Source organism: Amaranthus tricolor, chromosome 1, assembly GCF_026212465.1.
Source record: "Amaranthus tricolor cultivar Red isolate AtriRed21 chromosome 1, ASM2621246v1, whole genome shotgun sequence".
Lineage (NCBI taxonomy): Eukaryota > Viridiplantae > Streptophyta > Magnoliopsida > Caryophyllales > Amaranthaceae > Amaranthus > Amaranthus tricolor.
This window is the reverse complement of record NC_080047.1, coordinates 6,411,075-6,686,077: the sequence shown is the minus strand read 5'-3', so window position 1 is coordinate 6,686,077 and position 275,003 is coordinate 6,411,075. Positions and strand designations below refer to the sequence as shown.

Sequence of the window (275,003 nt, the reverse complement as noted above, 5' to 3'; positions counted from 1 at the left end):
TTTAGTTCACGTCTTTTGTTTTCCCTTTGCCACACTTACGAGTTCTCTTCTTCTTTCCTCCTTTAAAATTACATTCAATCCTTCAACTAAACTCATCAAATTCCAAGTTTGTACCACTAATTAGTTCTGTCATCTTCCTACATTGCCCTAAGGTACTTTTTTTTTGTGTGTTTTATCCATTTTCAAAAAATTAGGGTTTACAAACTTTTAACCAACTTTCACATAAATGTAGGTTCATAAACTTCCAATTTACTACTTCTTGTTGATCTACAGCTTATTGAGATACGTTTTTATTATAAAATTTTTTATTTGTTGTTGATTTGAAAATGTATGTCATACATAGTGATCTTCATAATGAGGTTGTTTGTTCATGAATTTGTTGTTGATTTTAAAATGTATGTCATCTATAGTGGTAATATATTTATGAACGTGATGATGATGTTGATTTTGTATGTATTGTTGTAGAAATGGATTACATGCCGTGGTTTCTCTCCATGTCGCTCGTTGGAAGCATAAGCTAGAGCTGCTGGCCCAAGGTGCGCCGATCGACGCTGCAGGCGCACCTACTACGGCGGATTACATGCCGTGGTTCCTCTCCATCACTCGTCGATGGATGACACCACCAGGTATCATGGCGACAGCCCAGTACGCTCCCGCAGCACCGACGATGACGCACGTTGTAAGTATTCTTCAACATTGATTATTATCCATACAACTTACACGTTATACATTTCATTAATACTTAAGTCTTACTGCAGGCACAAGGCATTGCATCAGTCATCAGCTCCTCCCAAGAGGAGCCCGTACGGGAGATTGCCCAAGGCATACTCCTAGGCACGCAGTTTCAACACTTCATTCCGGAAGTGACTGCGCCCCACACCACTACGTACGAGTACGAGTCGTCTCCTCATCACTCCGACGTTCATCTTGAGGAGGTTGACTTAACGTGCCCGGACTACAGTGCCGGGTCCTCACAGGGTGCCACATCATCACATTATCAATCACCTCCCCTACCCGAGCGTCATGCGACGACCTCTTACTATCGTAGGAGGCGTCTTAAACCGTCACAGTTAGACAGGGTACAGGAGGATGATTAGCATTAGAATACTGTTTGTATGTATTGAACATTTGTACATACTCAATATTTGTAACATTTGGTCTTTTGTGTATAAATTGTAATATATATGTAGATGTATATATTTATATCGTATTATCACATGTTTATTATGAATGAAATGATGTTAGGTACTCAGAGTTTTCGGCGATGAATCATTCCGCCAAGAATGCAGTATGAATTTAATAAAAAAAAACAGACAATCATATTCAAATAGGAAAAATGCTCTCGAAAATTCTACACAATTTCATTCATGTTCAACGAATACATATCAAATTACATAGTTCATTCGTTAACTTAAACCACCGATGCTAACTAAGATTGCCTCTTAAACGTTCTAATAATCTTTTCAGTCTCTTCTTTCCTATGTGCCATATCATCTATTTGTCTCTTGAGATTACAATCCTCATCTTTAAGCTCTTGTTTTTCTTTTTCAAGCCGTATTATTAGGTGTCTCTGCCATTTGGTACCCTCCGGATCAATCCATCTAAAGTATGTGCATCCTAATCCTTCAACCAAGTAGAAAGGACAAGCAACAAAATCACGCCCAGGATTGAAGTCGCTCCAATCTGTATTAATCTCAACTTCATAACCACAATCATAAAGCTCTTCAATACAATGCTCCTTTGACATCTACATAATACATATAATATAGTAACGTAAGTGAACTTTCAAAAGAAGTATTAACATTTATAAATTGAGAGTAAAACTAACATAATACCTTATGTTACCTTTAAAAATTGATTGAAAAAAAGAAGAATGATGTAGAATTGATATAATGAAGTATGGGAAATGATGGAGCTATTTATAAAGCATCATTGCAATGGCTATTTTCAAGTTTCTAACGGCTATTTTTCTTATTAACAACGGCTATTTTAGTTCATAAAAAAAAAATTAAGGGCAGTAACAGGGACTTTGGCCTTTTAATTTTTTTTTTTCCTCTTTCGCTGTTAGTAACAGCGATTTTACCCGAGGTTAGGTTTGGATGTACGGAAGCTTATTTTGGGAAATAATTTTTCACGAAGCTTATTTTAGGAATTAAGTTGTTAAATAATCTTATTTTTTTCAAATAGGAAAGTACACAATCCAACTCTTTTTCTTAGGAAAAAATATATACTTTTTTTTTTCAAAATACTTAGGTTTGACATACTTTATGATGTTTGATTTTTCACAAATTCTTGTGGGGGACGGTCTTTTTGAGAGACTATTTTTAATTGGGCTGACCCAATATATATTTTTTAAAATATTGTAAGTAGGCATTAAAAATAATATAAGTAGACATTTGAAATATTAAAAGTAGGCATTAAGGATACGATAAGTAAGCATTAAGGATAATGTAAGTAGGCAATAATGATACGATAAGTAAGCATTAAGGATAATGTAAGTAGGCATTAATCTTTAATGGGATGGGCTTGAGATACGTCTCTCAAAGAAACGATCTCTCGAGAGACTAGTTGTTGATTTTTTTATGTAATTCAATGCGCTAATTTAATTCTTAATATTTTTAATTATAATTAATATAAAAAGTTAAAATATTAATATTTTTAATCGTTGAATCGAGACGAATTAAACAAAATCCTACTAAAAACTAATCACAAATTAAAAATGATGAATGAATAATATAAAATATTTCTAATGTTGCAAGTAATTCAGAATGTAGAAAGTACATGCTTTAAGTGAGATAAAATTTATTTTGTAAGATCTAAGTGAGATGCTTATGGCCTGATTTTCTATATGGCACTTAAATAAAACAGAAAAGAAAAATTATTATAAATAATATAATTTTTTAAAACTTTTTTCTAATAATAATACAGACTACTCCTATTAATTAACTATAAACAATATATTAACTTATGAGGTTGTTAGCCAAGAATATAATACAAAGTTAGCTTTAATCTCTTCAAGAGGTCATTTGGGCAATTTTTTAATAAAAAAAAAAAACAATACTCTATGACAAAATAAAACTCATTGTTACCGTGTTATCTAGCCCCACCCCCACCCTCAACTCAAACACCAAACCTCCAAGAGCCCCATCAATTGCCCACCACTAACCACCGCCAAGCCACCCAACACTTCTCACCTCACAATCGCACTTCAAACCTCCACCACACACATCAGACCCCCAACAACTACACAGTTGCACACCAATCCCTAAAGCAAACACCATCGAATATGGGTTTTTAGCTCGAAGTGGATGAGCATTTTTCTGGGTGTGAGTCGACGTGGGTTTGCAGATGGATGGGGATGGGGATGGGGATGGGGGATATCATTGGTAATGGTAGTGGTAAGTGGTGAAGGGTCTTCGAAAGAGTGGGAAAGGGTGGGGTTTCTCAGTTGAGTTGATAGGTGCGGAAAGGGTGATGCCGACGAAAGAATGGGGAAAGAGTCACTAATTAAAATTGATCAATAAGTACTGAGCATAGTTAATTGTTGCTTGCAAAGGCTACAAATACACAACTTACAATTGTTACAAAAAACAAACTAAATAATTACTGAATAAAATATAAAATAAATACATAAATTAAATATGAAAATAAAATATTATATATGCAAATAAAACATTATAAATGAATGCTTTTAAAACAAAATCTAAACATGATACTCATACAAAGAATTAGACTAAGCACAATTAATTTTGGTAAATTTACAAGCTAGGGTAACAAGTATAATTGAAAAATAGCATAATAAACAGTTCATGTACTTATGAGTTATGATCAAATTCTTCTTGAGGGGAGTATAATACAATGTATTTCTGTCCATTGAACAATTTGTGAAGCAAAACTTTTTAACACCTCCTTTGTAAATTATGATCTTTGTGGATCTTAAATTAAAATAGCACCTGCATCCAAAAGCAAACAAGATGAATATTTCTATTTTGCACTTTAATTCCACGAAGTTAATAGGGTTTTTGGTAAATAAATTTTGTGTTTGACGTGATGGTTGACTTTTGTCTTTTAGCTTAATGAACAGTCAAAGAAAAAGTTTAACGTAAATAAGTTTTTTAAGCCAAAATGAAATGCTTCTTTGGTTGCTTTTTTTTTTTATGGTCTTTTGGTTTGTTGATTCACATTTTTTTAAATAAACAGTCAATATCTAATATCTAACTTTCTAAACATCTTTATAAACAATTGATTTATCCAACTAGTTTAAACGCCACTAAAAACAACCAAGATTTCAATTGATCAAACAAGTTCATTCAAAAAATCAACATCCAATAACTATGAATGAATAATTATCCTATGTTAACACGGATTATACAGGTTATAAGTCACCCCTCAACAACTAAAAATAACAATAACAATAATATTTGTGTCCCAAAGCAAAAAGCTCATATTCTCATAATTAATATTAGTTAGATTATTTAACTTTGGCATGGGACGCACAATACAAAAAGATGTCTATATATTGTGTAGTTGTGTTAAATAATTTGTATTGATTGGACTACATAGCTTATGTATGGGGCACAATAAGACCGTTTTAAATAGAATCTATTAATAATATTAAGAGTACAAGTATTATTTGAACATTCTAGGTAATTATCCAAACCTTAAGCCCCTGTCGATTCCTTAAGCTCTCTGGGATACTCTTAAACTTGTTATTCTGAAGATATCTGCCACCAAAATTAATTGTAATTAGTAAATAATAATACAATGTTAATTGAATTAAATAAGATATTAAATTTAAAGAGATTGAATTAAGTAGATGAAATAAAAAATAGTGAGATTTATTTTCAAATATTAAAATTGATGCAATGCAGAGAAACTTAATTAAGGCTTTAAATTAAAAGTTAAAATAAGAGTTCGATACATCTCACGGATACGTGGAAGATTAGCAAGTGATTCAGGGATTGTTCCTTCAAATTGATTGTTCTCCAAATGCCTGATCATCGAAAACTATATGTTTATATATACATTAATGAAAATATATTAAATTATTAGAATGATATTTGTTTATTTGATTAAAAAAAAAGCTTACAAAGTCTCTAGCATTTTCATGGAGCTTAGATCTGGTAATGAACCTGAAAGCTTGTTGTTTCCAAGCCAACTAGACATTATTTTAGATAAATCAAAGTCAAGGTAGATTAAAAAATCATGTATTGTCTGTTTAAAACATAGATTAATGATGATTTTCATAAAATCATTTAAGGTTAAAAAAACAAATGAAGGCTATTTTTTTAAAAAAAATAAGTTAAGAGTCTTAGCGATGTGATTATAAAAGTAAGTCGTAGAATATAAATGATTCGTTTTCACGACTTATTTTTATGCTAAATGATTACATTTTCATATAAATCTTAACTACTCTCATATGAGTTTCTATTATTATTACGAGACTATCTCTATTTTATAAGATGTGAGAAGTTAATCCAAGGAGATGAAAAGAGTATGTCGAATTAGAACTAAGTAATAATTTATAGTATAAGGTGATCTTACTATGAGATGTACTTTATACATGAGCTAAATAGCCGAACTAATATATACTTTTCGTTTCTTTTTGTTTGTCCACTTTAAGATTTTTCACTTTATGAGAGAGAAATTTAAATTTGATTTTTGAAGTATATATTCAAGACATAATGTATTCATGTGGAATTTTGTCAGATTCGTCTTGATGCAAAGAATTTTAATATATAATTTTTATAATTTTTTATTATGCGTACTATAAAATATCGAGGCTCAAAATTTACTTTAAAATACGTGAAAAGTATATTGAACACATAAAACAGAACTAAGGAAGTATATTATTAGAATATGAATTTTCTATTTCAAGATGATCTTATTAAAAGACAATCTTTAATAAGAGTTGCCAAGAAATTTAAGGTATATTTTTTTGTGTCCCTTACTTACATATGGCTTATGGCACTTAGATTTCCTATAGTTGTTGATAATGATCCGGTGAGTCCCAAACCTGTCAAATTCCTATAACAACCAACCAAAGAAAAAAACAATTCTATTTAATTCTTCACATAAGTAATATGTCACCTTTCTCTATATATTTTTTTTCATTAGAAAAATGAAAACTCTAATTTAAAAAATATTACATAGCAGAAAATTGAGTCCTATTTTAACTGAATTAAATACCATTTCATTCAGATAATTTTATGAGTTTGATTTTAAACTAACCCCTTAAGAACAGAGGAAGTATATAAAAAAGACAAAGTTAAAATATAACTTCAGCCTACAAATTTGAATTTCTCATTATTGAAATTTGTCTAATAAAAACTCTAATTTAAAAAATATTACATAATAGAAAATTGAGTCTTATTTTAACTGAATTAAATACTATTTCATTCAGATAATATTATGAGTTTGATTTTAAACTAATCCCTTAAAAAGCGTAAAAGTATATATGAACAAAAAGACAATGTTAAAATATAACTTTGGCCTACAAATTTGAAGTTCTCATCATTGGAATTTGTAAGATGTGGCATACAAATCAAAACTTATGCAAAGAATTTATTACAAGTTAGAACTCCCGATTCCATAAATCAAAATTAGATAAAAGATAACTATATTATAAAATGTAAAATAGTTTGCTATTATGTGTTTTTTTTTTTTAATAAAGTAGTGATGGAGTAAAAAGTCTATGATTCTATTTATTTTAATATTTTTTTGAAAATTTAAATCCTAAAAATAAGTAGTTAGACTAAAGCAAAATAATATAAACTAATCTCAACTAATATTTGAGGCTCTTAAATTTAGAGGCTTTGTACAATTAAACACTTTACACATGCTCAGAATCACCTTATTTTAAAGTTATATATGAGTATGTCTTTATACAAAATAAAAAAAATTAATCTAATTTATCTGAAAAATAGAGTAATAATTTTAAAAACTGACAATTACAAGGTGAAAATCAATTTTTATGATTTACTAGTTTTACTTTAACTTTGAAAAATGAAAACTGAAAAAAAAAATAAATAAATAAACAACATGTATATTTTGAATAAGATTAATACTTACAAAGAAGAAACACGGACTAATAAATCAACTGGTTGGGAACATGTGACTCCAGTCCATGAATTTTGTGGAGGTAAACAAGGATCTCCATTCCAATCTGCAGGTGGGTTGTTCAAACTTCTGTCTAAATCCTCCATAGCCGCCACTGCCAAATGCTTTTAACTTTTAATTTAGTTTCATAGTTTAATCGTGAATTCGTGATTAATTGTGAATTAATGATTAATCGTTGTTGAACGTAATCTTCTAAACGCTTGATTGTATTTTTTTAATTATCGACAATCACTTGTATTTTTTTAATTATCGACAATCACTTGTATTTTTTTAATTATCGACAATCACTTGTATTTTTTTAATTATCGACAATCACTTGTATTTTTCTGGTTCTGTCCCTGGCATATCATTTGCATTGTACTTAACTCCACCCCTCATATTATTCTATACCCTTTGACTAAGTAATTTGTTGAACAAAACATCAAATAAACTCATGTTAAAAGTGTAAACTGATAGTTGAAGCTCATTGACATTTATATACTTTATCACACTTCTTCACATGGGAAACCTTTAGAAACTAACTTAACAAAAAACTTAAGTGATAGTTAAGGCTCTAGAATATGTTATATACTTTAACACGTCCCCTCACATAAGAGCCTTTTAGGCTATAAAGGGCTCTCTTGCGAATGCAGCACAACCCTTCTCAAACTTGGCGCCAAATATTTCATTTGAAAAAAATTATCAAAATGAACATGCTTTGATACCATGTCAAGAAACCAATTTAACAAAAAATTTAAACTGATAGTTGAGACTCCAAAATATATTAGATACTTTACAATGGGTTGATGAGATTTGAACCCGTAACACATGTTACTTTGACTGTTGTTACCATATTAAGAAATCAACTACTTAAAACCCAAAATATGTTATGTTATGTTCTCTAACAATAACTCATATCAAACTCCTATCCAAACACAATTTAAGAGACGGATATACACAATTTTAAGTGTTTATGATCATCCATCCTTTATTAATATAACTTGAAAACAATAACATTAATAATATTACTCTCTTCGTTTCTTAACGAAGTTTTCATGAGGAATATTCCTGAGAATTAAGAAAAATAAAATCTTTCAAATAGTAGAAATATTATTTTATTGAATAATAAATTTAATAGAGGAAAAGTGGAGACCATAAACATTAAAAAATTATTAAAATGAAGTTAGTGGAAAAAATATGGAGACCACAACTAATAAAAAATATTTTTATAAAGTTAGTAGAGGATATGTGGGGAAACATGTGGGGATTATAAGAAATATAAAAATGTTAAAATGAAGTTAGTGGAGGATATGTGGGGACTATATGCATTATTAAAATAAGAATGAGTAAGGTTATTTTTGTTCAAAATTTGTAATATAAATGAAAAAATTCCTTATGAAGTATGAGGGGACTAAATGAAAAGTGAAAACCTCTTTAAGGAATGAAGGGAGTAAATCACAAGAAAAGATGCACTAACCATCCCTAGAATTAGTCCTCCCAGCAATAGGAAGTATGAGATAAATCTCAGCAGCATTAATAATAGGGCCAACAGGAATCCCATTATCAGGAACAAGTGTGATCTGAGTTTGACCAGAAAGTGGCCATTTTGTAGCATAAACATTGACACCAGCAGTAGTGACATTTAGCTTTGGATAAAATGTGTCACCATTTATTGACACATTGAATACTCTCCAACTGTAAGGACTTGGAGTTCTATTATCCTGAAAGTAAAGAGAAATATGGTAGTAATTTCCTGGTAGTGTCGTTGGTGGCCATTGGATTCGGAGAGTTTTCCCTCTGCTTGTTGTAATTGCTGAATTTAATGCCTTCTTTGGTGGCATGTTCCAGAAATCTGAAGGTGTTATGTTTGATTGACATTTTACTGTTGGATTTGAATCTTTGAATTGTTGCCACATTCTATGAAATGTATCATCTGGATAACTAATCTCTAAATAATTAGTTCTAAACATTATAAATTTTAAGGAAATTATCAATGGTACTCCTACATTTTTGCACTTTATCAATGGTACTCGTAGGTTTTTTCGATTATCAATGACACCCTCGTGTTATTGAGCGTTTTACGACCGTTACCTTTTCTAATTTTTTCCGTCCAAAATCATTAACTTATTTTCTTTTTCTTTTATTTTTCAATTTAAAATAGTAAAAAAAAAAAGAAAAAGAAAAAAAGTTAATGATTTTAAACGGAAAAAATTATAAAAGATTACGGTTGTAAGACGTTCAATGATATGAGTGTACCATTGATAATTTCCCTAATTTTTAAACTACTTTTATAGTATTGGTAAAAATGATCAATATGCATTGTCTTTGGGAATTTAATTGACATAATATGATATTAAAAACTAACATGACATATCTAGAAACAAATTCAACTTAAAGCTTAAACTTAATAGCTAAGACCTTAAATATATTATATACTTTAATATGTCCCTCACATGAGAGTCATTCGGGCTAGAAGTGTGGATGCAACATAAACTCTCTTTATACTTGGCACTTAGGCTAGAAGTGTGGGTGCAAAATAGACTCTCTTCATACTTGGCACTTAATATTCCTCTTTAAATGAGGAGTGGATGAGATTTTAAATTATGACCTCTTATCACACTGGCTGTAATACCATATTAAGGAACCAACTAAATAAAAAACTTAAGCTTAATGGTTGAGGACCCAGAATATGTTATATACTATAACACACCTCCTCACACGAGAGCCCTTTGGGCTATAAGTGTAGATGCAACATAGACTATCCTCATACTTAGCGCTGAACATTACACTTTAAATGAGGGTTGGTTCTCAAATATGTGACCTCATATCACGTTGACTCTGATACCATATCAAAGAATAAACTCAACCAAAAGCTTAAGTTTAATGAATGAGGCCAAGAATATCTTATACAGTATAACAAAATCTCATCTATCAATTTACAATATTAGTTCAAATAACTCTCGTGTAAAGAGGGTTGATAGAGTATATACCAATTTTAGAACTAAAAGTCGGAAAAAAATTAGTACTTATGCAAATTCTTAAATGACATGTAGTTTGAATAATAAAATTAGCAGCTCGTTTTATATGAGACCGTCTCACCATGAGACGGATCCATATAATTAGCCCAAAACTCTAATCGATACATTAAATTGTAAATGATCACTTTTAACACATATATGGGCAAGCCCAATAAAAATAGTTTTACCATAAAACCGTCTCATTTAAGAATTTGTGTAAAACTAGTGATGATTTACCTGATAAAACTAGCTTCCTTTCTATGCTTATCATCCTTTAGATTACCAAAAGTATGACGAGCAACCGTACTTAATGCATACTTTTGTAAATCAACAGACTTATATAAAGAATGATCAAGGAACATAACTTCAATAGCAGATATAAAAGGACTAGAATCACCAGAAGTGTGCTGATTACGAGCCAAACAAACAGAAATAACTGTACTTTGAGCCATAACTATAATCTCATAATAAGAAGCAAGACCATTAACATAATCCTCAGTTGTATTAACACTACCCCAAGTTGTTCCATCAATAATTTGATCGAATTCTGGTGCTTTATTTCGCCCATCAAAATTGCCATAATAATATGTTGTTCTTACCAAGTATTTGGACCCTTTTGTAGCTTGAAATGTGTAACAGCTTTTGCGACTTGCCTTATCGGGAAAGTACCTTAGTTTTGATAAAATTGGAAATATTTGATTTGTCTTGTTTTTAACACTTCCTATGTTTCCGATAGAGATGAAACTTTGATCTGGTATGTACTTTAAACCATTTATGTTTATGCTTTCTGTTGACCCACAACTAACTAGAAATCCTGCAACATGTTTTAAATCAAAATTATAAATATATAGTTTGATTCTTACGCAAATTGGTGTATGTGACGGTCTTTTTGTAAGATTTACTAATATATATGTCAAGAAATCAACTCAACTAAAAGTTTAAGATGATAGTTGAGGCCCAATATATCTTATGTCCTCCAACACGCTCCCTCATACGAGAGCCTTTTGGGGTAAAAGTGTAATTGTGTAAATGCAACACAAGTCATCCATTGAAATGAGGAGCTGATAAAATTTGAACCTGTGATTTTCCGTTACGTTGGCTTTGATTCCATGTCAAGAAAACAGTTTAACCAAAATCCAGTGCCGTTTCTAATAATTTTTAGGCCCTAAGCAAAAAATAGAAAAAAGGGCCCTACAAGTAAGTTTGAGTTCGTTTTCTACGTAGTTCAGTGATCATGCGCTTAATTAAGAAATTCAATGTTATAAGTTCGATCCATGTTTGAAACTATCTATGTAAATACAATTTTTAATAATAAGGATGAACTCAATTTGAGCCCCTTCTTGAGCTGGGCCTTAAGCGGCTGCACCTCAAAACTATCCTCAGGAACGACTTGTCAAAATCTTAAGTTGATGGTTGAGACCCTACGATATCTTATATACTCTAACTCTATATATTAACTAAACAGCACAACTAATACAAATTATAAGAACATGACTATCTTATTTAGATACACGGTCTCTAAAAAGAGTTGCTGTAATTTATGACTTATACCCAAGTCTGCTTAAAGAAAACGAATAAGTAGTAGGTTTGTAGGAAGCAACTTAGTGAATCTTATTACATTTTCAAATCAATTCCAATCTTTTGGACTAAGGCTTTGAAATCATTGTATTATTGTCGTTTATGTTTTTGATGATGATACAATTCGCTTCATCTTTAAGAAAGAGAGTGATCGGTAGTTTGTGATAATCAATCCAATATAACTCAATAAAATTTCTCATATAATTATTAGTCGTCATTTGTCTTTCTATTTTTTAAGATTAAAACTTTGACATTTTGTTGTAGTCTATATGGTAAATAATAAACAATAGTACCTTATACCGCACTATTTGTTTTAATCAAGGAACAATATCTCAAGAAAATTATAAAATTCATAGTAAATTTTTTATAAAAATTTAATTGCTTTATCAAAATCATAGATCTAAATTTATAGTAAATTTTAAACAAACAATATAATGATGCAAAAAATAACATAATTAGGGAAAAATTTACCTCTTGGAGCTGGAACATCTTGTGCATGGATTAATGACAATGGTACACAACATAATATCCATATGATGAAGATAGATATTGACATTGTTATTGTCCTGCATTAGAATAAGAAGAGAGGAATAGAGAGGAAAATAGGCCTAAAACAAGGGAGTATATGATGGAATTATAATGGTGACCCATCAAATGTCTTTCTTTTTGTTGGTCAAAGGATGAACACGTACGAAAATCTCATGGATAATATTATTAAATTAAGAAAAAAAATAGTTTTATTTCACAATTATAAATCGCTAAAATAAATTTGATGAGATTTTTTTATTTTATGATTACGAGGTAGACTAAGGAGAAAGAGAAATTAGATGAGAAATCAAACTCAAGATTTTAAATGACAGACACAATGATGAGAGAGTTTTTTAATTGGTCTTTTAATTGTTTACATTAATTTTAAATAACAAAATTATTTGCTAAAAATTTTTGGAACATGCAAGATAAAAGAGCAAAGGCAAAGCTTAAAAGATACAATTTACAAAACAAAATGAATGTATATATTCTACTGTATTGGTTTAAATTGATGTTAGCAAAAGAAAAAGGGAAATTATTAATGGTATCCCTGTGTTATTGCACTTAATCTTTGATACCCCTGTGTTTTTTCGAATTCCAATGGTATCCCCAGCATATCTTGCTAATTACAAACGTGACCCTTTTAATTTTTTTCCATTATGTTGCCGTTAATTTTTTAATTTGACCTAACCATAGTTAGTTTCTTATTGCTTAGATACCCAGGTGCATCCATTTCAAACACAGGTTTCTTCTTCTTTCCTTTTCTATGTAAGATTACAACCATTGAAATGATTTCTATGTAAGCTTAGCTATTATGTATTTTGCAATGTAAACTTCTTGACTTGAAGCTATGAAATGTTATCTATTTCAAATTGTGCTTTATACTTTATCATTCATTCTAAAACACAAGTTCATTATAAAATAATTTGGATCCATATGCATACCAAGCTACTGTTCATTACAAAAGAGGATTAAGATCCAAATTCATACAAAATGCTCCTAGAGCTTAGTAATTACAATCACAAAAGATGTTCATAACAGTCATTTATTCAAAAGTTAGTAATAACAATCACATAATAGCATTAATCTTCACTTTGCCTTGCCATTTTCCTTCTTTGATAGCCTTCTGCTTTGGGACTGACTTTCCCTTGCTCTTGGAGGTTGATGCTTCATCAGTCTTTCTTGCTACCCTCTATTTTTTTGTAGCTCCTCCCTTGCAAGTGGCCTTGTTGTGACCAAAATCTCCACACTTTCCACATTTTACTGTCTTGCTCCTCTTTTCCTTCCTCTCTTCATCATCACTTCTCTTTCTGTTCCTACAAGGCCTACCAACACCTCTTTTAATCACAGAAGGTAGTATAGTAGGGTGCTTAGTAGCTGGCCACTTATATTGGTCAGGGATTGGTTTCATGCTTTGACAATGGGCCAACTTATATTTCTGCACTGCATACCATTCATGAACAAAAGACTGTGGATCAAGACCTTCATGAAAAATCGCTCTCATTCCATGCCTATATGTTATGCCAGTGAGTTGCCACTTAATGCAAATGCATTTGTGTTGGTTCAAACTCACTAAAAGTGTTGATTTACCTTCCATCACCTCATACTCCCCTGGACTAGACATGAAAGCTCTACAAGACCTACTGTCATTGCACAACACTTGAACTCTTTTCACAATGTTTGGACATAACCTCTCCCAATTTTCACACTTCTGCCTCCTTGCAGCTAACCTAACCATTGTGAATCTTCTAATTCCGTCTAACAAAGTTAACACTGGCTTGCACCTGTCAGTTCCCAGAGTTGCATTAAAGCTTTCCACAAAATTTTTCTTGTTGATGTCACATTTCAGTTCAGCATCGAACTTTGTTTTTTCCATTTCTCCTATAGCACTAAGTTAGCAAGCCATTTTCTAGCCTCAGGGTTGTTTTTGTCGATCTCATTCATGGCCTTTGATAAAGTGAAGGTTGAGAAAGCCCCACATGCTAGCTAAAACAGTTGTTATAACTTAGGTTCAGGAAAAGGCTTCTTCTAGTTGGCATTAAGGTGTTTGTAACAGTACCTTCTTTGCACCTTAGGCCACAAATCATTGAGAACCTTGTCAATTCCCCGCATTTGGAAACAACATATTAAGATTAGGTTTAGAATATCATGTATAATCAATGTAATGCTAATTAACAAGTATACATACCTTCTGCCTGTCAGATATAATGCACTAATTGTCTCCCCTTTTACTTGGTTCAAGCACATGTTTAAGATGCCAAATGAAGAACTTCCAAATCTTTTCATCTTCACATGAAACAATGGCCCATGCCACTGGAAACATCTCATTGTTGCCATCAAGGGCAAATGCAGATAACAAAACCCTACCATAACTACCCTTTAAATGAGCCCCAATCCTATACAACTTAGCCAAATAATTATCAAAGTTATCACATTGATCATCCCAAACTGGTCTTTCTGATGCATCAAAGTGATTTGTAATTGCATCAACATCATCCACCCTAATGCCATCCTCTACCTCAGACTCTTCCTCACTAGCAACCAAAGAAACACTCTCACTATCACTACTATGGACTGACATGGTTGGACAGTAAGATTCATCATCACTCTCATTGAGCAAGGATCCTGTTTCAGATGCAGCACCATCCTCCATTTCCTTATTCTGTTGCACCAGTCTTAGAAACTTTCTTGTAATTGGCTTCTTAATTCCCTTTCTTTTCAAAGTGGTCTTTGGTATTTTTTTTGGTCAGATTAGACTTTCTCTTAACAATTTTCTTTGGTGTTGTCTTCTCCACATTACCTTCACCATTAGCTTCACTTTGGATAGGCTCATTAGCTTCATCATTACCTTCATCAGCTTGGTTTATCTCATTCAAAAACTCTGCATTTTTAATGATCACATTATTGATGTTACCAAATGGTGGGGCTCCATTTCAGTCTCAACATGTTCGCTCTGCTTTAATGTTTCTCTAAGCCTCCTAGCATTATCTAAAAGGGCATTAGGTTTTGTGTCCCCTACATGAATGCAAATACTGTCTTTACCCTTATGCCTACTGAACATCTCCAACAATGCTTTATCATCACCTAGTTGAACATGTCTCTTTTTGTATACATAACTAAAATTGGGATGTTCAGGCATCAAATGTTCCTCCCTCTCAGCTGTATCCCAATAATCAATGATCATGTCAAGCAAATTAACTAGGTCTACATCATCAATAAAAACTTCAGTCTCTTTATCCTTGTACAGAAATTTGAACATCACACTATCATCCATTTAGAATCTATTAACAAAAAAAAAAAGTACAACATCAATCATCCATTACACAACACAATCAAATTTCAAAAAAGCCCTAATTTTTAGGGTTTAGGACTTAAATAACGCTCAGAACACTTTAAAAACATATAATTCAAGAACAAAACCCTAATGATCGCAATATTTAGGGCGAAAAATCAGAACAATTGCACCATTAATCACGACATTTAGGAAAAGAACCCAAACAACTTGCATGTACAGACAAAAAGGAAAAAAGATTAGGGAACTTACCAAAGGGAAGTAAAGCAGCAATGAGGAAGAAAACACTTTGTAGGAGTTTCAGCAATGGCGTACTCAACCCAGGAAGATAAAGATGAAGACAGAGTAAGCAAGTATGTGTGAGGAAGGAAAAGTAAGAGCCAAAGCAAATAAATAAGAAACTAACCATGGTTGGTGTTTAAAAGATTTAACGGCAACATAACGGAAAAAACTTAAAAAGTGTCACGTTTGTAATCAGTAAGATATGCCGGGGGTATCATTGAAATTCGAAAAAACACAGGGATACCAAAGATAAAGTGCAATAACACAGGGGTACCATTGATAATTTCCCAAAAGAAAAATCATGTAAAAACAAATGACCAATAAGATTTAAGAGATTGGTACAAGTGAAGGAGCTTTGAGATGGCTACTTTAATTTGTTTAACATTTTTTAATAGGTGGGCTATTTTTTTTAATCAATGTATTCAATTTTTTTTGTTTTACATTTTTTGATTTGTTTTACGAAATTAATTCCTTGTTTTACAAAGTTAATTTTTTAATAGGTGGCCATTTTAATATTTTATGTAATTTTATGCTTCTTTTACAAATTTACAATTTAAAAATTAGCTTTACCAAATCAATTCCTTACTTTACAAAAATATTCCATCCCACCTTTTTTATTTTTCTGTTTGGAAGATGAGAAGAAATTAAAAAGGATACTAAAGTATTAAAAGATTTCAATATTTCGTAATTTTTGAATTAAGAATAAATAATGAACAAGTTCTTTAAAAATTATAAATTGCAATTATTAAAGTGGAAAAAAAATGAAAATTGTCTTTTGTTGTTTAGTGAGAGTGTGAGAGGAAGGAAGATACAATTATGATACCTTTTTAAACAATTGTAAATATGTGAATCATCATCATCGTCATCATACTACTTAGTGCATCCCGCTCATAGAAACTATGGACAGGGACTGGGGAGGGAAGGACCGCGGCAACTCCTACCCATAAAGGAGAGCGCGACTAAAGGAGTCCCCCGGCTCGAGAAAGATAAGGAGACGTAGCTACACGAGAAAAATAAAATAAATGCATATAAATAAAATAAATAAATAGAACCAACTACAAAAGAAAACAAAACTAGTAATAAAAGAAACGAGAGAAGCAAGATGGCAAGAACACCAAAAGGTAATCTAAGAGGACATCAGTAGTCTAAAACATGGATATGGCGCCTCCAACTACACCCATCCCTAGTCAAGCCCTCAGAGAGGTTTAACTCATGTAATTCAACTTTTATTTGCTCATCCCAAGTTCTCATGGGTCTTCCCCGACTCCTCTTACCCTCTACTATAATGCTTTCTACACTCCTCACAGGGGCGGCGAAAGTCTTTCTCTGCACATGTCCAAACCACCTCAATCTATTTTTGCGCATTTTTTCAGAAATAGGCGCTACCCCTAGTTTTTCCCTAAACTATTGGTTCCTAAATCGATCCATCACTATGTGCCCACACATCCACCTCAACATACGCATTTCTGTAACTTCCATCTTATGTTCAAAAATCTTCTTTATAGGCCAACATTCGGTGCCATATAACAGAACAGGTCTAATTGCTGCCCGGTAGAATTTTCCTTTTAACTTGCTTGGGAATTTTTTATCACATAGCACCGTGGTGGCTACTCGCCACTTGAGCCAACCCGCTTGTATATGATGATTTACATCTCCGTCAATCTCCCCATCCCTTTGAATGATCGATCCCAAATACTTGTATTTGGTCGTACTTTTAACAACTGCTTCATCAATGGACACCTCTGGTTCACCTACCGGTGCTGTCCCACTAAACTCACAACGCAAATACTCAGTCTTCGTATGACTAATGCGCAACCCTTTACCTTCTAAAGCTTCCCTCCACTCATCCAATTTATTACTAACCTCCTCTCTAGTTTTTGCTACCAGCACTATGTCGTCAGCGAATAGCATGCACCACGGTACTGTCTCCCAAATAGATTTAGAAATCTCTTCCATAATGACAGTAAAAACGAAAGGGCTTAGAGCCGATCCTTGATGTAGTCCAACTTTAATCGGAAAAGGGTCTGTCATCCTCACCGGTGTTTGAATGTTAGTCGAAACTCTGTCATACATATCCCGTATAGCCTCAATGTACAACAAAAAAATATCTCTAGCCTTGAGGCTATCCTAGATGACACGTCGTGGTATGCTATCATACGCTTTCTCCAAGTCAATGAACACCATATGCAGATCTTTCTTTCGCTCCCTATATCTCTCCTTCAGTCTCCTCAAAACATGAATTGCCCCATTGGTTGACCTTCCTGGCATAAAACCGAGTTGGTTCTCTCTAATCCCCGTTTCCTGTCTAATTCTCCTCTCTATCCCTCTTTCCTACAATTTCATTGTGTGGCTTTAAGGTTTGATACCTCTATAGTTCACGCATACTTGCGCATCGCTTTTGTTTTTAAACAGAGGTATTAGTGTGTTATTCTTCCATTCTTCTGGCATCTTATGTGTCATCAAAATAATATTAAAGAGGTTAGTCAGCCAACGAATGCCCTCTTCTCCTAAACCCCTCCACACCTCAATCAGGATGTTATCTGGCTCGACTGCCTTTGTTCTCCCCATCTTTTTGAGAGCTTCTTATACTTATTCTGTGATAATATCAAACTGACCTTTATTGTAAATTATGTAATAAAACTAACCACAATACTAATGATTGTCGGTATAAATGTAAGAGGTGTAAAAAACACACTCACCTCGATAAAGATTGTTGGTATCGACAAAAAGAAAAAGTAAACTATTCCGAAAACAATAATTCCGGACTGGATTGAATGCACAAGAAAAAGTAAATGACATGGTATATTGATAGTGGTTGTTCAAATCACATTACTGGCAATAAAAATTATTTTGTCACTCTTAACGAAAATGTTAAAACACACATCACACTTGACGACGGTAAAAAAAATATCGCCGGAAAAGGAACAATCGTCGTTAAAACAAAAAATGGCTCATCAAAATTAATTCATGAAGTTTTCTATATTCCCAAACTTGCACAAAATTTATAAAGTATAGGCCAATTAATTAAAAAAGAATATATGGTTAAATTTGAGGATAACAAATGCCAAATTTATAATAAAAATAAGGGTCAGATAATAACAACTGTTGAAATGACTCCCAATAAAATATTCCCATTAAAAATGTCATTTGATGAAAACTTGGTTTTAAGCTCAATAAATGATGAATCCACCTTATGGCATTTGAGATTCAGGCATCTAAATTTTAACAGTCTAAAACTATTAAAACAAAAAGAAATGGTAATTGGACTACCATCAATAAAAAATGAAAGAAAAATTTGCGAAGACTGTATATATGGAAAGATGCACAAATTGCCATTTTCTACCGCATCTTTGAGGGCCAAGGCTCCTCTAGAGCTTGTTCATGCAGATATCTGGAGTCCTACCAAGAATCCGACTCTTAGCGGAAAAAGATATTTTCTTTTGTTCGTAGATGACTACTCCCGCATGATGTGGGTATATTTCCTGAACAAAAAATCGGAAGCTTTTTCCCACTTCATGCAATTCAAAGCCTTCACAGAAAATCAAAGTGTGCATTCTCTTAAGATTCTTAGAACAGATCGTGGCGGAGAATTTACGAGCAACGAATTCAACAACTTCTATAAGAAGCATGGAATTAAAAGAGAACTTACATTAAGGCGTACACCTCAACAAAATGGTGTCGCAGAAAGAAAAAACCGCACTATAGCAGAGATGACCCGCAGCATGATGCAGGGTAAACATCTACCCAAAAGATACTGGGCCGAAGCTGTTCACACGGCAGTATATATCCTCAATAGATCTCCCACAAAAGCAGTTAAGGATTTAACACTATATGAAGCTTGGCACAAGAGAAAGCCAAGAGTATAGCACCTCAAAGTGTTTGGATGCGTAGCTTATGCCCACATCCACGAAGCAGAATCGGGAAAAGGTCGATAAGTAGGGAGAAAAATGCATATTCATTGGATACAGTCACGAAACAAAAGGATATCGCCTTTACAAGCCTGAATATAAAGAATTAATCATTTCTAGAGACGTAATTTTCGAAAAAGCAGCCGAATGAATGTGGAAAGAAAAAGAAATTGAAGCTCGCGAAGGAGATACTCTCCCAAGAGATCCAAGTGAAGAAGACAGAGCAGACCAACCAACAAACCCATCATCTCCGAGTCCAAGTACACCTGAAAGTACAAGATCATCCTCAAGCTCAAGAAGCCAAACATCACGTTCAACTCCTCAACATCAAGAAGCCCGAAGATCAACACGCGATCGGCAACTGCAATCATGGCTACAAGATTAACATTGTGACCAAGCAATGATGGCTCTTTTCTCAAGTGAGCCACAAACATTTCTAGAAGCAGCACAAGAAAAAACATGGATTGAGGCTATGAACGAAGAAATTAAAATGATCGAGAAGAATCACAAATGGGAACTTGTAGACAAACCACGAGACAAGGAAGTCATCGGACTGAAGTGGGTCTACAAGGTGAAACATAACGATGATGGCTCCATCAACCAGTACAAAGCAAGGCTCGTAGCAAAGGGATATGCGCAACAACCAGGAATCGACTTCAACAAAACATATGCATCAGTTTTCCGCATGGAGACAATCAGAACAGTCTTGGCATTAGCATCACAACATCACCTACCAGTCTTTCAGCTCGATGTCAAATCAACATTTCTAAAGAGAGAACTCGAAGAAGAAGTGTACGTCGAGCAATCGCTGGGATCGTCCTCAAAGGCCAAGAAGACAAAGTATACCGCCTTCAAAAAGCTCTGTAAGAACTCAAACAAGCACCCCGAGCATGGAACAACAACATCGACAATTATCTTCTCCAGAATGGTTTCATCAAAAGTTCGAGTGAACCTTCACTATACATCAAGACACAAGCACACATCCAACGACGATCGAAGAATTTAAAAAGGCTATGATGAAGGAGTACGAGATAAGAGACCTTGGTACAGTGAAATACTTCCTTGGCATACAAATCAATCAAAGCCCAGGAAGAATATTTCTATTCACAAGAGAAATATGCAGAAGACCTTCTCAAGAAATTCCACATGGGTGAATGTAAACCACTGGCTACACCAATGGCAATCAATGACAAGTTATCAAAGTACGATGGCAAACCAAAAGTCGACGAAGCAATGTATCGAAGCTTGGTCGGCTCTCTTATTTATCTCACACATACAAGACCAGATATAGTCAACGCTGTCAGCATCGTATTCAGGTTCATGAGTGAACCAAGCAAGGATCATTTAACAGCAGCAAAGAGGATTCTCAGATAAGGGAACGAAAAGCTATGGGATCATGTACGAAACTGAAAAAGAAAAAGATTTCAAACTCACAGGATACACCGATAGCGACTGGGCTAGAAGCGTGGATGATAGAAAAAGTACAAGCGGGTAAGTTTTTTAGTTTGGAAACAAAGTGGTCTCGTGGTCATCAAAAAAACAGGCAAGAGTAGCTTTATCATCGGCAGAAGCAAAGTACATTGCAGCAACAAGTGCAGCATGTGAAGCAGTCTGGCTCAGAAGGATATTAATCGATCTACAACATAAGCAAGAGACACCAACTACAATGTTTTACGACAACATGTCAACAATAGCAATGACGAAGAATCTAGTGTTTCATAGCAGATCAAAACACATCGAGATAGGACATTACTACATTCGTGAGTTAGTAGACAAGAAAGAGATCAAATTACAATTCTGCAAGATAGGGGAGCAACTCGCAGACATTTTCACAAAACCCATATCAACTGATAGATTTATCGAGTTCAGAAGACAACTCAGAGTTCAAGAATTTTCAGCTTAGGGAGAGTGTTAAAATAATCTAGAAAAATCTAGGATTTTAATAAAAATATCTAAACTAAAGAATTAAAAAATAAAAATATCTAAGATAATATAATAGAACATCCTAGAAAAAGTAATTAAAAAATAAAAATATCTTAGATTTTTTAGAAAACTTGTAACCAAACTCATCACTATAAATACTCATTGATGTAATCAATTTTTGGCAATGAATAACAATATCCATTCTACATATTCACTCATATTCCTCTCCAAATAAATCAATTCACTATTTTACCATTTAAATTTTCCTACACTGATCAAGGCTAGAGGAAATATGGATTAATGTGATTATGAAATTAATTTTAGAAAGGTGTGAATTTATAATTGAACATGTTTTTAATAATCATAAATTAAAAATCTCTATTATATAGTCAACAAAATAAGAGTGTGAGATTAGAGGTAATTTAATTTTTAGATAAAGTTGAGTTTTAATACATGTTAATTCAGTTAGTAAGACAAGAGTTTAAAAATTAAGTTAATAGGGTCTTAATATGATAGTTAATCAATAAAAAAGAGTGCATACAATTAGGGATGTCAAACAGATTGGGTTGGGTCATTTTTAGGTTCAGGTCATATGTAAATGGGTCAATAGACCCTTAACCTGAACCTGACCTGTTTAATTAAATGGGTCAAAAAATGAAACCCCGACCTGATCTGTAGCAGGTCGAATCAACCTGCTAAATACCCATTTAACCTGCTTTTTTTTTGTTTAATTTTATTCTGTTTTTTCAGGTCGTTGAACCCATATATTTCAGGTCATTTGACTCATGTACATGCGTCAAAGTTCAACTATCATTAGAAAAAAAAAATCATTAAAGACGGAAGTAAGACAAACACAAAAAATCGAACACAAAAAAGTCGAAAAAAATCGAACACAAAAAAAAAAATCAAAAAAATCGAACTACAAAAATAAAAGAATGAGAAAAAGAAATAATTCTTACCTTGGCTTTTTGTATCGAGGACTTGAGGTAGCGATAAATTCAGGAGGAAGATGGTAGTAAGAAGTTAAAAACTAAGAAGTAAGAAGAGAAAGAAGGCAGAGCCGCAGGCGCAGAGAGATGAAGAAGAACTGAAGAAGTAAGAAGTTAGGGTTTTTTAATTTGGAACTTGGGCCTATTTTGCTTTTTTTATATTTTTAAAATATTATTTTGTATGTGGCGGCCTATATAAGTATTTAGCTTTTTTAATATTTTTTTATGTCAAAGTTATATGAAGTTTTAAGTAAAATATTAATGGGTTAATATCAGATAATATGGGTCGACCTGACCTGACTAACTCATTTAATAAATGGTTTAACACAGGTTTTTTTCGGGTTTAAATATTCAACCTGAACCTCACCCATTTAATAAACAGATCAGGTCAGGTTGACCCATTTAATTAATTGGGTCAAAAATCTAAACCCGAACCCGGTAATTTCGGGTTGGTTTCAAATTAGGTTAACAGGTTGAGTCAGCTTTTGCCAAACCTATACAATATATCATACGTATGCGTTCAGTTAAAATTAAAAGGGAAATTCGACGTGGTGGCTCTGAGTTTTTTTCTTTTTTGCAAATGTTTTTTAAAATTCACTTGGTGACTTTGACCTTTCAACTTTTTCATGTGGTAGGTAAAACGTTAAGTTTTTGATTAAATTTTTATTTTGATTTAATTTTGAAATATGTGGTCAATTAGGGTGATCAAGATGTTTGTTTTTTGAAAAAAATGTCAATATGTTGGGTAAAAATAGCAATAAGTTAACAAAAAAACTTCTCTTTCGTCTACAACGTGGAAAAATTTGATGGTTAAGGTCACCACGTAAATTAAAAAAAGTTTGTGTATCACGTGAAAAAGCCAAAAATTTAAAATTATCGCATGGAATTTTCCAAATAAAAATTTGGTACTTAATATGATAGATTAAGTATCAACCTTTTTAATTTAATTTAGGGAAATTCCATATGGTAGCATCGAACCTTCATGAAACACAAGTGGTAGCACTTTTGTAAGACTTTTTCACATGATTGCATGCAGTTTATGCCTTATCTAACTGTCAAATAATTTTCCGTTAAATTTTTGTCAATTTCCGTTTAATTTACCATTTTGACGTTTCTACCCTTATATTAAGTGTTGATTGTTGTCTTTATAGTTTGTCGTAAACCATTTGTTATACACTTAAATGTTTAATTCACCATTTTGACGTTTAATTCACCGTATAATTCATCAATGCTCTCTAATGTTGTAACAATTTTGTTTTCATTGAATATTATTACCATTTTTTAGAAAAAGTGCCTTAAGCACTATTACATAAGCCATAATGTTACTTATTGCACTTAACTAGGATTATAAAGTTCAAAAGGTGCATTTCAAGCACTAATACATATGTACTTAACAAGGGTAAATTATAAAGACAACAATTTGAATGAAAACAAAAACGTTACAACATTTGAGAGTTTTGATGAATTTAACGGTGAATTAAACGTCAAAATGGTTAATTATACATTTGAGAGCATACAAATGGTTTAGCACAAATTATAAAGACAACAACCAACACTCGATAAGGATATAAACATCAAAATGGTTATTTAAACGGAAATTGACAAGAAGTTAGCGGAAAATGGTACGGCAGTTAGATAAGGCAAACCGGATGCTACCATGTGGAAAAATCTTACAAAAATACTACCACTGGCGTTTCATGAAAGTTTAATGCTACTATATGGAATTTCCTTTTAATTTAAAATGATGATACATCATCATCTTATATTTAGCGTACTCGGCTACCTTTCCTCCTCAGATCCTGATTGTAGTTTTCTATAAGCGGAAAACACCTGAGATGATGATGAAGGATCACCATTTTAAAGCAAATTGAAAAGGTTGATCAGATATTTGATTGAAAAAATTAGGAGCATTAATACTCCAGCTACTGGAATTTAATTAAGGGAGTGGTCAGAGAATCCGGGGCCTATATATTGTAGTAATAGTGCTCATATCGTGTGCATTACGCCATGCAAGCAAAGCTACTACTCCTATAAAATACTCAGAAGCTCAAACTCTGCTTATTCTGTGTATTAAACTATCATTTCTTGTACTTCCATTATTTACGATATTCCTACGTCATATATTACAATATCGGCTTGGATCAAGCGACAAGTGGCTAAAGTGATATTTTTTGAAAAATACGAGAAATATGAGATAAAATACAAACTAAATTAAATGCATAAATAAAAATAAAAAGTGTACATATATAAGTTATATTCAAAAATATAAAATAAAAAAGAGTGAGACAGAGTACTAGAATTATGATATCCCCTACAAAGCACAATTTATTTCTTGTATTACTACAATTTAATTAAAACAATAATGTTAGATGCTAAATGATGGGAATAGTAATGGAAATTTAGTGTAATTTTGGTATTAATATTTTTTGACAAGTTTAATAGTCGTTGTTATATTCTTTCAACAATTTTATTTTCTTCATAAAATTCATGTCAATCTATTACCATTTGAACATGTGGTATAAATGGTAATGAAAATTGTACAGAAAAAAAACCTTTTTATCATTAAACTTTTATTACCATGAGAATGACATAATAAATACATATAATAAAAATTTATACAACAAATTATTTATATTCTCATCATTTAATACCGATTACGAAATGAATCGTCAGAAATAAACTTCAGTAGTGGTAAAAGTATTTCTTTGTGTTTTTGTTTTTATTATTGATTGAAGTAATGTGTTGTAACTTGGAAGGAAAAGTATAATCAATAATCTTAGTGTATATAAAGTATTTCAAACTCTCTAAACTTTTAATGTCTCTTGAGTTCTATGATGTCAAAAACAACATGAGGTCATAAATTCGAATCACATCTATCTCTGATCGCATCCATCTCTTATTATTTATGCCATTGAAAATTTCTCTTATCAAAATAATTTCTTCACATATACTTCTTCCATTTTGAAATACAAGCTATATTTTGATTATAAGCATTATTTATCGTTCAAGCTTATTTTATATATTTCGGCTAATATATAAGTAAAATTATAGTCAAGCGAGATCTTGTTGGAATCATTTAATAGCATATTTTCATAATATTAACTTTTATAATTTTTAGATTTGTATAATTCATATATAAATGAATAAATAATACTCTATATTAAATTGCGTAAAAAGTCAAATGTAGCAAGTATAATGAAACAGAGGTCGTATCAATTAATTTTTATTTTAAATTAATTAATTACTTGTGCACAAGACCAAAATGAGACAAGAAAGACTAGTACTGCGAATAGATTTGTTTGTTCTTTTCCAAAATGGACTGACATATTCTGAATGTTATGACTATTGCATGACTTTACATCCTCTGCTATTCCACACTTCCTCCAGATCCATCAATATCACCATATTAATTTTGACGAGAAATTAAAACAAATTTCTTCATCCTCTAGCCTACCATTACTCTCAATTTCCCATTAAAATCGTAAAAAGTATTTATTTTATTTTTTAAGAAAGTTTTCACAAAATATTTACAAAAATTAAAAAAAATAAAATCTTTTAAATTGTGAATACTCCTTCTATTCCTTAAAAAAGTTCTCATTTTCTATTTTAAAATGTTGCAATTGTTATATTTACATAAAAAATATTTCTTTTTATATCATAAATTATAAACAAAAATATATTTTTGTTCATCATTATTTCAATATTTTAATAATGCTTAAGGTCTTCATATATCTTTCACAAACTTATTTTAACATTTAAATATTTTTTAAGGTTCCGATATGTTTTCCATTAACTTTTTAAAATATTTTTTATTAGTTATGATTCTCATATTTTTTTTACACTAACTTACTTTTAATATTTTTTTTATGTGTATGACTTTTATTTTTCCTCCATTAAATTTATTATCCAATAAAATAATATATCCTTTATTAAAAAGATTCTATTTTTTTAATTCTCGTGAACATTATTTGTGAGTACTTCATTAGGAAATAGAGGTAGTATATTATTTTATTAAATAATACATTTGATGAAGGAAAAGTGAGGATGATAAACCTTAAAAAATATTAAAAGAAAGTTAGTGGAAAAAATACGGGGACCACAACTACTAAAAAATGTTTTTACAAAATTAGTGGAAAAATGTGAGACCATAAGAAATATAAAAACTGTTAAAATGAAGTTAATGAAAATTATGTGAAAACCATAAGTATTATAAAAATATTAAAATGAGGACAATGTTATTTTTGTCTAAAATTTGTGAATACTTCCTCCCTTTTAATTTACTTGCAATATTAGAAATATTTTACTATTCACTTATCATTCTTGATGTGTAATTAATTCTTAATCTATAAGTTAAAATATAATCAAGTAGATTTGTGTTTTATTTGTCTCAATGCAAAGATATTTGATACCAAATTTTTATAAATTTTCATTATACATAATTAAAAATATATTAAAGATTAAATTAGTAAATTAGATTGCGTGAATAAGTTGGTCCTGCAAGTATCTTAGAACACAAAAAGTAAATACAAAGATTATTTAAGGGAAACTACAAATGGATTATCCAAAATGAAAAATAAAATTTTTTTTAAAGAACAAAGGGAATAATATTTTCTGTTAAAAGCTCTCACGTGTATTTACATAATGTGGCAATCTTAATAAGATAAAAAAAATAACATTAGGAGTATTACTATTCTCTCGGTCCCACCAAATTTATCCTTTAATATTTTCTTAGTAAATTAATACTTTTATTTAATGAAAAGAGTAAAAAATATGTAGATAAATAAAATTTAAATTAAATATATAAATAAAAATTTTAAAAATTACAAACTAAAAAAAAGTCGAACGCATTTCCGGAAAGGGAGTACTAAACGTTTTTAATATTAATAAATATTAATATTATTGTGCTTTATTACCAATAATTAACTAATGATTTTCATTTGCTTCATGATTGCATCGGTTATTAATTTATTTAATAGAGACATCAATTAGGAGAGAGCGTGTATATTCAACATTTCAACCTTCTAATGTCTACTCTACTTCTATGTTAACTTTATTTTGATAGATTTTTGTATTTTTATGTTACACACATCTCATTATTTTTTTTTCAAAATAAAGATAAAAAAAATACCCCTTGCTTTTACTCAAACTGATATATTTGTGCTGTGCCAACGCATAAATTTAATTTATTGTTATATTATAATAATTAGGATAAATAGACAAAAATTTAATTTAATTGAATATTATAATTAGGCCATTTGCATAATTTTTCTTACTAATATAAGTAAAATATCTCAAAGTAAAGAAATCATCTCTTTATTTTACCTACAAACGTAAGGGACATTGTGTTTGTTTGACTTGCTAAAATTATAAAGTATTTTTGTGGACTTGTAAGCAAGAATGATAAGTTAGCTATTGTGTTCTTAGTAAAATACAAAGATATCGACAATTAATTTTTTGTTTATTAAAAAAAATTTGACCAACAAGCTAAAAGTAAAAGATTAATACTAAAATTATTTATTAAACACGTCCTTCTTCTTTTGATTTTATAATATTCAATTTCAACATTTTTCACCTACTTGCTTTGTTTACACCAACTTATTTTATATCTAATGAAATTTTTAGAAACATTTTTTATATCTTTAATGAACCCCAACCACAAATAAGGTAAAAATTAAGAAAAACAAGTAAAGTGATAAAAATATATTTATGAGAAAATGTAAATAAGATGAAATCATAATTTAAATGTGAATTAAAAATTTAAAAAGAGTATAAGTTAGAACCAAATGAACAAACTTTATTCATAAAACTTAAAGAGAAAAATAAAGTTAATTCCCAGTTTTGTCCCTCTCAAGTTAATATTAAAAGTTAGGTTTGTTCCGTTTATTTTTTTGGCTTTAAGTAAAAGATAAAAAACAGTCTCTAAAAACTTAAGGCGTAAAGAAAAATATATTACACATTATATTTTTTGTTGTTGATATTTAAACTATTTTAATTAATAGAAAAAAACACTAAGAACTCATATTATTTAGCAAAAAATATAAGTTATATCTAATTTTTAATTAAATTAATATTATTTATATACATAAAAATAAGTTTATGGGGCCGTAAAAAATTGGAGGCCCTGGAAGATTAAAAAAATAATTTCGCAACGTTAGAGGGTAATTCATTTATAAATTGACACTATAAATACTCCTTAGCCTTAAACTTCTCCATATTTCTCCATAAATTAATGAGTGATGTAAAGGTATTAGTTCTCTCTCTTTCTCTTTTGCTTAATCTTCTCCATATTTCTCAATAAACTCACCATGAATGATCCTACCTTAGATTACATTTCTCCCTTCTTTCTCAAACAAAAAACGTTTAATTCACTCGAAACGTTTCCTAATCTTCCTTTCTTGATTTACAATGACCCTCCTTTCTCTACTTTTTCTCAATATGATCATATGACATATTCATCATCTTCACGAAAGATTTCTTCCTCATTTCCCACTACACTTGAAAGAAACGTGGAGGAATCAGAAACTTCATCATCCCCAATTCTTGAAGGAATTGCTGCTGTAGTTGGCCAACATGTTCTCTTTGGTAACACTACACCATGCAAACACGAAAATAAACCCCACGTTTCGAAACACGATACAATTAACTCGAAACGTATCGAAATGTCAAGTGAGGTTATTATAGATCATACCCAACATCCAAACCCAAATGCTAAGAGAAAACGTTTCTCAAAAAGAAACGTGAAAGATAGCGTTTCAGGAGTAATAGTAGTAGAGAAGAAATATAGAGGAGTGAGAAAGAGGCCATGGGGGAGGTGGTCGGCGGAGATCAGAGACCGTATTGGAAGGTGCCGACATTGGCTCGGCACCTTCGACACACCTGAAGAGGCCGCGCGTGCGTACGATGCGGCAGCGCGGCGGCTCAGGGGTTCCAAGGCAAAGACAAATTTTCATATACCATCAGTGGTCCCCACCATGATGACGTCACCAACATCGTCATGTTCGTCAACCTCGTACGAGTTTAATAAAAACAAAGCTAGTTATAAAAAGAAATGTGAAGTGGTAACTTCTATGTCTCAGCTTGTTACTAATAATAATGGGGTTAATACAATCCATGGAGTTTGATTTGAAGTTTTAAATCGATGCATGCCCTTTTTGGTTTATCTAATTAGGGTTTAGATTTTAGGTTATAATTATATAATATTATTATATAATTAGTAATTATGATTTTGGGATTTTGCATATAAATTAATCACTTTGACTTATGATTTTAACTATAAACATTGTTAAACTAATTAAAATTATAATTTAGGGATCGGATTTGGTATGATCAGCAATATATATGAAAAATTATTTTCTGTTTTTAGAACTGTGAAATTGCATTGCCAATTTGCGATTAATTTCGAGTTGGTTATAGTACTACCATATATATTTCCTTCATTTTACTTTACTTATTACATTTGAATTTTTACATTTAAATTTTTATGCAATTTATTGTGTTATTTTAATTATTTATATAATGAACTATATATACCCATTTAAAAATATAAAAATATAAAAATTTAATATTATAAAATATGTGATTAGACGATTTAAACAAAAGATCTATTTTCTTGGACATTAGTCGTAATCTATTATGCAGCGAGTATCTGGTAGTTAAGATCTTAGTTATTCTATTTTGCATGAAGATTATATACTAGACCTGTGAGTACTAAACTACTATATAATTGTTTTATAGATTTAATTAATTAATTACAATTATAAAATTTTTTTAGCGGCCCTTTAACACTCAATTCTAATTTTAGAGTGAAAATGTATGTAATTGTGGAATAGGACAAAAGAAAATGAGAAAGATTATCATAAAACAAAAAATATGTACGTGTTGAGAAATAGTTGTTGGTCATTTTTTGTTGTATTGCAATTGTTATTTGTTTTTTTTAGTTTTAAGCTGGCTAGATATTTCCACCTGGTTAGAAAAATATTTGGTTAAAGTATAAAGTACAAAAAAAGCCAATTGCTTCTCCCTCCATTTTTTTTGTTATTGTTTAATTTTTGCATAATTATTTTTAAGTAAATTTCAAGTCTAATATTTTTAAATAAGTATCATAAAAAATTTAAAAAATACAATATAAAAAAGTATATATTAAGATAAATCTAATGAGATTTTATATAAATCTATTTTATCTTCTATATATATTTTAAAAATTTTAATTAAATTTCTCCCTTAAAGTAAAATATTTTAAACAAAAGGAACGGAAACAGAGAGTAATTTAATAAAATAATTTTCTTACCAACAAACAAGTTAAAAGTCAAAAAGCCAAAAAATTAACAATTTACAAATCACTTCCTACGTAGATGTGATAAACTATAAAATCAAAAAATGTTGCAATTTTTAAAAAGGGAGTACTAATTAAAATTCTAATATCCGTTTACAGTTTTTAATTACATTTTGACTAAAAGCATTCATACTTATTAATGTTAATTTAAGCGAGAGTACAACTTCTTGTATTTCAACGATTGAAAACGAACATAGCTAATTGACAACTTGTTAATCAATAATCGTGATTTGTAAATTATCACAAAAAATTAAAATAAAATAATAAAATAAACAAAATAAAAAATGATAAATTAAAAAAACAAAACTATCATCCTATCAAATCCTATTACAAAAGGATGATTTATCAATCTCATAAATAACTATTATTTACTAAGAAATATTCGTGGAAATTGAACAAGAATGGGAACATAAAATTTCTTTTTTTATTTGGGAATTGGAAGTAATGATTGTAATCTTTTATAAAAGAACTTTCTCCATTATAAAATACTCATCCTTGATTGCGACATACTTGATAAGAAAATATCATTATTAATAGTAAGTATAATGAAACTGAGTTAATACTAAAAAATGAAAATGATAAGTAGAAGTAATTTTTTGTAGAGGTGATCTTGCTGAAAGATTATTGCCTGATTTATTATAATTTATAATTACATAAATCAAACATTTTTACTACTAATTCAGTAGTACTATTGCAATAATTGCTTATAACTAATCTACTTATTTGATTTTTGAAACATTAACATATTTAGAACGAAAATAATAAAGATCTTGTCTCAAATGGAAAAGAATAGTAATATAATATCTCCATCCTAATATTTCTTTATTTTATTTATTTTTATATGTTTTTTAAGCATAAGAAGTATATAAACTTCTTTAATTTGATATAGAAAAATCAAAAGAAAAAAGGCATAAATATGGATAGACTTGTGGCATATAAAAATAAAAATAATATAAACAATGCACAAAATATTGTACATTAAATTAAAATTACAAAAGAAAATTCCCTTATACCAAGCAATAGACCCCATAGGCCATAGTTGCCAATAAATCCCTTGATTTATGCCAAAATATCTCCCACGATATACTTTTTACATAGTGAATTTATTCAAAGTACTAATTTTAAAGTCAAGAAACAAGAATGCATTCGTTTCCGGCTTCAATTCGAAGATCAGACATTCATAATAGACTAAAAAATAAAAAAAATTTTAATTAACGCTTAATAAATAATATAATATATATTTTTGATTTTTTATTGTTGATATTTAAATTACTTAATATTAAATAATATTAATAACTTATAATTACTTAGCAAAAAATGTAAATTATATTTAAATTTAATTCATATTAATATCATTCATATACATGAAAATAAATTTTTTGGGTCATAAAAAATATAGGGTCTTAGACGGTAGACCGCTTTGCCCTTGTTAATTGATGGTTATTATGCTTGTTATTCTTATTGACACATGAAGATCAATTAAACACGACTCAGGGAGTAATATTTTAGATGTTTAGTTTATAAAAATGCTTACCTCGGTTTCTATAATCAGCACTTTTTTCATTTTGAGTTGTCCTATTTAATTTGCACTTATTTGGCAATGATCGATACAAATCAAGAATTTGGTGTGGATAACTCATAAAAGGAAAAGAAAAATAATTCACTTACAAATCAAATGAAGGTTCATTACTAAAACCAATTGATTATGATAGATGATACTTATTAAAACCCAAATGATGTTTATTACTCTTTTCAATTCAGCACTAATATTCCAAGTGGGACTAACTTGGTGAATCACATGTGAATGTCGTTACATTCAGCTCAATTTAAGGGTTACCATTAAAAATATTTAGGAATGATTAATAATAAATGGGGCTTAAATACCATAATAAAAATTAAAATTTGACTTTGGACAATCCAAACAAGTAAGAGAAAATGTGACTCGCTTAACAATGAAGATTTACTACAAAAATCAATTGACATTAGGAATTTTTCTCAAATTCATAGAGTAATATATATACTCTTTTTTCTTCAATGTAGAAAATTCACATATGAATATAATTTTATTTTTTTTCTTTATATCTCAGCCACACATCTATTCTCAATCCTAACTACTTATTCTTACAATTAGATTATACATTCACTTATAATTGATTTAATTCTCTAAATACTATCCCTTTTCACCAAGAAAAATATACAAGTAAAAAGAAAAGTGTGCTTAATTCAAAGCAAAATAAGGATTATTGGTAAGACTTGTAGTACTACTTTTTTTTCTTTTCCTTTTTTATTCCTTCTATTAAAGATTATTAATAGCATTTTTTATAATTTTTAATTAAAAGCAATTAGAGATATTAAAGTTTAAAATGTTGTGTTGACAATTATGAAAAATTAAATCAAACTAATGGAATAAATAGAAGGTAGTAATATTTTTATCTATTTTTCTTCGTTGTTCCCTCATTAGAATTAATGGAGTACTCTAATTCATAAAAAATATACTTTTTTCGTTTCAGATTACTTGTAACATTGAAAAATGACACTATTTATTTATCATTCTTAATTTGTGAATAATATAATAATTTAAAACATAGTCAAGTGAAATCTTGTTTAATTCGTCTTATTGCAAAGATGATTATTATCTATTTTTATAATTTTTTATTATATACTTCTATGATAGAAATATTAAATATTAAATTAGTTTATTAGACTGCCTTAAAAGATAGGCATAGAAAACCTGGACGAGTTGTTCCCTAGGGGCTACAGTGGAGCTGAGAGGGTAGTGGGTCTATCCGTGTAAGGTACACAGTTGAAGATACCTTTTGAATGAAGTCAGTACTCTACAATGGATGATGTTATTTTTCGTCATCTCTTTTCATTTTATCAGCACCCCCTATAAAATTACATTTTTGCCCCTATATTTAAAAAAATTACAAAATTGCCACTATACTTAAAAATTAATTAATAAATGTAAATCACGCTTAATAACACTAATAAGAATTTAATGCGTAAGATTTGTCTATATATATGGAATTCTGAAATGCGTATGAAATACGAATTCAAACACGGTACTATCTCTCTAAAAACTGGTATTATCTCTCTAAAAAGTGTTAAAGAAGTGGTAACCCGTAATTGGTTAAATATGGCTAACGAAAGCGACTATGAGTCGGATGCGGTACGTAAAGTTGTCGTTGGAAAATTAAAAAAAAAAAAAAAGGCGCACAAATCTGGGCGCCTGAACCATGGTTCAGGCGCACAAATCTGTGCGCCTGTGAATTTTTTTTTTTTCCGTATTAATTTTTTTTAAATTATTATTATTATTATTATTGTTAGTACTATTTTTTATTTTCCGTATTAATTTTTTTTATTTTCCGTATAAATTTTTATTGTAGATAAATTTAAATTTTTAAGATTTTTTTATTTACGTAATGTTTTTAATTTGTTGTTGTTGTTGTTGTCATTATTATTATTATTATTATTGTAGTCATTAATGTATTTAATTTATATTATTTATATTTCAAATTTGCAGGAGTTTGAAAACTTTGGAGACAACGTAGACTACTCCGGTAGCTTTGTTACGGATAGGGAATTTATCTCCTTAGATGAGTTACATAGTTAGGCCGATGCGATAGCAATAACAATCGGTTTTCAATTTACACGTGCTTCTTATAAAAAGAAAGAAGGACGTTCTAGAGTTAGTGTCTATTTAAGATGTCACCGCTATGGTAATATTAGGGGTGATGTACATAATCTATTGCCCGACCTGGTTCTAAAAGTAGAAGTTGCGGGTGTAAATTTATGATTGTAGGAAGTAGTCGTAAACCACCAGAAAGACCTTGGACGGTAAGGGTGTGTCCTGGTGAAAAAAGAAAACATAACCACCCGTTCTTGGTGTACAGAGATGGTCATGTAAGGGCAAATATGATTAATGTAGACATTCGGGAGCACATACGACAGCTTAGTGCAACCGGAATGCAACCGGCCTTTATTATGAATTCTATTAGAGATAATTTTCCTGGTTTTTATGCTAGTATAAATCAGATATATAATATTAGACAATCAATAAGGAGAGAAGAGATGGAGGGTAGGACTCCCCTTCAACACTGTCTTCATATGGCCACAGAACTTAATTATGTGGTCTGGACAGACTTGGATAACGAAGGGCAATTGAACAGACTATTAATTGCAAATCCTACCTCTATCCAAATGATACGTACGTGGCCGTATGTTGTGCTGATAGATACAATGTACAAAACGAACAAACAAAAGTGGCCACTATGTGAAGTGATCGGAATGACGCCAACCAATCACAATTTCTTGGTTGCGTTTTATTTGATGCGAGATGAGGCGGCTGTGTCGTATTCGTGGGTGCTGCAGGGATTGAGAGATATTTTCGGCACTGCTCAGACTCCTAGCGTCATTGTAACCGATCGAGATGAAGGTTTATCTGCAGCTATTCGTGACGTCTTCCCAGGTAAAAAGGCTTTGCTGATTCATTATTGTGGTTATATCTAATGATAATGTCTTAATTACGTTCAATGTTTTGTTTAATGTAGATGTGCGGCATTTGTTATGCATCTGGTATATTGGCAACAACGTTGAGAACATGGTGGACAAGTTGTGCGGCGGCAAGAAAAATCAACAAGGGCAGGTATTCAGGAAAAGTAGATGGAAACCCTTGGTTGAAAGTTCTACGATCGAGGAATATGAAGATAAATGGCAAGTGATCGTCAGTACGTGGTCGCTTAGGAACAAAAAGGTCGTTCGGTATTTGACTGGAACATGGATTCCACTGAGAGAGAAATTTGTCCGTGCGTGGACGAATGATTGTTTACACTTGGGTAACCGGACTACCAGCAGAGTTGAAAGCCAACACTCGTTTTTTAAGTATTACCTTGGTAGCGGTAATAGCTCATTCGATACCCTTTTTAAAAGGGCGCACGCACAGATTACAAATCAGCAAGCTACAATCCGACAAGCGCTACAGGATTCCATGTCTTCTGTACAAAGATCGATGCGACAGCATTACTTTAGACCTCTATATCGCCACGTATCTCTCTAAGCCTTGGAGCAGCTCCAGCTTGAGTATAACCGCATGTTAGAACTCGGTGATTTTGTGTTTAACAAATGTGGTTGTGTACTTCAACAAACCTATGGATTGCCGTGTGCATGTTATTTATATATGTCCATCGGATCACATGGTGCTTTGTATTTGGATGACATTCATGAATTCTAGAGTACTTTGAGGTACACCGAGGTAGGAGACGAAACCGATGAAGGAGTACGATACCCGAACGCCAATGATAACCGGGGTCCAGCCGCCCAGATCTGGGTGCCTCGTTTTGAAATTTTTTTTTTCTTTTGCAACTAATTAAATTAAAAATAACTTACCTCGATTAATAATTTGGGGATTGTACTTAATTTTTGCTCCGAGATTTAGCTTTAGTGAGTTGTATTTAGTTGTAGTGAGAATAATTTTAGGTGGAGTGTGGTATATATAGGAATTTCACCCTTAATGGCAATGTTGTTAATTTTTTATAAAGTAAGGGTAAAATGGTAATTTACTCAGGGGGGTGGCGATAAAATGAAAAGGGTGGCGGAATATAAGGATTAGGCTCTACAATCTGCATAAGCATACTGAGATGATACAGAAATTGTGATGGATTTTTGATTGGATGTGGACTTTCCAAGCCTAGCTACGTACTTGTACATTATTACGCAATCTCTGCTTTTCTACTTAATTTGAGTGTTTCATAAATGAATTTTAGTATTAATTATTTAATTTTAAATGCGTTTATTCTATTTAAAAGCAAACATTGTTTTTGTTGATTTTAAACTAATTAAATACGCTAATTGTTTAAGGTGATTGTCGGTGAAATTACGATATTCCACTACAATTATAATTTTTCGGGACATTGAATTTAGTAGTATTAAAAAAATGTCACTGATTTATATTTTTAGTGTCAAGTTTCACTATAAAATGATTTAATATAATTTTATTTGGCCTTTAGTGGCATATGTAATTGTTACTATAGTCTATAGTGACATTAATGAGAAATGTCACTAAATCATATATCGCAAAAAGCTTTAGTATGATTTTTTTTATTATATAGCTAAACGGTCTAATAAATGTTACAAAATTCGCAATATATACTATTAGAAATTTAAAGTCATGACATTTAAAATAAATGTCGCTAAATATATCTCACTAAAAGTAAATTATGTTGTAGTGTTCATTATTATCTGTTTATTAAAATATAAAATGAGTCAACAAAAATAAACTAATCAAACTAGATTTTTTATTTTGACTTTCGCCTTTTCACCCCAGAATGTTTACTCTTTTCCCATTCTCATTATGCTTCTTCCATGTTTGTTACAATACTTATTTTTTGTCATTCTAATTTGTTACTCCTCTATTTTGATGGATATGCCACAATAGCCAATTTTTTTTTCTCGAACAATTCTCTTGATGACGGTCTTATGTGTGAGACCTCATGTTATATCGGATAAAAGGAAATTGAGAGAAAGGAAGGAGAGAGATTTGAAGGAATAAAAAATTTCTTGATTGGATAACAATATAAGAGGGGAGGGATTTGGAGGGGAGGGCTTTGGAGTGATTGGATGAATGATTTTTGTTAAGTATCAATCTTTTTAAAGTTGAAAAATATTTTGAGGGAAATTCTCATCTCTTTTCCTTTCGCTTCCCTTCTAAACAAACAAGATTACTTTTCTTTCATTTCTCTTTCCTTCCTCTTCCTCCCTTCCCTTCCATTTTCTTTTCTTTCTTTTCTCTAAAAAGTTGTTATCCAATCATAATGTAAAGTAATAAGTAACATGAAAATCGAGTCTTAATTCAGTTGGAATAAGTATTACTTTTTTCAGATAAGGTTTTAGTTTTGATTCTCACTTAGCCTTTTTCTTACCCTAGTCTCATCAAGTTTTGTATGAGACTGTCTTACCATGAGGTGAACCCATATAATTAACATGTATCTTTCATTGATTACTTTAAGATTGTATGTGATCACTTTAAATTTATTAGTAATCAGTCTAAGTAATCAGTCTATGACTATAAAAAGTTATCACTTTAGAATTGTAGATGATCACTTAAAGTTATAAGTGATCATTTTAAAACAATTTGAATTAATCCAATAGAAGTAGATTGTCTCATTTGAGAATGTGTAATTACTAATTACCATTTACATTTCGCCGTTGAAATTGATGAAAATTTGAAACAAATAATCAAAAAAATATTTTACAAAAATTCACACAATAGCCAACTTTGAAAAATAATTCTCAAGATAAGCAGTTTTTTTTCCAAAAGTTGTGATTTGGGGCTGTTCGCTGTAAGTAACAACGAACAGATGCACGCTAAAAACAGCAAATCCCCTTTTCTTCCTCATTTTTGACCCTGTTTGACCAGGTTTTAGCTTTGTTCGCTGTTAGTAATAGCGATTAGATCCCTTGTCTTTTTTTAAACCCTCTGCATGTAAGTGCGAACAAGTCAAACTTCAAATGTGGGAAAAAATTGCTTATCTTGAAAATTAGTTTCAAAAGTTTGCTATAATGTGAATTTTTTATATTTTTTTGTTTATTTGTTTCAAATTTTCGAAATTGATTTCATATCTCAAAATCAATGTACATCACTTTACTTAATCCAAGCCCGAAGCTTGGAATCCACATTTAAGGCCCACTGGACTCCACTAGGCCCTTCTCAAAGTTTATAGGGCCTAATGAATGAATAAACTCAACAATAAAAATTTGTAAAAAATAAGACGTTTTAATGAATTTATTAAAAAAATAAGCTTCGTTCAAATTTTATTCCCAAAATAAGCGTCCTTGGCTCCAAAGATAGGCTTGGTTTATTCTCGCTCTTACTAACAGCGAATTAAAAGAAATGGTCAAAATTTTGGTCAATGAATATATCGTTGTTACTAACAGCGACCTAATGTTTGACTGATCAACAAGGTCAAGTCACTGTTAGTAACAACGACTTCATGCGTGTTAAATTTTCCAGTTCTCCTTTTTCCTCATTTCAGTTTACTTTCTCATTCAACCTACGAGATCTCCCTCTTCTTTTCACCATTAAAATCAACTTCAATCCTTCAATTAATCTCATCAAATTTCAAGTTTCTACTACTAATTAGTTCTGTCATCTTCCTACGTTCACTTAAGGTACTATTTTTTTTGTGTTTTTTTCCTTTTACCAAAAATTAGGGTTCACAAAATGTTCATGAACTTTCACATGAATGCAGGTTCTTAAACTTGCAATTTACTACTTCTTGTTGATCTACAGCTTATTAAGGTACGTTTTTATTATAAATTTTTTAGTTCTTGTTGATTTTAAAATGTGTGTCATTTACACTTAAACTCTATGATATGTCAAATGTACTTGTTATTTGCCATGATCTTCATATTGAGGCTGTTTGTTCATGAATTTGATGTAGAAAATGTTTGAGTTTAATGTAGAGAATGTTTGAATGCAAATCCTAAATTTGAGGTTAATTTAGAGAATGTTTGTATGCAAAACCTAAATTTAATAAATGTTGTTATGTAGTATATATTTATGAACTTGATGGTGATGTTGATTTTGTACGTATTGTTGTAGAAATGGCCTTATTTCGTGTGACTGTTGTATGTTTTTGGAATGGTTCAATTCGATCAAGTAGTAGCAATGTTAAGTATATTGGGGGAAGACGTAAACTGTTTGCATGCAACTCAAACATGGATTTCAATGAATTTAAACATCTTATATGCTCTAAGATTGGCATTGACACTACAAGAAGTACTGTTAATGTAAGTTTTAAGTACAATATGAGTGGAGAATTGTTAGCTCTTCCGGTTGAGGATGAGGAGGCTATAGATGCAATGTGGGAGTATTCAAAGTCTACCTCTATTCCTTCTTTAGAGTTATATGTAGAAGAGGTACCTCTAGGAAATCAAGATGTCAATGTTGTAGAAACAAATGCATTTCTGAATGTTACTTCTTCTGCTCCTTCTCATACGCCCTTCCATACCCAAGAAACCCAAAATCCCTTTATGCCATCTTCTTCTTCTCCTTCTAATGAACCCAATCAACTTCAAATTCAAGTCTCAAATGATAATACTTTTAACTTAGAAGATACAAATGAGCCTTGGGGTGATGTTAATAGTGAGAGTAATGAATTCGTTGAAGCTCTTTCTGAGGACGATGTGGGTGTTGACGAGGAGGCTCTAGCTAATGACATGAGCTTAGGCAACATTCCAACAATCATTGCTCCTACACCTTATAAAACAAAAGGTCCCTAGGTGTTTCCTTGGTGGCACTTCAATGCATTATTTTCTTTAGTTAGAGTTCATCTAAATTAGAAATGTTCTTTAAGATTTCAGTTGTTTAAGGCGGGCTAGACTCGATTCATCCAGTTTGAAAAATAGATAAGATTATATGATATTTATATAAAAATTAATATTCAGATGCGGGTATTACCCACCCACTACGATAAATGGGCGGATAACAACACAAAATAACACATGTGTGTAAACCCACCCGCCTATTAGATGATATAATACTCCAAGAGTCTAGAATCTAAATTCATAATCAGATTACTTTGAAAGTTCATAATATAGATATTAAGGTTTTACTTTTAACTTTAAAACAACAAAAGTAAAGTCTAAAAGACACTAGATATTAATTAGTAGTCATATTTCACATTTTACGCAATGCGTTGTATTAATTTTATTCATATTAAGAGTTAAATTTAGACTTTGTATTGTGATTATATTTTTTGTGTGAAATGTGTGTTTGGATTTTTAAAATTGTATTTTTTATTTTTATATTTGTAATGCCCATTTACCAGCGGGTCCCACCCGCTAAGAGAAAGAGCGGGGTGGGTAGCGGCAAAAAATTAGGTTCGCAATGGCAAATGAAGCTTTGAAATTTTGAGCATGCAGACAAATTTTTAAATGCATTATTCATTCGCTACCCACTTAAATCTGCCCATGAGCACCTTTATTTTAGATCATCAAGTTACAAATTTAAATAAATATCTGATCGTCTAATTTAATTAATTCATTTTCCATGACTAAAAGTAATTTAAAATTTTATAATGTCCACTAAATTCTACTATTATATCTAATGTCAAAATAAGCGTCCAACTTAAAATTATTCAAAATCTATGTTATCCTTTATAAGTTTGGGGAAATAGTTTTTAAGTGATTGTTTAACAAATGTTACAGAAGATTGATTAGTCTATATATGGATTTAGTGTACAACTTTACATTTAAGGAATGAGATAGAGTGTAATTAAATAAAGTTGGAGAATAAAAAGTATAAACTTGTGAAGGAAAATTAAGAGAATATTTGAAATAAGCAAATGTTTTTAATTAAAAAAATTAAAAATTATGCTTGGTAGAAAATTAATTTTCAAAAAAGTATTTCCAATCCAAAGTTGAGGTAAGAATTATGTTTGCAGTTACTAACAGCGGACATAAGAGCAAATTATCAAAATAGTAACTTTTTTGCTTGCGGTTGATAATAGCAAATATTTTTCTTTTTGTTAAAAAAGTGTATCTAAAAAAAATAAAAAAAAAATTATTTTCCAAGGGAGAATGTAATTTTTTTTTTTTTTTGTTTTTTTACTTTTGACTTGTGCTTCTCCTTTGCTCCAAAAACTATTAATACAACTTATAAGCAACAATATTTACAAACTCTTGTTCACCAATTTCTATATTTACGAATCACTGCTCTCTGAAATCACCTTCCCCAAGTATGACAAGCTTTTCGACTCAATTGTACTACTTATTTCCCCTCTTCTTCCGGTTCTTAGATTTGGTGATTCCAGTGGCAGAGGATTCACTCCCTACCTTTAAATCATTGCCATCATTCACATTATCAGAAATGGATAGTTGCTCCACCGCTTGCCCTGCTTCAAGGTGTAACATCAATTCTTTGAGCTGCAAATTTTTAAAGATTGACCAAAAACTCACATCAATCAACCAAAAGTAACAACCCCAAAATTAAGAACTATTCTCATAGAAGCATCCAAAGAGACTTGATTAACACATTCACAAACCTGTACTTCTAGATCTCGTATTTTATCATCCCTTAGTCTCAAAGCTTTCTCCTCCCTGCGGCAATGGAGAATCGTAATAAGCTCATGAGTCCACGACGCATCATAAAAGCTGTAACCGTTAGTGATTATCCTTCAACTTATTTCAGAAATAACTCATCTTCATAAGCAAGGAGCATCGAAAATAAGACACATACATAACATAGTTTCAAATTAATCACTTGTAGGAGGTAGTACAACTATACAAAGCAATCTTAGGAGATTGAGTGGATATATCAAGAGGAATAGAGGTGGCTGAGAAGAACCTCAATAAGCAACAGGTTAAAAGGCGGCAGTGGGATAAAGCAACAAAGGAAATTGAATCATATTAGCAGGCTGCGGAATGGAGCATCAAAATGACATTGAGCATTGATAAATGGCACAACAACCCACCATCAATTGGTAGGTATTCTTTACTGATCAAGTCACATAACTGTGTCTCAAACATAAGCACAAACAAGGTATATATATTAAAGTTTAAACAAGTACAAGAAAATCAACAAGGCTTAACAGTTCACATTTGATGCAAATCAGTTTGTGTTAGTGGTCAATGCAGGTCATATGGTTGAAAAAGTCCGGAGACATAACCGGAAGCTAAATACAAAGAAAACCATATCGTCAAGGCTTCCACAATTACTGAACATGACAACAGATATATTGGCTAATGGCAATACCTTCTCTCAGCCTCCTGTATCTTCGCCTTCCAAATTTCTTGGTTTTTGGAAAGATTTTCATTGATCTACAGCCAATCATATAAATGGAACCAAGTTAATATTGGAGTGATGATTTTAAACTGAATCCCCAAGGAGACATGCTTAAGCCAGCTCAGACACATACATCATTTAGAAATTTCTTTTCTTGGATGCTTCTATCCAATTTTGCTTGCATTTTCTGTAATTTCAAACTCACAGCCTTGTCCACAGCTTTGGCTACTTCTCTTTTAGTTTCTTCTTTGACCTCGTGCAGCAAAGATTCAAAATACTGCAAATTAATCACAAGTAAAATAATTTCATTTAGACAAAAAATCGTAGGTTGTATATAACAACAATGTCAAAGTCTTAATCCAACAACATAGGTGGCTGTGTATGAAAATCACAAAAGTACATGATTTTAATCTGTAAACCCTTACCAGTTTTTGATTCTCAAGCTGTGTGGAGAGAAGTTCGTTATATTCATTCACAATCTAGCAAAGACAACCCAATTGCAAACAAAATCAACATCTTCAACGACCAATAAACATCGAGCAGAACCAAAGCAAAGCTCTCAAGCTAAAAATTCAGAGAAAAAGGTGAGAAAGAAAAACATACAGCTTCAACTTTACTACTTAAGATAGCCTCACTAATACCAGTATCATGTGAGCATGGAACATTTAGCTCAACCAGCTTCCCATCAGTTTTTGACTGTATTAAACGGTGGACATAATTGTCACCTACATAATCCCAGACACGACGGGTTTCCAAGTCCAGAGAATAGCAGTGCTGTGTTTCTTTCCAATGTATAAAAGCATGCTCCTCTTTATACCTGGAACAAAAGTTTCTAGTCAGAGAATTCAAACAATTTGAACATCAACCCTATTTTACTGGTACAATAAAACCTGCCTTGGGTCTCCAATGATGGAGTTACTCCATGGGCAATTCAAAATTTGAATCAATAAGTACAGTGCAGGACACACTTGAAAATTTATGGCTGAATCAAAATGACATCTATCCTTTTTTCCAAAAAAAACTGCGAGATTTCTACCTTCCACAACCTACAAAACCGCATATAACACAAATCCACAGATTCTCTGAGGTTTGACAAATGAAACATGTTGACTTCTCAGACTGCTGCTGGCAATATCGACAAACCTATACAACAACCACATCAGAAGTCAATGATTAAAACATGACTGGCTTTGATCTTATGATGAGAAGATAGATACACCATGGAATTAGCAAAGGTAAAAAGTTATAACATAACAAATATACCACAGAATTAACCAGATTAGGAATGTTAGTACTAATCTTGGGGTCAACAGGAGTTGAAGTAAAACTGAACAGTAGCATCAGAATGAACAGAAACTAAATGTTTCGATGAAAGAGCACAATATTCATCATAAGTTCTATGAATGTTTTGACAAACCGCGATAGAAGCTTTCAGAGTATAAGAGCATAAGCAATGTCAAAATATAACATTTACCCCAGTGCCTTTAAGTGTCTCCCACCTAGGCTCCTAACTAGGAGGGGGGTTGGAAAATTAGACGTACGCAACCTTACCCTTGTAGAAACAAAGAAATTGTTTTTAATTTACCCTTGATAGCATGACATCATCAACTTCACATAAATGAAAAGTGCACGTGATTTAGAAGGAATAGAAATAGTGGAAGAAATTGCTTTTATGGAAACAGAAATAGTCAAACATACAGGAAGCAAGGATGCTTTAAATTAAGATATATGAGAAAGCTGAGCATAAATATCAATTTTCACTTATTAAAGAATATACAACCGAAATGCAGCACTACACAAACATCAAAGAAAAAAGACAGCAACTTATTAATGAACATCTCTTGAAACACTAACCGGACAAGATGAATCTGTCCACTTTGAGATGCAGGAACAGTGGAAGGAATGATTGCAGATGGTTGTTAGAATTCCACTGGTTTCTTGATCCAATCTCTCTGTCATATAAAACGCATTCAGAAATTCCGAGAAAGCCAATGCAAAGTAAGTAAAAAGTAATGGAGATTTCCTTTTAATTTGTCACTCCCTCCAATTCGATTAAATTGTCCCATTTCATTTAGCACACATGCCAATACACATTCAAACTTTAATATTTCTAATTTAACATAATTAAAATTATAAAAAAGTTACAAAATAATCTTTGCATTGAGACCGCATCAAACATAATCCCACTTGACTAAGTTTGAATTTATAAATTAAGAATAAAATACAAATTAAGAGTGATTGATGAATAGTGCAAAAAACACATGGGACAAGTAAATTGAATTAGAGTTAGAGGGAGTATTAATTATAATAAATGTGAAAAATATGTGTCAACACCAATATATGCATGAGTATGTTATTGGTGTGAGCAGAATAGGTTAAAAAGATACTAGTGATTAAAATAGAAACCAAACAACAAAGGTTCAAGTGTCAAGTACTCCCTATTATCTACAATTCGGACATTAAATACTCATTGAAATTCACCAAAACCAATTTGAATAGTCATTTATTAAACGATCATCCACAGTTATGTTGGTGAAAGAGATGAAAACTTGATCCCCAAAATATGGATCAGTGTTTAATGAATAGAGAGAGAAGCTGAGCATCTTTGTAACTACATGAGAAAACAGAAAAACCCAACCACCCATGTACAACACTAGAAATAGGTACCCTTCAAGGCTTGAACACTGCTTCATTACCATAATCTTCAGCTAAAATTAACTCTATAAGAGAAAATGCACCACAATTTCCCATCTCAAGAGAAGCAAGTTAAACCTCGTCGCCCTTTTAGATTTGACCAAAACAGAAAAATGGCTCCATGTTTGTAGGCCCAAGTCACATCTCAAAATTAAGTTAGCGCTGATCTGATACACTATTAAGAGTTCTGAAAGCAAATCCAGAAGTTAAAAACCATTACTCAGGGTGATGTCACCAAACCAAAAATGAAGAGTTCACGTAACTCAGCTAAGAAGTCCTGAATCCTTTTGGTAGGGTAGGAAAAGGTGCACAAAGTAGACTCTGTATAAGCCTCCCTCAAGGAGAGAGACGGCTACTTCTTAACTATTGAAAAAGGAGTCCATAAATCCAAGAACATACACTTAGTATGGTTTTTCCTTAGATATCACTCTCTTTAGCACACATTAAGAATGAAAATTGCCTTCAATAGGTAGGCAAGTAGACAGGAAATGGTTCAGTGGAGCTATACAACATGGAAATGGGACAGCTTTTTCAAACATGAACCTGGGTAGGTGGTTCTTCAGTTTCTTCTACTCAAAAACTATTGTCTCCCTCTTTTTTCGTACCTTCAGGCTTTATAGCATTAGTTTCTGTTAAGATTCCCCTTATAGAAAGCATGAGGACGAGAAGAAATCATGAGAATGTCATCTTCACTTGCCAGCTTAATTTCCAAGTCCCCCCCTTTAGAAGTGTTGTTATCACTTGAGGGGTAATAATACCTTTCCAACATTTCACAAACAGCTCTCGCCTTAGTCCTTACACCATAAATACTTTACATTTCCTACAGAACAAACCTTATATGCCCCATCTATTGCCTAAACAAACAAAAACTAACACTACAGAAGAATTAAGCCGCACATGTCTCTCCCTAGATGGTTGTGCAAAGGGATTTGGAAACAATTCAGCCCTAAAATTGATGAGAAGATTGATGAGAATCTGATTTGGAACTATTGGCAACTTTGCACTGCGCCACTGCCCCATCACTGCAAAGACTGATCAAAGTTTTTGGGTCATTCAAAAGACCCTTGCTTTGCTTCAGCAACCATCCTAAAAATACTTCAGACCAGTGTTTTAGGGACAAAACAAAGCCAGGCTACACTGGGAACTGCAGTTTCAGAAGCGTCAGGAAAAGCCCTCTTTTAAAAGCAGTCTAAAAAACCCACATTAGTCTTTCCCACTGGAGTCTTCATTAGCATACCAAAGATTGAGTCACTACATGATTGAAGGTTTTGCTGATGATAAATACTTAGTTTACAGTGAATACGAGATAGTTTTCATGTACAACTATTAATACTCACCCCTACCCCACCTCCCTTGAACATAAAGGTTGCTTTCCATCCAGAAATGACAGAAGAGCTTCAATATGAAGTATAACAATACCGTAAATCCATTATTCCTCAACATGTTATGGTAGCACCCAAATAAGCAGATCAAATCAAATACTAGCAGAGAACCAACCATCAACACACAGAATATATTTCTTATTTATTGATATCCTATTGCAATGTTATGGGATGATATGCGACTTCGGCCTTCACAACAAATATTTCAAAAGTTTGCAGCAAGAGAAATGAGTAAAAAGCTGGATCTCGATTACAGAAGCAAAATGCAGATGGGTACAGAAGGTAAGCTTCACTTATTCAACACCTAGTTTAGTTTAGATTTTGGATATACTTCTACAATATGATTAACTGCACTCAAATTACAGAAGTTATAAACATTAAAGATATTTTAAATATAATAAAATACCTAAACATACTGGGCATGTTGGCTGTTCCGTTGAATTCACAAAAGAAGCTTGTCTATGTTCAATAGAACCCGTGTATTGCACATCAATGATAAAAAGCACATGACAAGCCTCTGGCTAGATAAACATTGAGTCAGGAAGTATCTCACTAAGAAGATAAAAAGATGCAATAATGTGTTCGAAGAAGAGAAGAACCTCTAGGGAAGAAAAAACTTTCCCATTGAAATGATTGAAGAATTCATCCGTTGAGTCTTGATTGTCAAATCTAATAAGAACAATATACCTATCCCCCATTTCATCATTCCTACACAATCAGTCAGATCACATTCAAAAATTAAACGTAAATGACATTAGTAAAGCACACAAGAAGCCACCAAAAATAACATCTAACCTGACAATTCTCATTTCAAGCATATGTTGAATAAAAGAACCAGAAAACCGGCAAAAGTCTGCATATGTCATGTGATTTGGAACCCCCAGAACACATACAAGGGGTTTTCTCCCAACCTAAGCATCAGCAACTACAGGTTAGGGACAACTCACATTTAAGATAATTACAAGGGGTTTTAATTTCAAAATGAATAATCAACTTCTAAAATCCAAGTCGGGGGAAATCTATAAGAACTTGCCTCTCATATTCAAGATTAAAAACGAAACTCGTTAATAACAACTAAAATCTTATGCACAGAAAAGCCACACAGTATATTATTTTCTGTGATTTATAATGATACAGCCATTCTTGTATAAACCCATAACAACATCAATGAGGTGCTCCTCCAATCAGTGATACGCTCCTTCAACCTTCCAAGCACTTAGTTAATCTTCTAATATCATACAAAACTCACTTCCTAATTGAAAACATCACTAACAAAATAAACAGTATGATAGTCCCCGGACCCCGATAAAAATTGAATTTGCGTATATTTGTCCTGTTCTATGGAAAAATAAATTTCCAGCGTCAATCCAACGCTCTTAGCATCGAACCTTTTTTTCAACGAATTTAACCACAACACATCATAAATCTCAGATTAGGTCAAACAATATCATTAAGGTAACCGAATTTCAACTCCGTAAAACTGTACATTTAGCAATAATTTATCATCAATACTGCGAAATTTCAGAGCAGAAAGAAGAATCAATACCGGGAGTTTCTTAACAGAAGAAGAAGAATCGACGTCGTTGGAAAAGAAATGCATGACACCACGGGTTTCTTCGATTCTAGGGTTTCCAGAGGAGAATGCTAATGTTTGAGTAGAGAGAAGCGAAGAAGCGTCGTCGGAAACCATAGCCGGTGGTGAGTCGGAGATCGGTAGTATGCTCGGACTTGCTGCGGTTGTTAGTTCAGACATTTTTTTCTTCGCTTGATTGGAGCGAGAAAAGATGGATGAAGATGAATATTTATAAGGTGCTATATGGATGCTGGTGTTTGGCGGTGAACCAATTGACAGCTGGCAAATGACAAAAACACCCTCCATGCTTGAAGTGAAGTTTATGACAAAGTTGAAAAAAATAAAATAGATGGGTAGATGATAATTAAATAAAAAGCGTTGGATTATTGTAAGAAATAAAATTATAGTAAATTTATAAATGAATTAAAATGAAAAATATAATAAAATTTATGAGACTATTAAAGTATTGACTTTTCAATTTGACTTTTAATCGACAATATGAAACTCATAATAAAAGCTTAAAAATGGATCAAAGTTTTTTTAGAGAGAGGTGAATAATATATAAGAAACATGAGAAATTAGTTGTTGTATAGGCTGTAAAAATAAAAGTTCTATAACAAAGATGTGAGGAAAACTTGACATTATTGCAAATGATTTCCAAATGGATCAATATATTAGTTATGATTGTATTGAGTTTTAATTTAAGGAGTGATGCTAATTGCTAAGTAGGATGAAGTTTTAGATTCAAGTCAATATTAAGAATTTATGATGAGTTACTATTGTATGGATTAGAGTTAAATTTTATCATAAGATATGAGAGTTGAATTAATTATAAGTTGAATTAAATGAGATTTTGATTCATTTAAGTTAAACGGTAACAGTTATTTACTATATAATAGTCATTTTAAGTTAGACGATAACGATTACTTTCTACGTAGTAGTCTTATTATCTTATATGTGTTAATAACAGGTTAGGTGCATTTTGTATTGACTATCCACATTTTTTGTGCTAATATCAAGTGTTTGATGTTCTTGGTTTATCAAATGAAAACCTTTAAAAGAGTGATAAAAGACTTACTATTGAATGGAATGTTAGTATAATAAATACAATATTAAATGAAAAGAGTAACTGAACCGTGTAGATGATATTAAAAGAACATAACAAGATTTATTTTTAAATCATAAATTATTGTGAGAGACGATATTTTCGAGAAATAAATTCGATACAGGAGCTAAATAGCCCAATTAATAATAAATTAAAGAGAAAATAAAATTATAAACTTTATTTGAAGTTGTCTGTTTAAAAGATGGTCTCAAGAGTTGCTGTTTTTAAATACACCGATGATAATAGAAATAAGATGCAATGTAGCGATGGTTAACCGTACCGGACCAAACAAGTAAATTGCATACGATTTATTCAATCGAGTAGAAGCGATAGTCGGTGAATGAAATCCTCAACAGTCCACTACATAAAAAAAGGCCTTGGATTGTTTATTCGACTACAGACAACAGACTTGTAGAGTAATCTTACAACAATTTCACCATCAAATCTTCAATACAATTTTCAATCTGCAAAGGTAAATATTTTAATCAGTTAAAATTTCATTCTCTCATTGAATTTGATTGCAATGTTTTCCCACATCTCCAAAAATTAAAAGATATGATCTTTTCGATGCTTATGGAACAATTATTTGATTAATATATGCATTGTTTTGTGGGTTATGTTGATTGTTTATTCATGAATTCAATTTGCTGAATGAGAAAGGGAATTGGTTCCAAAAAAATACTATACCTTTGCTTTTCGTTCATTTGATAGTTTTCTGATTCAACTTCAATTAGAAAGTTTATATGGGCACTTTGAGAGATTAGTTTTTAACTTGTAAATATAATCCAATTGATTTTGATTGTGATCCTTTGCTTTTTTGAGTTGGGAGTTGGGCACTTAACTTTCTATGTGAACTATAATTTGAGGGTTATGAGCATGTATGGTTTTTAAGGACTTGAATTTGTATTGATAAGAAAGCTATTCTTGTTCTAGAATGGTTTTGCAGAAATTGCAATATTATTGGGGTTTTGATTGTGAGGAAGACTAGGTTAATAGTTGATATTGATTAGCAAAGTGATAACAAACACATGAGTGGCGCCTCTCATTATTCGGGTGTCTTGTTATCAAGTTGTAGATCAATTTGTGTTGTTATATTGATTTGGAAAATTTGTAAATTATACTTTAACTATTGTTCATTGACTCAAAATACCCCTAACTATTTAATGTAGGAAAATTTAGATGGTAAAATAGTGAATGGATTTATTTGGAGAGAAAGATGAGTGAATATGTAGAATGGATATTGTTCTTCATTGCACACAAAATTGATTACATCAATGGGTATTTATAGTGCAAGTTTACTAAAATATCTTAGATATTTTTAATTTTTAATTTTTAATTACTTTTTTAGGATCTTCCATTATATTATCTTAGATATTTTTATTTTTTAATTCTTTAGTTTAGATATTTTTATATTTAATTAAAATCCTAGATTTTTCTAGATTATTTTAACACTCCCCCTAATCTGAAAAATCTTGAACTCTAAGTCGTCTTCTGAAATCGATAAATCTATCAGTTGATATGGCTTTTGTGAAAATGTCTGCGAGCTGCTCCCCCGTCTTGCAGAATTGTAGTTCGATCTCTTTCTTATCTACTAACTCACGAATGTAGTGATGTCGTATCCCGATGTGCTTTGATCTGCTATGAAACACTGGATTCTTCGTCATTGCTATTGTTGACATGTTGTCGCAGAACATTGTAGTTGGTGTCTCTTGCTTATGTTGTAGATCGATTAATATCCTTCTCAGCCAGACTGCTTCACATGCTGCACTTGTTGCTGCAATGTACTCTGCTTCTGCTGATGATAAAGCTACTGTCGCCTGTTTTTTTGATGACCATGAGACCACCTTGTTTCCAAGCTGAAATACGTACCCGCTTGTACTTTTTCTATCATCCACGCTTCCAGCCTAGTCGTTATCGGTGTATCCTGTGAGCTTGAAATCTTTTTCAGTTTCGTACATGATCCCATAGCTTTTTGTTCCCTTAATGTATCTGAGAATCCTTTTTGCTGCTGTTAGATGATCCTTGCTCGGTTCACTCATGAACCTGGATACGATGCTGACAGCGTTGACTATATCTGGTCTTGTATGTGTGAGATGGATAAGAGAGCCGACCAAGCTTCGATACATTGCTCCGTCGAGTTTTGGTTTGCCATCGTACTTTGATAACTTCTCATTGATTGCCATTGGTGTAGCCAGCGGTTTACATTCACCCATGTTGAATTTCTTGAGAAGATCTTCTGCATATTTCTCTTGTGATAGAAATATTCTTCCTGGGCTTTGTTTGATTTGTATGCCAAGGAAGTATTTCATTGTACCAAGGTCTGTCATCTCGTACTCCTTCATCATAGCCTTTTTAAATTCTTCGATCATCGTTGGGTGTGTGCCTGTATAGATTAGATCGTCCACGTACAAGCATAAAATGAGAAAGTTGTTACCTTGTGTCTTGATGTATAGTGAAGGTTCACTCGGACTCTTGATGAAACCATGCTGGAGAAGATAATTGTCGATGTTGCTGTTCCACGCTCTGGGTGCTTGTTTGAGTCCGTACAGAGCTTTTCGAAGGCGATATACTTTGTCTTCTTGGCCTTTGATGACGTATCCCTGCGGTTGCTCGACGTACACTTCTTCTTCGAGTTCTCCATTTAGAAATGCTGATTTGACATCGAGTTGAAAGACTGGTAGCTGATGCTGTGCTGCTAATGCCAGGACTGTTCTGATTGTCTCCATGCGGACAACTGGTGCATATGTTTCGTTGAAGTCGATTCCTGGTTGTTGCGCATATCCCTTTGCTACGAGCCTTGCTTTGTACTTGTTGATGGAGCCATCATCATTATGTTTCACCTTGTAGACCCACTTGAGTCCGATGACTTCCTTGTCTTGTGGTTTGTCTACAAGTTTCCATGTGTGATTCTTCTCAATCATTTTGATTTCTTCGTTCATAGCCTCAATCCATGTTTCTTCTTGTGCTGCTTCTTGAAATGTTTGTGGCTCACTAGAGAAGAGAGCCATCATTGCTTGGTCACAATGGTAATCTTGTAACCATGATGGCGGATGCCGATCTCGTGTTGATCTTCGGGCTTCTTGATGTTGAGGAGTTGAACGTGATGTTTGGCTTCTTGAGCTTGGGAATGATCTTGTACTTTCAGGTGTACTTGGACTCGGAGATGATGGGTTTGTTGGTTGGTCTGCTCCGTCTTCTTCACTTGGATCTCTTAGGAGAGTATCTCCTTCGCGAGCTTCAGTTTCTTTTTCTTTCCACGTCCATTCGGCTGCTTCGTCGAAAATTACGTCTCTAGAGATGATTAATTGTTTAGATTCAGGCTTGTAAAGGCGATATCCTTTTGTTTCGTGACTGTATCCAATGAATATGCATTTTTCTCCCTTCTCATCGAGCTTTTCCGATTCTCCTTCGGGATGTGGGCATAAGCTACGCATCCGAACACTTTGAGGTGTTCTACTCTTGGCTTTCTCTTGTGCCAGGCTTCATATGGCGTTAAATCCCTAACTGCTTTTGTGGGAGATCTATTGAGGATATATACTGCCGTGTGAACAGCTTCGGCCCAGTATCCTTTGGGTAGATGTTTACCCTGCATCATGCTACGGGCCATCTCTGCTATAGTGCGGTTTTTCCTTTCCGCGACACCATTTTGTTGAGGTGTACGCCTTGCTGTAAGTTCTCTTTTAATCCCATGCTTCTTACAGAAGTTGTTGAATTCGTTGCTTGTAAATTCTCCGCCACGATCCGTTCTAAGAATCTTAAGAGAATGCCCACTTTGATTTTCTGTGAGGGTTTTGAATTGCATGAAGTGGGAAAAAGCTTTTGATTTTTTCTCCAAGAAATATACCCACATCATGCGGGAGTAGTCATCTACGAACAAAAGAAAATATCTTTTTTCACCAAGAGACAGATTCTTGGTAGGACCCCAGATATCTGCATGGACAAGCTCTAGAGGAGCCTTGGCCCTCCAAGCTGCGGTAGGAAATGACAATCTGTGCATCTTGCCATATATACAGCCTTCACAAATTTTTCTTTCATTTTTTATTGATGGTAGTCCAATTACCATTTCTTTTTGTTTTAATAGTTTTAGACTGTTAAAATTTAGATGCCCGAATCTCAAATGCCATAAGGTGGATTCATCATTTATTGAGCTTAAAGCCAATTTTTCTTCAAATGACAATTTTAATGGGAATATTTTGTTAGGAGCCATTTCAACCGTTGTTATTATCTGACCCTTATTTTTATCATAGATTTGACATTTGTTATTGTCAAATTTAACCATATATCCTTTTTTAATTAATTGGCCTACACTTAATAAATTTTGTGCAAGTCCGGGAACATAAAAAACTTCATGAATTAATTTTGATGAGCCATTTTTTGTTTTAACGGCGATTGTTCCTTTTCCGGCGACATCTTCTTTTTTACCGTCGCCAAGTGTGATGTGTGTTTTAACATTTTCGTCAAGAGTGACAAAATAATTTTTATTGCCAGTCATATGGTTAGAACAACCACTATCAATATACCATATGTCACTTACTTTTTTTGTGCATTTAATCCAGTATAAAATATTTGCTCTCCGGAATTATTATTTTCGGAATAGTTTGCTTCTTTTTGTCGATACCAACAATCTTTTTCGAGGTGAGAGTGTTTTTTACACCTCTTACATTTGTACCGACAATCATTAGTATTGTGGTTAGTTTTCTTACATAATTTACAATAAAAGTCAGTTTGATTATTTAATCGACTCCTTTGATTTTTAAAATTTCCTCTCCCCTTGCTACAATTAGTTGATGTTTGTCCTTTTTCATAATTTTTACAATGACTATTTTTATTTTCACCATTAGAAAATTTTAATTTAGCTTGAAATGCTTGTTCTAGTGGTTCTTCGTTAAATCTTTTTAATCTATCTTCATGTGCAAGTAGTGATCCTATTAATTCGGGCATACTTAATTGAGATAAATTTTTCTTGTTAACTTCTTCTATTGTTGTGGCAATAATGTTATATTTTTGTGAAAGACTCCTTAATATTTTTCGAATCACATTTTCATCTTCTATTTTACCACCATTTGATCTTATTTGATAAACTATATTAGTGACTCGGTCAAAAAATGAATGTATTGTTTCATTTTCTGCCATTAATAGATTATCAAATTCTCTCCATAGTGATTGGAGTTTAAAAAGAATTACCTCTTCGGAACCTCTGTATTTTGTCTCCAGGATCCTCCAAGCCTCCGTAGCTGTTTTTGCAGGCATGATCGTTGTAAGTATTGCCTCGTCGACTCCACGATATAATAGGGATAGGGCATAGTTATCCCTTATCCTATTTTGTTTATATTGTTTTATTTTTGTTTCATCCCAAGATGACTCTTTAGTGTCATCTTTGGGTGGTTGCTCGTAACTTTCTTGTACTAATTCCCATAAATCTTGGGAGATAAATATTGACCTCATTTGCATAGCCCATTGTTCATGTTTTTCTCCCTTAAATGTGGGAACCCAATTAACTTGGGGGTAATTAGTGGTTGAGGTCATTTTTATTTTGTGGTTAGAGGTTTATTTTATTGTGGAGTATGTTGGTTAATGTGTTTAGGTTGTTTGGAGGTCTTGGTTTTAATTAGCTCTGATACCAAATGTAGGAAAATTTAGATGGTAAAATAGTGAATGGATTTATTTGGAGAGGAAGATGAGTGAATATGTAGAATGGATATTGTTCTTCATTGCACACAAAATTGATTACATCAATGGGTATTTATAGTGCAAGTTTACTAAAATATCTTAGATATTTTTAATTTTTAATTTTTAATTACTTTTCTAGGATCTTCCATTATATTATCTTAGATATTTTTATTTTTTAATTCTTTAGTTTAGATATTTTTATATTTAATTAAAATCCTATTTTAACATAACTATTTAACTCTGTAAATACTGAAGTATTGGAATACTTAATCTTAAACACAATGTAAATAGTTTGGGGTATACAAGGTTAAGTATCTCAATACTTAAAGGTACACAGGGTTGAATAATAATTGAGGATATTTTGCTTCAATAAGCAATAGTCGAGAGTATTGTTTACAAATTTTCCACTGGATTTTGGAACTTTTTTCTTCTCAATTATATGAATAGATATACTATCGTGGACAAGGTTTTATATGTTGATTTACTTGCTAATATGTGAGGTGAATTGACGTTGTTTGTTGTTACTATTTTGCTCTTGCTATATGGATTTAGCTATGGAGATAAATCCACAAGATGTCAAAGCATTTTTGAGTGAGCGTCCAATTGGTAGGGACGATGCATTTGGTAAAACCTTCCTTGGTCATATCCCAGCGAACAATTCTTATGGGCTAGCGGAGATGGATGTGGCTATCAGAGTGTCTCATCCTAGACAAGGAGATTTGAAAGAGAATCTTCAAATGCAGTATAAAGTATGTTTATTCTCATGAGCTGTTATAGGCATCTCTTTGGTTGTAATTCTTCATTTGATTTGTTGCATTTGCATTAGTCAATTAAAAATGTTCATCTCCATAAAAGGCTTGTTGTAGCTAGTTATTAGTCGGAAGCACAAGCATGCTATGTCAGTTTTGACGTAGCTCCGAAATTATTTTTTCTAGGGAAATTATAAATTGTACCCCTAAGTTTTTGCACTTTATCAATGGTATCCCTTAGTTTTTTCGATTATCAATGGTACCCTCGTGTTATTGAGCGTCTTACAACCGTAACCTTTTCTAATATTTTCGGTCCAAAATCGTCCAAAACTGTTAACTTTTTTCTTTTTCTTTGATTTTCAATTTAAGAAAAATAAAAAATTAATGCTTTTGGACGATTTTAGACGGAGAAAATTAGAAAAAGTTACGGTTTTAAGACGCTCAATAACATGAGGGTACCATTGAGAATCGAAAAGCTTGGAGATACCATTGATAAAGTGCAAGAACTTAGGGGTACCATTGATAATGAGACTTGCTGGATCGTATGCTCAAAACTAAGATATTTAAAGCTAAAATGATGAAGATGCTTATAAGTTATATCGATGGAAGGATGTCAACAGAAATTAAAGATAAGCATCAAGCATTCGAGAGGCTTGATTCTTTCCCAAAAATAGCCAACTGTAGGAGACAGAACACGATTAAACGATGTGATTTCTTCCTTCGCTACAACAGTATATTTGATTCTTGTTTATTTGATGTATAATGAAAAGTGAGATTGGTTTTTTCGACTCTAGTATGTTATACAATAGAGACAAATCATGAACTGCTGAGGAGGAAGGGGGAAGAGGACGCGGTCATATCCCAATTATTGTTGCTGCCAATTTTGTTTAAATCTGATTGTTAATTCCAATCTTTCTCTTTGTTTTCACTTCTCAGTTCATATTTGTTACTTTGTGCTCTATGCCTACTACCCAAGGATGCAGCAAAACGAACTTTTCTAAATGAGGTTACTCGGAGCTTTTTAGTTTGCTAGTTTTGTTCTACTCTTAAAGCCTTTAGATTTTGTTAGAGATAAGATTAGAAAGGTGCTGGTCCCATCTCATGCTTGATATTACTTTCGCTCTACCCTAATAACCTTATGAGATATTGGACTCTGATATTGGCCGTTGGAGATGAGGATACCATCAATCCTTTCGACCGTGCCTCGGAATTAAGTCTCTCTGCTTGGTCCATTAGAAATAAAACTTGATGTATAGGTAATTTCACCATGCTACTTTACTACACTTTGTGCTATGAATACATTTAAGATGGTATTAAATGCAAATGAAGGAATTTTCTTACATGTATTATCAGTGTGTAAAAATAACTTGTTTGGCGTACCAGAGCGCTGAAACTCAGAGCACAACAGGCACAATGCCTTTTTAGATCCGGGAGAGATGATTTCAACGAGACACACCTAGGAGGCAGCGAGAAAAGTATCACATAAGGCGCAAGCAAAAAGCACTAGTCGTAACTGTTGCTTTATGTTTCTCACATCTGTTGCCTTTTTTTTTACTCAAAGGATCCTAATTTTAAGTATAGTACGACACTTAATGAGGCGCTCACCTCAAGCTTACTCTTTGTACCTTGTCTCTTACCTTATTACCTCAGTTCTCCTTGCGTGCATTTCAATATTGCTTAAATATAAGTTTAAATTATTAACAAGACACTGTCTTGAATGAGTCTACTACTTGGTGGCCATTCATGACGGAAATTTTGACTTGGCGCTTAAACTTGGTGACCATCTTACACGGAATGAAACACTTTCTTTGATTCTCAACCACACATGCCAACCTTTTGGTTCCCAGCTTTTTGTATTGAGCTTATATGTTGTCCCTCTGATTTTTAATTTGGTGGCCTGAATTTCTGATCGGCTTTTATGGTTTGTTGACTAGTAGTATTATTCCATATTTTCAATGTCGTAATTTTTTTGATTTTTGATGCATCGGCATAGGGGATTGTAAAATGATACCCTTCTCCTGCGATTGAATACATTATACATGTACTGAAAGAAGGGAGCTCTAACACAAGTTGTATTCAACCGTGTATTATGTTGGCATTTGTTTTCTTCTGTTGCTGATCTTCTTGTATTGATGCTTATGTTCATATATTGGTTTTGTGAACTGCAGAACGAGTTGCAGTTGTGCTCTCTTCGGCAACGAAATATTATTAGTTTTATAGGATTTTCTGAGACATCAGAGAATTTTTACCTTGTATATGAAATGGTGCAAGCCAGGCCATTAGCAGAACATATCGAAGGTCAGTAGCTGGTTTGCATTTTCTGAATTTTGCGTTTTAGGCTAGTTTGACGGCTGAGTAATGTATTTTGTGATTAAATTTTAGCAAGTTAATTAATTACATAGTTCCGCGTGCTCCTTTACACTGTGTTTGAATAGTAAATTAGGAGAAAAAAGAATGGAAGGGAAGGGAAAAAGAAGGAAAATGCGTGTTTTCCCTCCATATCTTTCCATTTAAGGAGAGATTGTATTCTTAACAAAATTTGTCCATGTTTTCCCTTTAAATCTTTTCTTTCCCTTTTTGTTATCCAAATAAGGGATCCTCCATCCTTCCAAAACCCTCCCTTCCTTTCCCTCCATTTCTCTCTATTCAAAAACAGTGTTAAGGTCGAGTTACTTAATCTTTGCTTACTTATTTCGATGATTCAAATCGTACACTTATTTTATAAGATACGTACTTATAACTAGTGTATTTAGATCAGTAAAATATTGGCTTAATTAATTTTCGGGTCAAGCAGGCTTGACATGGGAGCAAGCATTGAAGGTCCTGAAAGGAATTGCATCGGGGTTAGCTTTTCTTCATAGTCATCCGGAAGGACCATTTGTGCATTCCAACATCTGCATTGGAAACATTCTTGTTACAAAGGTATTATCTTTTTTGGAAAATCAACTAATGCAATGTGCATTTTACTTTTACAACCGTCACATACCAATTTCTTACATATTATGCTGTTAACTGCTAATTTTCAGGATTTCATGCCTAAACTTGTCGATTTTAGGTACTGTGTTGTAGAAGGGAAGCAAACCAGCTATGATAATCCCAGATACTATCCTTCAAAAAAAGAAGGTACATTTACTTAGGATAACTGCAGAAATGAAACGGAGGGGTGTCGCCTGTCAGAGTTGGCCACGGCTAGAGGTGTTGAATGGGGCGGGTCGACCCAATGAGTCAAGGTTCGGGTCACATATCAACGAGTTATTAGTGGATTGGGTCAATTAGGGGCCTTTGTATGAAGGTCCGGGCTGGGTAATTATAGGACATCTCTAGCCACGGCTTACCCTTAATTTTTGAATTTTCCTTTTATGATATGAGCTACTCTTGTAAGATATATCTCTTGTTGAGACGACTTTAAACAAGAAACTCATATTCTCATTATATGCCTTAGATGGGCTATTTAGCTCATGTATAAAGCGCGTCTTTCAGTAAGACTGTCTCATATAACAATTTGTGTTATGATAATAGCTATAAGAAACTTTTGTGAATTTTTAGCTTCATGACTCATTTGTTTATTATATTGATTAACAGGCGTTGCTAATGTGAAGGAAGACATATTTGCATTCGGACTTGTTGCTCTACAGCTGATTACAAAGGATAGCAGGACAGTTTACGCGGTAGAAGAAGGTCACGATATTTCTCTTCACCATATTCTTGATTTATATGTCCCATTGTTCAAAGAAAAAGGTAATCTCCTGCATACATCATATGGACAGAAAAAAGAATCAAGAAAGATAACCGAAATGATATTTAATTGTTTGAAGAAGGATTCCGAGCTTGATTTAAAAACATTCCACAGAGATTTAGTTTTATTAAGCTTAGCTAAACAATGTTAGTCGTCTTGAGCCATTATAGATGAAGTATTATACGACACAGTAAACGTGTGCACATTGATTTAGCGGGATCATAGCTTTTTCTGTTAAATGATTCTTGTTTATAATACTTAAAATAATTACATTCATGTGTATTGCGCGGTTGCCAAAAAAAATCGATTATAGCAAATTATAAACATTGGGAGTGTTTGGCAAAGCTTTTTAAGGTACAATAGATGGTATGAGTGAGTGGCCAAACCATCTAACGTTAGTGATTGGTAAATTAGCTGGTTGTAACAATTTGTTATTATGAATAAGCTAATTTACAACAAGCTGATCCCACTAGCGTGGTTAAAATTAGTTGGGCATATCAACCACTTCAATCAGTTATCAGTTATCAACTGTTTGTCATTTATGATTTATCCCTATTGTGAAAAATGAAAAAGCTAGTGCGTATAATACTTTAATTATCTATTCTTAAGAGAAAGTTCATAAATAGAAAATAAAATTTTTATTATTATTTATAAAATGTAAATATATTTATACACATTATTAATAAGTCTAGCAATATTGATGGTACAAAAGCATTACACAATGCATTTGTTGGCATGAAAAGGCCTAGATGATTTAGTAAGATTTGATGAAAGGTAAGTCTTCCAAACATTCAAGGTAGTATTAAGATCAGCAATTTTTCTGTGTAACCCAACACAACAATTAGCATGCATGGTACAAACCTTGTCCAAATCTTTGCTTGGTTGACAAAACCCACCAAAATAAGCTGTATCTAAAAACCTTATTTTTACTCCAAACTGATGGAATGCTGGATCATATTTTAGTCTGTTGAATGCATCTTGTTCATGCATACTTGAATATTTTGGTCTCGAGGATGCCCAGAATTCGTAGAATTTGATTGTTCGATTGTTCGACCTTACGAAAAGAAATCCATTATTGGGATGGTTGTTTATATCATATTCTCTTCCATTGAAGTGATCACAGGATGTTTGAAAGTCTGATTCTGGAGTAAAATGTGGAAATGGATCTCTAAACCATACAACATCATTGTCCTGCAAAATCAGAATTATTCACATTTTAAGCAAGATCTTTTACATCTCATTACCCCAATCCCCAATGTTAATGGGCTCTTGTCAAAGTGGGTTTGTAGGGTCGAATATATGCAGTTTTATCTTTGTTAGTGATAACAAATAGATTGTTTATGATTAACTATAATATCTAACATCATCTTTGTAGGAAAGTTGAATATTAGTAGAATATTTTATTTTATATTTTATATTATTCTGATTTAGTTTTCTTAATCTTAATATTCCGTAATATTTAGATTCCTTATTAGATGGTTAAATGATGTATAAATAGAGGTGTTCCTCTCATTGAATAATTAATACAAATCTAGTATTCGCCAGACTAAACCCAAATCAAATTCCGCATTATGATTTTCTTCAATTAGGAAAATATTTTATTTTCCTACAATCTTCACATAAGATGAGTCATTTTAATTATCCCATTGACATTGTCATTTATAATAATCAAATTATCCATTAACTATGCTATTTACGTTTTTAGCACTTACTATGTCCTTTTATAGCCCGCTTCATTTCAATAGTAGATTCCGTTTTCGGCCTGACCCATGTTCTACTCGGCCTCAGGAAAACCTTCTAAAAAGGATCGGATAAGGGCTCAAAATGAGGGTCCAACCCGTAGAACACCCCTACCCCCACCTAAATAAAGGACGTATAAACCACCAAGGCTTGGTTCAAGGACGTCGGATATATGCAATCTTACCGGATAGACTATCCAATCAATAAGGTAAAATTTTTGTTGATATTTCATAAATTTTTTAGGCTCTCACTTTCAGGGTACAATAAGGTTAGATAACACCTTACCCATTCTCAAAACCAACCTTTAAATACACGACTTACGAGAAAGTATTAGAATTGCGTACCGTGATAACAAAGTTATATCCCAAGGTCAAAATGGTTTGAAGAAAAGTAAGTCTGCTCCACACAATATCCAAATAACTGGGTGTCATGAAGGTAGCTTGATGAGCCAATGCAGATGATGGTTCATAAGATTTGAGAAGATAGCAATGGAATACTAATGTCTGGCACCGAGCATAGGCGGCGTCGTCGACGGCAATAGCCAACAAATGATTAAGAAGGTAAGCTGTATTGTTTCCTATTCTGAAACTCTCTAGGAAGATTTCAAATATGGAGTTTGGTGCTGCCCAAGCTGAGTTTATGTATGTTAATATCACTGTTTTTTCCTTGGATGAAGCTGCCTCTAGAAGCTTCCGAAGCTCATAATGCTTATCATAGATCACCTTCATTATTGTGAAGTGAAAAGTTGTCAGAATTGAGATTCTATATTGAGTTAGTTGTAGGATCGAATCTAAGAGCGTATGATTCTAAAATAAACTTGAATATTTTTAGTATCTTCTTATAATCATTATTTCAAAGCTTACATTAATTTTAAGTTTCTTTGATTTCATTTTTAGAATACAATAAAAAATTTTCTATAAATTAAAAATTTCATATTGAAAATAATTTTATTTTTTAAAAGTTTTAATTGTGGAATATTTGACATATGCGCGTATAAGGATGAAAATTAGTGAAGGATGATACATGTGAAAATCATACTATATTATAAAGATAAAGCAATAATTTTACATGACAATTCTTAACAATTTGTTTATGTGGATTAAATTTATTGGTGATTAAATATCTTATGTGTCATCCTTTAATTAGTATCTTATTTTATTATAATTAAAATTATAGTTAATGCAATATTTAAATATCATACTATATATAGATTTGGCATATAAAGGAATAAGAAAATATTGTAATTAATTATGATTTATATCTAGTGCAACAATAGTAAATATTATATCATACACTTAATAATTTTGTTGTATGATGACAGAGGATTTATTTTAAAAATTGCAATATCCTAGTAGGAATTTATAATGTTATCAAAATATATTATAGAAGTTTATAATGTTATATGGTAATAATAGTCATGAAATATTATATTGATTCAAATATTGAGACCAAATATGTTGAATTGGGTCGTAGAATTATAAAATCGTGTTATGATCATCTCTCAAAGTTTTACTCCAATTTGAAGAGTAAGATTCTACCATTCGCCAGCCTCACAATCCTACCTATTATTCAGATCGTTCGTCTAATTTTAGATTGCAAAATTATAGAACAATAGAATAGAATTACGATTTCAATAACAATGGGTAAAGATATAATTACCTTGGCTAATTATAATTATGGCAATCTTTGATAATTCTATTGGATACATGAAAACAAGAAAAGAAATGAAACAAGTAATTCCAACCACAGTAAGAATGAAAAAAGACACATACTAAATATGAGAAACTTAATTGATAATTTTTAGTTTTATAAATAACTAAATTAAATGGTAAAATAAACATAACAATTTCTGATAATTATGTGTTGACGTATTAGTTAAATATTTTTACTTTCATTTTTATAAAAAGGGTTCATTTTCATCATCTAAATATATATTAATTCTTCGCCTTCCTTTTCTTATTGTCACTTTAAAACAACCACATTTACGTTTCACATATGTATTCCTTCCTTGTTTCATCGTAATATCTTTTAAAATAATCAAATAAATGAGAAAAATGTAGCAAATCAATTGCATAATTAAGTGCTTGATTTTTATTCATTTGTAATAATCAATTCATATCAAAAAAAAATTTCATTTACCACATAATATTGAGCTTAATAGGAGTAGTAAATAATTTACGTTACATTTTTCCTGGTAGGTATTACTAGAGTATCTTAAAAATAATAGTAAATTAAAATAATTATTTACCCTTTAATGGATGAAATAATATATGAAGTAAAATTAACGTGTACTTTTTAATAAAAAAAAAATTGTGTTTCAACTCTTAACCCTTAAAATTATGGTACAAACTTCATAGAAATTTTAATCAATACTATTTTGAGAAAAATTGAAATAGGTAAACTAATTTATAAAAAAAAAATGTAAAATAAGACGAAAATCAATTTATTTTCAAAAATAAACGTCTAATTTTTAAACCTGAGGTTTGGTTCTGTTCGCAGTTACTAACTGCGATTAGGTGCTTAATTTTTTAAAAAGGCAAAGAAGTTGTTCACAGTTAGTAACTGCGAACCCCATCAAGCATAATGGGCTTGTTAGTGACTGCGAACAAGGTCAAAAAAGTCAACAACCCTGTTTCCAGTTACTAACTGCGAACAGCTTCTTTGTTTTTTTAAAATATTAAGCACCTGTTTGCAACTAACTGCGAACAGAACTAAACCTCGGGTTTGGAAATTAGACGCTTATTTTTTGAAATAAGTTGATTTTTGTCTTATTTCGTGCTTTTTTTTTTATTTTATAAATTAACTTATCTATTTCATTTTTTACTATTTTAACTGATGATTTAATTACAATTTTTTTACGTTAAGGTCTTTATATAAGTTTTACATATATGGGAAGAATCTCTTACAAGTATAAGGAAGGGGAAATCGATCTTTCTTATAAATAGTGAAAATTAAACTCTAATTATAAGGGTGAAATTAAAAGAAAAAACTTTCAACGACCATTAAACTAACTCATGATTTCATGTGAGTTTTATATCAAATGCTTTATAATTATTATTGAATTTATAATCATAAAATCTTAGAGCTACTTTCGGTAAGTGGCGCACTTCAAGATGAGACCATTTCATATGAAAATTTGTGAAATTTTTTCATATTTCGATTATAATTACATAAAAAAAAGTTAATATATAGAATAATCAAAACAAAAGAATGGTTTTTTAAATCTATGCACCAGATGTATAGGTTTAGTTTACAAAATAGGTAAATTGGTTGAAAATGAATGTATAAACCCCATTTCAATAAATTTACCTATTATATAATCAACACATGTGCATCAGATGCAAAGGTTAGAAATACCGATAAAAAAAAAAAAGAATACAAATAAGAGGAACATACCGTTTCATCATCATTGGATAGCATAAATGGTGTCATAGAGCAATTAAATCTTGAATTAGCCATATTTGTTAGACCACAAAATGAAGATAAACTCAACCTAAGTACAATTTCTCCAATGTTGTATGATGCAATGAGATAGTAAACAATGAGAAATAAAATTGAATATGTGGAGAGTAACATCAATCCCTTTGCTATCTTCAAATAATTTGATGTATTTTTATTTGAATTCTTCATTGTAAATTATAATTTTGATTGGACTTAATTACAACTTAAGTACAACACAGATGAAACAAACATAGAAAGAGCAAAATCAATTATTTCACTTTTATATAGATTTTTTTGATTATTTTCCTTTGTAGTTTTAATAACCCTACATTTTTTTTTGATTAGGAAAAGTATCAAGAAGATAATTTTTGAATATATATATATATATATATATATATATATATATATATATATATATATATATATATATATATCATTTTCCGTATTTATATTGGTAAGTTTCGTTAGGTAGGCTATTTGACTCCATTAAAGATTTTGATCTAGGTCCGCGTCTGAATTAATCTTATTTTATTTAATTTTGCATAACCAATTTTTTAAAACTTGTGTGCCTTAGTTGTATACTATTTTTCTTTTTTTGAGTTAAATTGATTGTTATAATTATCATTTTTTTTGGTCTATAAAGAGTCCCAAAAGAAAAAATAAGCATCTGATTCTAAAACTTAAGTGTAATCTACAATTGAACTATACATCCTTAGTTCTCATAGACATTATCTAGATAAAATAGAAAATAAGATAATTTCATTCAGTAAAATTCACTTAAAATTATAGGACGTATAAGGTGGTCAAAATGAGGAATTTGCATTTTAATATGATTTGCAAGCAAATCAACAATTTCATAATTGTTTCAAGAAAAATGATTTTTCTTAATAGTAAACTATATTAAAAATTAAAATTTATAATTTCTTCGTTTGCATATGAAATATTCATGAATATTAAGAAAAGTAAAATCTTTTAGATGAGAGTAATAATAAGATAGATATTGAATATATAAATGGAGAATATGTGAACACTATAAGTATTTAAAAATTAAAGTAAGACATGAGTATTATAAAAATATTAAAATAAAATTAATGAAAAAAACATGCGGACCATAAGCATTAAAATTATATTATCATAGTTAGAAAAATCAAGACTAATTATGTCGAACAAATGCAATATAAATATAAAGATTCTTTGTAAAAATATTTATCAAAATTGTCCAAAATAAAAAATAAAAACATCAAAAGGAACGAATGTGCCCCTCCGTGGCTCCGCCCCCAGAAAAATGAACTTTTCCTCGTTGAAAAATCTCATATTAATTGTTAAAATCTATTCTCTTTATAAAAAGTTTCACAAATTTTTTGGACGGAAGAATAGTAATTATTTTTAGAATACTTCATATATATCGGACAATTAACAAAGAATTTCATTACAAATTTATAATTATATAATTAGTATTTTAAAACGGAGGGAGTATTAATTATTAGAATTTATATCGGACATTACATGGGTTTTACATATGGCAATATTTTGGAACACCCCATTCAAAAGATTGTGGCATGGAAGTATTTGGACGATAGAAATACATCTTCCATTTTTCAAGTGTAATATTTAGATCCGCTAATTTTCTTTCTAACCCTACACAACAATTAGCATGTATTGTACAAACTTTATCAAAATCTCTACTTAGTGAGCAAAATCCACCAAAATAATCCGTGCTTAAGAACCTAAATTTTACTCCAAGTTGTGTTACGTACGTATCGCCTTTAATTCGATTAAAAACATCTTGTTCATGTAAATTAGGATATGTTTGCCTTGATGATACCCAATATTTGTAAAAGTTGATCGTGCGATTGTTAGACCTTACGAAAAGAAATCCATTGTTGGGAGCGTTTCCTATGTCATATTCCATGCCATTGAATGAATCACATGCTGTCTGGAAGTCTGAATCATGGTTAAAATGTCGAAATGGATTTCGAAACCACATAATATCTGTATCCTGTTAAAAAATCATTAACAATATTTGTATGACTAATCTTAAATAATTTTATATACAGTATTGGTCCACTATGATCATAAATATTAAAACATACGGGAAAATTTTATGTGGTAACTCTGAACATTCGGCTTTTCCACGTGGTAGACAGACAATTTTTTTAAATCTACGTGGTGGTATTGACCTTCTAACTTTTATAGACAAAAGAGAATTTTTTTAACTTTACGCTATTTTTACCCAACGTAATGACATTTTTTTCAAAAAACAAATATGGTGAACACCTTAGTTGACTACGTATTTGGATATTCAGTTAAAATAAATACTTAATTTAACCAAAAACGTAATATTCTTTCTACCACATGGAAAAGTTGAAAATTTAAGGTCACCACATGAATTTGAAAAACATTTGTGAAAAAGCCAAAAACTCAGGATTACCACGTGAAATTTCGCAAAAATAAATTTTGTAATATTTGTATACAAAATTTGAGATCATTAGTGGTTAAATAAAAAGTCAAAAAATAAATGGCTTAGATTTTATATTAAAAAGAATGAACGATTAAGGTTAAATATTGTGATGGTTGACTTTAAAAGTCAACCACTTTAAAATTACTTATTATTATTATCACTTCAAAAGTAATGGTTGATCTATTAACTAATTTAAAGTTAGAGATTTTTTTATGGAGAAAATTAAAAAAGAGTTCTAAATTTTATATTTAATATAAAAATGGATGTCAAAACATCAGAAAAATAATGGAGGCGAAAGTAACAGACGGGATCCTAATTCAATTAAAACATGTTGACTTAATATACATCTTTTCCATTGGCCCATAACAAACTTTAGTAAAAAAAACCCTAAGGTTCGGTTTGTCTAGACTATTACCCAAGTTATTTAATTTGATTAAAAATTTATCAATATTAAATTGTATAATATATAACACATAATTTAAAATTGACAGTCAAGTCACTTGCAGAGATAAATGTTGAAGTTGACACACATTATAGACTTATACTAGTATTTTGAATTCGTTTTGTTTAAATTAAATTAAAAAAAAAAAAAGAATATTATTACCGTGAAAATAAAGTTGTAACCCAAGCTCAAAATGGTTTGCAAGAAGGCAAGTCTTTCCCACATCATATCCAAGTAGATAGGGGTCATAAACCTAGCTTCATTAGCCATTATGGATGATTGATTTGTCTTAAGAAAATAGCAATGAAAAACCAATTTTTGGCATTGAACATAAGCTTTTTCATCAATTGCTATAACCAATAAATGATTAAGAAGCCAAGATGTATGATTTCCGATTCTAAAACTCTCTATGAACAGATCAAACATGGAGTTTGGTGCTGCCCATGCCTCATTCAATGTTGTCAATATCACTGTTTTCTCTTCTATTGAAGCTGCGTCTAGAACCTTCCTTAGCTCTTGGAACGAGTCCTTCATTACCTTCATGTACACATGTTTTTAAATCAAAAGTTATTTTTGTTGCCAATGTTAAAAAATAAAAGTTAGTGTTGACCGAAAAGAATCATTGGGGAAAAAAAAATTATTTGTATATTTGATTTAATTAATTTTTATCGAAAATTGTCCAGAATAATTTCATCTATTGTTCATCTGCTGTGAATAATTTCTACTATTAATTATTTTTAATAATCCAACCTTTGTATATTATTTGCTGATAACACCCCTTTTCACATTTTAACCAGCAACTGTAGGTACTTAAAATGTAAAAAGGTACTGTCAACAAATAATATACAAAGATTGGATTATTTAGAAATAATCAATAGTAAGTATTATTCAAACTAAAATAAAAATTACCAAAGATACAAATAATAGTTATTTGTATCATTGGTTTGAAACAAAAGATACAAATAATGAATTACCAAAAAATAAAAATTCGTGTTGGCTAAAAAGACTTAAATCTATTATTTCATGTAATATTAAAGCTTTCCTTATCATTGAATCAATTACAAATTTTTTTCTCACTTAAGTAATAAATAGGAGTATTATTGTGTGTATTAGCTAGGTTAGCATCTATATTACTACTAAAAAAAACTTTGGCGACAAACAAAAATGACGACATAATATTATTTGCCATATTTTTCGTTAAATGCTGCTTGTCATAACAATCATTTATCGTCATTTCTTTTTAAATTTGTAGTGTATATATGCATGATAAAAAAAATTGAAAGCAACAAATATTTGGTTTATAGTTTGAAGGAAAAGGGAATAGAGGATACGTACCTCTCTTGATGAATTGGCATGGAAAGAAGAAAAATGACGCCCAAAATTAGGTAAAATTTGGCCAAAATTGTCATATGAAGCATTGTAAAAGACTAGAATTGCAGCTGCTGTAGCTAAAAACATCACCAAAGCCTTAAGGATGGCTGCAGAATCCATTACGTCCATTCGGGTCTAGCTCGCTCGCTCGCTCTTGCCTCTTATTAGGTGTACCTTTCACAATATATATATATATATATATATATATATATATAATGCACTCTTGTTTGACTTGTAACTAATTTATTATACCATGTGTAAACAAATCAACTCAGCCAAAAGATTAAACTAATAGTTGATGTCCTAAGAAATATGTACGTAATAACGTAATTATATCTCTAACACATTCTCATACCTTGTGCGAAATATTCCATGTTAAATGAGGAGTGTGTGAGATTCAAATTCGTTGGCTCTTGTCACGTTGACTTCTAATACCATGTCAAAGAAACTAACTCAATTAGAAGCTTAAACTAATGATTGTCGACCTCAAGATATGTCACAAGACCAGCTATTAGGGGGAGCAGTATGAGCTATCGCTCAGGGCCCCGATTTATAGAGTGCCTCATATTTTTGCTATATAGTTAAAATTAAAATTAGGGTTTTTTGTTTATTGTGTAGCAAAATTAAATGGATAGGAGAGTATTAAAATTTAATGTATTCACATTCAATCTATTTTTTAAAAGATAATTATATAAATTGGTTAATAAATTTGTATTATCAGCTTGTATTGAATGATTAGGATATACTAGTATAAATTATTATAGGTGAGCAATATAATCTCTCTTGATAATTTTTAATTTACTGCTTTTATTATTAGTTCAATTAAGATAAGTGATAATATATAGTGGTTTAAACTTTAAACTTAAAAGGAATGACTATTTAAATTGATAATTAATAATTGTTGGTTCCATGTTAATATAAATTTTAGCAATATTTTAATATATTGACAAAAAATAATTATACTAATTAAAATATTAATAAACCAATTTACAAATACCAAAATATAATAGAACGTTATTTTAGATTTAGGGACCCATAATTTATATATCATGTGCTTTTAACACCATCATATATTCATATTAGTAGATTTGCTTAATCAACTAGTTGAATTATTAGCGCTAGCTTAAAAATGGCTGGCATTGGTTTAGCATTAATGCTTTCACTAGGGTACTTATTGTGTTTAGCAAATGATTTTTTAGTTGGATTTTATTTTTTATTTTTTAGTTGTTTGTCCAACAGTCAAAATTAATGTCTATAAAATGACTTAAAAGTCGATATAAGTAACTTTTTATTGGCATTTTGACTTTTTAATCTATTTTTTATCTAAGGAAACAATCAACAATCACAATTGATTTTTGACAAAAATTTAGAGCTAGAATGCATGATATAATATAATTGGCTTAAACAATAGATTTAATAGCTAACATTAAAACCAATGCTACAATTGATAAAATAAGCCAAGTAAAACAACAAATAACCAACAACCATCAATTCAGTCTAAACACATGGGCTAAAATAGAAAAAAAAACTAAAGAAACGAAAAAATAGTTTGAAAAGTATAAGTTTTTAAGAAAATCATCACAAAAAAATAGTGATGAAAAGTACACCTTAGGTCTTTTTCAAATTATGGAGTTACTATAATTATTTAGACATTTACTACTACTAATAAAAATATATACTAGAAGAAGAAAAAATGTAGTTATATTCAAAAATAATGATTTTAAGAAGCAAGTTTTTTTTATTTTATTTACAAAATTGATTGTAAAAGGGTCAATGAAAATCAAACTTATATCTCATATGGTGAATATAATACTTGCCGCTATTGAGAATTGACATGAATCTCAAGAGGCAAGTTAACATGTATTTTGAAAGTTTTTAATATATTAGTTTTTTCATACAACAATAACAATAATTATAATAATAACAATTATTATTATTATTATTATTATTATTATTATTATTATTATTATTGAGTTTTATACATAAAGTGCTCTAAAGAGGTTGAATTTGAAAATATATTAATACAAAAATTGGGTAATGGTTTTAGATATAAAGTTAAATGAAAATTTTGATTTTTTATGGGACATACATGATAAGTAAGTTCCGTCACACGAATACAAATTAAAATCATATTTTTTTAGTTTTTTATATGATTTTTCTAATTTATGTCACTCGGGATATTATAAAACAACATTTAACTTATTTAATTTAAGATAATTATCTTAATAATTTCTTTTAGATAGTGATTTCTAATTATAAATACTAATTAGAATATTTTAGTATGGAGATGCTTATTCATTTATTTGTGAATCGTGTTTATTGTATTCATTAATTACTCATTAATAGCTACTACCTAGAGAAGGCTATTTTTATACTCCTTACTTTAATATTGTATGCTTATACGCATCAGCTTCTAATTTAATTTCATGTAATTAATGACACAAACTTCAACTTGTTTTTTAGGAATAAATAAATATAAAAACTCCTTGGATTTGATAATTTGGGATGTGTTTTAATACATTCCTTAAAGTCAAAATATTGTAACATTCTGCAAATCATATGAATACGATCGTTAAGAAAAGGTTCATATATGATAGCTGATAGTTGGTAGATAGTAATTGATTAAAATGATTAATTTTATTTATTGGTTTAACTTATTAATTTTAAATACACTGATAGAAACAAAATTTTCAAAAATAAACTTGTATCAATGAGTTGTTTTAACTAAATAATTAACCAATCACTAACATTAGCAGTCTGTTTGGTAGGTGGTAATAAATAATGGTAATAGGAATGAAAACTAGTTAATTTGCTTGAAAAATCCTTTAGCTACCTTGATGGTCATGCTTGTCCAACTTCAATCATCTCATTTTCTTCATAAATTTCATTTCAATGCATTACAATTAAGGGAGGTGGTATTAGGTGGAAATGAAAATTTGTAAACAAAAAAACTTTTTTATGATCAAAGTTTCATCATCATGGAAATGACATGAAATTTTGATGAAATTTTACACAATAAATTATTTCCATCACCACTATTTAGTACCACTATAAATTTTACATTTACGTGGTTTAACCATCCAATCATCTATTTATGTTAAAATAAACTAAAATAACTCCCAATAACTTTTTTTACCAAATAACCCCAACATGTCCTCAAGAAAATTATGCACCATCAAAGTTGGAAATTAGAATCACCTTAAATATTTGTGGAGTTCTGTTTAGAGTCATAAACATGCATCTTATAAAGGTATTATAAAACATTCACTATTCCGTTTTTAATAATTAGTTTAAATTTTAATGAAAAATAAGTGAAATTAATTTAGTGATTAATTAAAATATATAAACAATAATAATAAAAATTTTTATTAACAAGAACAATGTTTTTGTTCTTGATATGAAACAACAATAATGTTGCATGATATAAATATATATTAAATTTATATTCCTTAAATTAAAATGAAAACCTTTGAGCAACTAAGAAACTTACTAATGATTAAGCTGCTCATAATAATGCCACCTCTCTAGTAACAGGTTATCCATCCTTCATGTTATTTATAGAACTAATGCAAGATAAAGAATTTAAATTAAAATTTGATCCAAAAATGATAATACTAGCTATTATATTTAATTTGAAAAAAAAGAACAAAATCATGTACAATTTACAAAATGTTATCATAAAATAATTAACAAAAAATTCCAAACAATGACTTCTTATAGTTACATGTTTTTTTTTTTAATTATAAAGTAGGCTGATTGAAGAGAGTATGTAAAGATTGAACCCAGAACTTACTAAAAAAAAGCGATATTTAATCCAAAACCAGTAAAATAAGTTATATATCACATATGACATAACTTTGGTGCCCTCCATTTAGTTGGCTGTGGTGTTGTATGATTTGAAGAAGAAAAGTAAGTTTTCCAATCTTGAAGTATAATTTTAAGGTCTCCTATTTTGTTGTCTAATCCAACACAACAATTAGCATGCATGGTGCAAACCTTATTGAAATCTTTACTTCTTTCACAAAACCCACCAAAATAATTGGTGTCCATAAACCTTAATTTGACTCCAAGTTTCCTTACAAAATCACTTCCTTTAATTCTATTGAACACATCTTGTTCATGTAATGTAGGATATGTGTGTCTAGATGATACCCAAAATTTGTAGAATTTGATGGTGCGATTGTTAGACCTTACGAAAAGAAATCCATTGTTGGGGGCATTTGATATGTCCAATTCCCTACCATTGAAATGATCACATGAGGTTTGAAAGTCCGCATCATGTCTAAAATTTGGAAATGGATTTCGAAACCACATAACATCAGTGTCCTACAAAGTATAAAAATTTTCACTATTATAATTCAAAATAATTACATAAATAAGCATCGAAAATAAGCATACAATACTTCTTTCATTCTGAAACACTTGCTACATTATGGTTATTGACTCTATTCATCGTTCAAGCTTATTTTATACCTTGTAGCTAATGTGTAAGAAAGAATATAGTCAAGTGAGATCTTATTTAAATCGTCTAATCGTATATTTTTATAATATTAATTTTTTATAATTTTTAAATATGTATAGTTCAATATATAAATGATCAAACTAACCCATGAATTGTGTAAAAGTCAAACATAACATATGCAACAAGGAAGAGAGACGTTACTTCCTCTATTTTAAAATACTCACTACATAACAAATTTTGACACTATTATTCGTTCACACTTATTTTACATATTGCGGCTAATGTATAAGAAAGATATAGTTAAGTGTGATATTGTTTGAATCCTCTAATTGAATACTTTCATTATATTAACTTTTTATAATTTTTTTATGTGTATAGTTCAATATATAAATGATCAAAATAACACATCAAATTATGTAAAAAGTCAAATATAGCAAGTATAATGCAACATAGGATGTATATTAATTATATTGATTGACAACACGTAATATTGTGATAATGAATTGTCTTGATTTGCTTACGTCATTTTGAATAATATAAGAAATTTATAAAGGCTATTTAATTTTTAAGAAAAAATTTTTCATAAAATCATGTGACGTCGTCTTAAAAAAGTAGGTATCAAATAAGCATAATCAAGAATTTATTGCCTTGATATTACGAAGTAAATTGCTTTTTACCAATTAACAAGGTTAATTAGCTATGGTCAATATATCTATAAATTTGAATTTTTTTTTATTTATTAATTTATTTAGTTGAATATTGACTAATAAAAAATAATGAAAAAGTTGAATTTTCTCTCAATAGAAATAAGTATTTATTTTTTTCAGGTAAGGTAATATATTCAATTTTACCTTACCCTTTCATCCATCGAGCTATCCTATAATAAAAAATAATAAAATAGATAAAAAAAAAAAAAACACCGACCAAGTTAAAGTTAGCTAAAAGCAAAAATTTACTTTTTTAATATTTATAAGTAGAATTTTCAAACCTCTATACATCATGAGCTAGAATAATTAATATTGAAAATTCATCTTTTGAATTCTGATATTATTGGCCAATTCGTATTCATCGATGATTCCTCATTGTCGTGCGTGTCGGCTAGTCGCCATCTCTCTTTCACTAAAGAAGTGATCTATAAATAGAGGATTATTTCTGGTCCAAGCTAATTAACGCTGCTAATTACCATCATTTTATTTTTCTAATTAAGCGATTTTTTTATGTATAGGATTTGATGAGAGAAGGGGCTGGATGAGAATCGATCATAGGTAATAGGACGTTTTATTTTAGTTTTATCACTCGTGTTGAAACCCTAAAATTGTGAAAAAAAATATAAAATATACAGCTGAATATAGTATAATTGTTTTTATCAACTAATTTGAACAGAACATACTACTAAGAGCAGTTGAGCAGTTTGTTAAAAGATAAGCTTATCATAGCAATAAATTGTAAACTAATAACCAAACATTATGAATAAATTAGATGGTTTAAGCATCCAACTATTGCCAAAATAAGGTAAATTTATTAAGAATAATTTGCGTATTATAACCTGGAAGTTAGGACTTTTGCAAATTACCATTTTAAATATTTATTTTTTGTGAATTAAAATCATCAAAGTACCAGAGTCTACAGGGTATAGGCTAAATCACAGAGTTCCGACCACTTAACCTAAAATTTCGACCATCAAGATTGTCCAAATTATATGATTTGACCTGAAATGCTGTAAACTTTGATACTTAGGTGGCTATAGTTTGCAAAAAAAGACATTTTTTTTTACTAGGACCGTCTCACCATAAGAAAACTTTTTTTTTCTTCTTAATATGAACTGACCCAATTAATTATCAAAAAAAAAAAACAGGCTGATTGTATGGGTTCGTCTTAAGGTGACACAGTCTCATAATAGAGAATATAATTTCATATCATTTTAATCTCAACATATCAATCAAGATAACTCGATTGGTATGATGATTATCTTGGGAATATAATTATTTTATCTTGTAACTATTTATAGATAATATTACATGTAACCTTTATTTTTAGTATTTATATTTCTATGTAATGTTTTAGATATTTCTTTTTTAGCATAAATACAATGAATGTTATGATGATTAATATTAAGAATCATTTTAACCTATTCTAAACTCTCATAAACTCTCTACATCTCATACAAGACTTGCCGAAAAATAAATATTAAGGTTCTAATTCATAAAAGTGTTAAAATTCAAGATTGTAAATTATTTATTTCTTGATAAGCAGTTATTTTGCCAAAGATCCGAGAAAGTAAAAGAAAGAATAATACCGTAAAAACAAAGTTGTATCCCAAGCTTAAAATAGTTTGCAAGAAGGCAAGTCTTTCCCACATCATTTCCATATAAATAGGGCTCATAAACCTTGCTTCATCAGCCATTTTTGATGATTTCTTAGTCTTGAAAAAATAACAATGCCTCACTAACTTCTGGCATCTAATATACGCCTTCTGATCAACAGCCACAACCATTAAATGATTAACAAGTTCAGCCGTATTATTTCCATTTCTCATACTCTCTAAAAACAGATCAAATACTGAGTTTGGTTCTGCCCATGCATCGTTCAATGTTGTTATTATTACTGTTTTTTCCTTCGTTGCAGCTGCTTCTAGAACCTTCTTTAGCTCATTATTATTTTCTTTGACCTATCAATTATAATCCATTATTATTATATATTATTGGAGTATTATGTTAGATGAATATAAGCATACCATGTTTGGACATGTGTACCACATAAGGCTTCGAAAATAAAGAGACTCAAACTTATTAAAAACAGCTGGTATCTTGAGAGACCGTATCTCAGAGAGACATGTCTCAGGCTCATCTTATTAAAGCTTATTAAATAAAAAAATAAGCATACCAGCTAACACAATTAGAGATGGTCTTCAAGGAGACTGTCTCTCACAAAAATTTGGTATTGATAAAATAATAGTATATTTTAAGCTCCGAGTATATATTAAGATAGAGCATGATGTTTATTGTTTTGATATAAAATATTATGTGGCCTTAAATAAAAAAGTATTTATATATATATATATATATATATAACATTGCCATCATGTTAAGTGGATTACATCATCACATACCCTACAATTCTAACATATAGATGTGGTTAAGTAGATGAGCCAAACCAAAATATCCATGTCCAATGAGAACTATTCCTAAAGCATATTTCCCGGCAACTTCCTAAATACTCCACATTCTCCAAAAACTACATCTGAAAGAAGAAACAACAAACATGACATACATGCTAAATCATTTTTCTCCTCTTCTCTATAATTTTGTGGAAAAATAAAGAAAATAATACTTAGAGAGTCTATACAAGTACTGAATTTTCATCATATTAATTATGTAAAGATTTAAAATAACAAACTTTTATATTTGAAAATTTAAAACTAATTACTTGTTTGACTCTTTATTTTAAATAGTTATTAAAATGTTTTTATATATTACTGCAAATTCAAAAAGATAATATTGCTGGGAATTCAAAAAGATAAATTATCAAAATAAAAAAATGATTCCAAAGAAAGGAGATTCCTTACATAGAAGAGGGCGGAAGACAAAAGTATGTAGGTTGCAACTTGTGAGAATTAAAACGTTCTATCACTTGAAATAGAAATTAAATACTATTAAACACCATCTAGCTAGGTTAATCAATAATTCTCTTACACAAAAATATACTTTTTTTGTTTTCATTTGTTTCTTCTATTAATTTTTGTTTGCGAATTCCAATGCAAACTGAAAATAATAATTTATATTGTAAGATTTTAAAAATTCTAAAAGTTTGATATTTAAAAAGTATATATTGAGACAAATCTATCAAAAACTCACATGAATATTATGTTTATTCATATATATATATATATATGTATAGTTCAATTAGAAATCATAGTCAAAGTTTGACAAAAAATTCGTAAATTTTATTTAAGAAAAACATATGAAATCAAATGAAGTAGGTAACATGGAAAATTACCTGTTTATGTTTGAGACCCAAGCCAAAGTTGGTGCATGAAGAATAGTAGAAGACGATGATAACAACTCCAAGCGTTAATATTAACACCATAATATCTCGAGTCCTTGCAAAATCAAACTTATTCATGGCTGACAATGATGATGAATAATCTTGTTTCGTCGAATCCTCCATAATTGGGCTCTTCTCATCATCTGTAGCTCTTCCTTCCTCTATTCTAATATCTCCTTTCATTGTTTAGAGAAAGAAAACCCAGTATTTTTCTTCAGAGGATAGAGATCAAATGCTTGCTTGATAAATTATATAACTATAGCAAATATAATTACCGATTATGACCTTAAAATAATTTATTTATATGAATTATAACAGGTTGATTAAATATAATGTACTGCAAATTCCCATGTAAAAAAAAAAAGCTATAAAGCCCAAGGAAGATTCAATTTAAAAAATAAAAATATACTGTGTGTAATATGAGGGCGTATGAATAAGTCAAGTCTTTTAATGCATGCCGTGTTGGACCAATTGCTATGCATAGTCCTACTTTTTAAAATAACACGTTTGGTCTAATTTCAAGATAAATAGTTATTTCGCATATTCAGAGATATTAGTTATTTCACATATTCTTTTGATTCAGAAGATCTTATTTTTATATATGGATTGAATACTCTAATTAATATAATTATTATTATTTGATTTTTTTAAAGATCATTTTAATCAGAGACGGTTTCTCACAAGACTAGCTCTTATTATAATTTTGGTCATATCGGATAGGGCTGGGCAAATCTGAATATCCAATCCGATATATTATGCAATTTGGATAGGGTATTTGATATCCAATTATGTTTGGATATCGATTATCCGAAAAAAATCAAATCAATTGAAGGCTGCTACATTAATTTATTTTTTTTTACGGGATAAACTGAAGGAAGGAAGGTAGCAAGATTCAAACTAAAGTTTCTGATATTGGTACAAGCTAAAACTGAAATAAGATTTTATTTCTCTATAAATTATTATTTTTTATTTGTAGTAACAATTATCTTTTATAAATAAAGGGTGAAGGGGATGAAAGTTGATTCTTTTTATATGTGATGAGAATTAAGAATTCGCAACGGCAAAAGGGAGAGCAATCAGTCATATGAAGATTAAACACTTAAACTATGAAATTAAGGTGGTGATTGAGTTACTAATTTGTGATTATGTCCTCTTTGATAAAGGGATTATTTTGTCCTATTCAAAAGCTAAACTGAATTTCGCAATTCATGCATATAAAATTAAGAAAAAGTATGTGATATATAGAATCTCTAGTAGAGAAGAGAAAATTAATTATTTATATAAGTAAGTGAAAATTGAATTTCTATAATTCTCTCTAGCAGCCATTGTTGCATGTCTTGTATTCTTTATGATATAGGAATAATTACAACCAACAATACATGTGAATATTCTAAGAGGGGTAAGAAAAATTAGTGTTGATCATATGCCTTTTTTGGCTAACCTACAATAATTTTGGCTTCAAGTAACTACTCTTAGGTGGTTTACATTAAAAAAAAAAAAAAAAAAAAAAAAAAAAAAACTCCTAGTTGGTACCATAGGGTATGAACTATGAATTATTCATATCAAAACTATTATTATTGTACCATATCATTATATCCTATAAATTCTGCATACAAAAAGGGTCTGAAAATAGCAAATTTAGAACCATACAATGTACGTATATTTTCTAAAAAGAGGACATGAGGAATATGGTCAAAGAAATTCCATATGAAAACTATTAAATTCAATATATTTATATAAGAATAATATTATATATATATATATATATATATATATATATATATATATATATATATTTATTGCAACTTAATAAGATCAATGTGTATTATAAGTTTGATAAAGTATAAATAATAAAGTCGATGTTGAGTGTACATCAAGCCTCATATAAGAAAATAAGAAAATTTTGACAAGTATGTTAGTGATTTATCTCTAAAGTACTGTGAGACTTTTTGGAAGGTGCCCTAAATAAATCCGTGTTGGCTCGATCTAAGGCGGGTAATATTATATTAATGTGGATCATTTTATAGCTATTGAGCCCAACAATTAGCATCAGAGCCCAAAGTTCGGCTGTGTGAATACATATACGATGGAGTAACATTGTGAGTAGCATGTTGAATTGCTAGAACAGATATGTGCGCGAGTTCTTGTGTGAACAAGCAACAACAGATCTGATAATTTGTGGTGAAGCGGCAATACAAAGAGACAAATTATATCGATGGAGGAGAGGGTACGTACATAAGTGATGTGATCCTCTGTCAGAGGCGGATTGTTAAGTGTATATATCTCGATCAATCTCACATTGAAAAAATAAAAAAGTGTTTACAAGTATATAAGTGATCTAACTCTCAATTCGTATGAGATCTTTTAGGAACGAGTCCAAAATTAAATTCGTGCGGGCTTGATGCTGAGGCAGACTATATGATTAATTCTAATATAGATCCTTCAACACTTGTACATAAATTCAAAATAAAAAGCATGTGGAGGAATTTTATATAATCATGGAGGATTTTGTATTTTTTCTGTATCTTCTAGTAATTAATATTTCTAATTACTTTTTTAAAAATCTGGCCCCATTTAATACAATATTAATGTTCAATTATAGTTGAGCCAAAGAAGTCAATGGATACGTAGCTTAAAAACTCCAACGGTGCGTTTGGTTAGTGGTATTAAATGGTGATAATGAGAATGAATTATAGTGTAAAATTTTATCAAAAGTTCTATGTCATTCCCATGGTAATGAAACTTTAATCACAAAAACATTTTTTTGTTTACAAATTTTCATTACCACCTAATACTACATCTCCCAATGGTAATGCATTGGAATGAATTTTATGAAGAAAATGAGATGATTGAAATTGGACAAGCATGACCATCAAGGTAGCCAAAAGATATTTCAACCAAAAATACATTTATTTTTCATTCCCATTACTATTGTTTATTAGCACCTACTAAATTCTAGCATCTAGTAATGGTAAGTGCAAGTGGTATAAGAATGGGGATGGAGATATTCATTGCCTTCTATGTTAACAACTATTAGTATTTGTCAGTCTTTTTCTCTCCATGGTATGATTCCACAACTTGCAAGACTAAAGACTTAAAAGCACAACCACAAGTTGTAACCAATGATACATACTCCACAAATAGAAGAGCTTCTTTGACTATTATGCCCAACGTTGTTATTTTGGATTTCAAATTGGGTGTTGGTACATCCGATATTTAAATAGATATGGGTTACTTTTTTCGTTTTATCAAGTTTGTAATATTTTACTTGTTTTGTAAAAGTTTATAGAAGATAAAATATAGTAAACCTAATGTGTTAGAAGTTAAATTAATATTAAAAGATAACATTTTTTAAAAAACTAATCAACAAATATCATGTGGTTGAATATTTATAACCCGCTATGTTTTTAACTTATTGATCGTGAATAGGGCATGTTTGGTCTAGCTTTTAGAAAAAATTTTTGGTTTATAAAATAATTTCGCAGAAACCGTATATAGAGAAACACGTTTTAAAAGCAAATTTTTTATCTTATATTTTTTAAATGAGTTTGAAAAACAAAATCAAATTTAAGTATTTTGCCTTTTCCTTTGTACTTTAACAAATTTTTATGTTTTGAATATTACCAGTATAAAAACAATTTCGTTTAGAAGTGTAATTGCAAAAATAAGAAGTCTATTATTGTTAGTAGAGGGAAAGTAAATGGGGCGTTATTTTTTTACAATTTCTCTTGACATGAGACTCTTACACTCTTTACAAATGATAATGAAAATTACATCAACTATTAAAATATTTAACATCAAAATGAAATGAAACAATTCATAAACAAGAAGAACAACACAAAATTTATCTCATAATCCAACGAATCAATTAAAAGCAAAAAACATAAGTATAAATTACAAAACTTAATTATACATACAAAAAATATATCTTAAAACTAAAACTAATTTGGGCTCTAAACGGTCTCACCACCGAAATGTGCATAGAACGAACATGATTGCTAGCAATAGTAAATACCCAATAAGGATGATCGATATAATGGTAATAGATAGTAGTCTCTCAATATGGAGTCCCTTTTGAATTTGACAAACTTTATTGCATTTTCTTTTTTAGTTATAGTCCAACATTCTATATTTTAATCTTTATTACACTCATTATCTTATTTATCCAATCATCAAGTCGTTTTATAATATCTTATTCTCCAACTAATATAATTATAATCATCATCCAACTTCAAAAGAACTGATAAAATATATGCTTATTGACTTCTTCCTTTGTCCCTCTTATATTGCATTTGTTTCAATCTAGATAAAATTTAATGGAGATGGAAAAATAAGATAAAAAATACGATAATAAGAATGAGTGATTAAAATGGAGAAAGAAAAAAATTTTAAATGAAAATTAAAATTTTAAAAAAAGTGAGATCATTAATAAAAAAAAAAAAAAGAAAAAGAGCAAAATCAGTTAAAAAATAAAATGAAAATAGCTCGTCATGTATGAGACCGTTCAATCTTAAGACGAACCCGTATAATTAACTTATTTCTGTAATTAATCACTTTAAAATTGTAAATAATCACTTTATTAGACTAAATGAGTATGGGTCAACCCAATATAGGTATTCTCAACATGAGACTGTTTCATTTAAGAATTTGTGAAATGAAAATTAGTGTAAATTGAATGAAAATATTAAAGGTGTTTATTAGATTCATATTGTAACACCCGAATTTCCTCCCTTCCTTCACGATTCTGGTTTCGTAGAAGGGGTTGGAAATTAGGGGTTGAATTTCCAACCCCTTCAACGAAACCAGAATCGTGAAGGAAGGGAGGAAATTCGGGTGTTACACATATGTTTCGAGTCGATTTAAAATTGGATCTTGTGTACATATTAATTTTTACATAATTTTAAATTAAATTTTGAAGTGGGTTCAAGTCAGGTTCAATTACAATGTTAGGTTTCGGGTCTGTTTTGAACATCTCTAGAAAATACAATGGAATTTCAAAAAGAAATGTTGAATAAAATAAACTTTTTTTAAAAAATATTCTCAAAATAAGTTTGGAAAATTTTAATTCCCAAAATAAACATATTCGTGTCCGAGTTTAAGCTCAGGTTTGTTCGCTGTGAAAAAAGTCAAAAAGATTTATTTTCTGTTAGTAACAACGAACAAAGGGAGACAATATCCCTTCAAACATGTTTTTTTGTCCCTTCAAATATTATGAGATTGTCTCCCTTTTGATCGTTGTTAACTTGTTAGTAACAGAGAACAAATCTTTTTAACTTTTTTGACCAGTTTCTTTTTTGCTATTAGTATTAGCGAACAAATACCTAATTTCAACTTTGACATAAAAACGAGAATTAAAATTTCTCAAAATTTAATTTAATTTCGATTTTTCATTACAAAAACGCACACCGACTTGCTGGGCCTTATTTGGACTTGGGTTATTATTAAATCGCCCGTACCATCACATGGACTCAGCATACAACATTTTGAGAAAAATTGAAAAAAATAAGATCATTTAACAACTTTATTCCAAAAATAAACTTCTTGAAAACTTTATTCCCAAAATAAGTGTCCGTACATCCAAACCTAGGTTTGGTGTAAAAACGCTGTTACTAAAAGCGAAAATAAAAAACAAAAATTAGAAAAGACTAAAGTCGCTGTTAGTAACAGCGACTTAAGGAGAGTCAACTCCTTAAGTCGTTGTTACTAACAGCGACTTAATACGCATTATATTTTCCAATTTCCTTCTTCCTCATTTCAGTTCACTACTTCATTACATTTTCGAAACTTACGAGATCTCCCTCTTCTTTCCACCATTAAAATCAACTTCAATCCTTCAACTAATCTCATCAAATCAAGTTTGTACCAATAATTAATTCTGTCATCTTCCTACATTGACTTAACGTACTTTTTTTGTGTTATTTTTCTATTTTCGAAAGATTAGGGTTTACAAACTTTTAGTCAACTTTCACATAAATGTAGGTTCATAAACTTGCAATTTACTACTTCTTGTTGATCTACAGCTTATTAGGTACGTTTTTATTATAAATTTTTTTATTTGTTGTTGATTCTAAAATGTATGTCATATATAGTGGTCATTTACACTTAAACTCTATGAATATGTCGAATGTAGTTGTTATTTACCTTGATCTTCATAATGAGGTTGTTTGTTCATGAATTTGTTGTTGATTTTAAAATGTATGTGATCTATAGTGGTCATATATTTATGAACCTGATGGTGATGTTGATTTTGTATGTATTGTTGTAGAAATGGCTTCATTTCGTGTGACTGTTGTATGCTTTTCGAATGGTTCAATTCGATCAAGTAGTAACAATGTTAAGTATGTTGGGGGAAGACGTAAACTGTTTGCATGCAACTCAAACATGGATTTGAATGAATTTAAACATTTTATATGCTCTAAGATTGGCATTGACACTACAAGAAGTACTGTTAATGTAAGTTTCAAGTACAATATGAGTGGAGATTTGTTAGCTTTTTTAGTTGAGGATGAGGAGGCTATAGATGCAATGTGGGAGTATTCAAGGTCTACCCCTACTCCTTCTTTAGAGTTATATGTAGAAGAGGTACCCCTAGGGAATCAAGATATCGATGTTGTGGAAACAAATGCATTCCTGAATGTAACTTCTTCTGCTCCTTCTCATACGCCCTTCCCTACCCAAGAAACCCAAAATTCCTTTATGCCATCTTCCTCTTATCCTTCTAATGAACCCAATCAACTTCAATTTCAAGTCACAAATGATGATACTTTTAACTTAGAAGATACAAATGAGCCTTGGGGTGATGTTAATAGTGAGAGTAATGAATTCGTAGAAGCTCCTTCTGAGGACGATGTGGGTGTTGACGAGGAGGCTCTAGCTAATGACATGAGCTTAGGCAACATTCCAACAATCATTAATCCTACACCTTATGCACTAGTTCCCCCTTTAGATGAACATGTTGAGGACAACTCTTAGAGGTCTTGGGATTGTGATACAACCTACACCAGTGAAGGAGAGTTTCAAAAGGGTATGATGTTTGATAACAAGGATGCCTTGTTGGATGCTGTTAGATTGTATCATATTTATAGAAACGTTGAGTACCGAACTGAGACTTCAAATCAAACCGTGCTCACATTGAAGTGTAAGAAGGGGTGTGCTTGGAGGCTTAGGGCTAGGAAGAGCTTCTATTCACCATCATGGGAGATTGTTACATATGAAGGGAAGCATGGGGGTTGTGTATTAAGTACTAAAAATGTGTCAGCTGGACGCATTCATTTGACATCTTCCGTGATTAACAATCTTATTAGAAATTGTGTTGCTGAAAACCCATCAATTAAGGTCTCCGTGGTGCGACAAATGGTGAAAGACCAATTTGGTGTCGAAGTGACCTATAAGCGGGCATGGTGTGCTAAACAGTAAGCCCTTCTCTCCATCTATGGTACATGGGAAGATTCTTATCCTCTTCTTCCACGCTTCTTGAAGGCATTGCAAGTTTCTAACCCCGGGACTGTAGTTGAGTGGTTCTTTAAGGAAGATAATGATGTTGGTGTGTACGTCCGTCCTAGTATTAGAACTTTCCAACGTGTGTTATGGGCTTTCCAACCTAGTATTGAGGGATTCAAGTATTCCAAACCCCTTATTGCCATTGACGGAACACATTTGTATGGTAAATATCGCCATACGTTGTTAACTGCGGTTGCTCAAGATGGGAACAAGGGAATCTTTCCGCTTGCCTTTGGTTTGGTTGAGAAAGAATGCATAGCCGCCTGGTCTTAGTTTATGGCGTGTGTTCGTAAGCATGTGATGCATAGTTCAAATTTATGTGTTATTTCCGATAGACATGCGGGCATTCTAGCAACATGGAGGAGGCGGAATGACAACCTCCGAATGCCCATCATAGGTTTTGCTTGCGACATTTGTTAAGTAACTTCAACCGTCAAATGGGTAATGTGAAGTTAAAGAAGATGTATGGAAGGACTGCAGAGCAAAGACAACCACATAAGGTCATCGAGGGATTGAAGGCCATTGGTGTTGCTAATCGAGAAGCTCTTTTTTGGATTGATCAAGTTGGTGATATGTGTAAATGGTCAATATGTGTAAATGGTCAATATGTCATGATGGAGGATATAGGTATGGTGAAACTAATACCAACTTAGCCGAAGTATTCAATAACGTGATGAAGGGTGTACGTTTCTTGCCTATAACTACTCTTGTGGAGTTCACCTCCTATCGTGTTAACGATTATTTTGTTAAAAGACGTGAGAATGCAAATGCATGGCTAATTGGGGGAAATAAGTATACTTCACACGCCACAAGAATTATCACCCGTAACACTGAGAAGGCAAACTACCATGAGATTGTCGCATTTGACTACAGACAAGGCCATTTTCAAGTTAAGACTGGACGTGGTAATAGAGGATCCGCCAAGGGTGGTAAAATACAAAGTGTGGGTATGAGAGAGATGAAATGCACTTGTAACAAACCCTCCATATATCACTTACCTTGTTCTCATGTTCTCGCCATGTGTATTAAACGACACTTATCGTATGAGCATTTTGTGGACTCCTGCTACACGACCCAGAGCTATGTCAACACATATGAATCCATATTCTTGCCACTAATTGATAAGAGGTCATGGCCTCAATACACCGGTGTTGAGGTGATACACGATCCAGATCACATTCGTGGACTAGGAAGACCTAAGTCCATCAGGATCACGAACGAAATGGACGAAGGATCGCGAAGACGCAACGCTTGTCGACGGTGTGGTAGTGACGGTCACAACACTAGAACTTGCACGTCAAGGTAAACAGTATCTGTATTTGAGTATATAAACATAAAGATTATGAAACAAATAAATAACATAAGAAAACAATTTGAGTATTTCTTAAGTATTTTTACAATAAATAACGCTTAGTCATTGTTGAATTGCAGTATAGATGGATCCAGCAGCTCCAGGTCCTGGCGACCCTAGTGTGCTTACGATGCAATGAAGTAGAGATGGAATTATTTATAGAACATAATTACAACGGTTATTTTCAAGTTCGTAACGAATATTTTTCAAATTAACAACGGCTAGTTTAATTCGTACAAAAAAGTAAAAAAAAAAAATTAGAAAAGGTTTAAGTCGCTGTTAGTAACAGCGACTTCAGCCTTTTCTAATTTTTTTTTTCGGTTTTCGCTGTTAGTAACAGCGTTTTTACACCAAGTCTAGGTTTGGACGGACGTTTATTTTGAGAATAAAGTTTTCAAGAAGCTTATTTTTGAAATAAAATTGTTAAATAATCTTATTTTTTTCAAATTTTCACATTTTGAGAACGTTATGACTAGTCGGTAGCCAGTAGCCACGGCAGACAAACAGACACAAAAATCACACTGAGTCCTGAGTCCTGACCGAAGAACACACCTTACGCGCGCAAAGTAAGCAATTTTTCTGCTTGTAAACTTCTTGCATTTCATCACTTCACTTGAATTTTACTCAACAAAATTTGATTTTTTTCTGGGTTTATTTCTATAAATTGTAACTGGGTTTTTGTTATTTCGAAGGGTTTGATGAAAATCCGGAGTTGAATTGCACATGTACAGATTAACAATGAAAGCAATTGCGGGTTCACTTTCACTGTCTTTTCCAAGATGGCGACCGCTTGTTCTTCTTCTTCCTTCTTCATTCTGCAATTACTCCTTTTTCCGTTCTTATTCATTTACCTTGTACTCTCTCTTCCTTTTCTCGTGTTTTCTTGTGTAATTTGTTTATTTCAAACTGGGTGTTTTATTTTGTACTAATGAGGAAAAGGGTAATTGTTTAAATGGGTTTTGTATTTCTCATGTTTAGGGGGTGATTCTTGAGACTTTATCACATTTCAAAGGCTGACATGTATGTATATGTGTGTTGTATTGCCATTTTTAGAGAATTTATATTTGCTTTGGTAACAGAATTTTGCATAGTGCCCATGCCATTGTTAAAAGTGTTTAGGATTTACCATTGGTATTTAAGTTAAATGGTCTCTTTATGCTACAAAGATGCCTGAAATGTGGTATTCATGTTGGGTTTTTGATATCTTTCTGTTGTTGATTGAGTTATTATATCTTTTTTCACATGCTTTTATTCAACCTGGGATCTATAGAAACTTTGGTCTTATGGAGGTTGAAGAAGGGTGGAATAGTGTGTTTGTATAACATTGTAGGAGGGGAGGGATGTTTGATGTGTTTTCCTTCCAAATCTCTCTACAAGATGTAAAGGAGTTTTCTCCTCCAATACCCTTCGCTCTATTCCCCTCCCTTTTCGTTCCCTTTTACTCCATCCAAACATAGCAGGAATTTTTTAAGACTTAAGGGTAGTGGATTAGCATTGTTCTGAATCGTAACAAATTGGGTGGGAAAAAATCGAGTCTTGTACGTCTTTATTTTATTTTTTTGATTAATTGTATGTCTTTATTTGACTCTTTGATAAGATGTATATTTATTATTTTGCTTTTCTTGACATAGAGCATTTGATGTTATCAATGGTTTGCTACAGAAAAGGGCAGGGTAATCAAATATGTTGTTTCAAAGAAAGAGAAACTCTGAAGAGAACAACAAAGAAAAGTAAAAATGCTAAAGAATGGAGAAATGTTTTGGACGACAAAGACATTCCCCACATTTTATGGTGGAAAGAGGTTGTTAGCTTGTTCATTGACAATTACTCATTGCACATATAGACATCTATGTTTGCTTCAATGTACACATTAATTCATCTCAATATAACATCTCTTTTGCACATGCTGTACACAACTAACATCAATATTCATTTGGTTTCTGATGATGTAGAAATTACAATCATGCAAAAAATTTTCAACAATTCAACTTATTAGGAGACTTGTCTACTCCAATTTGCTTGGGTTGGATGTTAACTTGAAAAATGGAAGGTACTCTTATTTAATGGTTGGTTTTAGCTATCTTCATTTTATTCTGTAGTTTTTCTCTGGTCTTTGAAATTAATTGTGAGTTGCTTTGCTGGACATTGACTTATTATTCGGATAGCTCATAAGAGTAGGGGATATAAAAAAATTCCTCTTGGTTTGCTTTTTTAATAACTTTATTCTTGTAAAAATTACAGTAATTGGGTATAAATGATATGTTTTGTCCATAATTCTTTATTATTTTGCATGGTCTATTATTGCTTTGTAGTGTAAAAGAAGGAAATCTCAACTATGAAGTGCTGCAGTTTAAGTCAAGGTTCCCACGTGAAGTTTTGCTATGCAGAGTATGGTTTTTTCTTGGCTCTCCCACCTTGATGCTGATATGGTTCCCTGCTGTTGTTATGCTTTCTCCAAATGCTCTTGCAGTGTGATTTATTTAATCGCCTCTTCCCTCTCTCTTGCTTCACAGGTTGGGGACTTCTATGAGGCCATTGGTATAGATGCTTGTATTCTTGTAGAATATGCTGGCTTAAATCCATTTGGTGGCTTGCGCTCTGATAGTGTTCCAAGGGCTGGCTGCCCTGTGGTGGTAATTAAATGATTGTTTCTCATCCTTCTAATTTTCCATCTTAGGTTATTTGTGTTGACTGCTTGTAAATGTGTTGAGTTTGTTAGGCCACAAGAAAATAGTGTCTATTAATGTCATCATCCCAGACTTGTCCTTATTTTGTATATTGTTTGGCTTTTTTGTTGATTTGAATGCTTGGATTTTTTTTTTCTTCTTCTTATAGGGGCTAGCTAAATGAGACCAGTTTCAATGGAGCTAAAGACTAATTTTTTTTTTTGTTTTGAGTGGTAGTAAACTATAGCAAAATGGTTTGTATAAACATATGTACTTATTTATGTGAAGTTGCATATGATATATGCAATCAAGGGCCAATCGAAAAAAACTTATTTGTTATTACAAGGCTAGATTTGTGTACGTAGAACCTTCCTAATCCGTGCCTAAATGAGAGCTACTTAGTAGCATTGGGGTTATGAAATGTTATTAACAAAGCTAATTGGTAGAGTTTTTGGAGCTCCATGTTTAGTTTCTTATTCTTCGTATTTAATGAAATCAATCAATTGTTTTGTTAACATTTCTGTCAAGATTCAAGGATGCCTATCCCTTTTCTTTTCTCTTATAATATACTAAGAGAAGATGAATTTTGAAATTTTATTCATGGATTAACTTTGTGGAATAGGTAGAGGGTCAGAGTTTTTATGGGGGCTGAATTATTTGATGTATCAACTGTACAATCTTATCATTCTAAAAGATTGTTCTGATAACTCTTAGGCATATTTTTCATGCTCTTGGCCTCCTCAAATTTGTCAAGTGTTTGTTTGACACTTCAACTGCTCTATAGGATTAATTAATTTATTAGTTAATCTGGATAAAAATGTTAGATAATTGTTGTTCGTATCACCAATTCGATAATTTTACTACCACGTTTGGAGGCTGGAATTTTTTAATTTACTGAAATACTGTACACTTTGAGTGCTTCATATTTCTGCTGCTGCTGTTTGAATTTTTTTGCCAATGTGATATATTTACCTGGATTTTTAAAATATGTGATAGAATTCATTTCTCATGATTAAATTGATCTCTTTTGTTTTTATTGTTCCAAATTTCCTTTTGAGTTACTGTTGGAACTTCCTATCGTTATGCAGAATTTGCAACAAACATTGGATGACCTGACGCGTAATGGCTATTCTGTTGTGAGTATTCTGAAGGCTTGTACTGTTTAATTCTGTAGTTTTCTCAGTAGCAGTACATCTGCACTTAGTGTTACATTCAATCCTAATAAGTATAAAGATGAGTACAAAAATTGTTCGTAGGAGTTGATAACCTGAGTACCTGACTGGCTAAGATGAACTACATGCTAGTCATTTTCGTTTTATTTTGAGCCTTCTATACACGGTTTATTCAATTCGTTATTTGTCTTTCTGCTTCTGTGCTTGGGCTCCAAAAAACTGTACTCCTAATCTTCAGTTATCTGACAGTGTACTATTCTCTTTTGAACCCTTGAAACAACCTCAAACTTTGTTTCGATAATCTTCAGTCTGATTCTGATATTCTCAAACTGTTTGCTTATTCTTCAATTGTGAGTTGAGGAGCACCTACTGCGATACTTCACCTGAAAGGCGTATAATATTCCGAAGCTGTAGTTTAAAGGAATTTGCATCCTTTTCCCATGAGGTGTTTTTTTAGATTCCTTTTGGTCTTGATATATTAGCTAGATCATTTCCCTTTGCAGTGTATAGTTGAAGAAGTGCAGGGTCCAACTCAAGCTCGTTCTCGGAAAGGTCGTTTTATATCTGGGTAATATGCTACTTTTGAGTCACTTTTCTTTGATGATGAATGATGTCTGATCTGTTAAAAAATAATTCATCAACTGACTACTGTTGGTTGATTGCTGAAAATCTTCAACAATGTTGGTAGTACACAGAGGGAATAGAAAGGATCAAAGGAAGTGTTAGTAAAAAAGAAACTTCTCATTTTTTGCAAAAAGTATATGGGATTTAATTGAGAAAGACTACTATGAAATATTTACTTTCCCGTCTTCCCAAATTTGGAGGAATTTGGGAGGAAAGAAAATTTTAAAGAATATTGCCTCCCTTCATATCCTTAATGTGCGACTCTTTTGATTATGACGTTAAGCCAAATTACTATCGTTTTGTCTTTTCCTTTCTTTCTATTTCATCGTTTCCATTTTGATCCTTTACTAAGAAATACTTAACAAGCTGTAAGGAATTTTCGATGTTTTAGTAAAATGACTTAGGAAAGCAAGTTAAGGTAGTTCTCCGGCTGTTTTACTGATTAAGTAAGATAAAGCAGTAGACCGAACTCTTATAGAATCATATGAAACTTATGGAGAGGTTTGAGTGTTCATCTCAATCTAGTCTTTGGCTACCCTTGCAACACATGACTATGACTGATAAGGCATCATGGATTAAGTTGTCCAATGCCTGAACAGAAGCTGGAAAATATCTGACAGAATCATGAATTTTTGACTTTTTGTGGCTGGATGATGGAAAATATAAAAAAGACGTTCATGTTTCACTTGTTTATTACTTCTGATAACAAGATCATTTTATCCCCCCTTTTCTGGGTGGGATGCCATTGCTTTTGTGCTCTTTTATATTTTGCAGCCAATATTTCGAGTTTGAATTTTTTTGGGTGGGTTCTATACTTTATGCCCTAAATTCTTCCAACATCATATAGAAAATCTCACAAAATCCTGATATCATGTCAGTTGACTACTCTTTCTTTTTGGAGGTTGTGACTAGTGAGGTTTAGTTCTAGAAGTTCTATTATTTGATTATTTCAAATAAAGTACATACATAAAATGGTAACTTTTACTAATGGAAAATCTCACAGAATCTTGATATCTTGGAAGTTGCTAATTGACTTCTGCCCAACAAAATAAATTGTTCTTTCAGAGGTGCTTGAATCTATTGGTCATCGTATACAAAAATGCATTTGAGTCCATTTGTATGTGTCTTCAGCTTGGGTCTGTTTGTTGACTACTCTACAATGCTCCAATGTCACTTAATTTGTTTTTAATGTTTAGGCATGCACATCCTGGGAGCCCATATGTATATGGACATGTTGGGGTTGATCGTGACCTTGACTTTCCTGAACCAATGCCTGTTGTTGGTAAGAGAAAAATAAATTCTTGCTCCTCTTAAATTTGTTCTTTGGTAGTTAGTACAGAGATTGGAGACCTTGTAAAACCTTGAAATATCCCTCCTGGATCAGAGTGGAACCTTGATTGTCAATAGTACTGTGATTATTTCTCCTTTTTTATCATCCCCTCTTTTCTTACTAATCAAACCATTTGACACGGCTTTGTTTGTAGGGGTGTCTCGTTCTGCTAAAGGCTATTCTTTACTCTCAATCTTGGAGACTCTGAAGACATTCTCTGTTGAGGAGGGTTTGACTGAAGAAGCCTTAGTAACGAAGCTTCGCACATGCCGTTGTCATTATTTGTTTCTCCACAAATCATTAAAACACAATTCTTCAGGTGTGCATCTTTGCATTCAAGTCAAGTTTTTATATGTAGAGATTTAATGTTGTGCTGGTGTTGCTCCACGCTTTGCTACCTTTTGGTTTTTGGATTCAAGCTGTTTAGAATGTATGTCACAGAAGCAATGAACAAATGCTTATTCTTTTTTTATCTGTGAACTACGACCTTAAAATTTGTCCTTATAGTATTACCTGAAATGGAATTTGGCTTATTAAGATGCTAATTTCTCCACGATGGATTAACTGTTATTAAAATGCACTGTACTTTAACCTCATTAGACTGGGACGGATTGACTGTATCAATGCAGTCCTTGACCTCTCCATCATAATTTAACATCTAAATGTAGTATATTATTTGCAACAATTATAACAATGTCAATTACAATATAAAATTGATCAAAACAATGAAAATTAGACTGGTTTGATATATATCCTCTTAATTATCACCTTGATCAACAAAGAAATCCAGGGATCAATTATTGAATTTGGAAAACTCCATGTTGCATTTAAGGTAACTGGTTGTTTTTCTATATCAAATGCTGAGTAAGTTGAACTTTGCTAAGAGATGCGATAAATACTTCATTTTACTTATGTCATAAAGCAAATGATCAATAGAGGACTTTGAATGTGTTTGGTAGAAAAAACTCTCAAAATAGAACATCCCCATAAGCTATATGGACATAGTCAATACTTCTCTTTCTCTTCTCTTTTTGTTTCTCCATTATTGTATGATATTACAATAGCTTAGTGGCTAAATCAGGCTTCCATCTTAGGTAGTAAACTAGTAATATGGGAATAATTGTTAAGTAAGAGTTTTTGTTTGCAAAACAAGTTTAAAGGCATCATTTACAGATCACAAACTATAAAACTTAGGAGTTGACAAAAAGTCCTGCTTTAACCTGCATTAATGACTTGCGAGATTATACTGAATGGTAAATTTGACTTAATTTTATCTAGGTATAGCTTTAGTCAATTCTCAAGTGGTTGGATGTTAATGGGGACGAGTATTGCACTTGTCATATCATTACAATGCTCTCTCTTATGAAGATGCTTTGCAGGAACTTGTCGCTGGGGGGAATTTGGTGAGGGAGGTTTACTATGGGCAGAATGCACTTCCCGACACTTTGAATGGTTTGACGGTGACCCTGTTGAAGAGCTTTTGCTCAAGGTTCATAGCTTGAAGAAGCTAATAATATATTATTTTATTTTCTATTTATTTTTTCTGTAGTTAGTTAGTTGGTTATATATGTTTTCTTTGTCATTATATCTTATAATCATACTTTCAGGTTAAGGAACTCTATGGTCTTGACGATGTAGTTGAATTTAGGAATATAGCCGTTCATTCAGAATGTAGGCCACGTCCTTTACATCTTGGAACTGCCACACAGATTGGTTAGTATGGTTCATTGGTTTGCACTTTGCAGTTATATTTAATTTTTAAGATGCATATTTTGTTCTATAGTATTCATCTTTCTTGATGTTTTCAGGTGCTATACCTACAGAGGGAATACCTTGTTTGATCAATGTATTGCTTCCATCAAATTGCACTGGTTTGCCCCAATCGTAAGTAAACTTTTTTCTTTTCATCGCAAAAATATTGTTCTACTCAATATTTTCTGGCATGGAATTTTGGTTCCTCATCTTGACATCATATGAAAGTAGATTATTATGAGAATGGATATGAAATCAGAGATGATAAATGTCAAACAGCTAAGGGGAAATGGACTTTTAATGCTTTAGAGAGTTCATTATTGTTAAGTAAGATGTACTCTCATTATTGATTATGTGAATATTTGGATTCTTCTTTTTGATTTGTGTCCCTTGTCAGGGATCTCTCTCTCTCTCTCTTTCTCTTATCCGACCCCATATTGTTGGGATTAAGGCTTTAGGATTGTTGTTGTTGTCTCTCTTGCTCTGAAGCACATTCACCTTGAGTCACAACTCACTTGGTGGCACCAATATTAACATGTTTTGTAATGCTATTACAATCCAAATCATGTCATATATTAAGTATTCTTTGCAAGCATATGTCATATAGTGTCTATTAACTCAACATTTTATTTGCTCTAATATTGTAAGAACTCCATAATTAGGTCCAATTTTAAAAATATAGAAAAAAATGTGATATTACATGGTTGATGAGGTCAAATTTTTTTGCTTTTTTTTTTGTTGTAAGGAATTTAAAACTTCAAAAACTTATGCAACCTTTTTTGGAATTTTTATAGCAATGTACCAATAGGGTGAGTTAGACAATATTTTTGGAATAATATATTTAAGTTATCATTACAAGTTTATTTTATGCTCTATGGTCTTCCAATCCACTTATCTTCCAAGGAATAATACCTTTATTGGGGTCTCAACATTCAAGTGGCCCTTTAGCATAATTGAAATCTTTTATTTCAGGTATATCAGAGATCTTCTGCTCAATCCTCCATCTTATGCTGTAGCAGCTACAATTCAAGGTGAGTGCAGTAACTTTATTCCCGTTGCTTTGTTTGCCTGGCTGAGAAGTCTATAAAATGTTGAATTGTCTGAGCTACTTGTGAATGTTTTTGCCTCATCAGATATGGGTTTACATTGATTGTAGTTTTCTCGGATAATATTGGTAATTCCAAATCATATAAGTCAAAGTGAAATTAGGAGGGAGAATTATGAAATGTTAATTAGTTCGTGTGTTAATCTGATATGCGAAATGAAAGAAAAAGTATGTATTCAGCTCAAAACTGCCTCATTATATTTGCTGCTTACTGCTGTCTATTCCTTCGTTGGATTCTTTTTTTGTTTGTTGAAGATAGTATAACTCGTTAAGGTGGTAATCATTATGTTGCTAAGACATTTTGATATCTTGATTTCATTACTCACAAGTGACGACTTATTTATCCAGCAGTAAGGACTTCTGTTTTTTTAAAAAAACCCCTGAAGATGACTATTATCCCTTTATAGTGTTCTTGTTTATGTGGCCAGAGATCCAGAATAAGCTTTGAGAGATTTTCTGCAAACGGGGATAGGTGTGGACTGTCGAGTAAAGAGATATCACTGCAGGATGCTTTCCTAGCTGGTGTCCAAGAACCTTTTTTTGCTAATGACCTGCTAATTTCTTTTGGTGACCTAACTGTCCTTGACATATGGTGACTGGAATAGATTTGGTCTTCAAAGATTAAATGTAATGCTTTGGTGGAATGTGTCCCTTTAGACAAATCTTTGGAAAATGTTTTCATGTCTCCTATTTCATACTTTTGGTCACATTGATAATAGAAGCAATGAGAAAAAGCAGTTAGTGAGGGAAGTGATGAGAGAGAAAGAAAAAGAAAAGTAGGGCAATGTTTGCTGCTCTGCATAACAGTTGAGGGAGTAGTATTTATTACTTCTTTTGGCTAATGCTAAGCACCTGAAATTCTAAATGTATCACATATAAGATTAAGGCTTTCATAATTATTTGAATGTTAAGAACCTTAGGTTGCAAGACGTGGGGGTTGGTAGCTGTATGCTCATTGTGTTGCCTAATTCTGCTAATCCCCTTGCGAATCGAGAGGTATGAATTAAGGCCAGTTTTGGTTTTCTTTTTGCTCATTTTGTGCGGATTGTGAACTCCAAAAGAAATTACATAGTGAATTGGGTAACACCATCAGGTCATACTTTGATTCCAAATTTCTAGATGTATCGGTTTATTTTCCCCTTGGAATAAAAATACTGAAATTAACCTTGCTATAAAATGCAATTGCATGTTATGATAGAGTACCTGTGGGTGCGTACAAGTTCATTCATCTATTAAAAAATACACTGCCTTGACTCTTGAGTACCTGTATGTCCCCTATAGAGTCTCATCTTGTATCGCTTCCCCACACCTCGTGATTTTGATGTCAGAACTTACCAATTTAAAATCAATCAGCGACTATGTTATTGGTTATTTGGGGTGATGAAAAAAATAAATCGGGCTTAATGTGAAGCCCTGAAATGGAATAGAGGATCCCTTTTCTTGTATGAAGATGTGGCATTGGATGTAGGCAAACATGTTATCAAGGTTCAACCAAAAACTACGTCTTTGTTATGACATGAGTAAGGTTGTGTACATTAGATCTCTCAAATCCCTCAATAGCATTGGTGCAATGGAATCTTGTGTTGTACTTGTTACTTTTCTTATGCTTTTAAAATTTATTTGCAGAGATATGCAAACACATGAGCCGCTTGACATGCTCAATTCCGGATTTCACATGTGTATCGTCTGCAAAGGTCATACTTCAATTACCTTATAATAGGTTTGATCCAGGTTACACATTATCACTGGGGTTCTTGTCTGGTGAATTGTCGTTCTCAGTGTTTATGATGTCTGTCTGTACTTTGTTTTTATTTGCAAGTAGAGTTCATTAAGAGTTTCTACTATTGTGAAACTGAAACATTTTGTTTCGTTCATACCCATTGATATGGTTTTAGGTTTTTTGGATGTTTAAGATCAATAAAGTCTGAAGCATATGAATGCTGGATATATATTCTAATTTTTTTATAAAAAAAACTTTCAAAATTTTAGTCAATACATTTCTGACTAAAATATAAAACGGTGAAATTGAAGTTGCATTATAATTCTTTCAGAAGTCAATATTAAAAAAATTCGTGATCTCACATTCTTTATCCCTCTTCCATTGATTTGTGCCTCAAGGGAACCATGAGAAGCACTGGAAACATATAACTCTTTCAGAAGTCAATATTATTTCGCATGTCAATATTATTCTACATGCAATTTATTATTTCGAAGTATGATGAACATATAAGACCCAACAGCTTCTGTCTGCATTATGCATGTGATCAGGGATGACATGCAGAAATTAGCTGAGCCTGGACCTAGTAATTATGTGCATCCTTGCTGCACTTGAATTTTTCACTGCTTATTCTGTAAGAGGAGCTTGCTCAAATTGACAGTTTGAGGATCTTGTTTTTTCTCCTGTGCTCAATTATTTGATGCCAATGGAAGTAGTGTTGTGCATTTGATGGTCCATGAGGATCTTGTTATTTTATGTATATTATTGTCCATCTCTCTATCGCTGCTTTAGGCATCTCATCACTTTGTTTCACCCATCTGAAAGTTGTGCAGGCATGTTTCTTCCATCTAGTCCTTTGAAAAAGAAGTACTGGATATTTGACTCTAAATTTTTATGCAGCTTGTCAAGCTACTAGAGCTTAGGGAGGCCAATCATATTGAGTTCCGCCGAATAAAGAATGTTGCTGAAGAAATATTGCAGATGCATGATAATCCTGAGCTATGCAAGATCCTTAAGCTGTTGATGGATCCTACTTCTGTAGCAACTGGATTGAATCTTGAACTTGACACACTTGTGAGTGCAAAACATTTATGTTCTTTAGAAGTGACTCGTGTTACATTTATTGATTCTTTTTATGTTTTTACATCAATAGGAGCTGACATAAGAGCACTAATCTATCCTATTGAGTTTGATTCACATCCCCTTTCTTAATGTTAGCTTTTTGAGGGATGTAGGGAAAACTAAATAGGACAAAGGGAGTATGATTCAATGAATTGAAATATTAATAATCCTGATTTGTAGCATATTATGCTGAATTTTGATAGTTGTCTTATTCACTCGTATAAATGTAGTACTGAACTAGATCGTGTGACATGCCATAGTCAGTTGCAATATTGATGTACTCCCTCCGTTCCTTAATGATGTTTTCTTTTGCCATAATGGGTTGTTCTATACTTCTATGTGTTGTTCCCCTAAAGAATTTTCTATTTATATCACAAATTTAGGACACAATTAACCTTGTTTATCCTAATTTTAGTATTTTATTATTGTTTATGGTCTCTAGTCCCCACATATCTTCCACTAACTTCATTTAACATTTTTATATTGTGTATGTCTTCACATGTTTTCTTCTAACTTTATTTAAATAATTTTTTTTGATATTTGTGGTTCTCATATTTTTTCGACTAATTTTATTTTAATATTTTTTAATGCTTATGACCCATACTTTTTCTCCATTAACTTTATCATTCAATAAAATAATATATCCACCATTTTAAAGATTTGATATTTTTTTAATTCCTGTGATGGAAACATCAATAGGAAATGGAGAAAGTATAATTTAAAGCAAATGACCATTTTCTATTTTTTTATGGGAGTTCTTTTTCAAATGGGGTTTCTTCTGTTTTTCCTTCATTTTTTTGCTGATGCTCTAGTTGAACAGAACTAGGTGAATTGCTATTGTGTACTACTTCTGCCATGCTAACTAATAGCTTACTAACTAGTGTAGTGTTTATGTCACTGAGTCTTTTTGTTTGACAGTTGTTTTGTTTTCGTTTAGGTAAACGATTGTGAGTGGTTGTCATATAGAATTGGTGATCTTCTTTCATTAGATGATGAAACTGAGCAACAAATAAGTTCTTTCCCTCATATTCCTAGCGATTTTTTCGAAGATATTGAATCTTTTTGGAAAGGGCGTGTGAGAAGAAAGCATATGGAAGATTTGTATGAAAAAGTTGTGAAGGCAGCCAAGGCCCTTCATATGGCGGTAGGTGTGCATATATTTTCTTATTCTGATTGCAGTCTTCCATATCTATTTTTGTGTTTCTATTTTTTCATCTGTTGGATACTTGGATCTGGATTCCTACGACGAAGCCTAAACTCTTTCCAATTATTGATAACAAATTGATGACCATCCTGAAAAATGATGCTGAAATTGCATACCATACTGGTAGCAAAGCTTGTATTTATGATTTGAATTCTATCTTTTGGCTGTTGTTCCATCGAAAAATCTCTTATGTTTCTCATGTCCACAACACGTGGGGCTTATCCGTCGCCAAAAGAATTTTTTTCTGTGTCTTAAGTTCTTAATAAGATGTTTTTTGTTGCAGAAATTCACATTTTCCTTGTTTTTGGATGTATTTTGTGTCAGCCTTCATTATTTTCTGTGATTGTTATTTGTACATTGTATATGCTTGTGGCATCATATGCACAATCTGGTAATGTTTCCCTATTACACGTGTAACTAGTTTTGCTGAATTTGCCATGAATGATGACCATTTGGATATTTTGGATATTTTAGGTTTCTGAGGATTTCCTCCCGATCATTTCAAGGATCAGAGCATCTATAGCACCACTTGGGGGTCCAAAGGGTGAAATTCTTTATGCTCGAGAACATGAAGCTGTTTGGTTTAAAGGAAAACGGTTTGCACCATCAGTATGGGCTGGGACTCCAGGGGAAAAAGAAATTAAAGAGCTGAAACCGGCATTGGATTCAAAAGGAAAGAAAGTCAGTGAAGAATGGTTTACCACAGCAAAAGTTGAAAATGCATTGATGAGGTTGTTTTTAATTTTGTTACTAAAAAAATAGAAATTTGATTTGTTTGAAGTCGACAAATCCTAAACTATTCTGCCATTTGCGTCAGGTACCATGAAGCTAATGAAAAAGCTAGGGGCAAAGTTCTTGAACTGCTGAGGGATTTGTCTGCCGAATTACAATCTAAAATAAACGTTCTTGTGTTTGCCTCCATGATGCTTGTTATTGCAAAGGCGCTGTTTTCTCATGTGAGGTTAGTAATGCTATCTGACACATTCTAGACTTTTCTCATGCTAGTGCAATCTCTTCATAATATATAGTAATAGTTGACTCCTGAAGCTTTGTGGTTATCATGCTTTGTGCGCTTTTAGAACTCGTTAGAGACTGCAAGTCAGGGGCTTAGGGCGTCTGGAAAAAGAGAATATACATAGGAACCAAGTATTCTTTTTCTTATCTCTTTGATTTTACTATAGTCCATTATAATCTAAAACCAAAGAATTATAAATCTTTGGCCCTATTGAAATAAGGGGCGCTTACTACCAAGGGTTAATCAGGAACAACTTCTTTATTATCACTAACAAGTGTATAACAAGAGTAAGGTTATGTACATCCGACACCCCAAATCACACCAAGGTGGGAGCTTAATGGCATTTTGGCAATGAAATAATTTATAATTGATATATCTCTTTAATTAGAACCAGCCTTATTCTGTGTCTTCATTGTTTAGAACTGTGGTATGACTTATGAGTAACATTTTGAACCGCAATTTCATATCAAACTGGGACATCTTTTTTTAACTTCCTATAGTTGGGAAAATCTTTATTTGTACTTGCAGTGAAGGGAGGAGGAGGAAATGGGTCTTCCCCACTCTAGTGGAACTCAGTAGGACTCAGGTACTGTTCCTTATGCATGTCTATATTTTTGCATTTGATATTTTGATGAGGTTCCGCTTTAAAGATCTTGTTACAACGTATATGAGCCTACTGCTATGTACCAGATTATTGATTTGTTTAAACCTTATCCTTCTTGCCACACGACCTGACGAAATGATCTATATTGAAATATCTGCTTGTAAAACTGGACATTTGATGTATCTTTATTTGTATACAGAATGGAATGCTAGACGGTGAACCCATAAGCATGGAGATAACTGGTCTATCCCCGTATTGGTTTGATATAGCTAAAGGTAGCGCAGTGTGCAACTCAGTCAGCATGCAATCGCTTTTTCTTCTAACAGGACCAAATGGAGGTGGTAAATCAAGTTTGCTGAGATCCGTCTGTGCTGCTGCTTTGCTCGGAACGTGTGGTTTTATGGTTCCTGCCGAATCTGCTTCAATCCCCCATTTTGATGCTATAATTCTTCACATGAAATCCTATGATAGCCCTGTTGATGGGAAGAGTTCTTTTCAGGTACGTTTTCAGGGATATTTAGTTCAGATATTCGAATGCTATCTACTTCTTGATTAATATGCTTTTTTGCATGAATCATTCAGATAGAAATGTCAGAGATTCGTTCATTATTATCTGCAATGACTTCAAGAAGTCTTGTTCTCATTGATGAAATCTGCCGAGGAACAGAAACTGAGAAGGGAACTTGTATTGCTGGCAGTATTGTAGAAACTCTGGATGCAATTGGCTGTTTGGGTATAGTATCTACTCACTTGCACGGAATCTTTGATTTGCCGCTTAGAAGAACTAAAACAGTAAATAAAGCAATGAGCGCAGAATTTGTTGATGGTCAAACCGTACCAACTTGGAAATTGGTCGATGGAATTTGTAAAGAGAGCCTTGCATTTGAAACTGCTCAACGAGAAGGCGTACCAGAATCTCTAATTGAACGAGCCCAACAGTTGTATTCTTCCGTATACGCAAATAAGCTGCAGTTGAAAGAGATGAGACATCATTTTTGTGATTCTAATTCAGATGTAAATTTAACTACAGAAGCTCACAGTGGCTTAAGTACCGTCTTTTATAATAAAAGCTTTAGTACCCAAATCGATACGTTCAGGAAGGACGTTCTTGCTGCTGTTACCACCATATGCCAGAAGAAGCTGAATGATCTCTGTAAAGTGGAAAATGCTCCTCAATTCTCGGAGATCAATTGCATATTCATCGCTGCTAGAGAACAGCCACCTCCATCAACTATAGGTGCTTCAAGTGTTTATGTTATGCTACGCCCTGACAACAAATTATATGTTGGAGAGGTAAATTTATGCCTTAAATTTCACTCTTTGTGTTTTTTTATTTGTTGGAAATCTAGTCCTCGCCATTTATCGAATTACTTCACAAAATTCTGTGAATCCTTGATTTATCGTGGTGAAGTTTAGTAGTTTGACGGCCTTTTTATCAGCTTCTGAAGTATATTTCTTTTTTTTATATCTCTAGCATTAGGTGTCATAAATAATAGGAAAAATTACCTAGAATAATCCAACCATAAATAATCCCTACTTTAAAGAGTATTTTCCTAGAGTAAGCCCAATGACCGGATGACTTGCTATCGCAAGTTTTATTTTTTTAAAAAAAAGTTAAATTAAAAAATGATAGAAAAATGTTCGAAAAAAATTTATGTTTTTTTTATTATTTAAATTTTTTATGTAAATATTTAAAATTTTTCTCTAATTTTAAATTAATTTTCAGTTTACTTTTTTGGTAAATTACCTACTATAGCAGGCTATCGGGTTACCCAAATTTACTCTTGGCAAATTACCCCTTAAAGTTGGGATTATTCATGGTTGATCAATAGGTGAGATTATTATGAGAAAATCATGAAAAGGTTGGATTATTCAAAGTAATTTTTCCTAAATAATAATCATCCCATCCTCTAATAATTAATGATTGTTACATCGTAATCGATGTAACATGCTTCGTTGATCTCCTTACAAATCACAACTCGTAAAGGGCAAATTATGGTCGGTTTTGGGCCATTTGTGCGTAATTCAAAAAGCGAATTAGCTGACGAATTATGTTGCATTGATTATAACTCTAAAGACCATTTATATTACACGATAATTCAAAAGACCCTTTATATTACATGATTATATAGAAAACCTTGGTTCAATTTTATCCTTCACAAGATCACAACCTAATTTATTAGAGGCGAGCAAAATCAGCTCTACCAAAAAAACCGGCAAAAACAAGCCTGTAGGAAAACAAGCGGAAAGCCTGAAGCCCAACCTCATTCATACGCCCAGTCCAAACGGGCTTGGAAATCCCAGTTGACCTGCAGTTCAGGCGTGCGCGCTGGGCAAGACTGAGCCTGCAGGTTGATAAACTCTATCTAGACAAAGTTTAGAACCTCTCTTTTTAGGCATTTTAAATAGTCTGTTCAGAATATCAGAATATGAAATTAAGCAGATTTTAATGTTGCAAATTTCACGGTCCTGCAGACTGATGATCTCCAAGGAAGAGTCCAAGCACATCGATCAATGGAGGGTATGAAGACTGCCGCATTCATTTCCTTTGTAGTCCACGGGAAGAGTATAGCTTGCCAGCTTGAGACGCTTCTCATTAATCAGCTTCCTAAACGAGGATTCCGGCTCGCTAATATTGCTGATGGTAATCACCGAAATTTTGGTACATCTGATTTCATCTTAGAACCAGTAACCGTTTGTAAATGATTCTGTAACTTCCGCTTCTGGATTTCGTACGAAGGAATCATCATCCACATAGTTCTAGGGATTAAGGTAATGTATCTCGGTCGTTCGTTGAATTAGGTACTCTAGATTGTAATTGTGTGGTAGGAAATGGGAAATGTAAATTTGTGATGATAATTCATAACTGACTTGTGGTTGCAACAATTTTGTTTTAAGTTGCTCCACCAGCAGTTTCTTGAAATCTCCAGGTGAAGTCTTTGATTAATATTAATTATTATCGTGAGACTTTAATTATCAACTTAAGCCGTGTTAAAGTTAAAGTGCATTCTTTAAATGTGGTTGCTTTCTCGTATAAGGGTGTGCGTTAGCGCTGAAAAGGCCGATAAAATTCTTCTCAACTTGTGAAACAATTACCAAAAGTAAAAAAATTGCAAAGCAAACAATACAATCCAAAATAATAATAATGTACAAACATTTTCGGAACAAGAAATTAACTTAATTAAACAAAGGTTCAACAATTATTAAAATTAGTTTGTTCAAACATTTTCATAATTTATATGAAATTATGAAAGCAAACGAAAAATGTTCAAGTCTCCTTTGGCAATGGTAGAATGTCACCAACGTTTTCATCATCCGCGGATGGCAAGGCCGCAAATTCATCCAGATCATTCTGCATAACACGAATTGTAATGAGATTGATAGAGTTATCATGTTATATATAATATCGGGGTTTAACTCTCGGATTTAAATTTTTATTTAAAGTAGTTTGTTGACATAAATTCATCAATTACTGGGTCAACGCGTAAATCTTTGTGCATTGACAATTGCTACTCCATCTGTCATAATATGATTTGCATCTCTTGATTTCAAAAGGATATAAATATTAATTTGTAGTTGGTAGATCATGTGGGGTAAGAAATGCGTGGATAAGATTGAAAAATTAAATGAATTTGTGGGGTAAAATTAAAAGAAAGATGTGGAACAATTACCAAAAGTGAAAAAAGTGCAAAGTAAACAATACAATCCAAAATAATAATAATGTACAAATCATTTCGATAAAAGAAATTAAGAGCAAGTTAAATGAGACAGGGAGAATATAGTAAATAGTAAATGATAAAAAAATGAAAAATACTTGTGAAACTTTTACTGGTTGACGTTTCTTGGAGTTTTCATCAACAGCATTAGATGATGCCCCACCTTGAAGGTCATATGCAGATCCAGTAGCAGAATTAAATTCCAACAGTGCCTGTAAAATAGTATGAATTATAGTAATAGAAATATAAATACTTGTCTTCTAATTCAAAATGATTGGTCATTATTCAACGATTTTACTAAAAATTCGCGTAAAATTACCTGCTCAAGCTCATTATCAAGGAAGGATTGAAGAGTGTTTTCTCCTTGATTTTCAAAATTAATAGAAGGGACATTCATGTCGTTGTGCATAAGATTTGGTTGATGAACAACAGTCAAGAGATTCGGGACAACATAGTCATTCATATTGTTAGGCACCATCACTTGTTGATTATAATCATCAACTAAAATGTCATTAACACCTTTAACCGGTTGATCAACTTCTTGCTCCTCAAAATCATTATGCATTGTATTCATAAGAGGAACACCATCATCATATTGTTGTTGCTCGTTCATAGCACGAACGCCATCATCATATTGTCGTTGCTCGTTTATGACACGAACACCATCATCATATTGTCTTTGCTCGAAAACATTTGGCATGTTGCCGATGTTTGGCTGTTGTTGAAAGTTCGGCATGTTGTCAACACAAGGGAGTTGCCCAACGTAGTTTCCGATGTTGCTTGCATAAGGTGGTTGTTGCTCCACAAAGTTGGGAACATTGTAACGTTGTTGCCCTGAAAAGTTCTTCATAACTTGGGGTTGTACACCAAAGTTGTTCACGGGTTGCTCCACAAAGTTGGGAACATTGTTACTCAAGTTGTTCATATTTTCCACAAAGTTGGGAACAGAGTTTCTCATATTAGCCATATTAGGTGCAAATTGAGGTTGGACACCAAAGTTATTGTTTATAGGATTAACCATATTAGGATTTTGTTGTCCAAAACAGTTGTCCATGTTGCCAACAAAATTAGCTTGTTGATTAAAATTTGAGGATATGTTGACAAAAGATTGTGGTTGCCTAAAAGTACCATCAAATTTTGAACTATTCTTGTTAAATCTACCCATGGTATTTCCAAATAAATCGCGATTAGGCCCATAAAATCCTCTACCTTGTTGAGCAACTTGAACTTGTGTGCTCGAATTGTTGCTCGCCATCAACGAATTTTGAGCAACACTAGGGTAAGTCACTCGAAGTTGCTCATTTCTTCGACCACCTATTATTGAAGGTTGCGCAAATTTCGCGAAATCATTTTGAAACCTGGTCATCCTTGGCTGCGTATGACCTCTAGATGATGTTGATGCACCTGATGGAAAATCTTAACAAAATTAATTAGAATTGATTATTTACTGATTTATATAATATCTTTTATTTAAATATTATATGTTTAATTAGTATTAAAGAACTACCTTAACCAAAAATTTAAGTTGATGATTGAAGTTTTAAACTATCTTACATACTTCATTATTTCCCCTCAAACGAGAGTCCTTTGGACTAAAAGTGTATTGGATTCAGCACATGCCCTTCTTACACATACTGTATTTAAAGATGTTTCTTTTATCAGAGTCTTCAATTTTCTTCTGTTACTCACTTGATTTCGTGATTCAATGCTTGTTATTGCAACCATTTAATTCTGCCTAATTTCTTCATATAATGGCTATTTGGTTTGAATATATTTTTTAGTTATTAAAATTCATAATTTATTACCATTGATTTCATTATTAAATTTTTGATTTGTTCTCATTTAGGGAAGGTAATAGAATCCGAAAAGATAAAAAAAAGAACCAATGATGATTACTTTAGAGACTTAAGGGGTGTTAGGTATGGGAACATAACATGTAATGGAAAGGAAAATGATAAAGAGGAGTAAGGGTAAGAGTATGGGTTGTAGTTATATCTTATTTGGTATGAAAATATAAGGAAATACTTACTTGATTTTAGAAAGGAAATTTGTTACATAACATAAATGAGTAGTTCAATATAAGGGTATCCATTACCCTCAAAAAAGGGATTGGATTAACCTAATATCATACTAAACAAAAAATGTGAAGTAATGGTAATTAAATCCCTTACTTGGTATCAAAAAGTTCATACCAAACAACTTTTAATTGATTTATATATACGTAACGGAAAACACTCGACAAATTATTGTTTTTCTTTAATGCTCTGTTGTTCTTTCACCCATTATTTTTCTCACTCTTCTCTCCTCTCACCACCACTATCTCGTGTATTTCTTCTCTTAAGTATCATTTAGTTTTCTTCATTTCTCTCTCCAAATTATCTATGCTCTCAACCAAAAATCTCTGCTAGAGCTTGAATTACTCACTTATATTGCTTTATATCTATTTAGAGTTTCAGTCTTACAATTTTTGGTTTTGAATTACACAATTTTTTAGTTTATGGTTAGTTATGGTGGTAGATTTGTGGTTGTTGCGGTGGTTATGAAAAGGGCAAGATGTATGGCTTCACAGGGTGTTGTTTTCTAGTGGAGGAAGAACAGATGATTATTAGTAGGAGTGATAAAAAATTTCACATCACCTTTGTTGATGATTATTCATAGTTCTCCTTAGTGTATCTTCTTGAAACTAAGGATGAAACCGAAAATGCATTTTTGAAGGATTAAGACATAAATTGAAAATCAATCAGACTTAAAGATTAAAAGACGGAGATAGAATCAGGGTGGTGAATATGGGACTAATATGAACCAAATTGGGGATGGTTCAATTATGATTCACACAAGGAGCAAGAATGAGGAGCAAAGCAATGAGGCATATTCCATCAATGAGACAGAATCAACAACAGAAAAGGAAGAACAGAAGCTCAAAGCAACAGCAAAACAAAGTCAGACAGAAACTTGCAAACAGCAGACCTTGCACGTCCTTTCCAGAGCAAGCATGGACACCTTGGGAAGCATAGAAGGTACTAATGGAATCTCTACACATGGAACTTCCTACCATGGTCCAAGAGACCTTCTTTCAAACATTCGAAGACTCCAAGAAGCAGAGCTGAAGGTCACCCACTCAACAGCAACTACACATCAGGGTTGGGCTGAAATTGATGACCAGCAGACCTTGAGGACTTGTGCAAGAACGAGCCTAGACTCCTTGGAGGATTCTAAGGATAGAAATGAAATCTTTACACTTGGATCTATCTACCATGATTCAAGGATACTATTACCAGCTATTGGAAGAACCCAAGAAGAGTGGACGAAGGTAGCTCAGTCAGCAGCTGTTTCATAACAAAATAGAACTAATCTTACGACCAGCTGACCTTGTGCGTCTTGTCCTGAACGTACCTCCTGACCTATGGGGCCTTATTGACCATTATCAACCTTTGGAAGAGCACAAGAAAGTGAGTGGAAGGTCACCCAGTCAGCAGCCTTCTGTCAGGATTATACTTAGCTTGTTTTTATGTTTTTAATGAAGCACATGTTGTGCACGTGCTCCCTTATGACCGTTATTGTTAGTTAGACGTGTCATTAGCCTTCTCATTGTATTTTCCTCGTTCCATATGCCTATATATAGATGGCCTTAGCCTTGTAAACACACAAGTTTTGATGAATAAAAATCAGAAAATTCACTAAGTGTGTTTTCCTTTGCAATTGCCTAGCAATTGGGTTATTAAGGGCCAGTTTGCCCTTCATTGGTGTACGTGTTCTTGAGTCTTTTTCAAGAACCTACATCACCCCATCCATAGAAACTGATAATTCCTTTGGAGTGCAAAGGGAGAAGCGTAGAATTGAGTGAATAGGAAGCCTGGTAGTCCAGTTCTCAACATTCATTTTTAAGTGCCAGTTCTTGGAATATCCCTCATTTCGTATCAAATCCAATTTCATGCGTTGACCATGTGTAATTGGATCAATATTGAGCCAAATCAACAAGGCAATAAAGGAAACTATGAGGACTTAAGGGAACCAGCAAGCAACAACAACAATGGGAACAACATCAACAAGAACAACAGAAACCACATTGATGTTTCTGTTGAAGTTCATAAGGATTTTAAACATTCTGAACTTGGTTCTGTACTAAGGACATCATCACTGAATATTGATGATCATAATTCAAACCAAGACAACCCAAGGGAAGATAAATTAATTATGGAAGGACAAACACAAAGGAGCATACAAGAAGAGTCAACAACAAGAACAGAACAAGCAAGATCAGACCTGCAGCACAGTCTGATCCTACCTTCTGACCAGGCTACTTTGACGGACCAGCCCAGGTGTGACCAGAGTTCATGGGAGGACATGGAGGGTAGAATTGAAATCTCCTTACATGGGCCTTGTTGTCATGGCCCAAGAACCCTCCTTAAAATCACCGGAAGTGCATGGAAATCGAGGCGAAGGTCAAGTAGTCAACAGCAACATACTGACAGTAGGCTACTTGATGTTCTGATTCTGTTATGTTCTTTAATGAACACGTGTAACTCACATGGGTAAAAACGACCGTTAGAGTTAGCTACTTACGTGTATTTTCATGCCTTTGTTCATGTAGACTAGTCCTATAAATATATTCAATGTATGAGACTCACGTTTTGATCAATAAAATTTCAGAAATCACTAAGTGTTTTTCTTTGCAATTGCCTAGCAATTGGGTTACCTTGGGCCAGTTTTGCCCATCTTTGGTGTACGTGTTCTTGAGTTTCTTCAAGAACCTACATCACCCCATCCATAGAAACTGATAATCCTTTTGGAGTGCAAAGAGAGAAGCGTAGAATTGAGTAAATAGGAAGCCTGGTAGTTCAGTTCTCAACATTCAATCCTAAGTGCCGGTTCTTGGAATATCCTTTGTTTTGTGTATCAAATCCAATTCGTGCATAATTGCTTCAATATACCACGCATAATTGGATCAATTAATACCTTGGCAAAATATTGTGAACAAGTTGGATTATCCATGAGGTGAAAACTGATGTTGGAAAAATTATATACATATGATTTGGATCATGTGAAAACTACTTAAAGTGGTGAAAACTAAAAATAAGTGTACATAACAGCTTAAATGTTGTACATATTTTGGTGGAAATTTTGTAAATAATTAGACATTTGCTAAAAGGTATACATACATGCTTAAATGATGTACATATTCAGATGACAGATTTGTAAATACTATTTTTCCTTTACAAAAATATGTACACCTTATAAGATAGTATGTACGCATTTTGTCACAATATGTGTGACCCAGTCTGGTTTTCAGTTTTCACCACTTTAATAGTTTTCACCTTTTACCTAATTCTGCCCCTATATATATATATATATATATATATGTGTGTGTGTTGTTTGTTCCTTCCGTAAACACAAAAACATTCTCATCTTCCCCTCATATTCTCATCTTTCTATTCAACCTGGTCATAGTGGAACGTGATTCAATTCATTCTTGGATAAATGCAGATTTGAGAGTGAATAGTGTGTTCACCTTGAACAAAGGGAATAAGTATTTTGCACAAAAGACACTCTACCAAATATCTTTGTTAAGGTACAAACCTCACATCTTAAACACTAAATTCCAAACTTTTCTTTATACAAACTTTCTGTGTTTTCCTCATATTTTATCTTGTTTAATCTTTCATTTTGATTGCATATATATTACAATAACACGGTTATGAATATCAATTAGGAAATGTGTTTACGTTATCAATAAAATAATTAAAGAGTTAAGAATCTTTATTATAAATAAATGTCATGGAATGTATGTAAATCTTTGAATCATACAAGGGTAGATTGTTACAATTACCTCTAAGTTTTGGAGAAGCAACATGATTGGTGTTGTTCTTAGTTGTCTCAGCCATTAGGCTCTTAGCATGAGCATAGTTTATCAAGTAGCTATGTTGAGCTAGATTTGGGAATCGGCTCATTGTGAAGTTTGATCTAAATGGATTATGAGTCCAATTTTGTGGTATAGCATCTTCTTTCTTGGCTTTTGCTTCACAAATTCTCCTCAAGTAATCTTTGTACTTCTGCAATATTTGCCACTATGTTAGAATAAAATTTTAGTCATAATTATAGTCATAGTTAACAACCCAATATTCCGCATAAGGCAGAATTCAAAGTAAAGAATAGTAGACATATCATATTTGTGCCCCTTTAAAGAGAGGACAAAGAAAAATATGCCCACTTAGAATAAAATTCATCATTAAGGTTATTTGTGCCTTAAACATTGTTGTGAGACTAAACAAATTACCTGCAAATGGCTAGCTACTTGTGATCGAGTTATTCCTGGCTCATTCATGAATTGCATAATCTTTTTTGGGACAGCCCCTATTTTAAAAGTAAAGTGCAAAAAAAAAAAACACATCAATGAAAGGAAATCATTCACTATCTTCACAATGTCAAATTTCACTACATCCAAAACTTTATAATTCTTTTCGTTATATTTATTCGTAATTCTTATTTATAATAACCTCTTTGCTATGAGATTGCCAATTGTGTATATTCACTTTACTAACCCTACCTACACATGTAAAAGTTACGGGTAATTCTATAGTGGTTGGCCAGCCACCTTAATATTTTATTCAAACTGGTCATTCTTTCTGATATGAAATCTAAACCATTCATTTTTTATGCTATCTAAAAAAATACAAATACAATATTAAAAATAAAAAATAAGTTGTTCGACACAAATTACAAAATATTTTAAAATAACCACCAATAATCTCAAATTTGGTATAAAGATTTTATAAATTTTACTTTTTTAAATTTATTAAAATTATAAGATTTGATATAAAACTACCCAAAAGAAAACCAAATCATCAACTTTTAAGAACTTAAAATTCCTACAGGAACTTTAGTGCAAACAAACGATATCCAGGGATATTTGGCAATTGAATGTTGACCGTTGGTTGTTGGATTTTCAGTTTGCCTATTTGATTAGTTGAAAATATTGACTGTTTTTGTTAGCTTTTAAGTTAGATGAAAACGGTAGTTATTTATGGAGATGTTTGAAAAATTTAAGTATTAATTGTTGGTTGTTGACTGTTTATTAGAGAAAAAGTGGATCAAGTCAAAAGTTAACAAAAAGCTAACTAGAATAGCTTTTTATGTTGGCTGAAAAGCTAACATTTCAACTTACTTAAAAGTCATTTACTAAATATTTTTTTGCTATTTGACCAGCCAACAAGCCAAAATCTAAAAGCAAAAAGTCAAAAGTCAACCAAAAAGTTAATATAAAAGCCAACATCCAAATATCCCATGAAAGTCGGGTAGTGAAGCAAACTCATTAACTAAAACAAGAGAGTTAAAGTACTTACTATTGAAACTAAGAAGTCTAATAGAGTCCAAGAATTTTCTATGCAATTTTGGTGTCCAAACCAGCCTTTTTTTAGGTGGTCGAGTAGCATTTTGACCACCTACTTTGTTTGTCACCTTTTTTCTCCGATTGTTGCGGTCAATTGGTTCAGTCATGCGCATTGAAAGTATAAATTGCCAAAGGTTTTGAAGGTCAAGTATTGGTGGTGGCTTAGCAATTATGAATGCTTCATTGTCCAATCCAAGTATTTTTTGGACTCTCTCCTTGTTGTCAATAGCCATCACTGCAATAACAAAAAAAAAGTGTCAAATAATGATTCATGTCAACATGTCTAAAATTGTATCAAATGTGTAACTACCTAAGCTTATGGTTTGCTCATCTATTATGTTAAAATAGTTATACTTACTCTAAACTGAAATACTCACATTCGATTGTGATATATTGTGTGGAAAAATACGTAGCAAGTATAATAGAACGAAGAGTTTTTTGGTTTTTTTAAGAGGAATATGAGAATTTGTTTTTTTTTTTTTTTGTAATAGTTTGATATTCAATGAAGAAAACAACTAAATTGTGTAGATGATACAGAACAATGTTAAGAAATAATGAAAGTGCTAGAGTCCATTCCAAATAAAAAAATAAAGTAAAACAAGTGGTATGCTCCAAAAATAAAAATGGGGCAAATTGAGAAAGACTAAGGGAGTTTGTGAATATATAGGACGAGATTTGACTAGTAGAAATAAGTGTGGGTGGCAAAATGCAGAGTGGCCACTGGATATTACGTGATCGAGATGCGCCCCTTAAGTTAAAAGGCATGTTCTATTGAACGACCCTTGGACAAATGCTATTATATAAGATAGGATTTAGGAATTGCAAATATGAGGAAAAATGAAAGAAAAGTATTCAAATGGTTTGAGCATGTGCAAATACAAGATATTAGAGAACTCATTAGAAAGATAGAAAGTTTGATCTTGAGGGACTTAAAAAGAAAATGAGCACAACAAAGTTTACTTGGAGAGCAAGAGTTGAAAATGATATGAAAGACCTAGACCACAAATTAAGATCGTAGAAAATCAAAATAAATGGGAAACAAGAATCTTTATGGATGACCATTAAAATTGATATATTTTTTATGTGGTTAACTCTGATCTTTTGAAATTAAGGTTATGTCATTGTTGTTTATAAAATTCCCATCAAACAGCTAAATTACCATAAACTTTCAAATTAAATCAAAATGATTTAAAAAAATTGGCAGAATATAATAATGAAAAGTAGAAGTGTTAACTATATCTAATTGTTAACTTCATTCATAGTGATTAATAAATTATTTAAAAACATGTGCCATGTAATTATTTAATTATTTCTCAGTCACTAATATCTTTTCATTTCTCAAACCACTTTAAAAGTTGATATTTAGAATTTTTTAACTCTTTTATTATATTGTTTGATTTCCCTAAATTATGTAATCTTGATGACTCAAAAGTTAACTTATGGCTTGTTTAAAAGTTCTTGCTATCAAACATTGGGAATGATTTATGTTAGTTTAATTGATTTTTTTAAGGTTATTAGTGATGCGTGCGTAACTCAATAAATTTATTTTCTTCAAGAATACTATAAACAAAAATATTAAACGAAAATACAATTGAACACGTACTAAAATCAATATTTCATTTATTTAGGAAGTTATTACACGGAATTTCAAAAGCAAGTAATGAAAATAGTAATATTCAACAAACACACAACAATATTATACTAAAACTTATAAGAGAATTAAGTTTTATCTCAGTTAGAGAGTAGTTTCTAAAAAACTCTCTCATTTCCTTAGTCTAAATCGTAATTTATGAAAAATATACTTACAAACAAGGGGGATTTTGAGGTCTTCTTCAACGTATCTCTTAAACTCAATGATATTGATTGACATGGCCAAATAAGCATCTATTAGAACAAGTTCAAATACTCCTTCATGCATGCGAAGCATTGTAATTGCTTCATCTTCGTTTTTTGCAACAATAACTGTATTATTCAAACAAAATTAAGTTATAAACAAGTATATTTATTAACAATTTGATAAATTAATGTATTTTCAAAAAATAATTAGCTTTATTTTGTTAAAAAAACATGCTAGTTAATTAATTATTATGATTAAGAAAATATTTAGTAAATTTGGTGACAAGAGAAATTTGTTGTGTGTTGGAGGAAACCCTTTTCAAATGAAAAAATCTTTGAAGTACATGATATGATGTTGCACATCGGGGAATTAATTAGGTCCAACTCGGGTTATTTAATAATAAATATTGTTAATATTAAATTGTGTTATTTATAATAAAAAAAATTATAGTTGAGCAGATTCATCCCGTCTGTCCACCTAATACTAATATCTGCATTTATCACTAATTATATACTTAATAATACAAATAATTCAAAAGGATCACTATGAAACTTTTAAATACTATTCCGAAATGAGAAAATTGGTAATGAATGAAAAATAATTTTTATTAGCAACTAGATATGAAAATTGATTATGCAATTTGGAAAAGCTAGATTACTTTTGAAAACTGAAAAATATTGAAAGAAAATGGGTATTTTTTTTATTGAATAAATATTTTCAATTAATTGGATATAATTTAAATATTTTATTAAGTAAATCGAATTAAATAGATTAGAAAAATTACATATAACTGAATTTAGCTATTGATTCAATTAATATATGAATGTAAATTGGTTATGTAAATTGAGAAACAATCAAGTATTTGATTTAAAAAATCTTATTTATTTATAAGAAATATATTACATAGCTTATATATATCATGATTTATTTTCTTATTTTAATATTTACTTATTAATTGCTGATTTTGACAAAAATGTCATGTGACATTATGTTTCACCATTAGTATATAGAAGTATTCTAGATATAGTACCCATGCGATTATGCACGACTTTGTACATATTTTCTAGCATATTCGTATAAAATAGGGAGAAAATTAAAATTAATTATCCATTATATTAATAGTCACTTTCATTCTACAAAGTTCTATACATTGTATTATATTTTTTGTTTAATAGTTGATTGTGAAGATTTAAATCATGTCGATTGCTTCATATAGAATGAAAAATTTTTAGTTACATATTAAATATATATGATCATATTTTATATTTTTACTTTAAATAAAGGACAAGTTATTACCTATACAATAAAAAATTGTGATTTTTTAATAAAAATGATCTTAATAAATTTTGCAAACAAAAATAAATATCACATTATATTAAATCAAATATTTCAACAATTAATAACACACTTATATAAAAATATTATTATATCAAAAAATATTTTATAAAAAGTTAACAATGAGACAAACATTTCCCACAAAAAATATAGCCAAGGAGATTTATAAGTACTACAACTGTGGAATGTGATCAGCAATTCCAAGTTATTATTATTCTATGGATATATAGATATTTATATATAATACAATTTTAGTATTTGTAAGTTTATTTTCAATGGAAATATCAATTTAACTAGGACAAAAATATCTCTCAGGCCCAACCCATTAAAGCTTAACGCCTAGTTACCGTATCCTTAGTGTCTACTTACGTCATTTTTAATGCCTACTTACCATATCCTTAACGCCTACTTACAATATCCTTAATGCCTACTTACAATATCCTTAAATGCATATTTACAGTATCCTTGATGCCTACTTACATCATCCTCAGTGCCTACTTACATCCTCCTTAATGCCTACTTATCGTATCTTCAATGCCTACTTACAATATCCTTAATGCCTACTTATAGTATCCTTAAATGCCTACTTACATCATCCTTAAATGCCTACTTATCGCATCCTTAATGCCAACTAGGGATGGGCATGTGTCTTAGACCCTAACGGTTTAGACCCAACGCGACCCTAATTTAAGGGTTTGGATCCACCTATTTTTGGACCCTACGGATCTGGGTCCGGGTCCACACATTTGAGATCCAAATCCGACCCATGGACCCATTTAAATATTTTTTAAAAAATTATATATTGTATATCATGTGAATTTAATTATTTGATTTGGAATTTGTTATATTTCGGAAAATTACGTAATTTAGAACTTTATCGATTCATGTAATATGAAATGTGGTCGCTATATTTATACTTTAAAAAATAATAGACTTGATAAATACTTTGTTCTAAGAACTTGAATGTTGGAAAGCTTCATATATTTAATCCCTCCATTAGTATAAAGTATTAGAAGATTCTTGTCAGTTGAAAATGTTTAAATAATTTTATATGAATGGGCGAAAATTAATTAAATATTTTTAAAAAATTTCATGAAAAAAAAATGTATTTTAGACCCAGATCCAGACCCTAGACCCGTCAGACCCTACGGGTCTGGGTTCTGGTCCAAATTTTCCAAACCCTATATGGATCTGGGTCTAGTCCGGGTCCAATAAAAAATTAGGGTCTAGCTAGACCCGAATCAGATTCGACCCATGCACATCTCTAATGATAACTTACAATTCGAGTTATTCATGGGCGGGCTACCCACCAGGCTCAAAAAACGAGTGGGTTTGGACATTATTTTTCAAAGAAAAAATTAAAATTTGGACGGTTAATACCCATGCATATACCCGCCCGTCCGCTTAGTATAATATACCCCTCCGAGTAAGCATGCAGTACTTACTCTACATTTCCCTTTTCAAAAAAAAAAAGTTGCAAATTACAGCCTTAAAGTTTAACACTTTTGCAAATTACAGCCTCAATGTTTATTTTTTGCGAATTACAGCCATCAAAGTATCAAAGTTTACAGGTTTAGGCCAAAAACATAGAACTCCGACCACTTAACCTAAAATTCCGACCGCCAAAATGATCGGAATTTTTTGTTTTGACTTAAACTTGTAAATTTTGATAATGTGGTGGCTGTAATTCGTAAAAAATAAAAATTAAAGTTGTAATTCACAAAAGTGCTAATTTTTAAAATTGTAATTCGGAAAAATTATTCCAAATATATATATATATATACATATATATATATATATATATATATATATATATATATATATATATATAAAATTTGTGTCAAGTTTTTGAATTTGATTATATAAGAGGATTTTATGATACATTGTTATTTATAAATTAGTATGAAAAATATAAGAGATATTATTAGGTTCATTCTTGAGAGTTGAGTTATGTTCAAATTATCATCTTAATTTGTGTTTCAAAAAGTTCACTATATTTTTCTCTCTTATGAGAAGACATGTAATAATTGTTATTAACATTTATGCAATTATGCTTGAAATCAAAGATAATTCCTAAAGTCTCTCTTCCCTTTAAAATCAATCAATTGAACAAGCTGTAATAATTGTTTTTAAGTGTGGAGGGGTAGCAAGGGAAAGGGTAGGATGGGGCGTTGGAGGTGGGTAGTAGAGAAGGGAGCTAGGGAACTAGTATTTTAAAATAATTTTTTTCCGACTTATTTATTAATTTTTATTTTTATTTTTTCTAAAGTTTTGTTAATAATAAAAATAAAGATCTAACACGTGGCTTTTCCTTTTTTTTTAAATGAAGCAACATATTTTATATGTTAAAGGTCATTTAGACCTTTAGAAGAAATTAAGAAAATGTCGTGTAATAGATGAACTTTTGTAAGATAAATAAAAGATTGAACCTTTAAAAGATGAATGCTTAAAGGTCGGACCTATAGAAATAAATTTTCCTTAAAAAAATCAGGTTTTTATAATAATTTTTTTGCTAGCTAAAAAGAACAATAATATTTATGGTTACAATAATAATAATAATAATAATAATAATAATAATAATAATTACCTAGAATAATCCAACATTTTCATGATTTTTCTACAATAATCTCACCTATTGATTAAATATGAATAATCCCAACTTTAGGGTGTATTTGTCTAGAGTAAACTTGAGTAACCCGATGCTATAGAGCCTATAGTAGGTAATTCGCCAAAAAAGTAAAATGAAAATTAATTTAAAATTATACTCTCTCCCTTCCTTTTTGTTTGTCCATTTTACCTTTTGTACGTTTTTCAAAGCAAATTTTAGTCTCGATATCTGATATCTCTTAGTACGCATAATAAAAAATTATACAAGTTATATATTAAAATTCATTGCATCATGACGAATCTAACAAGATCCCACATTAATGTATTTTGTCTTGAATATATACTTCGAAATTAAATTTAAAATTCTCACTCCTAAACAGGAAAAACTTAAAGTGGAGAAACAAAAAAAACGGAGTGAGTAATATTAATATTAGTAGTAGTAGTAGTAGTAATAATAATAATAATAATAATAATAATAATAATAATAATAATAATAATAATAAAAAAGAACAATTACAAGGGTGTTGTGCATCTCCTCCCACCTCCAAATTTATGTCATTAGAAAAGAGGATATTGGGAAATAAAAATGGGACATATGATAAGCTATAGAAATAAAAAGATCAAACTAATTGAACTGAATTGTATAAAAAGTATAAACCCTACAAACAACCCCACTTTAATCAAAAAAGGGAGAAACTCTATTCCTAATGGATCTATTTTAATTGTATACGGGCCGGGTTAAAGATTTTTATAAACTACATTGTATTAATTTATAACTAATTTATTAAAAATATTTGTGGAAAAAAAACAAGGATAGCACCTTCGTTACATCTAGTGGTTAGAGTCAATGTATAGACCAAAGGCCAACTAAGAAATTGTTGGCATATCTCATATTTCTAAAATGTGCAAAAGTGAAAACAATAAAAATCAATTTAAAAAAAAAACTTACATACCTAAATAAATTAGTACCAAATCAAAAACACTTAATAATGATGTCAAATACATTTTTATTACAAGGTAGGTTGATGGTTGGGTAGAATTAAAAAGAGGGCAACAAAAATATAACATAGGACGTTACCAGGAGAAACAAACCAATACATGCTCTAATCGAAAATAAAATTCGATTCTCTGTACTTTAGATACTAAAAAATTAAAATTAAATGAAAAAAAATCTCCAAAACAAAACATTATAAGTAATTTTAAAATTTTAATTTAAGATTTTTTTTAAAGAAAAAATACTCGATTTGGAGGGCTCTCTTTAATTGTGACCTCCTTGTGATGCGGGTATTAGTCTACCTTATTTTCCCCCTTCCTGAAATTTTACCTTTGATAGAACTCATTGAAATGATGATAATTTTTTTTACAAAAAAGTAATCACACATAACACATATCACATAAGTGAAAAATATTTGAGAAACCATATCACTCATGAATCATGATACAAAACATATCACAATTTTTTTAAACACATCAATTTGTACTAAAATATTTTCACATAATAAGCAAAATCCTCATGACTAATAAACAATTGAAAATTAGCATGGATGATAAGTTTACAAACATAAAAAAAATTGCACAAATGAAAGCAAGATTTATCAATTTACCTTTGTGGTGAAACATCTCAAAAAAATCAGTAGTAAGAGGAAAACATAAAGATTCATCTTCCACAACCAAAATTCGAATTTTGATAACATTTCCCATTGGTGATTCTAAAGACATCATGTTTGTACTTGAGATTTTTTTCGTTGTGTTTGAAGTTTTAATTAATAGATTAAGGGCTAAATAATTTTTTTCTAAAGACACATTGAGTTGAAGAAGAAAAGGGATATATATATATATATATATATATATATATATATATATATATATATATATATATATATATATATATATATATATATATATATATATATATATATATATATATATATATATATATATATATATATATATATATATATATATATATATATATATATATATATATATATATATATATATATATATATATATATATATATATATATATATATATATATATGTGTGTGTTGAAAATAAGAAGGATAAGAAGCATTCTACACTCTTGATTTCAATAAGATAAAAAAAATCTAAGGTCACGATTGAACCAAAAACACATAATTGAAAAAGTCACCAAGTTACACAAAAAAGATACTATAGCATAAATTAAAAGAATGTTCTTAATTTATAATATAGTATCTTTTTTGTGTATATAGTGACTAAAGAAAAACCTTTTTTATCCTTCTTATTCTTCTTATTTTAAAATCCTTCTTATTTGATCCTACATAGTGAAATGTATCATAAAATCCTCTTATATAATCAAATTCAAAAACTTGACACAAATTATATATATATATATATATATATATATATATATATATATATATATATATATATATATATATATATATATATATATATATATATATATATATATATATATATATTTTGGAATAATTTCCGAATTACAATTTTAAAATTTAGCCCTTTTGTGAATTACAACTTCAATTTTTATTTTTTACGAATTACAACCACCACATTATCAAAATTTACAAGTTCAAATCAAAACAAAAAATTTCGATCATTTCGGCGGTCGAAATTTTAGGTTAAGTGGCCGGAGTTCTATGTTTTTGGCCTAAACATGTAAACTTTGATACTTTGATGGCTGTAATTCACAAAAAATAAACATTGAGGTTGTAATTTGCAAAAGTGTTAAACTTTAAGACTGTAATTTGCAACTATTTTTTTTTTGAAAAGGAAAATCTAGAATAAGTACTGCACGCTTACTCGGAGGGGTATATTATACTAAGCGGACGGGTGGGTATATGCACGGGTATTCTTTGGTATCGCTACCCGCCCGTTTTTCTTGGCGGGCGAGTATTAACCGTCCAAATTTTATTTTATTTTTTTTTTTGAAAAATAATGTCCAAGCCCACTCGTTTTTTGAGCCTGGAGGGTAGCCCGCCCATGAACAACTCGAATTGTAAATTATATATATAAAAACTCATACAATACACAAAATTTGTTAATTTTGGAATACATAAATTTTATGATAAATACAATTTCTTAAAATTGTTATTAGATTATAATATTTCTCATGAAATATAATAATTAATATAAATTTTTACAACAAATAATAATTGCATGATTAAATAAAATAATTATTGAAAATGTATATACATTCAGCCAAAATTTAGTTATTTTTATAAAACAAACATTTTTATTAGATGTTATGTGCAGAAATTTGCATGCATTGCTATATTAGATTGTTTATATTTTTTAAAAATAATTTTTTAAAATAAAATAGTTTATATTCTACAACCAAATTATTGCTTGTAAAATAGTTGTTATCACTTTTATGTAAAGTTTCCAAATAGATTTTAAGTAGTTATACAAATATGATATAATAAATCTTTTTGAAAACTTACATTTAATACTTAAAATTATAACTAATGTATTTTTTAATATCACGCAATTATATTTTAACTTGTAAAAATACTTCATTTGGTAGAACTATATAAAGTTGACATTTGAAATTTTTCAGTTCTTTTATTATATTTTATTATTCGATAGTGTGTGTATTTGGAAATTAAACGAACAAACATTTAAAACCAGACACGGTTGGTTTGGTAATCGGTACTAAATGATGAGAATGATAATGAAAATTGATTGTAATTTTGGTAGGAATATCTCTTGACAAATTTAATGGTCATGCGTGATATTAAAATGAAAGTTTTCCTCTAGCTCCCCTTGTTTCTCATAATCATTTACAGATAGGGTTTAAAATCCAAAAAACTCATTGTCTCACCATATCCACGACCCACACCTCGTCCGCGTCCTTTGCCACTGCTGCATACCACCCCCTTCGATCTATCAGTCACGACTTCGCATGCTCTCCTCTCTCAATCGCAACGGTAAATTGTGTGTATGTATTGATGTTGGGTGTTGTTCCAAAAGACAAACAAAATGGGTGTGATATGACTAGAGGTCTTCAATTGACCGGATAAGGATCGAGCCGGATAAAGGCCCTTTAAAATTAATATGGGCTTTAAATGGGCCGAGCTTTTAAGGGCTAGCCCGGCCCATTTTTACTACTAAAAATAATTTTAATCCCCATTTATTAATTTATAACAATTAGATTATCATTTATAATAAAAAAAATTGAAAAAATATTAACAATTTCATTGACATTGTCATTTATAATATTTAAATTATACATTAATTATGCTATTTACAAAGACCCGTTTTCGGCCCAGCCCATTGCGGCCTAATCAAATTTACTAGCCAAGGAATTTTAGTTTGTTTGAGATTGATTAAAAAACTATCAACTAGAGAGTGTTGAGAAAATGCTTTTTTGTTCCGACTTTTAAAAGACGTTTTTTCCGCAAAGTTATTCAACTTGGTTGCCACCATTTGAGGTAGATGATATCAACTTATTGTTTATTTTTCTATGGTCTTGTTATGAAATTATTGTGTTTGTACATGTCATTTTGGAGAAATGAAAATAGTTGGTTGTTCATTTTATAAATAAAGTTCTGTCGAATATTTCGCAAATTTCTTATTTCTTCCATATGTTGGTGCTCCCATGTTTTTTTAACTCCGGATCCTCCCCTGATTGCCGCAAAACATTTGTCCAAGTGCTTGATTCAAAATAGCAAATAAAACTACGTTCAGGGGAAGAAATTAAACCGAGTTGAGCTATGGCTCAAACAAGGATTTGGTCAAGTTGCTTCCAGTTTTTTGCCATGGGAATTCATGAAGTTTATGGCTACGACCTCAGTCAAGCGTGTCTAACGATACATTTAACTATGACAAAAGGCGTATGTTTGGTGAAAAATATCTGAGTTAATTTTACTAACGTATGCATTGGACATGGTATGTAGGCCTGTCAAAGAGATCAGGTCGGGTCGAGTATAGGTTCAGGTCATATATAAACAGGTTAAAGCCCCTTGACCTAAACCTAACCCTTTTAGTTAATTGACTTAAAAATCAACACTCCCACCCGACTTGAAACAGAATGTATGTTTTGCGCTGACGATACCGTAATGTAAATTTCTAAATCTATCTAGGAGACTATACCATGTTTTTCACTGACGATACCGTATTGTTCACGGAAACTAAGGAGGAGACTTGATCGGGACTTTACGTCCTTCAATAGTCATACCGCAAGTGTACGGCGTAGCGTAGTACGTCGGCAAGTACGGGTCGAATCCACAAGGAGTGAGGGTTAAGTTAATAGTTTCTTGATCGATTAGTGTGTTCGAAAACGTATAATATAATGTTTGGAGATAGAAATAATTAAAAAAAGCAATTAAAAGTACTTAATGAAAATAAAGCATAAAAGTAAATAAGAATACAATAAACTAAAAGCAAGGATAGAATGATCAATAAGTTAATAGGCATAGGCTAGGCTTTCTCACCAAAGTAGTATTTACTAAACATTAACCTAAGGTCATGGATATTTTGTTATGGGAAAGAACGTATCATAAGTACTAATGTTCTCTCTCGAGCAACAAAAGCTTCCTAAACATATTCAACTACCTATTCTCATGGAGTTAAGCATAATTTAAGACATGAAGCACACATGCAACATTTCCAATCAAAGCATCTACCTATTCTCATGGAGATTTCTTAACTTTTAAGCATAGATTATCGTTAAAAATCGACTCTCGCCCTCAATTCAACGACTCTACAACATGGTAGCAAAATCCATCTTAAACCATAAACAACACAACCAAGCCAAAGGTAAAGAAAGCATTTCAAACTACATACATGGTGGTAATGCCTAGCCTAAGCCAAAACAAGCTACTCACTCATACTCATATTGAAATTGTAGATTGCAAACAAGCCAAAAATCATAGATGAATAAATTATTAGAGTAGCCTAAAGAGATGAGTGCAATATAAGTTGAAGAACTACAAACATGAATATATGAAATTTAAAGGGAAACAATCAAAGATGACTAAGTGACATGAATTGAAATCAATATAAGTAAAGATAGAAGTTACTCTTTTAAGTTCAATCTAAGGATGAACAAGATGAATTGATGATTCAAAGTAATACCATCCAAAAGCTTCAATAATAGTACATCAATGGTTGAAGAATTTCAAGTTGTAAAAATATTACAAAAAAGGATGAAGTTAAGATTGTGTTTGGAAAGTGAAAATACTTAATTGAATTGAAAGGGAAATTATACTAACATTCTTAGTTGAAATGAAAACAAAGCTATGTAGAATACATAGAAATTACTCAAAACGAAAGGTAAAATTGAGATGATAGCTCCATCTTCCTCTTCTCAATTTATAGGCTTCAAAAACAAGTGGGGGGTGGTGGTTTCATGATTGCTCCACCCCCCTAGGTTATGGGGGGGGGGGGTGCCACCCCTAATGGATAGGGTAGGATGGCTGGCAGTCTTGGCAGCAGCAATTAGAAGCAACAAATGTAATTGAACCTCGAATGATACTTTAAAAAGATCGCAAAAACTGCTGCAGCCCATTTCGCTCGACACGAGCGGCTCCCGCTCGACCAGTCAAGCCACCATCAGGTCCAACATTAGAAACTTTAAAAATTGGACAGAATGTGAAATTTGGCTCCGCTCGACCCGAGCCATCTTGCTTGACCAGTCGAGCGGATGTACTGTACACCTAGATTGAATCCTGCTGATGATTAGAAGCTCTGGAAGTTTGAATGCACTTTGCTCAACCCGAGCCGACTTGCTTGACCGGTCGAGCAAACTTCAGATACGTAATACTCAGCTTCTGACTCGAGCAATGCTGCTCGAGCCACCTTGGCTTTAGCCCATTTTGGTCGAGTGGATCTATTTTGGCTTCTTTTTGGCTTGTTCTTATGGCTTGGCTCATGACGTTTCACTTCTTTGAGCCCTCGGTGTTTAGGTGAGCAATGTATGCGACCAAAGGATCTAGTTTGTGCTCGGTGTTGATGATTAGATCCTGAAATGAAACAAAACACCAAAGCAGCAAAACAAGCGTAAAATCCAATAAACCAATGCATTAACATGTAGTTTCCTTACGCTAAACAAGCCGCTTATAGGGGTAAACAATAAAGATAAAATGTAGCTTACAAGACTAATAATAAATTGGAATAGTAGATAAAGAAGTTATATATATATATATATATATATATAGGATTAAATAAGAAAGATAAGAAGGATTTTTGTTTGATTTTCTTTTGTTACTATACATACAAAAAAGATACTATGTTATAAAGTAAGAACATTCTAAAAATTTATTTCATAGTTACTATTCTATGTAACATAATTACGTTTACTACTATGTGTTTTTGCCTCAATCGTGACCATAAATTTTTTTTGTTTTAGTGAAATCAAGGATATAGAGTCCTTTTTGACCCTTCTCAATTCTCATTTTCAACACTCTTCTCAATGGATCTCTCATATATATATATATATATATATATATATATATATATATATATATATTATATAATACGTTTTATGTTTAGGCAAATTATATAGAAGTAGTAGATAAAGAAGTAATAAAATCAACGATTTTCATGATAAAATAGCCGAGTGCTACAAGAATATCATGATTTTATACCATAATTTGAACTTTTAATTTTGATTTATCACTTAAGATGGCCAGAAAAAGAGGTAATAAAATCAAGGATATTCGTGATAAAATATTCGAATATTTGTTGAAGGCTAAAGGACCTAGACAAATAAGAAACAATTGATTTAATTTCTGCATTATTATTTTTTACTACATAGATTCGTGTGCCAAAAATTAGTTGTGAATGTTATTTAGTAAAGTTTATCAATTATAATAACTAAGTTAATATAAGAAAAATTATTAAGAATAATACAATATTTTGCTCATTTATTATAATAATACTAACTTTTTATTTACCATGAATAATACCAACTTAGGGGATCTTTTTCTAGAATACCTTAACATGTTTAAAATCAAAATATAGAAGATTATATGACAAAAAATTGGTCGTCATCATCATCATCCAACCCAGTATATTCCGCTCATAGAAAAGACTATGGATAGGGTCTGGGGAGGGAAGGATGGCAACTCATACCCATAGAGGAGAGCGCGGCCATAGGAGTCCCTCGGCTCGAGTAAGATACAGAGACGTAGTTACACTGGAAAAAAAAAAGGCCAATAAATAAAAAAGTAGATCCACCTACAAAATAAAATAGAAGGGGACAAAAAAACTAATACTAATAAAAGAAAAGAGAGGATATGGTAAGAACACAAAGAGATAATCTATGAGGGCATCAGTAATCTAAAACATGGATATGACATCTCCAACTACCCCTATCCCTAGTCAGGCCTTCGGAGAAGTTTAGCTCACGCAAGTCAACTTTTATCTGCTCATCCTAATCAACTTTTATCTGCTCATTCCAAGTTCTCCTAGGTCTTCCTCGACTCCTCTTACCCTCTACAGCTCTACTATAATGCTTTCAACTCTCCTCACAGGGGCGGCGATGGTCTTTCTCTGCACATGTCCAAACCATCTCAATCTATTTTCGCGCATTTTTCCAGAAATAGGGGTTACCCCTAATTTGTCTCTAAACTCTTGGTTTCTAATTCGATCCATCAATGTGTGCCCACACATCCACCCCGGCATACGCATTTTTGTGACTTCCATCTTATGTTCAAAAATCTTTTTAACAGGCCAATATTCGGTCCCATATAGCAGAGCAGGTCTAATTGCCGTCCGCCCGTCCGGTAGAATTTTTAGTTAATAAACTAAAGTTGGTATTATTCTAGGAAAATTCCTAGGTTGGTGTTATTTATAGTTTCAAAATGTTGTATTATTGTAGAAATTAACAAAATATTGTATTATTCACGTAATTTTTCCTATTTTATATCGAAATAAATTATAAATTACTTGAATTAAAACAATTAAAATATTTGTTAAAATCCAAAATACCGTTAGATTATAAAAACATATTATTACTATATATGCTCATTGTGGTCTTTCATATTTGTCAACTACTTCCTTCGTTTTCATATGTTCTTCTCAAATAGAACTTACAAATTTTAGTTTCAAACTCTATTTATGATTTCTAACCGATCTATATATAAAAATATATTCATGTGGAATCTTGATAGATTTATCACAATACATATTTTTTTAAATATTAACTTTTTAGAATTTTTAAAAACTTACAATTAAAATTATTTGACTTTTAAATTTGTATTGGAATCTACGTAAAAAGTAAATGAAAAAACAAATAAAAACAAAAGGAGTATAAGATAGTCACACATTCGTAAAAACGATTAAATCTTTTGAGTCATCATTATCATCATCATACTACCCAGTACATCCCACTCTTAGAAAGCTAAGGCTAAGGTCTGGGGAGGGAAGGGCGGCGGCAAGTCATACCCATAAAGAAGAGCGCGGCCAAAGGAGTCCCCCAACTCGAGAAAGATAAAGAGACGCGAAAAACACAAGCAAGACAACTTAAAGGTCTATAGACAAAAGAGACGCGATAAATGAGATATTTTCATACTGATAAACTGTAAAGTGATAATAGTAGTATTAACAATAGTTTTAAAAAGGATTTTGTATAAAAAAATCATTCAATAAATAATTTAAAAAATATTTAAGACTTGGTAAGGGGAAAGCTCCACAAAAAAGTCTTGGGGATGGTGATAGTTTGAGTTGAGACTTGAATAAGATATCTGGTCAATTTGTATTTATAGTCAATTTTTATCTTATTCCTTATCTACTTTAATAATTTGATAAAATAAGAACAAAAGACATTTATTTTTAAAGTCTCAATTCAAGTCTCATCCCAAAATATCATTCCTTCTCAACTATAGTAACTATAGTCTCGCAATTTTCATTCCCACGTGCTAAACACCTTATTACTGTTATAATCAATTGACACAAAATACCCAAAAGGGTTACATTAAAAGGATCGCAAAAAAAAAGAAAAAATTACCTAAAATAACCAATCCTTTTTATGACTTTTCTATAATAATTTTACCAATTGATTAATGATGATTAATCTCAACTTTAGAGGTATTTTCTTAGAGTAATCTTGGGTAACCAATGAATCACCAAAAAAGTATTGTATGAAAATCATGAATAATTTGGATTATTCTTGATAATTGTTCAAAAAAAAAAATATTGATTTTTTTTTATTTGAATTTTTGAATATGTACTCCATTAGTTGCTAAGAATTAGCATTATTTTTCTTTTTAACCTATCACATCGGGTTTGTCCTATTTTTATTTTTTTCATGACCTATAATCTTTATTTATTTTATATCTACATATTTAATTTACTTTTTCATATCATCTACGGTCCACACATTAATTAACTTTGTGAAAAAATATGAGTAATTTTTATCATTTTACCTTTTTTTTTTATTTTTATTTTCATCACATTTGTACATGGACTTATTTCATTGGGACGAATAGGTAAAAAGTAGTGATCTCAACCACATAGATATAAAGGAGTTTATATCAATGGATTTCGAGTTAAATATTTTGTCTTGAAGGAAAAATTGGGTCTTTTGATCATTTTGATATTTAAATAATTTTAAAATTATTTTAAATTCAAATTAAAGTTACATTTGATAAGTCTTCAAATCTCTTTGAACAATTCTTCATCGAACCAATGTTCAAGCATTATTATTTGTTTGTATCAAAGTACGGTGGCGGAAGGCAATACTGTCGTACTTGTCAATTGAAGTTAATATTCCTCAATACTTGTCAAATTTCTTTTTACACATAATTTTAATACATTTTGATATTGAATATTTTTATTTCTATTCACTAACAAAAAATTATGAAAATTACAAATAAAAAATTAGATTTTAAGACAAATAAAGCAAAATGTCATATAACTATATTATTTCTTATGAACAAGTCATAATTACCAAATCAAAGCTGAAGATAAATAGTAAAAGTATTATTATTAAAATGTAGCAAGTATAATAAAATAGAGAAAATACTTAAAATGTGTATTTCACCGAAAAAAACAAAACAAAATACAAAAAACAAGGAAACCCTAACTGGTTCGTTGATAGCCGCCACGAACACTCATTCACTCACTATATAAGAAAACACTTCCCCAAATTCTTCACCATTCAATTTCCTCTTCTCGCCATTAAAATTTTTAGCCACCCTCGACTACTTCTGCTGTCGAGTTTTCTTTTCCTGCGTGCCCGAGGGCTTTATTTGAGGTTTTGTTTTTTCGCTTTAGTTTTGTTCGATATATGAATTTGAAGCATGTTGATGATTTAATATCACTAATGTTCTTGTTTTGGATTGTGCGTTGTTGCCTTCAATTTCGATCTTTTGATTGTAAACGTCACCAGAATCATGTAATTCAATGCAATTTTTTTTACTTAAAATTATGTCGAGTAATCAATTAAACTATTTTGTTTAATATATTTATTTTTTTTCCGTTTTAAATTGTTTTTTTTAATTAGGGTTTTGATTGAATGGATTATGGATTAATGATGTGATTTCAAACTGCGTTATCTTTCTGCATTCTCCTTTCATGGAATTGAAGAAGGTTCTTTTTACTCTGATATGATGATATCCATTCAATAATTAAGATCTAAGAGTGTAAAGAAATTTTTTAACGTTTTTTTTTTTTTTTTTTGAAAAATTGTATCAATGATGAGTAAATTCCTTGTTATCCTTGCACATTGATTCATAATGATGAAAATTAATGGGGGAATTTTAATCTGAGATGCTCACCTACTTTATTGATATTCAATTTTCTTGGATGAAATTTGCTGATGGAGGTAAATACTATCGTTTTGTCCTTGCGCTTAAAATTTATTTGCCATAGTATTTTTTTCAATTTGATTTTGAAAGCCATAAAATGCAGGCAATGATTACAAATTTATCCGCGCTTCTGAGGTTCTATCAATGAAACATAGGATTTATAATAATGGTTGAATTTCTTGATATGAGCCGCTGTTTTTTTTTAATCATAATGCTCTTGTGTCTTTAAATCTTTCACATTATAATCTTTGGCTTTGGTGATGTAAAATGTTTAATGATGTGTAATTTCATTTGTTAATTATTGAGTTTCAGTGTTTCACTATACTTTTTATCCTTGAGAAATTGTGGGTAATAACTAGACCGGAAAACTTAGAAATTAAGTGTTTTCATCAGCTTCTTCCTTCCATCCTTGCGGGACTAGAGTTAAATGACAGTTTTTTATGGTACCAATATAGAATTTTTGTATATTCTTGTACAGTGTACACCAAGCGATAAGGATTACAGATTTAGTACATTAAGTGGTATTGATTACTTCATCTTCAAGGAAAATAATACAAGCTAAAGCATTAATCCCTAAGTCTTGGGAGTTTTACATTTTCAATATTAGTTTTATATAATTGAATTATGAGGAAAGCATTATATGCCTTTGTTATTTTAAGCTAAATGATTTTATTAATGGTTGAATTTCTTGAAACGAGCCAGTTTTTTTACTACTTTCACCCAAAATTTTCTTTTTTTCCTTGTAATTTTATGCTTTGCATTAAAATATTTGGCCTTGATTATTAGTTTGCATCTTAAAATGCCAGTTCTGCTTCAGAAAATTCTTGATAGATATAGCTGTTTCCTTTTCTGAGCTTAATCAAATATTTGGCCTTGATGATTAGTTTGCAGCTTAAAATGCCAGTTCTGCTTCAGAAAATTCTTGATAGATAAAGCTGTTTCCTTTTCTGAGCTTAATCAAATTAATGTTATCATTTTGTTATATTCATACAAAAATTGGTTTATGATGTGTTATTTCACTTGGTTGAGGGTGTAATTTTGACTTCAAAATTTCCACTTTGAAGCACTATACCTCAGCATGATATCACTGGATCGACTGTCTGAAACCAGATTTTCCATTCTTTTTGTTGATTTGTATTGATATTGAATATTCTGCATTTCATGGTTTTTATATATTGATGTTAATCAAGATTTTCATTTTCTTCTAATTTAAGTGAAGACCAATGATGATAAAACCCATTTGTAATGAGGTTTAGTGGAGCTGAGACCCTGTTTAACAGGGAGAACCCCTCAGGGAAGCTACATTCACATGATATGACTGGGTTTAACTGAGGCTTTTAGATCATCATTAATGTAAAATGAGTAATTTGTAATAATGGATAAATGAATTTGTTTGCTAATTGAACATTTATAAATGACGTTGATAAATGGACAGAATGAAGAAAGAGGGACTCACTTAACAACTGGCAGGGATTTTTGAATAATGTTATAATGGTGAATGATGGAGGAAGAGTATTGAGCTAAGCTTTGGCAATCGAAGCTGGTACCTTAACAAGTTCAGATTATGGTGATTGACGGGCAGAGTTCTATTACTTAACAAGGTCATAATAGTAAATGGTTGATGATTAAGGAAAGGAACTGTGCCTAGGATTAATAGAGGAAAAGTATTGAATCAATTTCTTTATTGAAGGGTCATGATAGAGGAACTGTTGAGTATAGGATGATTTGAGTTCAATTCCTTGATAAGGCCATGGGTGAAAGAAGTTTTTTTTTAGTGAAAAGCTTAGAAGATAAAGATGATGTACTGAGAAAAGAGAAGTTGTTTTGCCCTCCTTTGAATTGAAAAATGAAAGTTTTTGTTGGTCACAACCCCTTAAAATCATTGAACTTGTTTGCATTTTTTTGCTAGGAGCACCATGGTAGAATGGTAGTTGGATTCAAAATTTGCACGTTGCACCCCGGGCTTCTCTGAAATTTACAATAATGATGATGCCAAGCCTTTATGTCTGATCTGTGTCTAAGGAACGGCTACATCGTTTTTTCCTATTTTTATAATCTTTTTTTTTTTTCTTTTTTGCCTCATACACCTTTAGGCTTTTCTTGATTGGTAATTTGCTCAATTCAATTAGAGCCTAGTCATGGAGGCATACACTGAATCAGGCGGTGTTAACGTGGAGGCTAACTCTATGGTTATGCCTCTAAATTTATCCGCGATAGTTTTGAACTTTGAAGCATTTGATTGACTATCTGAAACCATTTATTAACTTTTTGCTGGAAAAGTTTTGAATTTTGATACTAGATAATTTCTTCTAAATCATGAAGTAATATATTTATTCAAAAGTTTGTTCTGGGATTCAAAATAAATTTTTATACCAATGAAGCTAAAATCCAATTCATTGAGGTGTGGTGGAGCCGAGACCTTGTTTAACAGGGAGAACCCCTCAGTGAAGCTACTTTCATATGATAATTTTGGATTTAACTGAGGATATTTACTGAAAATGTAATATATTTGTTGTTATAATGTTTGGACAATGTTATGTTATATATTGAGTTTAACTATACTTTTTACCCTTGCAAATAGTGGGTAACTAGTCTGGAAAACTCAGAAAGCGTGTGTTGTCATCAGCTTCATCCCTTGGTTCTTAACGGGACTGGAGTTAAATAACAGCACAAAATCTATGTTAATTGTTAAGTCTGTCCAAACAAAACTCCTTTATATTGGCTCTTTTGTCTTGAATCTTGATTGAAGAGTGGTGTACACTTTCATTTGTCGTTTCTTTCTTTTGAATAAGATCTAAGTTGTTTGCACAAATTGCTGTTTAGAAACTCCTGAATTATGTAATATATTGAGTTTGTTAAGTTTGTTCAAATGGTTCTTATGCTTGCCAAATGCTCTTGTCATGTAAATGATATGATATTGAGTTGCATCATCTGTCTGCAAGTTTTTCATTAATCTCCCATTTCGTCTCTTCTAGTTTAGGAAATTATTTTGAGGGTTGGGTCATCATGGCGTCAACGATGAGTAAGAAAGTCTTTGTTTTCCTGAGTTTTGTTTTCCTGAGTTTAAACATGTAACGGCGTTTTGACGGTTTAGATAATCTCAAAAACATTCATTATACAGTGTTAGCACTTAGATCCTGCACTTTCTGACAGCTATGCAAAACCAATGGAGGAAATTTAATTGGAGCTGCTTGCTTAATTATGTGCTAGTCTTCAAATTGTGCTAAAACCAGAATAATTAAGGCTGCTGAGGCTGATATTTTATTATCAGCCGTTCCCCTTTTATGTAGATTGTGGACTCACATTAACAGAATGCATTTTTATAGTTGCAGTAAATCCTGCACACTGCAGAGTAGGAAAATTTGAGCAAGGAGCAAGGCTGCATCATGAATAGACTGTCCTTTCAATTAGATTACATCCTCATGTCCATGTATGGAGGACTATGCTTCAACTTCAAGTGCTTGCAGAGGAAATGCATTTCTAGAAATTGTGTATCTTGTTATTACCCCAATTTCCTAGTATTGTATCATGTTAATGATTAGCTTGTGAAACGGCCATGTACTTTCTTGTCTAATTTGGCTACACATTATGGTCACAATTTCAAATTTTCAAAATCTGATCGAGTAAGCTACCAGAGTGACCACTTGTTGAGAGGCATTGGAATTGAGTTTTCGCTTTATCGTTACTACTTCCCACCATGAATTGCTTCCACAATGTTTTCAGCTTTTACCCTTATTTAATTGTCTCTAATTGAATGTTTTCAGTTTTATTTTTTACAGTATTCGCTCGATGAGTCATGAAAAGAAAATGTCGTGGAGCGACTTAGAGGATGACTCGTCTTTCGATGTCTCATCATCGAGTTATACAGAATCAGACGATAGAAGATACTGGAGGTACCTTGAACCACCTTGAGATGGTTCAAAGGTGATTAATGAAGCAAGCAAGGCTACAGAACAAAACAAAAGAAAAAGACTCAACAACAGAAGAAACAGAAGAGGATACAGACCCCAAGACATCAGAACAACAGAGGATGACCAAAGCTGGCGACCAGCTGACCTTGCAGACTCTGTCCAGGTCAATCACTAATGATTTAGAAGCCATGTAGGGTGACATTGGAATCTTGGCACACGGACCTTCCTACCTAGGCCCAAGAACACTTCTGTCCATCACTGACAACCCACAAGAATCAGTGCTGAAGGTCGCCCAGTCATCGGATATAGTAAACAGTACTGAAGGTAACTGCTGACCAGCAGACCTTTCGAGCCTTGGCCAGAGTATGTCTGTAGTCCTGCAGGATCATCAAGGGTAGAAATGGAATTTATGCACTAGAAGCTTCCTGTCAGGACTCATAGTTACCATCATCAATCATTGGAAGAGCACAAGAAGATGGGTGAAAGGTCACCTGGTTAACAGATGTCTGTCAGAATTTTAGAGTACTTAGTTTAGCTTGTTTTCCATTTTTGAAAGTGCACATGTTTTGCACGTGTTCTCTTTTGACCGTTATAGTTAGTTATTGGGTCATTAGTAGCCTCATTGTATTTCCCCCGTCCCTCAAGTCTGTATATAGATGGCCTTAGCCTTGTAAACACTCTTTTGAGTTTGAAGAAATAACAAGTCATTGGATTTCATTCCTTTGTTTTTCCTTGAGTGTGTGTGAACACTCAACGATCTTGAGTAGTGCAAGATCTTCACCTATTATAACTGAGAGTAGTCGTCGATTGTAATAAGGAAATTGTTGGCCTTAGAGAGTCAAAACTCCTAGTCTTTCAATATTTCATCCCTGTGTGTTGTTCTGGTTTGTTTTGAGAGCATCATTGTTTGATTGTGTTTGGGGGTTTTTGGCTATTAAACTATGAAAGAATAAAGGCTGGCTTTATTTCCTACAATGCATCGAAGATTTCCATCCCAAATTCAGTCCATACCTTAGATTTCATGGACTTTTTATTTTAAATTTTGTGCATATTGGCTATCCTTCAACTAAAGTGAATGCAATTTCAATCATCTTAATTTTCCAAGAATCATAGAAGTATATGTCTAATTTTCTTCTTATGGTGCTCAATTACTTATTTACGTAGACTTCAAATTATTTCTTCATTTTGTAGGAGCATTAGTTGTCACAGTTCTACTAAACACCATGATAGTAGACATTGCAATCCAATTTTAATCAAAAATAGTAGTGTTAGTGCAAGAGGTTGAGCCTGATTAGATTATAACTCTCTCCATGACATGCAAGGGAGGTGACGGTATGCGTTGGGGCTTGAGTGTATGAGGTTTGGGGCGTTGAAAGAAGCAAAGGAAGGGGTGCAATGGGGCTACATTGAACACGACACCAGGAGCACACAGTAGGCTAGACAAAGGTCGAGCAGTTTGGATGCTGGTTTGAGCAGATTACAGCAGGGCCAATTTGACACGATTTTCAATTGTTGATTTTTATGGGACACGTATTGTCCTTTGGAAAATATTTTTATGTTGATTTCGTGGGCTATTTAAGAGTCCAAATGAAGCATTAAGGTTGTTTAAGGGCTAATACAAAGTGAGAATTTATATTAGTGTGAGAACTCCATTAAAGGAGTAAGCTTTTGAGCTCTAGTGTGAGAGTTCTTGTTTTTGAGTGGCATATCATTAATTTATTGTTGAATAGTTAATGTAACAACATCTTTTCATGGAGAGGTGATACACTATTTAATCATTGTTGTGTTCTTGCTTTTGTATTTTTGTTCTATTGATTGTTGCTCTATTTTTATCTTGTTCTACCTTCTTTATCACCATTATTGAGATCTAAAACCTTTCCTTTCAATTGATTACAAAGCTTGGAGTGTTTCTCATGTATCTTGAGTGAGTGAAAGTTTGGGCAGGGCTCTAGTAGAGAGAGAAATAAGAAGGGTCATCAAGGGAGGGGTAAGTCTCAAGATAGGCATGACTATAGTAATAAGGATTACGAAACAGGGCACATTCAGATCTCAAGAGGATGAAAAACTTAAAAGATGGAGGAATAAGAGATCTCGATTGCTGAGGCCAAAGAGGAGGTTGCTCTAGGTTTGTTGTTGATGAGGAGTATGATTATGGAACAATTTTTATTAATGGAGGAGATGCTTATGGCAAAGAATGGGTGATTGTCTTTGGATGCTAATTTCACATCTGCTGTAAGAAGAAGTTTATTAAGTTTGAGGCTTGTGATGGGCATCTTGTCACTTTACCAAATTTAATTATTATTAATATTTTATAATAAAAATAGATTTAATATCATTTTAAAAAGTACCAACACAATGAAAATAATGATAATATTTAAGGAGCGTGTTAAAATTTAAGGGTTTTACATATAATTACAAATTTAGTGGGAGAACAGGACTGGCTAATATTTGAAAGTAGGTGTGGCCTAATGTTTCAATAATTCAGACTCATGATCATTATTCATTAACTACTGTTTTATCATGTAACAGATCAATCGGACCCATTACCGAAACTAAATGGTATGGACACTTCGAGTCTGTCCACTATCTCCCAAAAGACTAATTTCTTTTTATTAATATTCAAAAACTAGTAAATTATAAAATCTTCACTCAGGAATGGACATAGTAATTTTCCATTGAAATAACACCGAAGCATCTATCATAATTACAAGTTTACAACATGAGTTTTTTCTCCTAATGCAAAATAAATACAAGGAAAGTGCCCTGGTATACCGACTTTTGATAAAGAAATTTCATAAGCCCATAATTGAACCACTATATAAAGTTGATATCAATCTGTTTTCTTCATCCAAATCAAAATCTAAACACACTTTGATCTTCTATTTCCTTTTACTTTACCCAGAATGGCCACTGGTATTGTACTTTCTGTTGTGGAGAATCTGATTTCAGCACTACAGATCAGTAAGGAGCTACGAGAACTATGTTCCATGTTCAATTATGAATCTCAACTTGCAAAGCTTGAGCAACTGTTGAGACTATTAAAGCTGTCTTCCTTGATGCTGAGTCCAAACATCAAGAACTCAACTATCGAGGGAAACTTTGGCTTTCCAAGCTCAAGGATGCTGTTTATGATGCAGATGATTTATTTGATAAGTTCACTACTGTTGCTGAGCAGTTGAAAACAATTCCTGATGGTAAGATCTCTAAGAAATTCCGTCGTTTCTTTAGTAGTGATAACCAGTTGCTTTTTGCTGCTAATACTTCTAAGAAGATTAAAATGATTAGACAGAAGTTGGATAGCATTGCTAGAGATCGTACTCAGTTTGGCTTTGATGATTTATACATTCCTGTTAATAGGAGAGACAAAACCTCTTCATATGTTCATGAGCCTAGTATTATCGGGAGAGATGCTGATCGAGAGGCCATTATGGATTTGTTGTTGCAGGAGTTAGATTCTTCTATAGTAGAGGTTGATGAGAATAAGATATCTTTCGTGACAATTGTTGGGATGGGAGGTTTAGGAAAAACTACACTTGCCCACGTGGTATTTGGATCAAGAGTGCATTTGAATTGAGCTTTTGGGTTTGTGTGTCAGAAAATGTTAGGATTGAAGAAATACTTGCTAAGATGCTAGGAAAGAGTGAGCTTAGCGTAAAACAGTTGAACAGGGAGGCTCGTCGACTTATTGAAGGAAAAAGGTACCTTCTTGTACTCGATGATGTATGGAGTGAAAGCCGTAATGAGTGGGCTAAGCTTAGGGAATATTTGCTTTTAGGTGCAACTGGAAGTAGAGTAATTGTTACTAGCCGCTCAAAGAAGGTGGCTAGAGCGTTAGGAGATGATCTCATGTATGAGCTGCAAGGTCTATCGGATGAGGATTTTTGGCTATTGTTTAAGAGAATAGCATTTAATCAAAACAGTAGACAACGTGTAGACTTAGACCTTGTTGAAATTGGCAAAGACATTGTGAAAAAATGTGCAAATGTTCCTCTGTCCATAAGGGTAATAGGCAGTATGTTGTATGAACAAGATAAAAGCAAGTGGCGAATATTTCGCGAAATGGACTTGGCTAAAATGGGTGAAGGTGAGGAGGGAATAATGCCGATATTGAAGTTTAGCTATTTTCATCTTACTCCACAATTGAAGAGTTGTTTTAGCTATTGTGCTCTCTTCCCTAAGGATTACAAGATTTACAAAGAAATGTTGATCAACTTGTGGTCTGCCCATGGTTGTCTTAAACCTTTGAATGATAGTTGGAGTATAATAGATGATGTTGGTGATGAATGTTTCAATATTTTATATCAGAGATGTTTTTTCTAAGACATCAAAAGAGATCAGTTCGGTGAAATAAAATCATGCAAAATGCATGATTTAATCCACGATCTAGCGCTGCATGTAGCGGGAAAGGAAATGTGCTTGGTGTTGGGGAGTAACATAAGCCCTTTTGATAAAACAACTCGTCACATCTCTCTGTCTTTGTTCAGCATTCCCTCTTACTTAGTCTGATTGATGATTCTGACAAGATAAGGAGATTGCGTACATTTTTCCATTCTCATACTTGTCGTATTTTGGAAATTGAATCACTAGTGTCGACATTGCAAGCCAATTGCAGGCGTCTAAGGGTATTGTCATTGAAGGGGTTTAGCATAAGAGTCATACCGAATAAATTGAGCTACCTATTGTTAGACCGGCTGGAACCCCACCGTGATCTTATGAAGATTGAAATAGACGGATATACAGGCGTCGAAATCCCAGGTTGAGGAGCTACTCTAGGAATATGTTTCCCATTACTTGTCAATGTCACTCTGAAGCATTTTCCTAAGTTGCATCATCTACCGCCCCTCAGTCGACTTCAACATCTAAAATATCTTGAACTCAAGCATATGTTCAGTTTGGAGTACATGGAGGATGGTGATAATGGATCAGTTGTACCTTCATTTCCTTCAGGAGCTCATCCTCGATAATTTGCCTAACATGAAATCTATTCCGGGATGACCACATGTGAAGAGATTCACTTTGTGTGGACTCAATGAATTATTCACATCTTGCAGACGAATGATTGATGTAACTGCAACCGCTACTGCCTCTGCATCCTCAACCTTGTGTAGTAATCGTGTGGTGGATAATGTTTTTGATTTGGGTTTTTTATGTACAGACCGAGCGAACATACTAACTTCCCTTTTGGAGCGTCTCTACGAAGCATTCGTCGTCTCTAATTGATAAATTTGGATTTGGAAGATTTATCTGGTGTTGGACAAGTTTACCGAAGGCTCGTGTCTTCCATTCAGTTTTTATGCTTTGCAGATTGCCATAAGTTGAAGAGTTTATCAGGGATAGGAATAGAGCATCTCAACAACTTGAAAGAACTTACAATCCGACATTGTCGTAACTTGGAATGGGAAAAGAAGGAAGTCCTACCATGGAAAGACCTTCACTTCCTCTCAAACTTGGTTTTGGAAAATAATAATCATAAGGCAACTGTATCAATCGGGCTTAAATGCTCGACTTCCCTTAATCACTTGATATTACGAGTTGTCGAAAATTCAAAACCTTTCCAGAGGGGCTTCAGAGTCTTGTTTCTTTCGGAAGACATTATTCGAAACCAGAATCCATCCTCACATTTCTGACACTACTTCACATAAGTAAGTGCAAACTTCTAAAGGAAAGGTATAATGAACCAAATGGAACAGATTGGTCTAAAGTAGGCCATATCCCTGATTTAGTTATTAAGTAAATGTTACCATCAGATGCAATAGGCGCATTATTGTTATCTTGAGTATTAGCTAGTTATTTCATTTTCAGAATTATTTGCGAATTACAGCCTTAATGTTTATTTTTTGCGAATTATAACCATCAAAGTATTAAAGTTTGCAGGTTCAGACCAAAAACATAGAACTCCGACCACTTAACCTAAAATTCCGACCACCAAAATGGTCAAAATTCTGTATTTTGGCCTGAACCTGCAAACTTTGATACTCAAGTGGTTGTAATTCACAAAAAATAAACATTGAGGTTGTAATTTGCAAAAATATTAAATTTTAAGGCTATAATTTTCAAATTATTCTTATTTTTAAATGTGCTAAAAGATTATAATGGACTATGTCAATCGATAATGACTTTTTATGTTAATACTCACTACAAAAAACACAAAATCAACAACTAGATGAAATGGTAGCAATATGGTCGTTATACGCCTATAATGACTAAATTGCTACCATTTTGGTCTAATCAGAATACAAATTCCTGCAACATTATTTTGGTAGCAAATTAGTCGCCATTTGCCACCAGACAATATCTGGTGGGAAATTTGTCGCAATTTTCAACTACTCGACCAAACATGTGGTGGCAAATTGTGACTATTTGCTACCTCTTGTCTAGTTGCAATTGCGACCAGTGGCAGATGCTGAATTTAAAATCATGGGTAGCACCAATGTGTTGAACTATATTAATAAAAAAATTCTATTTGTAAAATGAATAACCCCATAATTTTTCATTATTCCAAATTAACCAAGTAAAATATCACAATAATAATTGGATGTCACTGCCACTATATAAAAAGGGAGATAAATGTCATCCTGAAACATTTCAAGCAAGAACAACAACTCAAGCCTAGGTGCAAGTCCAGGCCCAGCCAAAGAAGCCAGCTCACTTCATGAAAAAGAGGAGAACAACCTTCCTACAATCAGAACAGACTCAGCAGAATCCTTGCCATACTACCTTGCATGGATTGATTACAAGGGGAGCAAGAAACCTTCTGATTAATCATGAGAGGATTGGGACAGGCTGCATAACACACTACAAGGAAGGACAATAAGCAAGGAGAAAGAATGAAAGCACGTGACAGAAAGCGGGGGTAAAGGAGCCATGTCAGACAGAAATCAAAACCTCCTCCTGTTTTCTGTTTTCTGTTTTGTTCAGTTAACCACGTGTATTAGGCGTGATGTATAATGAGTTGTAACGGCTAGTAATAATCCTTAGTCTATAAATATGCCTAAGTTTCTCATTGTAAAAATTAATCAAGTTTTGTTAATAACATTCAGGATTCATTTTAGAACAAAGTGTTCTTGTGATTTGGAAGTATTGTGTGTGCAATCTTCTTCAAGAGCTGTGGAACATCTCATTGAGATTCTTCTGATTGTGAGTGAAGCAATCATTAGTATTTCAAGAAACTACACAATACAAGGGAGTGAACCTTGGATTGTTAATAACAGCGAACAACCTCCTAACCTAGGTTTAGAGATTTACGTGCTTATTTTGAAAATTAAGTTTCCCCCATTACCTATTTTGGAGATTTTTTATGTGTCTTTATTTATTTTGTTCAAATTTTCTTTATTTGTCGTATTCTTTAGCCCATGATTATTTACTTGTCGTATTCTTTAGCCCATGATTATTTACTTGAAATATGTTAAGTTATTCTTGTATGCTTCACTAATCTACTTAATAGCTTGTGATGGAATTTTAATTTCTTGACACCAAAAATGTAGTAGGAAACTAGGAATTGATAAATATTCTACATGTTAACATTCTTTTTTCCTACTACATATTTTCTAATAAATAAATGATTATAAAATACATCAAAATGATTAGAAAAGTGAAGAAAAAGTGTTTCTTTAATAACACAAAATAATGTTGATCACCTCTTTTCTCTGCTACAATTTCTTATACAGTTAACCATACTGTCCTCTACTGGTATGGTGCTTTCTGTAATGCAGACTCTACTTTCTGCAATGCTACAATTGTTTTCAGCAAACGTCAAAAAAAATGGTAGCTAAATTAAGGAGGTGTTTGGACAAAATAGTATATCGGACAATTTTAGCTTATTTTAATATAATTAGAAGGTTGAATTGTTTAATCAGTAAATGCTAATATTTGGTAACTTAGCTAGTTGAAACAGCTTATTGTTATAAATAAGTTGTTTTTGAACAAGTTGCTCATAACAGCGGGTTTAAAATCAGATGGTCAAACCAGTTCATAAAATTAGCTGGTTAAATCAACTACAATAATCAGTTATCGACTATTTGTCAAACAGTCCATAGAATTTTATGAATTACAATAGAGATACATTGGTACCAAAGTCAAAACTTCATGTCTTCAAGTGTGGATGTTGAGCCAGCTAACTACTTCCAACTAAATTTCCAATGCCTTATACTCCCTCTCAGCCTCTCTTTCACAACTTTCAATATATTTATCATTTTATTCCATTTTAAAAATTTACTATATTTTTATTTTTTGCTATAGCTCATACACTTTTTTTATATTTCATCTACATATTTATATCAGTTTTTTTTCACTTGCTTATAAATTACACTTTTTATCCATATTAATTCATTTTTTTAATTTGCTCAAATTTTATTATTATAGCAAATACAAAGGGACAAAAATACAGTCTTTCTCATTTGTTGATTTAAAAAACAAAAATCAGGTCAAGGATTGCTTTCATGATCCTATAAGTAGTAGGTACATATCCAAATAATAGTGTCAACAACCCAAGTGGCTTATTAATAAACTAATCAATAACGTATCAAATACATTATTTTATACTCTACATATAGAAATTATTATGGTTATAACTTAGTTGGGTACACTAAAAGTACTTATTGCTTATAAATTCCAAAATGATGTTATGTATATGTAGAAAGTCTACTCCAAGAAAATGACAACTAAATTTAGTCATACTAACCTTATGTTTAAAAATCAATGAAAACAAGAAAGAGGCCTCCTTTGGTTTGAAGGGTCACATACATGATAATATGACCTTTATATTTGTGATTATGATTTATGATGATGCTTTATATTTATTTTTAGTTATGTTATTAATTTAATATTTTTACATAAAATTAAAAAAAAAATAACAGATGAATTATATTTGTATTTCTTTAATAATGCTTTATTTTGATTACTTTAATTGATTGGCTTTAATAAAACTATTAGCTTTTGGGGTTATCCTTATTGCTATTGGATATTTCAAATTGAAAGGTGTGGAACCCATGTTTACCTCATCCATTGAGTGATTTATTATGATAAGGTTTTAGCAATGTTTCTTTTTATTAATTTAAAACTTCATTGTTCAAGATAATACTTCTATACATTACTTTATGGAGTACTTTATACTATTTCTAGGTTTTAACAATAATCAATCATTAGTCATTTTATTAAGGAAAAATTATTTAAAATAATTTAATTTTTTCATAATTTTTTTTTAATAATTTCACCTATTAAATAACTATAGATGATTTCAATTTTAAAAGAATTTTTTTCGAATAAACTAGATAACCTGATAATTTTGTATAACCAACTTACTTTACATAAAAATATTGTAAGGTAAGGGCCTAAGGGCTCATTCTTGGATGATAACGTGGGCAGAGGGTGGTTTACGTGGTTATGCCAATTTCTGATCTTCTACTTTGATTTGCGGGAACCTAGGATTTTAGATAACCTGTCGTTTCGTATCATCTTCGCACATTCCAATGTAATACTCCCTTCTATTAGTGTCGCATTTACTTTCGCACTTTATTCAATGCACTTATTCAATCCTTAATAAATCGAGTTATGTATAATTAAAAATTATAAAAAGTTGATATTAATAATCTTTACATCAAAACGAATCAAATAAGATCCCACATGACTATGTTTTAACTTATAGATTAATAATAAAATGCGATTTAAGAGTGATATATGAATAGTGTCTCAAAAGTAAATGGGACACCTAAGCTGAATAGGAGGGAGTATTTTTATTTTATTACAATTAAATGAGACCTTGTCTAATTTGTTTGATTGTAATTTTTATTAATATTAAATTTTTGTAAATTTTAACCAAATTGAAGATGTTTAGTATTGAAATAACAGCTAGTTTTTTTAGAGGCGTATCTCAAGTCCAGCCAATTAAAGATTAATCCTTACTTATCGTATTTTAAACGTCTATTTACATTATCCTTAATATTTATTTACTATATTCTTAATGTCTACTTTTAATATCTAAATGTCTATTTGTATTATTCGTAATGTCTATTTACAATATTTTACAACATATATAATGATTCGACCCAATTAAAAATGATCTCTTAAATAGACAGTTTCTCACAAGGATTTTTGTTGAACAATACATCTACAAATGTGAAAAATTGAATGGGTCATTTGGGCCCAGCATAATAGGGGGCCTAATTTCAGTGTAATATGTGAATCTACAGTAGACATCTTAGAAAGAAGTGTTTGAGAGAGCAAAAAGATGAATCTTGAAAAAACTAATTTATTAAATATAAAGAAATATGTCACTATTATTTTTTCAAGTACTTGTTGAAGATCAAAATCAATCTTCTATAGTGAGGGCACAAATCAATTAGTTTGCCTAGAGCCTACAAAATATCGGAAACAACACTGATAAAAAAGTGTAGTGAATAAATAAAATAATAATAAAGGAATCAAATAACTAAAATAAATAATTTATAATCAAAAAATCCCAAAAAATCAGGACCCTTAAAATATCAATTTGATTCCTTCTGAATCACGTACGTGTCCTCCATCCAAACAACCACCTCAATATTCTTTCCTAAGCCCCTCTTTTCGGCGCACCATTTAAAAACAACCACCACTCGTAACATATCACTGTCATCCTTATCATTTTAAATCAACGGTTAAAAACCAACCGTGAGATCCACGTTCTTAATAGGCGTGTACAAACAACAAAACCTAACCCTAAAACAATTCTGGTTTCCTCAACCAACGGCCTGATATATTAAAAGAATAAAAAACTCATCTGGAAAATACATAAAAACCTTCATAATGTCGTCATTATTACAGAAATGCCATCATCTTCTTCTTCCTATTAATACCCTTTCTGCTACACCTCTAGGTTTGGAGAACTGAAATCAAAAACCCCCTTTTTTAGAAAAATAAAATAAATTAAAAAATTCTTTCTTTTCTCTACTCTCACTGATACATCAATTTCTCTCTCTTCAATAACAATGGCGGCAACATCACGCCATGAACGCTCACTATCTCCTTCTGGAAGGTTTTGTGCTTCTTCGATTTCATCGTCTACTTTCTCTTCTTCTTCTCCATCATTTTCTCATCAATCTCCTTCTTCCTCAATTTTACATCGATCCTCATCTCCGACGAGAGTAAGCATCTATGGATCTTCATCTCAAACGACGTCGTCTTTTAAATTTTCAATTAATCAATCTTTTTCTGCTGTTAATCGGAATCGGAATCCGTTTCCGACGGCGGCGAAGAAGAAAACATGTATGTGTTCTCCGACGACGCATCCAGGTTCTTTCCGGTGTAATTACCATAAGAATCTTGAGATGAAAAAACAGCATCAGGCGGCGTCGTATCAGCCGAATCGATTGAATATGCGTAGATCGGCGATGACGAACTCGCTCGTGAGAATCGGATCTGTTGAAGGTGGTGAGTGGGTTAAACGTGCTCTTGCTACATTAATTCGTCCTTGCGCTCACCAGCAAAGACGGCGTGTTGATTTTCAGCCGCGTCCGAGTCGACTCAGTATCATGTCAAAAGCTGAGGATGGTGACGGTAGTAATTGACGATTTCAAGTTTGGATTTTGTTTTGTTCTCTGTACAGGAGCGGCGGAGTGTCCGAGTGAACTCACTGAGTTGCTGATCGTTTCTCTGAGTTGAAGCTGAGATGTCTCGCCGAGTTTTTGTGTTTTTGTAAATAGAAAAAACCCAGATCTGAATATTATACCGGATGTAGTGGGTTGTTATAATTTTTCTGGATCACTTTTTATTTTCAGTAAAATTACTATTACTTGTTGTTTTTTGGATGAATATTTTGTTTATATTTAAGTTACTTTTTTTTCCTTGAATCTACAAATTCCACTTAACTAATTTAAATTTAAATATTTAAAAATTGAACAACATGACAAATGCAAAAATTACTGTTCCAAATTTTCTGCTCAATTTGGAATCTAATTGTTTTCCTGTTTATACACTTTCAAAATAAATACTAGGAAGTACTTCTATTATTTATTTTATTCTTGTATTTGTTTTATTTGTGGGTTGTTTATCTGCAATTTTATATTTTTTTAATTTTTGTTTCATGTGTGTGTTATATTATTTTGAAATTTATTAAATATTTATTTTTGGGATGTGAGATCTGATGTGTTTGTTTGTTTTCCTCCACAGGCTTCACATGAAGGGAATGAATATGAGCAATTGGAGATTGATTTCTTTGGCCAAAAATTCCAACTTGATTTGGGATATTTGTGGACATTATTATTATAGGAATACTTTTAAAAAAAAAAAAAACAAATTTTGCCTTAAATAAGAAATAGAGTAATTAAGTAAACAACCTTCTAACTTGTGAAGACTAATTTACGTGAAAAAGACAAACACCAGTTGTTGCCACCTTGCATATGAGAGTTTAAAACAAACAAATAAATTAATGCTCCATTTTGAAATAATCTCTCAATACAAATTCAAATGTAGGGATGACAATTGTGTTGACTGCTGACCAGGTCTCATGACTTTTACCTTCATATCTGATTTAGAATACTTGAACAAATCAATCATGCCAACACCTTAATTACCTTAATTTTTGAAGATCGATTCCCTATATAGACTATTTCCCTTGTTCCTCTTATTTTGTACATGTTAAAAAAGGTAAAATTATAAAAAAGTAATAAATGTTTTTTTTTAAAAAAAAACTACATAATAAAAAAAGCTTTGCCAAAAAGATACCTACATTGTATTGTATTTTAATTATTATCAAAACCCAACTTTATATTTTGTATTATATTTTTGATATTTATGTAATAAATACCCGCCTATCCGCGGGTCCCGCCCGCTTTTAAAATGGGCGGGTAGCGACAAAAAATTATGCCCTCAAATGCGGGCGCGGTTTTGTATATTTGTGCCCGCGGGTAGATTTTATAGCAAATACCCGATCCGCTACCCGCCCAAGCCCGCCCATGAACAGCTCTAGTACCAATTAAACACTACTGTTAGTTGACCGTCATCTTTTCGTTTGACTTCCAATTAAATGCTCTTTGCAACAGTCGATTTAAGCTTTAATGTTTCGATTTAAAATTATGAACAATGTAAGAAGAGCAGAGAAGGGTGAAAGAGTGAGAGGAGCTCGAATATTTACCGGAAAATAAGCCAATTAATAAGCTCACGTGCAAGTCATTTGCGAGTCAAATAAAAAAGATGACGGTCAACTAACATAAGTGGCTAGTTGATACTCCTTGAAAAAGAAAATATTTAATTATTTATTTTTTGGCAAAATTTTTTTTATTAGATACTTTATGAAAACAAATTTTATTACATACACTTTTTGGTAACTAAAATTTAGTGAAAGTAGCGATTGTGGACTTGTGGTTGAGAATGACAAAAGAAAAAGAACAAATAGATGATATAATCGAGTGGTTAAAAATTACTTCATTTGTTTCAATTTACTTGCAACGTTTGCTTCTTTACACAGTTTAATGTATTAAAAAAATTGTGGATGAGATTAAAAAAGGATAATGAGACCATTTTCAAAAAAGTAAAAAGTGCAAAATTGCTAGAAAAATTATAAAGAAAAATATTGTGAAATGAGAGACGTAAGGAGTATTTTAACTTGGTTAATAAATCATCATCACATAATAAATTAATTAATTAATTTGGTTATTTTTTCAACTAAATCATTCCTACTATCTATTATAATTGAAGACTTTTAAATTTTATCCGTCTCAATTATCTATAATTATATGTGATAATCTATTAAAATATTATATTTATTTATATAAAACAAAAAAAATATATACATGTAAACCTTTATTTTAACTTAGATAACAAATTATTATCATATAATGAATAAGCTAACTAATTTGTATATTTTTTCAACTAAATCATCCCTCATATCTATTATAGTTGCAGACTTTTTAAATTTTATTTGTCTCAATTATCAATAATTACTATGAGTATATGTTTTAATATTATTGTATAATAAATTATTTATTCACTTTGATAATGATAATATCATAACAAATATAAAAATTTAATAATTAAGTTTATGTTGTAAATGAATTAATTTTATAAAATAATATCAATATTCATATCAGTAAATATTTATAGCATTTGTATTTTACACGGAAATCTATTTAGTTAATTGCTAAAATAGTGACTACTTATTCAAAAAAATTTCTACTCATTTAAAATTTTTCGTTATTTCTGTACTTCAAGTAGGTGAAAGCATTGCTCGTATTCACGGTCTTGATGAAGTAATGGCAGGTGAATTAGTAGAATTTGAAAAGGGGACAATAGACATTGCTCTTTCAATTTGTAAATGTAAATTTTTTATATTAGTCACATTCTTTTAAGATGGTTTACGCGATAGATATATATTGAGTCTGATATTAATAAATCTTTCATATTTTTTTCTTCCTTGCCTTTTAAGTCATTTTTGTTTTTTTTGCAAAATTTAGATTTGTTAAAGCATTAATTTTAGCAAAGTTTGAGCAGATTCATATTCGATTTGTTATATAGAAATTTTGATGTATGGATTGGATACTAATTTTAAATTAGAATATTCAAATTGAATACGTATTAGGAAAATAAAATTCCAATAACATTTAAAAATTTAAATTTAAAAAATGTACACTTTTGCAATTTGGGCTGAAAACTGGGTTGAAATGCTCTTTTAATGGGCTCTATTGGGATGGCCTTTTCTATCTCATCATCCTCATCAAGTCAAGCTTTACCATGACAGTCGGTCTCCTGAGAGACCATCTTTTTGAGAGATATCTTTCAGTTCCAACCTATTAAAGCTTCATTAACTTAAATGTAATGTGCTTCAATCTATCTATAACTATCATTAAAACAGAACACTGTTGACATTATTATTTTAAGAAATTACTTACGTGTCTCTTTTTCAACAATAATTTTCCGTTTAAAATTTAATGATGATGTCATTGTTATTATGACTAATATTTATATTTTGAGTTTACTACTTTCTAATTATGATTTTTTACAATTTAAGTCCAATCATTTAATGATTATTATTTCCCTACAATATTTCATTTTTTTCAACTATTTATAAATCTTTTCAATTTTATAATATAAAAATTATTTCTTAAAATTTTAATTTCTTACTTTATATAAATATGTCAAAAATTTAATACAGTGGTGCTATATGTTAGTGCTGCATGTGTTTTTGAATTCTAAATTCACCTCTAACATGTGAATAGACAAAGGTGGTGAAAGTTTAGGTGCTGGCGATTAATCTAATATAAAACTATTTAAAATAAAATAAAGCAACCTTATATAAAAAAGAAAATAACATTATAAATACAAGTCGTTTGAGTAATAAAGTAACAGACTAACAGTATTTCTTGAGCAGTGAGGCAACTAAAATTTAATCTTTAACTGTAATTGAAACTAACAAAATTTCTGGATTCCATAAAAAAATCCTTAATTTTCTCAACTTTTAAGCATTAAGAGGCAGGTGCAATATAAAGTACTACCTTTCTTATACTTGTTGTTTGTGCTATTTTGATCATTAATATATTAAACTATGTACATTTAAAACTAAAAAAAGTTAAAATTATGAAGGTATTTGATTAGACGATTCAAACAAGATCTCACTTGGCTATATTATTTCTTATACATTAGTTGCAATATATAAAATAAACTTAAACTATGAATAGTGTCAATAACAATTATGTAACGACTATTTTAGAACGAAAGAAGTACTCCCTTGTTCCTTTTTGTTTGTCCACTTTACTTTTCGCACGCTTTTTAAAGCAAATTGTGAGTTTTAATATCTCTAAGTACGTATCATTAAAAATTGTAAAAGTTATATATTAAAAAACTTTACATCAAGACGAATTTAACAAGATCTCATATGAATATATTTTGTGTTCAACATATTCTTCAAAAATCAAGAAAAACGTAAAGTGAACAAACAAAAAGAAACGGAGGAAATATAAAATTTATTTTATAGTTGTTTGATTAAATTTACCTTATTTCTATTTTTCAATCATAATTCATATTTATTTTTAATTCATATATATTTCATTTACCTAATTTTTATTATCATTTCATCTACAAATTTCTCACACTACCTCAATTTATTTATTTATTATTATTTTTTTTTTTGGGACCAAACACCTAATATCGCCTGATATCACGGAGAACAAATCACTGTAAAACTACTATATATCTTTAAATAAGAAAATCAAAGCACGCTGAGTTCTGTTTGATAATAATGCATGTGGGATATCATTAATTTTCCATAATGATCATCATCTATCTTTATTTATCTCTGTCCCATTTTCCAGTACTCCTTTTATGCATCAAAACTTACAATTGTCTCACTATTAACTAATATAAATAATAAAAATATGTTTTTTATTTTGAGGTCATTTCAATTATAAAACATCTTTCTAATCTAATTCTACTACCAAATACTATGATTTTTTAGGCTTACTCCATCCATACATAAATAACAATTATTTTAATCAATAATTGTACACTTGTTATATTGAATTTAAATTGAATTCTATCATAATTAAAATTAGCAAAAAACTTAAAAGGACAATTGAGTATATGTACATCAAGTAAGAAATACTACTTTAATTTATTTATTTAAGACTGCTACTAATAATAATGTTTTTCCTTATAAAATATTTAATTTATTTATTTGAGACTGCTACTAATAATAATGTTTTTCCTTATAAAATATTACCATTAGTAATAATCTCAAGAATATTTACAATACTTGATATGTAAATAAAGGACGTCCAATCAACAAGGCCGTCAAAGTTCAAGTTGATGGATTTTCCGATAAACTCCAATAAGGGAAATCAAACATAAAGCTATAGTGGTAATTTTTGACGAAAAATATATTTTATTAACAAATCTATATGCTCATCTGTCCTATTTAATTTTTCTTTTATTTCATTTAATATATTATTAAATTATTAGACATGACTCCATCACTTGACTTTTTATATTTTTTATTTTTTTTTAAATATTCTACAAGCTACTTTAACTCGTTATATTCTCAATTGTTTAGTTTATGTACCAAAATTAAATAAGGTTAATTGACTGAAACAGAAAAGTATGATACTAACATAAACTATTTATATTATAATTTTCACCATCGACTAACATATATAATTGGATCATAAGAATTAAGTATAATTTGATCATGAGTATATATATACATCTTTTCCTATTAGAAGACTTTTGTAGATAAGTACTCCATATTTGATTTTAGTATAAAAATATTGCAATAAGTCTAAAACAAAAGGTGATGTGCTTGCATGGCAATAGGGCATAAGGCGTAGTAATAATAAAAGATATACAAAAGATAAGCTCTTTTATTTACATAATTATTGCTAGAAGTAACGCCTAATGAGTATGTTAATGTACCCTAAAAGCCTAACATAAATTAGTAGGTTGATATTATCCCTAAGTAGCTCTATATACTACCTAATTAACATTCAAATTTCATAAATATCAGTTTTCTCGAGTAAAATTTTATGTTCGATTCTCGATTAATGCCTTTTACCATGATCACTATATAACCGTTGGTTTGGATAGTGATATTGATCATTGAGAGACCAAATAAAGCCTACCACCACAAAACACCAAACCAAACTGCATATCACTAATTAGAAATCCAACGGTCATGTTGTCTAAACATTCCCTTGTCTACCTCTTATTGGTTGTCGTCGGTGCCGCCTTTTTAATCCATCGGACCACCGCCACTGACCACATTGTTGGTGCCAATAAGGGATGGAACCCAGGAATCAACTACACTAGTTGGGCTAATAACCAAACCTTCTATGTTGGTGACTATATATGTAAGTTTTCACATTATTATTACGTGCTGCTATTCGTAGAAAATATTTCAAACGTAACCAATAAAATAAAAAAAGTCTTTTTTGATATATTTTTATGCGGTCATGCATGTTGCATCTTTGTTGTTACCCCCAATTATAAGTATTTTATTAAATTTTAAGTTGTACCAACCGTGAATAATCTTATTAGTATAACATTGTCTGTTTTGGGTCAGATTTACCTGCCCGAATTCGTTCTTTAACATCACCTTAATGTCAAGGAATCAACTCAATCAAAAGCTTAAGTTGATGGTTAAGGCCCATGATATATTATATACTCTAACACACCCGTTTATACGAGATTCCTTTGGGTTAGAAGTGTGGATGCAACACATACCTCCTCCTATTGGCACTGAACATTCTACTTTAAATGAGGAATGATTAAGATTTAAACCCATGATCTTTCTATCACGTTAGCTCTAATACCATATCAAGAAACCAATCCAACAAAAAAACTTAAACTGATGTTTGACGCCCCAGAATTTGGTATATACTCTAACATTTAAAAGGCATTGGTTCATTTAAATGCTTATTAGCTCTTTCTTATTTGTTCGACGTAACAGCATTTAGGTACAAGAAATCAGAGCACAATGTATATAAAGTGGACAAGAGAGGATATGAGAAGTGCAGTATAGAAGGAGCAAAGGGAAACTGGAGCAATGGAAAAGACTTTATACAATTAAATAAACCAGGAAGATACTACTTTATTTGCGGCATTGGTGGTTGTTCTGATGGTATGAAAGTTTCCGTGGTTGTTCACTCGCTTCCTCCGCCACCTTCAGCCGCTATTTCCGCCACTAAACACTCATCTGAATCCACTAAACACGACAAGTCTGCTGCTGCTAATGTTTATTCCGGGCAGTTAATGGTGGCTGTTTTATGGGCTTTGTTATTGGGTTTAGTTGTTTCTACTATCTTCATGGGAAGACTTGTCTAAGATTTTAGAAGTGGATACTCATTAGTGATTTTCATTTTTGGTATTTATGGTTGAATTTTGTTTCGTGAAGATAATTGTTTTAAGGTAATGGAGAAACTTGATGAGGGGTTGTGTGCTTTTTCATTCATGTAAATTATGAACTATCAAGCTAAACTGAATTAAATTTAAATTGAGCTAAATTGAATAAAAATGAATAAAATTGAGCTAAATTGAACAAAACTGAACAAAATTGAGCTATATTGAACAAAACTGAACAAAATTGAGCTAAATTGAACAAAACTGAACAAAATTGAGCTAAATTGAACAAAACTGAACAAAATTGAGCTAAATTGAACAAAATTGAGCAAAATTGAGCTAAATTGAACAAAACTGAACAAAACTGAACAAAATTGAGGTAAACTGAACAAAATTGAGCTAAATTGAACAAAACTGAACACAATTGAGCTATACTAAACTAAATAGACCTAAATTGAGTTGGATTGAACTAAGTAGACCTAAATTGAGTTGGATTGAACTAAATAGACCTAAATTGAGTTGGATTGAACTAAATAGACCTAAATTGAACAAATTAAGAGCCAGAGACAATGCCAAGTTTTTATCAAAATGTCATTACAAATTTGTTGAGGGAAAGAGAGGGCTAAACAAGATTTGATTTTAGGATCATGTTTATAAAAAATAGTATTTGCTCCAACTGAGATAACAAGAGAAACATAAGAGTGATGCTTGGGATTTGCTTTCAAGTTTCAGCTCATCCAAAATTAATTCATGATGCAAAAAAATGGGGTGAGAGAGGCTCGAACTCTCGACCTCAGGATTACTCAGAAGCTATGAGACCTACGCGCTAGCCAACTGCGCCACCACCCCTTGCTGCTCTAATTATAAAGATAATTATATTCAACGCATTTAAGTAAATTGATTAACACTCTGTCCATGGAAAGTGTGGATTATGATAAATAATAATAAATAGCTTATGGAATAATTCACGGTAAAATTAAGTTAATTCACGATAAAATTAAGAAAAGTAGATAAAATAATAAATGTGTAAAATTAAGTAAACGAAAAAATAAGTTAAATATATGGATAAAAATTTAAAAAAGGGGTGTGAATTATGATAAATAATAAAAATAAAATAAATTTAATAAAACAAATTTAAAAGAAAAGTGGAGCAAATTTTATGGGACAATAGACTTAATTTGAAAAGATATACTCTTAGACATAGTTACGACTTACAAATGAGCATGTTCAAATTTAGAAGAATATTCTTGATAATTAACTCCATAACCCTTATTCATCCGAATTGATGACACAACAAGAAGTCCATAATGTGTAATTAAAGCTTTAAATTCACAAGTAAAATAACTTATGGAATAATTTTATTTTATTTTATTATATTAAATGGTGGATGGTCAAACTATCAAATACTAGTATTAAAAAAGTTTGTAATGAATAAACTATTTTTAAACAAATATAGTCTTAGGGGTGTTTGGTATGGGAAGAAAAAAATATAAAAAAAAGGGAATCGATAAAGAGGGGTAACGATAAAGATAACAGTTGTGACTATATGTAGAAACACTTGTTTAGGTTTCCCAACAACAGCACAAGTAAACTATCAAAAATAGGGAGTATCTAATTGATGAGGATCAATAATTTCATAAATTCCAGCAATCAATTATTCCAATAATTTGCAAACAGGTTCTTAATAAATCCTAAAAATTTAATTTCATCTTTAAGCAAAATACTAGAAACAAAACACAGAGAAACAACAAAATTTTCATGAAGAGAGAGAAAGAGAGTTGAAAATTAATGTGAGAAAATTGAAAATCATATTAAAAATCATGATAAAAAAATTGATAGAAAAAATCAAAAATATTATGAAAGTGAGAAAGAGAATTTACAGTGTCTTATATTTTTATCCGTGTATGAATGTTGTTAGTTAGACTTAAATGTGAGTGAGAAATTAGGAAAGAAGAGAGAGATAGAGTGGAGAGATGGGTGAAGGGAGAAAAATGAATGAAGGTAATAATATAAAGGAAATAAATACTCTCGAGTAATGGATTGAATTTATTTAATCTCATACCAAATAGAAAAATTAGGGTAAGGGAATTTATATCCCTTATCTGATATAAAATATGTCATACCAAACAGGCCCTTAGTATTCAAAATCACTTATCTAATTAGTTATCGATATTAGCTAATGACATTTAAATTAATTAGATTGACTTTTTAACATATTTGCTTTTTTGTCCAACTATTTATAGAAATTGTTTCACCTTCTTATAATGCAGTTCTACTCTCTTTATTCTTCGCAATAATTGAATCATCAAAAAGTACGTACTTAGTAATTTGGAATTATGTTTAAGAGAATAATAACAAAAGATAGGAGTATACTCGCTAGCCAATTGCACCACCATCCCTTCAAGCCGCAAAATTAAATTTAATTATATTAATCATGTCCCATTGAAATAGCATCATTTGACTTCAAAAAATTTCACATGATTAAATTAAATAATGTAATTTCAGTGGAACAGAAAAAGTAACTCGTAATAGTAACTGTAAAACATGCTCATGTACATGTAGCTATATATATCTCACACGGAAAATAATACTTATTTCACCTGAGATAAGTCTTGATTTTCTTTACACGTTTGTATGAATGGTGACTAAAAGGCATGAAAGTTTTGCATTTGCTGTGGGCAGATTTTAGCTTCTGGGACATTATATTCAATGTATTGGACTGTCAGTCTGTCATCAACGGACCGTATAACAATTGATTTCTTATGTTTTTTACTCTTCATCTTGCTCAAGAAATGGCTGATAAAAAAATCACTTGAGAGTTGAGAGCAAAGAATTTAACTTTAAAAAAATGTTGAAAAGTAAGGTCCTACCGAGATTTGAACTCGGGTTACTGGATTCAGAGTCCAATGTCCTAACCACTAGACCATAGAACCTTAGCGATATACAATTAGCCTAATTTATATATGATCGATTTTAAGGTGAAAAACTTTTACAATACCGAAAATAATCATGGGTCCATAGGTTGATATTTTGTTTCTTTTTAACAAAAAATTATTAGTTGTTTCATTAATCAAATCATTACCAAACCCACCTATTTACAAAAAGCTTCAAGTTTAATTTTAACTAAATTAATTAATTAAAAATAATTATAAAAAACTATATGAAAATTCATAATTTGTTACCCTCTATAAATACTAAATAAATAATCATATTGAAACATTTTACTCCAAAAAATTGTTAAAAATCAGAGAAAAAATGATATTTTTTTCATCATAGGTGAGATAGAATAATAACAACTTCTTTAATTGTGAGTTGATCAAAACATCATAAATAGTGAAATTTAATTTTTTTTATACTCATAACTCAAAATCATAATGTACATCTCTTTCTTCATAAGAGTAAACCTTGAAACCTCATTTATATAGTGGCAAAATCTACCTTCATAATCAATTTTTTGACGTCTAAAGACCACTGGAATATGGGTTAACAAGCGATATTACCACAAGAGAAGTAGGAGAAGCTCTCAAAAAGATGGGCAGAACAAAGGCAGTCGTTTCAGATAACATCCCGATTGAGGTGTGGAGAGGTTTAGGAGCAGAGGGCATTCGTTGGCTGACTAACCTCTTTACTATTATTTTGAGGACGCATAAGATGCCATAAGAATGGAGGAATAGCACTCTAGTACCTCTGTTTAAGAACAAAGGCAATGCGCAAGTATGCGGCAACTATAGAGGTGTCAAACTTCTAAGTCACACAATGAAATTGTGGGAAAGAGTGATAGAGGGGAGAATTAGACAGGAAACGGTGATTAGAGAGAACCAATTCGGTTTCAGGCCAGGAAGGTCAACCATTGAGGAAATTCATGTTTTGAGAAGACTGATGGAGAAATATATGGAACGAAAGAAAGATCTGCATATGGTGTTCATTGACTTGGAGAAAGCGTATGATAGCATACTACGACGTGTCATTTGGGATAGCCTCAAGGCTCGAGGTATTTCTTCAGTGTACATTGAGGCTATACGGGATATGTATGACAGAGCTTCGACTAACATTCAAACACCGTGGGAATAAAAGAGCCTTTTCCGGTTAAAATTGGACTACATCAGGGATCGGCTCTAAGCCCTTTTATTTTTACTGTCATTATAGAAGAGATTTCTAAATCTGTTTGGGAGACGGTACCGTGGTGCATGATATTCGCTGACGACATAGTGCTAGTAGCAGAAACTAAAGAGGAGGTTAATAATAAATTGGATGAGTGGAGGGAAGCTTTAAAAGGTAAAGGGTTGCGCATTAGCCGTCCGAAGACCGAGTATTTACGCTGTGACTTTAGTGGGACATCAACGGTAGGTGAACTAGAGGTGTTCATAGATGAAACGGTTGTTAAAAGTACAACCAAGTACAAGTATTTGGGATCGATCATTCAAAGGAATGGGGAGATTGACGGGGATGTAAATCATCGCATACAAGCGGGTTAGCTCAAGTGGCGGGCAGCCACCGCAGTGCTATGTGATAGGAAATTTCCAAGCAAGTTAAAAGGAAAGTTCTACCGGGCGACAATCAGACCGACTATGCTATATGGGACCGAATGTTGGCCTGTAAAAAAGATTTTTGAATACAAGATGGAACTTACAGAAATGTGTATGCTGAGATGGATGTGTGGGCACACATCGATGGATCGAATTAGGAACTAAGAGTTTAGGGACAAACTAGGAGTAGTCCCTATATCTGGAAAAATGCGCGAAAAATAGATTGAGGCGGTTTAGACATGTGTGCAGAGAAAGACTTTTGAAACCCTTCTGAGGAGGGTAGAAAGCATTATAGTAGAGGGTAAGAGGAGTCGAGGAAGACCCAGGAGAACTTGGGATGAGCAAATAAGAGTTGACTTGCATGAGTTAAACCTCTCTGCTGACTTGACTAGAAAAAGGAGTAGTTGGAGACGCCATATCCATGTCTTAGATTTCCGATGTCTTAACCTCTTGCTTCTCTCGTTTCCTTTCTATTAGTTTTTTGTTTTCTTTTTGTATTGGTTCTGCTTTTGTTTTATTTATAGGCCTTTAAGTTATATTTCCCGTGGTTATTACGTCTATTTATCTTCCTGGAGCCGGGGGACTCCTTTGGCCGCGCTCTCCTTTATAGATATAAGTTGCCGCCGTCTTTCCCTTCCCAGACCCTGTCCTCATTCTATGAGCGGGATACACTAAGTAGGATGATGATGATGATTATAAAGATCGCCTTTACATGACTTTACCAATTAAATTCATTATCATGTATCAAATGTTTTAATATTGATGCACTTTCGTGTTGATCATTATTTGACAAAAGGCATCGATGTAACTTCATAATAATCAAAGAGGTCTTTTACGCATCAATTAAAAGCGCCTTGAATTTTTTATTTTTTAACAACAAATCGGGGATCATATTTGATTACTCTTAACATACACAACCAAACATGCCTATCAGATTTGAGTACAATGTTCATCTCACAAGATTAATCATATACAATAATACAAACACATCAAATATATGCTAGGCCTGGATGGGTTTTCACTTGAACAAATGAGCCAAATCCGGGTCGTCTAAATCCAGGTCCAACCATCCATACAATCGCATGAACTCGATGTAATGATCTGGTGGTGTCAACTTTTTCAAATTTTTTAAAGCGTAACCCTCTACACTCTGAATATCACGAGCAAGCCAACGGCCAAAAACAGGGTCGATAGGTGGCGGATTCTTCAAAAGAAGTTCATCCCTCTCTTGTTTCTGTTTGGCAGGTTTGTTTCCCATGGGCTCTGCAAGATTTCAGAATATCAGGCGATGAAACAGAAAGAGATTAATAAAGGTAATAGCTTCATCGCCATGGAAACAGTACACAATAGCAAGAAAAATAGGAGGTACGAAAGAACTGGGATGGAAAGGAGTATTAACTAGGAAATTTTATTTTTGAAGTGAGTATAAACAAAGAATTAGTACCGAGTACTTCTGACAAAACATAAAAACTGTTGGAAAAATAACCCATATGTGATCACACATCGAAGAATTAGAGAATGGTTGGGCTACACCTCCTATTATCAATTGGTTTTTGGTTTTAGGTGAAACCTCATCATGTTTGTGTGCAGCCAACTCTTTATCGAGTATGCCATAGTTCTATAATGGATATCATGCTATCTCGTCACAACACTACTTTTCTCAGATATCCCATCAAGATGTTGGCTTACAACCATATGGTGGCAACCCGGGGCGAATCCAAGATACGAGTTTCGGTGGGCCAAACACTAAGCCTAAGGAAAACTTCCAAAATCTATTAAAAACTTCCAAAATCTATTAACCTTCAGCTAAAAAAAACTCGAGCTTAACACATACATTTTTTGGTGTTTCCTGCACATAAATGCTGGGACAAGGTTGTTTCACACAACTCATGTGCGGAATCAAACTAGAGCATCAAAACTCCAGTGCGGCTGCGCCTTCCTTGCTTCCCCTACCCTCCTTCCTTTCAAAAGCAGAACCGAACAAGTACCGATTTTCCAAATGTTGACGTGAAACTTTACGCAATTTATAGAATGAGCACTGGAATCTAATCATTTATACTAATTCCATCGGGAAATCTTATTAAGACAAATTCAGAAGCACAGGTACAAATAAATCGAAGCAAAATTATTGGCAAACTCAAAAAGATAAAAAAAGGGAATCAATTGTGATTCCTTGTGAAGGAATCCTTGTAATTCAATCCAACACTGCCTTTACTCTTTACTCACATAGTGAATGACAAAGTTCTAGTGGACTACTCCCTTTTCGTCCCTTTTAAATCTGCAACACGATCTAAAAAGTTTTCACTTCGATTTGTGTGATGTAACATATTCAAAGAGATAGAGAAAATCGCAACACAGATCAATTAATTGTAACATTGTATCCAATGTATGAAAAACTTGCATCAAAGTCATACAATTCTTATTTCAAAATTCTAACAATAATACTAATAGCCCTAACCTTCATTTCTCGTCTCTAGAGGCCGCTTCAATGTTACGAATACGAGGTACAACAATTGGGGCTCCTCTAACCTTTTCAAGAGCAAAACTAATCCTCATTGGACGACCTAAAAACGCTTTACCATCCATAGCATCTTTAGCAGATATAGCCTCCTCATCTTTCGCAAAGTTAACAAATCCAAAACCTCTAGACCTTCCGGTAACCTTATCATACATTATCCTAACTTCTGTCACCTCTCCGAAATTGGAAAAAGCATCCAACAAAGACCTCTCATCAACTGACCATGACAATCCGGCTACAAACAGCTTATTGTTGGCTGGACCTGAACCAGTCGATGACACCGAACAATAAGGCTTAATCTTGAAGGCAGGATAATGAACAGCTGCCACTGTTGTTCTTGCAATTATCTTTAAAGAGTTCATTGCTAAACAATATGAATTCCCCTGTTTCATAATTTAGAAACCCTTTAATTCCGAACTAGAGCCAATGGGAAAAATATAATTTTGCATCTTCCCGGTTGCAAAAGATCCAAACTTAACATTGTGTTTGGATAGACAGAAATAAAAGGAAAACGAAGGGATCTGATTAGGAAGGATGAAGATTACCTTATTTGGATAACAAAAAGAGAGGGAAAGGATTTGAAGGGGAGGGGTTAGAGGAAAAACATGGAAAAAATTTAGTTAAGAATGGAAAGACTTGGAAGAAAAACTCATTTTTCCTCCATTTTCTCTTATTTTCCCTTCTAAACATTCTAAACAAACAAGATGAACTCGCCCTCCTTACTCTTACCCTTCCTTTCCCTTTCTTCCTTCCCTTACCTTTCTTTCTAAATTACTATCCAAATATAGCGTAAAGGGTTTATCCCTACCTAACATTTTTTCCCACTTCGTTATCATTGATTCATTTCAAACTTTAAGAATCTGAAACTCTATGATAATTTGTGCCCATATTGTTATGGTTTGACAAGTTATTAATCAATCAAAACCCAATAACATCTTCAAAGTGTTCATTGCTAACCAATATGAATTTCCCTGCTTGATAATTTAGAAACCCTTTAATTTTGACTACAGTTAATGGGAAAAATGTCAATTTGCATTTTCCCAGTTGCAAAATATTCAAACTTTAGACAGTAAATCATCAAACTTTCTCCCTACCTCCCATTTTTCTACTTCATCATCATTGTTTCATCTCAAACTATATATCTATGATAATTTGTGCCCATATTATTGCAAAAATCCAACAAAATAAAATATTAATATGGAAAGTGAAAATCGAGATCAATAATTTAAGAGAAGATGATAAATAAAATATAAAAAGGGAATTAAAGAAAGAGATAATACCTGAAAAATAAAGTCGACAGGGAGTTAGATAAGAGAAAAAATTGGGAGAGCAGAGTAGGCAACGACAAGGCAAACTGCAAATCTAATAAGGATTGACAAGAGTTGAAGACCTTACAACACCAGTGGCGGACCCAGGAATTTCAAACTGGGGTACAAAATACGAACGTTATGTCGTTCGGATAATCGAATAAAATTTTTTTAAAAACTAAAAAAATTACAACACATAATAGAACGGCGTAAACCACTTGACACTAAAACGGCGTAAACCACCTACTTGTTTTTGAGGGAAAACATGTGTTTTTGGTTGGCAAGGTTTTTTAAAAATATAAGCTCTCCTAACCGGATTTCTTTCATTTGGGGATAATCCATTATGTTTTTTCTCAATCCCGGGTCATGAGGAAGAAGTTCAACATCATACACCCAATCATCATCCAATGGTTCATCACAATCATCATCAAATGGTTCATCACAAGCACTTGAACCCCCTACTTCCATATTAACATCTTGAGTTGGAGGGGAACTTAAAGGAGATGGAGGTGAGTCAATGGTTTCGTTAAATGATCCTTGGGATTTCATTCTTTTAAGCAAGAATTCACGAAGATTGGATTTTTTATCCTCGCCTTTTGACTTCTTTGAACTTGAACTACTTGACATTTCCTAATTAAATTAAATTAACTAACTAACATTTAACAAACAAATAAGAAGCTCCAAGCCTCCGCCCTCCAACATGGACCAACAACATCAAAGCACAGTAATTGAAAACCAACATTCATCTTCACCATTTGATTCAGAACATCAAGATCAAGAGAAATAGAGAATCAATATCAATTATCAAAACCAGCATCAAAACGAGTAAACGACAGTCGACAAAACCAACATTCAAAAATCAAAACCAGCATCAAAACCATAAGCATCAAAACCAGCATTCATATTTTGATTCATCTTCACCATAAAATCAAAAAGAAAACAAATGATGAAAACCAGCATTCAAAACCAACATTCATCTTCACCATTTGATTCAGAACATCAAGATTAACAAGCCGCAAGCGACATGAAAAATTTCATATGAAGCATCCAATAGAAATTCAATGATCGAATAATCAATAACAGTCAACATACTCAACAACTAATTTAATTCGACTTAATTAAACCCTAGTATACTCAATTTGTGAAAATCACAAAAAGAAACTTACTGAGATTAGTGAGATGCGAATTCTTTAGTGATTAACGGGGGGCAAATAAACCAACATTCATCTTCAACATTTGATTCAGAACATCAAGATCAAGAGAAATAGAGAATCAATATCAATTATCAAACAAAACCGGCATCAAAACGAGTAAACAACAATCGACAAAACCAACATTCAAAAATTAGGGTTCATAAACGATTAAACGTACCGTACGGCGTGACGGCGGTGGCCGGTGGCACTGGGGAGGCAGGAACAGGAGCGCCGGAGGTACAACGTCGACGTGGGGAGGCCGGAGGCGAGGCAAGCAGGCAGGAGGCTTGAAACAGGGAGGAGGCGTCGAGGTGATTTCGCTGTTTCGACTTTCGCGTGAGGCTTCGCTAGTTGGCTTTCTGAATTCTGAAGCACGCTTTCTCTCTCTTTCTCCAATTTCCCGTGTTTTTGCTTTTCTTTTCTTTTTTTTTTTTTTCTTTTTTTTTTTTCAAAGTGGGGGTACAGTTGTACCCCCTTGTCACTTCATTAGGTCCGCCCCTCCTTACAAGGCTACACAAGATGCATTGAAGATTCATCTAGAGCCCATGCTACGGAATTCCAATTTTACCCTTAGAGGTCACTTGGTAGAAGGGAATGGAAATTGTGGGACTTAGAGTTAGAGGTGATACTTATGTTGAGACTTTAAGTGAGACTTGAGATAAAATGTCTCATGTCTTTGTTTGGTAAAGTATGAGACTAGATTATAAATTGGTTGAATTTAATCTCAAAGTTACAAGTTTACTCACTTTTTCTTTTTCTCTTTAATTTAATTAATGACAATTATGTCTTTGTATTCGTATCCCATGTCCTAATCTCAATTACCCCTCCCTCCCCAAGGATATTTTTCATAAAACTTTACCATAAAATATTCTTATTTTCTAACAGTCCCAAATTTCCAATCCCTCTTAACAAACAAAAACATTTAAAGTCTCAGCAAAAGAATTTTCATTCCATCCCCCAAATCCCTCATGCCAAACACCCCTTAGTTGTAGTGCACCTCTAACGTATGAACACAAAGATTGATGAGTAACTTAATTTTTTATTTAACGTAAGCGTTAGGTAGATGAGAAAGAGAAATTGAAGATAAAAATGTGGGATTGCATTGTGATTTCATTGTTGGAAATTTATATTATATATTTTAATTTTTTTATTTGGTATGTTAATGAAATTAAGTTGAGAATTGTGAATATATACTGAAAATAAAATATATTTTACAATTTTACACCCATTAAAAATAGAAAATAACTTTTGAAATTTTTATAAATAAGGGTATAAAAGTATTTTCCACTAATAACCCAATTTTCATCCTTTAATACTTTGCTCCTTAGTTACTGAACCCTTTACCGCGATGGAATGAGATAATTAAATTTATGTTTCTTTTGATAAAAATGGTATATTTTTCATTGAGATAATATAGTTATCGACCATTTTATTCTCCATATATGTCATCGTAATCATATATTGACTCAAAAAGCAACAAGTCAAAATTAAAGCAATTACACCCTTAAATTTTTTATAATTACTAGTATAGAACCCGTGCATTGCAAGGAGTTTTGTAGAATGCTTTTTTAATATGTAAATTTTAAATAATTGTGCAATTGCATGTATATTATCATAATGAAAGTATTGTAATATAAATAAAATGTAACAATGTATTCAAATTGTTTATAACAATTTAATGACTCAATAAATAATAAAATAATAAAATAATAAAAAATAATTTAAAAAATAAAATTGCTTATTATCATCATGAAATAATAATAATAATATATTTAAATCAATAACAACATAGAAACTCAATTCATTTTAGATGGAATGTAACTGCCAAAAAAACTTTCCTAATATTACTGGAAACTAATCTATTTGATTGTAAAATTTATTGTATTAAAAAAACTACTGAATTTTTTATACTTTTTTTTAAAATAACAACCTAATTATTCTGATTATATTTGTGAATTTCCAAACAATTTCATTGTATTTTATATTAAAGGAAATAGTTAGATTTTTTTAGTATAATATTTTCAAAAGAATAAATTACCATTTTTCAATAATTGTACTAATTTCAAATGGAAAAACATTTTATTTAAAAGGAAAATATTGAGATTCTGTGCATATTGCCACTTATATTTAAGAATTAAGATTACATAGCATATAACTGTTAGACTGCTATGTCAGTTTGAATTACCAATTATTTTGCTGTGTTTGGCAAATGACTCTTAGATTGACATTTGTCATTTAGCAGCAAAATTATAGTATTGTATGATATTCTGTGCATGTTGTCATTTATATTTAAGAATTAAGATTACATAGCATATAACTATTAGACTGCTATGTCAGTTTGAAGTACTAATTATTTTGCTGTATTTGGCAAATGGCTCTTAAATTGACATTTGTCATTTAGCAGCAAAATTATAGTAATGTATGATGTATGATTCCCTCCATCTCCATTAGTCAATATTATTTTTTATTTTGGATGGTCTTCACTTAGCATTATTTTTATTTGGCATGTGATTTTTTTACTCTTATCAATACAATTTAATTTTCTTTTACTTTTATCCACACAATTTATTTTCTATCTTATTTATCAAATATCTATTTTTTACTTTGAAACAAGCCATTTATCCTAAGCTAAACACTTTTTTCAAATTGAAATTTTAAGCAACAAAGGACGTTATGACAATAACAAAACAACCAAACCAGATCTAATTCTTAGTTATCTATTACAAAAAGATTATAGCTTTATTACTAGAATACTAAGAACCGACGAAAAAAATAGAAAAAAATTTCTGAATTTCTGGCATGGTAGGTGTAGGTTGCGGGTTATACTACTTTCAAGTTTCAACCCTCTTATTCATAGAGTGTCACAAAGACTAAAAAATTCTACCATTTTTGAAATACTTGAAAGAAAATGCCTCAATTTGAATTGAAAGCAGGTAGTAGACCACCATGGGTAGGTTTAGCAGCTGCTGTTTGGGTTGAATTTGCTGCTGGAAATTCATATACTTTTCCCCTTTTCTCTCCTTCATTGAAATCTGTATTGGGTTTTACTCAACAGCAGATTACAATCCTTGGTGTGGCTAATGACTTTGGTGAAAGTGTGGGTATTTTGCCTGGCCTTGCTTGTAACAAGTTCCCACCTTGGGCTGTTCTTGCTGTTGGTGCTTTGGGTTGTTTCTTGGGTTATGGTCTTCTTTGGCTTTCTATTTCCCAGACTGTTCTTAACTTGCCTTATTGGTTGGTAAGATCTTTTGTTCCTTTGTTTTCTTAATTTGGCAATTTTAAGGTTTTTTGTGCATTAAGTTTTGTATTCTTAATATGAAAGATAATGTTGCACCATTAATTTGTAGATGCACCCAATACTTCTTGCTTTGATGATGTTTTAGTTTAAATTGAAAGGGTTTTGTTAGAGCATAAGGAACCAACTCAACCATCGTTGGTTCTTTGACAAGAGGTCACGGGTTCGAATCTCAAGCATCATTTATTTAATCATTTAAAAGTGGAATATTTAGCGCCAGGTATGAGGAGGGCCTGTGGTGCATTCACATTTCAAGCCCAAAGGGCTCTCGAGATGTGTTAGAGTATATTGGTGTTTTATTGAGTAAAAAGTTTGATTCTTTGATTCTCAAGTTCTTGGATTATGGTGTTTTTGATTTTTGATGGAATTTTGAATATTTACTGTGAAACTATAACTAGGTCAAATTAGATGTCATCTTGAATAAACCCTTGGGCAAGTTGGGATATGTAGATATGATTGGATGTGTTGTAATTTTCATTTCTATTTCTAATACATACCCAACAAAGCAATGGAAACTAGTGATCACTTGGTTGTAATTGGTTTTCTTGATTGTTTCTATAATTTGACTTAGTTAACATTCAAATCAATTTCATTTCAATAAAGAGTTTCTTATAATCAGAATCATTGTGTACATTGTGCAATGAAATGCTGAATATATCGAAGCGAACAAGACTAGCAATATGTTCGAATTCGATATATTCTACGGTACGTACATCTAATGGTGGCAAGAAATAGAGAACAAAAGTGATGAGAGAGTGCTAGTCGCTAAATCATAGACATGTCAAATGTTAGTTTTCGACATGATTTAGTGCATAGGAGATTGATAGCCGCCCTCTCTTGTGTGATAAGAGTAGAAGTGTTGAACTATATGTGGTTTGCTATTGTGAATATCACCTTCAAAAAGAATTTGGTATTTCTTTGGTAGTTTCTATGCATCAATTATTGGATAAACTCCATGATTACTGCTTTCAATTACTAATAATTGATTAATTTATGTTGTCGTGACAAACTTACAATTGTATAGTACCAATCCTATATCCTCACCTCTACTTTTCTTATCTTGTAGTATCCAATGCAACTTAAACTTACAACTATAACTACCCTCACCCCCCACCTTATATTTTCAACTGAGGCTCTTGACTAGAACAAGACGAGGTCTACAATTTCAAATCCTACTTAGCTCTAGCTTATGTTGCAGTCCTTACCGACTTTGACTGTGGAGAGAATGTCTACGAGAAGGATATGCCTTCTAGCAATGAGTTTGGAGTTTGGAGTTTGGACATTACGTTGTTTTCAACTGTTGTTCGTCAAACAGCGCATGGAGTAGTTTAGTCATTAATAGGCTTGGTTTGATGTAGTGGGTGATGGTGGCAAGAGGCAACGGGTACAACATTCCGTTCATGGCCGGTTCTTGGGGCTTCCCGGGTAGCCAATCGCCTATAACCTCCGAAATAAGGGGCTTGAAATATTAAATGGTGCTATTCAGGCTCGGTTCTGATCAACACTTTTTAAGTGATTTGTTTGTAAACTTTTTTATATTTGAAGTAATATAATATTATAATATATTTTGTTTTGATTTATTTTTCTTGAAGTAAAATTTTTTTTCTTTTAATATAATGAAAGACCCCATTTTAAAAGACATCGCAAAAATAAATAGGATCTCCAAAATCTTTGCTCTGCACCTAATTCCATTACCCCAACACCATCATGTGGCAATCAAGTGGCAACTGACTGTCTTATAAAATAGCTGTGAATCCAAACTGCGATATATCTATATGGTTGATTCAAATGTTAAGTTTCACTCTGGTTATTATTTGTTCCTGGGCAAATGTGATTCTCACTCTTAATTAAGTGCATATGCAATATGCATAATGACCATTGTCTTAGTCTCACAATATGATTGTGATATGTAACTCTGATCTGTTTATGTGGCTTCTTTGTGGCAGTTGTGGCTTGCGCTGGTTATCGGGGCTAATAGCAGTGCATGGTTTGGAACTGCTGTTCTCGTTACCAACATGAGAAACTTCCCTTTAAGTAGGGGGACTGTTGCTGGTCTTCTGAAGGGCTATGTTGGTCTTAGCGCTGCAATATATACAGAGGTATACGGTATGGTGCTTCATAAATCTGATACGTCACTCCTCCTATTTCTGACTGTCGGCCTCCCTATCATATGCCTTTCCATGATGTATTTCGTCAGACCATGTACTCCAGCAGCTGGGGAAGACTCTTCCGAAAACAAACATTTCCTGTTTACCCAAGCGGCTAGTATCATTCTAGGAATTTATCTCCTCACAAGCACCATTATTGCCGATAAACTTTCCGTCCAGAGAGCCATTTGCTATGTATTTATTGTTATAATGGTTATTTTCATGATGGCTCCCCTTGCAATCCCTATCAAAATGACGTTATTCCCTTCCAGCAAAAAACTTTCTCGACCGGTTGATTCTTCAGATCAGCTGGTCGTAGATGCAGACGAGTCGACTCAAATAGAACCTTTGTTGCCCAAATCTTTGTCCGAGTATCTTGGGAGTTTTCGAGAAGATGAAGATGCTTCTGAAGTGGACATCCTTTTGGCAGTTGGAGAGGGTGCCGTGCCTGTCAAACGGAAAAGGAGACCGCATAGAGGAGAGGACTTTAAGTTTAAGGAAGTATTAATCAAGGCTGATTTCTGGCTTTTGTGGTTGGTGTACTTTCTAGGGGTGGGTTCTGGTGTAACTGTTCTGAACAACTTGGCACAGATTGGTTATGCACAAGCAGAGCAAGATACTAGCATACTGTTGTCCCTATTTGCTTTCTGCAATTTCCTAGGTCGCTTGGGTGGAGGTGCTGTTTCGGAACATTTTGTAAGGTAATTATAACGAACTACTCAAAATGACTCTAGTTTATCATGTGCACTTCTTATTTATGCGTGTTAAGGGCCAATCGGAAACAACCTTTTTCTTTTCAATTACAAGAGTAAGGTTGCGTTGCGTACATCAGAAACCCCTGCCAACCGTTTGATAGCATTGGAGCAATGTAGTGTTGTACTATCTTAAGTTTTGCTATTTTAAGATAAATACATTTGTTTACCTGTTTCATCTTTGTTAGAGTATATAACATATCCTGAGGCCTTAACCATTAGCTAAAACTTTTGGTTGAGTTGGTTCCTTGACATGTTATCATAAGCCAGCGTGACAAGAGGTCACGGGTTCGAATCTCAACTTCCCCTAATTTAAAGTGGAATATTCAGCGCATGTGCACGTCCACACTTCTAGCTCAATGGGTTCTCGTGTGAGGGGGCGTGTTAGAGTATATAACACATATCCTAGGGCCTCAACCATCAGCTTAAGCTTTTGTTGAATTGGTTCCTTGACAATCTTAACGCACTTCCTAAATTCTTGAACTCGATCTCTTGGAGTATATAACCAGCTGACGGAAATTTTTCCTTGTAGATGGAAGACACTTCCTCGTACGATATGGATGACAGTAACTCAACTATTTATGGTCCTAGCCTACTTTTTGTATGCATATGCTCTCCGTGGTACCCTTGAAGTAGCCACCGCATTGCTCGGGATCTGCTACGGAGCTCAGACTGCAGTAATGATTCCAACCGCCTCTGAGCTATTTGGGCTTAAACATTTCGGTGTTATTTACAATTTCATACAGTTAGGCAATCCCATTGCCGCTCTTCTTTTATCAGGAATACTTGCTGGTTCTGTATATGATGCTGAAGCTGCCAAACAAGGTGCCTCAACTTGCATCGGTGCTTCTTGTTTTAAGCTTACGTTCTTTGTTCTTGCTGGACTTTGCGGGTTGGGATCCTTATTATCCGTAATTCTAACTATAAGAATCAAACCCGTATACCAAATGCTCTATGCCGGAGGTTCTTTCCGTTCACCTCAAGGATCACATCACTGACTAAAGGGTGGCTACAGGCATTCTGATCGAATTAGCCTTGTGCTACCCGATGAGGCGATGAACATAAACCTTGCCGTTTAGACTTGTACTAGAAATCTAGAACCCGAAATCAAGGATTCTTTTTGCCCTGTGATTTCCGGCTATTCATAGTATCTGTTTGTATACATACTCCGGTGCATGGCGTTGTATTAGAGGCTAGAATATCTGTTAGTTGGTAACTTGGTACTCTTACTCTGTTCGTCCCTTTGAGTTCGCCATATGAAAGCCTCTTATGGAGAAATAAATTTGCACAAATTCAAGAGGATGAAGTACTTAGAGTGTCTCACAATTATAAGAGATACTATTTTCTAGATAGTATTATGTACTTTTTAATATGGTCGTTTTTTTGACTAAATTTACATGATCTAAGATTGAATCTTGTTTATTAGCTAGTTGTTTTGTATTCGTCCTTAAAAATTTATTGATGATTTATAAGAATATTGATATATATTTTTCATAAATGATGAAAATAGACATCACAATATTAATATTAATATTAATATTAATAAATGTATATTCTTTTTAAAAAAGCCATCTAGCTAGGTAGGACAATTTTTCCTTAGCAACTACACGTCAACCGGGGCCAAAATTTAGGTGAAATTAGGGCTTTGTGGTTTTCAAATTAATTTTCGAAGTCAATATTTTAGCTTTGTAATTAATGATAGAAGTGATGTCTCTTTTCAATCCAACTCCCATTTTAGTACAACTCAAGGTTCTAAATTTTTTATACCCCTTATATTCCTATCATGGTCCCATTTGTTTTATATTATTGTATTTTATTCTCAATTTATTTAACACGGATGAATGAGATTTTATTTGAATCATCTCAATATAAATTTTATTAATATTAATTTTTTATATTTTTTTAATTAAGATAAGATGCATTAATAAGTGTGTAAAACTAAATGAGACATTTTGATTAGAATAGAATGGAGTATTTGCTAGAGACATAATATTCAGTGTTATTTATTACTTGATTTTGATGGACTATTAGGCTATTAGCATATATGTTTTATGTGAATTGTATTGTATGTTATATTGATATTACTAATAGACAATTTTATAAAATTATATTGGCAATTTTATACAAGTATGTTATACAAGTATCTATTATAAATTTTTTCATTTAATCTTATTCACAAACTTAAATTTTTTTTATATCATCTATACATTTATTTCATTTGTTTATTATTAATACAAGTACCAAGTAATACAAACCCATATAATAACAAAATAAATCAAACAACAAAGTAGTACAATGCTACCTCTATTTTTAGACGGTCGTTAAACTTGTATAGTAATCATTATACTATTCATGATAGTATTGTTTTAAATATTGTTCTTTATTTATAATACTACTAAACATATAAACAAATGGATCTTCTTGTATTCATTCATTTCAATATATAAACATCACTTTTTATAACGTATTTTTTTTTTAAGGGTATATCGCATAGTTCTATATTTAATTGAAATTGGACATTACGTAAATTTATGTAAGAATTTTTGAAAATAAATATTATCAATTTTAATGGGATGGAGAGAATTAATTACTAGTCCCTTCATTCCTTAAAGAAGTTTTTATTTACCATTTTAGGTTGTTCTATGTGTTGTTCTCATAAATAATCTTTGTATTTATATCAAAAATTTTAGACCAAATTACCTTATTCATCCTCATTTTAATACTTTAATAATGCTTATAGTCCCCACATATCTTCCATTAACTTCATTTTAATATTATTATATTTCTTATGGTTTCCAATATATTTTTTCCACAAACTTTATATAAATATTTTTTATTAGTTGTAGTCTCTATATTTAACTAACTTTCTTATAATATTTTATTAATGTTTATGGTTCATACTTTTCTTCCATTAAATATATTATTCAATAAAATAATATATTCTCTATTCAAAAAATTCTATTTTTTTAATTCTCGAAAACGTTTCTTGTGGAAACTTCATTAAAAAAGGGTAATTCTACATGGTAGCATCAAACTTTTATGAAACGCCAATGGTAGTATTTTTGTAAGATTTTTTCATATAGTAGCATTCAGTTTATGACTTATTTAGCATTTTTCGTTAAATTCTTGTCAATTTCCGTTTAATTTACCATTTTAACGTCTCTACCCTTATTAAGTGTTGGTTCTTGTCTTTGTAATTTGACCTAAATATTTGAGAACGTTGATGAATTAAACGGTAAATTAAACATCACAATGTTGAATTAAACAGTTAAGAGCATAAAAAGGGTTTAGTGCAAATTATAAAGACAACAATCAACAATCATGTGAAAATTTTTTTAAAAATGCTACCACTAATATTTCATAAAAATTTAATACTACGTGGAATTTCCCATTAAAAATATTGGGGTCAGGGATTTAATACTTCATAAGATTTCTATTCTAATTTTTTTTTTTTGGAAATGAACATGTCGACTAAATTTCTATTCCAAAATCTAGGAATAATCAGTTGGAGTAAATGATAAAAAAAACACCCTCGTGCAAAATGAGAATTGGCGTAAAAAATAAATAATGCTGGGATGAACACACAAAATAATCAAGGCATTCACAAAATGTCCTGTCATTCCTTCCAAGTGGGCGTCTTCCTTCAAGTTTCTGTCTCTTCACACAATTCACAATCACATAAAAAACCCAACAAAATCAATAATATCTGCTGAATCTTGATCACAATTGAGGATAGAAGATACACTACTACTTCTTTCCTTCATTAAATACTAAGAAAAAGCGTCTTAATCTGGAATACAATCATAATACAAGTATAAAAAACCCATCTTTTGCATAATTTTTAAGTCATAACACCTATAAATGGCTCCAATTCCACTTAAAGCAGGTAGTAGACCACCATGGGTAGGTTTAGCAGCTGCTGTTTGGGTTGAATTTTCTGCTGGAAACTCCTACAATTTTCCACTTTTCACCCCTTCACTGAAATCTGTTCTGGGTTTTACTCAACAACAGATTACAATCCTTGGTGTCGCAAATGACATTGGTGAAAGTGTGGGTATTTTGCCAGGCATTGCTTGCAACAAGCTCCCTCCTTGGGTGGTTTTGGCTTTTGGTGCTTTGGGTTGTTTTTTGGGTTATGGGGTTATTTGGCTTGCTGTCTCTCAGACTGTTCATAACTTGCCTTACTGGCTGGTAAGTCTATAAAAACTTCTAGTTTCTTTAGGAGCATAATTTTTAGTTCTTGGTTAAATTACTCTTTGGTAGTACATAGTCACTGTCTTTGATTTTGTTATGCAAAGTTACTTTATTTATTTGTTGTGAAGAATGAGAACAAATGGAAGAAAGAAATACAAGTTCAAATCTAACAAAAGAATAACTCTGTGGATGAGATTAATAGATAGAAGAAGGGGGATTGTTACCAAAAATAGAAATGTTGCAAAATCATAAAGACATCCAAAATGGTGAAAGTTGAAACTAATGATTTTTGTGTTGATGGTTTACTGGAACTCAAACAACATGAAAATGTGTGGTAGCGTTAGTAATAGACTATATAACATATTGTAAGGCTGGCTATAAGAGTATCCGAGTAATTCTATATGCAAGAATTTAGTCTTTTTGTATAAAGTTGTTGATTTATGGTGATTTGCACATGGGATTTAGCTCTTTGATTTGTTTTGATTATTTATTGTGTAATGGAGTGATTTATTGTGTGCATAATCTGAAGAAAGGGTTGAGTCCTCTTGCTGGATAATATGTTTCAATTCTCAGTGTTCTTGTCTTTATAGGAGGCAGTGGGTACAAAAAAGGAGATAGGGAGGATGGGTTCTTCACAGATAGTAATTTAGTTAAGAATAAGCCTTAGTTCTTACCTTTTTATATCCAAGGGGAATCTGGGTTTGTAAATATGAGAAGGGTTTTTTTTTTTTTTCATTATTACTTCTATTTCATGTGTACCTAAAATAGGAATAAAAATTAGTGATCACTTTGTTTCCAATAGCTTTCTTGCTTGTGTCCTAATTAGACTTACTTGGCTCAATTGGTTAAATTGTTTTATTTTAGTTGGGATTTGTATGATATTTGTGTTTATAATATTTCATACGATATTAGTGATCGTTTTAAGACTACGTTTTTGGTCGTTAGCATTTGTTATTCTATTGATGGGTATGCTTATCATGCCCAATAACAATTGATTAAGGGGGCTTCCAACTTCCAAGCATAATTTTAGTATATTTAGCCACTAATGATACCATTGCAAGGCCATGAAGTTATTCTATATGTGCTTTACTCGTGCAATGTCACGTGAGTGTGTGTGGTTAGGGCACCAGGCACCAAGAATACCATTGCAAGGCCATGAAGTGATATGTGGTTGCATGCTAATGTTGACCATCTTCTCAGTCTGATTATGTTATTGTGGCAGTTGTGGCTTGCGCTCGGCATTGGGGCTAATAGCAGTGCTTTCTTTGGGACAGCCGTTCTTGTTACTAACATGAGGAACTTCCCTTTGAGTAGGGGGACAGTTGCTGGCCTTTTGAAGGGCTATGTTGGTCTTAGTGCGGCAATATATACAGAGATATATGGTATGGTGCTTGAAAAATCAGATACATCACTCCTCCTTTTCCTTACTTTAGGCATCCCTATCATATGTTTTTCCATGATGTACTTCATCAGACCTTGTAACCCCGCATTGGGAGAAGACCCTTCTGAAAACAAACATTTCCTGTTTACACAAGGGGCTAGTATTTTTCTCGGGATGTATCTCCTTACAACCACAATCATTGCTGATAAGCTTTCTGTTCAGAGAGCTGTTTGCTATGCTTTTGTTGTTGGAATGGTTATATTTATGATGGCTCCTCTTGCAATCCCAATCAAGATGACCATATTTCGGTCCCCGAAGAAACTTACTGGACCTGTCGACTCTTCAGATCAGTTGGTATCCTGTACAAATGAGTCGATTCAAGCGGAACCCTTGTTGGCTAAATCTTCTTCAGAATCTTACCTTGGGAGTTTTCGAGAAGGTGAAGATGGTTCTGATTTTGACACGCTTTTAGCTGTTGGTGAGGGTGCTGTCAAGCAGAAAAGGAGACCTCGTAGAGGAGAGGATTTCACTTTCCGTGAAGTATTAATCAAGGCGGATTTTTGGCTTTTGTGGGTGGTGTACTTTTTAGGGGTCGGTACCGGAGTAACTGTTCTCAACAATTTGGCACAAATAGGTTATTCACAGGCAGAGCCCGACACAACCGTATTGCTGTCCCTATTTTCTATCTGCAATTTCCTTGGACGCTTGGGTGGAGGTGCTGTTTCAGAATATTTTGTCAGGTGATTACTTATTATGGAGTTGGTTATTGAGCACATGCACGCACACACATACATCCATCTTGTAGGCTTTACTCGCGAAGAACTTGATAAGTTTTCCTTGCTAGATTGTTCTTCGATACTTTTTTACTTTCAGCTTTGTACTTTTTTTTCGTGAGCTACTTATTTTTAGTTACAGTAGCCTTGCAGATGATATTTTGTATCAAGGGTTAATCGGAAACAACTTCATTGTTTTTACTAGGTAAGGTTGCATGCATTCAACCCCTTATCCTACCTAGGTGGGAGTCACTTAATGACATCAGGTAATGGAACGTTGTTAAGAGTCACACTAGTTCACTAGATAGTTATGAGTCATTTTCTGGCTCTATATCATCGAAAAATCATTAATCGCTATGTAAGTCCGCTTGTATTTACTAAAATTCATTCTCAGTGTTATCGTCTACCTGTTTAATGAAGACCGCGAGGTGTTTCGTATTTGTGTAGTGTGAAATTTGATATTCTCGACTGATATCCTAGATATTAAACCGACTGCTGAGAATTCCCCTTGCAGATTAAACACAACTCCTCGGACGATTTGGATGACAGTTACTCAACTGATAATGGCGATAGCCTTCATTTTTTACGCATACGCTCTTAATGGCACCCTCTATGTGGCGACTGCAGCGATTGGAATTTGCTATGGAGTTCAGACTGCAATAATGATTCCAACTGCCTCTGAACTTTTCGGGCTTAAACATTTTGGTGTTATTTACAACTTTATACAGTTTGGCAATCCTATCGGTGCTCTTCTCTTCTCGGGAATCTTGGCTGGTTATGTATATGATACTGAAGCCGACAGACAGGGGGTATCAAACTGCATGGGTGCATCTTGCTTCAAGCTTACGTTTTTTATTCTTGCTGGACTTTGTGGCTTGGGATCCTTATTAGCCGTTGTACTCACAACAAGGATCAAACCCGTATACCAAATGCTCTATGCTGGCGGTTCTTTCCGTTTACCTCAAAGATCTAGTCATTAACAAGAGGATGGTTGCACCGTTGCACGCATTGTGGATCATGTTAAACCTGACTTACCAAGTGATCATATATTTTGAGGTAAATCATGCCATTTTGTTCCTACTAGAACTCCGATAGCCAGAATCAAGGATTCCTTTTTTCCTCCTTCGGTTTCTGGCTGATTCTACTATGTGTTTGTATCCAAATTCTCCTGTTTGTGGTGTTAGAAATTGGACCTAGAGTAGTGTCGTTGTAATCCGTTAATATCTTTTCGCAATAAGACAATATATTTGTGATCATTGTCGAAAGAATGTCGTGTATGATCTTATCGTACTCGGTAGCTCATGAGAAGTGTACTCGGTGTTCGGTTTATCCATAATCCAGAATTTTAGGTTATATATCTTCTTTTTCTCTATATTGAGTGTTTGAAATAGTCCCTTCCCTCTATTCACCACAACAGAAGTTCTCGGTACATGATCATACATTCATGCCTGATGATTCGCTCATGATCAAGCAGTTTGGTCGATTCCTACGAGTGATATAACCGACATTGGTTGTGTTCTTTTGTTTTTGTTGGTGGGTTTTCGTTGGATAAGTTAAGATTGTGTATATCTAACTAGTCTTGATATCCGATTTAATTCATTATAATACTCATTTGTTCTTGTGATACCCCGAATTAAGTTTTAAAAAGGATTGATAGACTACTTATATTAACAAGATGCATCTTCTTTTCATGGGAGCTCATTTGCGAAGAACTCTACAGTTAAGCGTGCTTAGTGGGGAGTAATCTTAGGATGGGTGACCTCCTAGGAAAATTTCCTGGGTGCGCACGAGTGAGGATAAAGCGCGCTGGAAGGACTTGTGTTGCTCTGAGGAGCCAGTCTACAGTCTCCATGAGTAGTCACCGATGGTCCGTTGGGCCAGAGTGGGCCGGGTTGTTACATAATTCATTATAATACTCATTTGTTTGTCAATTTTCGACGGAGCCATAGATTTACGATTCTTAGTACTTTGTTTTTCGATTACAAAAGGTGCTAAAATGACTCATTATATCATGGTGCATCTTATTTATGTGAAGTCGTAAACGATATTTCTTATCAAAAATCATATCAGATCAACCTCTTGTTATTAGAAGACACATTACGATTGTTATGAACCATACAAATGTTGTTCAGTAAGCCTTAGCTCTCCCATGTGTTGGAATTGGGCCCATTAGTCTATGCAATGTAATAATAATGATAATAATAATTACTTTCCTGCATTGAATGTTCCATGTGCACATGAACACATCCGACCATGTTAATGGGATCCTCGTCTTCATCTTCATCAATTTTAATTAATTTTACATACTACTACAAATGTATAATGATTCTGAAATACCCTTCTGTCTCATAAAATTTGTTACAATTCTATGTTTGGTTATGACTAGGGGTGTTTAATGGGTCGGGTTCCTATTTTGAGCCCTTATCTAACTCGTTTTTAGAAAGATTTTGTAAGTGACGGGTTGAAAATGGATAGGACCGGAAACGGGCTTTTACTACATATGGATTAGACAATCAGATAAGTAATAAATGTAAAAGGAGGAGATACATCCCAAAGGGAAAAACCATGATTTCTGAATTCTGAGTAACTAGAACTTGAAAGTCAAGACATCATAATTAGTCTATGTTGCTTCTAATTCATCCAAACATGTCCTTCTATCCTAAAATCTGGATGACTGCTCTCCGGGTATTCGTTAATTGCTCCTAAACAGGATACAAAGTAGTTCAACCAACACTAGTTCGGCTCGACCTGAATTGAGCCGAACTAACTTTAAACGCTTCACTTAAATTAAATTGTGTGCACTTTGTGTATATGTGAAGTTTGCAGATTTGGGTGTTTACTATCAAGGGTAATTGAAAATAATATCTTTTTTCTCACTAATAAGGGTAAAATTGCGTACTTTCAACCCCAATCTCGTTTGGGTGATATATAAGGTTTTGGTTAACATTTTTTTTTCAATGCATGTATTGAAGAAGGCAATAACTTAAGAGACTGAACTTTCACTTTCACCTCTGTTAAATTTGTCAGATTCTTCAGAAAATTACATCAGTGAGCTCTTGTTCAGCAGACAACTAAACAACAACTACCAACTAACCTAGTAACATCTATTTCTACATGTTTTTTTGAGTATTAACTGTTCATAAACTTTCCATTTTGTAACGACAGCAAAGCAAAGAATAGGGTAAATTGCAACCCGAGGAATCTAGGCTCGGATTTACCTAGGTCACAGGCTCACAGCTCTATTGATATTGAATTTGTATATAATATATAGCAAAAAAATGACAAATAAGACGATTCAGCATACATAGAGGTTGTTTGGCAAATAGTTGTTGGTTGTTGGCTGTTGTCTTGTTTCACCAGTTGAAAATGTTGGCTGTTTTAGTTAACTTTTAAGCTAGTTAGCCAGCTGTTTATGGAGAGTCAATTAAAATGTTGGTTGTTTTGGTAAATTTAGTTATTGACTGTTGGATGTATATTAGAAGAAAAAGTGGGTCAATAAGCTAAAAGCCAAATAAAAAAGCTAACTGAAGTAAGTTTTTATTTTGGCTTAAAAGCCAGCTTAATAGCAATTTACCAAACACTTTTTTTAGCTGTTTAATCAACCAGCAAGCCAAAAGACAAAAGCCAATTAAAAAGCTAAGCAAAAAACCTTAAACTAAACACCCGATGAGTAATAGACCACCCACCATGACTGACCACCCAATGCTATAGTCTTGAATTCGCATCTGAATAAATTAATATAGTGAATTGCAAACATAACATTACAAATGATAGTTCTAGTATATAACAGTGCATAAATTACATTTATGGATCTAATTACATCTTCAAATTAAATAAGCAAAAGGCCTAATCAGCCCCATAAAACTGAGTTACAGAATCTGATATGGTCTTACTGAAAATCTTGACCTGATATCAGTCACAGGATAAACAAATTATCTGCACTCATTATGTCTGCATATACATAAATAAAGATTAAGGCTACAAGGATAACTATTTTCTATAACACCCATAACTTTAGTAACTAAAAGTAATTTTCCTCTTTTTTCCATAAGACCCACTTACCAAAAAGAAATTTAAAAAGTCAAGAAATCTGTCTACTCTTAAACCTTATATGGTGGAATAAAACAGTCAAAAAAGAAAGGGGAAATAAAAATAATTTGAAAGCATTCAAAAGCAAATCTTATGTATGTCTTATTTTAATGGATTAAAGATTTGTAGTTTTCTATCTACTATATTAAAATGACTCGTTAAATATTTGCGTTTTTTTATTAATGTGAAGCAGCATATGAGGTTGGATATCAAAGATCAATCGAAAATGATCTATTTATTATCGGTAACATGGAAAGGTTGCAGACATGCGACCTCAAATCCCATTTAGGTGGGAGCCGACTCATTTTATAGTGTTGGGGTAATACAATGGTATGATTGGGGTAAGGCTAGAGATTTTCTACATGTGAAAGGAATAGATAGTGAGAATCAAACATCTATTCTAAGAGTGAAAAGAACTCAACCACTGAGCTAATCCACAATTAAAAACAGGGGAAAAAAAACTAAAAGAAAAGAAAATTAGGTAGGCTTTAAATCTTGAAACATGGCATCCCACCTGATTTCTTCAAGAGTAGGAGTCCAATAATGATCATGATCATCTTGATCATCAATGATTTTCTCTTCCTTGTTTTGTTGTAGATCATACATCAAAGGACTAGAGTAACTATCAAGCTTAGGTGTGGACACAACCATAGAATCATCACCATCATAATCACCCAAATAATCACCATTAGTGAGCATTAATTTCTCTTGATTAACACCACTATTAACCATCGTTAACTTCCTACTATTACTCCTCATCATCATTGATCTTTTCCATCTTGAACTATAACTAATAGCACCACCATTCCTATTCTTCTTGTTCTTGTTCTTATTTGAAAAAAGAATTAGTGCTCTATCATCATCTCCATGAACCAAAGTAGCTATATAATTAGCCAAAGACTTTTTAGTCTTTTTCAAAACAAGAAAAAGTTTTGCCATAGGATGTTTTAAGCTTAATTCATGGCTTTTTTCTCTTCTAGTTAGTTTTAGGATTTCTAGCCTATGTTTGGCTATAATTATTCCCATACTTTGAAGAAATTCATGGTTGAAATAGGCTATATCTTCTTCTTCTAGCTCATTTTGTGTAAATGCTAGTGCATATTCATACACTATTGAAGAATCTAAGCTAGTTTTTGATAGCCATGAATACCAATCCATTGCAATTCTTGGTGGGTTTATCAAAATTAACCCAAAAAAGATGATATTGTAGGAAAAAGGCTTAATTTTTTAGCCTTATTTAAGTTTTCTTAAAAGTTGATTGAAATTTGTGGGTTGTAAATGAAATCTTTGAATGGGAAAAGGGTAAGTTGAAAAAGAAGAGTTTGAAAGGTTTTATGGATGAGTTTAGATATGGTAGATGAAGTAATGTGCAAGAGTTTGTATATACTTGGAGGAGGGCAGTTGGGGTAGCTTGTGAGTATTTAAAGGAAATGATAATTAATGAAGGGTTTTGTACTTTTGTTAAAAGATTAAGTGAAGATATACTTATTTTTTTGATTTTAGTAATATAGGGCCGTAGAGGTGTTAGAGTATGTAACATATTTTGGGGCCTCAACTATCAGCTTAAGCTTTTGGTTGAGGCCCCAAAATATATTACATATTCCAGTTTCTTAACATGGTATTAGAGTCAATGTGATAAGAGGTCACGGGTTCGAATCTCAACCACCACTCATTTAAAGTGGAAATATTCAGTGCCTATGTGCATCCACTCTTCTAGCCTAAAGGGCTCTTGTGTGTGGGGGCGTGTTAGAGTATGTAACATATCTTGGGGTCTCAACCCTCAGCTTAAGCTTTGGTTGAGTTGGTTCCTTAACAAGAGGGAACTTGTTTGGGTCATTCTTGTTTAATCGCTCACATGTTTCGGATTGGTTTAAAAATGGGTCTTGTGTCCACATTGATATTTGCATAATTATAAATTCATTTTGAAGTCGGATTAAGTCCGATTTGGTTACCAAATCGAATTAATATCGAGTTATTGAATCTATTCTGAACTCCTATATTCAATAATAAAAATTGTATCAAAATGAGAGAGATTGGGTAAAATTAAAATTTGAAATTTTTGAGTTTGGAAAATTGACGATTATTTATCATCGGAATATCATCTCATTCATTACATTTATAATTTTAGTTAATGTTGGAGAAATAAAATGATGATGAAAATTGGGTTTCATTTTAATTAGAAAGCAAATATCACTTTTTCAGATAAAATTATTACTTAATTATGTCCTTGGAGTACCATGCAATTAATAAAAGGTGGTTATAACTTGAGAGAAACAAAAGATAAAAAAGGGTCTTAAAAGAGGAGGGATGTGGGGTCTTTTATTAATAAAAGTTGGGAGACTAGTACTTTCCCTCTAAAATTTGGGAAAGTTGAGAGGAGAAAATCTTTCATCTAGTTTCTTGAGAAATTTTTTTTAGAGATATATTTTAAGTTCAATTTATTAAAGGTTAATGTCTATTTACTGTATTTTTAATGCCTATTTATATTAAATTTAATGTTTACTTATCATATTTTTAATACCTATTTTTAATATCTTAAATGTCTACTTATATTATTCTTAATGCCTACTACTGAAAATGTGTAAGGATGAAGCGTAAGAAATAGGGAATGAAGTGTGTATATTACCATCAATCACGGTGCTAAGAGCAAAGAAAGTGATATGGTTTGGGGCACCCACTCTTATCAACGTGTTGTTCCCACTTGAGTTTTGTAAAATCCTTTATGCTACATGATATTCATTTACTTAAATTAAATAGTATTCTTATATTTTTTATGAAACAGTTAATGTCTTGAGAGACCGTTTCTTTGAGAGATATTTTTTTGGGGCTCAACCCATAGAACATAATGCCTATTTATCGTATTTTTAATGTCTACTTACATTATTCTTAATGTCTACTTATCATATTCTTAATGTCTACTTATTATATTCTTAATGTCTACTTATCATATCCTTAATGCCTACTTACAATATCTTAAATGTCTATTTACATTATTTTTAATGTCTACTTACAATATTTCAATAAATATATAGTTGATTGGTCCAATTAAAAACGATCTCGTAAAAAGATTATCTCTCATAAAAATTTGTGTTTATCAAATGTAACCAACAAACTAAAATATGGGGAATACTATTAAGTATTAATTGGGATAACCAACTAATTTGTGCTCAAAAATGTTATCACAATTTAAGAGATATTTTTGTCTTATTGATGCTATTGATACATAACAAGGTTTAATTTTAAAATATAATGGTTAGAGTCAGTGAAGTAATTTTCTTAGGATATTCTTAGGTGGTGAAAAAAGAATAATCAAAGGCTATAAATAGACTTAGAAGAATAATTCGGGGTGTGTAATGACAAACATAAATGAAAAACCTTACTAAGATGACTTAATTTAAGGGGCGGAAATAGTTGGCGCTTTTAGTTATCTATTTATTTCTTTTTAAAATAAAACACTTTAAATTTTTTGATATATGGTTATTAGAGGAAATCTAAGTCCAAGACTCCAAGTGACCTGGCCAGATTAATATATAATTTTATATCATATAACACATAAAAATACGAAAAATTATTTGAAATGATCCAATCTTTTCATGATTTAATTTTCTATAATAATCTTCCCTATTGATTAATCATGAATAATCACAATTTTAGAGGATATTTTCTTAAAGTAACTCGGTAACCTGATGACTTACTATAACAAGGTTTTTTTTTTTAAAAAAAGATAAATTAAAATAAAATGTCGAAATTTTTTTAAAAGATATTGAAAAAAAATTCTAATTTGTTTTATTATTCTAAATTTTTTACGTAAATTTATATTTCTCTAATTTTACATTAATTTGTAGTTTACGTTTTTTTATGAATTATCTACTATTACATGTTATTGGATTACCCAAGTTTACTATAGGAAAATACCCTTTAAAACCAATAAGTGAGATTATTATAGGAAAATCATGCAAAGATTAAATTATTCTAGGTAATTTTTCCTAAAAAATAATAGTCGTGTATGTACTACATGTTTATGTTATAAAATAAAATAAAATAAAATAAAATAAAATAAAAATAAAATTATTAGAATTAATTTTTTCCGTTAATCTTGTATGATATTTTTCAATTAGTTTAGAAATATATCTTTTCCTATTAAGTATCAAGGGATAAATTAACTAATTTGTATACAGAGATGTTATGACAATTGACAACGTTCAAGACATGTTTATCTTATTGTTGCTATATAACAAGGATTGATTTTAAAATATGATGGTTAGAGAACTTATTTTTTTACCATCAAATTATAAATTTTTGGGAAATTATCAATGGTACGTATTATTGAGCGTCTTACAATCGTAGACTTTTTTAATTTTTTCTGTCTAAACTCGTCCAAAACTATTAACTTTTTTACTTTTTCTTTTAATTTTTTATGTTTTAAATTGAGTTATTTTCCTATATACTATTTTTAACTAGTTTGAGAATTTATCTTTTCTTTATTAACAGAGAATCTACTTTCACTCTTTATTTAAATGATCATAAATTATAGATCAACACAGAAATACAAAAAACTATTCAAAAAAATTATTTTTAAGCTAGCCCTATACTTATATTCTGATTTAATTATTTTTTATTATATCATCTATGATATATAATTACTAATCTAAGTGTTAGAGAGACCAATACTGTTATTTTTTATGGGAATTACTATTAATATTCAATGTAACATAAATAAAAAATTTTGACAACAAGATAACTATCAAGCATGGAGTAATGTAATATTTTCCTTTTGGTATAAATTATATTATTTTTTAAGAGTGTATTTATTTATGTACACCATTTAATGCTAAAAAATATCCAAACTCTAATTAGATCCGAACCTTGAGCTGAACAATCCTCAGATAGGATCCTAGGAGTAACCTTTGGGATACCAATTTATAGATCTACTAATAGTAGGTAGTCAATTTCTAGTAGTGCATACAAAAATATAAAATAATATTCCTAGTAGCATGATTTTGTGAAATCTATAACTCCTTTACCTAATTTCATTATTTATTTAAGGAAAATTTCCCAGAATAATCCAATCTATTTACGATTTTCCCACAATAATCTCAACTATCGATTAACCATGAATAATCCGAACTTAGTAGGGTCTTTGCCTTGGGTACACCCGGGTGACCTGCTACCTATTGTAGCAAGTCATTTTGAATATAAAAAAAAAGATAAATATTTTTAAAAATGAAAAATTTACCCAGAATAATCCAACCTATTTACGATTTTCCTACAATAATCCCAACTATTGACTAAATGCCAGAAAATTACCTGTTGCACCGGTAAAAACAAGAGCAACAACAGCACAGGTTAAGTGAGTCAATAGTTGGGATTATTCATGGTTAATCGATAGTTGGGATTATTGTAGGAAAATCGTGAATAGGTTGGATTATTCTGGGTAAATTTTCCTTTATTTAATTATATAAAATATTTTGATAAGAGGTTAAATACATTTACTTACTGGATAAATTATCCACTATTAATGGATATCTGTAAGTAATATTATTCAACTTATTAATAATAAATAATTTTATTTATCTACTAAATTAACTAAATATTTTCCTATGTAAAGATATTTAATCTTGTCAATTTATGTAGAGAGATTGGCTTCTTTCTCTCTGTGATTTGTTTAAGGTGAGGTGACATAGACCCTATTTTTAATGTTATTGTTGTTCTTTGGGTTGACCAACTTTTGTGAAAGAAAAGTGGGAAATTAATATTATAAAAGACACTCTTTTGAATTGATAATAGAAAATCACAGTATGAGTATTCGATCTTATTAGATATATATTGTTTATTGTAAGATAGACTAATTAAGAAAATGGTAGGATTAGATTAAAATCGAATTTAACATTTTACTTTGAGAAAATAATACTAATTTAAAATGAGAGAAGATTTAATTTAATTTGATCTAAATTGTCAAAGGATTAAGAGTAGAGTTTTTACAAGTCATAGGCAAGATCTAACAAACTAAAGGTTATGGGCAAATTAAATTATTAAAATTTAAAAGAATTATTTTTTTAAAAAAAGGAAAAATTATCTAGAATAATTCAGCTTTTTATTGATTTTCCTATAATAATTCTAACTTTTTATTAACTATGAATAATCCTAATTTTAGGGTCACTTACTCAAGAATATTATTGCCTAAATTGTGACCAATTTTTACAAGTTTATTGCTACAAAAAAATATTAAAAGTTCAAATTAAAAAATGAATTTTACTTGATTTTTTTAATTTTTAATTTTTATAATTTACTTTTGTATTTACTTTTTTTATTTATTTATGAAAAATAACTTGTTGTATACATTTTTAGCAAACACCCCTTATAGTTAGAATTATTCATGTTTAATCAAAAGTTGAAATCATTATAGGAAAATCAGTAAAAAGTTAGATTATTCTGGGTAATTTTTTTTAAATTACTTTATTCAAATATTTAAAATAATTATTGAAAAATTTATTATCAAGCATTTATTAGTGGCATTTAAAATAAATTAATGAATATACACTATATGATATTGAGAATTATTGTATAGCTAGTCCACACTCCAACTCTTTCTCCATACACCCAATTCTTTTTTCCATGGCATCAAAAGTGTTGGGCGTATGTTAATTCTCAATATAATACCATTGTGCATGACTCTTTACATTAAAAGACCTTAACATTAATTTATATTATTTTTACTTTAAATTATGCGGTCTAAAAATTTCAAAAATATATATAAATAAACATAACTTAAAAATTATAGTATATTTTAGATTGAAATTTTCTTTTAAAAAATGAATTCTAAGCAGTAGACGACTGAGAGGAGAAGCTCGAATCTTGACAAGGGACAAATAATATCTTTAGGTATTTAATTTTGACTTTATATTATAAAAAAATATGTAGTAGGTTGCATTGTCTGCCATCGCAAGCTGACTTTTTTAATCTTTTTTATATTCATTAATTATCTTAATTTTTCATTTGGTAATTTTTTCCCTTAGTTATGTATTTATGAGATTCAATTATTTATATAATTACCATTAAATCATTATTTTTTTCGGTACTCACTTTTTTATGTGGCCTTCCTCCCATTTTTCTTAAAATTTGTACATTATTAAATAGGACAATTGAAGAGTAAGCAAATCATTTCAGAAAAAATTAATTGACCCAGTGGGCAATCAATCTACTAATGATAGACAAACAAAGTGTAATTTGTTATTGGTGAGTTAATAATCTCGCTACATCTTAATATCTATTAGTAGTGGGTAGATTATCTGAAGGGCCGTTTCTGAGGGTAGACAAGGAGTGTCAATGCCCAGGGCTCAACATACATAAGGGGTCTAATTTCAGTGTATTCTGTGAGTTTATAATAGATATTTTTATGAAGTCATAGTTTTAGTGTAGTTCATCACTATTATTTTTTCAAGTACTTATTCAAGATTAAAATCGATTTTCTATAAAAAAAAAAAAAAGTCTATATCTATTATTTTACCAAGCGCATACAAAATGTGACTGTCTATCCTTATTGTAATTGCAGCTTTTTGCATGCATTTGCGTAAAGCAGATATTGCTGCATTCAATAATGTTAACGAATTGTGTTAATTTGATATGTAGTTGGTGGCTTTCATGATTTTCTGGACATTGTCTATTTTAGCCATTGGGATCATTGGTTTTACTACTTCAATTGATGTTTAACCAACTCCATTTATTATATTTAATTAATTATATGAGTAATTAATATATACTATATATTATTAGTGATGAGGTATGTATTTGGTTTAACCATTTACTAACTACTACACCAATGTTCCTTCTATCATTGATTACACACTAGTTTTTAAGTCCATATATTTAATTGAGATTAGCTAAGGTTTGAATGATAGAAAATAATGATTAGATCTATTAATTTTTTATCTTATCAGAATCTTTAAATTTAACTAAAAATTTGTAATATTAGAGTGATCAATTATTATGAGCGACTAAATTAGAAAGTCGAAAGGGGAGAATAATGAATTGTATAGGTGTTTGATGTTTGAAGAACGGGAAATATAATTTGTCGATGTTGTAAGATGGAAAACTAATAAAAGTAATAAATACCTTTCTCACAAAGTTTTATGATTTTAATGGGTTTTGATTTGTTATAATATTTTCTCTACATTGACTTTTTAAAAAAAAAAATAAAACGAATGAAGTAATAAAATTAATAGAGATGTTGGCCAAACTTAATTTAATTATACATCGATATTAATGCATAACTTTATTTTATTTTAAGAATACAAAATAGGAGTATGTATTATTTAATGGTGAAAAAGTGGGCAATAAATGTATTGATAAAAGTAGCTATGGTAATTTAATAAATTGCTTCACATATGAATGAGGAGGAATTAAGTTATGGTGGACAATGCCTAAAATTGCTGCAAAATTAGGGTGTAGCCTTTAGATTTTATGACGTTATTATTTAATATATTTTAGTAATTTTTAGTGATTTTATAATTATATTAAATTATTTTTGAATTAGTTGTAATAATAAATTTCTTTTATACACGAATTTAGATATTAACACAATTATATTAGAAAAAAATAAATATCGAATTGCCATTATTAAAATAAGAGGTTCGAATTATAATTATTATTTATTAAATTTATGAGCACACAAAGGTCCATCGTAAGAAGACGAATCTAGATAAATAAATAAATAAATAAACAAACAAAATAAAAAGAGGTGTTAGGGTTTTAAGTAGAACACTCATTACCTCACTAGCCGTCACTCCCTCTCTCCTCCTTCTCCTCCTTTTTTCTCTCCCCTCTCCCTCACTGCTGAGCAGCCACAACCCCCAGGAGCAGGAGCAGCAGCCGGTAGCCTCCCACAACCACCACAAGCAGTACCAGCCTTCATCCTGACTCTCACGTGCAGCCCCCTCTTGTTTTCACAATATTGATTATGTAATTAATATATTGCATGATAATTACTAAAAATAATAAAAGTTGGTATTAGAAATTAGAGATTCACTTTAGTACGAGATTTATGGAAAAAAATTTGTTTACCCACCGGGTACACTACCCATCTGAAATAGGATTAAAGATAAAAAAAATTAGATGTATTTATTATTTATTAACTACATATCAAAAGCATATTTAATTATTTATTAAACTAATCGTCAATGAAAATCTCACACGGATAAACTACTCGGTAGGTAGATATAACTAAGCTTGACATTTAATAAGTTTTTATGTTAGTTATTTGGGTATGCATAAATTAAGGGACCTTTAACATTCTTGTAGTCCCCTATTTATTAAATGGAGCAATCAAATTGCTTTATTCATTTTTAAAACCACTTGGAAAAACTTTTCATAAATGAAATATTTACGGCCTTTTGAAATTTGCAATATTTTTCATTCCCAATTGCATATTCCTCAATTCATTTATACTCTTAATTTTGTTAATGGATAAATTTGTTTGCTAGCACCACCAGCCAGCCAGCCCTTAAAAAAATATACAAATAAAAGAAAAAATAAAAGTATAAATGAAGGTTTTGTGTTAATTTAGTCCACATCAAATAATGTGCACTGATGTTAATATTTTTTTTTACTTAAATTACTTAATTATACTCTTCAAATATAAAAAGATTAAGTGGAATATTAAATTGATAGCTATGACTAGACCTGGGAAAATTTGATCCGACCCGAAAATGAACAAGGGACCCGACCCGACAAAACCCGAACCCGACCGACCCGAAAGCGACTTAATCCGAAACATGACCGACCCGATAATTACCTGACCGAAAATGACCCGACCGGAAACCGACCTGTTTTGACCGATTTAATATCAATTTTTAGAGTAATTTCAATGTTAGAATTCATTTCAAATAAAATTTTAGTTTTCAAAGTATCTCAACATATTGAGTATATCACTTGAACCCTAAAACTCATCAATAGATCTCAAAAAACACGTATTTAACGTCTTTTTAGCCATCGTAATTATTTTTCTTTAAAATCAGGACGTTATAATCATCTTAATTGAATACATGTATCTTGTTAAATCTGTCAAATGAGTTTTTAATTCTTCTACATTTCAGTAAGCAAATCAATATAATTTATACGAACGTTTCGCACGTTTGAATGAGCTTTTCAAAAAACGAATGTCGCTACCCTAAATTATAAAACGCGTATCTTATAAGATGAAATAAGTACTTAGTTAGTTGTATATCTTTCCAACATGAAAATTGTGAAGATAATTTTAACGTCATTTTTATCTAACGTTACAATTATAATAAACAAAATAACTTTTATAAAGCGCGTATCTTACAAGTCTTTCAAAATAAGTATTAATTCCCCTATTTTTCTTGCACTTAAATGAACCTGACATACCAACTATTTTTTGAAAATCGTACATGTAATTTCTCTAATGATTTTTTTTAGACATTTTAACGATTTTTTTTTATGTTGAATTAGTCGATTGGATATTCTAATGTTTTATGGTAACCCGTTGGGTCCATCCGAACCTACCCGAAACCCAGAGTGATCCGACCTGAAACTGACCTAATCCGAAACTGACCCGACTCGAAAATGACCCGACCGAAATTGATCCGACCCAAAACCCGACCGACCGACCGTTTTCCCAGGTCTAGCTATGACTATCAATAATAAACAATTTTATATTATTTGAAATATATAGGCCATAATTCATGGACCACTTGACGCGATATATTTCATAACCACCCTAGGGTTAGTACTAACAAAATATCATGCAATATTGAAAAATGAACTATTTTACTATTAGCAAGCTAAATGTGGAATTTTTAGATTTCTATTTATAATTAAGTAAAATTAATAATCAATACAATAACTAAAATTAAATATACACTCGGATAATAATCATACATCACAATAAGTCAATGTGACAAAAACCATGAATTGAATTTTCATATCATTCATCCCTTAAAAGAAAATATATAAGCAAATGAAATAAAATACATCATATATAACCAGGGGTGATTCCGAGCATATACAAAGACCGCACATGACTCATCACTCTAACAATAAACTTCAATGAGCTATTCTTGTAACAAACTGCATTATTTCTCAGTGAAACGACCTCAAAATAAAAAACTTATATACTAATAGTTATATTAGTTAGACTATTCAATTCATATATAAAAGAAGATTTCAATGTGAGATCCATACCAATATGTGAACTTCAATTGCAATGACGTACAAACTAAAAAATGTTATATGAGTATAGACATATGACATAATAAACCTAGTGGAGCAGTCGTAGGACCCAAAAGAACAAGGAATTGGAATGGTTCACATGTATTCACATGCTCGTTTGTAAGCTTGCAATCAATTGATATTTGGACTTTGGACTCTTATCAGTCCATTAAATCACAAAAATGAGAACAGCCAAACTCTGTGCTATTTTCATGTGAATCGTTTTTGTCCTCCAAACAACAATACACAACCCTTCCAATATTCGAATGTATAAGTCTAAAATGGATTTAGTCTATAAAATTTTCAATGTGAATATTTTTTGAATCTTCTATTTATAAGTCTACACTCCTCACTCTCCACTTCGCTTACTCTCTAACTGACTCTCCTTAAACTTAAGACTGGTGCACTCTATTTAGTATGCACTAACAAGGCCGGTTTTTAGGCATTTAAAGTAGTCGACCGCTTAGGGCCCCATGAAATAAGGACCTCAAATATTATATGGTGCTATTCAGTCTCAAATCTAAACAACACTTTTTAAGTGATTTGTTTGTAAACTTTTTTATATTTAAAACAATATAATGTTCAGAGGTGCTCAAACTTGAATTACTTTTCTGAAATTGGAAAAAATTTTATCTTTTAATATAATGAGACACTATTTCAAAAGACATCGTAAAAATAATTAGAATTTCCAAAATCTTTGCTTTGCCCATGTACCTAAGTCTATGCAAGACCAACTCTATTATTGGCATATTGTCCATAAATCTACCCCATTTATTTCCTTGAAGCCTTAAAATTATGTAAGATTTTGGATGAACTTTTTTATAACCGTTAATTATTAAATTTGGATGGACTTTTTTTATATGCGGATAACTGGAAATGGGCCTTATAAAGAAGGAGTCTCACAAGACGGGGCATTGTCACTATGCTCTTCGCGTAAACTTGTATATCTTTTTATTAATGTAATTTCTTTTTAGACACTCAAATTATTATTTATAGTTTTAAATTTGAAAATTGAGGTTATTATAGTAGATTTCGAAGCGATAGGTAAAATTTATGGCATCGTCACTGCCTCAGAATCCTTTTACTTCGAGTGTAAGTTGACGACTGACAATTCGTAAATTAAATGGTTGATGAAATCTATTAGTAATTGGAGTAGAATTATTATACTCAGAGTTTGCAACAATTTACTTACTTTATATCCAATTGTTACAAAGTGCTATGGCATACCCATCCACTGTGCTTATGTTGGAGTTATTTAAACTATTTTAGTTTAGTTATTTAGTATATATTTCTCAAAATTTGAGATATTATATTTTGCAACAATTTTTAATAATATCTTATCAAAAATTACATTTAACATTTTCAAAGTTGCATTAATAAAATATATTTCATATTATTTAAAGTAGATAGCTTTAATGAATAAAATATCAATTGCTTTGACTTAAAATATCTTCAAATAGTACATTTAAAATTTTCATTTATAAACTGGATTATACTTTCTTTGTTTCATATTAGTTGCAAGTTGCAACATTTGAATAAATGGCACTATTCATTCATCACTCTTAATTTGTAATTAGTTTTTAATCTATAAGTTAAAACATAGTCAAGTAAAATCTTGTTTGATTTGTTTCATTGCAAAGATTATTAATATCAAATTTTTATAATTTTTTATTATATATAATTACAAATATTAAGAATTGAATTAATGTATTGGACTATGTAAAAAAACAAATATTACAACTTGCAAGTAAATTGGAACTGAGAAAGTATTACATTTCTTATTGAACTAGTTGATAGTTGATAACTTGATATCTAGAATGTCATTTAATCAGTACATATTTCCTCTGTAATTTTTATTTGAATTTCTCTTTATGTATGTGAGTTTTTTAGATAAGTGTAGCTACTTAAAAATTACATATGAAATATATGATTCAATAACTCATTTTATATGAGATCGACTCCTATAATTAGGAGATTTCTGTAATTAATTATTTTAAAGTTATAAGTAATCACTTTAACCAACAAGTCTTATGAAACCATCTTATCATAAGACGAGTCATATAATTAGTTTATTTTTTTAATTGATCACTTTAACATTGAATTTGTAAGTGATAACTTAAAAGTTATAACTAATCATCCCAAAACTATAAAAAGTGATTATTTTAAAACTGTAAGTGATCACTTTAAGGTTAAATAGTCACTTTAATTAATACATTGAATCATTCCAACAAAAATGATCTCAACGTGAGACCATTTCATTTGTGAATTTGTATAGTAATTTGTGTAGTAATTGATTGTAAAATTTACCCATTCTTCAAAAGAAAGCGAAAAGAATATACTTTATTGTCTCTTTAAATTTGTTATATTATAAAAAATACAATGAGCTATTTAAATATGGTTTAGCAAGTTTAAAAGTACATAGAAAATAAACATTGCTACTTATTAAAGTGAAAAATAGCTGAGAACAGTATATCCATGACCATAAAGATGAAGATGGCAATATTTTGAATAATAGGATTTAGATGATAGACACAAGTAGTTCAGATGGAGAGAGAATAAATTAGTAAATGAGATTAAAAAAAAAGAGAATACAAACATTGTCAAAAAAAAAAGAGTGCAAATTCAGTAGAAAAACTGAAATAGAAAGTTGTGCCAATTGTGAGGGACTAAGAGAGTACAAATTAGTGTATGTCTAAACGAGGGATGTGACCAACTTTAGACCAGTCTTTTCCATTTGGTTCACCATATCTTTCCTTTAGAATTTCAGTTATTTATATAAAGTTCAGTGAGGGATGGGAGGATGTATTCTGGCAGGGACTTCAGTTTAGGACAAAATTGAATTATAAGTGCTCTCAAAGACGTAAGACTCTGACTCCATTCTGGGAAGATCTCAAAATTTCCGCAAAAGCAAATATCAATGGATCGAAGGGAATTCAAGTATTTAATTCCACTTGGTTGACTTACCATCTGATCAACATTACCCAATCTTAAGACTAAGAGGGAATGAAGTGTTGTCCAAGGCATCGCTTCCTCGTTTTCTAGTTCTAAATTGTGACAACTCATAATTATCAGTTTTATCAAATTGTCGAGATGCTCTATTCTACCCCATGAGAATCTCTTTAGGTTACGGCAGTTTATGATGAATAGTTTCGAATGAATGATGTCTGTCTATGGAGCACTTGTCCAAAACTCTAAATCCTCCACTTCCAAATGGCTCAAAGTGAGATCACGAATGCTTCGTAGAGACTCTCCGAAAAGGGAAGTCAGCAACATCACGTTGTCTATTAGTAAACTCTTCAAATCAACAATAGCATCATCTGCCACACGAAAACTAGACGATGTTGAGCTTGCACTTGCATAACCATTAAAAGTTAGTGATTCATCAAGTCTACACAAGAAATTTCTTCACGTGTGGACATTTGGGGAAAATTTTCATGTTTGGCAAATCATCGAGGATGAGCTCCTCAAGTGATGGAAAAGAAGTTACAACTGCTACATTATCACCCTCTTCCATGTACTCCAAAAAAAGCATGTGTCGGAGTTCAAGATATTTCAGATGTTGAAGTCGACTAAGAGGCGGTAGATGTTGCAACCTCGGAAAATGCTTCAGAGAAACCTTGACAAGTAAGGGGAAAGATATTCCAAGAGTAACTCCCCAACTTGGCAATTTGATGCCTGTATATCTGTCAATTGATATCTTCATAAGATCACAATGGGGTTCCAGCCTGCCTAATAATCTTTCATCGATAACAAATGGATCTCTATGAAAATGTAAATCTTCCTCGACTATGCGTAATTCCTTGATATGTTTCTTGTTTAACAGATACGTTTCCTCCTCAGTGCTTGTGGTGTCATACATATAACCTTTCCTAAAATAAATTTCAAGTTGCCCTCTAAGGTTATTTAAAGGGATTAAATCTCTAAGTTGACCTATATGGGCCTGCTTGGAGCTAACTGCACCCAGTACAAACCTTGCCAATTTGCACAGATTAGTAAGGGTCTCCATTCCAACAGGCTTTTGACCCAAATTATTACAATAGGATATATCCAACTGTCTCAAATTGACTAGAGTGCTCAAGTCCTTGGGTAACTCTTTTAAATTCCAACATGAGCGTAAGCACAAGACTTGTAGATTATGAAGTCTAGTAATTGATTCAGGAAGCATCTCAACGACATGATTGCCAGAAAGATCGAGATAACTTAAATGTGATATGTTGCTCAATGTTCTTGGTATAACTTCTATGTTAATCCCATTCAATCCCAATACCCTTAGACGCCTACAAGTTGACAGCATTGTCAACACATATGATTCACATTCCAAAGAATGGATAGAGGGAGGCCGAAAAAATGAGCGCAGCGCTTTAATCTTGCTAAAAACATCATTTGAATGAAGAGAGAACGTCGTCGAACAGCAACAGAGAGATGACGATTATTTTTATCAAAAGGGCTTGTGGTAGGCTCCAACATCAAGTTTAACTCCTTTCCCGCTACATGTAGTGCGAGATCATGCATCAAATCGTGCATTTTGCAAAAGTTGATTTCACCGTACATATCCTTTCGGATGTCTTGAAGGAAACATCTCTGAGATAAAATTGAGAAACACTCCTCGTCAACGTCATCTATACTCCAATTGCTATTCAAAGGTTTAAGACAACCGTGTGCAAACCACAAATTGATCAACATCTCTTTTTCAATAAGATAATGCTTACGAAAGAGCCCACAATAGCTAAAACAACTCTTTAATTGCGGAGTAAGATGATAATAGCTAAACTTCAATATTGGCATGATGCTCTTCTCACCTTCCCCCATATCAGCCAAGTTCATTTTTTGAAACAATCGCCACTTGCTTTTATCTTGATCATACAACATGCTGCCTATTACCCTTATAGACAAGGGAACATTTGCACATTTTTTCACAATGTCTTCACCGATTTCAACAAGTTCGTTATCTACCTGTTGTCGACTCTGTTTGCTAAATGCTATCCTCTCAAACAATTGCCAAGAACCTTCATCAGACAAATCTTGCAGCACATACATAGGATCATCTCCTATCGCTCTCGCCACCTTCTTTGAGCGACTAGTAACAATAATTCTACTTCCCCTTGCACCTAGAAGCAAAGATTCCATCAATTTAGCCCATTCATTACGACTTTCATTCCAAACATCATCTAGAACAAGAAAATACCTTTTCCCTTCAATTAGTCTACGAACCTTCCCGTGCACCTGTTCTCTTCTAAGCTCTCTTTCCTAGCATCTTAGCAAGTGTTTCTTCTATACCAAATTCTTCTGAGACACACACCCAAATGCTCAATTCAAATTTACTCTTAATCCTGTCATCATTAAACACTAGTTGGGCCAGTGCAGTTTTCCCAAGCCCTCCAATTCCAACAATTGTCACAAAAGAAATATTATCCTCGACATCTACTATTGAAGAGTCTAAGCCTTGCAACAACATATCCATTATGGCCTCGCGATCTGCATCTCTCCCAATAATACTAGTCTCATGAACATAAGAAAAGGTATCCTCTCTCATCTTCACGGGTATGTATACATCACTAAGGCCAAACTGAGTACGATCTCTAGCAATGCTATCCAACTTCTTTCTAATCATTTTGATCTTCCTAGAAGTATTAGTAGTGAAAAGTAATTGGTTATCCTTGAGCTTGGCAAGCCAATCTTTCCCCTGATTGTTGAGTTGATCATATTTGTTTTCAACATCAAGAAAAATAGCATTGATGGTCTCGACAGTTTGCTCAAGGGCTGCAAGTTGAGATTCATACTTAAACGTGGAACAGAGTTCTCTTAGCTCCGTACTCTGTAGTGCACTAAGCAGAGTTTGCACAGCAGAAAGTAAAAATACCAGAAGCCATTGTGGTTAGATTTCAAGAAATTGAAAGCAGAGAAATGAGGGTTTTATTTGGATGAATAATACAGCTTCTCATATCTTTTTTATATAATGGTTATAGTCCTTTAACTTTAATAATATCATTGTCATCGGTGTTGCCTGATAAGACTAGCACTAACTCAACCATTAAACAAATATCCCTCCATTTTCACATGTTCTCAAATAGAATTTATGAATTTTAGTGTTAAATTTTATAAGAAAAAACATATTCATGTGGAATCTTGTTAGATTTGTCTCAATATATAATTTCTAAATATTAAATTTTTAAAATTTTTAAAAACTCACAATTAAAATTATCTGATATTAAAATTTACATTGAGATTTGCGAAAAAAATAAATGGGAAGAACATTTGAAAACAGAAAAAGTAAAAGATAATACCTTTGGGAAAGTTTAGAGGAGAAAATCGTTTAGGATAAGGCGTAAGAAATAGGTATTGAAGTGTGTATATAGTGTGTTCACTGGATTGAGCCCCCATTTTGAATTCTTATCCGGTCTGTTTTTAGAAGGTTCGGACCGAAAACGGGCTTTATTATAATTTAAAAGGGCTCAATAAGGGTTGAAAAGATCTTTGTAAATAGTATAATTAGTGTATAATTTAAATATTATAAATGACAATGTCAATGGGGATTATATATATTTTTCAATTTAATTATTATAAATGATAATTTAATTGTAATAAATTGATAAAATGGGGTTTTAAATAATCTTTAGTAACAAAAATGAGCCGGGTTGGTGCGTGAATGTTCTGTCCATTTAAAGCCCATAGTTAAAAAGGTCATTATCCAACCCGACCCATATTTACGTAAACCCGAGCCGGTCCTTATGCGGTCCACTAAACACCCATGAGACCATCAATCACGGTACTGAGCAAAGAAAGTGATATGTTATGGAGCACCCACTAAGAAATACTTCTAAGAAATAGGAAATGATGTGTGTACATTGCCATCAATCACGCGTGCTCAGAGCAAACGAAGTGATATGGTTTGGGGTACCCACTCTCATTAACGTGTAGTCCCCACTTGATTTTGGAAAATCCTCCATTATGCTTGATTGCAAGTGATACCCTAAAAAGGATATAACTTATAAATGATTATTCCAACTCTCTCAGACTATAATGATCATTTTAAAATTATAAGTGATCATTTTTAGTTAATTGATAGCCATTTTAAGATAGTAGGTGTACATTGAGTCGGTCCGATAGATATAATTTCACCGTAAGACTGTCTCATTTGAGAATTTGTGCAGTAAAATGGCCTAACTAGTTACCAAACCCAATTGATTGTAAAATTTACCCATTCTTCATAAGAAAGTGAAAAGAATACACACTATTGTCTATTTAAATTTGCTACATTATATAAACTAAAATGAACATTTAGATATGATTTAACAAATTCAAAAGGACATAAAAAAATAAATATTGCTATTTATTAAAGTAAGAAAAGAGCTTACAATAGTATATCCGTGACCATAAAGATGAAGATGGCAACCTTTTGACTAATTTAGCCAATACAATGAGTTTAGGATGGGTAATACTAATTACTCCTTTTATCCAGTACTAGGGATGGCAACGGGTCGGATCTGGACCGGGTCCAGGTGGACCCGGATCCAGATCCGTTTTCTAGAACAGGATTCAGATCCGGACTCGGATCCGCGGGTCCAGTTTTGCTAGACCCGGATCCGGATCCGCGGATACTGCGGATCCAATACCGGATCCGGGTCCAAAACGGGTCCAGTTATGGTTTTTTTTTTCCTCCATTTTTAGGCCTCTTTCTTCATCTTCTACTAAACAAGAAACCCTAGATCATCACCATCCAAACCCAAACCAAAGAGATCAACTTTTCCCTTTATGGTTCAATACTAATACTTATCATTTGGTTCAATCATTAATTAAACACCCAACAAGACTAAATTAACTCAATCTGAAGGGTTCAATCAAACCCTCCAAAAATCTCTTATAAACACCCAAACAATCCCATTTTTGGTTCCAGAAGCTTCTAAAACTCAACCCCATTTGATGAATTGGGATTTTGAAAATAAAATCTCTGATAATCTACAAAATATAAGTAATAATAATAACATCCCTAACACTACATCATTTCCTTCCTTGTATAGCACCAATCAAAACCCTCAACTTTGTGACTGAGAGTAAGCGGTGGCCGCCTCCGGTGACTGAGAGTGCTCGACTTTGTGAGTGACTGCGAGTCTGCGACTGGCTGACTGCTAATCGAAGATTCGAAGGAATGGGTTATGGGGCGTGATTGCGTGAATGACTGCGTGAGGCCTGAGGGAAGTGAGTGTGAGACTGTGAGGGAGGGGATAAGGTTTTAAATCTTAAAATTTAAAAAAAAAAAAAAAAAAAAAAACGGATCCTCCAGATCCGCGGGTCCGGGTCTGGGTATTTTTCTCAGATCCGAATCCGGACCCGTGAAATTTAAACGGATCCAGACCCGATCCGGATCCGACGGGTCCAATTTTTTTGGACCCAGATCCGGGTCGGGTCCAATACCCATTGCCATCCCTATCCAGTACCACTTGATTTTTGAGTGAAAATTAGTCAAAAAAAGAAAGACAAAAAGAAATAAACGGATAATAAAAATAAGTAGTTCAGAAGAAAAGATTAAAAGAATGAGAATATAAACATTGTCAAAAAACAAAGAGGTGCAAATTTAATAGACAAACTAAAATAGAAAGTCGTACGAATTAAGAGGGACCGAGGGAGTACCAATTAGTATATGACTAAATGAGGGATGGGCTAACTTTAGACTAGTCTTTTCCATTTGGTTCACCATATTTATCTTTCCTTTAGAATTTTGCAAATATTTATAACAAGCGTAATTAGGGATGGGAGGATGGATTCTGGCAGAGACTTCAGTTTATGACAAAATTGAATCAAAAGTGTTCGCAAAGTAAGACACTCCACCCCGTGAGAATCTCCAGGTTACGGAAATTATCGATGCATATATATCGAATGAATGATGCGCGACTGTGTGAGCGTGTCTATGGAGAACTTGTCAAAACTCGATAAATCCTCCACTTCCAAATGGGCCAAAGTGAAGTCACGAATGCTTCGTATAGACTCCAAAAAGGGAAGTCAGCAACATTACTCTGTCTATGTGTAAACCCTCCAAATCGAAAATAGCATCACCTACCAAACGAAAACTAGACTACGTTGAGCTTGCACTTGCGTAACCTATAAAAGTTAGTGATTCATCAAGTCCATCCAAAAGTGAAAATGTTTGCCAAAACCGTTACGATGCTAAGAACGATACAAACAACAATGAACAAAACAACGTTTGACAATGTAAACTAATCAAAAAAGGACACAAAGATTTAAGGAGGTTCACCCAATGATGGCTACGTCCTCCGTGGTGTGTAGTTTCTGTTTATATTATATCAAATGTGTATAAACAACACTTCTCAATGAAGAATTACAACTGAGTAAGAGATAGAAACAAAAGGCTATGTGTTTGCCTTAGGGGTTGTGTTTTATGTGTTTGATGTGTGAGTATGAGAGTTATATATATAGTACTAGGTACATGAATATCAATAGCTCACTTGAATACATAGTTAATATTGAGTAATAAATACTATGAAATAACTCCAAGGATTTAAAAGGTCGAAAACAAGCATCCCATGCACATCAGAGGATCCGTTCGACCGGAACAGGGAGCTCGCTCGGTCGAGCGACTCGGTCGAGTGAGTATCAGCTGCATTCTGGAGCATTCTGTCTGACCGCTCGACCCACCAATATAGTTCGCTCGGTCGAGCGGGTAGGTCGAGCGACCTTACTGCTTCCTCTGTCAGAATTTTGATCGAGCTTACAATAAATCAAACCCTTTCATTTTCTTCATTAATCTTCATTAACACCCATAATTCTTCATGAATACTCTCCACATAATTACACCCATTTGGATTCCTCAAACCAAGAGTCACACACATGAATTCATCCTTTTAATGTGCACTCAAGTCACACATACCATTCATAACAAAAAGGAATCTTTTCACGTGTGGACATTCAAGAAAAAATTTCATGTTTGGCAAATCATCGAGGATGAGCTCCTCGAGTGATGGAAAAGAAGTTACAAATGGTACATTATCACCCTCAATGTACTCCAAACAGAACATGTGTCGGAGTTCAAGATATTTCAAATGTTGAAGTCGACTAAGAGACGGTAGATGTTGCAACCTCGGAAAATGCTTCAGAGAAACCTCGACAAGTAACTGGAAGATTCCAAGAGTAACTCCCCAACTTGGAAATTTGTTGCCGGTAATTTTTCATCAATAATGTATGAATCTATACGAAAATATAAATCTTCCTCGACTATGCGTAATTCCTTGATATGCTTCTTGTTTAACAGATACATTCCTCCTCGATGCTTGTTGTGTCATACATATAACCTATCCTAAAATAATTTTCAATTTGCCCTCTAAGGTCATTTAAAGGGATTAAATCTCTAAGTAAACTATATGGGCATGCTTGGAGCTTCCTGCACTCAGTCCAAACATTGTCAATGTGCAAAGATGAGTAAGGGTCTCCATTCCAACAGGTATTTGACTCAAATTATCACAAGAAAGACAGCTCGTCTTGTATGAGACCGTCTCACCTTGAGACGGGTCCATACAGAAGGCCCAATAGTAAAAAAATATAGTTAAAAAAAGAAAAAAAAACAATGAAACTGTATTCCCACTTGTACAGGAAGCGGGATTTTAAAAATAATTTGGGCTGACCCAATTGAAATTGCCTCACGGTGAGACGACCTCAATAGAGAATTAGTGAAAAAAATATCATCCTCGACATCTACTACTGAAGAGTCTAAGCCTTGCAACAACAAATCCATTTTGGCCTCCTGATCTGCATCTCTCCCAATAATACTACGCTCATGAACATAAGAAAAGGTTTACTCTCTCCTCTTCACGGGTATGTATACATCACTAAGGCCAAACTGAGTACGATCTCTAGCAATGCTATCCAACTTCTTTCTAATCATTTTGATCTTCCTAGAAGTATTAGCAGCGAAAAGCAATTGGTTATCGCTAGAGAAGAAACGACGTACCTTCTTCAAGATCTTACCACCAGGCCTTCTTTTCAACTACTCAGCAACAGTGTTGAATTCATCAAATAAATCATCGGCATCATAGACAGCATCCTTGAGCTTTGCAAGCCAATCTTTCCCCTGATTGTTGAGTTGTTCGTATTTGGACTCAACATCACGAAAAATAGCATTGATGATCTCGACAGTTTGTTCAAGGGCTGCAAGTTAAGATTCATGCTGAAACATGGAGCAGAGTTCTCTTAGCTCCTTATTCTGTAGTGCAGTAAGCAGAGTTTGCACAGCAGAAAGTACAATACCAGTTGCCATTTTGGTTAGACTTCAAGAAAATTAAAGCAGAGAAAATAGTGTTTTATTGTTGCTTTGGCAGAATATACAGGTTCTCATATTTCTATATATAATGGTTATAGACTTATAGTCCTTCAACTTTAATAATATCATAGTCATCAGTGTTGTCAGATAAGACTAAGATTAATTTAATCAATAAACAAGTAAAAGATTAGAATATTTTGCTTCACCTACATAAAATAAACATTATCTAAACATTAGAATACTAGTTAGGTAGTTAAGTACCACTCATTCGTGCCACTAATTAGCATGATAACAATTAACAATAAGTGCTTATGACCTTACACCAGCCGGCAGACACTAGCATAGGAATCCATACAAATTTGGGAGAGTAAGAATTATTTTTTTAGTATTGGGCTGGTATATTTATTGACTTAATATAAAAAGATAGTAAGCTCACAAACATTTGGTGTGTAAGCAACCATACCCATAAAATAAAGTTCTCACAAAAACTTTCATAATAAACACGAAAGAATATTTCATACAATTCAATGATGTATTATACAAATTATATGGCTTCCTTTCATATAAGGTGATGTAGAAGTAACCTGCTAATAACAAAACTCTGAACTTAAAAATGAAATAATCGCCGGGTATAATAATATTAGTGTACTAGAGAAAAGAGGTATTTTCATGTGCTCTAAGCCTAAGTTTTGCAAGGGCAACATCAGCTTGCCAAGATTGTTAACCCTGCACTTGAACTCAGTGGCGGATCCAAAAGGAAAAAAAGTGATGTCAAAAATTTTAAAAATTACAATCACCATTAAATAAATTAGAAGAAGAATGTGATTTGGAAGCAAGTCTTTTGAATAACTATCCATATTCCATACAATACACAACAACCATGAATCATTATATTAGGAATGATTCATTACTCTATATATTATTAATCACTATTGATAATTCTAATTTCAACATCAAATTCAAACTCAAAAATTCAATTTATGACAATAAATTTACCCAATTTTTTTTTTTAAAAAAAAAAAAAAACCCTAAAATTAAAAACCCTAAATGTGTAATTGCAAATAAAAAATTTCATCATCATTCCAACCATAGAAATAAATTTCTGCAAATTAATTTGATTAATTTCAACATTAAGATTAAATGACAAAATATTGCTGAGAAAAAAGAAAAAAAATAACCTTAAAGAAGAGAAATCAGAAATGGTCCGATTAATGATAGTGATGGGAGAGAAGAGCAAAGTTGGCTGCTGGAGCGGTGCCGTAGATGGCAGGCAGACGCAGGTCTCCGGACGGTGGTCAGGTGGTAGCCGGCGACAGGTCACAGTAGACGCTAGCAGGCAGCAGCTGTAGACGCTTTGGGAGAGGCTTCGACATTCAGGATGGGAATGGGAATTTAATTCCCAAATTTCATAAAATTTCATATTTTCAAGGTTTTAGAAATGGGGCAATGAGATTATTTCCCATAAATTTTCAAGGTTTTAATACTAATGGGGCAAGTATTAGATGGTAGAAATTGGGGTTTAGGTGGAAAAGATTTTTATAACCTAATTTTTTTAATTTTACGTAATTTTTTATGTTTAATGAAGTAAAATTGTAAATTAATATTTTATTTTCAACATATATTCATAATTTTCAACTTATTCTCATTAACATACCAAACAAGGAAATGAAAATATATTATACAAATTCCCATTAATTAAATCCCAAGTTTTGACCAACTAATTTAGTATATATTTACTCGTACTATCTAATTTTATTTTGAATTTAAGTGATAATTACCTCGTTGACCTCCCCTTAAATCCGCCCATCTTGAAGTGCAACAAAAGGCATGAAACTTAAGAGGAATACTAAGACCTGAACACGGTTTGGGATTGACGCAAAACAAGTAGCCGAAAAAAGTCGAGCAATTTTCATTGATGTAATCATGTAAAGCTATCATTAAAATTACAAAAAATAGGTATAAGAGACTAGATGGATTCTACAAATAATGTAATAGGTGTGTTTATTGAGTAATTTCCCCTAGAAAAATACAAATTTGCATCAAAACACAATATTGTGTTCTAGAACAGATTGATATAAAGCATTACACGAAATGAAGTTTGAAGGATAACATGCAAACTTGTGCAATGAAGTCATGCTTACATTCCTTGGAGTCTCCAATTTCTTGAGCATATTGCAATCCTCCAAAAAAATCTCCACGTCCACGTCAAACCATCAAACAAATTTCGTACAATCCGTCACAGGCTCACAGCCTCTTAATTGGAGCACAAATAAGATCATCGGATCAACATCCATAATGCAATAGCGGTTAAAAATAATGGCCACGGCCTATTGTGGAAAAATCACAAATCGAAAAAACTCGGTAGTGCTATAATACACTTTGGAGTTCCAAGGGTTCCTCAAGATCTGATTTAACTTGTATGAGGCTCATCATCATCTCAAAGAATATCAACTGAAAGACGCCTAATTTTTGAAAAAGATCAATCGAAATTGCGTCGTAGCCCATAAACGTTACCAATGATTCCAATGACACCCACAATTGCAGCTACTACGAGCATGACCCATGAGAATAACTTCTCTCCACGGTTTAAATCCAATTCTTTCCCATCCAACCGCAATGCTATAAGACATGGGAATATGAAACCTAATGACACTGCCGTTGTGGCACCGGTAAACTTGAAAGCAGTCCAGATGCTCGGAATAAACGTTGAACCAAGATACATTAAGATCAACAATACTGAAGTTAGGATATAAAGCCTTTTCTTACTCACTGAAGGAGATGAATCCGCAAATATCAAGGCGTTAACAGTTTCCCGCAATGAGAAATGAATAACCGGAAAAACAAGAATTAGATGAAGAATGTATCCTATTCTAACTATGTAATTCAGGATAGCACTATGAGCGATTCCAAGATCTGTATCAAAATTGGTTAGAACATCAGATTCAGTGTTCTTTCCGAACAACAAATATCCAGAAAAGGCGGTAAAACCATAAACCAAAACAGTGACAACTGTTGTGATTCTTACTACACGATTCATCTTTTGAGGGGAACGACCATCAAGTTCATTGTAAATAGGTTGCACATTAAAATGACATACATAAGCATTAGTCATGACGGGGATCACCACAAGCAAGTTCACAATTGCCTTCGTTGAGCTAAAATCAGGAGTCATCCTTGGAGCCTCAATTTTCCCTTCAACAAGCTTAACCATAGCAATGGAACATGTAACAACCACAAAAACCACCGCAAGAGCCACCGAAGCAGCTGAAGTTAAGCTTAAGGAGTCAATCTTTTCCAATGCACACAATGGCGCTAGGAAAACAACTAAGACCACCAAAATTACAAGCTTCCTATGATCCCAAACCCCATCACCCATCAACTGATCAAAAACCCCAATATGATGATATGAACCCGACATCACATCACCAATAATAATCAGATAAACAACCAAAACCCCTGCATTGTTCACAATAATACAAATTTCGGAAAAAATCCTTGCAGGGCGACCTAGGGCATACTCAACAACTTCCCCATATGACATTGCTTTACAATGCACAGCAAATCTAACCAACAATTCAACACTAATTTCTGATAAAATTCCAATAACAACAATTAAAACCAACCCAAACCCTAAACCAAGAACACCCATTGCAGCAGGTAAAGCCATAATCCCAGCCCCAATTATAGAAGTAGTAAGATTGAAAACTGCACCAGGAACACCTGAACCTTTACCGATCCCACCAATTATAAGAGGGTATTCAGGGTAATGAACAAATTCCGAATCATCTATTTCACTATTACTATCATATTGATCAATCCCATTGGATGATTTTCTATACCCATTATCATCAATCGACAAATGAACTGAATTAAGGTTCTTATTTTGCAATTCTACATTTTTTTCTTGAGGAACTGGTGAATACTCTCTATCCACCATCTTTTATATCAACAATAAGGATGATTATAATCAAAAATTGATAAATTATATGATTGAATAAATCAGAATTAAGAAAAGATCAAAACTTTAATCAATCAAAACATAGAAAAAGATTAAAACTTTGAATTGAAGAGTTAAACTTACAGATCCAAGAGAGAAATTAGAAGAAAAATCCACAAACGCGTGATTTTTTATCAATTAGGAAGGATTAAGGACGAGAAACAAGGGTTGAAATTTCTTTTGGCGTAGACTAGATGACTAGATCTGAGGAGGGAGAAAAATTTTAATCAGTATGAATATTTTATAGTAAAAAAAAAAAAAAAAAAACACTCGATTCATACTCTATATTTGATGTAAAAAAAAAGTCTAATATTTTATCAGTTGAAGCAAAGGAGTATTTTTTGGCAGAAGGCAACAGCGAATAGGAGTGTAAATATTATAAACACTTTTTTAAAGGTAATGTGTCGGTGAAGTTGTTAGCATGTCAAATTTAAGGAAATAATTCCTTAATTTTTACTTTAACTCAAAATAAAAAAGGTTTTATATTTAGTTTCGAAAGAAAGATAATATTTTTTCAATTTATAAAATTTACTTACTACTAGAAAAATAAAATGAAAATGAGAGCATAATTGGTGTTGCATGTATAAATATCGAATATCAAATACAATAAAAAAATTATAAAAATTTAATATTAATAATCTTTGTATTAAGAAAAATCAAATAAAATTTCACTTAATTATATTTGAACTTATATATTACATATAGATTAAAAACTAATTATAAATCAAGGGTAATAAACAAATAGTGCAATATTTATAATATTGCAAGTAATTGGAAATATATCATAGTTCTCTAACTTAATATCCCCAACTTCTAATAATAATAAGGAAAAATTATTATAAAATAATCCACTTTTTTCACGGTTTTCTACAATAATTCCACATATTGATAACCATCAATGATCCTGATAACCATCAATGATCCAACTTTGGAGGGTATTTTCCTAGAGTAAACTTGGTAACAGGATATCTTGTTATAGTTATTCAAAAAAATAAATTAAAATAAAATGTCAAAAAAATGTTAAAAAATATTTTTAAAAATCTAATTTTTTTTAATTATTCAGAATTTTTTACGTAAATTTTAAAAAATTTTCCCTAATTTTACATTAATTTTCAGTTTTTTCTTGTGAATTACCTACTATAGCAAGTCATCGGGTTACCAAGCTTACTCTAGACAAATAGTCTTTGCATTGCTTCTCTCACTTGTTTTTCTCTCTACTGTTTTCTCGCCCGGTTTGAAACTTGCTTCACACCCGTCTTGCCAAGGGGGAGGGGACGACCAAGGAAACAAGTGCCTGTGAAGCGGTTGTCTTCTTCCTCTTCATCTAAAGGCTCGATTTCCTCTTCCTCTGCTTCAAAATCACACAAAGCTGCCGGTTCTCATCAAAACCCAGATTTGTCCATTTTAGAAAACGAGGTGTTAAACCCTAATATGTCTCTTTTGCATCTGTAAAGCCAAAGTTTATACAGGAATTGGACCTCAGCCCTGCGTGATAGCTCGTCTGGTGATTCTGCGGTGGCGATGGCTTCTCCTACACAACCGGCTACTGTTTCATTGACTTTCAGTAATCAGGAGACAGGAATTTCGAATCAGGATGCTCTGAATGCTTCATTGAATGCAAGTTGGGTATCTGTTTTGAGAGGTGCTACACCTTCTCCAGTGGGTTGCTTATGGTCGCAGTCGGTTACTGTTCCATTGGCTGTCGCTGCTCCTTTGGCCTCCCCTGTGGGTTTTGCTCCGTTGTTTACTCCGGCAGCCCGTAGTGATGCTATTCAGCATTCAGGTAATCCTTCTCCCCCTTGTGAAGATTACTTTTGATGATATTGCTCACGAAGTGACGTTTTGGAAATCGGCTGTGGTTTGTTTTGTCCTTGGTGCCAACCCCCTCTCCACATACTTGATGGTTTTGCTAGACGTATTTAGAAGGATTTAGGATTGATAAGATTGGTATGGTCGCAAAAGGGGTTTATTTGATTCGTTTTCATTCAATGGATGATATGAAGGCTGCTTATGGCATGAATGGGATTTTGTTTGATAAAAAGCCTTTCATTGTTAAGGCTTGGACAAAGAATATGTCTTATGATAAGCAAGACTTATCATCGATTCCAGTTTGGGTTCGTTTTCCTACTCTTGATTTCTCTTATTAGGGTGAGTCTAGTCTCAGGAAGATAGGAGGTATCTTAGGCTCTGTTGTGCGGGTAGATAATGCAACCCTTAATTTTGATAAATTGATGTTTGCTAGGGTATTAGTAGACATGAAGATTAATGGAGATTATCCTGATTATATCTCTTTTATTGATGAGAATGATGACCTTATTAAATTGAGTGTGTTGTATGATTGGAAGCCTATTTTATGTCAACATTGTGCTCTATTTGGTCATACTATTGAAAATTGCAAAAAGGTTGCTCCTCCTCAACAGGTCCCTGAGCCTAATGCTGCTTCTAAAGTGATTCCAGCAGCTGTGCTTTCTGATGAACATCCTGCTGGTCCATTTGATGTCCTTGATGTTGCCACTGATCATATGGTGGATAAGGAGGGATTTCAAGAAGTTAGAGCTAGGCCTAGGCGGGAGTGAGTGTTTGATCCTACTATAGGCAATGAGGCTTCTAATAAGGAAGCTACGATTGTGATGACTTCGAATGGTTTTGAAGTGTTGGGGATCTTTGATGATGCCACTAATAATAATATCGTGCTGGGGACGATACCCCATCAAAGCAATGATTAACATTATTGCTTGGAATGTGAGGGGTCTTAATAATATCAACAAACAAAAGAAGGTTGCCAATACCTTATCTATCAATAATGTTGGTATGTTTGGACTCCTTAAAACTAAAATAAATAGACAAGGGCTTGGACTTTTCTATCATAGATTTTGCTATGGTTGATGTGTTACTTCTAACCTCTCTTGGCACAAAGGCGGTAGGATTATTGTGGGATGGAAGCGGGATCATTTCAAGGTGGATGTCTGGTTTTGTAGCAGTCAGTTGATACATTTTTTTGTGATTCCTACTATTGGTGACCCTTTCTTTTGCTCTTTTATATATGGTGCTAATGATAAAAACATGAGATTACAATTGTTTTCCCAATTGGATATGCTTTCAAAAGATATTGATAAGGCTTGGGTTGTGCTAGGTGACTTTAATTGCTTAGCGAATCTTGATGAAAGAATTGAACAAACTGTTAGATTGCAGGAAGTCTTGCCTTTGCGTTCTTGTATGCAGACTTGTGGGTTGAAGGACATGAAGTACTCTGGTAGGTTTTTCACCTGGAATAATAAGCAATGTGGTGAAAAGAGAGTTTTTAAGTAAGATTAATCGAATTCTTTGTAATGAGCTGTGGGATGATTGCTACCCTAGAGCTGAAGCTTTATTCCTTCCTGAGAGAACCTTTAACCACTCCCCTATGGTCATCAGTTTCTTTCCTTTTGTCAAGAGGCCTTTCAGGTTTCAGTTTTGTAACTTATGGGCTCATCGTAAATCCTTTCTGGGTGTTGTGGAGAAACAATGGAGTTGTGTTGTGGAGGGCACTCTTAGTTTTCAGATTCAGTCCAAATTAAATGCTCTTAAGAGGCTGTTGAAGGCTAAATTTCATAATGGGTATGTTAAAGCTTCTATGGATGCAGCTGAAATTGAGCTTCATCCTGCTCAGGCAGTCTTACATGATCATCTTGGAAATTCCTTCTTTGCTTCTCTTGAAGTCGAGGCTGTAGCTAAGTTCAAGCAAACTAAAGAGGATTATTTTGTTCATGTCTAGCAGCTTACTAAATTACAATGGATGACGTATGGGGATGAGAACACAAAAATCTTCCATCAGAGTCTTAAAAAGAGAAGAACTTCAAATTGTATCAATGTGCTCCATGTGGATGGCTTTATTGTTAGTGATATGGATCGCATTCATCAAGCTTTTAATGCTTTCTATTTTGATCTTCAGTGTTGTGTCTTGCCAAACAGAAGAAAAATCAATATCAATGTGATTCATACAGACCCTGTGCTGAATGATGATTTGAGATCTCAATTAAATCTGTCCTTTTCTGCTGATGAAATCAAGAGAGCTTTGTGGAGTATCCCGGATAGTAAAGCTCCTGGGCTTGAAGGTTACAACAACAAGTTCTATAAAGCTGCTTGGCCTGTTATGGGGAATGATATTGTTAGTACTATTCAACAATTCTTTGTGACTGATAAGCTCTTGAAAGTCTGGAATGCTACAGCTATTACTCTTATGCCTAAAGTCCCTAATCCTACTGTTCTTGGTGATTTTAGACCCATAACTTGTGTCCATACTTTGTATACATGTATTTCCAAGCTCATTTGTTCTAGAGTGTCGATGGTGCTGAATCATTTGATTAGTCCTAATCAAGGGGCTTTTGTAGCTGGTAGAAGTATCATGCAGAATATCCTCCTTTGCCAAGATATTATTCGTCATTATACGAAGAGTTGTGCCCCTAGCTGTCTATGAAGGTTGATTTGAAAACAGCTTATGATACGATGGATTGGTTCTTAATTAAGGATATGCTTATTGCTCTTGGCTTTCCTCATCACTTTGTGAAGATTGTCTTCACTTGCATATCTACTGCTTCCTTTTCTTTGGTTGTCAATGGTGTTCCTTTGCTAAGGCTTCATGCTAAAAGGGGTCTTAGACAAGAGGACCCGATGTCTTCTCTATTATTTGTTATTGGGATGGAATATCTCTCCAAGAATCTGAAGTATGCTAGTACTGATCCTCTCTTCAAATATCACCCTAGATGCAAAACTATCAAGCTTAATCATCTTTGTTTTGCTGATGACTTGATGTTGTTCTCTAAAGGGGACCTTAGCTCTATTCAAATTATATATAAGGGGTTAGATGTCTTTGCTCGGTCTGTGTGCTAATACTTCCAAATCAGCCATCTACCTAGATGGGGTTCCTAAGCAGCAGTATAGGGACATCCTTACTCATACTTCTGTTCCTCTTGGTAAGCTTCCTTTTAAGTACTTAGGTGTTCCTTTGAATTCTAAAAGCTTATCAATTGACGATTGTGAGAATTGGTAGATAAAATGACTACTAGAATTAGAGGTTGGCAAGAGAAGCATCTCTCTTATGCTACTCGTTTGCAGCTTGTGCATTCAGTTTTGATGAGCATCACTACCTACTGGTGTCAGATTTTTGTCTTGCCGAAAAAAGTGATTAAAGCTGTGAATTCTATTTGTGGGGCTTTCTTGTGGCACTATAATAGTCAAGAAATGAAACCTGAAAATGTGAATTAGGATTCTCTTTGTAGGCCTAAGGAGGTTGGTTTGGGAATTAGGAACCTTGAACTCTGGAATAGGGCTACAATTGGTAAAATTGTTTGACACTTAAGTTGTATTCATGAATCTCTTTGGGTCCGCTGGATTCATGGTGTTTACACTAAGGGTGGTCGTTGGATGATTTTTAACCCACCTCCCACTGCTAGTTGGGTCATTCGCAAACTGTGTAAGGTTAAAGACCAGATGTGTCAATAGATCAATACCGATGTTTACAACATCAATACAGTTTATAAGGAGTTGATTGGGTCTAAACCTCGTGTTAATTGGTGTAACCTTGTTTGGCATAGGTCTTCAATTCCTAAAGCTCGATTCATTTTTTGGCTGGCAATGCTTAATAAGCTTAAAACAAAGGATCATCTTATGAGATTTGGTGTTACTCCTGATGACTGTTGCCTCCTTTGCTGTATATCCTCTGGTCATTTGTTTTTCAGTTGTGCTTTTAGCAGTCGTTGTGTCAATATCTTGACTTCATGGCTTGGTATAGCTCCTATTGCATCACTCCAAGCTATTTCTCTAAGCAAGTGGAAGGTTTCTCGTTTTCTGAAGAAGATAATTATTGCCTCTCTTTGCAATCTTATCTATCAGATATTATTGCCTCTCTTTGCAATCTTATCTATCAGATTTGGCGAGCTAGAAATGACTGTGTTTGACATGATTTTGTGATTACTCCTTCTTTACTTGTAAAGAAGGTAAAGCTTAATATCAGATGTAGGATGTTGAGTTTGTATCCCGACTCCCCTCATATGAGCTCCACTTTGTGCAAAAAACTTTTGGAGTTCTAACCTCCATAGCTTTTGCCTTTTGTGTTGCTCCGTCTCTGTATTTGCTTGTTTTGACTTTTTGGTCTGTTTTTTGGGGCCTTGTTCCGTTGCATAGGAAGAGGTGAGGATACCCTTCCTTGAAGGTGAGCCTCATCTTCATGCTGATGCATGTGTAGGTACTTGGTTGCCCTATATTGTTTTGTATTGTTTTATGGATAAATGAAAGCTTTTTTATTTCTCCAAAAAAATAATAATAATAATATATTAATTAATTAATTAATAATAATATAAACTAATTAATGAATTAAATAACAATAATAATAATAATAATAATAATAATAATAATAATAATAATAATAATGAATTCAAATAAACAATAATAATAATAATAATAATAATAATAATAATAATAATAATAATAATAACAATAATAATAATAATAACTTAATTATTATTACTTATCATTAACAAAAATATTACAATAACAATAATATTATTAAACCAAATAAGATTAGATCAGATGAGATTATACCAACCAGATCAAACTAGTTCAGATTAAATCAGATCAAATCATATCAGATCCAAATAATTCAGATTAAATAAGACCGAATCAAATTATATCGTACCAACTCAGATTAGACCTTAGTATATTTATATCAGATTAAATTAAACTAAATCAGATTAAATCATATTTATAACATGCCAGTCGTTAATTTTCCCCGATTCGCTCTTATGATATGAGTAACAAAATTTCCAATTAAATGATTTTGAAAGCTGATGTCAGGACTCAGGAGAACCTAATCAATCTAAGGGTAACGAATTAGGTTTTCAATTTTGATTGTCGAAAAATTAGGGTTACTTTACATAGACATATATTGAACAAATCGAACATGAGCAGATTATCGTTTCGACCTCGTCCTCTCGACATCAATAAAAAACTCCCAATTGTGAAATCATTCAAGGATTTTGAAGATGATGATACTCCTACTTCCACTCGTAATTCGCAATTATTACGTATCGCTGCCGAACCTGATAATGTGGTAATTAATTTCGTTTTCACTTCTGAAAATTTGTTGAATTCTTTGCTCAATTCATCGCAAATTGAAGTTTATAAAAATTTAAGTGTTTTGTTTTGTTTTAGGTTCATCATGTTCCTAGTAAGAAACATGCTGCTGAAATACCTACACCAGAATTTGTTGTTGTTGATAGTTATGAAAGAGATTACTCGAGAAGCTTTTGTCAACCTACTTCGTATATTCGTGCTCGAGGAGGTTTGTTGAATGTATCTCGTTTTCTTTATTGTATGCTAAAGTATGTTAATCATACTGAAATGCTTGTATCTTCTTTTGCTCGTGCTTATGTGCCATGTGCTTTTGACTTTGTAGGTTTATCTGAAATAGTTGTAATGTTTGTTTGAATTAGTGTTGATATATGTGAGACATATAAGCTTCATTTTGTGAATAAGTGCAGTGCGAGCTGAGCTTGGCGAATTTGTTGAATATGACTTGGATATTGAGGACGAAGAATGGCTTCAAGAATTTAACAATGATAAGAAGATTTTGACAGCTGAGAGGTGATTGGTTGAAACATATTTAATTACGATTTTGTTTATTTGTAAGGATACAATTCGTTTTACATTAATGTAGCGATTGAAGTTCGTTTTTGTTTGTGAGTGGTTTATAATTATATCATTGTGCTTATTACTATAGATTTGAAAACCTTCTCTTTAAGTTGGAGGTTCTAGACCATAAAGCTCGGGAAAGGGCAGGTGTCATAACGGCAACTCTTGGTTCTCCCATTCCCGTTATTCTTCAGATTGATGCTGCAGCTGAGGTATGAATAGTGGCTGCATGTCTTATTAGGTTGTATGTTTTGTTATTGTCTTATTCTAACACAGGTTTTTTACGTTCAATTTTTGTAGGCCCTGCAATCTCAGGCGGTGAAGTATGCTGTTCTTGAATCTGTTTATTGGTACTGGAAGGAGAAGGTATGCATCATACAGGGGTTGTAATGTTGATAATGTAGATGCTAGTGAAGGAGGTTGTAAATTACCGAATTTTTTCTCATATATTGTGGCTTTGGAAAGATCAGGGAGCTTAAGACTTTATGGGACTGCTGCATCTTGGCCACACTTTGGCCATATGGTCAAAAAGAAATAGATGCATTTTCAAGAACTAGTTCCTTGGATTAGATGTTGTTTGGTGTAAGGCTAAATATTTAACAACCTTATGGATTAAGGCCAATGGTTTGTTTGGGAACCTTTCTATTAATGATTTATGTAGAAGCGATTAGAAGATTTTATTGGACTTAGATGTTATTGCAGTCGTGTCTCGATGCCTTTTACTCTAATAACTTTTTCTTTATCAAAAAAAGAAATCTTGTTGAAATAATCTAAACTTCTTGACATCATTGCACTTTCTCTTGAAAATCTAGGAAAGTGCACATCATCTCTTGTTACAATATGCTATCAGTGTTGTAAAAACTCAATAGTGATACAATCTAGAGATAACCATTTAGCAGCTCATCGATCTATGAAATCTTGTGATAAATTTTTTTTAAATAACACGTAAGCCTCTAAAAGTATATTTTTAATCATAATTCTTTTTCCCCCTAATTTGTGAACTCGCACCTAGGTGATTGTGTATTGTCATGTATTTCGATCAAGATGCTATCTAGCGATATTGTGACCTTTTTTTTGTGCATGTGATTGCACACAGTTTTACTTATAATTGTCATTTGGGACCAGAATAGCCACCATTATTTATGTAGATTTGGACATTGGTTTTAGTATTAATTTTCACACTTGGTCCTAGGTTTCTACTCAGCACGGCAGCTTGCTCCTAAGTCCTACCATAAATCCTTTGTAAGATGAAGGCATTAGGGAGAGAAGTAAGAGGGATGGCACTGATTTTAATGAGTTTGCATTACTGGTGTAGAGCAATGAATGGAGACAGAAACTAGAATTTCCAGGGTTTTGGTTAAGTTGGAGTAAAAAACTGAGTATGTGGTGGGCCATTGACCATTGTAGTACTAAGAGAGAACTATATTAGGTCAACGAGATGTTATATGGTAAGGAGTTAAATGTTTGGTCGATTTTCAGAGGAACATCGATTTTGTTGTTCTGTATGTATCTAGAGTAGGAATTGTGTAAGGTTTGATGTTGAAGTGACAATGGTTCAGCTGATAGATTTAATATAACATTAGGTCTCTGCTTCAGTTTTGGTCATAATTATTGAATTCATTTATTTCTTTTTTAAGTTCCTGATTTTGCTTAAGCTAAGTTGTTATGTAAATTGTAAATATTGTCAATTCTTCTCTTTTTTCCTCCACAGCGAGAGCGGTGGCAGAAGCCGATCCTCCGACGCTTGCAGGTTAGTCTAATACTTGGCAAATAAGAAACTATACTGTAGGGTGCCATAAGTTAACATACTGTTGAAAAGTGATTTTGCGCATTAGACCAATTCTTCTAAGCATGAGTAAACTTGTCATGTATTTCATAGTTGGAGCAATGGTTCGGCCTGATTTAAGTTTTATGTTAGTATGGGTTACAAATTACCCTACAACTGCATTTCAGAAATTTTTAATAGATAATGGGACTTTCCATGATGATGGACAGGAAAAGAGTGGGGTTCATGATGAAGAATTTGTGCATTTACGCTTATATTAGCATTTCTGTAAATTTTGTTCTTATACCTATCTTGTATTTCTGGCAGCCACCTCCTCCGGTGAATGATACAAATCCATACAATGTTTTTAGACCAAGAGAGAAAGCGCACAGACTCCACACAAGAAGGGTGTGTACCAGAATTGGTTGTTGCGTCTTGTTTCTTGCATATCTAATTGTTTAATTGATTTTTCACGAAAAATATCATTATTGCTTCATGTAGATGCAAAGGAGGGAAAACAATATGCAGTCTTTTGATAAGCTTCGTCAAGTAAGCAAATCTATTTTGTAGTCCTGATCCTGATAGTTTTAAGATTTTCTACTATTGAGAAGAGAGGATTATATGTTTTGGGACAGACTCTATGGTGGTCAACATGTCTATGTTACCGATTGCATTTAGCAATCTAGAGAAAGTTTCCTGAAAGAATTTTTTTATCATCTATTGGTGTTCTTGGATATTGATCTCTGGTGAGGAAAGTGTAACTAACTTTTAATATCTGTTTTCTTATCAAAAGACCTTTTTTATCTGTTTCAGGTCAGACGCAACCTTGACCAGGCGAAGACCATATTGGAAGCGTTGATAAAGGTTTTCTTTTTATTACATTTTGGGTTACATCCTAGATTTCTTCTAAGGAAATTCTTATACGGAGCTTTTCTCACAGTAGTTTTGTATCTTTTAGAGGATTTCCTGGTTAATGAATAATGACTGATCTCCTTTGTATGCAGAGAGAAGAGAAAAAGAGAGATGTTATGGAGACTGAAGTGAGCCTTCAGAGGATTCAGTTGATTTACAAGGTACTCAGGGTGTTTCTTAATGTCTCTTACTGGAGTAGCTGACATTCACACGTTTACTTTAAAAATAATTACTCTTAACATTTGTTTGATTTGTGTTGGTAAAAATGCTTTCTTCTTAAACCTTCTTGATTGTGAACCAGATTAATAAAGCTTTTTAGTGAACAATTAGCATTTAACATCTAACAGAGAGAAGGGTGCACTTCATACATTTTTTTTCAACCAGGCATTTGACCATGATTCGGTTGAAATCTGGAATATGGTCTTGTGGATCTGTGAATCAAAACGTTATATAATCTCATAAAATTCTTTTAATCAATAACCTTTGCAAACCTTGATAATTATTTAGCTCTTGGTTGTGTACGAATATAGATGATGCTTCCAATGAGTGTTAATAAAAGTTCACGATTTGGTGTATATCACTTCAGTGGAAAATTTATTACACAAATTCAGAAGCACATAGGTATTATTGCTAAACAAGCATCACCTTCAAAGGTGAAAGATTGTTGTTCTGCCATGCTTTAATGTTTGGAGTTGTCATTGTCATAATTTCTAAAGCAACTACTATCACACTTGAAGTTATTTCTTATTTGCATACAATTAAACAATGGTTGAGAAGGTGGACTAATTTTGGACAGAGAGAAAAAATTGTGTTGGGCTGGTGGCCTAGTGGGTTGGGGAGAGAAGGAGGACTGATAACGAGAGTGGGTTTGGGTAGTATAGTGCCACTAACTAACAAGGGTCAGAGGAAAAACAAAAAATTTAACTGGTTCCCAGGTTTCCAGTCACCCGAGAGCATTATGGGAAGAGAATGCCAATAGCACCCTTTTCATTGTATGTTTTTAAGTGATGTCTGTAAATTGTTTCATCAAGAAAAAAAGTTAAAAACATTGGTAATTCTTCTAATTGAATGGAATGTTTTCTTCTCCAACTTCAGCATGAAAAAGTTGCCTTAATGCTTTTTGTTTCTGCAGCATGAGACTGAGCTCCTTGAAGATAGCTTTGTTCTTCCGTCATTCCAAACTTTCTCCAAGTTTGGTTTTAGTGAAGATGAATTTATGGATTCGGAAGAAACTCCAAACAACCAACTTCCTGTCCAACCTGGTAGAGTACAGACTTCATTTGTTGATTCAAAGCCTATTTTAGTTCCGGCTGGAAGCATGAGGCATGATTTGAGATGGCGAAATTTAGCTAGTAGCTGGATTCGTAGAGTGGTAAGTTCCATGCCCTCTGTCAATTCTTCCTGTCTAGTTTTTATATTTGATTTAGTAAATGTGAAGCCTGAATGAGCATTGATCATGGAGGCATTGATAATACTTCCTTTGTCCCAATTCACTTCATTCTGATTTGGACGTTAAGTTAATGAATATATGAGTATGATGTGAAAAGCAAGTGCATTGTTTGGGATTGGGACCAAAAGGGTGTCAACATTGAACCTTGAAATGTCTTTTGGAGTATTGTTATTTTATTTTATTTACTAGAGAGTCTTTTGCAGGATCCATTAGAGCCAATTATGCCATTTACAAAACCTTTAGTTCCAGAGAAGCTGCTAGCTGCTGGAATTGTACCCCCTTCAGATTCCTCAAAGTCTTCTGCATCTGTAAGATCACCTGCATTTCATGGTAGAATTGGCCGAGGAGGGAGAATCATATTCGACAGATGGAATCCACTTATGCATACACCAGTTAATGTCGGAGATTCTTTGTACTCATCTCCTCGACAACAGCCAGCACGCTTTACGTAAGCTTTTGGTTTCTGATGACCTGGTTTGAGAAGCTCTTATAAAGAAGGTGAGATCCGAGTCATATTAGTTCTGCATGTGGCACGTATGTAAATGCTGATATGCTTTTCATCACCATTTATCCTCTCTAAGTACAACCTGTTCAAACTGAAGGTGCCCAGATGATTTCAATTTGCAAGTTTAAGGTATGTGCAAAGTTTCCGTTAAGGAATATCATCATCCACATGATCATATCGACTCGAGCTTCCCCTTACTTTGTAGTATAACTGTATCACATATTGTGTCAGAAATTAGTGTATTGTTCTCTTATTTTGTTTTATCAAGCTTAAGCTTCTCTGTTTATACTTTGATGAATCTGTATAGCTGAGTTAAAGTAGACGGCAAGCCAGCAAACAATGGTGATCCATTTGTCTAGCAAATTTCTACCCGAGCAGTATTTGATCATCTCTAGTAATCAATCCTTTTTCATCTTTAAGAATTAATCTATGCTGCATATGATTTTACGTTTTGTAATATTTTAGTTGCTTTTTATGTTTATATTGTTCTCTGCCTTTTGATTTGATGTACTTGATGGAGTAATTATCTTGTGTTTTGGCTGGAAATATCAATTGGGATATCTGATGTACTTAACAGTAGTTATCTTGTATCTGGACTGAAAACATCAATAGGGGTCCCAAAGTTTTTGTTACAAAGTAAAAATCTTGCGAACTAAGGAAAGGTGCAAATTATGAAAAGCGAAAGAATGTGTAGATGATCTATGAAACTAATGGTGTTTCAAATGACACGTTGCCAAAGGCTTGACGACTTGTTTGGTAGGTGGTAATAAATGGTGGTAATGAGAATGAAAAACTAGTATAATTTTAGTTAGAAAATCTCTTGGCTATCTAGATGGTCATACTTGTCTAACTTCAATTATCTCATTTTCTTTATAAATTTCATTCCAAATTGGGAGAAATGGTATTAGAAGGTAATGAAAATTTGTATACAAAATTTGTGATAAAAGTTTCATCACTATGGGAATGACATAGAACTTTTAATGAAATTTTACACTATAAATCATTCCCATGACTACCATTTAACACCACTCACTAAACGGGCTGTAAATACATATAGACTTCCTCCACCACTCTCCCCCTTCATGATTGGTAAGTGCTAACAAATTGCTTAATTTGTCCCTTTAATTTCTATAACAAAAAACTTTATATTAATTTGTAGTGGAAGAATAAGGTAAAAAGCAAATGAATGGGAGACTTATGTGAATGAAATAAAGAGATAATGAGAGTTTGTGGACAAAAATTGAAATATCTCTGTTATGTTAAAGTAGAAAATATAATAATGCAAAAATTTAAAAATCAATCTCAAATAAAAGGATAGCAAAATTTGTGAGAAACTAATCTCATTTAACAATGAAAAGAAATACAAAAGAAAACAGAAAACTCAGTGGCTCCTTCCCTTTGCTTTTCTTCCCGTCTCTTTTTCTCACTTCCCTTCCTTTCCGTCCACAATGTTATCCTACCGTTCTCTTTAAAGTACGCCCTCGTCGATGAAATTGAAGTGTAAAGATCTACTATAACAAAAATTATCCAATGTATTTGAATAGAAAGACAACATTTAAAAAACCCTACAATGAAATAGGAAATGTCATACTACTTTTTGTTTATAACTTACATGTTTACATATACATACATGAAGTGTAGTTCTATGTAGCACTTACAACTCTAAGCTTTCATCAATGAACTATAACCATTTACATCAAATCTACACAACAAAACTTATGATTTATTTGGACCTCGCGTTGTATGCCTATATAGGTTGTGTTGTCTAATGCAATTGTGTCTAATGGATGCTTTCAGATACTCGTAAAACGGTGGCTTATTTTATGCAACAAAGTCGATCTTGGGAGTAAAACTCGAGAGACTAAAATAAACAAATGTGCCATGAAGATATGGCTGCCTATAGAAATTCCGTTAAGGTAATCGATGTTGTTTGTTGATGTATAAGGGTATCATAAAGGTGCACCCTGAGTTTTGTAACCAACCTGGGTTTTCTTCCCTATGACAAATCTGGATATACTTTTTCCCCGACTGCTATCCACGTATCCAAATCCTCATCTTCCAGACTGCTATTCTCAGCTCGCAGCAATATTCCAAACAAAATTCTTCCCTGCTTCAAAAATTTAACCATTCAAAACAATAATAAGAAACGATACAAGACAAAACGCAAGAGATAAACATAGGAAGTTATGACCCACCTTCACTCGTCTATATGATGCCAAAGTTGCCAACGGCTCACTTGTTTTTTTTACGTGTTCGGACTGGTGATCAAAGTTGATCATTTGGCAGCGATTGCACCCTCCAAGCGACTATTAGATGAAAGCACGAAAAAACTAAAATTGAGTTTTAACGTACACCATAACATATATTTATGAAACTAATAAAAGGGTAAACTTTCGATGGATCAATTCAACAAGGAACTGTATTTGGGCCTTTAAGATTTTGGGTTTCTTTCAGAAGTATGTCTCACGCAAATGCATCAAAATTTGAAAATGTTTTTGAAATACAGTTGATAACACAAACTTACAGTAAAATATTTGCTCCCGATTCGGGCTCCTCTCCATAGATCTTCATCATATGGCTTGCCTCCGGATATGACAAGGTTCGGACGAAATCTCATTGGCGGAACCTGAACGATTGGTGCTTCCGGAATTTGAGATGATTCTGTAACACAAACATTCTGTTACAGAACAGACAAGGACAAATTCGGCATATGAAGATAACGGTTGACATAAAATAAAATGGTTTAGATGCTTACTCGATTTTAATCTGTTGTTGAGTTCCGTAACACTTGCTTCAGATATTAGCAAGAATTGGGCTTCATTGACAAAACTTAATGAACTCCGCATATCCCTGCACATGCCTGCATTTTCCTGCTTGTTTGGATAACAATGTGAAGCCAAGGATCTCCAGAGAATGCATGGACGAGTAATTGCATCACTAAACCAACTGTTGAATTCCTGGTTATAGCATTGCACATCATATCTGGCAATTGTCATTCCACTTTTAGCATATCATATGGTAATTCAATGGATTAATCAAAAAAAGCTCCTTGCAAGTCACAAGCAATGAAAAAAAAAAAATCATAATCTGAAATGCATGTACTTTGTATTCGAATGGTTTATCTCACTTCGACAAATTAAAAATTGTGTGCACACTTTGTAAGTTATTGGAGCCATTCTTCCCATTGCCATATGGTTTTGGGATGGTATATATCTCCTTGGCTTATGATTTGTGTGCATCCCGTGTCTCCCCGTGTTAATATGCAGGCATTCACTATAAGTCCAGCCTAATTTAACACTTTGCAATATATAGTGAACCAAACATTTCAAAATGAAAGGATAAAGAAAGCATGGGTCATCCACATGGATCATTTTGATTTTCTATCATCACAATTTGTAAGATTGGTGAGCTTTAGGGTGGCATAATTATTATATAAGGCAAGGAGGAAGCATGGGAGCGAAAAGATATAAATAGGTTTAGGTCACATGTACTCTAGTCTCAACGTGAGAACTAGCGCTACATGTGACATGCCATTCTAACCATCAGATTAAGCAATCGAATGACTACTTGCATCCCAATTCATCCTTTCGGAAATTTTCTCTTTTCAATAGAACACTATATATGTGACTCTCGCAGATTCATTTATGAGTAATTTTAAATCTTCCACAATCGGAATACTGTGGGGCCCCTAAGGTGTATATAAGATGCACAAAGAACTGAAACCAAGAATCTAGATGAAAACCTGTGGCCATGTAAGCCTATCTCTTCTGCTTCACCAAAATATGATTCTAATTTCAGGGGAATCTGGAGCTCTGTTTTGCAACGTGGTGATTTGACGAACAGGATACCTTGGTTCAGGTCTATATATGTACTTATAAGACTCATTTCTGGGGCCTGCAATTAAAAATCAAACCATAAAATCACATAATACAGAAAACGAAACTGTTTATAGGCAAGCACAAAGATCACTAGGCAAGTAAAGGGTCTCCAAGAATCCCTTACGAAGAAATTAAACAAGTGGAGTTTAGACATCTACTTGGGACCAACAGTTTTCGGTGTTCGTTAGTCTCTAAAATAAATCTTCATAAAATAAGAAACACCCAAAACTCTATACTGTTAAGACATTAGACATTCATTTTCATTATAAATACTAGAAAAGGTATCTCTCGAGTAGAGGGACTCTTTGGCCGCGCTCTCCTTTACGGGTATGAGTTGCCGCTGTTCTTCCTTCCCTAGGCCCTGCTCATGGTTTTCTGTGCGGAATACACTGGGTACGATGATGATGATGACGACGACTAGAAAAGGTACGAAAAATTAATATTGTGCGATAAAATACTTTTTAATTATGCTTATTGTCGCCGTGACCAAATCTCATAGTGTCCCCATGTCCAATAGTTTCAAGCATTTTTAGCCCCGACTACAGCGCATGTCTCAGTTTCCAACTCTCAAACAAGTATCCGGATAACATTAAATACGATGAACCAACACACGAAAATTCTTTGCCCACAAACAAATATTTCTGATGGAGCATAAATTTGGAAACACACCTTTTTCTGAGTAAGGATTTCTCCACTTGGACTTCTTAGAAGCCATTGTCGGTCATGTAACAGTCCTACAAATATGGAACGCGCATTATAAAGAAACTCTTAAGCCGAAAGCAATTGCATATGATTCAAAGATGAAAAATCTGTAAGACTTTTAACAACATAAGAAACAAGAACCTGTTTTGCTAAAAGGCCAACTATCAACAGAGAATCCTGCACACGATTTTATTGGGTATACACTTATGGACTTCAAATACACGTTTGTGGTTTTGTGCATATTCTCTGAGCCTACATCCAGAAAAAAAAAATTCCTGAGATAATGCAACGTAAAAAAAATAGTACATCATCTTGTGTCGAAATCCATTAAACTGCCGTATATAGCAAGAGAGCCCTTCCAAAAACTTTCTTGTTGGTTGGTCTAGCTTTTTTAGTTTTCCCTTTATGTCATTCATAATGATTTGATCATCAAATGAATAAGCTGCTTCCGAATAAATCAAAGAACGAAAAGAATTTTTCTTATTTCAGTTTACAATAGTCAAGATAAAACAGGACGTATCTTAACCAAAACCTTCAGGATTAAAACATCTGAATAAAAATTCCCCTAAACATAAACATAAAACTCAAGTTCTTTTTACTTTTTGCAATGAAATATCCTCAATATTGATGATGAAAGTAGTCTGAACATTTTATCCATGGATCAAGAAAACGAAGGATAGTGAACTTCCATCTACTCCCTCTGGTCTCAAAGAAATAGCCACAAGTACAAATAAGGTGAAAATCAAAAAAGTAAGTACAAGTATATTATATGGGAAAGTGAGAAATATGCGGATGAAATGAAAAGTTGACTTAAACGTGTAGATAAGAATTAAAGAAAGAGCAAGGGTCATGGCTAAAAATAGAAATGGGACAAATTCAATGAGATTAACTAAAGAAGAAAATGACGTGAATCTATAATCTATCTATATAATCTATAAAAACTACTAATGAAGAAATAAAAACTACTAATGAAGAAACAAGACCTGACACGTGTCAGACTCTCAAAGAAAGTTTTCCCGCTCATTTTATGCTGACGTGGCAGCTAAATTTGCGGTGAAAATCATTTCCTAATATACTATAATTTAACATGCTGAAGATCTGGTAAATTGTATTATTTTCCAAATTGATTTCCTATATTAAATTTGAAATGAAATGTGACTAAATTTATAAACCAATATTATTTTCCAATATTATTTCCTATCTATAAAAATAAAAACTACTAATGAAGAAACAAGACTAACACGTGTTAGACTCTCAACAAAAGCTTTTCAGCTCATTTTTATGTTGACATGGCAGCTGAAATTGCATTGAAATGTATTTTCTAATATACTACAATTTAACGTGCAAAACAAGAGTTGGTAAGCTGTATTATTTTCCAAGATTTCCAATATTATTTCCAAAATGAAACGTGACTAAATTTGAAAACCAGTATTATTTTTCAATATTATTTCCAAAATAAAAGAGAATATCTTGATATATATAAATAATCTTTAAAATACTAACTAATAACCTTCTTTATAATCTTTAAAAACAAATATTATATAAGTATAAATTTAACTCAAACTTTTTTTTTCCAATCTTCGTGCATGGCACGGGTATCCATCTAGTTCTTTCAGATAGAGGGAGTATCTTGTCCACCATACGGGGGTCCTTTTGAAAATTTTCTTAGGGAGGACTGAGGAGGGAGTGCAAGGACAAACTCGTTATTACAGTCAAGCTCAAATATGTGTGTCTCAAAACAGGCAAACATCACTGAAAATGTCAAATCCATACTGAAAGCCCTAAATATATAGAAAAAAAAATCATGTTTCAATCAAATAAATCACAGAACTGCTCTAATGCACATTGATGACAGACGGGAAACTTCAAGTCTAATATGTATATTTCAATAGAATTGTATCTTAGTTGCAAGAGATTAATTAACCTTTGATCATGGTAGCATTAGAATCCTGTAGTGACCATCTATTTCTCCCTGGAGTTGGCAGTACCACAAAGGACCTTACTATGAAGTCCACTAGTTTCTACATACAGAAATAAGGCAAGAATATTACAATTAGTAGTTCTCAAAACGAAAAACCAGATCACATAATTAAGCTCAACAACCCTTCAAGAGAACAAACAAGAATCTTTTAGTTTTACACACAACGTAATTAACAACTTGTTTGTTGAATTACAAGTCTTCAAGTCATTACCTTAGCCTCCTCAAAAATTGACATGTAACCAAAAGACACTCTAACAGCTCCAGTTGGCTTTCCATTCACAATGTCAAAATCATCCCAGCAGATATGGCCAGCCTAATAGAAGACAAGATGGATATCAAGAATGAATGAAGTGGACTATACGTAAAAACTAAAAAGTACGATAACCGAATACCTCAACATTTGAAAGGAGCTCTAAGTGAGAAAGGCCAAGGTATTTCGCACATGCTCCAGGATTACAAAAACATCCTGTCTACACAAAAATACCATAGATAGATGCTCAGCCCAAACAAAAGCATAAATTAAAAAAAGGAAAAATTATAAGAAACTACCTAATCTATAGGTCTATTTGCAAAAAACTACCTTATGTATTTTTTTTTTTTTTGCAAAAAACTACCTTATGTATTTTTATTTTTTTTGCAAAAAACTACCTAATGTGATATATTTCTCTGCAAATGACTACCACTTAACTAAAAATGTTGATTGACTGTTAAGTTTGAGGGTTTAACCAATTTGAGAGGTTAAGTTGTCTATGTGGCAATATCTCATTGGTCCTCGTATTTTTAAATAATTAAAAATTGAAACACATAAATTAAAAAAATTAAAATAAAAGATATTTGACGTCATTTTTACCCATATAACGAATTTTTTTAAAAAAAACGGATGTCTCGATTACCCTTATGGGATAACTATTTTGAAAATTTGGTCGAAACAAGGACTTATTCGCCTATTTTCCGATACATAAACCGATAAAGATATTTAACGTCATTTTTACCATCATAATGATATTTTTTCAAAAAACGGACGTCATGATTATCCTTATGGGATAACTCTTTAGAAAATCCCATAAGGGTGTTCCGACCGGATTTTCGAAAGATTTATCTCATAAGGGTAATCACGACGTCCGTTTTTTTTAAAAAAAAACGTTTTGATGGGTAAAAATGACGTTAAATATCTTTTTCAATTCACGCGTCGAGAAATAGGCGAATAAGTACTTGTTTTGACCGGATTTACGAAAGAGTTACCCATAAGGATAATCGCGACATCCGTTTTTTGAAAAAAATCATTATGATAGGTAAAAATGACGTCAAATATATTTTTCGGTTTACGTATCGGAAAATAGGCAAATAAGTACTTATTTCGACCGGATTTTTGAAAGAGTTACCTTATAAGGATAACTGCGATGTCCTTTTTTGAAAAAAATCGTTATGATGGGTAAAAATGACGTCAAATATCTTTTATTTTTATATTTTGTTAATTTATGTGTTATAATTTTTAATTATTTAAAAATACGAGGACCAATGAGATACTGCCACATAGACAACTTAACCTCTCAAATTGGTCAAACCCTCTAACTTAACGGTCATTTAGTGTTTTCCATTAAGTGGTAGTCATTTGCAGAGAAATATATCACATTAGGTAGTTTTTTGAAAAAAAATACATAAGGTAGTTTTTTGAAAAAAAATACATAAGGTAGTTTTTTGCAAATAGACATATAGATTAGGTAGTTTCTTATAATTTTTCCTAAAAAAAATCTAGAAAAAGCTAAATGGAACAAAAAAGTAAATCGAATGTCTTACCCGCAGCTGAATTCCAGATAGAGAAGCTAACTTTTCCACCTCTCGATAGCCATACCAAGAGCCATCTGGCCTTTTTAAGTTGAATGAAACCATTGATCTCTTCTTCTCGGACATCTACAAAATAGCTTCAGAATTAGGCACTGGAAATAAAATCAAGATATAAATACAGAATTTGTTTAGGTATTAAATATAAGATACAAATGCATATTGAGAGCTTTATTCTCAACATGGTAGTTTTTTAAGTTCAGATTACATTGTTAAAAACGGTATATTCCACAGAAATGTTCCCGTAACTAATTAAGCTAAGTAAACAGAATACATGTTTCCAACCAAAGGCCAAATATACAACGAAAACAGCCTTCCTGAAATTGCAAGTGCAAGACTGTATATATACTAACCATACTGCTATCTCCATAAAGTATGCACACATCTGCTCCATTACCATGCTTCAAGCTGGACAGTACTCTCCTCAGATATGTTGTAAGAGATGAAGTGTGCCTTCAAGATCAAAATTTTGAATTATCATCGGCATATGAGTATACACTTCCGAATTAGCTAAATTTGTACACATTATAATTTATAAACCAGCAGTTCAAGAGAGAGGAAAAATATAACAGACAGCTCGTTAAAATTATACGAGTGTGTTTTACAGCATACGTGTTCACTTATCTTATTAGAAAGTAAACAAGAACACACATAATTCTGGCGTTCAAATAAATTTGCAACACAAAAGTACAATAACGTGCCAGTACCCGAATGTCAAGTGGCTCTCGCCTAGGCGGGTTTGGAAGGAATGGCTGTACGCAACAATGGTCAACGATGGAAAAAAAAAAAAAGAAACATTTAACATGGGGAGCTTGCATTTAATCAATATGGTTACTAGGTGGTTCCAAAAAAGCTATTATCTTATACGTTGTGGCGTAGCTCAGATGATTAAGAAAGGTTACCTAGGCTTAGTGGTTGCGATTTTGGGTTCTGTAACTCCAAATATGTTATTTAGGAATTGATGAAAGCCTTGAAGAAAATGGGCCTAAACTAAGCGTTAAGACCTTGTAATTTAAGGAAACCTAAATGCTATGGACCGGTGGTTGAGCAAGGTCACTAGAGATAAATAAAACTAGATGAAACCAAGATCATGTTCTCTTCGCTCTTATAAACTTCTATACACAACCTCAAGAAGCATCCTACAGTCTGCTGTATGATATTAAAGTTATATAGAACTAGAAGCAAGTCTAAAAGAATAGGATGTTGCTTTTCGGGAAATTCCATACCGAGAGATTGCAGAAATAGTAAGCGTGTTCACTATTTCAAAGCCATGGTGAATGGAAGCAATACTTAAAAAAGATGCAGTTCCATGCTCAAAAGATTCCTCAATTCCATGTCTATGCTTGACAAAGTCCACATCAGCAATTGACGCAGCTACAGTTCCTGGAAGACCAATTTGTTTTAAAATCAATACAACAATATAAGTTAATAGAATGAGTTACCCTCCCTTTAATGTAAGTCACAAACTACAACAGTCTCTACTCATCAAGATTTAACACTAAGACTGCATGTTCTTACAAATTAACCAAGCCAAACAACTTCTGCAGCCTGCAGCGTCAAGTTGGTGATGTATAATCTAAAGGAATGTTGGAGCTATTACATCAGTCATCTACGTAATTTCAAAAACAATTACATACCTCCAGCAAAATAAGTTTTCTTCAGCAACTTTGCAGATTCTGAAATTCACAAACAAATGAATTAGTAAAGGACTCCTTTCATCATTCAAAAAAAAAGGACTCTTTTAATCTATATCATCATTGTTTTAAGAACTTTGGGTCAATTCTTGAGACGACAACAACACTACTGCATTAATACAATGTCATGACTTAGGTGAGAATTGGAGGGTTGGATATACGTAACTTTACCCTTGTTAATGACAAACTAACAAAGAGGTTGTTTCTGAGACTCTTGGTAGCAAACGCCATGCGTAGCTTCACATAAATAAGTGCACATGATTTAATGAGTCATTTTACTTTATTCTATTATAATCTAAAATCAAGATGTAACTCTCAGCGTTAAGCATAGGTTGCTCAAGTGAAGACAAGCAACCAAGATTTTCCGCAGACATAACACTTCCCGACAGCCTATGGCCTATCCAACTATGGAAGGATTTAATCTTTTCAAAGGAACAAGAAAATGCATCTTCCTAGCTTCCTCTCATTCTTTGCTTCCAATTCATTGCAAACAAAGAAGAAAAGATCCATCGGTCCTCCACTCTTTACTTTCTTCATATCCCGTTGTCCAAACACATCAATAATAGAACTACTTAGTATATCCTTCATCAAATAGAATTCTTGTTATATACTATCTATGTTGCAGAGATATTCTCACAGGAATGCTACTATGCTAGCTTTCTAAAATAGAAATTTTCTTAATATAACTCTATCATGATGTAAATGCTTTAGAAACATATTTGTTGGCTGTCGCAACATTAAAAAAAATAAGAAATTCATTCATTAAACAAGATATTGCTCACTCCATCTCAGAAAAAGGAAACTCAATTTTCAATACTTCACACTATTACTAAAAATAACACTTTCTAAAAATTGAAATATTATTAGAATTAAAGAATTAATACATGAAAGTATTTACTATTAGACCCAAATATGATTACAAAATACAATAAATGATCTCTCCATTGTTTTTTACCCGAAGTATATGGAACATAAGTACAGCATTTCTTTATTTTTCAAACTTGTAACAAATAATCATATGCCCCCATGCCTCACATTAGATGTTTCAACCTTTTGAGTCCAAAGCTAATCCAGAGAATCAGTCGTAGCTTATACTACCCCGCTTATTTCCCCTTTTGTTCATCTATTTCAATACCCACTCCGATTCATCAACTTGTTACCTTTCCTTTGGTCCTTGCTCGCTGAATAAACATGGTAAACACAATAAACTAGACCTATACAATCACTTACCATTTCGAACAATGAGAGCACCAAGCCCAGTTGGATAGCCAAATATCTACAGATGGAAAAAATGTTGAACAAATCAGCATACATCTATAAACATTACCAAGAGTAGTTGGATGAATACCTTATAAAATGATAAAGCAACAAAATCAGCAGGATATCTTGTTAAATCGGGAGGTTCCATTGCACATCCTTTGGCAGCATCTATCAAGACAAGCCAGCGACCCCTTTCCACAAGAAAATTTAAAAAACACAGACTCAAGAACAAGTTCCCACTAATATCCAAAAAGCTTTTAAAAATAAAGGATGAAATGTCAATAAGCAATCAGGGAGTGTTAGTCTTACAGAATTGTCAATAAGCAATTAGAAAGATCCCACATACCACACCATGTCCATTTGTCACTGGAAAATATTAATGTTACCTTTCAGCCACAAAATTCAAAGTATAAACAAGCATGTTGACTTCCAATAAAACCTTCTTCCCTTAGTATACATAGGCTGAAGAATCCAAATCATTAATGTCGGCGAAGGATTACTTTCATTAAGAGTCAATCCAAGGGTAATTGGGAGTCTTAAGTTTTAAGTAACATTAGAAAACAACATTTTACAAGAGGAAGTCCATAATTATATCCTTGATAAATCCTCTTAATCTAGGAATTGAGGGAAGCACAACTCTCCGCTAGGCGCTATGTTACTTGGACTCTCCAATTTGCTTCACAGACATGGGTGGATGTAGAAACTTCATTTTGGGCCAAAAATACATACTTTAAAAAGATGGCCAACTCTAACACTTGGGCACATACCCGTATTAGATATGAATTCCCATGTCCAAGTAACAAAAACTCTCCAGTGCTACTAATAAGTTAGTCAATTCACCTACGTTCCATTCTTGAGAATTCTTCAGAAGTGCACATTCTGTGAAAGCACAACACCCTGTGATTGACTTCTAAACCGGGGCATCATGCAGACTATGCCCCAACTCCCATCCAACAAAATGGTTTCTTCTCTCCTTCCTAAACCCTCACATTCTACCCAAAAGTAATGGCGCATATGTCCCTTCAAACATCTCGGTTCTGATAATAGCTTGAGAAATCCTGAAAAGAGATGTTATAAACAGAGATATCTAGACAGAAAAGACTAGATAATGAAGATACCACCCCCAAAAGAACTAAGCCTCACCCACCTATAAGGTTTCAAAAAACCTCCTCAACCATTAGGGGCTGAAAAGAGGTGCTCCTAGGATTCACCCTTCATAAAAGTCTGAGGTAAGCATGACAGACTTTAAATTGACACAAGCCACAAAGCAAAATTGTCAAGGACATAATATCTACAAAAAGCTACATAGGTTTCCCTTCCAATTAAGCTTATTCTACATCATTAGGACTATGTGCATCCTCAAAGTAGTTTTTTTCCTTTGAAAATACTTACAAACACGATAGAATGCCATGGGCCATGTGTATTGACCCAACCACTGACAGTAGTCCAAATCCACAATCACAAAACAATATCCCAAAACTTTAAGGCAAGACAAGGGCATAGGCAGCTTCGCCATTTCTCACCAGATCAACAATATACAAATAGATGAGCTATGTCCATGTGTGGGTATGCTGAGAAATCATTCGTGGTCATTTACTGAAGCGAGTCTCTCAGCCCAATTTTTCTCAGTTATTGTTCTGTCTGTATTCACGACTCTTCCCTTTCACTTTACTCTCTTCGCATGGCTCTTACCTCTCATCCATTGTAACAGACTAACAGGAAAGAGCTCGGAAGCATGGCAGAACTTCCAGGAAGAATCAGAAAACTATCAGGGTCTTTACACCATATAAGCATAAACATCAGTAAGACTAATCTATGATCCACAATCCAGCTAATCCAATTAAGTAAAAACAATAATATAATGCATGCAACAATTAACATAATAGAAAGTCACTTACTTGGTCAGCATTTTATCCTTAAACATTCCATTTGACTGCTCCTTGATAGCTCTTACAAAGTCAAGATTGAACCTCACACCAGAAAAGTTGCACTCTGATGGAAAGGCAAACAAATGACATGGATTGCCTGTGCAGAATGTAAACAAAATATGTCAAGCACTTAAGAAACTCTCAAACATCCAGAAATTGTCAAGGACAATGACTACACATTGAAAAAAACATAAAAACTGTAAACAGTTTCATACTCCCAGGATCCAGATCTTTGGCAAAAAAAGCAAGAGCATTAAGGTGCAAAAGTAAGAAAGTGAAGCAAACAAAACAGCTCAAGGCAGAGTTGCATAAAATTAGGATTTTCCCTATGGTGCTTTATGTGAAGCAAGGGAATGTTACAAGATTAGGGTCTACCTTTACAGCCCGTTTGGTTTTTCGTACTAAATGGTGGTACTGGGAATGATATGTACTGTAAATTTTCATGAAATATATCATACTACCATGTTATTCTAATGGTGCTGAAACTTTTATAATAAAAAAATTCTTTTTTCATAATTTTCCATTACCATCGAATATCACATCTCCGAATGGTAATGCATTGGAATAAATTATGTAAAGAAAAAGAGATGAATGAAGTTGAACAAGCATGACCATTAAACTTGTTAAGAGATTTCCCCCACAAAAATTACACTAACTTTCCATTACCATTTTCATCATTTAATACTGACAACCAAACGGGCCGTAAGGGAACTTTGTGTGCGTCTGTGTGTACATCTGACTTGAGACACTCAAGAAATGTAAAAAACTGCAAAGAAGATTCTTTGTTAATACTAGATGACAATACTCCCTAAAGTGAAGCAATATCACAAATAATCATTTTTTTTAAATCAATTCCAAAATAAACTCTTCCATGATTATTAAGTTTCTAGATTAATATTTTGTCTTTGAAAAATTTAATTTAGGTGGAATGAGCCATGTATGAGACTTTGAGTCATTCTTGATACTCATAGCAGGTTTCGGACCTTGACTGTTCTTTGTGGATACATTACTTGAATATTCATCTCCTTACGTTAAATTAAAGTGTAAGGTTTTCCCATACAATGTTAATCAGTAAAATCTACAAAAAAACTCAAAAACTATATATACGCAACAAGGCGACAATATCATTATCTTTCTTCTAGGAAGACAAACTATCCTTATAAAACTTACTTTCTCTACAAAAGAAAACGATATTTTGAACTCACAGAATCCAGAAAAAAAATTACCTGCAACATCTTCCTTGCTTCCACTGTCATTCCTCCTCTGTATAGTATGTTGCGAAACATTAAACAAAGTTTTCTGCTCAATGGAGGTTGTGTCTAGATCCACAAATTCATTTAAATCGACAGCAATAGCAGCAGCTCCTTGACATAACGCATATCTGGGGTTTGTTAAGCTGAGATCCAGACATCAAAAAGACACATTTACCACAGTATGTGGACACCAATTTAAAGGGAAGCATACAATATTAAGTGGTCTGTTTGACTATTGATAATAAATGATGGGAATGGTAAAGAAAAAGCTGATGTAATATGATTAAAAAAACTACTTGACAAGGTTTATTATCATGCTTGTCCTACTCTAGTCATTATTTTTCAAACAATTTATTCCCACCTATTATGACTTGAAAGGTGGTATTTGGTAGTCATGGAAAAATTTGAAGAAAAAACATGTTTGAGGATAAAAGTTTCATCATCATAGGAATGACATATCTCATTTAATGAAAATTAATACTAAAACTCATTCCCAATACCACTCGTTAATACCAAGTACCAACAATCAAACGGGGATGCTAGCTATTAACAAAGGCAGATGAAGATGTAGATCCTAATACAGATTAAAAACATTCTAGCACCCTCCTGATAACTACCAAAGGGTTCTTGAAAGCAAGTCTAGAACAAATTACAAGGTATATTTCCTTCCATTAGAACAATCCCATAAGCTATAAGGTGAGGAATTTATGTTTTGATTGACATCCTGGAAAAACGTCCATGTCAAACCTAAGATTAAATAAGTGATCTATAATTCCATGACTCTACGCTCCACATAAAAGATATTCTATGATGAAATCAAACGCTTCAGCCCGACCATCACACGTCCTAGTGAAAAAAGACCATTTACATAAAGCAACTGAATTAGTCCAAAGCCAAGACACTAAAGCTTCTGCCCGGTAAAAAATTTAACTTACTGACAACCCACATGTATGGTATGTCATTACTTAGAAACAACTCCAGTAGGTCGGAGTAGGTCTGCGCCAATTGAAAAAATATAAAGGGGAAAGAAAAATTAGCATATTTAATTTCCTAGAATAAAACGGATACTCTCTGATCCCTATGACACTATTGTGATTCTCCATTGTGTACATAAAGCAGCTCTGACTGGTCCAAGGAAAAGCCTCTCCAATCATCTTTAAAGCAGCCGTTGCTCCAGAAGTAAAGATACATTTGTATTCTTTTGCAGATGCATTGCAATAATCCAGGACCTGGCACACACCATACATCATAATCAACAACTAAGGAAGAAGCCGTTGAGATTAGCACAGCTCAAGGACCTCTAATATACAAACTCTAATTCCAAACGCAACACCAACTTCGGATAAATATTTGATAAACTGAGCAATTTAAGAAGCACAACTATACGTAGCTACCTACGCCATTAAGGTTCAATTAAAAAAAGCGGACAAACAAACTAACCTGCTGACGACACTCTCTTATTATTTCAGAAGTAGCTGTGCTGGAGTCACTTTGACTGTCTATTATCATCTACCATTAAGAAACACAATTATGGCATCTCAAATCAAAGCAATAGAGTTGCAGCTGGCTGACACTACCAATCTAGATATTCAATGCAAGAAAAGTTTCCCAAAAAGAACATAAACAACATCTAAAAGCAAAGTCTTTGATATACAAATGCTAAAGAAGGAGAAAAGGGGAGAGCCAACTTCCATAAATTAAAAAGGAATTCATGTTTAAACAAAGAATTGAGATATATTTTTAAATTAGCAATATCAACAAAAAAATTCATAATCAGTAAAACCATCACGAGGATACGGGGATTTCCAAAAACACTAGAAGTAAGATCTTTGAAGATTGCTTCCATTTGTAGCTCAGAATACAAAGTAGCCCCAGCATGATCCAGATACACAGTTTCTACAAATTCAAAACATTAACAAGAGTTCATAAATAATCTAGGTAATGAGTTAGGCTTTTTATCCAAATAGAGTATGATTTAGCAAAAGGTTCTTTATAAGCTTTGTACTTCTGAAAAATTAAAGTCGTCTTACCATTAGCCAATCTCTTGAATTCAGTGGCTCGAATTTCATCAATAACTTTGGGACCATCTGAGTAACCATAATCTTTGCCAAATTCTTTAAGAAATTGTTCTTTGTCCATATCCATCACCTTGATATATTAAAGAAAATGAGTCAAACTTAGCAAAATTGAATAGTCATAAACATCATCATGGACAAAAACTAATAACTAAGGTTTGCGCAAAATCAACCAAAACAAAATATAAATTAACTCCAAATGGTCAGAATAATATACCCCATGTGTATACACATGCGACACGTGCGCAACACACCCACCCTCACTCATCCATCAACCACCCCCCACCCACACCCATATTACCCATCCACACCCACACCCATACATACATATATATAACAAAAAAGAAAACACTAACACATATCTTTGAAAAACAGATTTAAAAAGAGATTTAACATAGAATAAAACAACAATGCCAAAGACTTAATAAACATAAATAAAAAAAATAAAAGAAAGAATTGAATGAAAGAACCATGCCTATAATTACATAACCTTCCATAGTCCTTTTAAGCTACCCAAAAACAATTTACAACTATGATGAGTCTAAATAAAGTCATATAATAAGTTCTAAAAATTTCATATTAATCCTATAAGTCAGTTGGTAAATTTCTAATAAAAAGAATGCACCCTAATAATAACGCTCTTATAATCACTAGTTACTGTTAGTATCATTTAAAAAGAACATATATTCAGGTTTGGATACATTAAGAGAAAATTCTTAAATGCTCAAAAGCTTTCGAAGGATCCTTAATCATAAATGATATAAAATTGATCACCACCTGTATCCCATGGTAATATTTTACTCTTCATTTATTCATTTGTGTTCCTTAATCAAACTGTATTGTTGGGGATATGAAATAAGTCAAATCATCATCTCATATTCAAATCAACCTTTCATGTGCTCCAATCGTTTCATCACATGAGAAGGAAATAGGTTACCCAAAAATCTCAAAGCTAACCCTTTGAAGCAAAGGAGTAGATGAGCCGAAGTAACCTAAAGTCCATGATGATCCTAGAGAACAGGTTTTCTCCACACCTTTTAACCTCGTACCTTGATTAAAAGAAAAACCTCAAAACTATCTTAATTTATCAAATTTCTTCACAGTCAAGATATGCATTCTAAATAACCCTTTAAGAAGACTGCAAATAGAAAAAACTTGCACACTAGAATACCATAGAGTCTATATGTGGTTGCTTACTTCCACTCTTTTGCTTCAAGGGTAGGCTTTAAGAGTTCTTGGATATCCTACTTTCCCCTTGCATAGTGAGCACAAATTGAGTATAAAATCAATTGTTCACTCATTCACGGCCTAAGGAGAAATAGGTTAACCCAAAAGCTAGCCAGAAAATTGTTCTATATTCACAACAATCTCCGCCTTCTACCAAAAAGCGCCAATGAACATATTGATAAATGTAGATGGTGATCAATTATATGACACAGAATTGTGTTTTTCCTAAGTTTGTTGAGTTCTTCTCAACTAAACACGCCTTTAATCTTTGAACTTTCCAAACAAGACTACCAAAATTCAAATAAAATTTTACTTGTTTGAATCGGGTTTTGATTACTCTATTTATCAAATGTTTTGAACTTCACATTTCATATAATTAATCTCTTCATAAAAGTAATTTCACCTAATTTCATGAAACATAACATACATCTACTTCCATCCAACACATCACACATTCATGATTGCAATTTGCAACAAACCCAATTCCCAAATGTCTCTAAAACATACATAAAGGGCTCTAGTCATATACAAACAAGATGAAATACATGATTCATCAAAACCCCATTGGTACCAAGGTAATATTTCATTTATTTTCATGCAATATAACATAAATTTACATTCATTTAGCACAACACACATTCATAACTGTAACAAACCCAATTCCCAAGCATCTCCAAAACGCATAAAAAGGGCTCTAATCATATCATATAATAACAAGATGGAATACACTGATTCATCAAAACCCTGTAAGTTAAAAATAAGATTATAATCTGGGTACCAGGGTAACTATATTTTCCTGCAACGTAACAGACATCTACTTTGATCAAACACAACACACACTCATGATTGCAACAAGCCTAATTCCCAAACATTTCCAAAACATACACAAAGTACAAATTTTTAATTTGGGTATGGGGTAAGGGACCTAAGGGCGGACATAATAATCAATCTTAACAGAAAATAAAATAAAGTTACATACCAAAACTACCCAATTGATGAAATTTTTAAACTTCAAATACACATAAAATAAAGAATTGAACAGAACAAAGAAATCACCTTTATGGAAGACAGTGTTAGAAACTGAAATCCAATTTGGGCAATTACGTTGCAGAATCTTTTGTCTAACTATGCCAAGTAGTTAGGTAAGTTGGTGGAACTATGCCATTGCCGAACACCAAAAAGATACTCGTACTGCTGGGTTTGGGCCGTTTGGCCCGCAACCCACGAAGACCTGCGGCACAATAAATTGACCCCAATGCTGATTAGTGATTCTTGCTCTTCTTTTACACCGCCTTCCTCCACGTGCTTATGACTTATATGTAACACCTACCCGAAACGTTGAGAGAAATGTTGATTTTTCATTTCTTGAAATTGTTCTCATTTTAGAATGGTCTATTTATGGTCCGAATTTTATAAATTTTGAATAAAGTTAACATTATTCCTTTTATTATAATATTTTAATTAAAAATGCTTATAATTCTCACATATTTTTAACTAACTTTATTTAACATTTAAATGTTGCTTATTGTCTCTATGTGTTTTTACTGACTTTATAAAAATATTTTTTAATAGTTGTTGTTTTCAAATTTTATTCCGCTAACTTTATTTCAATATTTTTAAAATATCTATTTACTTCACTTTTACTCTAATCCATCAAATTTATTATTCAATAAAATAATATATTCGTCATCTAAAATATTCCATTTTTCTTAATTCACGTAAACATTCATCGTGGTAGCTCTGTAAAAAACCGAAAAGAAAATAATACAACTCATGTCAAGCATGACTTTAATAAAGAAAAATGTAACATCGTTGTAGACATTAAGATAATAGTAAATTATTAATATAACTCATTAGCACGAATAATACAATTATTTGCTTAATGTTATACTATAATATCACCTTTTGATTAACTTTGAATAATACAAATTTAAAGGGGTGTTTGTTTAGAATAATACCTACTTAGATTATTCACCAATTTACCTTTTGTTTTTTGTCTAATAACATTCTACATCTTGTATTTAAACATGTTAGGGATTCTCAAAGTTAACACTCGTCTAATTTATATTATTTATTGATAACCAAAAGTTGGTATTATAATATAGAATTAAGCAAATGGTTACGTTATAGATTCTTCTATAGTCAAAGACTCTTAAATAACCAACTAATCAAATTAGTCAGTTAAATCATTTGTTTTAATTAGCCACTAGCTATGAATTATAAGATTTTTGCCAAACACATATGTTAGAATTTGTTACACTATAGAAGATAGAGTCTACTATTTTAGAATAGATTTGAGAGAAAGGTTGATTTCTATTGCAAATTAAATAAACACAAATTCTTGTGAGCGATGCTCTTTTTAAGAGACCACATACTTAGTTGGGCCGACTCATTATATATTTAAAATATTATAAGTATGCATTAAGAATGATATAAGTAGACATTTAATATATTGAAAATAGGATTAAGGATACGGTAAGTAAGCATTAAGGATAATATAAGTAGGCATTAAGAATACGGTAAGTAGACATTAAAAATACGGTAAGTAGACATTAATTTTCAATGAGCTGAGCTTGAGATATATTTCTCAAAGAGACAGTCTCTCAAGAGACGAGCTGTTAAATAAAAAACAAATAAAAACAATTTGGTTACATTTGTCATTTTCAAAATCCTAATTTGGCTTTTCTTTTATTGATTTGTGAGTTTGTTTAGTTCAAGAAAATGAAAAGTGGTTTGAACTTAAGAATGTTTGATATGTTACAATGTAAAAATGATTAAAATTATTTTTTTATAATTTTTAAATAGGAAAATTTAAAATAATCTTAACAATGACTCATTTATTTAAAATAATATTTTGTATAGATTAACTCAAAACAAACTATACTATTCCATGTTTTGTTCATCATGTCAATATAAAACCAGGGACTACAATGAGAAGAAAACTCCAATAATACAATTGTGTAATTTATTATGAGTTAATTAAAATTAGTGATTATTTGTTATACTAGATTAATTAGCTTGAATAAATGCAATGTGTGTCAATTTAAATGAGACATAACAAATATGGAAGGAGAGGGGTAGTATTAAAGATATAAAGTTAATATACATCTATTTTTCACCAACCACCTATCAAAAACATATATAATTATTTATCAACTAATCATTAATAGCCACTTCTCTCGAGTAAACTACCCAGTGGACAATGGGTAGATATACTTAAGCTTGGAGGGGGAGTATTCCCTACCAATGATTGGAAAATAAATGTACTTCCTCCGTTCCATACGAGTGTGGCATATTATGCGGAAAAATATCACTATCAGTAGCAAATATTATGAAATGGAGGAACTATTATATTAGAAATAGTTGTCAATGTCACCTAATTAACCTTTTGGACTCAAGAAGGGTCATCTAAATCTAAACTCTAAACCCTCTTTATTCTGTGTGCGGCCGATTGTCCGGTGTCTCCTTCTTGACCTGTGCTTTTAAAAAGAGCGTAGCACGTTCAAGGGTTTGTATTTGCTGCTTGCACCCATTTCTCCTTGATATCTCCGCACTGATATTTTCTCTCCTTCTCAAAGTCTCTATCATCAGGTAAATCCTAAAACCCTAATTCCATTATTTTTAATGCTTATTATTTACTTTCATGTATATCAAATTACAATCTTTATGTATGTTTATACTTTGGATTTGTTTGTACATCACATCTCTAAATCTTGTTTATTTTTTTTTGTTTTGTTGTTTTTTCAACAGTTTTTGAATTGATTTAATGGGTTTTTTTGCTATGATAAAGAACTTTTTGGATTTGTGCTTCAAATCTGAAAGTGACCCTTTTGATAAAGGAATAAAATAGGGTCAACATCTATGTTTTTACATTAATGTTTTATGGTTTTGAAGGACCATTCTTTATAAAAACAAAAATGAAAAGAGATGAATTATTGACCCATAATTCAAGAGATTGGTGAATTTGAATCACACTAATTTTTTTTTTTGATTCAAATATTTATAATTAGGTTGTGATTGATTTAGTTGAAAGTTTTTTTTTATGTGAGATTATATGTTGGTTTTATGAGTACCCACTTGTTTAATTGTATGTTTTGAAGCTAAAAATTGTGAAAATCTGCAGCTTTCTTTTGGTTGGAAAATTATGCATTTAATGGAGTATGTTGGGTTAATTATATGCTAGAAATATAGTGTGAGGGAAAGAATTAGGGTATGATGTGATCATGATATTTTGGGATAATTTTAAGTATATAATAGTTATAGTCATGTAATCTTCTCTTAAGTTTGAAGTTGGAAAGGTCGAAATTTTTTTATTTTGGTTTTGGAGTTTAATAAATTTTTTGGCTCTGCCATACAATCATTAGTGTTGAACCTCCAATTGAAAATTTGGTTTTTGGTATAATGTTGATAGCATAGCTTTGCATATGCCTTGTCAAGTTGTCAGAGTAATTCTAACTGGTAAAAGATAAAAAAATTAGGGACTCATTTTTAGCGGTTTTCCGTAATTTGTTATTCTCATTGTGAAGTGTGATCTGAAACATGGGAATTTGGAGATGCAAGTGGTACACCTTACGCGACTACTCGTTTGGGCTATCTAACAAAACTAGGAAGTGATTTGTGAAACCAATTCTCATACATTAGATTAGGTAACAATTCCACTGTCTCAATGGGTTAGTGTTGACATTTTCTTCATTTAATATGGCAAACTTGTTTGCGGGAAAGTAAGTTTATAAAGTGATGATCTAAGTTTTTTAAAGAGAAAGTAGGCGGAAGACTTTTAGGAAGTGAATGGTTTACAAGGAAGGTAGACAATTTGGTCGAACAAGTGGATGTTGAAAAGTAATACATCTTTTTGTTAGACCAGCTATAAGTTCACAGCCTTTTCCTCCCAATTTTGCGAGTTCTTATAACAGTTGTGCACTCTATTCTTTGTAAATAGATGTGACATGAGCACTGGTAAAGTGCAACTCTGAATCTGTTGTGACTTGTGTATATAACACATACATGGAAAGTGATAAGTAGGAGCCAGAACAACCAAGTAGTGTGAGCATGGCTCTCTGTTAAAATCAGTCCAAACTGAATTAGAATTTGGTTTGACTTTTTATAGTTTGGTTTGAAAAAATATAACCCAAATATTTTGGTTTGAAAGTTTGTAAACCAAATAATCGAAAAAGATCGAAATAATCAAGTAGACCCAAAGACTTCAGCCCATACTCAATCCTTTCTAATTAAAATAGCCGCGTACCTTAACTCTTTTCATTTCCATTACTGCTTATTTTCGTTCTCTTTTATCTCCTCTTTCAGTCTATATCCCCTCTTTAACGCTCATTGGGATTTTGGTGGTTTCTTTCATTTTAAATCTACATATTTCACAAAGCCTAATTTTCTTGAAAAGTTAACAATGAGATGATATAGCAAGATGTGTTAGGTAAAGATGAACCTTGAATTAGATAAAGAAAGAAAGTAGAAGCTAGAAATGTGCAGCTTGAAAAAAAAACAAATTAGTATTGGTTATTGGTTAGCGGATCCTAAACTAAATTCCCTTGTTCCAACATGTTCGTTATCATTTAATTTGAGTTTCTACTTATTTTTGACAATTGCAGAACCTCGCTCAAAGCCAAATACAAGAATTGATAAACCTTTTGGCCTCTTGTTTTTGTCAAGACCTAAAATGGCTGTATTTGGATCTTTTGAGTCTTGTAAATAACAGAGTACTAGTTTGGTCTGTTTAAAAGTATACACTTCAAAAGAAGCTAAATTGTTGCTTGGTTTTTTGCTAAAAAATATGGTTTTGTGCAGTTTGGTCTGTTAAAAGTATAGTTTGGATTTGGTTTTAAAATTGAAAACCGAAATTTGCTATGTTCGACTTCGATTCAATGAAAAAAATAAATCGTAGATCTAACTTTCACTCCTGCTTATAACTGTATAAGCATTATCTGTGTTCACTTGTATCTTTTGCCAAAGCTCTTGTAGTTTTACCGAACTAGAGTTTTGGTTGATCATTACTAGATTATGTGATCGAGGTGTGTTGTTAAAGTTAAAGAGAAAGTTTTATCAAATGATTATTAGACGGGGGCTACTATATGGATCAAAATGTTAGGTTTTAAAAAGGATCATAGTAGGAAGATAGAAGTAGTGAAAATGCAAATGTTTTGATGGATTAATGGACATACATTGAGGGATAGAAGTCGAATCAATGATATAAGAAAGGTCTAAGAGTTGCAAATGTTGAGGAAAAGATAAAAGAAAATCGTTTAGTATTATTTGGACTTGTGCAAAGACAAGATATTAACGAACTGGTAAAGAAAATAGAAAGTTGAGCTCGGAGGACATCAAAAGAAGCGAGGAAAACCAAAGATGACTTGGAGTGCGGAAGTAGAAAAGGATATAAAGGACCTATACACATTAAGATGATAGAACATCGGAATCGGAATGAATAAAAAAGGATGCATGTGGTCATTTGATGTATTGGTTCATGTTGCCTATGACCTATCCCAATCTTTTGGATTAAGTCTCTGGCATTGTTGTTGATGTAGAGTTTTGTTTGAGGAAAACCATATAGTTTCAACTTCTCATTTACGCTTTTCATTCTCTATTGTATAATTATAACTTAAGAATCTATTTATTTTGTGATATCTTGTGAATTCTAATACATGTAATTTTTTTTATATTAGGCCAAAACATGTCGACTATGACAATCCCTACGCAATGCATGGTGAGGACTATCCCGAAGACAACTACAGCCCCCATGGTCAAATGCCCTGTATCTTTGGGCTCAGTTAAAAGCATCACCAAATCATTTGGGTTGAAATCATCATGCTCCTTCAAAACTACAGCAATGGTAGTACACAAGATCAAGTTGATTGGACCGAATGGGGAGTTGAACGAGTTTGATGCCTCAGACGATTGTTACATCCTTGATGCAGCCGAGGAAGCTGGGATTGATCTGCCATACTCATGTAGGGCAGGTGCTTGCTCAACCTGTGCTGGAAAGCTCGAATCTGGAACAGTTGATCAGTCAGACGGATCCTTCCTCGATGACAACCAACTCGAGAATGGTTATTTGCTCACATGTGTTTCTTACCCGCGATCCGATTGTGTAATTCATACCCACAAAGAGGGTGATCTTTACTAAGGTATTGATGAGGTGAAAGTTCCTTTAATTTAGTGGATGTGAAGAATTTAGAGATCAGATTGTTGAGTGCTGCTGAATGCTGATGGTCATATCCCATATGTTATGAATCTTTATCTGCCTTATTAAATCTTGTGGTTTGTTCTTACATTATTCAGTTTCTCTACATTTTTCGCACGTTTTAGCTCTCGGTTTCATGTTATCGAGTCTGAGGCAAGCGAAAATGAATGATTAATATGCTCTTTCCGTCTCTTTTTTTGCTCGTAAATGGAGATGCTTTCTATATAAATGACCATCAGTGATGGTTCTCTGAATTTGAAAATTTATGGCGTTTTTGAGAGAAAAAATGTTTCTTTTAGAATATTTTTTTTTCCACCTGATGGGTTTTGTGTAGTGGTTGAAAGTTAATTCAGGAGTTTTATTCTCACTGCAAAAAATTAATTCTCTCTCCCTTTGCTTGTGGGTATAGAGATTTCTAACCCCCGATTGCAAAACTTTATTTGATTGCAAAATAATTTTCTTAATAAAAATATAACCTATCGCATATGATTAACTAATTTTTCTACGTGATTATTTTAAGATTACTTTAAGATTATAAGTAATGTTATCACTTTAAGACTAAAAAGTTATCACTTTAAAATTATAAGCGATCATTTTAAGATTGTAAGTGATTAAATTAAAAGTAAATGTACATTGGATTAGCTCAATAGATAGTCTCACTACAATATCGTCTCATTTGAGAATGTGTATAAAAATATAGCAATCCTATTAGGCTAAATCATTTGGGCCTAGTACCTGATTTATGCAATGCTCATGCTTGATTTAGGCCTTGGACCAAGCCCAAAACAATTGGCTTTTTTTGTGTTTTTTGGTTTTAGTTGTACTCAATAGTTTCTCTTATTGGAATTAAATGTTGTATTTGATAATGTACCAATTTTTTTTATAAAAATGGAGGGAGATTATGTGGACTACATGAGAGGAATAAGCAAGTGAAAAGGTAAGGAAAAAGTGATAATATAATGACAATTGTGTAAATAACTAGATCTAATAAGAGTATAAGTGAAAATTTGAAATGATTACAAATTATTAACAAAATGAACCAAATAAGATAAGTTTTAACTTATTTCCAAAACTACAGTTCTTGTGTTTTTTTTTGACCTGTTTGCAGTTACTAACTGCGAACAGCCTAAAACTACAGGTTTGAGAATTTCACGCTTACTTTCGAAATTAAGTTAAAACTTATTTTATTTGGTTCATTTTGTTGATAATTTGTCTTAATCCTTTTAAATTTTCAGTATAAATAAGGTGAAAAGATTAAAAAAATAATACAATTGCTAAAGTAAAAATAAGACATTAACTAATTAGAATAAAAGAGAATAACTTATAATACGGAGATTTGACTAATATCAAAAACACTATAAATCTTCTTTATTAGCATTGAAATGTATTTTAATTTCTATATAATTCAAAAAAGTTCATTAAATTACAAAAGATGTTCTCTTTATACCTTTCAATATGACTAATTTTCATTTTCGGTTGTTTCATTACATTATTTTTATATTTAAAAACAAATCTACCCCTTTATAATTTACCCTCTATTAATTTCATCCAAATAATTTAGCTTTTATCTTTATTTATTATTAAATACTCACATTTTCCTTAATAACACTACATTTTTTTCTTAGATGCCAACTTAAAGGCACAGAAAAATACTTCAAATGTTAAATAATGTGGCTCCCATCAAATAAATTGAAAAGTGGTATTTATTATTGGCTGATATAAACAGTAGACAAGGAAAGAGGGCTCATAAGAATTAAACAATCTTATTTGGAAAATGGTATTTAGGGAGAGACAAATGAGCAAACGGTTGAGGTAATATACTCATCATAAATCTTTACAAAATTAATAATACATCTATTTTATTTAAGCCATACGTAACAAAAAAATTAATATGCTTAATTTTTTTTGTCAATAGATTTTTAATACAAATATACAACATTAATATAAAGTAGATTATTGTAGAAATGAGGCGAGCGGGTGTAGAGCGGGTAAGATCTCATACCCCCACTTACTCATTACCTATGAATCCATGATGGGTAAAGCTTTTCATACCCATATCCACTCACTATCCACTCAATTTATACTAATATCTGTCCCAATTATGCCAGATGCAGTGTGAAACTCATAATTTTACTCGTCTGTTATTCCTAGTGATATGTGTTCTACAATTAAAAAAAATTCTCAAATACAAAATAATTTTTTAGAATTATAACTTAGACTCATAATTAGTTTCTTTTTCATTCTCATTTTAAAATTAAAAATATTAATTGGAAAAAAGAAAAGGATAACCTCAAATCTACACGAACAACAAAGAAAAACAATACAAAATGAAAACAACAAACTTGCTATCTTAATCAAATTTGTTTTCATTGAACGAAGATTGTCGGCAACCAACGGGCCCATAAATATATGATGGTCATAATGGGCCAATATCACATTGTGAGAAAATTTGAAATCTTTGTCAAAAAATCAAAAAAAATAAATTAAATAATCCAACTTTCAAACTTATTTCAAAAGTAAGCGTGAAATTCTCAAACATGAGATTTGGGGCTGTTCGTAGTTACTAACTACGAACAGATTAAAAAAGACAAAATAGTTGTTCGCAGTTAGTAACTGCGAACAACTATTTTGACCTGTTTTTGTGGAGCATGCTGTTCGCAGTTACTAACTGCGAACACGTCAAAACAGGTCAAAATAGCTGTTCGTAGTTACTAACTGCGAACAACTATTTTTTCTTTTTTAACCTGTTCGTAGTTAGTAACTGCGAACAGCCCCAAACCTCAGGTTTGAAAATTTTACGCTTACTTTTAGAATAAGTTTGAAAGTTGGATTATTTGGTTTATTTTTTTTGATTTTTTGACTTAAAAATTTCAAATTTTCACATTGTGAATCTCCTTATTCACTATAGTTTTTCTACAATTTTTCATGAGACAGTTTCACGATGATAAAATTATTTTTATTGGGTTTATTGAATATAGACTTATCATCTTAAAGTGATTATTTATAATCTTAAATTTGTCATTTATAATTTTAAAATGATAAATTAAAAAATTAATTAATTATATAAACTTATCTCATAGTGTGACAATCTCATACATGATTTATTAATTGTCTTATCATCATTGCTAATTTGCTGCTATTTGCTATAGATCATGATAGATTCTCATTCTACATAACATACCCTTCACTTTCACACTCAAATCAATAATCACTCTTCTAAATGGAAACAGATGGATACTAGTATACTACTATAAAAGTACATTTATACCACTAATTATGACATTTTAAGGATTAAAAGTTGTATTTTAATTTTAGCTTTTTAATGGTACAAATAGAGCATTTATACATATGACTTTTTAGTAAAAAAACTTTTTTTTTAATATTTTTATTATAATTGATTTAACAACTAACAAAAAAGTCAGTGCTATTAGATATTTAAATAAATCAATTAAACTAGTCAACAATAAAAGTCAAATACCTCATAATAATATAGATTATTATTTACTTATCTTTGTTTGTATGTTTTTAAATTATAGTCTAATTTTGTACCAATTTTGTCTCAAGTGAATAGATATTTCTATGCATGAACATAGGCCATGGTAGGCAATTGCCATTAGATTGCGGAATAAATTTTTAGTGCTAATTATTTTGTAGTTTTTTTTTTGCTTTGAAATTAATTATTTTATAACTTTTTAATTTGTTAAAATTATTTTGTAGTTTTGTTAAAGGTGTTATTAAAAGTCCAATTTGTAGGACATGACTAGTTCCAACATTCTAAACAAAATAATACAATTATAAATGTTTAAATATCTCTAATTATATTATTGAGTAAAACTAAAACAATCTAATTGACTGAAATCACAATTACAAATCTAACAAGATCTCACATGACTATAATGTTTATTAAGGAGAATTCATTAGTCAAAACAATTATTAGCAACAACAATGCCATTGTCTTAATCCAAAAAGATGGTTCGGTTATGTGAACAAATATATCAGTTCCATTGGTAGATCACATGGATTCTTCTTTGTTCATTTTAATTTTCTACCGATTCGCTAACACGTTGTCTTTGCAGATACCCAAACCATCTTCAACGACTCCCTTTCATCGTCTCCTCAATATTTGCAAATCCTAAATACATTTTTTTTATCCTTTAAGGTATGTCCAGTCATTCATTGAAGCTTTCACATTTTCACTACTCTCATCTTACTAATATGATTCTTTCTAAAAATCTAACATTTTAATTATATAGTAGCATTAGACTAATAACTGCTCAATAAAACAATTATGAATATTGTAAACTTAAAGTCATATTGTTGCAAACTTACAAATATGATAACGAGATACTCTCTCTATACTACTATCATTATTCAATTTATTTTTCATACATGTCAATTTATTATGTTAATTTTTAGTTTTTCTAATTGAACATAATTAAAGCTTATAAAAAATCAATATTAATAAAATTTAAATCAAAACAAACTAAATAATATCACACGTGATTTATAAGTATCCACAATTTATAAAATTTTGAGCCAATACAAATGTAAATATTCTGAATCAAGAAATAGTTAATAAGTAGATTTTTGAATTATATGCTTCCCTTTAGTGGAGCGTATGGATTGCATTCTATTGGGGCCAACATGAAACAAATAAAATAAATGCCACAAAACCGTTATCTTGTTATAGTCATGTAGTGGTACATGGTTGATGTTTGATAATATAGTCGAATAATAAAAAAGAAATTTCATACGGTAGCATTGAACTTTCATGAAACGTTAGTGATAGTATTTTTGTAAGATTTTTCCGTATGGTAGCATCTAGTTTATGTCTTATCTAACTGCCGTAGCATTTTCCGTTAAATTCTTGTTAATTTCCGTTTAATTCACCATTTTGACGTTTCTACCCTTATTAAGTGTTGATTCTTGTCTTTATAATTTGCCCTAAACATTTAAGAGCGTTGATGAATTAAAGGGTAAATTAAACGTCAAAATGGTGAATTAAACATTTGTGAGCACAGAAATGGTTTAAAGCAAATTATAAAGACAAGAACCAACACTTAATAAGGGTAGAAACGTCAAAATGGTGAATTAAACGAAAATTGACAAGAAATTAATGGAAAATGCTACAACAGTTAGATTAGGCATAAACTGGATGTAATGATGGCCACGGTCCGGGTTGGGCCGGTTCCGTCCCGGTTCCACTCGGTTCCGGTTCCATTTGGAACCTAATTCAAACGTTCCGGTTCCGGGCAGTTTCAAACGGTTCCTTGGCGGTTCATGATGCGGTTCAGCGGTTCCAACTCGCGGGTTGGACTATCGGTTCCATTTTTATTTTTACTTTAAATATAATATAAAAATACTATAATAATGCGGACGTACCTTTGATGATTACTTGATTATTAGCGAAATTCATTGCTTGTCATCATTATTAAAATATTTACTAAAAAGAATGAAAAAAAAATTAATAAGAAACGATAAAGATGATTAATAAAAAAAGAGGGAGAAAATGGACTTGAACCTAGTACCCGAAGGAATACTAAGCTGCCTACGTATCCCGAAGGAATCAAAGACCACGTAGTTCTTTGTCATACCTTTTATTTATAGTTGTTGAATGTTGATTGATCGTTGGCCGATTGATCCTATTCGTCTTCGCCATCATCATCTAGTTGGTTAGATGCTTCCACTGACTCTCCTCCTGACGATGATGTAGATGTATCCATCATCATCCATGGATCATCATCGCCTTGATCATCATCGTTCTTTAGTCCTAGTATTCGAAGCTCCGCTTGATCCCAATCTTTCTTGCAAACACATATTTGAATACTATGTGGAGCAAGACGAGATCTCTTTTCGTCTAAAACTCCCCTACCTGCACTAAAAGCAGACTCAGACGCAATCGTAGAAGCAGGAATTGCAAGGATATCCTTTGCAATTCTCGATAATATGGGAAATTTTATAGATTTTTCTTTCCACCATTCTAAAATATTATAGCTACCTTGGTCAATTTCAAAGTGATATTTCAGATAATTATCTGATTCTAAATATGAAGTGGACGGTGAAGAAGAAGATGATCCTACAAAACTATCATCTTGGCTTATTATGTTAGCTATTACGGAATTATAATAAGTGGGACGTGCCGAGACGCTAGCACGCCTAAACGAATCGCAACTTGGGTTATATACACTAGCATAGTAATCATAAAGTTCTGCTAAAAGTTTTTTACAAGTTCCAACATAATTATGTACATCACTAGGCGGGTGATCTAATGATTGGTAGTAAAATCCAATTACTTTAGTAAGGACTTCTGTCTTGAAACATGGGTCTAAAATTGTCGCAATTCCATAAATAAAAGGAAAATCAGTAAAATATGTCTTCCACTTGTCCATCATATCTGCAAGAATCGACTTTAAATATGTGTTAGTATCATCATGCGAATGTTTAAGAAGATGAAAAAAAAATAGTAATACATTCACTTATTACTAAGTGGACGTTTGGTTCGTAAACATATGAAAAAATCTTAGTTGCGTGGTCATACGCTTCTAATATTTTCTGTACACCTATAGCTAGTTCCCATGTGTCATCACTTATATAGCTATCTGTACACTCACTATAAAGTTGTGTTATAACTGGACGATAAGCAATCGCTTTTTTTAATAAATCGTGGGTTGAGCCCCAACGTGTAGAAGTGTCAAATGACCAATACACTTTTTAGTTGACAATGATCACATAATTGCTTATATCTTCTCTTTACCTGTCCAACTCTAAGCCACTTCACTATGTCTCTAATGGGATTTAATAAATCACTTAATTGTTTTATACTTGCTTGGCAAGATAAGTTTACTATATGAGCACAATAACGTACGTGTAATAATTTACCCCCAAGGATAAAACTAAATGCAGGTTCGTTATACAAAAGTTCGATGCATTTAATATTGGCGGTTGCATTATCTGTAGAACAACAAAATATCTTATCTAATAAGTTTCATATCTCTATTAATTTGTATTTTATGTTTTCACCCGTATGTCTTTCGAGCATTACCTCAAAAGCAATTATTCTTTTTTGAATAATTCAATTTTGATCTATCCAATGTGCTGTTACACACATATAAGCTTCTAAATGTGGGGGAGCAGACCAAATATCAGTTGTTATGCTAACCCTACTATTAAAAGATTTAAACATTTCTACTAATACATAGTGCATTGATTCATATAATTTAATTGTGCGTCGTTTAAGAGTGTTCATGGGGATTGCTCTATATTGTGGTTGCAAAGTTTTTCTAGTGTAATCCTCGTATGCCCTACTTTCACCATGGTTAAATGACAATTCATCATAAATTACATATTTAGAAAATTCATCAATCATATCATTACGATTATATTTAAAAGGCATACCTCCGCTGGGAATGTCCCATTGTCGGCTCCCACTTGTGGTCCCGCTGCCGCTTGCTGCATGAGTTTTTTTTGTGATTCCATGCTTCTTTGTCAAATGTTTGTTAAAAGATCCCGTACCACCACCTAACACGTATTCACAAAACACAATAAATGAATTTTTAATACATTCTTGATTTATAAAATATGAATATTATGTATGTATAAAAAACTTAAAAAGTATTTATCTCTGGTGAAATTGTATGAAACTAAGGGATTTACTCCTTGACTTTCACAAATTTGACAAGTGCATAAGAAAACATCTGGATTGTCGGTTGGTTCTTTTGTAAAATACGACCACACATGTAAACATCTCTACTACTAGGAGGTGGCATTGCCGGAAAAGGTTGTCTTACTGGTTCATCTTCATCTAAATTTAAATATAAAGACATACTCAAATACCACAATATATAAATAAATAATAATTTAAAATTTAATCAATTTGAAGAATAAAATTATAAAACTAACCAATAGTTTGGAAATTGACTCGTTTACCACGAGCTTGTCTTTGTTGTTGTTGTTGTAGTTATTCTTCATGTGATCTTGTTGATGACTGTCGAGATCTATGTATCCCAATAGGGGTCGTTGATTCCTCTTCTTGTTCTTCTTCTTCATCAATTTGTATTTCTCTTTCCACTTCTTCTGCATAATCGTGTAATTCTTGGTCGTATCCTTCAGGATAATTTTGTTCATAATTATAATTACTAATCGAAGGTGTTGTTGATATCGACGGAGTTGAAGTGGCCTTTTGGAGCTAGAACCTCCCAGTGATTTTGCCACTTTAATAACTTTTTTAGAGGCTTTTTTCAAAAAAGAAGACATGATAATATTGAAATAATAATGGAATTAAGAAATAAATAAATAATTAATAGATTAATTATGTAATTAACTAAATTAAGAAATAATTAGAAGACTAATTATGTAATTAAGAGAATAATTGCGCAATTAAGTAATTAAGTAGAGAGAGTAAGTAGAGAGTAGGAGAAGAGATGAGTTGTGAATGAAAATGGTTGAAAGTGATGTGTATTTATAGTAAAAATCACAACGGCTAGTTAACGGCTCTTTTTCGGACGGTTCCAAAGAACCGCTGGGCCGGTTCACCCGGACTGGTTCCAGTTCCGGTTCCAAGGAACCTGTGGTCCGGGTGAACCGGCCCGCGGTTCTTAGGTCCGGTTCAAGCAGTTTTTTCTGGCGGTTTCGCGGTTCGGGCCGGTTCGGAACCTGTCGCGAACGGTTCGGGTTCCGGGACGTTTTCAAGCGGTTCAGTTTCGGGTAACCCGTTCCGTGGCCATCACTAACTGGATGCTATCATGTGGAAAAATCTTACAAAAGTGCTACCACTGGCATTTTATGAGAGTTCGATGCTACCATGTGAAATTTCCCATAATAAAATTATGTCATGAAAGACTAATAACTTTTAATGAAAATGTTTTTATTACACTGTCGGTCGATGGAAGAGGAGGATTAGATGAGAATTGATTTTAAAAATATTTCTAAAAAGTACTGTTTGCAATAATTGCTCTTTAAATGCGATAAAACTCTATTCTTAATCATTAAGTTTTAGTAAGTGTGAATATACTTGAAAATTTAATCAATACATGTTCAAAAAAGTTACAGATTTGATTGAAAGGGAAGGCAAAGACCTCACTCAAGGATCAAAGTATAAAGTTTAAGTAGATGTTTTGATGTGTCTTAAGTGTTGGAAACAAATAATACAAGTTAGTGATGAATGACAAAAATAATCAATCTTGGGCTACATCCACCATCTAGCCTAGGATTTATATTAATGTGTTTAAAGGAGAAAATACAAACTTAAAAGGAATTATAATAGAGGTTACGTGTAGAAGAGAGGAGCTAATTTAGGGAGAAACTAAACAAGAAACAAAGTCTTTACAAGATGAGACTTTAGTGACCTATAACTAAGTGTATGAGGAGTATTTATATAAGGACTAACATGTGAAGAATGGGTCGAGCATGGGTCGATCAGGTCACGAAAAGTGGGTAGAAATATTCGCTCAACCTGCTGTTGGTCGAGCCTGGGTCGAGCGTGGGTCGAGCAGCACAGCTAGCAGCTTCTGTGAAGCTTTTTCTTGTGTTGCCACTTGTCCCTTGGTCCCCAAAACTCTTACACTTTGTACCACCTCTGAATGCTTGCCTTGGAGCCCAAGACTTGCATCAACTATGTCTTCACACATCCAAATTCCCACTACCACTTAGTGCTTTGTACTAATGGTACTCTTTATTTCCACTCATCCAATCATAGAATGTTACCCGTGTCCTCTTATAGATTACACTAACTAATATGATTAAGACTCTTAATCATGTTTTAATTACTTGGTGAACAAAAGTCACCGATAATCCTAACAGTATGTTCCCCACCTCACCCCCACGAACTCTAACTTATGCATGTTACTAGGATGATAACCATGTTCAAATAAGTGAACTTAAGCAACGAAGACAAATTCTTTTAAATGGTTCATCCGAAACAACTTAAGTTTAAAAATTAAAAAGTGAATTGATGAGATAGATAAAAAAAAAAAAGAATAATTTTATGTATGGAGATAATGTAAAAATATGATATCAATAACAAAAATATAAATGTAGAAAAATCAAAGTGATTGTATAACAAAACTAAGATTATAAATAAAAAATACTTTTATTTCAAATTAGCTGATATGTTTATGAGATGAAAAGAAAATGTAAGTTTCTAGATAAAAGAGGAAAGACTATGGGTTTATGCCTATATAAAAAGTTAAAACAAATTTTGGAAAATTTATATATAAAATATTGTGAATCTAGTTTTAAAATGAATGTTTCCTCGTATATTATATTTTGTCTTATTATTTTTTGTGGTCAAAATTCATATGAAGGATAAGATTTCTTCGTTATATAAATTATGCAAAATATTAAAATTAAAAGGGAAATTTGCAAAGAAACACCTTTTAAAACCCCTTTTTTGTAAAAAAACACCTTTTATAATTTTTTTTGTAAAAAAAAACCTTTTAAGAGACTTTTTTTAAAAAAAACACCTTAAATCAGTTTCCGGTGACTTTTGTCAACTTTCCGGCGTTGACTATGCCAGTCAACGCCGGAAAGTTGACAAAAGTCACCGGAAACTGATTTAAGGTGTTTTTTTTTTTTAAAACGTCTCTTAAAAGGTGTTTTTTTACAAAAAAATTATAAAAGGTGTTTCTTTACAAAAAAGGGGTTTTAAAAGGTGTTTCTTTTAAATAATTAAAAAAAAAAAAAATTAAATTATTTTTTTTTAATTTTTGTTTTTATTATTATTATTATTATTATTATTATTATTATTATTATTATTATTATCATTATTGTTATTATTATTATTATTATTATTATTATTATTATTAATTTTTTAAAATTTTTTTTTATATATAATAATTAAAATAAAAATTTTTTTCAAAAAATAATATTAATAATAAAAATAAAAATAAAAATAAAAACAAAAATTTTTAAAAAAGTTAAAAAAATTTTAAAAAAATTAATAATAATAAAAAAAATAAAAAGTATAAAAAATTATAAAATAACAATAATAATAATTAAAAAATAATAATAATAATAAAATTAAAAATAAAATTAAAATTAAAAATTTTTTTTTTTAAAAAAAGAATAATAATAATAATAATAATAATAATAATAATAATAATAATAATAACAATAATTATAATTATAATAATAAATATTATTATTCTTTTTTTAAAAAAAATATTTTTAAAATTTTATATTTATTTTTAATTTTATTATTATTATTATTTTTTTAATTATTATTATTGTTATTTTATATTTTTTTATACTTTTTATTTTTTTTTTATTATTAATTTTTCAAAAAATTTTTTTTAACTATTTTTAAAATTTTTATTATTATTTTTATTTTTATTATTAATATTATTTTTTAAAAAAAATTTTATTTTTATGATTATATAAAAAAAATTTCTTTTAAATTTAAAAAAAAAATTAACAATAATAATAATAATGATAATAATAATAATAATAATAATAAAAAAAATAATAATTTTTTAAATTTTTTTTTTTGTAAAGAAACACCTTTTATAATTTTTTTTGTAAAAAAACACCTTTTAAGAGACTTTTTTAAAAAAAAAACACCTTAAATCAGTTGCCGGTGACTTTTGTCAACTTTCCGGCGTTGACTGGCATAGTCAACGCCGGAAAGTTGACAAAAGTCACCGTAAACTGATTTAAGGTGTTTTTTTTTAAAAAAAGTCTCTTAAAAGGTTTTTTTTACAAAAAAATTATAAAAGGTGTTTCTTTACAAAAAAGGGGTTTTAAAAGGTGTTTCTTTGCAAATTTCCCAAATTAAAATTCAAAACATTGCATTAACTATCTAAATTGCATAATGTTTAAAATATTCATTAAATTATGTTTGGAATTAATCCATAAACTATACAATAAGTAGTAATGTATCACATAAAATTGCATTATGTTCGTAATTAATCATTAAATTATGCATTAATTAGTGTAATTAATATTTTGTATAATTTCTAATTTTAGTTACTTTTACACTTTCTGTGTTCTTTAAAAATCATTACATAACATTTAATAATTCTCATTTAGTTTATAGGCCTGATTGATAAATTGTTTTTTTCCTGACGTCTTAGTCAAATAATCAATAAAAGTATTTGATAAATGATTTTTAAGTCGATATAAAAAGCTATTAAAAAAAGCTTTTTTTAATTAATTTTGATTTTTTACTTTTAAGTTTTACGTACCGCTTTTAGAAATCTATAGACTATGGTAGAATTATTTGAGTTTAAATTTTGCATTGATATTTGTAAAAAAATAAATGAGAAGGAAAATTAAAAATAGAGAAACTTAAGTGGATAAAAGTGATAAAAAGTGAGATAAATAAGATGAAATAAAAAAGATAAGTTAGATGCATCACGGAAAAATACTCTCCATGTTCTACCAAATAGACATTTGGTGGGGACAACATTTGGTGGAGAAAGCAATAATATTGAGACAAAATTAATTATTGTGTAGTGTACTCACCCTGATTACTCATAATTCTTATTTTATTTTATTTTATATTTTAAAATACTTTGATTTGATTTTTTGAAAATATTTATTCTAAACTTGTACTTTATTCTAATTAATTTATATGTTATTATATAGTTACGTGAAATTTTGATTGATTGGTTTCGATTAAACTTTATTAATATCAATTTTTTACAATTTTAGTTATGCGCTATTAGTACTCCATATTTATAAGTGAACTAGTGTATCGATGTACTATAAAAATCAAATGAACACAAATTGGAGAGGGTATATGAGAATTAAAGAAAAAAACATGAATTATGACAAAAATAAAAGCAAAAAAAATTGTGTGAAATAGTTTGGGTTGGGCCATGGAAAAAGAATAAAAACTAAGCAAATTCAATAAAGCATATTAGTTCCTCCATTTTGAACGTTACATGTGCGATTTTTGACTCTTTGTCGTTTAAGCTTATTTTACATATTGCGGTTAATGTGTAAGGAAATTTATAGTCAATTGGGAACTTATTTGAATCATGTAATTGAGTACTTTGATAATATTAACTTTTTATAAATTTTAGATATATATTGTTCAATATATAAATAATCAAAATAACACATTAGATTATATAAAAAGTCAAATATAGCAAACATAGTACTCCCTCCGTTCTTTTTTGTTTGTCCACTTTTACTTTTTCACATATTCTAACGCAAATTTTGAGCCTCGATATCTAACAAGATTATGTATTTTGTCTTGAATATATTAAAATTGTAAAAATTATATATTAAAATTCTTTGCATCAAGACAAATCTAACAAGATTATGTATTATGTCTTGAATATATATTTCGAAAATCAAATTTAAATTTCTCTCTCACAAAGTGGAAAAACTTAAAGTGGACAAACAAAAAGAAACGGAGGGAGTACTTCCTCCATTCTGAAATACTCGCTACATTATCATTATTGACACTATTCATCGTTTAAATTTATTTTATTTATTTTAGCTAATGTGTGAGAATAAATATAGTCAAATTTGTCTAATTGCATATTTTAATAATAATACTAACTTTGTAATTTTTAGACATATATAGTTAAATATACAAATTATCAAACATAAAAGTGCAGCAATTATGGTAAAACGGGAAAGTATATAAGCGAATTTAAGAGTTTATAAATGACAATGAATGAGAAGGATGGAGTGAGTGAAGTCGTTTGGAAGGCCAATAACGTGAGAATTGACGTATCACCAAAATTATGATTAATACAACAATGCCGCGGCGAGTTGATATTTTGATAACCTTTTTCGTGAAATTAAATATCGACGTTTTAGTACGTGTTGTGGATTGGAGATACCAAAATTGAGAAATTGGAAGTACTTCTATATTTAATTTGCAGTTTTTATAAAAGATACGACATGTCACATGTGTCACAACTTACATGAATAATACTCCTACTTCTAAGTGAGTAGTTACCTTGTTAGTTGTCACTGACATGACATCACATCCCTCTATTTTTTGTTTTACTTTTTTTCATTGCAATTGTATCAAACATAAATTAAATCAACTCAATTAAAAGTTTAAGTTGATAGTTTATGTTCTTGAATATATTGTCGCTCTCTCATACAAGAGGTCATTTGGGATAGAAACACGGTTGCAGCGCAAGCCTTCCTTATACCTGATGCAATACCACTTTAAATGATAGATGGTACTGATTCGAACTTTAGTTTTTTTATTACATTGCCTTTATACCATGTCAAAAAACAACTCAATCTAATGCTTAAACTGATGATTGATGCCTTATAATATTTTATGGAGTATATTCTAATATTAAGAGGGGTGGAGAATTATATAAGATGTATTAAATAATTAAAGAGTGAGATTAAATTGTACAAAAAGATATTAAAATAATGTTTAAATCAATGTATAGATGAGGTTAAAGTGGTAAAGTATAATTTTAAACAAGGAAATGATGTAAATTTACAATTTAAAGTAGAAATCGGTACAAATTGAAAGGAATATAGAAAGTATTATTATTAGTTGAGTAAATGGATTTATAAAATTTAAAAAAAGTGTGGATAAATTAGGCAAAAAAAAAATCACTTTATAGATAAGAATAAAATGATGAAATACTCTATCCGTGAGATAGAATTTTCCATAATTTTTATTTTGATTTGCTGAATGAAATTTGTTACATTTTCTAATTTTGTTCATAGTCCACATTGTTTTTTAATTTTTCATCTGATCTATATATTTTTCAAACTTTTCAATAAACATTAATTTTCTCATATTTCTTGATATCCATACAACATACACATGTAGCAAAATCTTGTGAAACAAATTGCTTATAATATAATCACGTATTCAACTAAATATGATAATTTAACGAAAAGTGACCTACTAAACTAATTAAAACAGAATGATGGTAACAATTACTAAATATGAAAATAAGAACTAAACAGTTATATTATTCTATTATATAAATTGTGAAATACGAACCATAATCACAAATTTCGAAGAGAAAGTTTTCGGTAACTTGGTAAAATCATAATTTTCATCAAGAACAACGCACTATTGGAGTAAATAATATGCCCTCCTAGTCTAATCAAATATTTAATTTAATTTTGCACATTTATTAATATATTATTTAATCTTAAATATTTTTAAATGTATTTTAATGAAAAATATTAAAAATTAATAATAATATAGAAATAAATTAAATAAAATCTAACTTTATTATATTTTAACTTATAAATTAAAAATAACATATAAAGTATGAATGATTAATAAAGTGTTAAATAATATAAGTTATATTTGATTAGAATTGAATAGGGATAGTAGATATATTTTCCCTTGCTATTTACATTAATACGTTTCTTCATATGTTATTTTTGAAAAATTAATGGTAGTCAACTAGTCATATTGGTTGTCAACAGTCACTTTTCTTTCTCTTTAAAATTTCGTTGTTTACTTTTTTAAATTAAACTTCCATTATTTAATTATTTGTAAAAAATAAAGGTAAATATCATATAAATATGCTTTTACGTCATTTTAAATTTGCTACTGAAAGTCATGTTATGAGAAAATGTGAGAAATGACGCTAGTTTTCTACTTTCTTTATCTAATTAACACGACAATAAAATTTACTTTTTGCAATATTTGATTTGGTGACATTAAAGTGAATGTCTCAAATATCACTGATTTACATTTTGTGCAATTTTAAGTTTCACTATTATAAAGTGATTTAATGACATTTTATTTGGCATATAGTGACATACGTAATTATTACTATAGTCTATACCAACATTTATGAGAAATGTCATTAGATCTTATATCGCGAAAATTTTTAGTGCAATTTTTTTGTTAAGCTGGTAAAGAGTCTAATAAATATCACTTAATTCACTACATATATCATTAGCAATTTAAAATTGTGACATTTTAATTAAATATCACAAAATATATCCTACTAAAAATATGTTATGTTGTAATGTAATTTTCTTCTCAATTAAAATATTATACTTTGAGGTGAGAGAAATCGTGTAAGGTTTTTGAAGAATATATAGAAGTTAATTTCATAAAATATATATTCATAAGAACTATTTATAGTCATGTTATTATATTGTTTCTTATTATACACTTTTGCAATAATTTTGAATTTAATAGAAAATATATCCTAAAATAGCTAAGTTTAATAATACTGTAAAAAATATTCAAAATAAAATTTTAAATTATTACTAATTTTATCGTCTAAACCTCTATGTCAAATTAAAAAATTAATCTTGAAGTTAAAAATTACTTTGAAAATCTTAAAACATACTCCCTCCGTTTTTTTAAGTTTGTCCACTTTATTATAACGGGTAGTTTCAAAAGTTTGTCCACTTTAGAATACTTTCCATTTTTTAGAATCTTTTTTCCCTAATAAACCCTCATTTCTTCTCTCACTCCCTTATTTCTCTAGTATATTCACTCTCTCACTTATTTTTTTGTTCTTTAAATTTTGTTTTATTTTATTTTTCTCTCTCATATTTTCAATACAATCATTACTTTACACCACTATCTAATTAAAATAATATCCACTATAATAAAAGATTTTGTTTTTCTTAATAAATGTAAAAAATTTAAATTGGACAAACTTAAAAGAACGGAGGGAATAAATGAACAAATCAAAAGACTACAGATGAAGTGGTAACTGGTAAGTACTAAGTACCAAATTGAAAAAAAATAAGTCATCATTTACTAACGACCTTAAGAAAATAAAAACAAAAGAAAAGGGTCGTTTTCACACGGCACTACTATAGTACTACGGGCCTCAATTTGATCATCAAGTTTTCAGTCATATAGCCATATACTTTGTTCATTCCCTTTTTTTTCAATTTTTTTACTTTATAAGGAGAGAAATTTAAATTTGATTTTTAAAGTATATATATAAGACACAAAATATTTATGTGATATCTTATTAGATTCTTCTTAATGCAAAGAATTTTATTATACTTAATTTTTACAATTTTTTATAATGCGTACTATGAGATATCGAGGCTCAAAATTAACGTTGAAATACGTAAAAAAGTAAAGTGGACAAACAAAAAGAAACGAAGAAAGTAGCTTAAATAAAAAATTGCAAAAATTCTTATAAATGGACTATAATTTTAACGTGAAAATACAAATTATTAACATATGAGTTTTTATATTGATATGCACTTCTCATTAAAAAAACTTAAAAAGTTGAAGTTGTTGTTAATTTACTGAAGTACTCACATCTTTTTAGAAAAATATATATTTGAGTTTTTTGGGTTACTATTTTATTCAAAAAATATACGTACTTTTTATTACTATCTCTATATCTTTATGATTCTTTATAAAAAAGAGTGCACTAATGTAAAAAAATATATAAAAAAATTATAAATTTATATTAAAACAAATTAAACATGATTTCACCTAACTATAATTTAACTTATACACTAAATATACAATACAAAATAATGTTGATAAATAAATATTAACAAGAATCAAATAAAACACGAATAGATATACTCACTCATTCTATCATACATTATACATTCTATTAATTTTACTGTATAATAGTAAAAAGAAAGTTTGATTGTGAGCATGCAATTTATCTTTTTTTCATTGGTTAGTATTAATGAAATTTGACGGATTTTCATTTTTTACACTTTCCATATTTACAAATTTATATTTTCAAAAAAACTCATACATTAATGTGTAATAAATCACAATTATTCCAATTATACAGTTGTATATAAATGCATTGTTTAAAAAATTATAATGGGAAACATATAATGTATTGTATAGAACATTATATATTGTCTGATAAAATTCTGGAATTACACCGCGTAGAAAATTATACTACGGAATAAATTACATTTATTCTAGTTTAATTGGAATTACACAATTTAGAAAATTATACAACAGAATTACACAATGTATAAAATTATACAACAATTTAGGAAATTACTTGAAGTACATAATAGCCCCATTTTCTATCAATTGTCATTTAAAACTAAAATGACATAAAATTCAATTAATTAATTATTAAAATCAGTTATTTATATTATTAGACTACCATAATTACAATTTTGAATTTAAAAAAAAATATAAAATATGGTTTGCAATCTAAAATTTTCATAAAAGTATTAACGTGTTTAAAAATTCGTGCATTGCACGGATTTCTATCGTAGTTTTGTATAATTTTATATGCTCCATAACGCATATCAAACCTATATATATATATATATATATATATATATATATATATATATATATATATATATATATATATATATATATATATATATATATATAATAAATCAAGAATATCCTTTTTATGTCTCACTCTATATATATATATATATATATATATATATATATATATATATATATATATATATATATAATCAATTTTTTTCACTTTCTCAATCTTTACTAATAAAACTATAAGTATATTCTCTTGTATGTATTTACTATTTTTTTGTTTATATTTGTAGTATCCTTGTTGACATTAAAAAAAGTTATAGGATATCTTAATATCATATAAGATACTTATTATAGTGAAAATAAATTATCATTCTTACTCTTATAAAAGTAGACAAATAAAAAAACTCTATATTCCTTTTAATGTTACCATTGTTTTTTATGCACAATTTTTAAAAATATGTGTTCAATGTTTAATATTTATAAATATATTTTATTAAAAATTATAAAATATATATAATAAATTACTATATATAAAAATAAAATTGACAAGATTTCATATGAATTAATCTATCCATTATAGAACAAATCATGAATGAGAAATATTATCTCAAATTGAGTGGCACCTAGAGGTAGATGCCTATACATGGTGGTGAACGGGTGGGGCATGAGCGTATGGGCATAGGATACTTGTTCCAATACGCAAGTCCAAGGTTTGAGTGCTAATTAAACATTGCAATTAAATATGCAAAATGTAAAACAAAACTTATTATACTCCAATTCATACTATATTCGTTTTCTTATTTAATTTGCCCTTTTTTTTATTCAAATATATTTTGATGAATAATATAATTTTTTTAATATGTTTTTATCACTTTAACATATTTTTAATTACTTTGTATTTTCTCTCTTGTTTTCAGATGTTAAAGTCTCAATTATTATTCATATGTGATTACTTTCTCCGTTCCACTAAACTTGAATTTTTCGCTACATTTGACTTTTTACGCAATCTAATGCGTAGTACTACCTCCTATTCAGCTTATTAGTCCCTTTTAGTTTTTTCACACTTATCGAGGCAATATTTTAATCCTTAGTATCTCTAATTGCTATTAATTAAAAATTCAAAAAAATTGATATTAATAATCCTTATATTGAGACGAATCGAATAAGATCTCACATAACTACGTTTTAACTTTTAGATTAAGAACAAAATACAAATTAAGAGTGATAAGTGAATAGTCACAAAAAATAAATGAGACTAGTAGCTAATATAGGAGGGAGTATTACAAAAGTATGTGATTAAATAATCCAAACAAGATCTCACTTAACTATATTTTTCTCACATATTAATTGCAATATTTAATAAATTTGAACGTTAAACGTTTTAATAAAGATAATATAGTGAATATTTCAGAACAGATGAAATAACATTTTTATTTAATTGTCGAGACTCATTTCTTAGATTCTATAACAAATGACCCTAACAGGCATCAGGCCATCACAATTCAAATTATATTTATCTCCCTAATATTTTATTGGATTACTATTTCTCTCCTAATACTCTCAATCTAAACAAACCATGATTAATAAATGAGGGAAAATAATGGAGACTAAATACTCTATACACGACAAGAAACAATTTAGCGGATCAGAACAAGCCAGCAATTCACCAAACACTCATCTTTCGCGCACTCAATTTATCGTTTCACGATATAAAAGTAGTCCTACGATATAGACAGTGATACGATAAAGTAGAAGTTATCATAATCTCAAAAATAGTTGAATATATCGGTCTCAAAACGAATCTGACAGTACTGCCTACTCAGTACTGACAGCGACATGCATGCTTAATTTGTGAATTGTGATTGTGCCTAACCTTTTTTAATCTGAAGTAAAGTAAGATGTGGTCTTAATAGTTTTATCATAAATGTTACCATATAATCATACACAGATATGGAGATACTTCCTCCGTTTCATAATACTTGCTACATTTTTTATTTTTGGCAATTTCATATTACTTGCTACATTTCCGTTTTTAGTAATAAAACAATCATTTAAAGTTCTATCTACTCCTATTTTTATCCTACTTTATACTCTATACTCTATACTCTATACTCTATAATAAAATATATATTATACTCTATAAAATAACCTAACAACCTATTTTTCCTTATTCTTTTTCAATTAATAATAATAAAATACTATACTCTATAAAGTAAACAATCAGCTACAGTGTAGGTCAATCACTTTTCTTAATTCCCGTGCCCATGCAAATGTAGCAACAATTATGGAACGGAGGAAGTATTATTCTAAAAAATTTGATGAGTCGCGGGAAAACTTTAACGCTTCGTTTGATAAATGGTAATAAATAATAGTAATATGAGAATGAAAATTAGTGTAATTTTGATTGAAAAATCTCTTGGCTATCTTGATGACTATACTTATTCAACTTCAATCATCTCATTTTTTTTCATAAAATCCATTTCAATTCATTACCATTGCGATATGTGATATTAAGTGGTAATGAAAATTTATAAACAAAAAACATTTTTTATGATTAAAGTTTAATTACCATGGGAATGACATCAAACTTTTGATAAAATTTTACACTAATATCAATTATTTTCATTACTACCATTTAATATCATTAACCAAAGGGGCCACAAATGATTTATTTTATAATTAATCAATATGGGACAAATAACCCAACATGTGGAATATAAAATCTTGAATTGATTTTGTCTACACTATTTTGGTTTGCATCTCTTTAATTTAAAAAAATACTTCCCTTGCCCATCTCAATTTATATCACTTTTTATTTTAATTTGTCTCACTCGTTTTGCACTATTTTTGTTTTTGGTAATGATCTCACTCTATTTTATCATATTTACAAACTTATTATTTTTCTCCTTTTTAATTACTCATTTTTATTATCTATTTATTTTTTGTCTTATGCCTAATTCAATTACCATTTTGTACTAAATCCAACCCAAAAACATTGGGTGCAATCTGAGAAGGACACAAAGAGCATTTGAATAGAAAGTATTTTTTTAATAATTATAATTATTGGAAATAATAATAATACCTCCACGATTTGAAATGGCTAAAGAAATTACTGCCTCTTTTTCATTTGATTTTCACATAATGGAAATAATAATACCTCCTCTTATTGTTTACTTGCCCATAACACTTTTTTACCTATTTAAATGTTTTTGTTAGATTTTTCATATCTAAAGCTATACACAATTAAAAATTATAAAAAATTAAGAGGTATTCAAATGAATCCGATGATCATAAATTTATCCGACCTTATAACCAAATTCGATTTGACTCGATTTTAAAAATGATTTAAAATTATATAAAAAATAAAGACACAAAATTCGATTTCAAATTAATTCGAAACACCTAATCTATAATCAACCCAATAATCCGAATAAACATCTCAAACTCAAATCAATGTTTTTATTACTTTTATTTCTCCATCGTTATCATGTAATTACTCCATCAATCAAGTTGTCCTTTTCTTTAATTTCTATCTTTTATATTTGGTTTTCTTATTCTAAAAAAATTGATTATGAGTAGTACTCCACTGTAATATGCAAAGCGTCATTATCAGCGATTTAATGCAGAAAGAAACACAAATGAGAAACGGTCCCTTTCATGACTTTTTATGCTTTTCTTCTTTATTTTACACTTTTTATTTTTTATCCAATTTACTTTTTCATGTATTTTTAAGTAAATTTTGAATCTCATTAGTTTATAGTATGCATAATAAAAAAATTATAAAAATTACATATTAAAATTCTTTGCATTAAGACAAATTTAACAAGATCTCACATGAATATATTTTGTCTTGATATATATTTTAAAAATCAAATTTAATTTTCTTTCTTAAAATGAAAAAACTTAAAGTGAATAAACAAAAAGAAACGGAGGAACTACAAAATTTATCTTATTTTTTCACAAATTCTAAGTATAGACCATCTATAGTAAAGACGTCCTATATTAGGCTGGCCCACTTTTCAATTATAAAAAAATTCAAAAAAATAAAAAAATAAATAAACTGAAATGCATGTAAAATAATTACACTTCATCAAAAACTTTTCAACTTCCATTCTTCTTTTCTGACAAAACCCCTAAAACTACCTAAAAATAATAACTCTTTGAATTTTAGTCTTCAATCGCCATTTTCGACCATAAAGCTTTTCATTTGCGTGCTTCCTTGATTTCATCTTCAACATTTACTTAATTCTCATCAAAGGTATGTATCTTCTCCATTTTTGTTTTATCAATCTTCCATTTATTTTTCTTCAATTTTTTATATCTTCACCATTTTCGTTTATATCTTCACCATTGAAAATGATCGTAATTATAAATGTACAATCTTCTGCTTTTTTTTTAATTTAAGCTTCATCAATGGTGAAAAACAATAATGTTGAAGAAGACAGCAAAATTGGAACGAAAGAAGGAAGGTAAGTTAGTAATTTAACCTAATTAAAGTTTGAAGTTTAATATTTTAATATTTTGAATTTGTTTGTTTTTCGATTTTACTTGTTCTTGATTTAAGGGTTTAAAAAAGGAAAAAGATAAGTGATGATGTTGTCTTGACTTCTATATTCACAAAGAAGATCAAAGAGGTTCTTTCTAAGGATTAAAATGACAACCCTTATCAGTCAAAGATGGCTGATTAAGTACCCAAACAAAGGTCTTATAGTAGTTGGAATTATAATATTGTGTATTTGGATTTATAATAACGGTATTTATCGTATTGTTATATATTCATATTTGAGACTATGTTGGAATTATAATAGTGTGTATTTGGATTTATAATATTGTATATATATGAGTTTATAATAGTATGTATTTATGTTTATAATTGTGTGTAGTTTATAATATTTGGATTTATAAAGTAATGTTATAATCCCAACTAAATAATGTTATACCCCCAACTAAACAATGTTATAATCATAAATAAACTATGTTATAATCCAATTAAACTATGTTACAACTCCAACTACACAATGTTATACTCTCATATACATCAACATCAACCTGTGTCAAATGTTCATAGTTATAATACCAATTATATTATGGTATAACTACAAATATATATTCTTATAACACAAAATATATTATGTTATAACCCTAAAATATAATATGTTATAACCCTAAATATACATTGTTTTAACACCGAATATATTATGTTATAACCCTATATATGTTATTATAACCCTAAATATACTATGTTATAACCCCAAATGTTGTTACAATCCCAAAATATAGTATGTTGTAACCCCAAATATATACTGTTTTAACACCAAATAAATTATGTTTTAACCCTAAAAATATGTTATTATAACTCCAAATATACGATGTTATAACCACAAATATGTTATATTATAACTCCAAATATATTATATTATAACTCCAAATATATTAAGTTTCTACACAATGTTATACTCCTAACTACATTGAGCTATGTCAAATGTACACAGTTAAAATATCAATTATATTTTGGTTATATCCCTAAATATATGAATTTATAACCACAAATGCTTTTATTACAATTCTCCAAAAATAAGCATATTTGTCTTCTTCAACATCACTGTTTTCCACCATTGATGAACCTTAATTTAAAAACAGAAGAACCACAATTGTTTTTATTACCTTCCCCAAATAGTAGACATTATTGTCTTCTTCAACATCACTGTTTTCCACCATTAATGAACCTTAATTAAAAAAAAAATTAGAATCGAATTCAAGCATCAATTAGACGTAAGAGGAGGATACAATTGAAGGTTGTAAAAGGGAGATGAAAAAACTGGTGTATTCATAATTCAAGTTGTATATTGCTTTGGAAGAGGTAGTTAATAATTAGACGTTTTCAATCCCCAAGCATACAACACACGCATTAACTTTCTGAAGTAGCAGTTATTTTTTAAAATAAATTATCAAATGTGGGTTGGGCTCCTTGAGAGACGTGTTTACAAAAAACGGTCTCTAACAAAAGGACCTGTATTTTTTTAGTTCATTCTATTATAGTATTTACTTCATTTTTATTTGGCCATGACTTGTTTTTTTTAATTTACATCACATTTAATTTAATTACTTTTTATTGCATTTAACATTTCTATAAAATATTGCTACATCCACTTTAAAAAATTTTCCACCAACTATCATTAGAACAATATTTATGGGATTCAAAGAGTATTTTCTTATTTTAATGTAGGTCGAAAACAAGGGAAGATTAAAAAATCAAACAGTCAAACCTATGACATTTTTTTAAGTGGTACCTCATATTCAATTTAGATAATATTTGATTATCGGTCCCTTTCTTAACTATCAGTCTCTATTTTCAAAAAAAAAAAAGAAAACAAAAAAATCTACTCCCTCCGTTTTTTTTATCTTTCTCTTTGGGTTTTTCACATATAATAAGGAAAATAGAATCTTTGGGTTGTAGTGGGTATTATTTTAATTAAATAGTAATGTGAAGTAATGATTGTATTGAAAATATGAGAGAAAAAATAATTATAAATAAAAGAAAAGGGGTACATTAAAAGAAAAGGGGGGTTTTAAGGGGTAAAAGTGGGATAAAAACTTTCTAAAAATAGAAAGTATTCTAAAGTGGAAGAACTTTTGAAACTACCCATTATAATAATGTGGAAGATGAAAAAAGAACGGAGGGAGTATTATTCTCTCACTCTGTGAGTTTGTTGACGTTGCAAATTGATTTAATGCAATCAGTTATTTGATTATTCACTAGTTCTTGTTAAGAATATCTCACATTAAGAATATCTAAATTGAGTTGGTCCAAATTATAATTATTTTTAAAAAAATAGAAAAGAAGAAAAATTCAAAGTTAATTACTAATGTAAATCAATTAACACTATAATAAAATTAACTTTTCGCGACATAAGTTTTAGTGACATTAAAAAAATAACACTAATTTATGTTTTAACCGTAATAATTGTAGATTTTTTATTTTAACTTTTACTATAAAATGATTTAGTGACACTTTATTTGGCCTTTAGTGACATATTTAATTGTTACTATAGTCTATAGGGGCATTTACGAGAAATAACACTAAATTCTATGTCGCGAAAAGCTTTAATATGATCTTTTTATTATGCTGTTAAAAGGTTTAATAAACGTCACTAAATCCACTGTATATATATTACTAGAAATTTAAAGTAGTGATATTTAAATTAAATGTCATTAAATATATCTCACTAAAGATATATTATATTGTAGTGTAAAAAATTTCATTTTTTAAATGATTTTTTATCCCATTTTATGGTCGGACGATCTCATGTAAGACAAATTGTTGATTATTAAAGGTATGAATATTCGTAGATTGAAATAGGGGTCTTGCTACGCCCTGAAACAAATAGTGAAGACTTGAAGAGTAATATTTTAGGATCTTGCTAACGGCATCTCTGAACATTCGTTAACAAAGACGAAATTAATTTTAAATAGTAAAATAAAATATATTCTAAACTATTAATTAATTATACATGACTACATGAGTATTAATTGTATCACCCGATATAACATAGCATTTAGAATTTTTCTCCAAATCAAGATGTCAATAAATATTATTCTTCTTATTTTATCCTTTGTTTTGTTTTATAATTTGAACTTTCAGATATATTATTATTTTTATTAACAAACGTTTTGCAGGCATTCGTTAATATTTTCCTATATCTCGAATCTAAATTATATATCATTAATCATGAAGTATAACTTAATTTAGTTTTTCATATAAAATATTGAATTAATGTCCAAATCAAACGTCAAGATATATTATGCTCTCTCTGATTTACTACAATTATCTCATTTGGTTTTTGAACACTATTTCTCAATCACTTTTAACTGTTTTTTTTTCTTAATCTATAAGTTAAAACATAGTCAAGTGGGATTTTATATAATTCATTTTAATGTAAATTTTATTAGTATCAACTTTTTATAATATTTACTCAAGTGCAATTAAAGATATAATATTAAAATAGAGCATTAACAAATTTATCAAAATCAAATGTGACAGTCACAGTGAGTAAAAGAAAGTTTTACTTTTAATAAAATACCATTTTACTTATTTTCATTAATTTTCCGTGGAGCAATTTTGATGGAACATAAGGAATGCCTAATAAGGTTCACCACCAAAATAGTGTATTGGTGTTTCACTAATTTTTTATTGAGGCTATCTCATTGTCGGACGATTTTAATTGAGTCAATCAAAAATATTAAAAAAACTGCTTTCTGTATAAGAGTGAATTTAGATATAAGTGTAATTTTATATTTTTTAACTAATAAGCTACATATATGGGCCCATCTCATGATGTGACGGCCTCATATAATACCTGTTGGTCTTCTTGATGGTGGAGTGCTTTGCGTATTGGCATGAATCTGCTGCACACACACCCAAAGCGTAAATAAATTTTGGACTAAAATAACTTTATTCATCTTCATTGTAATATTTATTAACGCTTATGGTCTCTATATATTTTCTGTTAACTTTTTTTTAACATTTTTATATTTCTTATGATCCTTATATATTTCCCACTAACTTTATAAAAACTTTTTTTTATTAGTAATAAGCTCTCATATTTATTCTACTAATTTTCTTTAAATATTTTTTATATCATGATATTCACTTTTCCTCTAGCAAACTCAATATTCATTAAAATAATATTTTTACTTTTTAAAAACTTTATTTTTCTTTAACTTTAGTAAACATTCCGTATGAAAACTCAAGAACTGAATATAAATAATGTGTGATACTCTCGAAAATATTTTTTTACCAAAATTAAAAAAATGTGGATAAAAATTAATGCCCTACGCTCCTTTCTCCGAAAGAGGTGGTTAACAAAAGAAGTTGGAGTAAGTGATAAGGGGTCTAGAGTCTACTCTTCAGTAAAAACCCACATGCTCCTTTCTTTAGCACTTATATATTCTATGCTTCACGTTCCATTTAAGCGCGTGGAATATACCCCTCAATTATTCCTCGTGAGGAAGAATGTTTTAATTATGGGCATTATTATTTATCGCTATCCTTTTCATTTTATCATCACTCTAATATTAAATAAATGACAAAAATATCCCTAGATTTAAAATTTGTTTAACACACTTCAATCTCACTTGATAACACTTCTATCACTTTAAAAACATTAACTCAAAAGTTTAAACATAATCCCGAACAAATTTTTCGTGACCATATATATATTGATTTACAATGGCCAACGAAAGCGACTATGAATCCGATTTGGTACGTACCTTAATCAATTTGAATGGGTGTTTTTTTAAAAAAATAAATTAAAGTCGCAAAAAACATGCAACTGGACCATTGCTGAGTTGTACAAAACATGCGACTGGACCGCAGTTCAGTCGCACGCGACTGAAATTTATTTTTTTTATTTCTCTTTTTTATTCAAATTATTTTTTATTTTCTTATTATTTAATATACGTTGTATTAAATTATTTTATTTTCTAATTTACATAATTATTATATAAATTATTTAAATAATTTTTTATTTATTTTGTAATTTATATTATTATTATGTAAATTATTTTATAATTTATATTATTATTATTTAATATACTTTGTAGTAAATTACTTTATTTTTTAATTTATATCATTATTATTTAAATTATTTAAATAATGTTTTATTTATTTTGTAATTTATATTATTATTATTTAAATTATTTTATAGTTTATATTATTATTAATTAAATTTTTTTAATTATTTTATTTTTTAGTTTAAATAATTTATAATTTAGATTATTATTACTGTTATTATTATTATTATTATTATTTTATTATTATTTAATATTATTTTGTATTTTATTATTATTAGAATTATTTTATTTTATATATATATTTTAATTTAGTTAAAATTTTAATTATTAAAGTAAATTATTTTTTATTTAACATTGAATATTTTTATTATTAATGTTTGTTTGTATAATATTTTATTAACCTAATCTATGGTTTATTTCATATTTTAAATTTGCAGGAGTTTGAAAACTTAGAAGACAATGTAGATGACTCTGGTAGATTTGTTACGGATAAGGAATTTGATTTCGTAGATGAATTACATAGTTGGGACAATGAGATAGCAATAGGAATTGGTTTTCAATTGACACGTGCTTTTCATAAACAAAAAGAAGGACGTTCTAGAGTTAGTTTGTACTTGAGATGTTACCGCTATGGTAATATTAGGGGTGATTTGCATAACCTAGATAATGCTGCCCGACCTGGTTCAAAAAGTAGAACATGTTGGTGTAAATTTATGATTGTAGGACATAGTCGTAAACCAGGAGAAAGACCTTGGACGGTGAGGGTGTGCCCTGGGGAAAAAGGAAGACATAACCACCTGTTCTCAGTGTATAGAGATGGTCATGTAAGCGCAAATAGGTTGAATGTAGATATTCGGCAGCACATACGAGAGCTTAGTGCAACCGGCATGCAACCTGCGTTTATTATGACCTCAATTAGAAAAACTTCTCTGGTTTTTTGCTAGTATGAATCAAATTTACAATCTTAGACAATCAATTAGAAGAGAAGAGATGGAGGGTAGGACTCCCCTTCGAAATACGTTTCATTTAAGTGTTTTTAGCACTTTCGCACATAAAGTAGCCAAAACTTGGTTTCTTTTGCATGAAACTTGGCACACAACAATATTTGGTATATATTATTGTGTTAAAGTGGTTAGAACTGAAAATCATAGTCATATGCTAAAAATTACGTGCTAAGTTGCGATTTTAAGGGTTTTTAAGCTTTTTTTGGCACTTTCGCGCATAAAGTAGCTAAAACTTGGTTTTTTTGCATGAAACTTGACACACAACACTATTTGGTATATATTATTGTGTTGAAGTGGTTAAATTTGAAAATCATACTCATATGCTAGAAATTACGTGCTAAGTTGCGATTTTAAGGGTTTTAAAGCTTTTCTGGCACTTTCGCGCATAAAGTAGCTAAAACTTGGTTTGTTTTGCACGAAACTTAGCACACAAGTGCACAACACTATTTGGTATATATTATTGTGTTGAACTGGTTAGAATTGAAAATCATAGTCATATACTAGAAATTACGTACTAAGTTGCGATTTTAAGAGTTTTTAAAACTTTTTTGGCACTAACATCTATTTTCTTTTAGTGCTTTCGACAAGATTATAATACCGTTGATTGCGGCTACTACACTCTCAAATACATGGACGATATCTTACAATCCGTGAAGGAGGTTGGAGTCGAAAACATTGATGCCGTAAGTATTTGTTACGTTCTTAAATTATAATATTATATATTTACTATTGGTAAAATCTAATGTTTATGTATCATTTAATTAAATATTATATTATAGGTTTTATACAACACTCCAAGGGAAACACGCCCTTTGAGAAATGGGAAAATGCGCAAATTGAAAGAAAAGATTGTAGCGTATCTTGCTAATTTTTGTTCTTGGTAAATAATGTAATTAGTTTAGATTTAAGACTTTAACTTGTACATATTATTATATATACAATCGAGAGTTTACAAAGAGATTATTGATGATTATTGGTCATAATTGGTGATTATCATTGGATTATTACATTGTACATTAATCATTGGATTATTTATTAATATTAAATGAAAAAAGAAAAAAAATAATATGCTATATGCTGCGGGCCTACTAAAACTGCATCATATAGTTACACTATATGCTGCGGTTAGAAGAGGCCCGCAGCATATAGTCTTACGCTATATGCTGCGGTTTTATTAGGCCCGCAGCATATAGGCTTTTTCTGTGCTGCGGTTTTAAACCGCAGCATAAACCGCAACATTTCAAATAGGCCATCTGCTGATATCACTAATGCTTAGGGCTTAAACCGCAGCAAATGAGCATTTTTCCACTAGTGTCAATTTATAGATCAACAGCCTGTCTTTCCCGGGGGCTTATATTCACGACAGGAGGCAATCTCAGCAATGGAACGACTCGACTCGGCCCGGCCATTCATTTGCAAACTGTAATAAAAAAGAAGGTGTCAACAAGATAATAAAGAGCATTTAAATAATACAAAGACATAAAAGCAGAACAAATAAATTGAAACACTAACGTATTCAACTCTGCTATCAGCTAGACCAAAACCGACACTCGGTCCTTCGCCGGGGAGGAGATATGGATGGGAGGACACTCTGAACCAGTCAACGTAACTAGGATCAGCCTCTGATGGAACAGATGCCCGACGAAGTGCATGATCACCAACGCAGGCACAATAGGGAAACCTACTCTGTGCATCCGTGTAAATAGGCGAAGAAGCAAAGGCCACGGAATAGGTACCCTGTGCCGGTCGTAGAGCGTGGATAGGTCTCATAGGAGCAGGGGGAATAGCCTGCACAAAACCCAGTTGTCGCACTGTCCTCTCAGGCAAATACATCTCGATAATATCAAAACAAGTGATACCCCCAATATAGGCGGTGCGTAGGTGCTCATTTAACAAAACCCTGGGAGAAGTAATGCATGTAGTCCATTCCACCTGCATACAAGTGAAATTAGCATAAACAAAATAATCTAAAATTAAAATAAAATGTATAACAAAGTGTGATGTGATGTACAATACCCGAGTTTTCGTTAGGGAGTCCAATATATTCCTACAGTCTTTCAGCCTGCTGAGCTCACGACTTGGCTTGGGCGTGGACCACATCTTCGCCCTAGTCTTATTAGGCACATCTGCTTGACGAGGATGGGGCGGAAGGCCGAAAAGTACTCGTAAATCCATGTCAACAGTAATGTGAGACAACCAGCAATGGTCTTGCAACCAGCCCTAGACGCCATTCCCAGTTGTCGATACAAGTACGCCAGCGTCACTGCACCCCAAGCGATCTCATCCTGATCAGCATTGACGGTGAGTATCGGGTGAGATCGCATGCCAGTTTTTGTCTTATCCGCCAGCGGTGTGGAGCCGACAATAGCCATGTAATAGGCTGTACACTACGTCTCTATAGCCTGGGACCGATGGCACAATTGCATAACTTCACTAACGTTGGTGCAACCGCTGGTGAAGTACCCTTTCCTTCATAGCTCCGACATGGGCTCCCCAAACAGAACAGCAAGCGCGAGCTTCCACTCACCGTCAGCAGGTTCAGCCGGTAGTGAACCTTCAATACCAATGCCTAATATGCGTTGTACGTCGTGCAACATAATCGTCATCTCCCCCAGGGCATGTGGAAGATGTTCGTATCCGGCTGCCACCTCTCCACGAAGGCCAATATCAAAGCACTACCAATGTGCTGGTGCATAATGTATGGTAGCCGGCCGAGGGGAGTGACAGGTAGAACATCGTAAAGCGCATCAGACATATACCGCAGTCCGATGATTGCCTCCAGCGGCTTCTTTCTACTAGGCACTCCAAAATCGAAGGCGTACACTCAGAGCCCTCAAAAATAACTTTAGCGATGTGCCCCCCATAGCTGGGTATCAAGTGCGTATCAGTGGGGCCCCCGGGCTGGGGTGATGTGATCAACCAGTCTGTTCCAGCGGACTGTGAGCGCCTGCTCCCCCGTGGCGGCGCATTGTTAATGTGGCTATCTCCGGCAGGTTCAAATGCGCCTGTAGAACTGGGGCCTGCACGTGTAAATTTATTGGCATGCCCGCGAACAACAGTCCAATCCACTGGGCGACCAACAAAGCCTTGGTACTCATTATCATTATCATCATCATCATCATCATCATCATCATCATCACTAGAACCACCCCCCCCCCCCCCCCCCCAACAACTCTGGAGGCTAGCCTGCTCATCAAACCGAGTGCGCACTTGGTGCAGCGTACTCGAACATTGGGCCTCACTGTGTCTGGTAGCCTCTTCCAGCGTAGCCCTCCTAGCAGAACCAGTAACCCCCCTCTCATGAGGGTCCCCTCTGAGTAAGGTAGGCCTAGACCTATTCCCGTTCAACAAGTGTATAAAAAAACCCTTTTGTTTTCCTTGATTACCAGCCATTTACTACAATTTTGATAATTTAATTAAGTATTAATAATAAATTAAAATAATCAAACGTTACGTTAAATTAACTACATGAACAAAAGACAATAATTAATTAACATATTAATTCCCGAGACAAACGATTTAATTTAGTTAACCTTTAACAATATAAACTAATAAACATTTCAAAAAAAAAACTGTTACATTAACAAACAGTTAATTAATATATTATATTAGCTAATAATTATTATTATAATTTTATTATTACTATCATTATAATTTACTTTTAAAAAAATGATAATAATAATAATAATAATTTATTAACATACATAATTTTTTAACATAAACAACAATTATTATTAACAACAACAATATTAAACTAATCATTATCAACAAATATAATTTAACAACAAAAATATTAATTATTATTATTATTATTGTAATTAATTTTCTAAATTAAAAATAATCATAATAATAATAATAATAATAATAATAATAATAATAATGATAATGATAATGATAATAATAATAATAATAATAATAATAATAATAATAATAATAATAATAATAATAATAATAACAATAATAATAATAATAATAATAATAATAATAATAAAAATAATAATAATAATAATAATACCAATAATAATAATAATAATAATAATAATAATAATAATAACAATTATAATAAAAATAATATTTTAAAAAAACATAAAAAAATAAAATAATAACAATAATTATATTTAAAAAAATAAATTAATAACAATAGTAATAATAATAATAATAATAATAATAATAA

The 275,003-nt window shown here is 31.6% G+C and overlaps 25 protein-coding genes and 10 non-coding genes across 44 annotated transcripts; 20 read left to right on the top strand and 15 right to left on the bottom strand.

Annotated features, from left to right (window-relative positions):
- Positions 1–3,507: 3,507 nt before the first annotated feature.
- Positions 3,508–12,295, bottom strand: LOC130812843 (probable LRR receptor-like serine/threonine-protein kinase At5g59680). Its single transcript, XM_057678459.1, has 9 exons — positions 12,165–12,295; positions 10,353–10,929; positions 8,576–9,039; positions 7,072–7,213; positions 5,956–6,027; positions 5,090–5,158; positions 4,922–4,993; positions 4,661–4,724; positions 3,508–3,953 (listed from the first exon to the last, which is right to left on the bottom strand). Exons 1-9 carry the CDS (start codon positions 12,247–12,249, stop codon positions 3,942–3,944), a joined length of 1,557 nt encoding a protein of 518 aa, XP_057534442.1. The 5' UTR covers positions 12,250–12,295; the 3' UTR covers positions 3,508–3,941.
- Positions 12,296–28,920: 16,625 nt separating this feature from the next.
- Positions 28,921–29,736, top strand: LOC130819410 (ethylene-responsive transcription factor ERF084). Its single transcript, XM_057685322.1, has one exon. The coding sequence runs from the start codon at positions 28,921–28,923 to the stop codon at positions 29,734–29,736; it is 816 nt and encodes a 271-aa protein (XP_057541305.1).
- An 11,493-nt stretch (positions 29,737–41,229) lies between these two features.
- Positions 41,230–50,563, bottom strand: LOC130812814 (BRAP2 RING ZnF UBP domain-containing protein 2). 2 transcript variants are annotated; one of them, XM_057678427.1, is made up of 14 exons: positions 50,171–50,563; positions 49,764–49,947; positions 48,352–48,685; positions 47,601–47,716; positions 47,405–47,513; positions 47,212–47,326; positions 44,584–44,681; positions 43,766–43,872; positions 43,333–43,546; positions 43,155–43,208; positions 42,863–43,006; positions 42,700–42,764; positions 41,990–42,044; positions 41,230–41,870 (listed from the first exon to the last, which is right to left on the bottom strand). In XM_057678427.1, exons 2-14 carry the CDS (start codon positions 49,784–49,786, stop codon positions 41,712–41,714), a joined length of 1,593 nt encoding a protein of 530 aa, XP_057534410.1. In that variant the 5' UTR covers positions 49,787–49,947; positions 50,171–50,563; the 3' UTR covers positions 41,230–41,711. The 2 variants fall into 2 exon arrangements, with proteins under 2 accessions (XP_057534410.1, XP_057534414.1); XM_057678431.1 differs by having other exon boundaries at positions 41,233–41,870; positions 48,352–48,657.
- Positions 50,564–54,648: 4,085 nt separating this feature from the next.
- Positions 54,649–60,416, top strand: LOC130812834 (wall-associated receptor kinase 5-like). The gene is made up of 6 exons (XM_057678451.1): positions 54,649–54,740; positions 55,706–55,902; positions 58,071–58,200; positions 58,697–58,824; positions 58,929–59,025; positions 59,485–60,416. Exons 2-6 carry the CDS (start codon positions 55,708–55,710, stop codon positions 59,787–59,789), a joined length of 855 nt encoding a protein of 284 aa, XP_057534434.1. The 5' UTR covers positions 54,649–54,740; positions 55,706–55,707; the 3' UTR covers positions 59,790–60,416.
- Positions 60,326–65,149, bottom strand: LOC130812825 (uncharacterized protein At4g15970-like). Its single transcript, XM_057678441.1, has 3 exons — positions 64,775–65,149; positions 61,723–62,100; positions 60,326–60,829 (listed from the first exon to the last, which is right to left on the bottom strand). Exons 1-3 carry the CDS (start codon positions 65,006–65,008, stop codon positions 60,353–60,355), a joined length of 1,089 nt encoding a protein of 362 aa, XP_057534424.1. The 5' UTR covers positions 65,009–65,149; the 3' UTR covers positions 60,326–60,352.
- Positions 65,150–66,284: 1,135 nt separating this feature from the next.
- On the bottom strand, positions 66,285–69,856 carry LOC130812806 (uncharacterized protein At4g15970-like). The gene is made up of 3 exons (XM_057678416.1): positions 69,058–69,856; positions 67,885–68,259; positions 66,285–66,818 (listed from the first exon to the last, which is right to left on the bottom strand). Exons 1-3 carry the CDS (start codon positions 69,220–69,222, stop codon positions 66,333–66,335), a joined length of 1,026 nt encoding a protein of 341 aa, XP_057534399.1. The 5' UTR covers positions 69,223–69,856; the 3' UTR covers positions 66,285–66,332.
- A 2,830-nt stretch (positions 69,857–72,686) lies between these two features.
- LOC130812801 (uncharacterized protein At4g15970-like) lies at positions 72,687–78,075 on the bottom strand. Its single transcript, XM_057678409.1, has 3 exons — positions 77,552–78,075; positions 75,852–76,223; positions 72,687–73,419 (listed from the first exon to the last, which is right to left on the bottom strand). Exons 1-3 carry the CDS (start codon positions 77,780–77,782, stop codon positions 72,934–72,936), a joined length of 1,089 nt encoding a protein of 362 aa, XP_057534392.1. The 5' UTR covers positions 77,783–78,075; the 3' UTR covers positions 72,687–72,933.
- Positions 78,076–86,918: 8,843 nt separating this feature from the next.
- LOC130812790 (DNA mismatch repair protein MSH1, mitochondrial) lies at positions 86,919–103,741 on the top strand. 2 transcript variants are annotated; one of them, XM_057678403.1, is made up of 23 exons: positions 86,919–87,016; positions 87,143–87,304; positions 88,113–88,251; positions 88,403–88,500; positions 88,763–88,838; positions 88,964–89,083; positions 90,205–90,252; positions 90,792–90,856; positions 92,109–92,194; positions 92,397–92,561; positions 93,622–93,731; positions 93,850–93,955; positions 94,051–94,126; positions 94,967–95,025; positions 96,726–96,793; positions 97,717–97,890; positions 98,876–99,082; positions 99,617–99,873; positions 99,960–100,103; positions 100,686–100,743; positions 100,961–101,260; positions 101,344–102,054; positions 103,237–103,741. In XM_057678403.1, the coding sequence occupies exons 2-23, from the start codon at positions 87,174–87,176 to the stop codon at positions 103,465–103,467; spliced, it is 3,429 nt and encodes a 1,142-aa protein (XP_057534386.1). In that variant the 5' UTR covers positions 86,919–87,016; positions 87,143–87,173; the 3' UTR covers positions 103,468–103,741. The 2 variants fall into 2 exon arrangements, with proteins under 2 accessions (XP_057534386.1, XP_057534381.1); XM_057678398.1 differs by lacking the exon at positions 86,919–87,016 and having other exon boundaries at positions 87,051–87,304.
- A 266-nt stretch (positions 103,742–104,007) lies between these two features.
- On the bottom strand, positions 104,008–119,365 carry LOC130819252 (two-component response regulator ORR25-like). The gene is made up of 8 exons (XM_057685310.1): positions 119,248–119,365; positions 113,671–113,826; positions 111,746–112,099; positions 110,752–110,828; positions 110,305–110,542; positions 104,797–105,881; positions 104,576–104,689; positions 104,008–104,113 (listed from the first exon to the last, which is right to left on the bottom strand). The coding sequence occupies exons 1-8, from the start codon at positions 119,363–119,365 to the stop codon at positions 104,030–104,032; spliced, it is 2,226 nt and encodes a 741-aa protein (XP_057541293.1). The 3' UTR covers positions 104,008–104,029.
- Positions 119,366–125,272: 5,907 nt separating this feature from the next.
- LOC130819095 (uncharacterized) lies at positions 125,273–134,467 on the top strand. The gene is made up of 3 exons (XM_057685299.1): positions 125,273–125,288; positions 128,666–128,846; positions 133,179–134,467. The coding sequence occupies exons 1-3, from the start codon at positions 125,273–125,275 to the stop codon at positions 133,309–133,311; spliced, it is 330 nt and encodes a 109-aa protein (XP_057541282.1). The 3' UTR covers positions 133,312–134,467.
- On the top strand, positions 129,114–129,213 carry LOC130801269 (small nucleolar RNA snoR27). The gene has a single exon (XR_009039548.1). It is a non-coding gene; the product is annotated as a small nucleolar RNA snoR27 (small nucleolar RNA).
- LOC130801261 (small nucleolar RNA snoR26) lies at positions 129,277–129,367 on the top strand. Its single transcript, XR_009039547.1, has one exon. It is a non-coding gene; the product is annotated as a small nucleolar RNA snoR26 (small nucleolar RNA).
- Positions 129,501–129,591, top strand: LOC130801284 (small nucleolar RNA U36a). Its single transcript, XR_009039551.1, has one exon. It is a non-coding gene; the product is annotated as a small nucleolar RNA U36a (small nucleolar RNA).
- Positions 129,739–129,843, top strand: LOC130801240 (small nucleolar RNA snoR97). Its single transcript, XR_009039542.1, has one exon. It is a non-coding gene; the product is annotated as a small nucleolar RNA snoR97 (small nucleolar RNA).
- LOC130801526 (small nucleolar RNA Z223) lies at positions 130,167–130,259 on the top strand. The gene has a single exon (XR_009039639.1). It is a non-coding gene; the product is annotated as a small nucleolar RNA Z223 (small nucleolar RNA).
- LOC130801523 (small nucleolar RNA Z223) lies at positions 130,265–130,357 on the top strand. The gene has a single exon (XR_009039634.1). It is a non-coding gene; the product is annotated as a small nucleolar RNA Z223 (small nucleolar RNA).
- On the top strand, positions 130,619–130,734 carry LOC130801539 (small nucleolar RNA Z278). The gene has a single exon (XR_009039641.1). It is a non-coding gene; the product is annotated as a small nucleolar RNA Z278 (small nucleolar RNA).
- On the top strand, positions 131,972–132,077 carry LOC130801234 (small nucleolar RNA snoR97). Its single transcript, XR_009039541.1, has one exon. It is a non-coding gene; the product is annotated as a small nucleolar RNA snoR97 (small nucleolar RNA).
- A 197-nt stretch (positions 134,468–134,664) lies between the features above and the next one.
- On the top strand, positions 134,665–137,630 carry LOC130818960 (putative disease resistance protein RGA3). The gene is made up of 5 exons (XM_057685286.1): positions 134,665–134,741; positions 135,255–135,425; positions 136,213–136,271; positions 136,334–136,825; positions 136,906–137,630. The coding sequence occupies exons 1-5, from the start codon at positions 134,665–134,667 to the stop codon at positions 137,628–137,630; spliced, it is 1,524 nt and encodes a 507-aa protein (XP_057541269.1).
- A 6,457-nt stretch (positions 137,631–144,087) lies between these two features.
- LOC130812784 (uncharacterized) lies at positions 144,088–145,680 on the top strand. The gene has a single exon (XM_057678385.1). The coding sequence runs from the start codon at positions 144,272–144,274 to the stop codon at positions 144,848–144,850; it is 579 nt and encodes a 192-aa protein (XP_057534368.1). The 5' UTR covers positions 144,088–144,271; the 3' UTR covers positions 144,851–145,680.
- A 5,101-nt stretch (positions 145,681–150,781) lies between these two features.
- LOC130812775 (early nodulin-like protein 19) lies at positions 150,782–152,194 on the top strand. Its single transcript, XM_057678373.1, has 2 exons — positions 150,782–151,117; positions 151,717–152,194. The coding sequence occupies exons 1-2, from the start codon at positions 150,943–150,945 to the stop codon at positions 152,088–152,090; spliced, it is 549 nt and encodes a 182-aa protein (XP_057534356.1). The 5' UTR covers positions 150,782–150,942; the 3' UTR covers positions 152,091–152,194.
- A 675-nt stretch (positions 152,195–152,869) lies between these two features.
- TRNAM-CAU (transfer RNA methionine (anticodon CAU)) lies at positions 152,870–152,954 on the bottom strand. The gene is given in 2 exon segments: positions 152,870–152,905; positions 152,917–152,954. It is a non-coding gene; the product is annotated as a tRNA-Met (tRNA).
- A 2,012-nt stretch (positions 152,955–154,966) lies between these two features.
- Positions 154,967–155,038, bottom strand: TRNAQ-CUG (transfer RNA glutamine (anticodon CUG)). The gene has a single exon. It is a non-coding gene; the product is annotated as a tRNA-Gln (tRNA).
- Positions 155,039–157,517: 2,479 nt separating this feature from the next.
- LOC130812766 (uncharacterized) lies at positions 157,518–157,889 on the bottom strand. Its single transcript, XM_057678362.1, has one exon. The coding sequence runs from the start codon at positions 157,887–157,889 to the stop codon at positions 157,650–157,652; it is 240 nt and encodes a 79-aa protein (XP_057534345.1). The 3' UTR covers positions 157,518–157,649.
- On the bottom strand, positions 157,518–161,961 carry LOC130812752 (glycine-rich RNA-binding protein 4, mitochondrial-like). Of its 3 annotated transcripts, XM_057678342.1 has the most exons (3): positions 160,430–160,569; positions 159,090–159,532; positions 157,518–157,894 (listed from the first exon to the last, which is right to left on the bottom strand). In XM_057678342.1, exon 2 carries the CDS (start codon positions 159,509–159,511, stop codon positions 159,092–159,094), a length of 420 nt encoding a protein of 139 aa, XP_057534325.1. In that variant the 5' UTR covers positions 159,512–159,532; positions 160,430–160,569; the 3' UTR covers positions 157,518–157,894; positions 159,090–159,091. The 3 variants fall into 3 exon arrangements, with proteins under 3 accessions (XP_057534325.1, XP_057534333.1, XP_057534316.1); XM_057678350.1 differs by lacking the exons at positions 157,518–157,894; positions 160,430–160,569 and adding an exon at positions 161,828–161,961 and having other exon boundaries at positions 158,970–159,532; XM_057678333.1 differs by lacking the exon at positions 157,518–157,894 and having other exon boundaries at positions 158,970–159,532.
- A 2,383-nt stretch (positions 161,962–164,344) lies between these two features.
- LOC130812742 (protein NUCLEAR FUSION DEFECTIVE 4-like) lies at positions 164,345–169,379 on the top strand. Its single transcript, XM_057678322.1, has 3 exons — positions 164,345–164,887; positions 166,891–167,792; positions 168,376–169,379. Exons 1-3 carry the CDS (start codon positions 164,558–164,560, stop codon positions 168,839–168,841), a joined length of 1,698 nt encoding a protein of 565 aa, XP_057534305.1. The 5' UTR covers positions 164,345–164,557; the 3' UTR covers positions 168,842–169,379.
- A 2,018-nt stretch (positions 169,380–171,397) lies between these two features.
- Positions 171,398–175,550, top strand: LOC130812727 (protein NUCLEAR FUSION DEFECTIVE 4-like). The gene is made up of 3 exons (XM_057678304.1): positions 171,398–172,034; positions 173,260–174,158; positions 174,706–175,550. The coding sequence occupies exons 1-3, from the start codon at positions 171,705–171,707 to the stop codon at positions 175,169–175,171; spliced, it is 1,695 nt and encodes a 564-aa protein (XP_057534287.1). The 5' UTR covers positions 171,398–171,704; the 3' UTR covers positions 175,172–175,550.
- A 2,349-nt stretch (positions 175,551–177,899) lies between these two features.
- On the bottom strand, positions 177,900–179,720 carry LOC130812735 (uncharacterized). The gene has a single exon (XM_057678312.1). The coding sequence runs from the start codon at positions 179,436–179,438 to the stop codon at positions 178,758–178,760; it is 681 nt and encodes a 226-aa protein (XP_057534295.1). The 5' UTR covers positions 179,439–179,720; the 3' UTR covers positions 177,900–178,757.
- A 12,262-nt stretch (positions 179,721–191,982) lies between these two features.
- On the bottom strand, positions 191,983–205,112 carry LOC130812702 (amino acid transporter AVT6E). 5 transcript variants are annotated; one of them, XM_057678295.1, is made up of 3 exons: positions 201,954–205,112; positions 194,692–200,682; positions 191,983–194,614 (listed from the first exon to the last, which is right to left on the bottom strand). In XM_057678295.1, exon 1 carries the CDS (start codon positions 204,710–204,712, stop codon positions 203,255–203,257), a length of 1,458 nt encoding a protein of 485 aa, XP_057534278.1. In that variant the 5' UTR covers positions 204,713–205,112; the 3' UTR covers positions 191,983–194,614; positions 194,692–200,682; positions 201,954–203,254. The 5 variants fall into 5 exon arrangements, with proteins under 5 accessions (XP_057534278.1, XP_057534260.1, XP_057534272.1 ...); XM_057678277.1 differs by having other exon boundaries at positions 191,983–199,899; positions 200,467–200,682; XM_057678289.1 differs by having other exon boundaries at positions 191,983–199,815; positions 200,467–200,682.
- Positions 192,270–193,800, bottom strand: LOC130818879 (putative disease resistance protein RGA1). Its single transcript, XM_057685169.1, has 3 exons — positions 192,924–193,800; positions 192,686–192,823; positions 192,270–192,550 (listed from the first exon to the last, which is right to left on the bottom strand). The coding sequence occupies exons 1-3, from the start codon at positions 193,798–193,800 to the stop codon at positions 192,270–192,272; spliced, it is 1,296 nt and encodes a 431-aa protein (XP_057541152.1).
- Positions 193,803–195,887, bottom strand: LOC130818807 (putative disease resistance protein RGA3). Its single transcript, XM_057685059.1, has 3 exons — positions 195,791–195,887; positions 194,806–195,266; positions 193,803–194,753 (listed from the first exon to the last, which is right to left on the bottom strand). The coding sequence occupies exons 1-3, from the start codon at positions 195,885–195,887 to the stop codon at positions 193,803–193,805; spliced, it is 1,509 nt and encodes a 502-aa protein (XP_057541042.1).
- Positions 205,113–209,224: 4,112 nt separating the features above from the next.
- LOC130818737 (uncharacterized) lies at positions 209,225–209,801 on the top strand. Its single transcript, XM_057684958.1, has 2 exons — positions 209,225–209,543; positions 209,656–209,801. Exons 1-2 carry the CDS (start codon positions 209,225–209,227, stop codon positions 209,799–209,801), a joined length of 465 nt encoding a protein of 154 aa, XP_057540941.1.
- Positions 209,802–211,537: 1,736 nt separating this feature from the next.
- LOC130812691 (enhancer of polycomb-like protein 1) lies at positions 211,538–218,152 on the top strand. Of its 2 annotated transcripts, XM_057678259.1 has the most exons (13): positions 211,538–211,859; positions 211,961–212,090; positions 212,290–212,392; positions 212,529–212,652; positions 212,741–212,806; positions 214,152–214,190; positions 214,533–214,613; positions 214,707–214,754; positions 215,019–215,069; positions 215,210–215,278; positions 216,250–216,489; positions 216,771–217,065; positions 217,170–218,152. In XM_057678259.1, the coding sequence occupies exons 1-12, from the start codon at positions 211,710–211,712 to the stop codon at positions 217,017–217,019; spliced, it is 1,350 nt and encodes a 449-aa protein (XP_057534242.1). In that variant the 5' UTR covers positions 211,538–211,709; the 3' UTR covers positions 217,020–217,065; positions 217,170–218,152. The 2 variants fall into 2 exon arrangements, with proteins under 2 accessions (XP_057534242.1, XP_057534234.1); XM_057678251.1 differs by having other exon boundaries at positions 216,771–218,148.
- A 436-nt stretch (positions 218,153–218,588) lies between these two features.
- LOC130812682 (molybdenum cofactor sulfurase) lies at positions 218,589–236,283 on the bottom strand. Its single transcript, XM_057678239.1, has 23 exons — positions 235,969–236,283; positions 233,641–233,758; positions 233,408–233,506; positions 233,051–233,109; positions 232,679–232,839; positions 231,584–231,738; positions 230,328–230,454; positions 228,518–228,620; positions 228,400–228,445; positions 227,113–227,151; positions 226,702–226,858; positions 225,829–225,928; positions 225,431–225,544; positions 224,026–224,103; positions 223,845–223,946; positions 223,577–223,673; positions 221,794–221,904; positions 221,620–221,684; positions 220,815–220,966; positions 219,828–220,054; positions 219,597–219,733; positions 219,268–219,378; positions 218,589–219,179 (listed from the first exon to the last, which is right to left on the bottom strand). Exons 2-23 carry the CDS (start codon positions 233,753–233,755, stop codon positions 219,069–219,071), a joined length of 2,466 nt encoding a protein of 821 aa, XP_057534222.1. The 5' UTR covers positions 233,756–233,758; positions 235,969–236,283; the 3' UTR covers positions 218,589–219,068.
- A 2,004-nt stretch (positions 236,284–238,287) lies between these two features.
- Positions 238,288–242,197, top strand: LOC130812671 (ferredoxin, root R-B1-like). The gene is made up of 2 exons (XM_057678227.1): positions 238,288–238,503; positions 241,587–242,197. Exon 2 carries the CDS (start codon positions 241,595–241,597, stop codon positions 242,045–242,047), a length of 453 nt encoding a protein of 150 aa, XP_057534210.1. The 5' UTR covers positions 238,288–238,503; positions 241,587–241,594; the 3' UTR covers positions 242,048–242,197.
- The last annotated feature ends 32,806 nt before the right edge of the window (positions 242,198–275,003 follow it).

Bases quoted from the DNA above. Each gene is read 5' to 3' on its own strand.
- LOC130812691 (XM_057678259.1), top strand. From the start codon at position 211,710: ATGAGCAGATTATCGTTTCGACCTCGTCCTCTCGACATCAATAAAAAA. The intron at 214,191-214,532 runs GTTAGTCTAATA...TATTTCTGGCAG, and splicing joins CGATCCTCCGACGCTTGCAG to CCACCTCCTCCGGTGAATGA. The intron at 214,614-214,706 runs GTGTGTACCAGA...TGCTTCATGTAG, and splicing joins ACAGACTCCACACAAGAAGG to ATGCAAAGGAGGGAAAACAA.
- LOC130812742 (XM_057678322.1), top strand. From the start codon at position 164,558: ATGCCTCAATTTGAATTGAAAGCAGGTAGTAGACCACCATGGGTAGGT. The intron at 164,888-166,890 runs GTAAGATCTTTT...TCTTTGTGGCAG, and splicing joins TTAACTTGCCTTATTGGTTG to TTGTGGCTTGCGCTGGTTAT. The intron at 167,793-168,375 runs GTAATTATAACG...TTTTCCTTGTAG, and splicing joins GTTTCGGAACATTTTGTAAG to ATGGAAGACACTTCCTCGTA.
- LOC130818960 (XM_057685286.1), top strand. From the start codon at position 134,665: ATGAGGTTTGGGGCGTTGAAAGAAGCAAAGGAAGGGGTGCAATGGGGC. The intron at 135,426-136,212 runs GTTGCTCTAGGT...TACTTTACCCAG, and splicing joins TTGCTGAGGCCAAAGAGGAG to AATGGCCACTGGTATTGTAC. The intron at 136,826-136,905 runs GTTTAGGAAAAA...TTTGTGTGTCAG, and splicing joins GACAATTGTTGGGATGGGAG to AAAATGTTAGGATTGAAGAA.
- LOC130812825 (XM_057678441.1), bottom strand. From the start codon at position 65,008: ATGAAGAATTCAAATAAAAATACATCAAATTATTTGAAGATAGCAAAG. The intron at 62,101-64,774 runs GTATGTTCCTCT...ACAATAATGAAG, and splicing joins TATCCAATGATGATGAAACG to GTGATCTATGATAAGCATTA. The intron at 60,830-61,722 runs GTACGCAATTCT...CTGATTTTGCAG, and splicing joins GATATAACTTTGTTATCACG to GACAATGATGTTGTATGGTT.
- LOC130819252 (XM_057685310.1), bottom strand. From the start codon at position 119,365: ATGATGTCTTTAGAATCACCAATGGGAAATGTTATCAAAATTCGAATT. The intron at 110,543-110,751 runs GTAATTTGTTTA...ATTCTAACATAG, and splicing joins AAGTAGCTAGCCATTTGCAG to TGGCAAATATTGCAGAAGTA. The intron at 104,114-104,575 runs GTATTTTTCATT...CGTGTTATGCAG, and splicing joins AACCAGTAAAAGTTTCACAA to AATGATCTGGATGAATTTGC.
- LOC130818807 (XM_057685059.1), bottom strand. From the start codon at position 195,887: ATGGGGGCTCAATCCAGTGAACACACTATATACACACTTCAATACCTA. The intron at 195,267-195,790 runs GTATTATCTTTT...CTCAACTTGCAG, and splicing joins TCCTCTAAACTTTCCCAAAG to CCCTTGAGCAAACTGTCGAG. The intron at 194,754-194,805 runs GTGTGTGTCTCA...CTAAGATGCTAG, and splicing joins AATTTGAATTGAGCATTTGG to GAAAGAGAGCTTAGAAGAGA.
- LOC130812671 (XM_057678227.1), top strand. From the start codon at position 241,595: ATGTCGACTATGACAATCCCTACGCAATGCATGGTGAGGACTATCCCG.
- LOC130812682 (XM_057678239.1), bottom strand. From the start codon at position 233,755: ATGGATATGGACAAAGAACAATTTCTTAAAGAATTTGGCAAAGATTAT. The intron at 233,110-233,407 runs GTATCCTCGTGA...AGATGATAATAG, and splicing joins TAGTGTTTTTGGAAATCCCC to ACAGTCAAAGTGACTCCAGC. The intron at 221,905-223,576 runs GTTAATTAATCT...TTCTGGATGTAG, and splicing joins TAATGCTACCATGATCAAAG to GCTCAGAGAATATGCACAAA.
- LOC130812814 (XM_057678427.1), bottom strand. From the start codon at position 49,786: ATGCAATTTACTTGTTTGGTCCG. The intron at 47,327-47,404 runs GTTCTTCTCTTC...ATGTTTATCTAG, and splicing joins AAGTTTTTTCTTCCCTAGAG to CCAGAGGCTTGTCATGTGCT. The intron at 43,007-43,154 runs GTAAGGGTTTAC...ATTAATTTGCAG, and splicing joins AGCTTGAGAATCAAAAACTG to TATTTTGAATCTTTGCTGCA.
- LOC130818737 (XM_057684958.1), top strand. From the start codon at position 209,225: ATGAAGGTTGATTTGAAAACAGCTTATGATACGATGGATTGGTTCTTA. The intron at 209,544-209,655 runs GTTTTGCTGATG...CTTCCAAATCAG, and splicing joins TATCAAGCTTAATCATCTTT to CCATCTACCTAGATGGGGTT.
- LOC130812775 (XM_057678373.1), top strand. From the start codon at position 150,943: ATGTTGTCTAAACATTCCCTTGTCTACCTCTTATTGGTTGTCGTCGGT. The intron at 151,118-151,716 runs GTAAGTTTTCAC...TCGACGTAACAG, and splicing joins CTATGTTGGTGACTATATAT to CATTTAGGTACAAGAAATCA.
- LOC130812735 (XM_057678312.1), bottom strand. From the start codon at position 179,438: ATGGATTGGTATTCATGGCTATCAAAAACTAGCTTAGATTCTTCAATA.
- LOC130812784 (XM_057678385.1), top strand. From the start codon at position 144,272: ATGGCGGCAACATCACGCCATGAACGCTCACTATCTCCTTCTGGAAGG.
- LOC130812843 (XM_057678459.1), bottom strand. From the start codon at position 12,249: ATGTCAATATCTATCTTCATCATATGGATATTATGTTGTGTACCATTG. The intron at 10,930-12,164 runs GTAAATTTTTCC...AACATGTTGCAG, and splicing joins AGATGTTCCAGCTCCAAGAG to GATTTCTAGTTAGTTGTGGG. The intron at 7,214-8,575 runs GTTAGTGCATCT...AGCATTTGGCAG, and splicing joins GAGGACTAATTCTAGGGATG to TGGCGGCTATGGAGGATTTA.
- LOC130812752 (XM_057678350.1), bottom strand. From the start codon at position 159,511: ATGAACTCTTTAAAGATAATTGCAAGAACAACAGTGGCAGCTGTTCAT.
- LOC130812834 (XM_057678451.1), top strand. From the start codon at position 55,708: ATGGAGATAAATCCACAAGATGTCAAAGCATTTTTGAGTGAGCGTCCA. The intron at 55,903-58,070 runs GTATGTTTATTC...TGTGAACTGCAG, and splicing joins ATCTTCAAATGCAGTATAAA to AACGAGTTGCAGTTGTGCTC. The intron at 59,026-59,484 runs GTACATTTACTT...ATTGATTAACAG, and splicing joins CTATCCTTCAAAAAAAGAAG to GCGTTGCTAATGTGAAGGAA.
- LOC130819095 (XM_057685299.1), top strand. The intron at 128,847-133,178 runs GTTTTGTTTTTT...TATTTTTTACAG, and splicing joins GCCCGAGGGCTTTATTTGAG to TATTCGCTCGATGAGTCATG.
- LOC130812766 (XM_057678362.1), bottom strand. From the start codon at position 157,889: ATGGGAAACAAACCTGCCAAACAGAAACAAGAGAGGGATGAACTTCTT.
- LOC130812702 (XM_057678282.1), bottom strand. From the start codon at position 204,712: ATGGTGGATAGAGAGTATTCACCAGTTCCTCAAGAAAAAAATGTAGAA.
- LOC130812801 (XM_057678409.1), bottom strand. From the start codon at position 77,782: ATGAAAGGAGATATTAGAATAGAGGAAGGAAGAGCTACAGATGATGAG. The intron at 76,224-77,551 runs GTAATTTTCCAT...TATAATTGATAG, and splicing joins TGGGTCTCAAACATAAACAG to GTCAAAGAAAATAATAATGA. The intron at 73,420-75,851 runs GTATTATTCTTT...TATACTTTGTAG, and splicing joins GATACAACTTTGTTTTTACG to GACACTGATGTTATGTGGTT.
- LOC130812790 (XM_057678403.1), top strand. From the start codon at position 87,174: ATGTACAGATTAACAATGAAAGCAATTGCGGGTTCACTTTCACTGTCT. The intron at 92,195-92,396 runs GTAAGAGAAAAA...CTTTGTTTGTAG, and splicing joins TGAACCAATGCCTGTTGTTG to GGGTGTCTCGTTCTGCTAAA. The intron at 93,956-94,050 runs GTTAGTATGGTT...TGATGTTTTCAG, and splicing joins TGGAACTGCCACACAGATTG to GTGCTATACCTACAGAGGGA.
- LOC130812727 (XM_057678304.1), top strand. From the start codon at position 171,705: ATGGCTCCAATTCCACTTAAAGCAGGTAGTAGACCACCATGGGTAGGT. The intron at 172,035-173,259 runs GTAAGTCTATAA...TTATTGTGGCAG, and splicing joins ATAACTTGCCTTACTGGCTG to TTGTGGCTTGCGCTCGGCAT. The intron at 174,159-174,705 runs GTGATTACTTAT...TTCCCCTTGCAG, and splicing joins GTTTCAGAATATTTTGTCAG to ATTAAACACAACTCCTCGGA.
- LOC130818879 (XM_057685169.1), bottom strand. From the start codon at position 193,800: ATGCTGTCAACTTGTAGGCGTCTAAGGGTATTGGGATTGAATGGGATT. The intron at 192,824-192,923 runs GTCCACACGTGA...TTCGTGTGGCAG, and splicing joins CATGAAAATTTTCCCCAAAT to ATGATGCTATTGTTGATTTG. The intron at 192,551-192,685 runs GTGCTCCATAGA...GTCACAATTTAG, and splicing joins GGATTTAGAGTTTTGGACAA to AACTAGAAAACGAGGAAGCG.
- LOC130812806 (XM_057678416.1), bottom strand. From the start codon at position 69,222: ATGGACGTAATGGATTCTGCAGCCATCCTTAAGGCTTTGGTGATGTTT. The intron at 68,260-69,057 runs GTACGTATCCTC...GTGTACATGAAG, and splicing joins ATGCCAATTCATCAAGAGAG to GTAATGAAGGACTCGTTCCA. The intron at 66,819-67,884 runs GTAATAATATTC...ATTTTTTAACAG, and splicing joins GTTACAACTTTATTTTCACG to GATACAGATATTATGTGGTT.
- LOC130819410 (XM_057685322.1), top strand. From the start codon at position 28,921: ATGAATGATCCTACCTTAGATTACATTTCTCCCTTCTTTCTCAAACAA.